At 52.1% G+C, this 223,127-nt stretch overlaps 5 protein-coding genes across 10 annotated transcripts; 3 read left to right on the plus strand and 2 right to left on the minus strand.

Moving 5' to 3' along the window:
• The first annotated feature begins 53,606 nt into the window (after positions 1-53,606).
• Arsi (arylsulfatase family member I) lies at positions 53,607-60,070 on the plus strand. Its single transcript, XM_004854419.3, has 2 exons — positions 53,607-54,476; positions 57,900-60,070. The coding sequence occupies exons 1-2, from the start codon at positions 54,163-54,165 to the stop codon at positions 59,305-59,307; spliced, it is 1,722 nt and encodes a 573-aa protein (XP_004854476.1). The 5' UTR covers positions 53,607-54,162; the 3' UTR covers positions 59,308-60,070.
• A 6,463-nt stretch (positions 60,071-66,533) lies between these two features.
• Camk2a (calcium/calmodulin dependent protein kinase II alpha) lies at positions 66,534-125,798 on the plus strand. 4 transcript variants are annotated; one of them, XM_004854415.4, is made up of 19 exons: positions 66,534-66,778; positions 81,808-81,902; positions 88,460-88,519; positions 92,263-92,317; positions 93,182-93,247; positions 93,356-93,428; positions 96,216-96,318; positions 97,578-97,661; positions 97,790-97,884; positions 98,765-98,887; positions 99,240-99,323; positions 100,606-100,648; positions 103,313-103,353; positions 108,474-108,506; positions 109,440-109,488; positions 115,551-115,626; positions 118,204-118,298; positions 122,250-122,478; positions 122,670-125,798. In XM_004854415.4, the coding sequence occupies exons 1-19, from the start codon at positions 66,717-66,719 to the stop codon at positions 122,671-122,673; spliced, it is 1,470 nt and encodes a 489-aa protein (XP_004854472.1). In that variant the 5' UTR covers positions 66,534-66,716; the 3' UTR covers positions 122,674-125,798. The 4 variants fall into 4 exon arrangements, with proteins under 4 accessions (XP_004854472.1, XP_004854474.1, XP_087036718.1 ...); XM_004854417.4 differs by lacking the exon at positions 108,474-108,506; XM_087180592.1 differs by lacking the exon at positions 122,670-125,798 and having other exon boundaries at positions 122,250-122,482.
• Positions 125,799-132,606: 6,808 nt separating this feature from the next.
• Positions 132,607-152,372, minus strand: Slc6a7 (solute carrier family 6 member 7). Its single transcript, XM_004854414.4, has 14 exons — positions 152,012-152,372; positions 146,884-147,067; positions 144,729-144,860; positions 144,318-144,552; positions 142,629-142,767; positions 141,287-141,421; positions 140,094-140,197; positions 139,869-139,993; positions 139,075-139,187; positions 138,858-138,989; positions 138,309-138,408; positions 138,058-138,158; positions 137,383-137,550; positions 132,607-134,128 (listed from the first exon to the last, which is right to left on the minus strand). The coding sequence occupies exons 1-14, from the start codon at positions 152,042-152,044 to the stop codon at positions 133,919-133,921; spliced, it is 1,911 nt and encodes a 636-aa protein (XP_004854471.1). The 5' UTR covers positions 152,045-152,372; the 3' UTR covers positions 132,607-133,918.
• A 4,899-nt stretch (positions 152,373-157,271) lies between these two features.
• Cdx1 (caudal type homeobox 1) lies at positions 157,272-172,968 on the minus strand. Its single transcript, XM_004854413.3, has 3 exons — positions 172,436-172,968; positions 158,708-158,853; positions 157,272-158,289 (listed from the first exon to the last, which is right to left on the minus strand). The coding sequence occupies exons 1-3, from the start codon at positions 172,875-172,877 to the stop codon at positions 158,071-158,073; spliced, it is 807 nt and encodes a 268-aa protein (XP_004854470.1). The 5' UTR covers positions 172,878-172,968; the 3' UTR covers positions 157,272-158,070.
• A 9,469-nt stretch (positions 172,969-182,437) lies between these two features.
• Positions 182,438-219,365, plus strand: Pdgfrb (platelet derived growth factor receptor beta). 3 transcript variants are annotated; one of them, XM_021266204.2, is made up of 23 exons: positions 182,438-182,894; positions 197,193-197,238; positions 198,173-198,496; positions 199,426-199,599; positions 200,317-200,444; positions 200,544-200,718; positions 201,205-201,397; positions 202,037-202,152; positions 204,184-204,307; positions 204,864-205,075; positions 207,630-207,724; positions 208,623-208,755; positions 209,285-209,389; positions 209,706-209,816; positions 210,838-210,997; positions 211,943-212,103; positions 212,591-212,709; positions 212,908-213,030; positions 213,760-213,871; positions 214,250-214,349; positions 214,925-215,030; positions 215,934-216,166; positions 217,411-219,365. In XM_021266204.2, the coding sequence occupies exons 2-23, from the start codon at positions 197,199-197,201 to the stop codon at positions 217,592-217,594; spliced, it is 3,228 nt and encodes a 1,075-aa protein (XP_021121863.2). In that variant the 5' UTR covers positions 182,438-182,894; positions 197,193-197,198; the 3' UTR covers positions 217,595-219,365. The 3 variants fall into 3 exon arrangements, with proteins under 3 accessions (XP_021121863.2, XP_004854469.3, XP_087036720.1); XM_004854412.4 differs by having other exon boundaries at positions 182,440-182,894; positions 199,333-199,599; XM_087180594.1 differs by lacking the exons at positions 182,438-182,894; positions 197,193-197,238; positions 198,173-198,496 and having other exon boundaries at positions 199,485-199,631; positions 200,315-200,444; positions 217,411-218,491.
• Positions 219,366-223,127: the final 3,762 nt, after the last annotated feature.

A 223,127-nucleotide genomic window follows, 5' to 3' on the forward strand; every position in this document is an offset into this window, starting at 1 on the left:
CTTGTTTTTCAGACAGCTCAGGTTAGACTGGTTTTGGAACTTTTTTTTTTTTTTTGGTACCGGGGTTCAAACTCGGGTCCTTGCAAAACCACTGAGCTAAATCCCCAGCCCAGGACTGGTTTTGTTACAGAAAGATGATGAAACCAATTATCTATCTCTGCCACCTGTACTGTAGTGGGTGTGGCAAGGCTAGCAGTCAGAGCCAGGACTCAGATGTCTCTTGGTAAAGTTTTTCCAGAGCTTACTTTAGGGTCTGGTTGGCTCTTTGTACCTTTCTTTCTTTTTTTTTTTTTGGTACCGGGGATCGAACTTGGGTCCTTGCACTTGCGCACAGGCAGCAAAACCAATGAGCTAAATCCCTGGCCCTCTTTGTACCTTTCCAGAAGATTGAGGACCATTTTCCATGTAGGAATTTTATAGCTTGTCACTATGTCTCTTGAGGAAGGACTAGAATGGTTCCTCAGAAACTGGGAATAAGGCTAGGGCCTTGAGGGGGTGTAGGGATGCCCCTCTTGCCTCCCTATCAGCCTCTTGATTTCCCTAGGTAAGTTCAAACGTGTCTCTTTGGTGCCCTTTACAGTGCATGACTGTGACCATCTTAGGAAAATAGACTGCCTCTAAAAGTTGTAGTATTTCCTGCATATATGTATATGTATATATATATATATATATATATATATATATATATATTTAACTTTTTGCCTTTTTCTAATATCAATGCCTGAGTAAGAGCTATTAGTTCTGCCTTTTGAGCAGAGTTTCCTGGGGGAAGAGATTTAGCTTCAGTGACCTGTTATGAACTGACAACTGCATAACCTGCCTTCCAATATCCTTATTGGACAAAGCTACTTCCATCAATGAACCACACCTCCTCAGAGTCTTGGAGGGGCAGGCAGGTCACTGATGTCCTGCCTGCTTGCAGAGGTCTGGGAGATCACTTATTCACGATAGTGGCTAACTTCTGGGCCTGTAGGCATCAACGAGGCAGGATTAAGAGTAGTGCAAGTTTATATAATAACCTCAGGGTTGTCTAAGAGCATGGCCTGATAGCTTGGTAAGCTGTTCCTCTGTTAGCCACAAGTAACCTTTTTTCTCCAGAATAGCTCTGACCTCAAGGGGAGTTAGGACTTCAGTCTCTGTACCAAAGTTAACTTTTCAGTTTCTTCTTTTGGTATAGCTGTAGCTGCTACTGATTTCAGGCAAGGTGGCCATCCAGCAGCCACTCCATCTTTTTGAAAAGTATGCCAATGAGTGGGCTTCTTGTCCTAGCCTTTGGGTCAAGATCCTCAAAGCAATTCCTCTTTTTGAGAAAGAAGTATTTTCTTTTTGTTGTTGCTGTTTTGTTTTTTGAGACAAGGTCTTGCTATATAGTTCAGGTTGTCCTTAAACTCACTATGTAGTCCAGGCTGGCCTCAAACTCACTGCAATCCTCAGCCTCCCAAGTGTTGGGATTATAGGCATGAACCACCATGGCTGGCTAAGAAAGGATTTTCTTAAGTCAGGTATTCCCCGTGCTGGAGCTAGAGTAAGGGCATGTTTTGTTTTCCTAAAGGCATTGTCAGTCACTTCTGTCCATCCTGGGGGCACAAGCCCAGGGCCCTTGATAACCTCATATAAAGACTTTGCCATTAGTTCCAAATTAGGTAGCCAGATCCTACAAAAGCCAGAAATTGGCTAGGGTGTTTTTCTTATAACAAATGGCTCAGGTGAATTTGCTCTACCAGGTATTCCATTATACCACGCAGCAGGATCCACCTGTTGGCTAATTTGGTCAGGCAGACCTGGTGTAGTCCCAATGAGTAAAATCTATTTTGGCCTTAGCTGGAATTTGAGAATTCCCCCCAGTATTTCTAGTGAATTTCTTCCCAGCAAGGGAGTAGGACACTGTGGGACAATTAGAAACTCATGGTTAGGGCTGGGGATTTAGCTCAGTGGTTCCACTGCTGGCCTTGCAAGCACAAGGACCCGAGTTCGATCCCCAGTACCAAAAAAAAAAAAAAAGAAAAGAAAAAAAGAAAAGAAACTCATGGTCAAACATCTGACCTTCAAAGTGACACATCAAAGGAGGAGTAAAGAATCTCTGATTAGGGATCCCTTTGACCCCAACTATGGCTATAGACCTAGGGGAGAATTTTCTAGGGAAGGAAATCAAAACAGTATGAGCTGGCCCTGTGTCACTAAGCAGTTGGATTGGTTCACCCATGATGTCCAAGTTTACTCAGGGTTCCTCAGGGGAGATGGTGATGTCCGTGGACAGGGCCATGCAGGTTCCCCTGGGTCTTGTCAGTCAGCAGAGTAGAACATGAAAGTTTTGACTGGCCTAACCCCTCTCTGGGAGTGAGAACAGTCAAACCTCCAATGCCTCAAGTCAGGCACATTACAGCCCCACATGTGGAGCAGGGCCCAGGTGGAGGTGTCATGCAATCTTGTCCTCAGTGACTAGTCCTCTTGCACTTGAAACAGGAACTTTTTCCTTGGTTGTCCTTGGGTTTCACTTTAGATGACCTGGGTGGGTTTCAAGCACTGCCAATTGTGCCAGCTATTATTTTAGCTGTTTTGTTTTGTCTCTCTTCAGGGTCCCAATTGTTGAACACAGAAAAGACAACGTCCAGCAATTGGGCCAAAGGTGTTTGTGGGCCCATCTGAAGTTTTTGTAGCTTACACCAAATATCTAGGGCTGATTGACAGATGAAATTATGTTCCACTAATGCTTCTGTCTCCCTAGAAGATGGATCTGTATTAGTATATTTACAAAAGACTTCCACTAATTGGTTACAGAAGACAGCTAGATTTTCCTTTGTAACCTGTGTGACTCCACTCTACATAATTAGCAGACTTTTTAATGCACCTTTTTAGATGCACCATTGTAATCCACCATAGTAAGAGCACCTAACATGTCAGACATCATTTTTGGTCCATGACTAGTATTATAGTCCCAGTTTGGTTCTGTTGAAGGGAGAGTAGCCACTTCAAGGTGGTTTTCTTCCCTTTTTAAAGCATATTGTTCATCTTCATGGTCCCCAGCCTCTTCTAGGATTCTTTGTCTTTCACTTGGGGTATAGCAAGGACCCAAGATGAATTGAATATCTCATTATGATAAACCAAAAGCAGGGGTTAAAGTCTGAAACCCATCTGCAAACTTAGTAGGGTCCTCTGACAGTTGGCCCACTTGTTCTTTGCACTGCTGGATATCTGCAACTGAGAAAGAGGCCTGATCTATTGACCTGGAGACTATAAGAAGGAGGTGGACGAGACCTTCCAGTATCATCAAACAGATCAGAAAGACCCACATCACCCTGAGAGACAGGTGGAGGTTCTAGGAGAGGGTTATCCTCTTTCTTGGGGCCATTCTAAGTATACCATAGTTCCTGAGCATTCCCTTTGATTAAGAGTCACAAAAGCCTGAACACAAGGCATTTCCTTATGTCTTAAGGAGAAACTCTATAACTGAAGAATAGTCTAATAATTTAAAGTACTGCAGGCTTGGTTAGCTCAGTTGGTTAGAGTTTGGCGCTAATAATTTAAAGTACCATCTCATACCTGCCTCTCCCCATTTCCCAGTTCATACTGAACCCAAACCATATTGCAATAGTAGATAAGCTGTTCCTGTTTTAAACAGTCAGAATCAAACTTTTCCCATTCATCAAAGTTATGGTCTAGTGGTGAAGTAGGACAAATCTGTATGGTGTGGCCCATAAAGTTTCCCATTTTCTTGTCTTGAAGTCTAAAGAGAGGGAGACAACTAGGTCTTGGCTCCTTAAGATGGTGTCCCATGCAGAAGTAGGAGAACCAATTTGAGCCCACAAAGCATCCTTTGTGAGACTCTAACACCGACTAGACATCTCTGTCTAAACCTTACAGTGATATTGGCATCATTCATAGAAGCACAGAAGAGAGCCCCACTGAGGGCTTTTTTTGGTCTCTATATTGGGGCCCATTAACTCCCCAGGGAGGAGGGGGTTTAGCCCCCTGCTGGCCTTACCTAGTCCTTTGACTCCCATGAGATAAGGGCAGAACTCCCCTCCAGTAAAGTTCCCTTAGCCACCTAGTTGAGCCACTCAATGGTTCTTTACTTAAGCAGAGTGGAGCCATATGGGAAAAATATCTCTTGCATTTACTCCGCTAGTAAAAAGACTTTGGTACTTTGTTTAAGGTGCTAAGAACAGGGATGGCTCTGCTTTTGTATACACACAGTCACTTTAGTTAAGTTCTAAACACTGTTCATTTGTTCTGTTAAGGCCATCAGGCATATGTTTTTAAATTACCTGCATTTAAACAAGGAAGGGATGTAGCCAGGAATTGATAGCTCCAGGTGGGCTCTTGGACCCAGGGGCAGCTGGGTTACTAGAGCTGGACTGGCTGTTGCTGGTCGAAGGCTGCCCACTGCACAGGATGTGCGGCTAGGCTGGACATAAAGGCACACCTGTGGGGGACTTCAGTTTGTTAGTCTTTTCCTCAGGCCTCTGAGGCTATGGCTCTGCATCAGCGACGGCAACTGTGCTCCCAGTCCGGCTGCTCTGTGTGCCCAATTCCCTGGGAATAGGCTACTGGGCCAAGGTGACAGGGAGGACACTGAGGAGGCTTTGCACAGGTGTAAGTCTGAACCATTAGATGGTTGCACTGCTTGCCAGGAACAGGCCTTCTTGACCCATGACCCTTGCTCCTCCTGTTGCTGCCACAGCAGAAAAGCTGCGGGATTTTTTAAAAGTAGATGAAATTTTCTCTTCTGTGCAAGAAGACACTGTGCTAGTTAAAATAATTTAAAAAAAGAAGAGGTTCTTCTCTCTTGTTCTCCAAAAGCCCACATGTTCTCTAAAATCAGAAGTTAAGTTTATATCTGCAAGGGGAAGTTTCATTAGGCCAGTTGGTTAAAAAAAAAGAAAAAGGGAAAAATATGGTGGGGGTTGATGCAAGATGGCATCTAGCCACGCAATAAGTCAAGATGGCAGCCGGCCACATGACAAGGTAACATGACTCTCTGGACCAAAACAAACTGAGAAAAAAAAGCCACTTACAAATTGGGGTAAATGGAGACCAGGCTGATTTCCAAAGAGGGAAAATATACGAGAAACAAATGCATAGACAACAAGGTATCCCAAGCTCTAGGTTGCATACAGAGCACCACAAGCTCTCTAGCTACTTAACTCACATCTTCGGAATGCGGCAAGTGAGAAAAAAGGAAAGGGGAGGCAAACTTAGATCTATTGTGGCTGGAACCGCCCCCCCCCCAGGCCATATACTCCCTTCTCCATTTCCCCAAGTGGGACTTGGAAGCCTTCCTGGTGCCACGAGAAAAAGCCTCACAGATTCCCAGCCTAGGGAAGAGAAAGAGGGAAAGAAGAAGAAGAAAAAGCCTTCGTGACATTTTAGAGAGCATCAAAAAGTGTGCCCAGTGTGGGGCCTTACTTAGTCTCCTGGTACCCGAGCCTCCTGGCTGGCCAAGCCAAATAAATGTTACTGGGTTTGGGGGTGCTGCCATCTTGGTTTCCAGGTTCTTTCCATCTTGAACAAAGAATTGAGTGAAACAAGCAAAAACTGTGACAGAGTTTACTTGAAAACTTTAAAGTGAAGGGTAAAGGAGAAACTAGCTCTGTAGAGCTTGGGCCGAGCAAAGGAGAGAAAAATTATTAACCAAGATAAAAGTACACTAAGGCTGGGGATTTAGCTCAGTGGTGCCGCCACCTGCCTCGAAAGCGCAAGGTCCTGAGTTCGATCCCCTGTACCAAAAAAAACCTATACACCTCAGGGAACATAGGGCAGGCTACCTTGTGAGGAAAGCCATGGCAGCATGCTTTCAGTGGTGTCCCATCTGTTTATTTCTTCCACACTTTGTGGGAATCTGTGAGAACTCATACATGGAGCCTTGGGAATTATTTGGTGCACATGGAATCTGGTCACTCTTACTCCCCCAACCAGTTTTGCCATGCCCTGCCTTCCTGCCTCAGAAGGGTGTGGCAGAGCAAAGCTGCTTAGTTCACGGAGGGTGGGAAGCAGAGCAGGGGAACAGTGACAGAGGGGAAGGGGCGAAGGACCAGATATAGACTCCAAAGTCGCACCTTCATGACCCATCCCGACACACTGAGAAGTGTGCGTTATTAATCCCCTGGATGGCTCTCAAGCCAGTCAAGTTGACAATCCAGATTAACTATCACACGGGGGTAAGTGCAGGAAGGAGAAAGATAGCATCTTCTCATGGAATAGTGTAGGGTTTGAAAGCTACTCTGGGGGCACATGCCTTGTTCAAATTCCGGCATTGTCTCTTTTAAAAAATTAATTAACTAATTAATTTTGAGACAGGGTCTTGTTATGCAGTTCAGGTTGGCCTTGGAATCACTGTGTAGCCTGGGCTGGCCTCAAACTCACTATGATCCCCCTGCTTCAGCCTCCGGAGTGCTGGGATTACAGACATGTGCTACCACACCTTTGTTTTTGTTTTTGTTTTTGGTGCCGGGGATCAAACTCGGGATCTTGTGCTTTTGAGGCAGGCGGTGGAACCACTGGGCTAAATCCCTGGTCCTACCACACCTTTTTAAAAATTAAAAATAAAAGGTGATGTTGAGGATCAAACCCACGGTCTAAAGGATGGTAGGCAAAGGCTTTACCGCTGAGCTTGAACTCCAGCCTATGCCTGTTACTAAGTGACCTTGGCCAAATCACAGAACTTTGTGCTTCAGTTTCTTTGTCTGTAAAATAGAGGTCATTATAATTTTGACCTTCTAGGGTTGTCCTGAGTGCTAAATGAGTTCTAAGCAGAAATGCTTAGAAGAGCTCCCAACAGTAGTGTTCTGTGTGTATGTCTGTTACCTGTTATCATGAAAGTATTTGACAGGAAGGAGGGATCTATCTTTTCTTAGGCCATGGGGAAGGATTACCTGAAGAAGTGATGCTGATAAGGAATCCTGAATTACCCGAGGCAGAGATGAATCCTGGGCAGAGGGAGAAACCTGTGCAAAAGAACTGAGGCAGAAGGTACTGGTCCAAAAAGAGAAAAGGAAAGGCCTCCATACAAGGGACCAAAGAGAAAGCAGAGGTTTAGGGAGTGAGAGTGCAGAACACAGATTCCGTATTAAGGAGCAGCCACATCAGGGGCCTTTTTCTTCAGCCTGAGAGTGGTTGGAAGCTGAGGGGCCTGAGTGGCCAGAGGAGAGTGTAGTGGAGGAGAATGAGGAGGTGTAGGAAGAGCATCTAGGGTTAGGAGTGCAGGAGCATTCCAGGAGAGGACCGGGGGCGTGGTGCTGGCTGCAGTGGATAGGAGAAGTGGAGTCAGTAAGGAGGTGAAATTGCTGTGGAGATGCGCCAGAGCGGGAGGTAAGGGAGAGGCAGGTCAGGATGGGTCTGGGAGCTCTGGGCTGACAGGCAGGCAGAACCTTTCTCTGAGGTGGGAAAGCTGGAAGAGGGCTGTGTGGGAGTGTAGGGGAAGGGGAGGTGAGTGGAGTGAGTTCTAATTAATTAAGTAATTAATTAATTATTCTTCCAGTACCGCGGATCCACCTCAGGACCTTTCATCTCCGGTCCTGAGTTCTATTTTAGATGGCCCAAGCCTGAAATGCCTGTGGACACTGAATGCAGCCACTGAGTCCTTGGACACCTGGTTTGGACACAACATGGAGATCTGGGCTGGAGATGAAGATGGGAAGTCGGCGATGTATCTGTGAAGCTGTGTATAAAGATGAGCTTGGCTGGGGAGACGAGCAGAGAAGGGGACCAGGATGGAGCTGGGAGGCACACCCCCAGATTAGGGCAAGCCGGGGCTGGGGATTCAACTCAGTGGTGCCGTTGCCTGCCTCACAAGCGCAAGGTCCTGAGTTTGATCCCCGGTACTGAAAAAAAGACAAGCCTGTGAGGCTGAGGAGGAGCAGCAGGAAGTTCAGAGCAAAGCTGGTAGGGTGGGACTGTGGGAAGAAGCCATGGGAGGAGTTTCAGAAGGATAGGAGAGTCAGTGGTTCTGGTACTCTGAGCGGCCATGGGGTGGGAGGATGGTACTATGGGCTTTGGTTTAAGTGCTGGCATGGGGGTTGTTGGGGTCCTTCTGAGGTGCTGCTTTGGTGGAGTGATGGAGAGGGTCAGATGGCAGTATTCTGATGAGTGCTGGGGGATGAGAGAGGCTGGTTTTTTTGAATTTTGAGTGAAGGGGGAGAGAGATGATTGACAGGGCAATGTGTGTGTTGGGGGGGATTAAGGTGGAAGAGACCTAAGGTCACTTAAAAACGGACGGCAGAGAGATGAATCTAGGGTGTAGGAAAACAGAGGAGATAATCAGTGAGTGATGTTTGTGAGCATGTGCGAGGGGCCGGGATCAGGCATGTGGGTGGAGGGGTTGGTCTTGGAGAGGAGGAGGGATGATTTCTCTAAAAACCAAAAGCAGGAACAAAGAAAGAATGGGTGCAGATGTCGATGTAGGTTTGTAGTGGGATGTTAAGGGAGATTTCATCTCGAGCTTCTATTTTTTCTGCCAAGTGGGAGGCAAGGTCTGCTGAGAGCGAGGAAGAGGTGGTGAGCTGGAAGGAAGGAGAAGAATGATCATTCAGAGTCAAGAAGCAACTTGCTCACAAAATCCACAATTGCCTGATAGTCTTGACAACCCAGTGGGGTTTGGCGGTCGTTAATGTACGTGTGTCCCGTTCTGCCTTGCAGAGTGATGTCTGCCATCAAGGCTCACCTACCAGGTTGAGGCAGGGGAAATACTTAGGGGATTTATCCAGGTCTAAGGCTCTGCCTAAAGATTTGGCAAAAGATGCCCAATCTCTGGGCCCTGCGATCTAGGCTGGGTATGGTGGGCGGGACGGAAGTAAAGATAGCGATCCTGCTTGCAGGGAGATAGTGGAAGCCACCTGAGGCTGGGATCAGAGAGGTGAGCAGCTCGGAGTGGTGCTTATGTGGCTAGGTGGGCAAAGAGCTTACAAACCATTGCAAGATCCGAGATTGTTTTCACTACTCCTCCCCTCCAAGAAACAATTTTTGCCTCTTCAGGGAATTCAAACTCCTGGGCAGCAGATTCCTGGCAGTCCAGTTGGCTGAAACATCTGCAGCGCCTCGCACAGTGCCTGCACACAGTAGGCTCTTGATCACTAGGGCAAATGTATGGCTATGGACTCTCCTGAAAAGAGGGCAGGGCAGAGGTACCAGGGCTAGAGGCAGGGGTGTGGAAGATTTCTAGGAGGCAGCAGAGGAGGAACTGGTGTGCATCCTTGGCTGAGCTTGGAAGAAATGGAGAACTGGTATTAAAGTAAAATACAAAAACAAACCCAAGCCCGGATGGTCTAATACCTTCTCTCTGGCAACAGGTTGTTTGTTTTTGTTTTGTTCCTAATAAAATTCATTGCCGGCACTTATGCTTTGTCCTCGGCTCCTGGGAGGCTGCCTCTTCTGTGGACAATTTCTTTATTTCCTTGATTTTCAAAATCATACCCTTCACTGAACTGCCTCAGGGCCCAAGCACAAAATTAAAACATTAAACTGATAAAATATAACATGGCAACAATTAATGGAGCGGCAAACAAAGCAGTACAGTACAAAGCATGAGCCTCGGAGCATTTCTCTACCAGTTAGGAAAAGATGCTTCTGTTGGTGGTAGAAGCCATAAGCTTTCAGACCACTCAACTGCAGTGGCTTTCTGGGCAAGCAGTGTGTCTTAGTCACCTCAGATTCCCAGGTAGGGCACTGTAAGGCACTCAGAAGATGGAAGAAAGCGCAGCAGGTGGGGCACTATACCCTTTTCCTCCCGGCAGAGATGGGAGGTAGCTTGATACAGAGGAGAGGCTACTGGGCTGGGAGTCAGCAGCCTGCCTTTCTGGCCTGACTCTGCTCTGTGACCTTAGGCCAATCCCTCACCTTCTCTGGACCTCAGCATTATCTTCTGTTAAATGAAAATGGTGGAGAAAGCTCTTCTAGCATTGGATTCTCAAGGGAGGGGGCCATCTGGGAAGGCTGCCTGTGTCCCCAGGACTCAGAGATGGCCCTCCTCATCCACTACAACAGGTCTTTCCTGCCCCAAGTCACTTTGGCCAGTAGATTTCCCACAATTTCCTTCCCTCTCATGGGATGATAATTTCTCTATTTCTTTTTTCTTCACTCTCACAGGCGTTTTTAAAGGCTTACAAGTTGTTACTGACATAACAAGTTAAACAATTCAAAGATATATCAAGACAGAGTTAATCATCTTTCCCTCCCTCTTATCCATTCCCAGCCGGCTTCCCTGCACTCCAGCCCCTCTTCTCCCCAGCCAGTCTTGGGGGCCTGATGCTAGATCCGCACCCACCCTCTCTCTGCTCACACAAACACAGACATGCTCACACAGTTTGAGTCTTCCCTTGCCCTTCTTTCATTTCTCTTTCTTTTCTACAAAAGGGGCAACTCTGCAACCCTCTTTTTCATTTAATAACAGCATATCGCAGACATTTCTCCAGACATTTGGGTCTGCCACACCCTTTTTGACTAACAGCTTGTAGGGTGCATGCAAAGCCCAGAGCTGGGCCTAGAGGCTTGCAAGCAGTATCCAGTTTAAACCTGTAACACCCCAGGAAGCATGGGATCTTGGTACTGGCCTCATTGGTAGACGATGAAGCTGAGGTCTGAGTTGTACACTAGTGTATGGCAGGATTTGGACAGGTTCCAGCTGCCCGGGCATCTGAACTAGCCCCCGAGCTGGACCACAGACAGAGCAGAGACAGCAGCAGACAGTTTTTTGGCTAATACAGCAGAAAACACTCCAGCAAATACATCCATACAGACTGGAGCTTTAGTACCTGTAGGATGGAATTAAAGTGGGCCAGAGGGCATGCGTACATTTTATTTTAATAGGTAAAGCCAGATTAACTGCCAAAAGTGTTGAAGCAATTCACAACCTCAACAGCATAATTTCTTATTTTTGTGGCTTTCTTTCTGTGGGTCCGTGGAGAGCATCTAGCCCAGTGCTCTCCTCTCCCTGTTAAGGAAATGGGCCAGTGACAGGAAGCGACAGGGCAAGATCTCCAGTGAGTCAGAGGCAGAGCTGGAGCCTTCTCCCTTCTTGCTTGGGCTATTGCCTCATCCTCTTCACTTCAGGCTGCTCTGTCTCCTCACCCTCCTCCCTCTTGTCCACGCAATGCACTATTTGACATCACATCGCTTCCCTGCTTATCAGCCCTGCCCCCAGCGACTGGCCACAGGCTCAAGTCCCAGCTCTGCCTCCCTCACAATCCTGCATGTGGACTAAATGAGGGGAGCTCTGACACTGAGCTATAGCCTCAGGCCTTTTCATTTTTTTTTTTAAATTTTGAGACAGAGCCTGTAAGTTGTCCAGGATGGCTTTGAACTTGCAATCCTCCTGTATCAGCCTCCCAAGCAGCTGGGAATACAGGCGTGCGCCACTATGCCTGGCTTCAAGTCACAGCTTCTTAAGAGGCATTTGGAGCCCATTTCAGTCTGTTCCCTGGCACATCTTTCATCCAAACCAGCAACCAAATCTTGAGAACACATCGTCCTTGGAACATCTCACACCATTTGAACAGAATTGCTTTTTTCCTCTTCGAAGTTTGACTGTTCCCTACTTCTCCTTCAAAGTCAAGTGCAAATGCCACCTCTTTCAAGGTGTCTTCCTTGACTGCTCAGGCTTCCCACCTCAGGCAGAGGCATCTCTGCTCTGCAACAAGGAAGGTCCCCTCTTCTGAGCGTTCCTTGCAGGACAAGTATCGCAGCAGGACCAGCCAGGAGGGGGCAGTGCAGAACCAAAGGAAGGTCTCTGAAAGGTCAAGGTAACAAGCGTGTCTGGGTTCCTGCCCAGTGTAGATGCCTGCAGAAATACCAGGTCCAGCCTCTGGCAAGCTCCGCCCTCCCTGGGCCTCAGTTTGCATCTCCATGGAAGATGGGGCTGGGCTAGTTCGGTGCTTCTGAAAGCATATGATGTGCAAAGTGGCTCTGAGAGATAGACATTTTAAAATGGAAATCATTATGTATTTATTTTAATGTGTATTAGACAAAAAATAACCAGCACATCAAACCTGTTATTTCTTAGATATTATGCTTAGGATGGGGCTAAATAGGTATTCAAATAAAAAAACAGTGAGTCAATGTAAAAGAAAGTACCAATTAAATAATAGTACAGGTGGTATGCCGGCTCTGAATGGCTGCAGTGGGGAAAACATTGGTCTGCCTTTAATGTGCAGAGTGCTGGGATCTGCAAGGATGTCTGCCCCTGGTAGGATGGGTGTAGGGGGAAGGAGCTGCTGCAGGAGCTGGGACGCTGGCCTTGGGGTGGAAGGGCAAGAATTCAGCAGATGGCCGTCTTCACCCCAGACCCTCCTCCACCTGTGGTAAGGGGTACAAGTGCGGGCTCCCCTCCCTGCCTTCTTCTCAGCTTCCCTGCAGTTACTAGGGAGTAGGAGGCTGAGAGGGCTGCATTCTGGAAGCTCATCTGCTCCCTCATTCTCACCCAGCACCCCGCTTGGCATCAACTATTCAGGGTGATGATTAACAAGGATGCAGAAAGGCACTGGGGGTGGGGAGAAAAAATAGGTACACAGAGTTTCCCTGCATTCATGAATGTCCAACCCGGAATGACCGGCTAATGCTTCCCATGTTTGGCTGTGCTTTGGAATCACCTGCTTATTCAATGGAAATACAGTTCCAAGACTATGCTATAGGCAGTTCTGGCCTTAGGGCCCCTGCATCTGTATTTTTAGAAACTCTCCACTCCATTCTGATCCTTCTAGGTCTAGAACCGCTATGTTAGATAGCATACTTCCCTCAGTGTAGCTATGGATGCTCAGAGAGATTGTGTCACTTATTCAAAGTCACTGAGCAAGTCAACAGCAGTTATCCTGACTCGCAGCTCAGTTCTTCGCATGGAGTGTCCCATGCTGAGCCTGGTTCTTGATTAGCAAAGAGAGCCCCACTGACAAATGGGGTGGGCTTTCTGCAAGCTTCCTTTGCCTCTGGGCTTGTCAAGGACTTTCTCTGGAAGAGAACATGCTGTATGAGCTACCATCTGCTGAGGAGGCCAGAAGGGGTGGGAGGGATAGTGGTAGAAAGGGGAATGCCGGCGGAAGGGGTGCCAGGAGAGTGGCCTCCTCTCCACAGTGTGCCAGCCTGCTGAGGGCAGGTGCGATCTGGATGTGTGCCCCAAGTAGTTGGGTTTTCACGTGGGATCCTCAAGGAACAGTTAAGGCCAATGACTGGGAGGCAAATTCTGGATGAGACTTTCCCTCAGTGATCAGTCACCTGGCAGAAAACTGACCTTAGGGCAACTGTCCAGCTCCCTGTTTTTTAAAATGATATTTGACATATAAACAACAAATCTAGGGACAAATATAGGCAGATCTCATGTTTCCATGATCTAATCATGAAATAAGATGTCACAGATAAATAGGAGCTTCTTCGCTCATTCCCTTCTTCTTGCCTAGAGGGGTCACTGTCCACTCCTTGAGGTTGGCATGGGTCATTCCTGCACATGCTTTTATATTTATAATACTAGTGTGTACACTTATAAAACATAGAGTATTGCTTTGTAGATTTTTCAACTTCTTGTAATCGTTGTAATACTGTACGTAGCCTCCTGCATCCTGCTTGTTTTCATCCAACATTGTGTTTGCAATTTACCTGTGTTGATGTACAAAGGTCCAGAACACACATTTCCCCTATCCAATCTATTTCTGTTTCATTGTGCCACAATTTATTAATTCCTTTCTCCTGTAGATGGGCATTGCAGTGATCTCCAGTTTTCCACACTAATTGAGAAGGGGACCAAGAGATGAAAGGGAGGGGAAGGCAGGAGGAATTAAAAAGAATTGAGATGGGCTGGGGATATAGCTCAGTGGTGCTGCTGTCTGCCTAAGTGCAAGGTCCTGAGTTCCATCCCTGGTACCAAAAAAAGAAAAGAAAAAAAGAATTGAGATGTGTTATGTATGTGTACCAACTCCCCACAGTGAATGCAATCATTATATACTGGAAACATCATTAATAAAAATCAAAAGAATAAAACCCACACCTCCATGACCATCTTTGTACCTATGTCTCATGTGTCTGGGGAGGAGTTGCTGGGGGGATGAAGATCTTGGGGCTCATCTGCCACTGCCCAGCTGTGTCTAAGGGGGTGAGAGTCTGCTTGTGATCATCAGACCTCAGAATGTTTGCCACCCTGATGGGGCTGAACATCGCTTATTTTGGATCTATGATTTTACTGATTGTTTGGAGTTCCTATCCTGGAAGTTGCCTTTTGTGTTCCCTGCTGAGAATCTTATGAGATTGTCTGTGTCTTTCTTACTGATGTCAAAGAGCTCAAATCCTGTGGTGTGTTGCTGACATCTCTTGCCAGCCTCTGACTTATCTTTTCTCTTTCAGTCTTTTGCTGCACAATCATCCATATCTTCTGCTGTGGCTTGGGGCTCTGCAGTCCTCAGCCAGCTGATGGTTTTGAAGCATGGCACCTTCCTCAGCATGGGTGAGCGTTCCCGTGCTGAGTTCACTTGGGATGTAATTCAGGGTGAGTAATTTACAGGTGAATTAGGTGAACTTGAGGTAAGTTGTCTACCTTTGAGTTTCAGCTTCTTTACTGGTAAAGTAGGGATAAGAAGAATCTTAGCTTTCAGTGTTGCTAAAAGGCTAGAAGGAGGTGTGATAGGAAGCACTGAAGTCCACAAGCCAAGAGGGTGATGTTACAAAAAGTCACTGGAGAAGCTACTACCTGAGAGCTACCCAGTGTGACCTCTTGATCTTACCTGGACTTGAGGGGTCAATGTGGTGCCTCCTGAGCCCGTGCTCTATGGAGGGGCACCAGTGACCTCTCAGGAAAGCCAGAGGAGGAAGGAGGGTGTGCCCACAACCTCAAGACAACCACAGCAGCTCCAAGGTGCCAGGTCACCCATGGAGGCAGGCTTGGGAGAACATCTGGTGGCTCCAAGGGAAATATTTGTCAGGGGAAAAAAAAGGACACACATATCCAGTCACTTTCACTCATTTGTGACCACATGCCAGCCTACACAAACAGGTCTCCTGAGGTCATGGCAAGGAGATACCTCTGTCACCTTCCTGTAGTTCATCCTGGGCACAGCAGACACTATTTAGGGGCAGGAACAAGCTATGGGGAATGTGTCAGGGAGGGTAGATAAAGGCCTCAGGGGTCATCAGCATCTTGGACAAGGCCACATGGCCCATGGTTGGTAGGGACAAAAGATGTGTCCTTCACCCCATTTACTGACCCTAAATCCCCCTATCACCTCCATTTCTGAGGGGTCAGCCATCTTAAGTGGTGCGAGCATTGCTTGGCAGTGAAGAATGCTGTTTAAAACAAAAACTTATTTCTGAAGTAGGTGCATAATACAAAAATGTAAAGGTATAATATATATATATATATATATATATATTAAATTGGTAGCATGTTATACATACTATTATAAACCTTGCTTGTTTTTCCCACCTCATTTCTTTCCCCCAAATTTAGGACTTGGAATATAACAGGCAGGAGTGAATGTTTGAAGGATAGATGGATGAGCGGATGGAGTGGTGGACAGATGCACGATGCCACTCAGGTTTAGGCTTTTGTACTTGGTATCCCGAGACTCACTGGTGACCTTAGGAGGTTCCTTCTTCTCCACATGTTGCTGCAGGTGGGTGAATTCAGGCCTTTTTGACCCTGGCACAGAGCCATCATGGGGGAAATAAGTGAAGCAGGCAGCTGAAAAGCTTAATTGTCATTTCCACCAGCAGATGGTTACCAGGGAAACTCGAAGACTGTTAGAATGGGGAGGGGTTTTCAGGCAATGTGGAGCAGCAAGATAGAATCTCAGATTGGGCAGGTGGATGTTCCTGCAAGTTCCCTATCACTTCAGTGATAATCCCAGACAATTAAGAATTATATTTATGGATCATTCTGATGTCAGCCTTATAATGTTGCATGGCCACACAATGTCAATGCTGTGGTGTTTGCATTTATGATTACATTGGCATTGGGATCATCAGTGACTTTGCAGCACCCTGAGTGAACTGAGATTTTGCTGTTGAACAAACTGAGGTTTTATTTTTCTGATGTATAAAAATATAAAAATTGTACTTTGTCCATATTAATGGGGTACTATGTTATGTTAAGCAGTTCCTTAAACTTGGGTCTGTAGATCTTTAAGATCCTTGGACATATTCTAAGGGTCACAGAAAGTTTTCCTAAGACACCTGTCCATTACTCCAGTATGAGTAAGAGGGCCTGGCAAGGACAAGAGGGCCCCAGGTGAGGACAGAAAGCTTGATTCTGCTCCATCTCTGCCTCTTATTCCTTGGGTCATCTGGACTCTTCTGTCTCATCTGCTTTAATTTCCCCATCAAATTAGAGGGGTATCTCAACTCTTTTGTTTTATAAAAGTGGGAAGGAGCTGTGAAGAGGTGAAAGGACTTTCCCCCTGTCACTCCGTCACTGGCTGAGCTGGGCTGGGAGCTTGGGCTTCTGGCCCTCTACTGTCCCTGGAAACATAGGGCACCAGCAGTAATGGTTGGAGTCTAATTCTGGAAAGTGTAATAATAACACTTCAGGTGTGGCCTGTCACTACTTGGGCAAACACACTATCTTTATTTTTATTTGTTAAAGAAATTAAATTAGGGAAACCAAACAAATAAATGAGCACATTGATTTTCCCACAGCTATACCTCTCTTCCCGGAGCAAAAACAAATTCTTTCTCTGGAGAAAGGTCAAACAAAAGGCACGTAGTGACAAAATGCCCAGGTCCTTCAGTGCCAGACACCTGAACTTGCCATTCTGCTGGACTGAAAGGCCACTTCACTTCGGCACCCGAGGGAACTTGGTTTCGGGGTTGCGGCAGGCCATCGGCTCCAGCAAGTAGGGGCTGTGTCTGATCACTGCTGTTTCTGCCAAGTTCTGCTCTGTGCTGTGCATATACCTGTACAAATTGACATTTAAATAGCAGAGGAATGAATGGAGTCATGTTCTTTGTGTTGAAAGATTTGGAGAGGTCTCAGCGAAAATGCAAAGAAGGTTTAAGTTGGGAGGTCAGGGAACAAGGGAACTTGAGCTGCAGGGGCCTTCTGGTTTGGACTTCAGGAATGATGGGGACAAACAGGCCCGGGAGCTCAGTCCAGAGGTGATTTGTCGCATCAGTCTCTGTTTACTGAGTGCCTTCCCTGTGTCAGGCTCTGTGCTTCACACTCTAAGTCCCAGTCCGAGACAGTGTGCCCACCATGGTCAAGAAAAGTTTGGGCTTTGCAATCTCACAGTCATGAGCTCAAGCCCCAACTCTACAATGTATGACCTTGGGCATATCATTTCATTTCTGTTTCAGTATTAGGCCCACTTATTTACCAATTTCCCTCTTGGTTCTGGGGACAGTCACCAAAATAGAAACAACCTGCTGTTGTGGAAGTCACATTCTAGTGGCAGGAGATGACAGTAGGAAATGATAAGTAAACCCTAAGCTGCTAATGAGAAAAATAAACCCAAAAAGAGGGAGGCTGGGAGTGAGTGGAGGACGTAGGCAGCTTTAAACAGGGCGGGCAGGGAAGCCATAGGGAGGTTTTTTTGGTGTTTTGAGACAGGGTCTCACTATGTAGTGCAGACTGGCCTCGAACCTGCAGTGATCCTAGTGCCTCAGCCTCCTAAGTGCTGGAATGACAGGTGTGCACCACCATGGCTGGCTTTGTTTCAGTTTCTTTACCTACAAAAAGCAATAAAGACTAGTAAATATCACTTTAGCTGGTAAAGAAGGTACAACCCTAGGTTCATAGCGCTGGGTAAAGAAAGAGCACTTAGAACCTCTTATCCGGTGTAATGATTTGCCTGGGCCTAGAAGATGGGCCCATCTCTTCTATTGCCACGAATCTGGAAGGGCTTCTTTGAGCTGAGAGAGAAAGCAGCTCAGATGGGCATCTCCTGTGCAGGAACATCAGGTTATTTATAGTTGTTTGGCTATTGTGGTTGTTGTTTCTACTAAGAACATTGATAATATGAATAATGTATCTTTCTCTTGGTGCATGTGAGTTCAAGTTCCTCCAGGGTGGGTAAAAATAAACAATCAAAAAGGTAAGGGTACCTGGCAATCACCTGAAGGCTGTGGAGAGAAAGCCTGGTCCTGGAGTATTCTGTGAAGCTGGTGATAACCTTTTAGTTGCCAGATTGTGGGGAGTTTGGGACGGTGCCCAAGGGAGAGAGTGGGGAAATTGAAAATTGGAGTAACATGGTAAAGGAGAAGGAGAGTGGCAGGGAGACATGGAGTAGTAGTTCTTCTGCCTCTGGCACGGGTATATTCAAAATTCTAATCACCAGTGTGCTTAAAATGGTAAGCACTGGTATGTACATGCCTGAGCGTACATATAACCTAGGAGTGGAGTTGCTAGGATATTGGGAAAGTGAACAATTGACTTTACAAGATAATACTGAATTGCTTTTTAGATAATTTATTCCCATTGACATTCCCTCCAGCAGTGTGATCCAGACCCTTGCCAATACTTGGTATCATCAGGTTCTTTAATTTTTTCGAGTTTAGTGGGGGTAAAATATCTTCTGATGATTTTAATCTTCATTTTCCTGAATCCTAATGAGGTTGAACATCTTTTTATATATTTAAGGGCCTAGAACTATTTGCTTAAAAGATCTAGGCCCTGTATACATTAAATATGTGCATTTTTTTGTGTATCAGTTATGCCTCAATAAAACTGTTAAACACACACACACACACACACACACACACACACACACACAGCAAAGTGCTATCATTTTGTCCCTAATACAATGGCTGACATTTAGTAAGTTCTCAACAATATTGAATTAAACATGGAAAAAAGAAAAGGTCTGGGTTCCTCACACTGCAGAGAACATTCTATCACATGGGTTGGAAAGCAGCCAGGTCGAGTGGCAAGAGTCTGGATCTCACATGGCCATGCCCTTACTCTCTGACCTTAGGCAAGGCAGTTACTTTTTCTGAGCCTCAGTTTACCACTGGGGAGCCAAGGGGGGGAAAGCCTTAATCTACTCACAGGGAGAGTATCTAAGGGATCAAGTGAGATCATGTAAATCAAGTGCTTAGGGGACTGAAGAGTTTTTAGCCAGGCAAGGATTAGTATACCCTCTTTAAAGACAATTTGAAATAGCTTTGGAGCCCTGGGAAGTAGGAACAGCTGGCAGATGGGCCTCCCGGAAGCAGACAGGATCAGCTCCCGGGCTGGAATGAACCTTCTGCTGCTAGGCACCTCTCCTCCTTTGTCAGGCAAAGCATACCAAATCCCATTTATTCCTGGCATAAGCAGGCCTTTGGCCACCACCCTGAGTGCCACTGGGAGCCAAAAGGCATACCCAGGCTGCTCTAAGGCAAAGATGGTGGCTACCTTGGTGCTGGATCTGCCCTGGGAAGCCTCCATTGCAGGCTGCTGGACCAGCAGGCAGCACTGGGCTTGGCTGCCCAGGCAAAGATGCAAGGATGCTACTAATCCACAGTGCCTAACACCTGGGTCCTCACTCTTTCCTCCATTCCTTCTGACTCCGCCCTGTGCACCTTTTCAGCGGGCAGAGGGCTGGACTACAGGCATTTCTCAAAGCATGTGCTGTGAGACACCACTGTGGATGGGGAGAAGGTTCTGTGGTCAGATGGAAACACTGAGTTAAACTATTTGTGCAGCTAACATTTGTCAAGTGTGTCAGGCTCTGGTCTAGGTATTTTACAAGCATTACCCTGACAGACTTCTCGCAACAATCTTGTGAAACAGGTACTGACTGGCTCCATTTTACAGGTGAGGAAATTAAGGCTTTGCAAAGTTGTCTTCCCCAGGGTCCTCAGTTAGTTGGTGTCAGTGCCATGATTCAAAGCCAGGTAGCCTGTTTGTAGAGGAAATGAACAGGCACTGGTGATCATCAGATTGTGAGGGCTGTGGTGGCAGGGGATGAGGAAAGGGAACCCTTTATACTTGCCTTTTAAAAAGTATACTAGAGCTTGAACCTGGAGAGTGCTGAGCTGTATCCCTGGGCCTTTTTATTTTCTTATTTTGAGGTAGGGGTTTGCTAAGTTGCCCAGGCTGGCCGTGAACTTATGATCCTCCTACCTCAGCCTCTTGAGTAGCTGAGATTACACGTGTGAGGCACCATGCTTGCTTATCCTTGTTTTTCACTCAGCTCAGTGTCAAACTGTGTTCTGGTGAGGAGGATTAGAATGAGGGCCAAGTTCCTGTCCCTCCTTCTGAGAAAGAACTTCAGAGGCAGGAGGTAAGTGGAGGCACAGTGAGGTGTGTTTGAGGAGACGAGGCTTCCTATAGTGGACCCTTTCAAGCCAAGAGCTAGAGAGCCACTGGGCTATGTGAAGAGCTGGGGACAGGGAGCACAGGCAGAGGAAATAGCATGTGCAAAGGCCGCAGCTGATAGAGAGCACGCAAAGCACTTCCTCGGTTGAGGGAGGGGGTGGGACATGGGAATGAGGCCGGATGTCACCAGGACAGTCACCCAAGCCTTGACTTTGAGGCTTCGGTCGGGGAATGGGGTGGGAGGTGGGACAAGGGAGGGATGAGAATGTCAAGAAAGTATCGGGGACAGTGGGGTTATTGGCTGAAATTGGATACATGGAAGGAAGAGAGCGAGGGGCTGAACAGCTAGTGATAATGAGGTTGTTTTGCATTTCCTTGAATTTGAGGGGGTCACTGCTAAGGCTGCTCGCAGTGCTGACCTTCTCAACTTCCCTGGAAGGAAGGAACATCTTGCTACAGCCCCTCCACCCCCAAATATTCTGGGCAGGAAGGAGCGGGATCTGTTTTGTCAGCGCAGCTTGCAATAAAGAGCTTCATTCAGGGAACCAAACAGCTGCTTGACTATTAATAGGCAGGGGCCTCAGCCGCAGCCTGCTGGGAGGGCCTCGACATGCAGTTCTGCAAAGGTGAAATGCTTCCTTCTGCCTGTCTGAGTTTTACAGCCTGTGGAGGGACATTAGGCCAGTTGCTTATTCTCAGAAGGTCAGTCACCTGAAGTGTTTACTGGGGCAGCTTGGAAGGTGTTTGGTCTGACCCTGCTGGGGAGGCCAACTCCTGCTTCAAGCTGGACACAGCCGGAGGGTGAAGGATACCAGAGGATCCAGAGCTGGCCAGAGAAGTAGGCATCCGTGGTGGATGTGGAGGTGTTTCACTGGGCTTTCATGGGTGCTGTATGGAAAGATCAGGCACCACCCTTAAGGGGGATCAGAATTAGGTGGCTGGAAGAGCATGGGTGTCTGTCTAGAAACAGGAGCATGGATGAGAGAACCTACCGTAGGAATAGAGCATGCAGGTTGAGCCTGGGGTCAGGGAGAGTCATGGGCATCACTGGTTATGATCCAGGCCATGGCTGAGGGGAGCCTGGGAGTCTAGACTGAGAGGGTGAGGCCTAGGGAAGGCCACAATCTCTTGCTGCTGTCACCCTGATGCATGACCTCACTGTGGCCAGCCAGATAACCCGTCTGAAGGAGCCTGTGGAGAGGGAATCTGGGAGCAAGCTAGTGGAAACCCAACTGTCGCCCTGGCCTGTACCAGCGCCAAATCCTGCTGTGCTGGAGGCCCTGTGGCTCTTGCCCGAGTGGGCGCAGGGCTCACAGGCTGGTGTTGTTTCCCACCCTCTCAGGTGGCAGCTTCAGATGGTGGCCACTTCAAAGAGGCCTCATTTAAAACGGGACCTCGCCTCAAGTTTCCTAAGGGCCCTGTCCAGGCTAATGAGATCATTAAGAGGTTCTTTGTTAGATGAGTTTAAATAGAGTTTGCCTGTAAGGCCTCGGGCTGAGCCCTGTGCCTGGGCTCAGTGTTTTTAGTGTATGTGTGCATGTAGCTGTGTATGTACACAACAGCGTGGTGGAGAGGACAGGCTCTGGCTCAGATGGTTGGGGGTCCTGGCCCTAGCACTTTCTGGGAGCATGACCTCAGGCCCATTACCTAATCATTCCTCTGTGCCTCAGTTTCCTCATCTGTAAAAGCAGGCTACTAGCTGCATTGCTGAATTGTATTGTAGAATCCTTCCAATGAGTCTCCACTGACCTAAAAAAGTGGTCCAAGTTCATTAGAACTTAGACTCTGTGGCCCGCTCTTGAGTTCCCATCACTCTCATTTCTCATACTTGTCTCTTTGAGCTCAGGATCAGCCCTCTTGATTCAGCTTCTCACATGCTGTTGATCCATCTTGGAGTTCTCTTTCTGTCATCTCTCCTGGCCTCACCTTTTGTGTCCATTAGGTCCCAACCCAAGTGCCCCTTCCTGGGGAGCCCTTGTTGATGCATCATGCCAGTTTAGGTCTGTTGCTCATGATGGTGCCCACTGCATATAATGTAATGCTCGGCCAACTTACTGGCTTTCTATGCTTGTTTGTAAACACATAAGGGTAGGGACTGTGCCCCACTCCTCACCGTAACCCTAGTCCCTGGGAATGGTTTCTTAGTAAGTTTCCATGGTGACTTCCAGGTCATTCTCAGGTTGACGCTGTCTCTGGATCTCCTTCTGTGAGCTGCTCCTTGAAGCTGCTCTTTGCTGCTTCTCACCTTCATACTGGCCTTGACTCAGAAGCACTGTCACCAAGCCTCTACCAGAAACAGGGCAGAGGGAGGCCCAGACCCAGGCATCTGAGCCAAGTCTACCTGGAGCATGTTCTCACTCCCTCATCCGCACCATGAGCTCCAACTTCTTGATGCTAAGCCTGTCCCAGCTTGGCTGGCTTTGGTTGAGAATCAGATACACATTTGTGGAGCTTTCCAAGTCTATGAGTCTTTCCCCAATTCCCAGATGTGGAATGTCTGCCGGATGCCCAGACAGATGGATTCCTTTGGCCTTGGTGGGCAGTGAGGTGGGGAGACTTAGGAGTGCTCTATAGCTCTATATGAAAAGTCTCCAGCTGTCTGGTCAGCAAGGGTTGGACCACAGCATTTTTCAAGTAGCATTGGTCAAGAAGGGGAAGGATGGGAAACAGAACAAGAAAGGTATAGTTGGGGGCAAGGCAATTGAGACCACGGTGACAGCTCTCAGAGGGAGAAGAAACCCATGGTTCAGGATCATGCAATTCTGTACCAAACCTGTGCTAGTATAGAGAGCTTAGGGGGCCACTTGGGCTAAATATGCATCTCCCCAGTAAATGGGTATCTCCTTGCAGGGAGTAACTATGTGTTCTCATGTCTGTATCCCTGTGTGGATATATGTATCTCATATAGATTTGCAGAACAAATCCCAAATCCTTTTAGCAGTCATCACTGAACGGAAGGGTCTGTCCCCTGGGCACTTGAAGTCGATGATACTATACTACTACTAATAAAAATAGATATCATTTGTTGAGCTCTTAGCAAGTACCAGGCACTGTGCTAAATGCTTTACATCCATCACCTCAAAGACTGTCAGATCCACGAGAGCAGGAACCCGGTCTGTTTTGTCTCACTGTTGCATCCTCAGGGATTAACAGAAGCCTGACACATAGTAGATGGCTAATACATATTTATTGCATAAACAAATAATCCTGCCTATTATCCCTATTTTATAGACAAGGAGCTGAGTGTCAAAAGGCTAAGTAACTGCCAGAGGGATGAGAAGCCAAGATTTAAAACTCAGGGTTGACTCCAGATTCCTGGGCTTAGCTGTGCTGTGCTGTCATTGCCATTATCTCAGACCTTGCTGTCAAAGTGTGGCCTGTGAACCAGCGTCATTGACATCTCCTGGGGGTTGTTGGACGTGCAGAAACTCAGCAGAACCCAGATCTATTGTATTAGAATCCACATGGTAACAAGATGCCCGGATGACTCAGCTGTCCATTAGAATGTGAGAAGCACTGACTCCCCAGCCACTCCACCTCCACAGTCACTCAGGTGGTCTATGTCCTTGGCTGCCAAGCAGCCTCAATCAAACTGCACTTGCCCATGGGGTCCTTTGTCCTTTTCCGTGAGACTGCTGAGTATAATTGCAGTGCTGGCAGCTATGGCCACGACCTTTAAAATTATTACCACTTAAGGATCAAAAGCATATTTTCACCTTTAAATCATGCATGTCTCTCTGGTTTGAACCACCCCCAGGAACATGTATGTGAGAATAGAGCCAGGGTTTTCTAGCTGGTAGTGGTCTTGTCTCTGGATAGGACCATCTCACATGGGATCTCATCCCCTTGGGGACCCTTCTTGATTCTTGGCTCTTCTACATCTAATTATGGAGGCTGTAGATTCTCAGTCCTGGTCTCTGTTTATTATGAACAGATGATTTAATCCAATAATTATACTCATAAAGAATTCCCCAATGATTCAAGAGGCTCTGCTTGCTTGTGTTTGGAAGCTTATGGGTTTGATCTTTCAAAACAGCGTGAAGAATTGCTTGTGTAGCAGAAGGAACAGGAAACATGGCTCATGGTTTACTTTACCCAAGCCTTCCCCTGCTCTCTTCTCTCTCCATTCAAGGCCCTCAGGTCCTTAGGCCATTGGCCCATTGTGTCATTGTGGCTGTTGCGTCTGTAGCCTCTCCTAATAATGCATGTGCTTCTGTTCAGGGATTTGAGTAAAGGATTTGCTGCAGATCTGCAGTCCTTAATCTCAACCACCCAGAGATTGTGTGTAAAATTTGGTACATTTGGTCTGGGGGAGGGTCAGTAATTTTCTTATTCTCAGGGGGGCCTATGATCCCCTAAATATCCCTGGTTTCTCCTGCCTCTGAACTGTCAGGATCCACATCTGTTTCGTTGTATTTGTTGTATTCATCTGTTTCTTTGTATTGTTGGGCCATGACTTCTGTGCTGCACTGTGAGTTCTGTGCAAGTGAGGGCAAATGCCAATACCATTCGCAGTGTGAGATTCTTTTCAAAGTGCATTAGCTGCCTCCCTCCGACCCACACGCAAGACCTTGTGATTTTGTCTGTTATATGCAGATAATGCTTGATGGACGGGCTATTTCCCAGATCTCTTAAAATTGCTATGGTCTCCCTGCTACAGATTCCTAGATATTATGATTATAGATAGTAAGAAAGGAAATATCCTTAGATATTATCAAGTCCAACACCCCATTTTACAGATGAGGACACTAAGGCCTGGAAAAAAAAATCTCTTGCTCAGGGACACACAAAGAGCTCTTGTCAGAATTAGGGCCAGAAGCAAAGTGTTCCAACTCCCCAGATTTCATGCCTGTCCCCCACAGCCTTCTCAGGAGCCCCAGATATACAGACATTCTAAGAAGTGTTTGTAAGCTCAGTGAATGGGCAGGTCAGAGAGCTGGCAAGCACAGACTGCTGTAGACTTCTTGCTGTTTTCTTTAGTTAGCTAAAGTAAGTTAGTAGAGTCTCATGCTCCCCCCCTCAATCTCTAGACCAGGTTGATATTGAAATTTGAGTCTGAAAAGACAGAGAAGGGTTTCTCTTCTTGGAATTTAAGATTAAGGAGCATTAGCTTGAATACATTTGACTCCAGCTTCAGTTTTCTAGTAATAATACTTTTTATCATTTAAACTTAAACGCATTCACTTGTTAATTTATTAAGTAACTTTAGCACTGTGCTGGCTGAGGAGTGAGGGTCAATAGATACAGTTGTGGCGCCTGTCTTCTGGTTCCTTACTGTCTATGAGATGAAGGCTGTGCATTACCTTCGCTGGCCATGGAGCTGGCTGATGGTCTCTATTCTCCTAATTACAAATCTGGGGTCATCACTGAACCTAGGAAGTCTAAGCTGCTAGGACCACTTCCTTCTCCTGGTAGGCACAATTGCAGCTGCCATTCCTAATGCTAGGACTGGAAGTGATTTAGAGGTCATGCTCTTCAATCCCTTTATTCTTAAGGGGAAACCGAGGCCCAGAGCAGCCAAGGAGCTGACCAAAAGAAATCAGAGAATAAGGGTCCAGCCAGGACCATCACCTGGGTCTCAGAGCTTGGTCCTGAGAGTTGGATCAGATAAAGTAGAGAGGAGGGCATTGTGTGTAGGGGCTGCGAGAGCAAGAGGGAAGGTGGAAAGGTACACAGAGTGATGGGAGCAGGGAGCTAGGCAGCCCTGGGGGGTCATAAATCACACTGGAGTCAAAGAAGGATGCCTTGGGTATGAGGCCAAGGTCACTATCATGGGCTCCAGAAACTGAGCCCGGGCCCAGGCCTGATGCTGCCCTCAGGGACTGGGGGCCTGGCAGAAAGGAAACAGAAATTTTGTTGTTGAATGTATGGAGGACTTCTGTGTATCAAACATTGGTGTCTATTGCCCCTGACAATAATAATAATAATAATAATAATAAATATTATTATTATTATTGTTTAACAACAATAGCAGCAGCCATTTATCTGAGTTCAAACATGTGGTGAAGATAGAGTTGTGAACCATCAAGAAGTGGACACAATTGCTCCTCACAGCGACAGCCACAGCCAGTGTGTGCATCCTGAGTACAGTGATGAAACCATTGCAGAGAGCGACTTGCTCAAGGCCGGCAGTGGTGGGATTAGAACTTCTGTCCTGATACAATCCTGGCTTGGCAGCCAGCCCCAAAAAGGGAGGGCACAGCCTCGAACCTCCATATAGCTTCTTTCCACAGCACCCCACCCTTCCTGGCTCTAGGGACAAGCACCCCCAGGCCTGTGCCTGTTCTCTCATCCTCACAGGCAGACCCAGCACTGCAGGCCCCATGGTCACTCTCCCTGTGCTAACAAGTGCACTTCTGCCTGGCTGAGGCCTGCTGGCAGCTCCTGGGCCACTGATGTCTCCACCCGTCTCCAAGCTGTCGGCCTTGAAGGCTTCTGGTCTCTTCCTCTAATCCAGAGGGATATGAGCAGAGGGAAGCCTTGGGCCAAAATCCAAGGGACTGGTTTCAGTATATGTGCTGCCGAAGTGAGCACTCCAAGGGACGGGTTTTGCAGTAATGTGAAGCTCTGCCAAGCTCAGAAGTGGAGAAAACGATTTCCCTGAACAACGCATGTGTGGCCTGGGAGGCCAGAGTTCAGGTTCCTTCACTCAAACAGCAGAGAGGCATTTTACTCAGTGAGGGGACCAGTGACCTTCAGGCACAGCACTGAACAATAGAATCACTTAATGGGAAAGATGAAAAGTTCAGTTATATTTTCAGCCCTCATACTGTTTCAATTTGATGCTAACATCACCTTAATACATCTCTAAACCTTGCTAATGTATATGTACACACACATGCACATATATACACACTACAGAAAAATTTTTAAAGAGCAAGCCTTGGGCTTGGAGCCTTTGGCAAGCAACAGTATCTAGTTAGAATTTAATAGCATTGTTTTTATTGTATTTATTTTTACTTTTAGCTCCTATTTATGGCAGGTGAGACTGGTTTTCCATTTGCAATAATGATATAAAGTTTCCATTTTAAAGATACTTATTTAAATTAAAAAGAGTCTATTTAAAGAAAAACCCTAAACGAATAATAATACAGGTGGTATACAGACATAGCCTATATGGTAAAGGTGGTGCGGGAACAAATGAAATTTGGGAAACACTGATATATACAATCCTGGAACAAAACAGTCATATATCCTGAGTCAAGGCCATTGAATTTTAGAAGCCCAGAATTCTAGAACTCCAGGACATAGAATCTTAGCACCATAAAGCCTAAAACATATAATATATGACATTCTACAAAATGTAGTCTCTCACAAAATATTAGCATGTGGGAGAGGAAATCTTGAAGCCATCTGTCAGTTCAATCTCTTATTTTGATGTGGGAAAACAGGACAGAATGAAATAACACACGTGAAAGAGCCTTATAAAACATAACGTGTTCTTCCAACATGAGGGATATTTCTAAGGAGTCTCCAAAGTCAGAGGACTTAGAATGAGACTTGGGACTGAAATCAGCCTTCTTGGCTCTTGTCCCCACGTCTATGACTTCCTTGGGCCCACTTGGCTATGACAGAGCTCTTGAGGTTCCTAGGGCCCAGGCCCAGGCTCTGTGGGAGCCAGGGCAAATCTGTGAAGGGTTGGCCTACTGGGCCCTCTCCAGAGATGGGAGCAGAAGGCAGAGATGGGAGGGAAGGCAATGGTCACAGGTCCTGGGACAGCGAATGTGCAAAGCCATGTGGAGCAGACTGGGCACATTTCATATTCTCCGTTCACTGAGCTTTGAATTCCCTCTTGCAAAGCCAGTGTGTTGCCAGATGGCCTCCAAGGGAAATCTGTTCTTTGGTTTGAACTCAGCTTCTCTCTGAGACCTCAGATTTTTCTTCTTTCTGTCCAGAAGCCAGGCACCCAAGTGATTCTTTTTCAGTTTCCTAGGGCTGAACGCTGATTCCTGGGGTCTGAAAGAGAGTAGGGCTCCAGGCCATATGAGTTCTGGAGAGTCTCAATGGGGACCAGGATATAAGGCAAGACAAGGTCTTGCAAGCTATTGATCTGATGAAGAGAAAAGAAACCCAACAACAGTTTCTGCAAGCGTGAACTTCATTTTTCCATGTATTTGGAAAGTATGGGCTCTCTTTGGCCTGGGGGAACTGCCCGGAAAATTGGGGCTCTAGGGTGTGGTGCCAGGCTTGGACCTTTGGTGAGGTCAGACATGCCTTTCTGACTTGCTGCTTTTGGGTACCCAGCTTTTAAAATTGCCCACCTAGCCACAGGCACAGAATGTGGCTACAATGTTGGGAAAGAGAGGCCTCTGTTGAGGGCAGGGTGGGTCAACAGTTCCTCCAACCCTACAGCCAATGGGCCCTTTCTCCTGACCACCAGACCTCCACTTCAGTCCAAGAGGCCCAGAAGGCCCAAGGCCCTCAAGTTGCCCTCTTTTCATGGACAGCATCCATCTGCCAGGCCCAAATTTTCACACTCACTTCTGAAGTGTGTCTTCCCTCCCTCTCCCCCAGGAGCTGTTTCATGTGGCTCGTGGGAAGGGAAACACCATGGGCAGCTGGTTCTCTGTAGGTGCATGGCTGGGCTACAGCAGGCCCCTCTTTCTGAGGTTACCTGGCCACAGCCCCCCAGTTCCAGAGGCCCTTGATATGAGTGATGTGGATTCCTGCTCGAGTTCCAGGTGGCCCTGCAATGGGCCCCAGACATGGCTGACCCTTCCCTGCCCACCCTCTCCCAGACAGGCACCGGGGGAGGAGGAAAGAAAGGACCACTTCTCCACTGTCGGCCCCCAAAGCAGCTTAGCCATTCTCTCCACATTAATCATTGGAAAAGACAGCATGCCTCAGCTGGGAGGGAGAAAGCACCCTTTTCATCTGTCTGCCTGTGTGGATCCTAACACAGAAGTCAGCCCCACTAAGATCTGTTTTTGACAGCTGTCCCACAATCTCGGACGATTCGCCCTCTTCCACCTATGCCCCAAAGGGTAGCAGGACGACGTCACTGTCTCTTCTCTGAGAACATGGTTGATAGCTTGTCTTGTTGCCTGTGCCCCTCAGAACTCTGCTCCCAGCTCCTTGGCATCCATCCACAGGCTCCCCACCCACCTCCCTGGCCTTACCCTGGGCTAGGACTGTTAAGTATTTCTTCATTAAAGCCCTGGCTTCTTGCATAGGCCTGCAAGCCAACACCAATAGTTGCAACCGCCTCGGAATGTTTGGACAGATTTCTGCAGTTAGAAGTTTATGAAGTTGAAAGATTTTATGGCTGGGGGACTATGCTGGCATTAAGGGAGCCCATTTCTCCAGGGACTGAATCTGCTGTCTTAAGATCCTAGTGGCAGGAAGAGGGAGAGGGCCAGAAGAAAGACAAAAAGGCTGACCAATGAGCAGGGGTAATAGAGCCCTGATCGACAAGGTGTCTACTGAGTTAGGGACGGAAGTGTAGGAGGGAGCGCCAAGGGACACCCTTGGCCCCAAATGAGGGAATCTGAACTCCACAGTGAGCTCCTTTTACAGTCAAAGGAACAGCCATTTGATCTTCATTGTTTTCTGTTATCAAAGCTGACAACCTCAGAGAAGGATGAAGGATTCTGGGGTGGGCTTCACAGGGACAGAGCCTCCAACTGGATAGAGCGTTGAGTCTGTGCATTCTTAGGCAGAGGATCCCTAAAATGCATTACATTTTAAAAGGTATCTGCCACCAGCACCACTAAATTATACTTAGGTGCTGTTTATATTGCTAGGCGAATCAAGGGCTATCACTCATGCATCCACCATTCATCATATGTTTGTTGACCAAGCATTGGAGAGTGGTGGAGAGCAGACAGGAGCTCCCTGTGACATGGTAGGGTTGGAAAGGGAGAAGTTCACATGGACAGTAAATGTGCAAATGAGTAGAAAGGAAGTGTTTGGTTGACAGGTGTGCTGTGGAGATGCTGACGTGGGCCACAGGTAGATCCTGGGTGGGTGAGGGAGTCTCTCTGACAGTGACATTCAGGTAGGCTCCAAATTCAAGGAAGCAGCCAGTTAAAGACCTGAGGAAGAGATTTCCAAGCAGAGGGAACAGCCAATGCAGAGGCTCTGAGTGGGAATGAGCTGGGAGTTGGTCAGGGAGGCCAGGGTGGCAGATAGGGTCCAGGCAAGAGGCAGGGAAGGGCGCAGCGGAGGGTAGCAGGGAGGATTATGTAGTTCATGGGAAAGAGGTGGGGGTGTATTTTGTGGGCAGCTGGAAGTCACAGACACTTTGGAACAGGATTCAGAGGTCCTGAGAGGGGCAAGATAGGCTCCCCGGAGAATCTCTGACTTAGAATGCCTCTTCCCACTATACCATGCTGCCTTCTCACAGCCATCTGGCTTTTCGGCTCTTTGTGGAAAAGGAGGAAATGCAAAAAGGGATCTTGTGGGTGGAGTGACCTCCTAGAGCACTGATGGCAAACCTTTTAGAGCTATCAGTGATATAAACAGCCTGCTGCAGCATGCGCTCTGCAGGTTCACCACCACTGTCCTAGACTATTGCAGCAGTGGAGCTGTAGACCACACTGTTTGGAAGGATCTACTTTAACATCAGGTCCAGAGAGGAAAAGCAGCTTGCCCAAAGCCATATCGCATATTCACAGCGGAGCAAGGGCCAGACCCAGTGCTCCTGGATTATTATCTTTCTGCTGGTGCATGTGCTCTGGTTGATCACAATGCTCTAATCCTAGCAATTCTCTGTAGGACAGAGCCAGGCTGAGGGCACCATGGTGGGGCAGGCAGGGGTCCATTATTGGTAGGAATGACAGGCAAGGAGGAGCCAAGTGGCCCTGGCAGGGAAGCCAGGAGAGCGGCCAGGAAAGCACATAATTCTTCTGCATCCCACAGGTAAAACTACTAACACAACAAACACCCACTTCTTTTCTATTTTAAATCAATCCATATTTGTATTAAAAACTTATTGTTAAACAGAGAAGTAGAAAAAATTCAACTATGGTCTCACCTCCCCCAAACCTAGCCACTGATAACAATTCAATACATTGAATACGACACCAGACGGAATGGTATGTTGTACATTTTACCAGACAGATGCTTCCAGGTCTTGTTTTCTCTGTTCAGTGTTATCCTAGTGTCTAGAGGAAAACAGTGACATATAAAGGAAAGAGCTGGACTTTGAGATTCAGCATCGGGGTTGTTGTCATGAGCATGTGACCCGAGCAGTTGTGCAGGACCTCATGCTTAGGAAGGTCCCTTAGTTGGATTAAAATTCTTAACAATTTTTGAACAAGGCACACATTGCAGTGGGCCTGCACATTAGGTAGCTGGTCTTGAGGGTGAGGACCCCAGCTCCGCCTGGCCCACCATGTGACTTTAGCACTGCTGTGCCCCAGTGTCCGTGGGTGTCAGGTGGGATAACTGGAGCATGTTCCTTGCAGAGTCACCAGGTGATGCGGATGAGATGGGCTTCTTGGGGAGCAGCAGTCCTCTTGGGATGCTGCTGCTGCTTCTGCAGCTTCCACACCTCCCTCCCTCCCTCTACCCGGGCTCTCCCTCACTCTGGGTAAGAAGGTCCCTGGCCCTCCTGGCCAAAGAAGTGCCCTGCTCCCAGAGCTTTCTGGATCTGCTCTGGCACTACCCTTTGCTGAGCTCTCTACTCTTTGGTGAGTCTCATGAGGCCCTGATTCTACTTTGGCTTGTGATAACGTGGGGCCATCTCTTTCCCCCTCCTTGGTGGTTTCAGAGTGAGGTTTCACAGACTGGACATATCTCAAAGCATTTAGCAAGTGAACAGGGAGACTGGGATAGGATTGCCAATTATTTTCAAAAAAGCTGTTGTTAGCCAGACATGGTGCCACATGCCTGTAATCCCAGCCACTCAGGAGGCTGAGGCAGGAATATCACTTGAGTTCATAAGTTTGAGACCAGTCACAGAAAGAGAGAAAGAAAGACAGAAAGCTATCATTTAATATAATGATAATTTCTTTAAAGAAAGGATGTTTTGATGATAACAACAACAACAACAACAACAAAAAGCCAGGAGGGACAACTCAGAAGTGAAAGACAATCCCCAAAATGGAGAGTGGCACTTTAAGAAATCTACGTGGTTTTTCGTCTCTTTCTGAAGGTCTTGGGCCAGCCCTTGGGGCTGCTTCCTTAAACTGCTGAAGGAGACCCCATCTCTGGGCTCCGTAAATCAGTGGGTTTGTTCAGCAACAGTTGTGATTTTCAAGGGGTTATTATTATTATTTTTTTCATCTTGAAAGAGCAGCAGGGTTCATGGGTTCCAAAAACTGTTATTAATCCTTAAAAAACTTCCATGTCCCAACCAACATGTGGGTATGCTTTTGAATGTTTGTAGTGCCTCCCTTTCCCTCTCAGCTTTCAAGAAGTGAGGACATCAAAGGCCATTTCCCTGCTGAAATAAACACTGGGGCTGGATGGAGGGAGGGGAGAGAGGCATGGGCTTGAGGAGTGGAAAAGAAAATCACATTTTTCCTCTAAAAGGGATCCAGACCAGTCACTGTATAAATGGCTTCTAGTTTAGAGGACAAACATTCAGGAGGCTGAGGACAGGGCTGGGTGTGTATGCGGGAGGTGGCGACCAGTCCCTGTGCCCTGTGTGTTCCAAGGGAGGCTTTATGTACAGGGGCCATGTTAGTGATATAGAAATGCATTGCCAGGCTTCCAATCTGGACCTCAGAGCCTGCTGGGTCCAACTATAGCCTCCTCACTTAGCAGTGCTGTGGCTGGAACTCTTCCATGCCTTATTCTTCTGCTCTGTAAAGTGGAGATAATAGTTTTTTGTGAGGTCTAAGCCAGTTACTGCAAGTGTAATTGCCTACAACTCTGCCTGGCATGCACATAGGCACACCCTAACTAGAGGTCAGCTATTATAACCATCGGTATCTAGAGCACAGAATCTCTATTGAGTTCCCTTCTCCAGAGCTTGCCTGAGCCTGAAAAGTTCTACAGTTCCAAGACCCCATTTTCAGAGATAGCTCGGTCCCTAGAAAAGAAGCAGGCCCTTTGCCCCTTCTTGGCTCTGGGCTCTGAAGCCTGCTCCTCAGGAAAGAAGGCTGGGAGCCCTGCTCAGCCGCTTACTGAGGTGAGGGCCACAGGCCTCCATCTGCAAATAGGAAGGGACAAGGTGTGGAAGGAGAGAGAGTGGACAGAGTAGAGGGAGGTGTCTAGAGGTGAGGCTACAGTCTAGAGGCTGGAGCCGAGCAGAGAGGAGGGAGAAAAGCCCTGGCTTAGTTGCAGGTGGTCTGGGGCAACTAGCAAGAAAAGGTGCTCCTGGAAACAGGTAGAAGAGGCCCAGGCCAGGAGGGCTGAGCCCTGCTCCTGGACTGCCGTGGTCCTCATGTCCTAAACAGCCATTCAGGGCTTGTGTTACTTCCTCTGAGCTCCCTGCCCCTGGTCGTCCTCTGCCTCCTGCTCACCTTGGACCCTGTTCTCTCCCTCACTCACTAACTGCAGTGCTGGTTTATTATGTGGGCTCCATGTTAACTTCTGTCTTCCTCAGAAGATGTAAGATCCAAGAGAAGACATGGGGCATCAAGATTACTCCTGCATCCCCTGGGCTCAGCACTGTGGCTAGGCAGAGCTGGCTGTAATAAATATTGGTTGGACCAATTGGTGTGTCATGTGTACGATTTCTCTGTGTGGATGATGCTTGCCTTCCCACAAAATTAGTATTGATGAGTATTTATTCAAGATTGCCACGTACCAGCATGTGCTAGATTAACTGCACTGTCTCAAACTTTAATCTTTGCAATGACCACATGGGTGGCAACCACTCTCCCCGCTTTACAGAGAAGGGAACAAACTTAGGGAGCCAAATGATCCAAATGAGGAAGGCCAAGAGAAGGGGTGAGTTCACAGAGAACCCTGGGAAGGGGGCTGAGAAGGCTAAGGTGTAAATAGTGCAGCAGTGTAGATGAACTACTCTTGCAGTAATTGCCAAGCTCATGCCAGAGATAGGAGGGGGCAGCAGGGGACTAAGGAAAGGTCTTCTCATCTGTGCACTGGCTGGCTGGCTGCAAAGCCCCTTCACATTCCTTACTGTATTTGGGCCTTGCAGGAATCTAATTGTTAAAGGGTGGGTGCCTTTTCCTCATCTCACCAGGAAGAATGAGGTCCAGAAAGAGGGAAGTATCCCAGGTTCCTCTGGGAGCTGAAGGCAGATCCAGGGACCTGGTTTTCAGGCTACAGCTCCTCATGTGCCTTCTTGCTCCTGTTTCCTGTGGCCTCTACAAGGGAAACCAGAGACCAGGCGTCCATGTTTTCTGACTCCCTGTGCTATGGTTTAAACTGGGTCTCCCAAAAGTCCTAACTCTAGTGGTCCTTGGGAATGTGAGATTATTTGGAAATAGAGCCTTGTAGATATAATGAAAACTAAGATAAGGAAGTACTGGTTTGACCAGGGTGGAGGCAGGGGATGCTAATCCAGTGTGACTAGTGTCCTTACAAGAAGAGAGGAGTCACACACAGAGGGCACTAATATGCCTGGTATCAAAGTGACCCTCCAGGAGTAAGAGAGAGGGCCCTAGGCTTTTAGTAAACTGGATTCATAAGAAGCTCCCTCTTCCCAGCCAGGGCAAAGTTGAGACTTAGAGCTTGCTCATCCTGGCACAAACCTCACTGGTGCTCAAGGCACCCTCCCTACCTTGGCCTGAGTCAGTTCAAATCAAACACTGTCCTTTAGCCCCACTGTGTGCAAAGCCATGTGCTAGCAGTGTGGAAGGAGGCAGGAGATCCAGATGGTGAAGACACACCTCTGCTCAAGAAGCTGACAACCTATGGAGTGTGGCAGCACCATGAAACTTGGCCAGAGTGTGGGTAGAGTGCATTTGTGCTTGGAGGACTGTGAAAGGCTTCGTGGAGACGATGACATGTGCATAGGCTCCCCAAAAGGTCCAAGAAATAATGCTGATAGTTTAATCCTTAAAAATATCTCACTATGTGCTTTCCACAAAGTGGCACAGTGAATCCTCACCTCACAGCCCCATGAGCAGTAGAGTCATATGGACTGCTTCTGTTTTAAGAGGAAACTGAGGCCCAGAGAGGTTAAGGACCAGCCCCACAGCACAGAGCTGGAAACTAGCCATGCACAGCTGCACATACTGACACACACCAGTCTCTGCACTGTGACTGGTTGGGATGCAGACGGAGGTATGTATCATTCCTGGCAGAGATGAATGCAAGGCACCGAGACAGGAGAGTCAAAGGCATTTGGCAGAAATGGGCAGTTTTCCAAGGTGGTGAGCTTGGGGAAGGAGGCAATGGTGAAGGTCAGGGCATTCTTCTACATAGAACATGAAGGTTTTGCTTCCACCTTTGGTTGCCCAGTGTCTTGCACAGCACAGTAATTAAGACGATGGGCTGTGGAAGGGGGCTGCGTCTTCAGTATGATTTTGGATGGGGTGCTGTATTCATCACAATAGCTTTCGTTGTGCGTTGTGCTGCGGTAAATAAACGACCTGAAAGTCTTCACGGCTTCTAACACTCCAGCTTATTTCTTGCTGGAGTTACATAATCATCATGGCTCAGCTGGGGGCTCTCTCTCCTCTGCGCTTTCCCCACTGTGGGACTCAGGCTCCAGAAAAGGGAGTGCTGGACCGCCTCACACCAGAAATGAACATGTTCTAGCCCAGCAGTAATGTGCAATTCAGGAAGAGCTGAGCTGGTCACGTGGCCCCACCCAATCACAAAGGAAGCAGGAGGTGGCGATCTTCCATGAGCCAGGGAGGCAGAAAGCCAGAAATGTTTGCTGAGCAGCAATAATGATGATTGCAAATCTAAGCTGCATTAAATAAGAGTGAAGCGCAGAGTGAAACACTGATTTCCTTTTCAGCCTCATCTTAGCTTTCAGATTGTTTCGAGGAGAGAGCCTCCATTAAGTCTTGGCCTGTCAGTGACACCTTTCCACACCTGCTCAACTTAGGCTCAGATCTTTGCACAGCAGCAGTAGCTAGCTAGAAGTTACTAACATTATTTAATTTTCATTGCTTTTATTTTCACCTTTGTCTGTTATGAATTTTTTGATAATACAATGAAAAGTTTCCTTTGAGAAAAAGAATTTAATACAAGTAAATAAAACACAAAGAAAAACCGAGTGAGCTTTAGAGTCAGGCCTGGGTTCAAATCCTGATTCCTCTATGTAGTAGTTACCTACCCTTGAACATTTAAGCAAAACTCTTTTTTTAAAATTAATTTTATTGGTACACTTTAGGTATACAATATAATCACATTCATTAGTGGAAATTTGCACCTTTACATAATCTCTCATGGTTCTTATTTTTCCCCCTTCCCCTGCCTTCCCTTCCACCCCTCCATCCCGCCTTATCTACAAAGACTTTGTTTCCATTTTTTTCCTCATATTAATTCCACTCCCTTCTTTCTTTTCCCCTGCCCCTACCCCTTCCCCTTTGCACCTTTTCTTCCTATTTCACATTCTCTATTATGCCTTTTAGTCCTTATTTACACTTTCAGTTTCACAAACTAGAGAAACTATTTGGTATTTACACATGTGTGTCCTGTAAGCAAAACTCTTGAAGCCTCGATTTTCCCATCTGTAAAATGGCAATAACACTAGTAATCACACCACAGGGTGATCATGAAATAATGGTCAAGTTCCCACTATACTCCCTGCCTGACCCATAGTAAGTCCTCAGTGGCAGTAGTTATTAGTGTCTAGCTTGGTGGCCCCTGCTCCTTCCTGGCCTCAGTTTCCCTAGCTGGGGAGTGGGTTCAGGGAATGATCTACGGCAGGCTGTTGTCTTTGCTTAGGACAGTTGTGGTAGATGCAGGTGCTGGAACTTCATAGGCAGAGAGAGGACCCCAGTGAGCCCGGGCGGTCCCCACCTCCCCTGCCCTGCCCCTCTCTGCAGGTGTTGTGCTGGACCTATGGCTGACAGCTGTGTTTTCTTTGCGCAGCAAAAGACTTAATCATAAACAGCAGAAATCCAGTGACCCCCAGTCCCCAGAAAGCCTCACCCCAGGGGCTTGGGCGAGAAAAGGCTCCTTGTGTCTGGCGTAAGGGTGGGCTCTGCATTCCTCTGATCCAGCCACTCACTCAGACAGATTTGCTCCTGGAATGCAGCTGAAGCCCACTCTCCCTGCCAGAAATCATGCCACACAGGGCCAGGGTAGCTTTGCTGTGGTCTCCTCACTCGCTGCAAGGGCCTTGCTGGTGCTGGAAGGCTAAGGGTCACAGCAGCCTAGACAGGACATGGAATGCCCCTTGGGAAAATAGTCAAGCTCTTCCCAGCTTTGTTATGATTCTGGCATTTAGGGGTTTTGTTCTGGAACCCCAGCCTACAGAGGCAAGGACTTGGGATGAAGTTAACATGTAACAGCCCGGAAGGGCTGCGGCTCCCTGCCTCATCCCCCATACATTCCTGCACACCGCAGCCCCACCTACCTTCTGGATGTGCCTTCTGTGCCAAGCTTCCTGCAGGCACGGGCACCTGCTTTGCTCTTGGCCTTGCCCTTGCCCTGCTACAAATGCGCTCGCCTCTTTACAAGGTGGCCTTCTGCTCTGGCCCCACCCTCACATCTCTGCATAGCCAGCACCTCATGGGAGAGGCCGCTCTCTGCTGCTCCATCAACAAGAGCCTCCCCAAATACTCACACTCTGATATTCTTGCTTTTTATCGTCTTGTCTACTTATTGCCTTATATTCCCCACTGCAATATAACTTTTTTTTTTGTACCGGGGATCGAACTCATGACCTTGCACTTGCAAGGTGGGTGTGGAGCCCCTAAACTAAATCCTCAGCCCTGTAATATAAGTGCTGTGATGGCAGAGACCATGCCTGTCGCAACCTGTGTTTTTTCTGCTCAGCAAAGATCTTTACCAAGAACATCGGCAATCTTGTGACCCTCCTTGCCCTGCAGACGGCCCTGTTCTGATATGTGTCCTTCTCCACAGGCACTTAATAAATACTTGTTAAAAGAATAAGTGCGTGAATAAATAGAAGGAGGATTGTAGAAGAGCCCCTGGATAGTATTTCCTTTATCTCAACAGCAACCAATCTGATGAGCTTTCTTAGTGCCTTACTTGTGCCAAGAGCATTATATGTTCTCATTTAGGACTGCAAAGCCCGGGAGGGTGGGCACTGGTTTCCCCAATTTCAGATCCCCAGGGAAGATAAGCACTTGCCAGAGTCACACTATGAGTCCAGGAGAGGATGAGCCAGCCCCAACTTCCAGGTTGGTCTGCGCTTTGGACTCCCAGCCCTAACATCCACCAGTGTGGTACAACTTGTCCAAAGAGGAGAGGTAGGGTGGTTGAGAGACTTCTCACTGCCTTCCACCATGTTCACACAGCCCAGACAGTTGCTAGTACCTGCTGCTTTCTGCCTTCTGCTCCTTCTCAGAGAGCACTTGAGGTCAGCATCCCGCTTCTGGGCAGCAGACATAGCTTGGGTCTCTGAGTCATCCAAATCCCTATGGCCCCACAGGTTAGCTCCCAGGCTGCCAGGCCATGACCCAAGGCTACTCATCCGGTTGGCACTTGCATCTTGCCCAGTTGGGGGATGTGTCAGGCTCACCAAGATACACAGGAAGGGCCGGAGGCTGAGCTGTAGTGCTCTCAGCCTTCAAGAATGCTGCTGACTCACTGCAGCAGGCCCATAGTGACTCAGGGACTACGCAGGCACATCCCTCAGGAGGGAGGAGAGAGTCTCGTAGTGGAATCCTGGCCTGGTCCTAGCTCACGGCTTGCGTATGGGGAGGGATCTGTCCATACCAGCGATTGCTATTATCTAGCTCCAAGACCTTCTCCTCTAGGGGCTTCGGTTTCCCTGTCTGTGCATGGAGCAGATGCAGAGGGTGATCCATTGATGCTGTCATCCATGATTAAGATAATGAAAGTGGGTGAGAACCAGGTCTTCAATGCTGGTGTGAAGAATTGGGACTGGATTTTGTGGAGGCCAAAGTTGAGGGCTAGGAGTTGTGAGTCCTGGGCTCCAGTCCCACTCTTGAGATCAACATACTGTGTGACCTTTGTAACATTACCTTGTCTTTTGGAGCCCCCATTCCTGCAGCTACCAAAGGCCAGCTTCCTATGGGCAGAATGCCCTGTCATTGACTGGACTTTTGCCACATTCAGCCCTCTGCTGAGACTGTCCTGGCCACCCCACCATGTCTGTCTTTTGGTTCTGCAAGGGCCTGTGCAATGCTACTCCGACTCTTCAGAATTAACTTCTCACAGATACTAAAATGATGCATGAATCTACATTTGATGACATAAAAAAGTCTGAAATATATTGTGAAAAAACAGGAGACAGAATAAAATGCATAAAATATGTTTCTATCCATATATATATATATGTCTATAAGTAGAAGTACATGGGAAAAAAGCCTACTAGGATATATATATGTTAATTATAATATCTGAGTCATGAAAATTATGTTGATCTTTATTTTTTGTTAATATTTTTGAGGTTTTCTAAATTGCACACAACAAGCATGTTGCTTTTCTAAACAGAAAGACAATTGTACTTCTTCCTGATCAAAATCTTCACTTCTAGATGAAGGCCTGAGTGTCGGTTCTGGTTGGGCTTTGTGAGTCTGTAAGTTCCTTCTTGTCACCTATGACATAAAAGAGTTGTACACTGCAATCTCTAGTCCCCTCTGATAGAACTTTGATGGAAGTTCTATGTGTTTGCTACCCAGTCTGTTCCTACCAGCTCTTGAAAGGTGACTAGTGCTATTTAAGGATTGAATCTCATTAGATCTAAGTAGCCACACATCACTAGTCCCCACCATATTGATGGAGTAGTTCTAAATTTTCTCCACATCCTGTTATTTGCCTAGGTCACATTTTGTTTATTAAAATTTCATTTTTCCAGAAGTACCCTGACTCCCACCTTTCAGGAGTGTGATTCCTCCTAACTGCACCCACATAACTCCAATGAGGGCAGCCATTTTTTTCTGTATGTTCCTCCCCTATCTTTGGTTGATTGGCTAGGGTGGATATCTGACCCAAACTTGGCCAATCAGAGATCCTCTCTGGGAATTTTAAATTTTATTGTGATGAAAATCACATAACCAAAAATCAATCATTGTAAGCCACCAGCTCAGTGGCATTTAGTACATTCGTAATGTTGCACAACCATCACGTCTCTGCAGTTCCAAAAACTTTTCATCTTTTGCGGAGGGAAGTTTCTCTATTCCCTCTTCCACTAGCCCTTGACAGTCACTAGTTCATATTCTATCTCTATGGATTTGCCTATTATAGATATTTCACATAATATATGGACTTTTGTATTTGGCTTCTTTCACTTAATGTGATGTTTTTGACATTTGTGTTATAGCATATATCAGGACTTCATTTCTTTTTATGGTTTTTTGTTTTTTTTTTTTTGGTACCGGGGATCGAACTTGAGTCCTTGCGCTTGAGAGGCAGGCCAGGCGGCAGAGCCACTGAGCTAAATCCCCCACCCTTCATTTCTTTTTATGGCTGATTAATATTCCATTCTGTGTACTTACTAAATTTGTTTAACTATTTATTAAATTAGGATTGTTTCCACTTTTTGGCTGTAAATAGTGCTGTTGTGAATATTCATGAACATGTATCTGTTTGAGTTCCTGTTTTTAATTCTTTTGGGTATTTACCTAAGAGTGGAATTGCTAGGGGCTGGGGATGTAGCTCAGAGGTGCAGTGCCTGCCTGGCAAACACAAGGTCCTGAGTTTAATCCCTGCTATGGGGTAGGGAGGAAAGAATGAGTTGAGAAGGGTTTAGGGCCGGGAATTTAGCTCAACAGCACAGTGCCTGCCTGGCAAGCCCAAGGTCCTGAGTTCTATCCCTGGTACAAAAAAAACCAAAGTGGAATTGATGGGTCCTCTATGGTAACTCTATTGTAACTCTTTTGTAACATGGTAACTCTGTGTTGGGCTTTGTGAGGAACCACCAAACTGTTACACAAGTCAGTGTCTCCCTTGTTGCCTAAGCTGGCCAGTTGGGTTTCTATCTCCCCAAGAGTATTGATGGACATCCTTTTAGTGCTACCCTTTTAATGCATAACCTTGATACTCAGGTTATTTTGAGGCTGTTCTAGGCAAAACTTCACAATGGTAGCCACTGAATCTGAGCCTGGATCCTACAGCTGAATCATATTTAGTTTCTTCTGCTGTTTTCTAGGTCATGGGCCAAGAGTCCAGACAGAAACCTAAGACAAACTTGACCCCTTTATCTGATGGAGAGAAGGCCAGGGAGGCTGGGGTACAGGTAGGTGGGAGGTAAGTTGTAGGAGGAGAGAAGGGCTGGGGTTCCCCTGAGGACATGGTGTACAAGGAAAACAGAAGGGAGGCTGGAGGCCAGGTCAGGGGAGAGGGAGAAAAAGGTGGAAAGAAAAACCCAACCTAATCACCAATGTTTAGATGGCCTTTGACAGGGTAGTTGAGACAGCCTGTTGACGGCCAAACATGAAGGCAGCATTATTTTAGGTTCTAAGTGGAAACAACTCCAGTCTCATTTTCTGGATGAAGGAAAGGAATGGAAAGTGATGGAGAAAGGCAGTTTTGGAGAGAGAAGCCAGCCCACTCTGACTCCTTCATTCTCTAGAGTCTCACATCTTAGATCAGTGACCATGGGAGCAGAGTGCCACCAGCTGTTTTTCTGAAAGGATCTGGGGAGCACAGGGACACCATGATGAGTGCCAGAACATGGATCACGAAGTCCTAGCTGTAGGTGATGGGAGGAAAACCCATATGTCTGCATGGTAAGGACAGTCACAAGAGCATCATAGGGATACTCTTGACAGCAAAATGATTTAGAAATCATCTTCTATACAGAGAATGGAAAGATAGTTCTCCTTTCCCTCTTGCATCATTAGTTGATTTTTTTTTTTTTTTTAGTTGTGGACAGCTGGAATGCAAAAAACACAAGGATTTCACACATAGGGTTTTCACTCTTTGTACTACTGTTGGGGGTTCATGACCTACAATGTAGGACTTCTGATAAATTCTTTTTTTGTTAAAGGAAATGTTTATTTTTATTTATTTATTTTTTGGTACCAGGAATCAAACTCTGGACCTTGCACTTGTGAGGCAGGCAGTGGAAATACTGGGCTAAAACCCTGACCTTATCTTTTTTTTTTTTTTTTTTTTTGGTGCCAGGGATAGAACTCAGGACCTTGTGCTTGCAAGGCAGCTGCCAGAACCACTGAGCTAAATCCCTGGCCCTGACTTCTGATAAATTCTATTTCACATGTATACTAGTCTGCTATGGCTTCCATAACAAGGTACCTCCACCTGGGTAGCTTGCGTAACAGAAATGTATGGTCTCACTGCTCCGGTGGCCAGAAGTCTGTGACCAAGGTGCTGGTTCCTTCTGAGTGCTGTGTGGGAATCTGATCCTGCCTTCTGCCTTCTGGTAATTTGCAGGTGATCTTTGGCATTTCTTGGCTTACAGAATCATCATCCCAACCTCTGCTTTCTTTTTACCTGGTGTCCTCCTTGTTTATGTCTGTCTCTGTGTCCGAATTTTCATTTTTATTTATTTATTTATTTATTTATTTATTTATTTATTTATTTTTTGGTACTGGGGATCGAACTAGGGTCCATATGCTTGCATGGCAGGTGGTGAAACCACTGAGCCAAATCCCTGGCCCAAATTTTCATTTTTAATAAGGACAACAGTCACATTAGATCAAGGACCCACTGTAAAGATCCCATTTTAACCTGATTACCTCTGTACAGACCCCATTTCCAAAAAAGGTCACATTCTTAATACTTGGAGTTTTTTAGGAAGACACAATTCAATCCATAACAACAAGACACCCATCAAAAGGAGAAAAATTATGACACATTTATAATTGTATGCACTATATTATAGGGAATATTCTTGACAGGAAATAATTTCCATTTTGCCTAAACATCTCTGAGCTCCACGCCCTCTGTTTCCAATTTTACAGTCCTGATAATTGGAAGAATTTTCCACAGCCCAGCTTCTGGCTCCCTAAATTTTCACTTCTCTTCAACACACGTGCTTGTACTGCCAGGGCACACTAGAAGACTCACTCACACCACTATCCAACCTTGGAGCCTGTAACATTGTGTCATTATGCCAGGTGAGTCAGCCCTGATCCCAGTGGCATCAGGAGAGTCCTGAAAGACATTTCGATACAAGACAAATGAGCTGGGCCGGGATTTAACTCAGTGGTCCTGCTGTCTGCCTTACAAGCAAAAGGACCTGAGTTTGATCCCCGGTACCAAAACAAACAAACAAACAAAAAACCCCACAAGACAAATCAGCCAACATAAGTATACATGGAACCTAGAGTTCCATCATGTTCAAACTAAATGTATCCCCATTCAACTTTCTCTGAGCCAGCCCCCTTCCCGATACCATAGCTTTTCTAAAGCCTCCAGACATGAGGAAAAATGACAGAGAGAACGTCAAGAGTGAAAAGAGTCATGCATCACAATTTACTTCAGTTAAACTGACTTGGACAAATTTTGTAGAAGCATGTGACCATGTGAACTTGTTAGGGCCTCTCTCGGGTATCAGAGACTGGCCCATGCCAGGGAGGGGTCTGGAAACTTGTGCTGTGTGAAGTTCATGGTGAACTTGCCTCAGGGTGGGTGCCTCTCTCCATCTTAAAAATCCCTGCTAGGATGGGGATGTAGCTCAGTGGCACTACACCTGCCTCGGAAGTGCAAGGTCCTGAGTTCGATCCCCGGTACCAAAACAAAAACAAAAATACAACCCCCCCCCAAATCCTTACCAACGTTCATGTGAGAGAAATTAACCATCTACCATGCATCAGCCCCTGTGCTAGGGACTGATGAGGCAGAACTAAGCAAAGAAAAATCCAATTTTTAGATACCTCAGCCTTCACAAAGGGCTTGGTCTGGGAGACTGGGTTCCCCCAGGGATGGGTCAATGGATGAAGGGGGAAAACTATCCTTAGATAAGGCTAGAAAATGGGGCCATTCCCTCTGATAAATATATTGACTGTTCCTATAAGAAGAATCTTCCTCCCAGGACAGCCTTGATGCTGGAGCACTTTAGCAATCAGAGTGCCAGACCAAAGGAAGAGTCCATCCATTAAGCCAGGACCATGGGTGTTGACACCCTTAAATCAGACCAGAGCCATGCTGCTCCCAGGACATTCTCCCCTGCTTGGAGTCTTGGCTCTGGGAGACTAGAGCCTCAGCCTCTAGGTAAACACTGTCTTGGCCCAGCAACTTCTTGCTGAGCAGAAACTCACTAATCCCAAATCAGTCCATCTGACCAATGACTGATCCATCTCAGCTACCCAGCTGCCCATCTCAGCTTCTGCCCACCATTTATCAGGATGAGCACTCTTACTCATTTGAAAGACTCATATATCAAGGTGTTCTTCTCTCTAAGCCTCAGTGTTTTCAATAAGTCAGGGAGGTGACAATGGACTGTCTGTTCCAAGAGGACTAAGTGGTCTGAGTTGTCCACCCCTATATGCTCAGCCCAGTGAGTGGAAGGTATGCAGCTATTGCTCAATAAGAGCCTGTGGAGAAAACGAGAGGAGCAAAGAGATCCTTGACTTCTGTGTGGAGGAGACAATATATTTGCAGTAGTTGGTACTTGCTCAGTTGCAAGTGACAGACACCAACACGAATTGGCATGAGAAAGAAGGAATGTGTTAGTTCACATAACCAAAGCCCAGGGGTAGCTCCAGCTGCAGGTCTGACTGGAAGATTCCTAAGCTGAAATGCAATCGTTCAGACTCTGTCTCCACCTCTGCACTTGGTTTTCCTCGATCTCGGAGTTAGCCCCAGGCTGGTCCAGGCTTCTTTCTAGTCTTCTTGCTCCAAGTTCAGCAGAAGAGAGACAATCTTGTTCTCAAAAGTTCAGACAAAAACCTCAGAAATGAGTTTCAATGGGCAGACTTTGGTCACTTGCCCATTCCTGAACTAGTCACTGTGTCTAGGGACAGTTGATTCTCTGATGGCCCATGCCTGCTTCTGGAATTGACCCGTAAGTGGAGAGGGAAGTCATTTTTCAAGGAAAATCTGGGTTCTGTCACCAGGGAAGAGGAAATGCTTGCAAAGAGAACCACAAGTACCCAGCAGAGCATTTAACCAAAGACTGAACATTTGGGTAAATCTTCTATACTCTGAGGCTCAGCCTCTTCACCTGCTGTTGATGACAGTGAGGGTACCAACAAAATCCCTGCCCTTCTTTCCACCCTAGAGCTTTTGTGAGGTCCTAATGAGACCATGAGTTAGGGTAATAGCTAACATTTATAGCGGCATCACTAGGCATCTGGCCCTGTGCAAAGTAAACCCTTTATACATTTATTTCAATCTTTACAACTGCCCTTCTTGCTGATGAGAAGCAGTTGAGAGAGGTTACAAGGCTCCAACACTGTCACACAGCCAGGAAGGGTGGAGCTGGGGTTTAAAGCAGTGCCCTCAAGCATGCAGCTATGTATAAACTGTAAATAATTTTACAAGTGTAAGGGATTATTAGTAACGGTCTGTACAGTTAATAATAGTAATTTTTTAAAACCCTGAAAGGGAAATTCAAATAAATTCAAATAAATGTTTGTTTAGCACCTACTATGGGCCGATCACTCACCAGGGGCTTAGAAGGAGACACATAAATAACTGTGAAACAGGCACCTTGTGATGTAACAGAACCATAAACCTGCCCCTGGGGAGTGTGAAGAGCAAGAGGAGGGAGGGGAGGCAGGAGAGCCTGGAAGGCTCTCTTGGAAAAGGTGGGATTTGAGCTGAGCTTTAAAGATGAAAGAACTTTAACAAAGAGGGGAAGAGAAAATCAACTTGTGAGTAACCCAAAGGATCCAGCGACTCAGAGCAGAGTTCTTGGATAAGGGTTAAGAACTTCTATGCAAAATAACTTTCACACCAGCAGAAGCTTCAAAAGTGATTGACTAAGTAGAGCACAGGGGTTGCCATGGGAACAGAGGCAACCTTCCTCCCCGTCATTAGTGAGCATCCCTGGCTTCGCGCTGTCTAGCCAGGGCCAGGAGACAGCGGGGGTGGGGTTAGACTGTCCCTTAGAAGAAAAGCCCAGCAAGATTGCTGCCCTGGGAAACTGATTCTTGTTTCACAGGGAGACAGAGCTGACAGGTGACACCTGGGTTTGAGAAAATAGGCAGCTGGAGGGAAGCCTCTGCCTTGATAGGCTTCAAGACATCCTCAAGCTACTGGAGCAGGCAGAGGGACCTCAGGGAGGGAATGGGAAAGGCAGGGAACAGGCTGAAGAGTGACTTCTGAGATGGATCGGTATCTAATGACTCGGTATCTAAGGTGAGGAGAAGTGTTGAGGTGGCTCCACCAGATATTGGTGCTGGGAGGGGAGTCCCCAGGGTGTGTATCCCTGTTGTTCCCAGCTTCACTCAGACCTCCCCAGGGTCTCTGCGGGCTGCCTAGCCATTCCAGTGCACAGAGGGTATTGGCATCTAACCACTTATGTGCAAGGGGAAAACTGTAAGTAAAGACCCCGGTGACAGGCTGGGCAACAAGAGGGCACACAGTGTGATCTTTAATGTAGCGAGCATTAAGTTTAAGTGTCAAATCCTGGCTTTAACACTTTCTAGCTGTGTGACCTTGGACAAATTACCTACCCTTTCTATGTTTCTGGGTTTCTTCATTTGTCTTAGTTACTTAATGGTGAGACACAATACCTGACACCCAAAGTTAAAGGAGAGGAAAAGTTTATTTAGCTCACAGTTTTGTAGAGGTTTCAGTTCATAGTTGGCTGGTTCCAAGGTAGGGTGGCACATGGCAGAGAGGCATTGAAGAAGAGAAATAGTTCATGGTGGGCAGAAAGCAGCAAAGCAGTAAAATAGTGAAGAAGCAAAGCAGCGACAACAGCAGTTCTCCTTTTGTCCTTTATCTTCTATCCTGGCTACCTGCCCTATGGTGGGTAGCATTCACACCTAGGCTGGGGCACCTTTAGTCCTAGTTTCACACCCTGAATCAATTCTAGCATCACATCCTTAATCCCAGCATCACATACTATAGATCCAGCCACACTACAACCTCATGAGGCTTTCGGGAAACATCTAGATACAAGCCATAACACCATCTGTGAGATGCAGATGATGATAATTTTATCCACCTCACAGGACTACATTAGAATTAAGTGAGGTAATTGATGTAAAGAATTGTGTATGGTACCTGGTGCATAGTAGATGTTCAATAAATACGAACTATTATATTGCTTACAAGTGTCAATTTGGAATCAATTCAGGGTCCCCACCCCCACTGTCATCCCCAGGCAGGGTATCTTTGTTTGTGCTAAAAGCCAGCCTTTCCAGGTATAGTAGATGATCACAATGGAGACAGTAATTGCAGTGCTGGGGCTTATTTGTCTTTGAGTACCTGGAGACCCTTATCATAAAGGAGGAAGACAAAGTTCTGTCGCTGAATGCCAGACTAAAGTGCTTGAGCTTCTCACTACAGGCAGCTAATAGCCATTGCAAATTTTGCAGAAGAATAACTTGATCAGGGCAATGCAGATTTTTGTCCTGAGGCTATGCACTTGTAGGTACAGATTCTAAGTATACTGACAATAGAATCTAAGTATAGGAAGAACAACAACAGCTATTATTTTGAGAGTTTATTACACACAAGGCACTGTGCTAAGAGCTTCACATGTCTGTTGTAATCCTTGTAACAACCTTATGAGATGGATACTATTATTCCCATTTTTAAATAAGAAATTTGAGGCACAGAGAAGTTAACTCAGAGAGCTAAGCTACACAGGAGCAAATGGCAGAGTTAGGCTAGAACACAGGCAGTTTGGTACCAAGGAATCTCATATTTAGCTAGGATATTCTTCTTTTCTTCTCTGAACCTGCAGAGGCTCTTAGGATGTGGCCTGAGTGGGGGCTGCCTACCATCTTCACTTTTGGGACCCCATTATTTGTTTCAGAACCTCCTCTACCATTTCTCTGGACTTCACCTCTTTCTTTGAACATGCTTGCTCATTCATGTGGTGTGTGTGTAACAGGAAAACTTCAGCTGACCAGTGAGGACAGAAGCCTCCAAACATCAAAGTGGGCAGAGCCCCGGATGGATGGGCTGGAGGCAGGCCTGAGTCCTGTTAGGCTACTGGCAGAGGCCGTGGTGGGAACTTCTGAGAACATGGAGAACAAGTCCTTTCACACGGCCTCCCTTTGAGCTGGCCTCAGGTGGGGCTGGGGTCGGGTGGTGGAGGGTGGAGAGTGTGCACAGAGGTGAGGCCGCAGTTGAGCTAGGCAAACATATCAGCCTGCGGCTCTGAGCACAGAGTGCCCATTGTGCAGCTAGAGCTCTGCTTTCAATAATCCACTTGGAAGAATGTTGCATTGAGCGCCAGAGAAAGGAGCCATTGAGATGCCCACGGCTGGGCCCCATGAAGGGTTAAAGGCAAGGAGGCTCTAGGTGCCCAGCTTCTTGTCACTGCTGGCTCCGATGGCTTGTATGGAGGATCCTGACCACTAAGGGGCACTCGATGAGACCACCCAGAGGCTGGAAGCGAGGGTCAGAGCAGATACGTGTCTTCTCCCAAAATGCTAAGAGGCTGCCCCAGCATCATGGAGGTAAACAGTTTCCTCCACGAACCACTTTGCCCAAGTAACAGGCAGCAAACACTGGGCCTTGAGATGCCCCCTCAGCCTGCCTATTGGGGAGCGACTCATCTAGCCAGCCTGTTTCTCTTGGACTTCCAGCCAGGGTCCTGCCACCCACTCTCCGTAACATAGCTAGCATGGCTTTCTTAAACACTCCTGACCTTTCTGTTAATCATTAGTTAATTATGATTAATGAGGCACTATTAGAGAGCATGGAAGTTACAGTGAGAACTAGGAACCACTAAATGAGGTGACCAAGGGGCCCTGTGGACTTCGAGAGGAGCTGCTCATTAGGGGGACTGTCAAGAGAGTGTCATGGGTGGATGATGCACCTCACACTCAGGGCCACATGTGATTCTGCTGCAAAGGTGTGTAAGGCTTGAGATATGGGTGGTGGATTCAGGCAGAAGGGACAACATGGCCTGTCCCTGGAGCAAGCACACTCTTGCTGTCTTGTAGAGAAAGACCACGAGAGTCACCAGAATGACCATCACTGTGCAGCTCCTTTGTCCCCACAGAACCCACTGAGGACCTTCCTGCCTTACTGAGACCATGTCTAAGGAGGATATTACATGGCTGAAGTGGAACTCACTTTGCATATTGATCATTTTGGATGGAAACCTTAAAAAATAGACAATGATTTTCCTGGGTTTCTTAAAAAGAGGATCCTAGGGCTGGGGATTTAGCTCAGTTGTTCTGCCATCTGCCCTGCAAGTGCAAGGACCTGAGTTCAATCCCTGGTACAGGAAAAAAAAAAAAAAGAGGATCCTAAATGGGATTTAAACTCGGGGGGAGAGAACAATCCATCATTCTCTTCTCTTCGTGGATGTGGTGTATATAGCTGATGCCCTTGGGTCTATTCTGGTGGACATAGATCTGTGCTACTGCCCCAAATGGCCCCAAACTCCCAGGCTTTTGGAATTCATCAATCTGATTTCATGTTTATTATTTTATTTCTCTCCAATGTTTTGCTGTGAAGCTATGACTATAAAATAAACAATTGGTTCAAGCTACCTTCTTATACATTCCTTCTGAGCTGCTTCTAATATTCTTGTATGAAGAATTAAATGATTAGATTGTGAGAATTGTGTATGAAGTAAGAATCAGGAGGCTCAGAGTAAGGAAGGCCTGGGGAGCTCTCCTCTGAGGGAAGGAATTGAGCTCTGGGATACAGTATTTCTGACTATTCAAAGGCTTTCTGTGTTTTCTTGTCTTCTTTATTGGTTCAGCCTACACAAATTGACCTCTAGTGAAAGGATGATAATGTGTATAATCTGTGTGTCTTAGTTACTGTCTCTTCACTGAGATACAATACTGGACACCCACAACTCTAAGGAGGAAAGATTTATTTTGGCTCATGGTTTATAGAGGTTTCAGTACATAGTCGGCTGGCTCTAAGGCAGGGCAGGATGGCAGAGGAGAAGCAGCTTATTGCATGGTGACAAGCAGAGAGGGAGAGGGAGAGAGAGAGAGAGAGAGAGAGAGAGAGAGAGAGAGAGATATCAAGGGAGGAGGGAGATATACTTTTCCAGACCACGATGCAGTGATCCATCTCCTCCGATGAGGCTGCACCTCCCAATATCACATTTAGTTATAAACTCACCAGTGGACACCCCCATGATCTAATAACCTCCTCCAAACTCCACCTAGGAGCACACGAGGCTTTGGGAAGGGACCTCTATGTATAAACCATAACACTGTGCACAAGGTCTTTGCCAAGGGCAATAGGTTAGAAGAAAATAATATTTATACAAAGATAATTTTAATTCAAAGGTTACCAAACATATATACACATTTATTCACTCATGCATGCACGTATACACACAGCAACAAAAGACAAGGCCACAAAACAGACTTATACAATATTTCACTTTTTAATTTCTGCATTCTAAAAAGCTATCTGAGGACAAACAGAATGAACTTTCAAAGTTCCTCAGTTTTGCTCCCTGTTTTAGTTCAGAAATCTCTTTTATTGCTACCTAGACAAATAGGCCCTTTATTGCCTCCTTGCTTAGATCTCGATATAGGGAACTCATTGCCTTTTGAAGTCTGATCTCATCAATGAAAGTGAAATCTCTGACAGTTAGGAAGTAACAAAACTACACCCCTGCCACATCTGATCTGCATTTCGTGGGCAGATGTTAGGTTTCTTGTAGTGTTTTAATGTGGATGTCTTTTGGGGTTTATGGGATAAAGCACATCTATGTGAATGGAGCAGACCTTTTCTTGTATGGGTGGGTTTTTCTGATGCCAACCACCTTGGAAGCAGCTGGGGCTGCTATGGAAAATGAAAATGCTAGATTAGCCTGTGGGGTAGGGAATGTCTGCTTCTCTGAGTCTTCCTTCTCGAGCCTGACTTGAGACATCTCGGAGTCTTGAGAGTCTAGCTGGGTGGAGGTAGGGCTAATGGACATTGTCCTAGAAGGCGGGTAAGCACCCTGGAGAGAACACAGAGGGAAGATAAGTAGCCAATCTTGAAAGCGGTGTGACCTGGATTCCCATCACACTTCATGTTTATTTCCATCTTGTCATCCCCAAGCCTTTGGAAATGTCTGGTTTAAATGTTCCAGGCTGGCCCAGCTGTGTAATGGCATTTAAGCAAAAGCTGAGGTCCTGTGTTTATGTCCCCAAAGCAATAGAGGGGGAATGGTGCTCTCTGAGGCCACTGTGGGTTTTGGTGATTATCAAGAGCCTCTAAGAGAAATGTGAATGCTGGGGAACAAGAGTTGGCCTGAGGCCTACCCACTCCTTTCCACATGGTGATTCACCCATTACTGCCATCCTTTTGTTAAGCAAGCTGCCAGAGTTCCTATAAAAGTAATCCTTTAAATTGGCCTGAAATCTGTCTCCTAGTGACTTTCACCCACAGGACTTAGTCCTTCCTCTCAAAAGCATGGAGAAGAATCAGAACTGCTTATATTGACTGAGTGCTTACCCTGTGTTGGGCATTTTACTGACTACTGAAGTATATCTCATTTGTATTATCCCATTTTACAAAGAAATTGACAAGGTCAGATTCCAAATAAGTGGCAAGATTTGAACTCAAGCAGTCTAATGTCAGAGCCTACAGTCTTGGATTCTGAAATACTGCCTGTCTTGTATCAAGGGCCCTACAGAGACTTGTAATCTTGTCCTCCTAGACCCTTTTCAGACTAGGCTGAAAACCCACCCTAACCACCTTGCCATTTCTCTTTGTGCATGGAGCAAGGAGAAGGCAGCCTTGACTAGTTCCTCTGACCAACGTCTGGTACAATGTAAAGAATGCAAAGCCCAGGTTTGCCTGACCTTTGGTGACTTGTCCCACTTTGACACCCAGGACAGCCTGGGCTGAAGCCTCTGGAAGCCCCATTTTAGCAACCTTCCCCTCAGGAGGCTGTGCTTTTCCTGTCTGCCCTCAACATTTCTTCTGCCAGAACAACAGGCTCAGTTTTCTCTTCTGATAAATCTGGTCACCTAAATATGGGGCTTTGAGCAAACAGGAGTGGCTGGCCCCACGAAGCCCTCATTTCGAAATGCAGATTCTCAACGGGCTGCTATTCTGGGGGTCTGGTTTCTTTCTCCATACATAGTGGTTTTCAGTAAAAGGGAAGCGATCTTGGCAGGGGAAAGACATGAGGAGGGAAGACGCACTGGGGCCACCTTTGTTTCCCCAGGTTCCTGAGATACTAGTTCTTCTAAGCAGCTCTGAGAAAAGGTCTTTGGTCATATAATTCTGTGTAATTTAGCTTTATCCACCTGCTCCTGGAGAGCAGCAGTGAGCATCTTAAATATGTGAAGTCCTTGGAGTAAAGTTAAGCCTAGCTCATTTCTTTTAGTCTAGTTTTCCCACTTGAAAATGCAGCCTATTAAAAATTTGGAAGACAGTGATGCAGAACTGAGGTTATAAACGGTCCCATAGCTTAATATATTCTTTTGACAGATTTGATTTGGCCTATACAAAGCTTAAATTTTACTTTAAAACAAACAATTGAAATATTCTCCTATTAATCTGGACTCGGTGTTCTTCGTGACAAATCAGAAGATCTGAGACACTGGTCCATATTCTTGAATGACATTGGGCAGCAGGAAACAAGGCTTCAGTCTTTAACTGGCTGTACCCCTTGCTCCCCCGTGGCAGCACTGACCCAGCCTAACTCACTTGGACACTTGCCTGAGTCCCTCAGCTTGTCTGCTCAGTGTGGATGTATCTGTCCTCCGTGGGAGTTGGCCTGGGTGACCCTGGAAACCCAGTAATGCATTCTGTCCTGCAGCAGAGGCTGACTTGAGTGCGGGACCCAGGGGGTGGGTATAAGATGTATTCAGCACCCTGCCCTCTGGCTCCTGGGGCTAGCACTCTAAGATTCTAGCTAGGAACTACAGTGTGAGGAAGGGAAGGGTTTGAGGAGAGGGAAGCTGGCAGGGACCGAACTTGCCAAAGGACCAGGTCATGGAAGGAAACTGCTACTCAAGCAGTCACTGTGAATACCAGCGAAGAAGCCACGAAACAAAGCCAGCCCAGGTGCATCTTCTCACCTGGTGCCTTTCCCCTGCCAAGAGCGTTTCCCTTTTACTGCTCTGTGATCTAGACGCTTTCCCATCGGTTTCAGGGCCTCAGTTTCTCCATCTGTAGAATGACCCGATTGGATTAGAAAGTGATGCGCGCCCCTTCCAGGGCTGACACTCTCGACGATCCAGGAATGTCTAACTGGGCCATTCCGGAGCTGTGCCACCAAGTTCCAAGCAGCCCCCCTCCCTTCTTTCCCAATCCCGGGAAGGGGCGGGCTCCTGAGCCGGCAAGCAGGTCTGGGCTCCCCGCCCGGGGGAGGAGTCGTCTCTCGCGTCCCGCCCCTCCACCTGGGTCTCGGCTGGGCAGATGTTACAACTTTTTCGCATTCTCTCCAGCGGTGTCCCCCCAGGCCCGCCCAGCCCTCCCAGCCAGTGTATCTCTCCCTTTCCCCCCCGGGGTCCTGCCCACCTCGGCAGCTCGACGGTTCGAGGACTCGGGCGGGGCCAGAGGCCAGCCCCGGGCTGAGGGTCGGGGTGGGGGGAGGAGAAAGGGAAAGCAGAGGCGAGAGAAATTAGGAGGCGGGAGAAATCCGGGGCAAAAAGGAAGAAGAGAGGCAGAGGATGGTGGAGAGCACTTTTTGGAGGCCGCCACGCTGCGTCTCAGGCTGGCCCGGCTGAGCTGGGGGAGAGGGAGCGAGGGGAGCGCAGGGCGGGCGCTGGGGCCGCAGGGGGAAGTTCGGCGCGGGCCTGACCTTCCAGGGCGCCCTGCTGCGGCCGCTGCCTGCCCAGGACCGGACACCGGGCGGCCCCCGGGGCACTGGGCGCTCCCGCAGCATCCGGGCCGGCGGGCGGGCCGTGCGCCCTGGGCGCACGAGGCGACGAGGCCCAGGGAGCCCCGTGCGCCTGGACGCGCGGGCCGGCTCAGCTATGCACGCCCTCACGGGCTTCTCTCTGGTCAGCCTGCTCAGCTTCGGCTACCTGTCCTGGGACTGGGCCAAGCCAAGCCTCGTGGCTGACGGGCCCCGGGAGGACGGCGAGGAACAGCCCTCGGCCGCTCCGCCCCAGCCTCCCCACATCATCTTCATCCTCACCGACGACCAGGGCTACCACGACGTGGGCTACCATGGCTCAGATATCGAGACCCCTACGCTGGACCGGCTGGCAGCAGAGGGCGTCAAGTTGGAGAACTACTATATCCAGCCCATCTGCACGCCTTCTCGGAGCCAGCTCCTCACTGGCAGGTAGGTGCGACCGGACCCTTCTGGCTGGGTCCCCAAAACACCAGTCAGATTCTCCCATCAGAACAACCCCAGACTGGGACCAGGGAATCCTGTTTTATGGGCTTCTTTTCCTTCCATCTAGCTGAGGAATCGTTGGAAGTCCTTTGCCTTCTTTGGGTACCAGCTTCCCTACCACCCCGAATGGGTTTGATTATCTGAAGATCTCCCTGGCGTTCTAGGACATGCACCTTCCACACGATGCAGAGCTGTCTGGTCATCCTGTTGTTAGGGAAGCCTGGCAGCCTGTGACATTTATTCTGAATGCTGCTTCTATTGACAGACCCTGAGCCTCCATACTTTTTTATACCTCAGTTTTCTTGTCTAGAAATGGGGCAAAGAACAGATGAAAGGGAGTAGTGAGTGCGGAATAAAAGATACACACAGAATGCCACGATGGCCTGGTTACTCCACTCTTCAAATCTCTGTTTTTTCATCTGCAAAATACTCCCCAGTTGGTGGGGAGCCCCCCCCCCCCCGCCACCCCCACTGCTTTCTCTGTAAGGAGACATCCCCGGAGCGGGCAGCAGGATTACAGGGTTCAAAGAGCAGGGAAACAGGAGGTGGGAGTGTGGAAGGCAAACTCTGGCCACTTAGGAGAAAATCCTTTGGCAGGGCTGAAGCTAATTCTCCTTGAAAGGGAGCCAAGTCTTGCTTTCTCCCGCATTCTACCCCAAGCTGTAGTCTCCCATCTCCTGGCTGGGAAAAACTGAGGCATGACGCCAGGGAGGGCTCAATCTGGTGCCTGGGCCAAACTTCCGGGTCTTGTGAGAGAGGGGGCTGCTCAGCAGGGGCCCTGGAGCTGAGAATCCCGTGTCTGTGCCCTTTCTTCCTTTGATCCAGTACTTCGGGTTTAGGTCCAGGGACAGAGAAGGGAGGACAGGAGAAGGAGGAACTGGGTGTATATCTTTTACAGGCTGGGGTGTGGTCGTGGTGGTGAAGACCAGACCTCGACTGATTTCCTGAAGAGGGAGAAGGAATCTGCATCCCACAGTTTTGCAGACAGGGGGCTTCTGGTTTAAGCAGTGGAATGAGCTGCCAACAGGGCAGCCCTCCAGGCTCCTGATCCATGAAGTTAGCTGAGCCTGGCAGGAGGCGTCTGCCCTCCGCCCTCTGCAGCTGGCTGCCTCTGCCCAATGCTCACGCTGGGTGCTTGGTGCTTGTTCACATTTGTAAATGCATCCAGTCCTGTTTGGTGGAGCCACAGAGGGCCGCGGTTTCTCATATTACTTACATGCAATAGGCTTTGGTGACTCTGGCCAGCCCACCCACATTACAAGCCAGTGTTCCGAGGCACCACAGCTTTATGAAGAGCAGCGCAGCAGAGAATCAGGAACCTAGGGCCCTAGGGTGTGAGTCCATTCATTTCATCAGCTTGACCGAGGCCTGGAGGGGCTGTTTCATCAAAGATTTTGAGCATGAATTGGGTACCCAGGGGGTGAGAGCTCAGTGCCACTGCTTGCCAGGTTTCTGATCTTGGGCCAGTTGCTGTACTTTTGGGAGCCCCCGTTTCATCATCTGTAGAATGGGAGTAATGATAGTCTCCTCTATAGATTTGAAAAATGAGGATTACATGAGATAATGTATGTGTATGCAACATCATGTTAAAAACAGTGGTAGTAGCTAATTATAGCTAACACTAATAACAGCTTCGAAATAAGAAAATCAAAACAGAAACTCCCCCTCACCTACCAAAGTGTCAAGAACTCAGGTCTGGGCTAACTTGGATGCCTGGGAGTGAGAAAAGGGTGTGGGATTCTAACATACTTGTGAAGTTCCAGGCTTGTTTACTCTAGGACTTGTAAGACACCATAAGCAAAGCGGGGGTGTGGTGGTGCAGGCCTATGATCCCAACATTCAGGAGGCTGAGGCAGGAGGATTGCAGTGAGTTCAAGGCCAGCTTGGACTATATAGTGAGACTGTCTTAACAATAAAAAAAGACTCCATAAAGCAGATCACGTGTTGGTTTTGACCACAGAAGGAGAAAGATAGGGGGTATGAATGAATAAATAAGGAATTCAGGATTCTGCTAACCATTTCCTTCTTCCTCAGAGCCTTAGCCTTTGTGAGTGACCCGGATCAAGGGGCCACATGAGCTTAGAACCAGGCACATGGGAGCTGGTCTCCTAAAATTGTGAACTAGATGGGTCTTAGAGATTTCCCACTCAAGCTAGTCTCCTCGTACCCTTGAGCAAGCTGAAGACCCCATGAGGGAAGGGAGGTGACAGCCTAGTTTGCTGAAAAAAAGTTCTTCTGTGAACTCTGCTTGGATTTATGTTGAATCTTGGCTTTGCCCTTGAGCACTGAGTGACCTTGGGCAAGGCCCTCCCTTTCCTCTGATCTTAGTGTCTTTTAAAGAGTAGGCGAATAAGCTAGGAGAGCAGTTGGATCCTTCTGGCTCTAAAAGCCTCTGTCATTCATTCATTCATTCATTCATTCCATAAATAACTGAGGGTGCTTCAGAAAACTGAGGGTGGGCCGGGGATTTAGCTCAGCGACACTGTGCCTGCCTTGAAAGTGCAAGGTCCTGAGTTCGATCCCTGGTACCAAAACAAAACAAAACTGAGGGTGCTAGAAATACAAAGTTGAGTAAAGGACAGTTTCATTGCATATCATTGGGCCCAAGAGCATGGACAACTGAGTATGATCCCATGGTCAAGTAGGACAATGAGTGAGTGTACTGAATGCTGGGGAACATAGAAGCAGAAGTGACTCAATCTTTGGGAGAGCTGTGAGAGACATTGTAGTTCAGATAACATTTGAGCTGGGCTTTCAATGGTGAGTAGGAGTCTGCCTGGGAGAGCAGGACTTGGCTGTAGACTTCATGGCAAGTTAATGTCTTAGAGAGCTCAGGGGCTCTCAAGTTTGGAGCCAGGCTACCTGGGATACAAATGCCATTCCAACTACTCACTATGTGAATCACCAGTCAAGCAATTTAATTTGCTGAGCCTTAGTTTCCTTATTTGGGAAATGGGAATAATTGCATGTATCTCCTAATTTGTGGTGAGGATTTAGTAAGATAATTCAAAGAGCTTAGCATGATGTCAAGCAAGCAGGGAGTGCTTGGTGTCAGTTATTATTTCTGTCATTATTAATCTAGGTTCAACTCTTAATTCCCCAACTTCCTAGCTGGGCAATTGGCTTAACCATTCTGAGCTTCAGAATCATCTGTATATTGACAGTAATACCTCCTTCAGTTGATTTTGAGGACTCAATGAGACAATGCATTTGAGGTACTTAGCCCCTTAGGTAATACCTGGTTGTTGTTGTTGTTGCTTTTTTTGCTGGTAGTGCTGGGACCAGAGCTTACCTTGGGATGGTGTTGGGTTGGGTGCTAGGACCAGTGGTGTAGCTCACCTGTGCCTTCTTCCCCCCACCCCCAACCAGGTACCAGATCCATACAGGGCTCCAGCACTCCATCATCCGCCCTCGGCAGCCCAACTGCCTGCCCCTGGACCAGGTGACCCTGCCCCAGAAGCTGCAGGAGGCAGGTTACTCCACCCACATGTTGGGCAAATGGCACCTGGGCTTTTACAGGAAGGAGTGCCTGCCTACCCGCCGGGGCTTTGACACCTTCCTGGGCTCCCTTACAGGCAATGTGGACTACTACACCTATGACAACTGTGATGGCCCAGGAGTGTGTGGGTTCGACCTGCATGAGGGTGAGAGTGTGGCCTGGGGGCTCAGTGGCCAGTATTCCACCATGCTCTATGCCCAGCGTGCCAGCCACATCCTGGCCAGCCACAGCCCCCAGCGGCCCCTCTTCCTCTATGTGGCCTTCCAGGCTGTACATACACCCCTGCAGTCCCCTCGAGAGTATCTGTACCGCTACCGCACCATGAGCAACGTGTCCCGGAGGAAGTATGCAGCCATGGTGACCTGCATGGATGAGGCTGTGCGAAATATCACCTGGGCCCTCAAGCGCTATGGTTTCTATAACAACAGCATCATCATCTTTTCCAGTGACAATGGCGGCCAGACTTTTTCGGGAGGTAGCAACTGGCCTCTCCGAGGACGCAAAGGCACTTATTGGGAGGGGGGTGTTCGGGGCCTGGGCTTCATCCACAGCCCTTTGCTCAAGCGAAAGCGACGGACCAGCCATGCACTGGTACATATCACTGACTGGTACCCAACCCTGGTGGGCCTGGCACGTGGCACGGTGTCAGCAGCTGATGGGCTGGATGGCTATGATGTGTGGCCGGCCATCAGTGAAGGCCGGGCCTCGCCTCGCACGGAGATCCTGCACAACATTGACCCACTCTACAACCATGCTCGGCATGGCTCCCTGGAGGGTGGCTTTGGCATCTGGAATACTGCAATACAGGCTGCCATCCGTGTGGGTGAGTGGAAGCTGCTGACTGGAGACCCTGGCTATGGTGACTGGATTCCACCGCAGACCCTGGCTGCCTTCCCTGGCAGCTGGTGGAACCTGGAGCGGATGGCCAGTGCCCGCCAGGCTGTGTGGCTCTTCAACATCAGTGCTGATCCTTATGAGCGGGAGGACCTGGCTGGCCAGCGACCTGACGTGGTCCGAGCCCTGCTGGCCCGCCTGGCCGACTATAACCGTACTGCCATCCCTGTGCGCTACCCAGCCGAGAATCCTCGGGCTCATCCCGACTTTAATGGAGGGGCTTGGGGGCCCTGGGCTAGTGATGAGGAAGACGAGGAAGATGATGATGAGGAAAGCAGAGCTCGAAGCTTCTCCCGGGGTCACCACAAGAAAAAGTGCAAGATTTGCAAGCTCCGATCTTTTTTCCGTAAACTCAACACCAGGCTGATGTCCCACAGGATCTGATGGGTGGGGTGGCAGGATCTTGGCCCCCTAGATATATTTCTCCACTGCAGCCTGGCCCTGCTCCTTCTCAGGTAGAAGCCGAGGTCGAGTCTCCATCTGCAGGGAAATGGAGGAGGTAGAGCCCGTCAGTGGGACAGGGTGGGAACCTTGCTGGGAGCTGGGAGTAAACCAGACTGGGATGCCTGGGTTCTAGTCCTGCCTCTTCACTGACTTGTGCTGTGACCTCAGGTAACCCATATGAACTTCCAGCCTCAGTTTCCTCGTCTGTAAAACAAGCTCTAATGACTTCATGACGGCGGGGTGCACTGGGTCCCTGGGGTCATGGTGGAGCCCTGGCCAGCCTCGGGGCCTCTCAGCTTGCACGAGGCCTTTCCAGTCATCCTGGTCTCTATTGCTGCTTGGATGAGGGGTCACCTGGAGGCAGCTTCCCGCTGGACATTAGCTGGAGCATGGTGAGCTCCAGGTTGGGCAGCCTTCACATGGCGTAGGCCAGTCCTGGCCAGATGCACCAGGAAAGTTCTTTCTGTCCCCAGCACCCAGACACATTTGCTGGGCGCTCAGCTGTTGCAGTATCAAGGGCAGTAGAAACAGAGCCCCAGTGAAAAGAGCCCCTGAACTAATCATCTCCTTTGACCTTAGACACAGTTCTTGCTCTCTGGGTCTCACTTTCCTGACTCTGCCTACCTCACAGGGCTGCAGAAGACTGGTCAACCTAGCAGTTGTGAAGGAGTCTGTGAACTTGATTAAATGCCCTTACACAGAGGCAAGTGGTGCAGTGCTGTCTGTGAACACATCTGTGTGTGTGTATGTTTGTGTGTGTGTGTGCCTGTGTGCATCCTGGGAGTGGGTGTGAACTCTTGGACAGCTAAGAGGATGGGAGAACAGGTAGGCAGCCTGGCCAGAAGACAGAGGTGTGAGAGTCCTGCCACAAATACATTGTGTGACCGACCTCCAGCAAACCCTTGAACTTCTCTGGGCCTCCGTGTCCCCTTCCAGACAGTAGCTGATCTAAGGGTCCTTTCCACTCGGCCATTCTGGGTATCTCCGGGTATGCACATGTGGGGGTGCACAGCCTAAGTGGTGGGGAGGATGGGCATGGGGGTTGCAAAGCCTGCTTGCTGAATAGCGTCTCCATCCGCACATTGCGTTCTTCATATCTCCCTTCAGGTTCCAGTCGGCGCAGTGTGTGTAGGCGAAAGCCCTGCTGTGAATTTTGAAAATAGTTATTTTTGTCACTGGCAAAGGAGGCCTGTTAGGACTCGTCAGCTTGTGGATGAGCGGGATGGGTGGGGTGGGGTGGGTGCAGTGCTGGGGGGGCTTGAGTTGGTTAGAGCTGTGTCCCAACTGCAGTGACAGTCCAAGAGTGAGACTGTGGCCTGGGGCTGCAGGGCAGAAGTGGCCATCATGTCCTAGGAATTTCCTCCTGGCCCTGTTCTCTTTGCTGCCTGTCACTTCTCCACTAGACCTTTACCCTGCTTCCATGATAGTGATGTCCAGCTGGTGGGGCAGTGGCCAGGACTGCAGATGCTTTTTTTTTTTGGTACCAGTGGGTCGAACTCAGGACCTTGTGCTTGCAAGGCAGGAGCTGTGCCACTGAGCTAAATCCCCGGCCCTGCAGAGGCTTTGGATATCAGTGACTGCAGTATTTTTGCCTGCTTAGGAAGAGGCTCTGAAGAATCTCCCATTAGGGTGGATTCTTGGGCCAGGTGTACACCAGGGGATGGGCTGTCCAGGTCTGCCCACTACTCAGGATGCTCCAGCTGTGCTGAATGCTTCTCCAGCTGTGTGTGCTGGGCCTTCCCAAATGCATGGATCCAAGGTCTCCCCATGCGCCAGGCTTGCACCAGTTTATATGAGTACCTGCTGAGCTGGCCATGCCCAAGGTGGTCCAACCTCTATCCCTAGTCCCACTTCCATTTCTGAAGCCCTGCCAGCCCCTGGGCACCAAGGCCCAGTCCCTGCAGCCAACCTGGCCTCAGAGCCTAGAGACCAGCTGAGGACAGGGTCTAGTGCCTACCCCTGATGCCTCTGGAGAGGGAGGCGTGGCCCAGGTCTCTGTCCAGTTTCAAACCCTGTCCAGAGCTCACCTAATTCAGAGTTCTGCTCAACCCAGAAACCAACCCCACACAAGCTGCTGCCTGCAGCCTGGTCAAGGGAGAGATGGTAGGTGGTCTGGGCCTTAGTTTGGTGGAGGGTCATTCTCTGGGAGGCTCCACCTGCTGCATCTTCTGCTATGTTCTGCAAATCATCGTGCCTACTCCTGGCCCATCCTGCCTCCTATATCCTCCAGAGCTCTACTTTAGCCAATGCACTTGGGCCTGCACTTTGTGCTACCCCCCTCATGGGCACTGCTGGGCAGGTTCTCATACCACCCAAGCCTCTGTGTGGTGGGAGGAGAGTTCGGAGGAGGGCAACCAGAGGAGCCCAGGCTCCTTGAGTCATAGATCTAGGGAACTGGGGCCCAACGAGGCCTGCTGAGGTCCTGTCTCTCCCTTGGCTGGACTGGATGGCAGCAGATCTGTTAACAGCAGATTGGAGCCAGCTGGCAGCCTATCCAAGCTGGGCCTTCACTATGGTGCCCTATCCTGATGACCAATCCCTCACAAGCCAGGTGAGAGCCCACACCTACCTGGCCCTTAGAAACATTTCTTCTTTTTGCCAGGTGCCTGCTGGCTACCTGGGGACATAGGTGAGTACCACTGACCATGCCAGGAAGAGAGAGGGCAGTGCAGGGTAAGGGATGGGGCATTGTTCTGGGAGCCAGGAATTCTGGATTGTTATCCTGACTGCCCCTGTTGCAGCTTGGGGTTCAGCCCCCCCATTTGTAAGAAGCATGTACCCTCTCAAGGATCTTCCAGCCCCAGTGGAGATTTAATAACCCAGATCAGGGGCACTGAAGTCTTGCAGACCTGGATTTGAGCCTCAGTAGCATGGCCTTGGGTGGATAGGTAGTTTCACATCTCTGTAAAATCGGTGTGATTGTACTGATCTGACTGGAGTTTGTGGAACAGTATACATAGTGCAATGTGTAGAGTGCCCAGCACAAGGCCTGGTCTGAGATGGGTGTAACTACTTTTCATGTCCTTGGAGTCATTGAATGAATATCTTGTCTCCATCCTTCTCAGAGGAAGTGGAGGCCCCTGGGGGAAAAGCCTGCAGCCAGCTCTCCCAGGCTTAGAACTCAGGTCCTTCCTGGAAGTTGTGCTGTGCAGCCTTTGGCTCAACAGCCACTGTCCTGTCCTGTGGCTTGCTGCTTCATTTTCCTCTGCAAGGAAGGTCCTTATGTGGGACATCTCTGGGGACAGTGCTGCTTGCTCCGTAACCCCTGACTTCCCTTCCTGCTGTGCTCAGGCCTGCCATCATTGGCTGCAGTGAATTAACCCAATCACCTTCCACCCAGACCCTCAGCAAGATCATCTCTCTTCTGGCCCACTTTCCACTGGTTCTGCCCCTGTGCTTGCTGCCCTTAGTGGGACAGGCCCCATGGGGACCCTAATGACTGCGTGTTTTCCCTGGTTCCTCCTTAGGCCCTGCAGGACCTTGCAACACACAGGCAATGCGTTTGATCACATGGAGGGCTGTAGAAGGTGGGTTTGAGTTGGCTGTTACAGTGTCCCCTGGGGCTTCAATCCCCACCTGGGAACTCAGCCCTGGTCTCCTTCTGTCCCCCCTCATTGACACAGGGCACTGCCTGTGCTCATATGCCCATCCCTACTGTGGCATGCTAAGGCCATGCCCAGCAACCTGCAGGGTTTCCGGCTCTGGCCACCAGCCCATGGCGCGCAGGCCTGCTCCTGTTGTACCACACACATGTTGCAGATAGGGCCACACGTGCTGGCTCTTGTGCCTGCCATGGCCCCGGGGAGCAGGGAGTCTGTTAGGAACAGTCCCCCTGATGCAATCATCGCTCATTCTCTCTGCCACACAGACGCCACCTGGCTCCTGGCTGCCCCCCACACCCCGGCCCAGCTGCCAGCCTCTTGGGCACAGGGAGGCAGTGAATTAGCAGTTGTGCCTCCTCTGCAGAGTGGCAGTTGCACTACTCAGTATGGGGTGCCCATGAGAAGCAGTACCCACGTGCCTAAGCTAGCGCTAGGAGGTTCCATGGGGTGTGCACACAGGGGTGTGTACGAGAGACTTGCCAAAGAGGCCTTGTTCTCCCCCTTCCTCTTCCTCTCTCCTTGTTGTTCAGTTGCCTGCACCATCAGTTGGATCCTGCAGCCTGGGACCTGCTTGTCCCGCAGGACTACACACTTGGGAGAGAAGTGACAGAGGCCAGGAGACAGAGAAAGCGAGACAGAAGCAAGAAGTGAGAGGGACCAGGAAGGATAGAATGAGAAGGAAAGATGCAAGTGAGAGGAGGAAGACAGAACAGGAAAGAGGAAAAGAAGAAAGGAGTGTTGAAAGGAAAGATGGCAGCAGGAAAAGCGTGGATACAGGGTGCCAGGAGAGGACTGCAGGCACGCAGGCCACCCCGTGGTCCCTGTCAGGCCACCTATGCTACTTCCTTCCTGCACACTGTCCTCGCAGGCACCATGGATGCTCTCAGTGACCTGAGCCTGGGATCTCCTCCATGTGCCCCCCTCACTTCTGAACCTGTTCTGTTTCCTCAGAGGGAGAGGTAGGAAAGAATTGTCAGGCCAGCACCAGGCCAAGCAGGACTATCACCTCCTTTGTTCAGAATGGTAGATTTCCATTAATACAGCCTCCCAGAACATTTGTTGTTTTGTTTTTACTACTTTTTGAAGCAGAGTTATGACTAAGCTGGCATTCGATGACCGGAGGTTCTAATGACCTTTTCTAGCCCCAGCCAATTCCATAGGAATTGATGCACAGAAGGCTTGGGCAAGGTGATGTCCAAATCACGAGCTAAACTCTAGAGGGGGCTCAGAGATCGATACTCTGATGTGCTTGTATGTACTTTTGTGGCTCAGGTGAGGGGGAAGGACTTTGGAGTCCCTCAGGAATGATAATCCCCATGTCTTAATGACACACGTTCTGTGTCAGACATTGTGTTCATCCCACTTGACAGCTCTGGAGGTAGGGGATAGTATTACCCAATTTTGCACATGAAGAAACTGAGGCACAGAGAAGCTAGGATACTCATCCCAAATCACACAGCCTGTAAGTCACACAGGAACTCTCTCCCCTGCCTCTCCTCTCCCCTGGCCAAGTGGCCTAGGTGGCCTCAGTGCTTTAAGTGTGGAACCAGCCCTCATGGGGCAGGCTAGAGGGTCTGGGGCAGGAGGGCAGCAGTGCAGTTCTTCTCTCACCTCCCTGCAGGTGCCTGTGGCTTGGCCGCAGTGTTCTGTGCCCTGCCCGCTGCCCACCAGCTGTGCGGCCCCCGAGCGCAGCCTTCTCCTCTCTGCCTTTGAATTGCAACGTTGGCGGCAGAAGCAAGAAACATATTGTGTGCAGAAACAAAACGGAGCGGTTTTTCCTTTTTCTGAAGGTGGTAATGGTGCAATTAGTGGCTAAGCCATTATCCCTTCCCCCTTGCTCCCCTCTGCCTCCCTCCTTCCCTCCTGGGAAAAGTGGCTGAATTAGAGAGCTTGCCCCTCCTCCCCAACCCTGACTCCCAGCAAGATGGGCAGAACGGAGCGTACCCTGACGTCTCTTGGCCCCCTGGACTTGGGGTGTGAGTTGGGCTTGTTTGGGATGAAAAATACCAAAAGGCAGCAGTGAATCCAGCAGACGAGGTAACTAGTAGGTTATTTGGAGACTGAGAAGGAAGGGCTGAGCTAGAAATCCAGAACATTTGGATTCCTGGATTCTCTTATCCGCCTCCTGCTTATGGGGGGAGGGTGCTGGCTCAAGGCCTCAGCTCTTTGAGCTGTGAAATGAGCTAAGGCACCCTTTTTTTCTGAGTGGAAGGTTTAGCTGTACAGAACCTGAGGTTCCAAGTCCAAGCTAGAGGGATGGGAGTGGGCTGGGTCCCATTTTAAACCTTCCTTTTCCTCTTCTAGAAACTGAAAGACTTCATGTTTGTATACTTCCCAAGGGCCTTTACAGCTATTAGGCTGCTCAGTCTTCAGCCTTCCTCTGCAGAGACAGCTTTATTTTTTTACTTTGTAGAAAAGAACTTGGAGGCTCAGAGAGGGTCAGTGACTTTCCCAGGGTCATAGAGCTAATAATACCAGAGCTGGAACTTGGACTTCGATCTTTAAACTCCAGTTTCTTTCCTTCTCAAGCCCCTCATCTCGAGTGAATTTTGGGGCTATAGGTGTAGTTGATGGCCTGAAGAATTGAAGTTTTAGGGAAGATGTCCACAGAAATTGGGGATGGAGGTTTCAGGGCAGGGCAGGTCCATAGCCATGGGCCTAGCCCCAGCTAAGTCACTGCAACTGCCTCTTGCCTGTTTTGCCTTGACTGGAAGCACAAGCAGAAACTGGGCCATGAGCCCCAGGAGACCAGATCGCCACGGTCCCTCTGGGGCACAGAGTGAAGGGGAGCTTGTAGAAGAGGCCTCAGAAGGGACCCATCCATCACTGCTGTGAGAGGTAGGGATGAGCCTGCAGCCAGAGCTGTTCCCTCCAGAATCCTGGGGTCTCCTCTGCACTTCTTCCCCAGGCTAGAATGCCAGTGTGTAATGGACACAGTGGCAGGACAGCAGAGAGAGCAACAGCAAAATAAGGAGAGTGACAGAGAGAAAACAAGACAAGCAGAATTACAGAGGGGAGCAGAGATAGTTACAGAGACTACAGGGATCCACAGAGAGAGAGATATCCCAATGCATGAGCCATCCTTTCCCTGTAAACCCTAGAACCCAGCTGTTGCCAGGGCAACGGGGCAATACCTGTCTCTCCAGAGGAGATGAAGTTGCCAGGGTAACTATATCCTGTCCTTCCTGCGGACCATCCTGGAATGTGGCACCCACTGGATGTTACCATGGCAACTGCCTCTTTGCCCCACTTAATCCCATCCCATCTGCTAAAGGGCCCCCCAGTTGGGGGGGGGAGGTGGGAAGAGAGAAGATCACTTGTGGACTGAGTTTGTTCTTGTCCCCCTTCTCCACCCTGCCTCAGTCCCTCACTCTGGGGGTGTTGAGTCCACCTGCACCCCAGCCCACGCAGGTCTGCAGTGTTGTGTGCGGTAGGGCCAGGGCATTCGTCCGGGAGCAGGTTTCGCAGTGGAACGCAGGCAGGTGTTGGGGAGGCAGTTACCGGGGCAACGGGAACAGGGCGTTTCGGAGGTGGTTGCCATGGGGACCTGGATGCTGACGAAGGCTCGCGAGGCTGTGAGCAGCCACAGTGCCCCGCTCAGAAGCCCCAGGCTCGTCAGTCAAGCCAGTTCTCTGTTTGCAGTCGTCAGCACGGGCAGGCGAGTGGCTCCTACTTCTAGGAGCAGAGCAGCTTCGCCCCAGTCCTGGTCCCCCAACCCCAAGCCTCGCCTGCCTGCCCAGTGCCAGCATGGCCACCATCACCTGCACTCGATTCACAGAAGAGTACCAGCTCTTCGAGGAACTGGGAAAGTGAGTTGCACTGAGGGAATCCTAGAGGGCGCAGGGGTCAGGCTCTTGGGTGGGCGGGGGGCGGGGGATGTGCCTGCCTCTCTGGGGCTCTCCTGTGCACCCAGAGGAAGGCAAGCTGCACAGTCTGAGGGTGTTGGATGTGTACAACGTGCCCAGGCATGTTTGTGGGTGCAGATGTGTGTGTGTAAGGTTGATGGGACAGCAGTGTGTGCCTGGGGCATACACATGCACAGGAGCACACATGACCTGAGCACAACAGATTCTTAGAAACCCCGTGTTAAAGAATTTTCCCACCCAGCTGGGTCCAAGCTGGAATCTCGCTCTAGTTTCACTTAGCTAGCTCCGGTGACAGAGTTCTCCACCTCCCAGGTAACCTTCCTGACTTCAGATGCCTGCAGCCACTGTGCAGAGTGGCCCACTTCTTCCTGTAAGCACATCCCTTTTCCACCTGCTCCTTCCCAGGTCCGCTCAGGAGCAAGGGCACTGGCACAGGAGGGGTTAATGTGTGAGTAACTACTGTGGGGTGGAGGGGAGGGGCGATCAGCAAGCTGGGGGACACCACTGCTGCAGGGCCTGGAAGGATGAAGGGTGCAGAAGCTGTGGTCCTTTGACAAAGTTGCCCAGCCCCAGAGCTCTTTTTGCCCCTCTGATGACTGATGGGAGAAGGGTGGAAGAGTGAGGAGCTAAGGGAGCCCCTTCAGCTGCAGAGCATCAGAGAAGGTTCCTGGATGCCCCTGGCCAGGCTTCTGAGGGATTCCAGGCTGGATCAAGGGTTGAGATGGAGTTTGGAGGTGGAGTGTGCCCCATGGGCACAAGGGTGGCAGTGCCCTGGTTGGCTCCTGATGTAGCAGTAGGAGCTCTGGAAAGAGAGCCCTTTAGACAAGTGTGTGAGGTTTGGGTGTGTGTGCAGCAGTGTGCATTTTGAGGAGGGAGTTAGTGTTGGTTGTTGTTAAGGACTTTTTTTTTTTGGTACCGGAGATCGAACTCGGGTCCTTGCGCTTACGAGGCAAGTGGCAGAACCACTGAGCTAAATCCCTGGCCCTGTTAAGGACTTTTGAGGGAATTGATTGTGTTGCATAAGGACTGACTCCAGGGATTGCTTGTGTGCATGTACTCGTTTGTGAACACCAGGAAGAAGTGCTTGTGTATAAAGCCTGAAAGTGTAAATGCAAGGGGGTGCAGAGGTGCCAGTGTACAAGAAGTGCTGTTGGCTAGGTTGCAAGGGAGTGGTGTGGATATGCATCACTGTGTGCACACACATATGACAGGTCAAAGCCGTGTGCAAATCAGTAGCAAAAGTGTGTGGGCCCTGGGATGTGTAAGGATCCATGATGAGATATGGATGCAGTGGTGTTCTTATGGAGTCCAGCCGTGCTCATCCATGTGAGGACTGGCGGCATGTACTCAGGAAGGTGTGTGTGTGTGTGTGTGTGTGTGTGTGTGTGTGGCCTGGGCTCATGGGCTCATGTGGGTATGTGGGTGTTGTAGGCATGTCTGAGCTCATGCTGGTGTCTACATATGTGTGGGAAGTGGGCTTATGGCTGTGTATAAACAGTTGCCTGCACACACACACTCACACTTGGAGACCCAGCCTGCCCTGACACATACAGACACACACCAGCTCCCTGTGCAGACATAAGCACTTGTGCTGATGTTTGCCCCCCACCCCAGGTCTACAGACTTCCTGGCTCTCTGAGTGTCTTTGTGCTGGAGTGGGGACAGGAACCCAATGTTTGGGTTGTTCTGGAGAACTAGGCTGCCCCCTAAACTCTAGCTGGGCCCTCTCTCCAGCTGGTTTCCAGTGTCTACCCAGAGCCCAAGAGCTCTGATTAGCTAGGAGCTGCCTTTCAGGGAGCAACCCAGGCTGGGCTGTGGCAGGGCTGCATCACAGAGTACAGTGAGATGGAGTTGGGATGGGATTCAAGTGCTCAAAGTGAGAATAAAAGTGCTGTTTTGCCCTGAGAGAAGATGGAGCATCACCAAGACTCGGTTTTGTCGGGGTGACTTGGCCAAGAGATGCTTTGTGAGCCTTCTGAACCCCTCTGCCTGCTTGGGCTCTCAGAGAGCCCAGGCCAGGGCAAGGATTCCAGGGGAGAGGGAACCCTGGCGTGGCTGTGATAGAAAACTGAGGGTGGCAGGCATGGCCAGGCCTTGCCTGATCAATTTGAGACCTCTTCCTTCCAGAACCATCAGTGCTCTTAACCTTTTTTAGGTCACATAATCCTCCAGGACTCTGCTGAAAGTTGAAATTGACATTTCCCAGAAAAATGCACCATCCTACAAAATGCTATGTGCAATGTCAGGAGCTTGCAGGACCTCAGGCAGCCTGGGCCTGGGCCTGTTGGGAAGATGCTTGTGCAGGAGAGAAAGGGCTGAAGTGGCTAGGCTGCATGGCTGAGGTCTGTTTTATAAAGGTTAGGGGATATCACAGAGGAAGCTGGCGATGCCACTGTGCACACTGGTGTCTGCCGGAGCATCCAGTGGAGCTGGGGGAGGGGGAGGGGCTGCGGTACCGCACCCTTAACTCCATGGCATTGGGCAGTCTGTGATGCTCTTCTCCTACCTGCGGTCTGGAGATAAACAAGGGCTGTGAGGATTAAATGAGATAGTGTTTGTGGAGATACAGCCTCCAGCCTGGTACGCCATGGGCCTCTGCGAGGGCACCGAAGCTGGGGTAATAGCTGCTGTTCTCAAGGGCTGGGCAGGACTGAGGCAGGGGGTTGGGCTGTCTGTCAAGATGTTTACCTTTTGTCTGGAGTTGTCCAGTGAGGATGGTGAGGGGGCTGATCAAGGCCCCCCAGGGCTGGCAGAGAGGCCCTGCTCCTTTCTATAGGGGGAAGCAATGAGAATGTCTTCGGGGCCCACTTATCAATTGATGACCCCTGCCCTTCTCTGCTGGGGCACTGCAGTTGGCACCCAGAACCTGAGCCCCTTCTAGAGCCCACTCTAGATAACCAACAAGGCACCTGGCAGAGGAAGCTAGGCTGGCTCTAAAATGGGACACTGGGGCCTTTGGGCCTCTTAGCAGGATCCTGTCCTGCCCAGTGGGGGAGGAGCTCAAATGCCTCTCCTGAGCTTCCTGGTGCCCTGCCCGGTGAGGCCTGGCTTGTCACTTCAAGGAGCTCAGAGAGCTGGCCATGGGTGTTCGAGCTGCCCATGCCACCTGGGCCCTCAGTAGGGGTTTCTGGAGCTTCCAGATGCCACCAGACTGAAGCCCCCACTGAAACAAATGAGTCCAGAAGAGCTGAGAGCTTGTCGGCAGTTCCACTAAAGGGCTAGACAGGAGTGTCTTTTAGAGCCAGGATGAGCTCCCTCCCTCCCTCCCTCCCTCCTTGACCCCATCCTTCCCCCACCCTGGCATGAGACCCATGAGCACAGAAGCTAGCTTAGGGGCAGCTGCAGCACCAGCTCCAGGGGGCAGGCCAGAGCTCCCGAATGCTTAGGCTTCTCCAGAGTCCAGAACCTCTGAAAAGGCCAGAGATGCTACAGTGCGGGGGGGTGGGGGGGTGGAGGTGCAATGAAAGCACTAGAGGGCCCAGGGAAAGGCCAAGTGGGGGAAGTGGGGGAGGAGGAGGTCTTTGAGGTTCCCAGGCTTGGGTCCCACCTCCGAGGTAGAGGTTAGAGAGGCAGAGAATTGCCCTGCAGCCTGGGTGATCACTGGGCTGCACAAGAAGAGCCTCTGAAAGAGATTTCACTGGAGAAAGGAAGAAGGAGGGAGAGTGCTCAACCCACTCTTTTCTCTCCAGAAACCTGAATCTGAAATTGATTCAGGTGGCACCAGGGGTGGGGTGGGGGTGGGTGGCCAGCGAGTCTGACAGAGGGAGGAGAGGGCTGGGTCCCAGCTGAGCCCCCTCAGATCTCATAGCGTTGCGCCATGCAGCAAGCCAGGCTGGGCTGCTCAGCAGGTGGCAAGGTGGCCCAGAGGTGGCTCTGCATGCTGGGGGCCAGGGTTATCTCTTGGACCAAAAATCTCTTACTTATAGAAGATGCTTGGCCATGCCACCCTTCCCTGGAAGAGCTGTCAGGAGATTGGGCAGTGTCATGGTGGAGGGAGACAACACCAAGGCATCAGCCCCACCCAGAGCTGTGTGGCAGGCCTTTATTCTCTCCATCCATAGCACTCTGGGCAGATACTTCCCTAGCCATTAGCTCAGCTCAGAGGGAGGCTGAGTTGCCTCCCTCCTCTGTCTCACAGATGAACATACTGGAGCTGGAGAGGTGGAGGTGTGGCTCAAAGGCAGGCGTCTAGGTCTCTGGTGCCCAGGGAGTAGTGGGAAGGTTTCTGAAGGGGCCCTCTGGGTGCCACATCTGGAGAACTTCCCCCTTCTTGCTCTTGAGCTGTCACTTTCTCATCATGATTCTGCCTTGTGTTTACTGGGCCACCCTGGATGAATCACCTGTCTATTGGATGCCTCAACTTTACCATCTGTAAAACAAAGATCCTGTCTCTGGAGGTGCCCCATTAGGGGTTCTGGCCTCTGCAGCCTCTCTCTGTGGAAGGCTCCATGAGAAATCTGACTCCCAGACCTTCAGAATTGGGAGGACCGTCGAGATGTCTGTTCACAGAGGAAACTAGGCTGGCTCTAAAATGGGACACCGGGTGGCAAGATCAGGGCTAGGAGGCAATACTATGCAGGGACCAGAGTGCAAAGGATGGGAAATTGGGAAGCAAAGGGTGGGGGTGCCGGGACAGGAGAGAGGACAGCCTTTCCTCGCTCTCCCTCTGAGCCGTCAGAGCGGCAGGCACATGTTCTGGTGCATGCCGCAGCCCTCCGCCCCCACACAGCCACCCCCACGCAGGCTGAGACACACTGACACTCTGCTGCCTCCTCCCTCCGCCTGCCTCCCTCCACAAGTGCACGGTGACACTACTGTCAGCAGCCCTGTGGTGTGGGGCCTCGGGCCTCTGTGTTGGGTGAGGGCAACCTCTCGGGATGTAGTGCCTGCGTACGGTGCTGACACATACAGCCATGCACCCTCTTGCAAGCTCATGGGAGCCACACACCAGACCTCTCAACAGAGCACAGAACGCAAGTCCACTCCGTGTGCAAGGACAGCAAGATGATGCTGGCTGGGCTTCTGGGCTCTCTGTCTTTCTCTTTCAATCTCAGTCCCTCCACCTGTTTCTCTCTATCTGGTTTCTCTAACTCTGTCTCTCTTCCCCTCTTTTTGGACAGGGCCCTCTGTCTCAGCACACCCTGTCCTGTGTACACGTGGCCTGTGGCCTGTCCTCCTCTGAGCTTCTCCCTACACTATAGGAAGATATCCTCCACCAGTGCGACCACCTGCCAAGACCCAGCCTGCTTTCTAGGTCCCCATGGGCACAACTGTCTGCCATGGCATTGGTGGGGCTAGAAGCCCAGTGGGACTTTGTGCTGGAGAAGGTTGGAGGCCTTCAGTATTGGGCTTATGTAAAAGAAGAGACATATCCATCACCCATATAGACCTTCCACAAGTAATTCCTGGGCTAAGCTCCACATGTAGCACATGTAAAACTTATGTCGGCTCTGCCCTCATGTGGCTCATGGTCTGGTACAAAGCCAATATTAATTAAATCACTTCAGAAACTATTATTTAATTGCAACTGGATAAGAGGTATGAACACAAACGTGGAACTGTGAATTGCAGAAAGACTTTAGGTAGTTGGAGTGAGGGAGATATCAAGGAGGGCTCCCCCGAGGAGGTGACACTGGAGATCTGAAGGCTGAATAGGAGTTAGCCAGAGGGAAGAGGGTAGAAGAGTGTCCCTGAGCATGGAAAGCAGCAGGCAAAGGCCCTGAGGCATGAATTTCAGTGGAACACAACATCCCCAGGGGGATCTGGGGTCTCACTTTTCTCCAGCCTGCACAGTCTTCCCCCCAACTTCCAGGTACTAATTAGGTCCTAGAAGGAATATTAAAAGCCTGTCTAGAAGAGGGGGCCAAGCAGGATGGTGAAGATGTGGAAGCCACATCAAGTGAGAGCACCCTGAGGGACAGGATGGGGACTTCAGCAGGGAGAAGAGTCCCTCTGGGGGCAATGTCCTCATCCTCTTGGGCTGTAGGGCTGGCCTAGGTCTGAGACACCTGAGGCAGAGCAGCCAAATCCACAAGGTGAGGGAAGCCTATTTCGTCTCTGCACCATGAAAAACTTTCAGATGGTCAGACTTGCTCTTCTGTCCCACAGATGGCTGCAGCTCAATCCTCAGGTACCAGAGAGGCAAATTCACAGTCCCCAGCCTCCCTCTACCAACATCCCTGTCCTCACCTGTGAGGTGCTTGATGCAAAATGAAAAGGGACAGGTACAGGCCAGGGTCTCCTCAGTTCCATTCAGGGGCCCTGTTCGGGCAGCGCTCTGCTGTTTCATGGAGGAGACACTAAGGCCCAGGGAGGGCAGGGCCTGCCCTTGGCCATACAAGCCAGTGACGTAATTGGGCCTCAGTCGAGTTGCTTTCCAGTGGTGGGCTTTTCCACCTTGAGCCTCTCTCTGACACTGAGACCTCTGAAAGCCCAGGGGTTATTGTAGTGGACAGAGCAGGCTGGGAAGAAGGGACCCTCAGCATGTCCCCTGCTTTGCTGTGCTCTGGTCCTGCCTCTTAGGTACTGGGAATAGTTTTCTATTTTTCCTTTTTATTACCCACTCAAGAAAACCCATGCACAGCCCAAACAAGGAATATGTTGGAACTTCTGTTGGTTCAATGTTCCCTGCAGAAAACAGAATCTTCTGGTTCCAGGGCCTTCTGTGTCCCCCACGAGACTTCTGCTGGGTTGGCGTCGGGGTGGGGGGGTACAGGACAGCTTGTTCCTGCAGCATCTTCTGGAGTCTGGGGGTGGGTGGTGTAGCTGCAGTGGGCAGGCGCTGTGTTGCTACCAGGTCCCAGGATTTTCTGTGTGACTCTGGCAGAGTTCTGCTCACAGAGCTGTTGTGATGAGCCAGGGAGAGGGTAGGAAAACAGAGTAGAGGGCAGAGTGGGCCAGGCAGCCATCAGAGGCTGGGAAGATGTTTTCACCACTGGGGATCCACATAGCTGTATGTGGATTTTTTCTTTTTAATTAGGAAAAGATACTACTGCTTAAAAAAGAAAGAGCAATAGAACTGAAGAGAGGGCTTGAGTGTTACTTATCAATAGCTAATTTTACAGATGGGTAAGCTGAGGCTCCTGAAGAGAAAAGATTTGCTTAAGGGACACAATGCTGGGTGTTGAGGAAACACCCAGTGTGGGATTTCTCTCTTGTTTCTGAAAAAGCTCCAGCTTTTTAACTGTTTTGGGAATTAGGAGCCCTCACTGGTTCCCGTGTAAAATGCTCATGGTCACTCTCCCCACAACGTGCACGCTCACCCCAACACACAGAGTGCTGTGAATTTTCCCCAGGTCCCCTTTCTCAAAGCCCAGCTCTGGTCCCAGAGGACAGGGTATTAGAAAAGCAAAGTCTCTGAGTCAGGAGTTCTGGGTCGATGCTGGCCTCAGTTTCTTCATCTATAGATGGGGTGGGGGTGGACTTCCATGGTGCAACATCGCTGGGTATACCTGTTTCTAATGCAGCCACCTGCGGCCCACACTCTAGCCCAACCAGTGACACTGCTCTGGTGGCGAAACCTGGCTCTCTCCCCTCCCCAAGATGTTCTGTGCTGGGCTCCACGCTCTGGGTGATCAGATCAGCTGGCCTGGGTTATGAGTCACTTGCCACCAAGAGGTTCAGGAGCTGAGCTTCTCCAGGTAGTAAGTCTGTCTACATTGGACCAGGAACCTTCTGAGGTCACTGCAGCCATTCTCAGAGAGGTGGAGTGCTCGAGTGTTGTGCCTGAGTGGGGAAGTCCGGCCAACAGACTGGGGATGCCTGCCTTGTAGCATCCAGGCAAGAGAATGAGTAACTCCAAAAGAGGACTAGAATTCTGAAGATAGGAAGGGTTATGGATTTAGATTTCAACCTTCAGTGAAGGTGAGTGACTTTAACCATTTGTGTAGTCACAGACTCCTTTGTGAAGTTGGTGAATACACATCCTTCGCCCAGAACAATGCACAGATACAGAATCATTTTAATAAAATTTTAAGTGGGTTCATGAAGGCCTAGAGCTTCCTCAGAGATCCTAGCTAAGGGGATGGAGGTGAAAGTGGCAAGAGGTCTGGTGGAGAGAGAACAGGGCGCAGCAAGGTAGGAGGGCACAGTGGGGCAGTGAAGGCACTGTCAGCGAGAGGGGAGATGCCAGTGAGAGTGCAGGGATCCACACAAAGCAAGGATGGGCTGAATGTGCCCTGGTGTGGAGCAGCAAGGCATTAGGGCCAAGGGCAGCTGCAGGGGTAGTCAGGTGGGGAGGTATTGGGTGGGTGAGCCTGGCATGAGCATTTCTTCCATGGAGTCCTGGGGGTGGCAGCCAGATTGTGGTGGGTTCGTGGCACGTGGGAGGTGGGAAGGAGTGGCGGATGTGGGGCATTTGTTTTGGAAGTTTGGCAGCAAAGAGAAAAGGAAGAAGGAAGAAGCCCAGTCTGCTGGGTCTAGAGAAATGTTCTTGGTTTTATTTTTTGTGGGCATGTGGGGTGGGGCTTTTGAGGAAGTAGCCAATGAAAGGACCACCTGAAGACTCTGAGGAGACTGGAGAATCAGACCCAAAGGGATCCAGAGTGCAGGCCGAGTTGTGAGTGCGCTGTCTCCCGGAAGCCCCTGTGGATAGCATGTTTCTGTCTGCAGAGACCCATGGGGCCCTCCTCCACTCTGAGTGACTCCTGGTGAAGGAGGAGAAATTTCCCTTAGAGGGACTTGGTAGTGTCCTGCCTTGGGTTGCAGGACCACTCACAGATGGTCCCAGGAGGAAGTAGGACTGGGGCTCCTGATCCCCCTCTTTCACCTGAGGGGGATCTGAGACGTGGTAGGATAAGCAAGCTGGTAGACAAGCTGGGTGAGGACTCAGTTTTTCTGATTCCCCATCTAGTGCCTTTGGTGCTGCGCCTGGCTGCCTTGTTAACATTTCAGCATGCTGTGGGCCAGAGAAGGTGATGGGTCTCTAGTGGCTGGCAGCCAGCTACGCCCAGGACACTGTGCCTGCCAGGCAGCCAGAAAGCAATTTCCCAGTGTGAATGTTGCTCTTCACAGCCCATTAGCATGTTCCTACATTCTCAGCCAGTGGCCCATCAGGCTCTGCCCTGCACTGTCTGCAGAAAGCTGGGTGGGGTCGCCCTGCCTACTCCTGCTCAATCTGCACACACCAAGGGCCAGGCTGCTCAGCCCTAGGGAGCAGCCTTCCCCTCCTCACTGAGGCCCCCATAGATCTCCCTGGCTCATTTTTTCCTTGAGATTGGCAAACAAAGTCCATTTTGTTTCTGAAGATGCTAACTGTTCTTGTCCTCTATGTGTAATGGTGTCTATACCAGGCTTTGTTTCTTGGCCATTTACTATACTCCAGGGACTACACTAAACTCACTGCTGACTTTATTATTGCATTGAATCACTGAAGCAGCTGCACAGGGTGGGTACTCTCATTGTCCACATCTGATAAGCCAGCAAACAGGCAGTCCGAGATGAAATAACTTGCTGGTAAGTGCTAAAGCAGGATTTGAAATCCAGTTGGGCTAGACCAGCCCTCACTTAGACTATCACTTAGATTGCCACTTATGGCTGCTTAGGAAAATCAAATTAAAATTCCATTCTGCACCCTTACTGGCCACACATCAAGTGCACTGTAGCCTTATTAGCTAGTGGCTGCCAGGCTGGACAACACAGGATAATTCCATCGTGGAAAGCTCTATCACATAGTGTTGGACTACAGCATTGAAGCCGGAAAGACCTTTCTACACTTGAACCTCACCCTCACCCTACCTCCTATGTTGCTGATGAAGAAACTGATGCTCACATGTGGAGCCAGCCCTGCTGGAGGCCTCCCACACAGCTGAGACCTGAGATCCAGTCCCTCCAGTCTGTCTCTCACATACCTGCATTCTGTGGTCCTCTCACTCACATGGATACACACCTCACATCCCAGGTGACGTGAGCAGGCATTGTCACACACTCAGGGCCTAAGCCCAGCTGTTGAGAATCACCCGTAGCCAGGCAGAGACACACCCCCTGCCCTTTGCCCTTGTGCTCAGGGACACCCCCTTGCCTCCAGACCCCAGGAACGCTTTCAAGGGCACTCCCAGCACCCCTCAGAGGGTGCTCATCTCATACCTCACCTGTTCTTGGGGCCACCCCGGCCTCCTTGCCTTCTCCCCTCACTGTGCTGTTCCCCAGCTCTTGCCCGCCCACCCACCTGCTGGCCACCTGCTCGGCTCAGGCCAGGCCAGAGTGGGGCAGCTCTTCCGCTTGCCGAGGCTGCTGGCTGCAGCCACTAGCACACATAGGACGAGAATACAGAAGCATGCTTTTTTGAAACAAAGGATGGAAAGAGAAGAGGGGAGGGCTGCAGACTTGCTGCCTGTGTTCTGATTTTTGTTCCATGACTCTTCTCTGCCCTTACCTCCCTAGTCCCTGCAGCAGGCAGAGAGCCTCTCTGGAGGCCTGAGGCTGCATGAACAGAAAGAGGGGTGCCCTGGCCCAGCCCCTTCCTCACCTCCTAACCCTGCCCTGTTCTGTACTCTGTGTCCAGGGTCTTGAGCTGAGTGTTCTTTCCTTGTCTCCTAATAAACCCAGGAGGTGGAGGTGGTGCTGTTGTTGCCCTTTTATGGGAGGAAACAGGGAGGCAAAGTGCCAAGTTTAGCTTTATGCAGTCATTTTAGGGCAAGCTAGGATGGGACCATAGATCTTTGTGACCACAGGACGCTGACTATTGATGACTACACACTCCAGGCTTCAGTGGAGTCAGGAGAAAAAGTGTGACTGGCATGAATCCTCCTCCCAGGCTCACTGGGAATATTCCTGTTTGCTTGAGGCCTCAGTTTCTCTGTGAAATAGGAGCTCAGCATTCAGTGTTCACAAGATTGCTGAGTAAGCAGCTCCAGAAGAAGCCCTGGAGGGGCGGAAAAAGCTCTGAAGTGGCTTTGGGAAGTGCCTCCCTCTGAGCACCCGAGGAGCATGGGGTATGACTGCCCCAGCACGAAATGCTCATGCCTAAACTTAAGCACAAAAGATGTACTTCCGTGCAGCCAACCTGCCCGTGGCCTAGGCCCTTGGTTAGGGACCTCTGATGTGCGCTAAAGCTTATGAGGAGCAATAGAACAAGTGCGGCTTCTCTTATTTTGGAGGCAGCGCATCTTGGCCCCAGCTCCTTGGGACAAAGCCCAGGTCTGTAGGGCATGCCAGGCTTCAGTACAGAGCCCAAGTGGTGGCTTCCACCAGTGCCAGTCCCAGGGGAGGAGAGATATGTAGCAGGACTTTCCCAGAAGGCTGACAGGGCCGGGCTGAGCTGGCTGGGAATCACCTGGAGAAGGAATTAAATAGAAAACATAGATTTCCGGGGTCCACACCTAGGGGTTTTGATTAGTAGGTCTGGGTGGGGCCCTGGAATCCGTATTTTAAAAGTATCCCCCAGGTAATTCTATAGCAGCCAGTTTGATGACCACTGATCTAAAGTCTTTACCTAGAATAGTCTTGTTTTTCTTTTTCTTTTTGGTGCTGGGGATCGAACTTGGGTCCTTGCGCTTGCGCAGCAGGCAGCGAAACCACTGAGCTAAATCCCCGGCCCCTAGTCTTGTTTTTCTAATGGAGAAATTATACTCATTCTTCCCTCCATCCCTCCATCTACCTAACACATATTAACTGAACTCCAGCTCTAGAACAACCATGGGCTCATGCTGGTGAGTGAAATAAGGCCCACCCCTGCCCTCAGCAGCTCGAAGCCTCCTCCTCTCCTACCCTCTTCTCTGTGAAGTTCTCAGAACCCTTCTAGATGTGGTCAATTAAATGTTTTCTCTCCCAGGGCTGTGGAGAACCATGGCCTCTAGCTGGGTGGGGCCCATTCCCCTGCCTGTGCAAAATGGGCACCTTTTTGAGACTAGATGTGCCCTACCACCCTGTCCCTGATACCCCTGACTAAAAATCCATTTCCCTGTCTTATTTTAGTTCCTCTCTCTGTTGCTTAAATACACCTCCTGCAAGTAACACCATAGAGGCCCTATTGGTACCAGACACTGAGTCCCTGGTACTGGAGGCGTAGAGAAGAAAGTAAAAATCCTGGCCCTCAGAAACTCCCCAGCAGGGAGAGAGAAACAGGATGTTGATGAGCAGCTACCATCCTGGGCCTGATAGAGATTGTGATATTTGGTCTTGTGCCTGGTTCTTGACATAGAGCTCTTAAAACCCTTCTAATTTCCTAAGTGGTTAGGGTTGCTGGGAGCATCTTTTGTTCCAATATTTGGTTATTGCCTTCAGTTCCTGATACAGAGCTCCTAATTCCCTTGGAGTTTCCTAGGTGATAATGTATCTTGTTCTAATGAGGAGACAGATGGTGGGCTCTTAGATGGGGCGTGGTCACCAAAAAGACCAAGCCATGGTTAGAAGCTTCAAGCGTTCAGCCCCACACCCCATTCGCAGGGAGATAGGAGGGCTGGGAATTGAGTTCATAGTGACCGTTCCTATGTGATGAAATCTCCACAAGGATCTCAAAAGTATGGCATCTGGAGGACTGGGTTGGTGAGCACATTCATTCATGTGGCGAGAGGGTGGCCCATCCCAGCTCCAGAGGGACAAAGGCTCCTGTTCTCAGGACACTTCCAGGCCTTGACCTAGGCACTTCTCCATCTGGCTGTTCATCTAAATCCTTAATCATATCTTTTATCATATAATAAACTAGCAAATATAAGTAGATGTTTTCTTGAGTTCTGTGAGCTATCGTGGAAAATTCTTGAACTGGAGGAGGGAACTCTCAATTGCTAGCCATGTTGGACAGAAATGTGGATAACTTGGGGACCCTCTACTTAGAGTTGATGTCTGAAGTAAGGAGAGAGTTTTTTGGGATGGAGCCTTTAACCTGTGGGTCTGCACTCAGAATAGGTGGTATTGTAACTGAGTAGTTGGATAAAAAACTGATATCCAGAGTAGAATTGATTGGTATGAAAGAAACTCCCCAGAATTAGTGGCCAGATGCATTATGAGTTGATTAAAGGAAAATGAGTTCTTCCAATACAGAGGTCTCTGGGAACAGAGAGAAGGTGCCACGTTGTAGGGGCAGCATGTCAGGAGGTGACTGGAGTCTCGTTGCTTTCCTCCTGGTGGTGAGCAGGTAGAGATGCACACCCCAGGGAGGACCCGTTGCTGTGGGAGGTCCTGCCTCAATTTGTGCATGAATTTTGGCCTCCAGTTTTCCTATGGGGTCATATTTCACAGTCTCTAGCCCTCATCCCATGACTTTCTTCCCCATACTTTTGTACAGATTCCCAGCTGCTCACTTCCTGCCACCTGGATGTGGAGTCAGTGATAGCATGCCCCAGGGTGTATGTAGAACAGGCACCTGTGCCAGCCTGCAGCTTCCTTGGTACCTGGTAGCAACCTGTCTGAGTCAGAGCTCAGAGGCTGTGTTGTGGTATGGCCATGTCAGGAACCTGGGAAGGGCTTGGCACACAGGAAGTGAGTTTGAGCCTCATTGGTGTTGAAGTCAAGAACCCAGGAGCACAAATCTCTGAGTCCTGGATGCAGTTGCACCTGTAACTTGCTGTGTGACCTTGAACTATCTATGCTGAGCTACAGTGTAGAGTCTCGATCCCACTGCAGACATAAGCAATCAGAACTGCACTTCAGCAAGAAGTCCAGATGATACCCATGAACATTACTATTTGGGAAGCCTGCCCAAGAGCCTTTCTTCTTGGTGTAAGCACTACTGGTTGGGGCAGTAATGTTGATGACCATGATGTCAGCTCTCTTAGGAGCCTCCTCTGTCATACAAGGAGTTGGACGAGACAGCCTTTGTGGAAAGGAGTCAAAATGACAACTCAACTCCAGATAGATTCTGCTGGCTTTGTTTGGCTTCATGCTCAAAATCTTTTGGAATAATGCATCAGTATTAAAAATTGGGAAATTTCTCATCAATATTTAGACTTCTAGTTTTTCTTGAAAAATTGAATGAGGTGGGAATGAGCCCCATTCCAACTGACAACAATGTTTCCCCCACTAAACTCTGAAGCTCGCAGACTCCCCCCAAGTTCTTCGGTCACTAATACTTTGAGGATAAGAGTCCCAGGAGGCTCTTAAAACATCTGAAAAGATGCTCAGCCTCTTAATATTACAACTAAAAACTAAATCTATACCAAGTAGTCATTTTCTACCTCTCCAGCTAGCAAATATAAAAGTTTGATAATGCACAGTGTCAACAAGGGCAGAGTAAACCAGTCCTTTCTCACACTGGTGGGAAAGTAAGATGGCACAGCTGCTAAGATGAACAATCTCATTTTCCATCAAAATAGCCAAATACCACCTACTCCTTGACCAAAAACACCCAGTGCTAGGAATTTATCCCATAGATATGTGCACTCCTGTGAGGTGTAATTCCAGCACACACATACAAGTTTAGTCATTGGAGCACTGTTTGTAATAGCTATAGATTGGAAGTAACCCAATTGCCCTTCAATAGAGGACTGGCTAGGTAAAGCGTGGGCCAGCCATACAGTTGCATATTATGTAATGAAGTGCTTTATGTTATGATATGACAAAGGACTTCTGAAATATATTATGAACTGAAAAAAGAAGGTAGAGAACAGCATGCCAAGTCCAGTGCCATTTGCTGGGGGGTGGGGAGGGAGAGGAGAGAGTACAGTATCTGGGCAGAGATACAAGGACCGGACAGCGGTGGCCTTCTCTGGGGAGGGGACCTAATAGGCCAGGGTACAGGGGTGGGAGCTACACCTAGAGTCTGTGGTTTTAACATTATGGCGCTCCAATGCTTTACAATTTAGTAAGCCTAACTTTTGATGAGTCAGAAGTTCATCTTGCCTGAGGCCAAGCTTCTAGGTCTGTCTCTGAGTCTCTCCACCCGCACTGTCCTGGGTTGGCCACAACAGCCCCTGTGAGCCTGGGCAGCTCCAAAGGAGGGTTCCCACCTTAGCCTGGCACACCTGCATAAACTCTGGCATCTCCAAGGATGCAGCCCTGGGGTCTCCCTTATTTCATCACTTTCTCTGTCCTCCCAGGGGAGCCTTCTCGGTCGTGCGCAGGTGTGTGAAGGTGCTGGCTGGCCAGGAGTATGCTGCCAAGATCATCAACACCAAGAAGCTCTCCGCCAGAGGTAGGTGCCTGGCCCAGGTTTGCCCACAGCCAGGTGCTCCTTCCCTTCTTCCCTCCTGCCTCTGGGCTTAGAACCAGAACCTGAGTCGGCACCCCTGGGTGACTGATGGTGGGTTAGTGGCTCTTCTTCCTGAGGGTGTCATGGGAAGAGACCTCCCTCTTCCCCTCAGGGAATCTGGGTTGGAGGCCACAGCCTCACAAAGACTGACCAAACTCTGCCTCCCACTGTGTGGAGCCAAGGCGCCAGATAGGACTTCTTTTCCCCGCCCTTCTGCCATGCCCCTTCATGTCTCAGCTGCAGGCTGCACTTTCCATGCCCTGAGTGAATGTCTAAACTGGCTTCTCTCATGCCTGGCCCTCGCTCAGCCTTAAGGTTTCAGCTCGGTTTCTCTGACCCCCTGGTCTGAGGAGGTCTTCTATCTTCTCTGTTTCCTTCCTGGCTTTCCTTTGCCCTTGCCTTATATGATTTGCTGCTTGGCTCCTTGTTTAACATCTGTGTCCCTTCTTGACTAAGGTCCAAGCAAGAGGGCAGGTTCCATCTGTTACTCTGTCCTCAGCGTGTGGGACAGAACCCTTATCAGGTGCTCAGAGAGTGTCCTGTGAACTCCTGGTGTACTCCTCTTCGACGACAGCAGACCAGTCTCCAGTGCCTAAACAGGTGGTCTGGGCGTGACCTGGGTTTTGGAAATGATACCCAGAGAATTCTAACTTACAGAGATGTTTGGAGACCTTACACGGTGGTCCTAGGACATTATGAGTGGTTCTGGACCCACAGTGTCAGGGTCTCTGGGAGAATGTTAGAAATGCAAAGGATGGGGGCCCTCCCCAGACCGAAAAAATCAAGTCTGCATTCTATCAAGATGCCCATGTGAATCAAATGGGCATTAAAGTTCAGGAAGGCTCCCTGCAGGACTCCTTGCCACTAGTGTGTGCAGGGCACTAACGGTGCTGAGCACAGCAGCGTGTTGGAGAGAATTATCTTCAAAGATGCCATTGAGACAGTGTATCCACTGCCTTTCGGCAGTGAGGTGAGGGACAGTTCTGCTGGGTGAAGTGGGAGACATCGTATGTGGGGCAGACATGGTGTCCAGATGTTGGACAGCTGTGGGCCCAGCAGGTGTGGGGGTTCAGGGGATCTTGCATGCAGTGGTACAGGACCTGCCCGCTGTTCCCCATAGGCCACTCAGCAAGTCCTGTGTTGGACTGTGCGCTGCTGCCTTTCATCTCTCAGGGGGCTCAGTGTGGCCGGGAGCACAGCATTTCCTCCTGGTGTCTTACAGGGAGAAGAGGCTCTGCATGGAAGAGGCCAGGGTGAGGGCCTCTGAAAGCTCAGGGCCCTCACATGGCACATCCATTGTGAAAAGGCCAGACCTGTGGAAGGTCCAGAGCCACAGCCAGCGACATGAGCCATGCTGGGGAGGGAGAGCACTGCCTTGTGTCCACAGGGTGGGATTGGCCCTGTCACTGCTATGTGATTAGTGGCAATCTGGTGCCATTCTGTGCTTCAGGTCTCTAGTGATCATAGGGGATGTCCCAGTCCATAAGATACAGCAGGACCAGAGTCATGACTTGGTGGTAAGTTGAGGGTACCCAAGAGGAAGGTGAGGAATAGAGGTCTCCCTGGATGTGCAGGATCTTGGACCAGTTCACCACAGTCTCAGGGGCACATCTACAAACACATGCACACACATTCACACACATGTGCATGCACACACACACACACACGCACAACTGGGCAGCAGACAGGTGCATAGCAGAGTGGAAAGGCCATTGCTTCTGTTCAGGAAGGGAACTAAGCATTCCCGGGACCTTGTGGTTCTCTGGGAGGAAGGCGCCCAGGCCTAGTGAGTGTGTGGGGTGGGGGTGGGTAGGCTATCAGGGAACATTCCCGAAGAAGTCTGCCAACTGCTAGCTGCACTTTTCCCCAGCAGGCGAGGAAGAGCAGAGCTTCTTTTAGCAGGTTTCTTTGTTTGCCACTCATGGAGCCTCCAGGGGGGCTTAATGCAGACGATTTGGCAACACACTCTAAAATTCTCCTGCTGGCACTCTTGGGTGACTTCCAGCAGCTCCCAGCAGGGGCTGTGCTCACCCAGGTTGTCTGTCCACCCCTCCCAGGGAGCGGTGGCTTGCCTGTTCCCACCCATCCTGGAGCTCTTTTAGAAAGTGGTTCCCAAACCCAGGAGATACTTGTATGTGCATTTTAAAATTAGTTTTTAATGGGCCGGGGATTTAGCTCAGTGGTTCTGCCGCCTGCCCTGCAACTGCAAAGGCCTGAGTTTGATCCCCGGTACCAAAAGAAAAAAAAAATTTTTTTTAATTAATTTTTAAAAAATACCCATCTTTCAAAGAAACCATCAAAAAATGGAATGAAAAGTAAAAATTTTGCTTGCCTCAATCTCTGCCAAATCCTCACAGGGGCCTTTATAAAAATGCAGCTGCCTGTGGGCCAGGGATTTAGCTCAGTGGTTCCACTGCCTGCCTTGCAAGCACAAGGACCTGAGTTCAATCCCTGGTACCAAAAAAAAAAAAAAAAATGCAGCTGCCTGTGTCACACACCTGAGGGCTGGATTGCATCTGTGAGGCTCATGCTCCTGTGCTGTCATGATCCCATTGTGTAGACATCTAGCTTGGGTTCAGGGCTGTTCCCTGCCAGGCCTCCATCCATGCCACAGCCCTCTCCTCTCTGAGGCCCACATAGTCCGTATGGCTGGGGCACTGGGCACAGGAGGTGATTGGTGTAGCCACAGGTGACTGAATTGCCTGGGGACTGTGACCTCCTCAGGCTCTCAGCTTCACCCAAATGCAGAGGGACCCCTTCCTAGGCACCGTGGCTGCCAGTCTCGGGGCACTGGGTGGGAAGCATGGCAGGGGTTCATCCAAGCTGCACCTGAGCCCCGTCCAGGTCCCTGCCAGGGAGGCCTCTGCCTATCCTCCTCCACACCCTTGCCTGGCATCATGGTCCTCAGGATTCTTTCTCCAACCTCCCATGATCAGGAGCCTTTTTGATCCTGTGGATGAAGGGAACATTTCCTGTTCCCTCCCCTGGTTCCTGGGCCTCTTGCCAGGAACCTGTGCCTGCTGCCCGCTGGAGCCCATCCCCTCTGGAGGCAGAGTCTGCCAGTCTTCGATTGTACTGCCTCCCAGACCCGGTCTGCGCTGCCCTGCTGAGACCTCAGCCCCCAGTGCCCAAACAGCTAACCTCAACACCCTGCGGGTGACCTGACCACAAGGAGGGTAAAAGCTCCCAAGACATCATCAGGGGCATTGGAGACAACACTCCCAGGTACCAAGCAGGAAGCTGGAGATGTGAGCTTCCCCGAGGCCACTCTCCATCCTGGGACTTACTGAACTGGATGGGCTGAGTCATCAATTAATGAATTATCAGAATGGGAGGCATAGGGTGCAGTCATTGTAGACATGGTTTGAAATCATGCACTGCCTTTTGCTTGTGTTGGAGCTTTAGACAAGATGCTTAGTGGCTCTGTGCTAGGTCCTAGGAACATGACAGTGACCCACAGACAAGGTCTTGTTCTCAACGTGCCTATTTTCTAGGAAATGAGACCACAAAGAGCATTAGACACATAAATAAGCTGGGTAATTTCAAGTAGTGGTGAGTATTGTAAAGAAAATAAAATAAGGTAATAGAGAAGCGATGGGGCAGGAGAGACTCTTGGAAAAACAGCCAGGGAAGCTGTCGGACAGGAGACATTGCGGTGAGACCTGCCTGATGAGGAGTTAGCAGCCAGGAGAAGATTCAGGGGCAGAGCATCTGGGCACAGGGCACAGTATATGCAAAGGCCCTGAGGAGGGAAGAGTGTGATATCCCTAAGGCCAGAAAGGAGGCTGCAGTCACTGGAGCTTCATGGGTGAGATGAGGGAGGATGCAGCAAGGTCTTGGGGTTGAGATTGGATTTATAGTAAGTACATCAGAAAGCTGTTGGAGAGTTCAATGCCAGGGAGTAACAACATCTAATTTATGTTGTAGAAAGAGCTCCTTGACCGTCAAAGACCATTGGCTGAGGTGGGGAGTGGGGGGAGATTTTGGGAATGGAGGGGTTCATAGTTCAGAGTTTGACTTTGATAAAGGGACTACCCTTTTATCCTTGACCTCAGTTTCCCTATCTACATTAAACAGCAAGATCTCTAGGTCAGTATGGTCCCTATATGTCTTGACATTCTCTGTACATTAGAAAATGAAAACATTGTAACAGGATTATAAAAGTATCATATAATATATATGTTTACATTCAACAAATAAATGCTTTTAAGAACAAAGAGTTACAATGCAGGGCAATTGTACTCTGCACAAGATGATTATAGGACTTGTATTTCCTAGCATTTCTGCCAGAGAGGTCTGGTCACCAGACACCAGTTTAAAGTTGTGTGACCAACATTATTTTCTTTTGGTTCCCTTAGTGGAACTTTGCTCCTAAGTAACCTGATATGGAGAAAACATCAAAATTCCAGACTCAAAGCCCCACCTTCTGAATGTGAATCTTGGGCTCAAGGCCCCTGTCCCCTCTGATGGCCCTGGCCTTGACCTGGCTGGTTTCAGGGCACAGGACCCCCAGGCACCTCTAGGTGAGGATCCCCTGCCCTGGGGGATATGGATGGGGTCTTGGAGGGAGGGAGCCTGGAGGAGACCCCTCCTTGGCCCCTTCTTCTTCCCTGCCTGCAGCTGGCCTATCACTGGGGAGCTGAGTCTGTGGAAACAGAACTGGGTTTAATTGCTTTGCTTATGGCACAGCCACATTTTAGCATTGATCCTGGCTTCTGCTACCCAAAGAGGACAACCAGTGATTGTTCTAGTGGAAGGGGCAGGGGAAAGGGGAGCTGAGTACTCAGGGACAAGGGCTGGAACTTTCTCCATCCTTATCACCTCCTGGCTGTCTGCAGTCATCCAGTGACCAAAATTCTAGTTCTGGCTTGGCTTCTGAGTGTCTGTGTGAGTTCTTATCTGTGGGCCCCGGTCTCCCAGCAGGGAGATGAGGCGGGTGGATGTGGTTACCAGTCTGGGCATGGGGAACAGATAGCACAAGGCTAAGCCAGGCTCTGAAATCTGACTGCTGGGAGAAAGCATGGCTCTAGGCTCGGGTAGCTGTGACTTGGGCCGGGTGCCTGCCTCTCTGCACCTGTCAGATCTCTCCCGAAAGCTGTGGTGAGGACTGGAAGGCCTCCAAAGCACTCTGCACAATTCGTGACACACAGTAAATACAGGCCAGGCATCCCTAATCTGAAATCCAAAATGCTCCCAAACCCCTAACTTCGTGAGTGCTGAAGAAAACTGTGAATGCATAAAACTATTAAAAATATTGGATAAAATTACCTTTAGGCTATGAGTATAAATTGTACATGAAACATAAGTGAGTTTTGTGGTTAAACTTGAATCACATCACTAAGATATTTCATTATATATGTGCAAATATTCCAGACTCTGAAAAAAATCTGAAACACATTTCTGGTCCCAAGCATTTCAGATAAAGGATATTCAAAGGATGCTGTTTTCTACATTTGCTAGTAGTTTCTCTTTAACTATTTTGTTTTTAAAATTAATGCATTAGCTATGGAACTGTGAGAAAAGCACCACAAAGGGAGTTGGGAAATGCAGTTTCAATTCCAAGTCTGCCACCACGGAGGCCTTGGGGTGCTCAATCTGTAAAATGGGGACAGCAGGGCTCACAGCCCAGAGGTGTGGGGGGGCACTGAGGGAGCTGTGGGTCTGACTGTTCCCAGCAGCCCGAGAGCCAGAAACCACAGGACAGATCCTGAGTGAGGCCACTCTCCAGGGTGGCGGGGAGACCCAAGGGTCTTGTGTGAGGTCCTGGAAGGCAGATGGGATTGTGCTAGGGCACCCCTTAGTCTTCTCAAGGGCATTCTACCCTGCAGGCGCACTAGGGGTGGTCGCTGGTCCCAAAGTTCTCTGAAAGGGAAGTAGCACAGCTGTTCTGGAGGGGACAGCCACTCCCTTGGGAAGTCCACTCATTCAATCATCTGTTCTTTCATTCGGGTGTTTCTTGAGTACCTACTGTCTGCCAGGCAGTCGGGGAGGTGCCAGAAGTGCCACAGGGACCTTGCCCTTCAGGGTGTGGACGCCCATGAGCCAGAGGACCCCAAGAGCACACAGGAGCCCCACCAGCCATGGAGGGGTGGGAATGAATGACAGCTGGTGAGTGACAGCTGGGAGGTTGTGCTATGCTCCACACTGAGACTGAGGGGCCAAGTGTGCGTGTAGAGCAGTGAAACTCATGGCTGGAGTGTAGGCCTGGAGGAGGCACAGCAGGGGCCAGACTGGAGTGTCCCAGCTGGAGCCTTATCACATGAGAAGGAGCCTGGAGAAATGCCTTGTCTGAAAGCCCTGGAAACTGAGGTGGAGGGAGGGGGAGGAACTCACTTGAGCCTTAGCAGCCTGGGCCTCCCTGCTTCCAAGCATCCTACCGCCTTCCCGGAGCCCAGAGGCCCTGGCCTTCAGCCTCCCTGGGAGGTAGAGACTGTGAGAAGGTCCAGGGGAGGCTGCTGGTGGCTCCTCCCTTGAGACTTCCCCGAGTGTTTGTGTTTCAGACCATCAGAAGCTGGAGCGTGAGGCCCGCATCTGCCGCCTGCTGAAGCACCCCAACATTGGTGAGGCCTGGGGATGCAGAGGGTGTGTCAGGGTGCTCTGTGGGTCCTGGTGCTGGTTGGGGTTGGGGGGAGCAGCTTCTCTCTTCTCTGGGGTGGGAGGCAGTAGAGAGGGGAAAGGAGTGTCTCCAGTGGGTTCCATATTCCTCAGAGACCAGCCTGTTTCAGGGGAAGGTGAATAAAGGGCCCCTCTTCCCATCCCACACTGCCAGCAACCTCCTTCAGAAAAGCTGTTTTAGGAGAACTCCTGGATCTCAGAGAGAGAGACAAAAATAGGCCAGGAGGGAAAGCTTGGCCTTGACCTGCATGGCCCACTCCAGACCTACTCCACGTTGAGCCAGCCAGGATCAAGGCGCAACTCAGGTTTAGGCCTACTGCAGCCTGCATGGGGTGGGGGGTGGGGTGGGGTGGGGGCTCAGGAAACGCCTTTCACTGCCGGACCCTCCCCCAGCTCCTGAGCAACTGGGGTGCCAGTGGGGGTTCTGAGTCATGAGGGGAAGAGTAGGACCTTGGGCAGGAGCACTCCCTTCTCTGAGCTGCTTTCCCCCATCTTTACTTGGAGAGGGCTGTCTGTACAACTGGGTATTTTGTAGAAAGGCAGCTTCTGATTCCAATGGTCTGGGATGGAGCCTGAGGTTGCGCAGTTGTCACGGATTCTGACTTGTAGAGCACGGTCTCGGTGCTCTGTAAGCATGGCCCCAACTCTGGCAGTTGCCCCGCCTTCTCCCAGGGAGAGGAGGATCTCCATGCCCAGGGCCCCAAGGGTTAACTCCTGCAGGAAGAAGCGGCTCCTTCTGCTATTTATACCCAGAAAGCTCCTGCCTTCCCTGCTCTGCAGCAGCCTGAGGAGCAGAAGTGAGGAGAGGAGGGCCAGTCAGGGCAGAGAGGAGGCAGCCAGCCGCTGGCTGCAGGAGGAGCTGACTGGACCCTGCCTGTCGGGCTGTCTTCCCTCCCGACCAGCAGGGCTTCCCCACCTACCTGTGTGAGGGAGGGGCTAGGGTGATCTCTGGCTGTAAACCTCCTGGTTCTTAGAAATGCTATCAGCTTGGGAGGAAGGAGGCGGGGCCTGCGTGCGTGCGTGCGTGCGTGCGTGTGTGTGTGTGCGTGTGTGTGCGTGTGTGTACGCATGCGCGTGTGTTACTGCACAATCACAGCTGTCTCAGCTCAATGCTGGTTCTCTTTGTGCCTCCCTCCCCCTCCCATTCTCAGCTGTAATGGGAACAGTAAGTTATGGGCTCTGGGGCTGACAGAATACAGCTCGAATCTTGGGTTTGTTCCTTTACTGCTGTGTGACCCTGGACACACTGCTTAACCTCTCCGAAGCTCAGTTTTATCTGGAGAATGGAAATTATATCTGCCTCACAGGAGGTGATGATTAAGTAGAGCACCGCACAAGGACAGGTGTCAGGCCAGTGCTTTTACTGTCACTAAGCTGTCCCTTCCCCCATTCTGCATTTTCCCTTGGACCCTGTAAGATCATCCCTACCCTGAGCCATCAAGATCATAGGTGGAGACCAAGGCAACTTGTCGCCTAAGAGAATGCTCAGACACACTGGGTCTCAACCTTGGCTCCAGTCTTCAGGAGGTTTTGAGCATGGGCAGACCAGGAGCCTCTCTGAACCTCAGTATTCTCCTCCATGACATGGGGATAATAAACATGGTACCCACCGTGTCTGAAGCTCCATCTTGAGATGATTCTGACTGCAGCGTGGCTTCTCAGAGCTTCTGACACTCAGGGCAGGGAAATTAAGACCACCTCCAGCCGAAGTGGACAGGAAGGGTCTGCCCAGCCCCCCCGCCCAGTCCACATGGCAAAAGATGGGGAGGAAAACAGTTTTTTGACAACTCTACTTGACACAATAACAATGCAAGCTTATTGTGGACAGACTTCTTGAAGGGTCTCCTATAAACTCCCCGTGGAGAGCTAACCTCTGATGATGCTTGTTTCCGTGTGATCTGCAGGCCTTGGGCCTTCTTGGATACACCTGTGCGCTTAGCTCAGCTCAGATTCCTTAGAAGTAGAGCCCAAGACAGGCGTTGGAGGGCTGTGAGCAGCAGCTGCCCTGGAGACAGGGGAGGGACGCACCAGCCTACCAAAGGGGACCTTGGCAGGGCTCTGATGTAGGATTGCTGGGCCCTGTAAACCAAAAGTACAGTTTTACAAGCATCCATGTTTAAGAAGTTAAGCCTGCATTTATTTGAAAGGCACTAAAAATTAAAATAGATTGGGCCGGGGATTTAGCTCAGTGGTTTCGCCACCTGCTGCACAAGCGCAAGGGCCCGAGTTTGATCCCTGGTACCAAAAAAAAAAAAAAATTAAAATAGATTAACAGAGAGAGGAATGGGTAGAAATGTAGTAAGGCAATGATAGAACACTAGTGATAGAGTCTGAGTAGCAGTGTATGGGTGTTCTTTATAGGTTTATAAAAAATGTGTTGATAAATAAAGTAGGATTATACTAAATGTACTCTTCAGGTTTTCTTAAGCATCTTTCAGTTATTATTTACCAGCATGTATCACCATTTAAGAATATCTTAAAGTTTTAAGTTTAATCTGTGCCTGTCATCTCTGTCCCTGAAGGCACCTACTTGAGGTATTTGACACCTGCCTCTCAGCCCACTCTGCACATTTTATTTGTAAATATGAGAGCCATAAACAATTTGGGGCACTTGACACTGAATCAGGTATATAGGGACAAGGCAAAAGTTCAGTGGTGCTAAGGGTTAACAGGGAAAAAATGAGTCTTGTCCACACCCTTGCTCCGCAACTCCCCTCCCCAGAGGGACCCCAATGCCCACTTCTCCGTATTCTTCCAGAGAGACTTGTGCCATTTCCAAGCTTAAATGCATCCTTTTTAAAAAAGAACTACACATACTGTTTTGCACTTTGCTTTTTCACCAAATAACATAATTTAGAGATGATTCCGTACCAGTGGATCCATAACTGCCGCATTATTTTAACAGCTGTGTAATTTTCCATTGTGCGGCTGGATCATAGCTCTCTGGGCCAGCCCCCCCTGCTGTGGACATTTTTATGTTGTGGCGCAGGGAAGGATGTGAGCCAGTCCTGTGATGACTTGCCCTTGGCTGACAAGGTGAGGGCCCCCAGAGTCAGAATCAGGCCTCAGGCACTTCCTCCCAAAAGCTCAAAGGTAATTTTGGGAGCTCTGGATTCCTGGGAGCTTGGCCCCTGTTGTTGGTAAATGAGGTGTGAAGAGATGATGGCTTTTTAGCAGCCAGAGCTCGGAGATTGCTGCCACTCCTGCCTGCAGCCTCCAGGGTTCTATTAGCTCCTCAGGCCTGGAGGCAGAACAGGACTATTGGCACTGAGTAAGCACTGACTGTATGCCAAGGCTGCAAGTCCAACAGTGTCATTCTCATGGTCCAGACAAGGAAAGAGAGGCTCAGAAAGGTTTAGTAACCTGCCTGAGGTCACACAGCCAGTCTGCTGCAGAGGCTGGAGCTCTTTGTCTGACTAGGCTCTTTGTCTGGACAGCAATGAAACTGTGGGTTGCAGAGAAGGGACCAAACTTTGACCAAACAGGAATCTGTAGTCCTTATGCACAGACCTCTTTCAGTAATGCCTGGGGACTGTGAGCGCTTGTACCTGAGTTTGTCAAAGCACCTGGTGCCAAGTGTGTGCTCTGTGACTGAGAAATTGGGATGCTGACTATGGAGGAGTCAGAGGGATGGTCGGGGTGGGGAGCGGGGTGTCCAGGTATAACCAGCTTCCCGGCCCTCCCACAGTCCGGCTCCACGACAGCATCTCAGAGGAGGGACATCATTACCTGATCTTTGACCTGTGAGTCCTTCCCCATCCTGGGATGGGCCAAGGGTGTGGGGGGGTCTGGGCATGTTGATCTCACTGGGGGTCCCAAATGCCTCCAGGCTGGCCTGAACTCCCTGGTCTGGTCCAGAGTTCCCCAACATGCAACACGTGACATGCGACATGCGCAGGCCTGCCACCCAAGCCGAGCAAGCTGCTTTTCCTGCTAAAACACCACCCGCTTTTAACTGCCCTCATAGGTTTGCTTCTCCACTGTTTGTGGCCAGTGGTGCTGATTCGTCACTCATACAGGGAGACAAAGTTTTCTTTTGGAACCTGTTTAATTTGTTTGCAGTAATGAAATGATGATGGAACAACAAACCCAGGTGGTTCCTGGGCAGATAGCGGGAAACTGGCGACACTGATGACACTGGGATGTTGAAAATGAGAAGCATGCATATCGGGGACAGCAGTGTATAAAAATCCTCTTCACCTTCCACTTGATTTTCCTGTGAACCCAAAGCTACTCTTAAAAAAAGAAAGAAAAAGTCCATAAAACAAACAAGTGAACAAAAGCAAAAAAACCAAACCAAGCAAAACCAAACAGCTGTTGGGCTCCCAGGACTGGGTTCAGTGTTGTAATCTGAGCATTCCCCACACCAGGAAGAGCCCAGCTGGAGAGAACGGCAGGGATGGAAGGGAGGGGGGGCATTAGTGAGGGAAGGGTGTGTGGGAAGAGGGGTAGGGGTGGCAGTGAGGACACCCCAGGGGCCCTGGCTGTCTCCTTTTGGGACTGAGATTCTGAGTTCCTGGGCCCAGACCTTGGCTTTCTGGAGACTCCTGCAAACAGGTTGGCACCTGATGCCTCTGCAGGAAGTGACTCAGTACCTGTTTCCCCAGAGTCACTGGTGGGGAGCTGTTTGAAGACATCGTGGCTCGGGAGTATTACAGTGAGGCAGATGCCAGGTGAGTGCCAGGTGTGGCTGGCAGTGGCACTTGGGGCAGGGCCCACCTTACCCTCTGTGGGCTTCCTGGGAAGGCCTGCCCTCAGCTATGACCTGTCTCTCTCCCCAGTCACTGCATCCAGCAGATCCTGGAGGCTGTGCTGCACTGCCACCAGATGGGGGTGGTGCACCGGGACCTGAAGGTGAGCAATCCTTGCGCAGCCCCCAGGACCTGCCACCTGGAGCCCCTGCCCTCTGCACTTCCTGCCTCCCACGGAGCTGGGTGGCACCGGAATCCCTTTAATTTTCCGAGTTAGGTGGGTGGGAATATTTTCCCCCACTGTCAGGTGAGGAAACTGAGCTCAGGAAGGCAGAGTGGGTCCCAGATCTCCCAACTCCCGGCCCCAGTAGCTTTGTACTGGGGCCAGGCACAGTGCAGGCTGTCACCATGAGGTGGGGAAGGAGGCTGCATCCCAGCCTGGGCAACATGCCTTCCAGCTACTTGGCCTTGACTGTCTTGACCTCCCTGGGCCTCAGCTTCCTTACAGCAGTGGTTGTCATAGCAACCTCAGCTCCTGGCGCGGCTGTCAGAAGAGCGAGCACAGTGCCTGGGACACCAACATGCTGTTCCTCTTGTCCCGGGTCTCTGGCAGGCAGCAGGAAAGAAACCAGGACTTGGGGCCCTCCGAGTCCTCCCTCTTGCCCCCTGAAGAGGGACATGGACAGGACCAAGCCATCCAGGGCTGGCCGAGACCCAGTGGCCTTGCCTATCAGCAGACTGCATGGAGCTTCTGTGCCCAGCCTCATGGCAGCAGTGGCTGATAGCTCAGGTCATCCTCATTTTGGAGAATAAGAAATGAAGAACCAAGGACTTTGCCCAAGGACAAGCATTTTCATGTGCCACAGCGAGGATGAGGGAGCCCTGGCCTTCTAGCCCCAGATCCTGTGACCTTGGAGTGTGACGCCAACAAACCACTTAATCCAGCTTCTGCCCCTGCCCCGGTCCTATTTAGGGTGATGCTGCTTTCGGGCCTTGGGTGACAATGCGCTCACTCTCTGTGGGCTTGCCCCTGAACCCCCAGGGAATGCTCCTTTGCCCTTTGCTGTGGTGAGAGATTTTCCTTGAACCACATTTGGAACCACACTGAGATCAAGCTTCCAGCTCAGACAGGCTTGAGAGGGACTTGGGCAGCTCTGGAGGAGGCCCCACATCTTCTGCGGCTCTGGTCCCTGCTCCCACTGAGGATGCCAGCTGAGGGCTTCCTCACCCTGGCCACTCTCTCAGTGCAGGCTCCAGGAGGCCCAGGGCCCTCTTCGGGGCACAGTGACCTGAACTGAGTCCTGCTCACCTCTGGAGGTCCCTGCTTCTCCTCTTACCTATGGCCCAGGTCTAGACCCATGGGCAGGTGTGGATGGGAAGAGGGTCTCTGGCCAGACTGCAGGACAGCTCTTCCCCTGGGCCCATTCCCATTATAGCTCCAGCCCCTGCACAGGAGCAGCCCAAATTTAGGCCATTCTGGATACTCTAATTAGTGGCACCTTCATCAAATCAGGGCAGGGCAGCCACGGAGACCCAGGAGATGCTTGGTTCACAGTCCCTAGAGGACAAAGGAGGTGCTAACGAGCCAGGCAGAGAGATCTATATTTGTTTGGGTCCAGGCTAGCTTTGGACTGTGAGAGGTCAGAGGGGGGTTCCTGGAAGCCCCCTGGAAAGGTCAGAAAAAGAGTGGAAACCTACTGTCTCCAGAGACGTGAGCCCAAGCAGCCAACACGAGGGATGTTCACTGAGCACTTCCTGTCACAACTGCACATGCTTTGTGAGGATTGTCTCAGTTAATCCAGACACCACCCTGAGAGCTGGGCAGTGTCCTGCTTTCTCTGAGGAAACTGAAGCTCAGAGAAATGAAGTAACCTAGCCAAGTTCCACAGCACAGAGGTGTCAGCACTGGCATTATCTAAGTGTGGAGGCGGCACTCACTCCCCCTTTGCTCTGAGTCCTGAGGTGGAGGGGGACCAGCAGAAAGGGGAGAAATTCCAGGGGCTTGAGCTGGGGGAAGGTGGCAGCCATGGTACCCAAGAGGCCAGGTGAGGGCTTTCCCCCGGTCAGCTGTGGTCTCATGGAGAAACCCCACTATCTTTCATCCAAAAGTGCCTTTAAAAGGAGTCAGTTTCTCCTTTGATTCTGACACCACCACTTAGAGCTGTGCGATGTTGGTCAAATCACTCGACCTTTCTGAGTTTCAGTTTCCTCGTCTCTATGCGTAGGACAAATACGTAGGTGATAACGATAGATGGATGACATCTGAGATCTCCTTCTTTAGATGGAATAGTCATGAGGGGTCTCTTTGAAGGGGGGACAAGGTGTAAGAGCTGGATAAAGAGAAGCTTGAGGGAGGGTGGGGATTTAGCTCAGTGGTTCTGGCGCCTGCCTCACAAGCGCAAGCTCCCAAGTTCGATCCCCGGTACCAAAAAAGAAAAAAACCCCACAAAAAAACCCACAAGAGAAGCTTGGGGGGAGAAAAAAAATCAAGACCTGGAGGTGGCGACATGCAGGACTGTTTCAGGGGGTGTAAGAAGCCCGCTGTGAAAAATGGGAAAAACACTACCTATGTTGTGGGCTCACTGAGGTGGTAGATGAGAGGGTGCATGGCTGGTGTACAATAGGAGCCCCATAAATGCTGCTGCTGCTTCCTCATTGCCTAATGGCTGAACCACCCCCAGCCCTGTCCCCAGTTTTCCCTCAGCCTCAGCTCCAAGCCTTGGGGTGGCTGATGGAGGAAAGGTCTGTATGACGCAGAAGACGGAGGTCTCACCAAAAGATCCCTTTCTGGGGACTGAACTCAGGGTCCTATGGTGGGGTTGGAGGTGGGGCAGGGTCCTGGGTGTCGATCTGCTCCTGCTGTAAGCTCAGGCCTGCAGGAGAAGTCCTCACACTATTGACTGTCTCTTGCCTTCTCCTCCCCTCCCTCCTTCTCCCTGGTCCTGGGAAGCCGGAGAATCTGTTGCTGGCCTCCAAGCTCAAGGGTGCAGCTGTGAAACTGGCCGACTTTGGCCTGGCCATAGAGGTGGAGGGGGAGCAGCAGGCGTGGTTTGGTGAGTGGGACAGGGCATGGTGGGGTGGCCGGGGTGGTCGGCCTTTGTGATGACACTTGGGCCTCGAAGGGGCCTCCGCCCAAGTGGGGGGACCGGAGACAGTTGCTGGCTACAGAGGCTCAGCCTGCGGGCCTTGGGGCCCTGTCCATCCTGTCTCCCCCAGGACCAGGTGCAGGGACAGGGTCTTCACCGAGCCAGAAGTGTGGCTTCTTCATGTGAACACTCACTGATGGAAGGGCTTCCTTGGGAAGCCCTAGGCCTGGATGCTGGAGATCAGCATCCGGATTTTACAGATGAGGAAACAGGTTGGGAAACTTGGAAAAGGTTAAGGGAACTTAGAAGGGTGAAGCCAGGATTTGTGTTCAGATGATCCAGCAGGCTTTGAGATTTTGGTAAGATTGGGTACATTTCAGCTATCTGGGGGTACTTTTCAGGGGGCAATCTGGATCGTGGTTAAAAACCAGAGCTCTATGTTCAAATCCTGACCTCGGTATTTATGTGGTGTGTGACTTCAGGTGAATTATTTCATTTTTTGGTTTCCTTTTCTCTAAGATGAGGATAATAATAGCTTGTTCCTCCAGGGTTATTTGAGGATTAACGAAGACCAGGCACAGAAAGTGTGCAGCCCAAAGCCCAGCACACAGACTCAGTAACTGGCGACTGTTTCTATGGTTTCTTGTTAAAATGTTTTGGGGCTCCTTTACTTCATTTGATCCTCTCAACAACACTGGGAGATATTTAAAATAGGAATCCCTAATCCTCTGATAGATCTGGAAACTGAGGCCTAGAAGGTAAAGAAGCCACCCAAGGGACTGAGGGGCAAAGGCAGAGTTAGGAAGAGGCCCCGACTGTGGTGACAGCTCCTACAAGGCAGTGGGGTGTGGGAGTGGGTAAGGGCTCAGCTCTCAACTCGGGGCTGACATGGCAAGTGCATTTTGTCTTGAAGTTGCCACCAGTTGGTTCATGGCGGCTGCTGGGCGGGTTGTTTTGGAAAGTCCAGGATCCTGAGTCAGGACCCAGTGGGAAGGAGCTCCAGGACTGCTTCCTGCTGTCTGCAGTAGGCTCTGGAGTGGTGGCGAGTGCGCTGTGTGCTGCCTGCCTTGCTCTGGAGGCTTTGCCGGCTTCCCAAGCTCAGGGAGGCAGGGCTGTCTCCTTCAGCCCCAGGGCAACCTCCTCCCCTCTCCCGCAGGGCCTTGCTCCAGGTTACTCACGTGCCACCTCTGTGTGTGTGTCTGCCTGTCTGTGTGTCTGGGGAGCAGGGTTCGCAGGGACGCCTGGATACCTCTCCCCAGAAGTGCTGCGGAAGGACCCGTATGGGAAGCCTGTGGACCTGTGGGCCTGTGGTGAGTCCATCCAAGGGCCCGTTTGTGTCCCAGGGTGCTGGTGACTCTGGGAGCGCTCGATGCTTTCCATTGCCCCCCTTCACCTATCTCCCCATGGGGGCTGAAGTTTCTCCTGGTCCTCTCCCCAGGGGTCATCCTGTACATCCTGTTGGTGGGGTACCCCCCATTCTGGGATGAGGACCAGCACCGTCTGTACCAGCAGATCAAAGCTGGCGCCTATGATGTGAGTGTCGCTCCTCCTTCTAGCCACCCTGTTTGGTCACCCTCTGATCCCCTTCTAGTATCTGAGGACACGTCCCTCTTGCTTTCCCAGCTTGCTTAGGTTCCTCTGTCACTCACTTCTGGGTTAGGGGTCCAATCCCCCCTGAAGACTGACCAGGTGGTGATCTCAAGGTACCCAATGATTAGGGGCTCTAATTGATGGGATTTATTCCAGGGGCTGCAGAGGGCAAAAGCAATGCTAAAGCAGGGTGCAGGGGATGAGGGAGGCCCCAACCATGTTTTCTTTCCTATGTATCAACAATAGCAGTATCTGACTCTCACACTCTTCTTAATATTTTACATATTTTATTACATTTAATCTCTCATGGATCTGTGACAGACACAGGTATTATCCCCACTTTACAGACCAGGAAGCTGAGGCATATAGAGGCTAAGCAACTGTCAAGATCACACATCCAGGAAACGATAGAGCTGGGATTTGAACCCACACAATCTGGCTCATGCATCTAACTACCAAGCCACACTGCTTTCTGTGAGGCTGGGATCCATGCAGCTGTGTGCCATGGGTTTTATGTGATATTTAAACCTTGCAACATCCCATGCGTTACCCAGGTCCCCCAGCCTGGGAGGCAGAGGCAGGATGTGAACCCAGGCCTGTAGTCTGGACTATGACCACTGTCTCCTTTCCCTCTGGCCATTCTGAGCAGTTAGGAGGCCCACCCTGACCCTCCCCTGTTCCAGAGGAGCCCCACTCCTGGTGGTAGATGCCCCAGTGGATAGGTGTTAGAACCCCTGCCTGCTCCCCTGCCAGTCAGGGGCTGGGGGATCGCAGGGGTGGCCTGGGGCAGTCTGGGCAAACCTGGCCCCTCTGCCCCTTCCAGTTCCCATCACCGGAATGGGACACTGTCACTCCGGAAGCCAAGGATCTGATCAATAAGATGCTGACCATTAACCCATCCAAACGTATCACAGCTGCGGAGGCCCTCAAGCACCCCTGGATCTCGGTGAGCCTTCCTCAGTGGGTTCTGCCAAGAACCTGCAAGGTCCTGCCCTGCCCCTGGCCTCTCAGCTCCAGGATGAGGTTGATAGGGCTTAATCCAAGGAACTCTAACCCTGCTGTGACACTTGTGGGTAATAGAGAAATAAGGGATGTTCTGGGTTGGCATCATGCCCAGGGATGTCACTGGCACTGACAGGTGCCAGGATCCTAAGCATCCCACATCACCCCCTAGAACAAAGAAGTGTGTTCCCCATGCTGCCAGCACATCGCTGCGAAGACGTCCTGCTGAGGGGCCCTTGGTAGGCCTGTCCTCCAGCCTGCCCTCCCCTGACAGGCCTCTCTCCCCCTCTCCCCAGCACCGCTCCACTGTGGCCTCCTGCATGCACAGACAGGAGACCGTGGACTGCCTGAAGAAGTTCAATGCCAGGAGGAAACTGAAGGTAACAGGTCCCCACCCTCCACCCCACAGGACAGGGAAGTGGCCCGGCCTGGGTCTCTCAGAGACTGTGAGGCTTGCTCACTAGTTACTTCCTTCACTGTTTTGACAAGCATCTGTTGAACACCAACTGCATGTTAGACAGCAGGTTGGGCTTTGGGGAATGAGCCTCGATCAGACCCTGTCCTCACCCTGACCAAGCCTCTGGTGGTACGCAGTTGTAAGTGCTGCACCGGAGTGGGAGGAGGACCAAGCTGGGCAGTGGCATTTCCAGGTCTGGAAGGGCCCAAGAAGGATCCCAGGAGGCTTCCTCGGGCCAGTGGTGCTTAGGTGGAGACCCTGCCCAATGCAGAGCCGGAAAGGGAAGGTGCTCCAGGCAGAGCGAGCAGCTTGAGCGGACTGCTGTAGGTGTGGGCACAACCCCTTGGGGGACTGCAAGTGGCTCTAATTGGCTGGGGAGAGCCCTGGAGGCAAAGCCTGACTGGGCAGGAGCCTGTGATAAGGAAGAAGGGCTGAGTCACTCCGAGAGAGGTTGTGGCTCCCAGGAAGCCCCTGTGCCCAGTTGGACCCTGAGCTGCACCTGCAGGACTAGGACAGCTCCAGAGAGGAGAGAGGATCTGTAAACTGGAGGACAGCGAGGGGCAGGCATGGAGCTCCAGCTCCATGGGAACCTACTCACCCACTGCTACGAGGCCTGGAATGAGGGTCTGTGGGGGTAATGCTGGCACGAGGCCAGGAGAACCGAATCCCAACCCAACCCGCAGTGGGAGCTGTCACAGAGGGAGTCTCAGAACATGAGAGTCAGGGACTCTTAATGTTAGAGACCATCAGATTCGGAGAATGTCTGAGTTAGGTTGGAATGAGACAGCAGCAGCCAGGAGGGTTTCTCCACACTGAGAACCCTAAGGGCCAGGGAGAGATGAATTAGTCCTGGAGCAAAGTGCTGCCAGCCCAGCAGAGGGACACAAGGTCTGCCGGCCTTGCCTAGGAGGGCACTTCCCTGGCCTTTAGGAGCCTCTGTGGCAGCTTCCTTCAGGCCCGTTAGCTTTGGCCAGGCCTCGGGACCTATTAATATCTGCTCCTGGGATGGCCCTGTCCCATGAACCGTGCCAGCCAGGGAAGGAGATGGACTCTGGGCTGCAAGGAGGGGTGGGGGCCAAATGGAGTGGCAGGCAGAGGCTTTGCCTTCATCTATGAAGGGAGCACTGCTTGCCCTTTCCTACGCCCCTCTGTTTCTCCTCTCCTCCCCCCCTCACTCCACCCCCGGCCCCTCTTGTCTGTTGCAGGGAGCCATCCTCACCACCATGCTGGCCACCAGAAACTTCTCCGGTAGGTGGTGGGGACTGAGTCCCCAGTACACCCTGCATCCGTCTGTTGGGAACATTGTCCTGCTGGATAGCCGGGTCCCTGAATGGGGGCTGCAGAGGACTCCGTGACCATGGCTTAGCTCATCTGCCACAAACCTGTACCCAAAAAGGCAAGGCAAGAAAGGGAGAGAGGTCAGAGGTCAGTAAGCCAAAACCCAGTTAGAGGCTTAGCCTGGCTCTCCTGCCTCCCAGGAGCACTGGGGTTCTCAGGCTGGGCCAGCCAGAGAAGTCTGGAATTTTAGGGAGGAACAGAGCCAGGTCCAGTGCAGAGAAGGACTGTATTGCCCCCATTGTTGGAGTCCTGTGCTGAGCAGACTCCATGCTTCTGCCCAGGTGGCCTTTATGACAGGAAGTGGGGGCTGCTGCCATTGTTCTTTTCTGGATGAGGAAACAATCTCAGGGAGGTGAGCTCTGGCGCCCCAGGTCACAGGGTTAGGAAGAGGCAGAGCCTAATTTCAGTACAGGTCTGAGCAACCCAAGTGTCCTTAACTAAGCTGGGTCACCAGGGAGACCAGGGCGGGAGCCTCTCTGCCCTTAGCCAACGCCAGGCTGAGTAAGGCAGGCAGTGCCTGACTATCTGGCCATGTGGCCCCAAAGAAAGAAGGAGAAGAGATTATTGTTAAGGCTTAGCAAGTGACTCCTCTTGGCACATGGGCCAGTGCCTGGCCAGTGCCTCCCGAGGCCTGTCTCTGGGGAGCCCGAGGGGCTGACAGGGCAGCAGGGCAGACATAGATGGCAGATATGGCAAAGCTCACCTGAGGGGCCCTCAGATGAGGCCTGGGGCCAGAGGTCAGTCTGAGCAGGGTACAGGCTGGCTTCCCCGAGAGGGCCCACCTGCTCCTGACACCAGCTGGGAAGAGTGAGGCCCAGAGGTGGGAACAGTCAGAACTTCAGAGGCAGGCTTTCCCCCCACAGTGAGCTGCCTTCCTACCCTCTCTCCAGGCAGTGATCTTGAAGTTCTTTAAACTGAAAGATGAGCTAGCCAGGCAGTCAGAGTCTTTTTTTAACAGCTGAAGCATCCTGGAAAACTCTAGCCCCCGGGGGCCCATGGGTTCGATCTCGTCTCTGGATGTACTTTATGGAGTCAAGAGTGTCTTAAAAATTTGGGGGGGGTAGGTGTTGCTACCCCTTAAACTAATCAGAAGATTTCATAGAAAACTCAGATTGAAAATCTGGAAAGTCTGTGACCTCGCTGGCCTTAAAGCCCGCCAATAATGCTGCACTCTGTGGGGCTGGAGGGACAAGCACCCCTCCCCTGCTGTTCATCCCTGGGCCAACCCACAGCCCCCCAGGTGGACAGACAGCCGTTCATCTCAGGCTCAGGACCCAGAGGTGCTCCTCCCTTGGTTTGCAAGTGGACTTTGGATGAAAGCTTCGAGGGACCTTAGGTGGCAATGTGGGGGGGCCTGGGAGGGGGCCATCCAGGAGCCCCATCCCTCCGTGCTCCTGGGGCATCTGTGTCCTGTCCCTCTTCTCCATCCTGCTCACCCCCTAAAGGCTGCCTCAGGACTGACCATGGCTGCTGCTTTGTGCTGAGCACTGCAGAGATCCCTGTGCTGTTTAAGGCATTTGCTTAAGGTCTGAAGGAGCCGGATGCCAGGCTGGGCCAGGCTGGGCCAGGCTGGGCATTCCTGCCATTTCCTGGCTGATGCTCACTCCACGAGCTCCAGCCAGGAAATGAGGAGGGAGGGAAAACAACAGAGGGGCAGGCCTTCCTGCTGCTCTGCTCTTGCCTGCTACTGGGGACATAGCTGGCCTGGCCTGGGGTTCCACAGCCTGAGTCCAGGGAGGCCTACGCTGTTTGAGGAGAAAGGCAGAGCATGGGTGCTCTGGCAAGGGTGGGCCCCGGTGGGGGGCATCTGCTTCTTGTCACCAGCAAAACGCTGCCTGCAGCTGTCCAGAGTGAGTAGGCAGGGCTGACACATGACCTCTGAAGCAGCATGGGGCTAAAATTAGAGAGCCTGGGTGGAGGATGGGGGGTGGTGGTGGGGGACATCCAGCCCCAGGCCAGGCAGCCAGGTCTCTGGGTTGGCCACCATCAGCACAGTGGTGACCAGGATCCAGAGGGAATCCCCAGGCGGAAACAGCAACCCCACTCTTCTGGGACATGCTGGAGACCTTCCTCAACCCATGAAGCCAGAGGGTTACTTGAGATTGCTGAAAATTGGGACTTAGGCTCACCCAGTGAGCCACTGGCAGTCCCTGGGCCACTGAAGAAGAAGGAAGAGACAGACGAACAGAAGGAAGAGACAGACGAAGAGGAGGAAGCGGAGGAGTGGGAGGAGGAGGAGGAGGAGGAGGAGGAGGAGGAGGAGGAGGAGGAGGAGGAGGAGGAGGAGGAGGAGGAGGAGGAGGAGGAGGAGGAGGAGGAGGAAGAAGAAGAAGAAGAAGAAGAAGAAGAAGAAGAAGAAGAAGAAGAAGAAGAAGAAGAAGAAGAAGAAGAAGAAGAAGAAGAAGAAGACGACGAAGAGGAGGAAGTCTCTCCTGGATTGCTGAGCCGGCTCTGTTCCCACACCATCCACCCTCTGGCTGTTCTCTGGCTGCCCGTGGATGCTGCTCTTCCTCACCCTGTGGGCCCTGGTGCCCTGCCTGGTGTTGCTAACCCTCTACTTTCTCTCCTCCACAGGAGGGAAGAGTGGAGGGAACAAGAAGAATGATGGCGTGAAGGTAAGATGCCCGGGAGCCTGGCAGGGCCTGTCTCCAGCAGCGTTGGGACTGGCTTGCAGGACTAGGTGAGGCCAGGGCCTTGCTGCTGGTGTTCTGGACAGACATGGGTCATATCTATGGCCAGGCCATCCCCAGACCTACAGACCTGGACTTCTGTGCCTGCCCTCTCTGCATGCTTGGTGGGGGTAGATGGCCTGGGCTTGGCGTAAGCACAGGGAACAAGACAGCTAGAGATTTCTGGGGATCTCCAGGGCTGGAGAACTGGTAAGCAAAAGGGTGCAAGGAGGGACAGAAGTGGTCCTAAGGGATGGGTGACCTCCTCCTGCCCGAGTGTGGGTGGGCTGGAATAGGCCCCTGACCTGCTGGACACACCAGTCCAACCAAAAGAACCAATGGTGGATGGACAGCCATCCTTTTAGGCTTTGGGATCCAGAGGTCTCTTTCCCCACCAAAGCCCACTGGTTCCGTGCCAAGAACCACCCTCTACCCCACTCCCGGGCCTGTGCCCTGACCCCACCCTTGATGCCCGAGTACTTCCCTCCACATCCTGCCGGCTCCTCCTTTGCATCTCTTCTCTTTCCTCCCTCTGCTCTCTGGGATCTGGTCCTCTGCTCTCTGCGGCTCCCTTCTCCTCTGCCCCCCAATCACCTTGTGGGTTCTTCTTTCCTGAGCTTCTCTCTCACTCTGGGCTTAGTGTCCCGCCTGGCCAGGGCCCCAGGGCTGGGCAGGCTGAGGACATCAGAAGGCATGAGCTGCTGCTATATGAACATGACCACCTAGAGGTGTGCTGGTGACCTCATGACTTTGTTTATAGTGGCATTTATAGTCTTGGGCCACTGGCTTTGGCTTGTCAGAGGTTGCACGGGAAGAGACCTGGGCTGGACACCTCTGCCCTTAACCTTCTCCTTCTTGAGTTTCCCTTGGGTATGTTGGGTGAGGTGTAAATTTGGTGATCATTTCCAATATTTCTGCTTTAAAAATGGAGAAACAAACAAAAGGCAACAAAAACCCTCTTCAATTCTCCCTTCTCTTGGATACTTAAAGGATATAGTCCAGGGCTGCAGAACGGTGTTTCAGTCAATATGTACAGTGATGGTTGCAGAAGTTCTAATGGAGCCAAAATATTCCTAATGCCTACTATTTTTGTAGCACCTTTTCTGTTTAGATACACAAACACTTAGTGCTGTGCTATAGTTGCCTGCAGTGCCCAATTCAGTACCATGCTGCACAGAGCAATAGGCTTTGCCATGCAGCCCAGATGTGCTGTGGGCTGCACCTACTTAAGGCTTTGTGTGAGCACACGCTATGATGATAGCACCATGACAAAATCGTGTAAAGATGTGCTTCTCAAAATGTGTCTGTCACTGAGTGACAGGACTCCACATCGTTATTTGTTAATCTACCAACATCAGTGGTTTTCAAACTGAACTCTATGGAGCCCAAGGGCTCTGGAGAGGCCCTTCTGGCTGCAGATGGGCTGGAATAGGGTGAGAAAGGGCCTGCTTTGCAAAGTTCTAGGTTTCTCACACCTTCTTCAACCAGAACAGCTCCATGTTACAGCCATTTTGGTAGTTAAGAGAACCAGCGGCTAGACTTGGCTGGTTGTTTAGACTCCCTGAGCCTGTGTTTCCTCTTTTATGCAGTGAGATTAGAAGGGTGTCCTCCTCCTAGGGCTATTCGTGTGGATTAGCTGGGATAATGTACACTGGGAGGTGAGCATGGGGCTGGTGTGTGATTCTCCCTCATGAGACAAGCGCCAGGATAATCTGCTCTGTTTTATATGTTAGACTTTCAGGTCTTGAACACAGTTTGCTTGGGAAAATATTTGGAAACCATGGACCAAAAGCAACCTTGTCTGTAAAGTTAATAGGCATCTATTATGGATTCTGGCCCTAGGTTTTCAATTGCCTGATCTTTGGGGTGCCCCTGAGCTGACCATCCTCCCAGTTGAAAGATTACAAGAAGGATTTGCGGTGTAGGGGCTGTCGTCTCTGGGGATGTGCAGACACTGAGCTGAGGGTGCTGGGCCCCAGGGAAAGTGGTCTTCCTGGCTCCAGTGTGGGGTATGTGGGGCAAAGGCCACAAATGCTGCTGGGCTATGGTCCAGGTCAGTGGAAGAAGAGGGGCTGCCCGAGGCTGCCGGCTCCCAGGTGGGGCATGGCAAGGCCTGGTGAAGGCCCCAGTGGGCATGGGGTCAGGGAGCTCCCTGGGGGTGGGGCTGGGATGAAGCTCTAAGCCTAGCACCTCTTGGGCAAGGCCAGGATGCAGAGGCTAGCAGAGGGCAAGGACATCTCAGGGCACAGGGGTGGGTATCTGCTGTCACTGCAGAGTTTTCCAGTGGCCACAGCTGAACAGTGTCCCTGCTTCCTGCTGCACAGGACAGAGCCCAACTACTTCTCAGAGTGGCCTGGGTGTGGATGAAAAAAACTGAAGACCATCCATGGCCTGGCTGTCTCTTTGTAGCTCAGCCTCCTTCTCTCACTTGGCAGCTGGAAGGTGAGAGTAACTCAGGAGGCCTGCCCAGGATTTGGGAAGCCCGGTCTGCCATGTGTCGTTCCCTGAAGGATCAAAGAAGGGAGCAGGGGTAGGGGAGAGGTTCAGTCATGTTTTCCTCAAGTCAAGAAGCATGTGTTTGGCTGGGCGTGATGGCACATGCTTGTAGTCCCAGAACTTGGGCATGTGAAGCAGGAGGATTGCTACAAGATTGAGGCCAGCCTGGGCTGCATAGTGAGTTCAAGGCCAGTCTGAACTACATAGGGAGATCATGTCTCAAAAAAGGCGTAGATTTTAGGCCTCACCATTCATTCCCTCCCTTTGTGGATGCGGGTCCTGGGTTCTGTCATCTGTACGAGGGATATGTAGCAGTTGTTGGTGAGAGCTGGTAAGCAAGTCACACCAGAGGGATCTGGTGGAGCCAGCATAGCAGACACAAATTGAGCTCCAAAGGGAGGAAATCCATGCTCCTCCTGCTGTTTGGCCCTTTGAGACAAACCGTCGTTCCAGCTGGGGCTTGACAGAAGAACTGGTTGGCTCTGACAATGGAGGACAGGCTGAATGGCTGGTGTTGCAGAGATGACACGTGTCTGTACTTTATGGGCCTTGCAGGGCTTTTCGAGGCTAATGTTGACCACACTCAATTTCCACCACCCTCGCTAACCTTAGAACCTCGCTTCTACTCGTGATTCTGAGAGCAGGGACTCTACTCTTGGTGAAAGCCCCTTTGTCAATCCAACTTGAAAATGCTGGTCAATGTGGGATGACTAATGTCACCCTCCTTTGTGGTTCAGGGAAACCGAGGCCTTCTATTTCCAAGCAATGCTACCCCTGGGCCTTGGCTTCTGTGAGGAGATGCCCACTGCCCTCACCCCTTACTCCACTCACTGCCCCTGTTGGTGTCCCATCCGTGCCGTTGTGACCTCTCTCCCCATGTCCCATCCTGTCACTGTGTGTCCAGATCTGATGAAGTCTCTGCTCTGTGTTCCCTCCTCGTGTCCTGCCTGGAACCTCTTGGCCCTGAGTGGCTCCTTGGGATTCTGCTGACAGCTGAGCCATGAAGGCCTGTTCCCTTTCCCCACACACTGTACCTGGCCTGGCTCCAGCCAGGGAGGGAGGCCAGCAGGAGAGGAGGGGAGAAGGAAGGTGAGGAGAGGAGAGGAGAGGAGAGGAGAGGGGCTCTTGCAGTTTGCTGGCTGTGAAGTCACTCTGGCCAGCCCAGCTGGAAAGCTGCTGAGCATCCATGCTCCTGGAGCACATGAGCATGGAAATGCCCAGGGAGCCACCCCTGCCACATCTGTGGAGGCCCTGCCTTGAGGGCGCAGGGTTAGGTCCTGCCACACAGAGGATCATGGAATTAGAAAGCACAGAATTAAACCTGAGACCCTCATGGAACATCCAGTGATGCCCATGGCACAGGCCTACCCTAGAGGCATCTCAAACAGCCTCTCCTTCACCACCTGGCCTCTCAGAAGAAAGGCATCATCACGGATAGGATGAGCCTTTGAAGGAGGTCAGGCTGGGTCCACAGCAGAATAAAGGACCCTGCACTGAGGGCCTATACCCAGCCTCAGCTCTGCCAGGGGATTTCTGAGTGGTCAGGGCAGGCCACTGCCCTTTGGGCTGCCAGTCTTCACCTGAATGTGAGTCTTTAAGACTCCAGGCTCTTCGAGTGAGTGAAGGAGAAGGTGATCTGCATTTGTATCCACCTCCTGGCTCCACAGCCAATACTGGAGATGCTACAAATCCCCCAAATGCTGGACTCTGCCAGCTGGCAGAGCCATGAGACTCAGGCTCTAGACTCAGCTTCACTTTCAGCTGCACCTCAGTGTCTCTAACAGGATAAAGGAGCTGAATGAGAGAGTTGCTGGGAAGTTGTGAGTGCAAGCAGCATCTCCAGGACTCCATGCCTGGCCCTTATGTCTCCAGTATTACCTTGGGATATTGTCAAAAATGGAGTTAACCAGATCCCACCTAGACTTTGTTATCAAACTCCTTGGAAGGGACCCAGTTTTGAGCATTTTTGACAAGTTTCCTGAGTTTGGGGATATAGTTCAGTGTTAGAGTGTTTGCCTACCACATGTGAGGCCCTGGGTTCAATCCCCAACCCTGCAAGATAATAAAAACCAAACGAATAAATAGCTTCTCAAGTGACAAGAACACTCACCTGGGAGTGCGCCTTTTAGCAGAGATGCTTGGGGAGCTTAAGGGATGCATTTGGCCTCATCTTTGGGCCTGAGCACCCTTTCGTTCTTCAAGAGCATTGGATTCTGGAGGCCTTAGGCAACTGGCATCCAAGAGCCAAGAGGACTGATGTCCCTCACCAGAATGAGGAGCAGTGAGCAGCCCTGGTCCAAGGGAGGGTTGGCCTTGAGCTTGGCCATTAGATCATTAGACCTTGGCAACTGAGCACAAGGACCCAGCGCTTCAGGCTGAGAGGCTTGGCCCTATCAGGCCAGCTGTGGCTGGTGGCCCTGACTTCTTGTTCTGAGGCTAGGCCAGCAAAGGACCACAGAGGATGACCCTGAGGCCCATCCTCCTTCCAAACCTGCCCTGTCGTTTCTCTGCTCCCTGCCGTTTTCACGCTGTGTCTTTTCCTGTCCCATCTCTTCTCCTTGTTTTTCCAGAAAAGAAAGTCCAGTTCCAGCGTTCAGTTAATGGTGAGTGTCTGCCGTCTCCTGCACGCCGGTAAATGCTGGGCCTCGGCCCCTTGCTCCCTTGCTCCTGCCTGCCTCCTGCAGGCTGCACTGGAACCCAGGGCGGGGAGAGGGTACTCAGGGCATGCGTGGTACGTGTGCCTCGTGTGACAACATGTGTGTGTTGTGTGTGTGTGTTGTGTGTGTGTGTTGTTTGCGTGTTTCTGTTGACACCTCCCTCCACGGCCCAGACCAGCAGGCCGACAGCAGACCTGAGCACTCCTGGGGTACGAAGGTGGATTTGAACCCAATCCCATGTCCACCCTTGGCTTCTTGCTTCACCCACCCCTCCGCTCTAGAACTCATCTCAGGGCTTGGTTTGTACAAGTTGCAGCCAGAGTGGGGCTTGGTTTAGCTAAGGCCACAGCTGCCAAGAGGCCACTGTGAGCTTGTGCAGGCCACGCAGGCAGAGGCGCCACTGGCCCTGCCTCTGTCAAGGGGCACCACAAGAGGCATGGTGGCCCATGTCCCTCTTCTTCTGGTTCCATGACTGTCTCATTAAGTTGTATGGTTTTTCTCCCCTCTGAAAAGCCCACCCTCTCTCACACTGGGTGTCCCTCTCTCTGTCTTCCTCTCCTGCCAGTGTGTGTATTCCTTTCCCATTCTGTGGCTGCCATAGTGTCTCTCTGCTCCTCCATATCCCCTCTTTGCCCCCTTGAGCAGAAAGGATTCAGGATCTTCCTCTCAGCTCTTCCAGAAAGGCCAGGGATCTCCTTATAGCCCCCCGCCCCATAGGTCCCCTCCTCCTTGGGCTGGAAGGTCTGCAGGATCAGGAAGTATCTGGATGGCAGAGCCATGAGGCGCACAGAAGTCAGCCACAGCACCAGGCAGCCGGGCAGCCACGCTCCATCCTGCGCACCAGGCAGGCCTCACGGCCATCCTTCTTCTCTTTTGCAGGAATCTTCAGAGAGCACCAACACCACCATCGAGGATGAAGACACCAAAGGTAGGGAAGGGCCTTGCCTTTGGCGTCTGGGCTCCAGACTTGCTGGTGCCTGCTGGCAGACCCTGCACAGTGGCTGGAAGGGCCTCGTGCCAGCCAGCTTCCCGCTAGTGGGCAGAGCCTTGCTTGGCTCCTACCAGGCAGGGTACACTGCCATGTGTGGCACCAGGCTACAGGGGGTACACAGATGGGTTTTTCTCATTTAGGGTTATAGATTTACTTTAATGTGTTCTAGAGAAAAATTTTAACATACTGCACAGTGGTGGTATAAATTTTCACTTTGGAAAAAAGGGTTTTGGAATTTCTTTTTTAAAGTGAGTTGGTTTTTAAAACATGAAATGATAGTAATAAAGGAAAGGAGAGCAAAAATGCAGAAAGTCCAGTTGGTGGCCCAACTGCCCAACACCAACCAGAAAAATGTAGGGGTGGACATAGCTAGTGCCTAACCGGCCTTAAAAGCTGCAAGAGGAGTGAGGAGCAAAGGTTCTGTGATGGGGCTGTGAGAGAGGAAACAGAGTAGCATTCACAGCTTCGATCTATGAATACTCGCTAAGACCTACACTTGTTCTTGGTACTTTGTCCGGACCTATGTACCAGGGCTTCATGGCAGCCCCACAAGGTGGACGGTGTGACACAGAAGCAGGCCAGAGGACTTGGAGAAAGTTGCTCACAAGGGTGGGGTTGGGAGCTGAGCCCAGGCAGTCTGGCTCCAGAGTCTGGCTGGCCACCACCACGCTGGGGGCCTTCATGGAGAGGGAGCTTAGAGGAAGGGAGAGAGTGCTCATTTCTATGCACTTGGAGACACCAGGTCCATGGTGCATTCAGCAGTGTCCCCCTGCTCCTCTGTGCCTGGACACCCAATCCTCCTTGTTTGCCAGGACAGGAAGGCTGGGTGGCTCAGGGATTAGCACACTTGTGCCTGTGTCAGAGACATCTGGGGGATCCTTGGAGTGTAGAAAAAGGTCATCCACCTAGAGGGAACACAGCTGTACCAATGGAGACATTTTTCAGAGGTTTAGTTATTTTGCCCTGAAAAGAATTCAGTGATTCAAACATTATTGTGATTCCGGCTGTTGGGCAGTTTTACACACCGCTCACCATGATTGCCTCCTGAGCCCACCAGAGCCTGGGGTACGGGCCTTCCTGTGTGTACCTTTCCAAGCATTCCCAGCACCACTGCCTGGCACCAGGGACAACCTTTAAAACATGCAGCAGAATCTCCTGTCAGGGTCAAGTCAGCACTATGAGTTGCACAAGTCTGATCTTCCAATCCTATTCCCAGCCCTGCTTCTGTGGATTCCAATTCCAAAGGCCTGTGGTGGGCCAAGACATGGCTCTTCTATGACATTCCCCATATTTGAGGTGCCCTGCCCCAGTGGTAAGAGACAGGCTCTGAGAGTCTGAGGCAACTGGATGTGGTCTCATAATCTTGGCCTCAGAGCAGACAGAAACCATCACGGTGACCTGGTTTTGTACTCCTCCACTGGAGTCCATTTGCTGGGTGAGCTTGGGCAACTTACTCAACCTCTCTGAGGCTCATTTTCCATAAGAGTAAAGAGGTGATGATGAGAGTACCAACCTTGGAGATTACTGTACAGATGAATTGAGAGACTGCATGTAAAGTACATGCACAGTGTTTAGCCATGGTAATTGTTTAAAAATGCCTTAATTTCTTTCTTTTTTTTCCAAACTGGAGTTCATAATTGAAATGTCAGAAAGCCACACAACATATTCTTGGAACATCCATTTTACTGAAAGATTATTTAAGACAAATATTTACATGTTAAACAGACAGAGTGCCATTCGGAATGGAATGTACAATGTGTGTGCACTATTCATGTGGAGCAAGAGCCATCAAAGACATTTTCCACCTGGGTCACGGCTTCAGGCTACATCCTTGAGGCCCAGTGTCTGCTGTCATCATCTTTTAGGCAGACCAGGATGGGACAATTTATCTTGAATTTTTGTTCACTCTGCCCCTCTTACAGAGGAGACTCTGAGGCTCAGAGAGGAAGGAGGGCATGTACAGAACTAGGACCTGTTTGCTGCCTCAGTGTGCCCACATGATAAAAAGCCCCAGAGGCCATGTCTACCGGAAGAGACCTCCCTCAGCCAGGAGCCTCTCCTGGTGGTGTGGGGGGAGAGAAGAGCCCTTATTCCCCTAGTCTCCCCAGGCCTGCAAAAGTTCCTGAGGATGGAGAACCACCTTCTGGGGTTGACTTGTTAAGCTTTCTTCCTAAGTGACAGTGGCAGCTGGTGGGGTGGACTCTGACCTAACTTAAAGTTAATTAGATATGTCATCCTTCAGGGAACAAATTCCCCCCGAGGAAATGAAAGGACATGAATATTTCAGAGCCTAGGCTTCTTGCTCTGTGAGCCACGCAGACTTCCTCCCCATTTCCCTGTCTTCTCCGGAACAGCTCTGTGAAAAATTAATTTTCTCTAACCGGAACAGCTGCCTCGGAATCTGGGCAGAGACGTTCTGGGAAGTTTCGGGAATATTGGTCCCATTGTGTTGGTCTTGGTGTGCTGTGAGACCACCTTAAGAGAGTGCCCGAACCTCTCTGGGGCCTAGGTGTTCCCTCTGGAGGGAAGCACACCTGCAGGGAAGCACACCTGCTTTGGGGTGAGCTCCCAGCAGAGGAGAAATGCCAAAGCTACTGCTGGCTGAATGCCTGGACAGCAACCAGGGGTGCTGAAGGTGTGGGAATGGCCCAGAACCAGAGTGAACCTCAGGGGTAAGAAGCACCAGGTGCCCAAGTCTTCTGCCCCACAGAACAAAGCTAGGGGGATTCCTGCCTTCTAGTTTTCAACTGTGACAGATTTGGCGTCCTGAGTGTCTGGAGGCCTGGCCAAGTCTGGCACTGGCTCATGCTGCATTCATGGAAGTATAGTGTCCGGAATTAGAGAGGGGGTAGAGTGCTGCTCCACACCTGGTATTCTGCATTGTCCAGGCCACACCCGAGACACACTTCACACTCGGAGATGTGTCCAGATACCTGGAAGAGTGGGTGACCAGCTGGAGGCAGACTCGGAAACCACAGCCTGGAGGCCCCAGGCCCTAAACTCTTGGGGGTGAGGCATAGAGACTGGGAAGTAGATGGAAGGAAGTAGGAAGGAAGGAAGGAAGTAGGAAGGTTGCTTTAGGGTCCCAGAAGACAGGAAGACCAGTACCATAACTAGGGGCTTTGTGGAACACAGATTTCAACTTGAAGGAAGGAGCTACACATGGTGAGTGCAGTGTACCATGCAGTGGGCTGCCTGGCAGGCTGCAAACCCGAGGCTCCAATGCAGACTGAGCCCCATATGTCAGGCTGCTGGGAAGCAGCCCTGCCCTGGCTAGACTCAGGCTGTGCTTGGGATGAGCTTCCAATGCTGAGATTTCCAGATGGGAAAAATGGCAGCTCTCTTTTATGGTGCACCAGAACTGCACTGAATGCTTGCCCTGAGGCCTTACCATTTACATGAATGAGTTGACATTAGGGACTGGGAACAGCAGCTGGCTCTCAGTGGGGACTGTATGTGTTAGCTATTTCTACCAAAATAGTCTCACCTCACTTGATCCTCAGAACCACCCAATGAGGTGGGTACTATTAGTATCTCCATAATATGGGGAATCGAGGCTCAGGGTAGTCCATTGGCCAAGGGGATGCAGCAGTGACAGAGCCAGAAGCCAGAATCCAAACCGTAGGAGTCTGGCTCCAGAATCCAAGCCCTCAGCCACTCTGTTGGACTCCCTGCAATGGTAGTAAGAAGCCACCCATGGGAAACAGGTATGACAAGCTGGAAGGTTCTCAAAGTCCATACAGAGAAGGTCAGGGTGGTGGCACAGGTCCCAAACCCAGTCAGGAGCACATGTGTTTGCTTGGGGTTGTTGCCTCTGATTCCATGTGGGAGTGACTAGCCTAGTAGCTCCTAGCAGGGCCAGTCTTTCCCATCCTCAGCCTCTAGCGAAGGAGAGTGGAGCTGACAGGAGGACAGGCTCAGGAGGGCCTAGGGCCAACTCACATAACTTGGGCAAATCCAGGGGTAGGGCAAAGATGGCAGCCCCACTCTGCTTCAGTTCCATCTGCCCACTCTTTCTTCTACTCCGTGTCTATGTATTGAGTGCTGCCTCTGCCCCTGCCAGGCAGGGTCCCAGAGAGCAGGGACAACTCCCAGAGTGATGTGGTGATGCTCTGAGTCTAAGAGGGACTTATTCCCAGCCTCGGTGATTCTAACTGGATCCAAGAGAGAAGGAATCAGCTGTTCACTGGTGACTGGAATGAAAGGATAGATGCCCTGTCTACCCGAAGAGCACCAGCTGGGCCTCAAGTGCCTGGGTGTGGGAAGTGGAGTGGGCTTTGGAGCTGCAGACTCTGCTTGAGGTAGCAGTTCTGTCACAGCCTGTCATTTAGCCTCTCACCTTCCACTTGCTCATGATGTGGGAGCGAAGCTGTAACACGAGAACTTGAGTTTAAGCACACAGCACAGGACTGGGGACTCACTCACCTTTCAGTCAGCATTGGAGGCCTGAGAGAGCCAGGTCTGTTCCAGACTCTGGGGCAGCCATGGTCTGGCCTCCATGAGTGCACATTGAGTAGAGGACCAGACATGCATACGGGCCGAGCAACTGCATGGTATCAGCATTACAACAGTAAGTGGGTTGGGCCACCTGAGTCCTGCGGAAAAGGCTCTGAGCCAGTCTGCCCCTGCAGGGTTCCACGTCCCTCACTGGGCCTCAGTTTCCTAAGCAGTTTGGCAAGGAGGTTGAATCCCTGGTTTCCAAAGGTTCTTCCAGCCTGGATGTTCTGTGACTCTTCATCCCCCGGATCTGATGTGAGCTCCTGGGTGTGCTGTGGGAAGCTGGTGAGGAGGGGGCAGATGAGGCCTTCAGTCAGGCTAGGTCTCCCTCCCCAGTTGGAAAGTTCTGAGGCCCAGCCTGAGGTCGAAATCCTGCAGTCTCAGCTTCTGGAGTCAGAGGCTGAGCCTGTGCCTGGGGGAGGAGGGCATGTCCTGAGGACTGAGAGAGCTTCTCTGGGAGCCAGGACACACGGTGTCCAACCCCTCCATCACTGAGGCTCAGTCACCTCCTGTGTGACCTGGGGCCATGCTGGGCTTGCCTATTTGTGAGGAGCAGGTGAGGCCGCCCCTGGGTTGGGGTTGCAGGAAATGATCAGTGCATACAATGGACACCTACTATGTGCCAGGCTTTGGGACAAGTGCTTCGTGTTTATCACTTCATTCCACACTCCAGGACACCATCATCCCATCTGACAGACCAGCAGTCTTGTGGCCATGGCCGCACAGCTTAGAAGGACCTGGGCTGAAATTTCAACAACCATCCACCTGGGTTCTGTCACATGTTTGGCTCTGGATGAATGACAGGAGGTAACACCCCCATTCTACAGATGGGGAACCCAAAGCTCAGAACCTCACATGTCTCATGAGAAAATGGATGCCTAATTCTCTCCAGAGAAGACCAGCTGCTTGGTGTTTCAGTAGCAGACAGGGAAGAGCAACTGGGATTCATTGGTCCTAGAAAGTTCTAGACAGCTCAGTGCCTGAATCCTATAAGCACCCAAATTGAGCAGAAAGCTCACCCAGACACGAGAGGTGAGTAAGCTCCAAGACTTTCCTTAGGGGCCTCAGGTTTGGCCACAGGGGGGCCCTGGTTCATGCTGTTAGTGATGCTGCTGCAGGTGACACTGTTCGGATTCACATGGCAATGCTAGGAGGAAGGGACACATATTTTAGGTTCAAGACCAGGGTTCAAACCTGGCCTAGAGTCAGGATGTCCACTATGCTTTTTGGAGGTGAAGACTACCAGCTGAAATGTGCCTCTACCCTTCTTGCTTAAGGGACTGTCATCCCCTTTCACCCTTCTGAGCCTCAGTTTCTTCTTCTGTGAAATGGGGATTATGGGACTTCTCTCCCAGGGGAAATATAAGGATAAATGAGATAATCTACACAAGGCCTCAGGTCCCAGCACAGGGTTTGCCTGGCACATAAGGACTCAGGAAACAGGTTGGTGCTTTGTTACTATCATCATTATTATTATCTCTGTGTCCCCTCCTGCCTTACAGTGCGGAAACAGGAAATTATAAAAGTGACAGAGCAGCTGATTGAAGCCATAAGCAATGGAGATTTTGAGTCCTACACGTGAGTCAGCTGGGCTCATCCTGCATGTCCTGCCTGGATCTCAGTTCAGGGGTGTCGAGGGCTGACTTTGGGGGTCCCTCTTGCTCCTCACTGACCCTGTCCTCTCACTCTGCATGTGCTATGAATGAGACTGAGCTTCTGTTTTGGCTGTGCTCAGACTTGATGCTTCCAGGGAGCTTTCTGCTCACAACACTGCTGTGCACTCAGTTCTCCCCTGCGGCTCCGAGTCCTTACACGTCATTCCCAAAAGAAACTCCAACAAAGCCCGTCTGCTCCTCAAGGAAAGCGGGGTCTCTATCCTTGTGTCAGAAGGAGGGCAGGGAGGCAGGCCCCTTCTCAGTCCCCCGAATGGGCCTGATCTTTGCACTGCACCTTCTCGGACCTTGGACCACAGCTGGGCAGGAGTGGGCAAAGACCAAGAAGGTGCCACCTTCAGCGACCAGGGGTGGGCGTACATACCTCGAAGCAGAACCATTATTCATCTTATTCTGAGAGAATAAGGCAGGAACACACAAATGTCGTAAAATACAACAGGTAGTCCAAGACTTCCCATACACACCTGCCCACCTTTAGAGGGGCAGCTGTGTGCACAGGCTGGGCTGGAGCGCCCCCTGGTGGCCCCTCCTGCTTTCCTGCTCTAGCTCAGAAGCAGGCCCTGGGCTGGCCCCAGAGAGAGCCAACATTCTGGGCTTAGGCCTTAGCGTTTTGGCCAGTGCTGACACGGTCTGTGCCTGGTGACCCCCACATAAACCTTTTGGTGGACAAAGGCTTACAAGCAAGGTAGGTGACCCGTGGCCATTGGGTTAAGGTAACCTGGCTGGGGTTTGCTCCTTGGGCAGCTTTATACAGGCTTCCTCTGTGCCCAGAAGCTGCAGTGTCCTTCTCAAAGGTATGGCAGGCCGGGCACATTCTCACCATGGGAGGGTTTCAGCAGCAGTGTGTGGCAAAGCTTCTAGGAGGGTACCAGTTCTCTCTGGAGACCAAGGCACTTGGAAGGTGCACGTGTGGAACTGAGGAGGCATGCGCTAAACACGTGTGTGCATGAACTTGTACATGTGTGAACATTGGTGACTGTATGCACAAGGAATGTGCACAGGTGTGTGTGTGTGCGCTCAGCACAGAAGCAGGCTGTCACATTAGTCTCACAGCCGGCCCTAGAAAGTGTGAGTTGGGTTGTACCATGCCAGTGGCTCTGGAAAGGCATGGCCAGGAAGTAAGGGAAAGTGGGGTGGCTCCTGTGGACCCTAAGACCCTCAGTGCCACTCCTGGGGTCCTGAGGCCCTCTCCATCTCTGAGATGTCAGCTTTTTTGGCATCTGCACCTTGCTTTAGGTTCTGACCCTTGTCATGATCTTTGGGGCCTGTGGTACTCTTGAGTCTGCCTTCTGTATCCCTAAATAAGCCCCTCATCTTACTGAGCCTCAGTTTCCATATGTGCACAATGCATCAGAGTAGTGTCTCTGAGTTGTCCAGACTAGGAGACAGGACACCCAAACACTTCCTCAAGCAGGGCTTCTCCTATGGGGGTGCTCAGTCTCCCACATGCGTGGCACTTAGCGCTCATCCTGAGACAGTTCTAGAGCTAGAAGGGTCCTGAGCACCCCGGCTGGTCTAAGAACAGACCACCCCCCATCCCCTGGCTTACTCCATCTGCAGAATCTGAGACCCTAAGTGAAGAAATGAGCTGTGTAGGGTCACTCGAGATGGGTTTGTCTAGCTCAGACAGTGCTGAGCCTGCCACATTCTTCTGGCTTCTCCAGTTCCTCCCTGGCCTGGGAGTTTCACCTGCCCAGGGTATGTCCTGTGCTGGTTTCATTGCTATTGTCATGGTGGCTAATACTGTGCTACCAGAGGTCCTATAAATCTGAGGATGGGGAGATGATTTACTTCCTTTGCTTGCATGGCTGTCAGGGCCTCCAGAAGGCTGAGACCTGGCAGGGAGAAACCTACTGAAAACACCCAGGCTCCTGTGCTGGGGGCCTCCTTGGCCAAGCCTGGTGCTCCTTCCCCTCCCAGGTAGCCCCTCCTCTAATGCCAATTTCCTTATCTTACTGAAGAGGAAACTGAGGCTTACAGTTAGGGCTGCTGCCAAGCAGAGGTTCAAATTAGTAAAACAAACCCCTTCCATCTACACATCTGGCTTGGGTGAGCAGAGGTCACTTTTACGGGAAGGAACAGCACCTTCCTCCCATCCCAGGAAGACAAATTAGGAAAAGTCCTTGAATCCACTGCCCAGAGCCAGGAAGGAAGGTGGCAAGCAGAAAGCAGGCTGAGTTTCATCTTGCTGCACCTTCTTTAGATGCCCATTTATGGTGTTCTTGCTTCAAGATGTTAAGCCACTTGCTTGGGGTGTCATAACCAGCAAGTGGCAACCTGGACCTAGGCTTCCTGGATCTGGATGGCACCAGCCAGTGATACCCCCCACCCCTCAACTTGAAAGTTTGTGGGCCCCGTCCACCCCACCTGCCTTCTTGACACTGTGAGGTGGGAGCAACCATTCCCACTTCATGGGCTCGCCCTCCAAGGGCACAGTGAGAAGCTGCCCCAGCCCCCTCTCCTCTGGCTTCCTTCCCCCTAGGAAGATGTGCGACCCTGGGATGACAGCCTTCGAACCCGAGGCCCTGGGGAACCTGGTCGAGGGCTTGGACTTCCATCGATTCTATTTTGAAAACCGTGAGCAATTCCTTCTTCCTGGGGTGCCTGTTGTTTGCTCTGGTCTCCATGTCCTGCCCAATGGCACAGCAGGGTGACGGGCAGGGCCTGGGGCAGCTCTGGAGCCAGGGAAAAGGAAGATCCTGTGTGCACAAGGGTTGGTACCCTCTTGGTTCTTTTTCCCGACCCTGGCCCATCAATGGCCAGCTGTCCCTCCTGTGACTGAGGGGTGCCCCAGAGACCAGGGGTACATGGGACCCTGGGGGACACCCCCACTTTGTGGAAAAAGGAGCCTTCCTGCTGGCTCATACCGCAAGTGGTTTGGGTGCCTGGGCCACCCGCACTGGCCAGCAGCTCACAAGATGGCTTCTGGGTTGTGATGCATGTGACCCCCTGTGGGTAGGAGGTTGGGGAGGGGAGGACAGTGAGCTCACACTGCTGTGCCCCCCTGCTTGTCTAGGTCTCTGTCCTGCGTGTCTGTCCTTCCTGGGCCTCTCCTTTGCAGGAGTAGCTGAGGCTAGGCCTGACTAGGGCGCTTTCTACCTGTGTCTGTGTCTCACCTAGGCCAGGGGTCAGGCAGGGACCAAGCAAAGGGCACACAGGTCAGAATCATGCGGTTCAGGACTGGAGGAAGGGCCTGAGAGGCGGTATGTCTGGGTTCTCCCAAAGTGAAGGGCACCTGCCACTGGGTGGGGCTACACAAAGTGATTTCAGATTTTACAGACACCATTTATAATCCTAGTTTGCATGGTGAGAAAGCTGTCCGATTTTAATTCTCTTTCAATACTCTGGCTTTACCAAAGGGAAAGGCTCAGTCGGGCGCTAGCCTATCTTCAACACTTCTCTCTGATAGTTCCTAATTTCCCTCTTTATCAAAGAGCAAGCAGAGCTGGGTGTGGTGGCACACATGCCTGTAATCCCAGCATTCTGCAAGGCAGAGCCAGGAGGAGCACATGCTCAGCCCAGCCTGGCATTTTAGTGATTTAAGGAGACCCTGCCTAAGACAAAACAAAACGAGCTGGGGAAAAAGGCCCTGGGTTCAATCCCCAGTACCATAAAATAAATACTAAATAAATAAAAAGAACAAGCATGGCCCAAGATGCCTTGCAGGCAAGAGCATGGGGCAAAGATTATGTAACTTCATTGTGTTTTCACTGGACTTATTAAAATTTCATTCTGGATACTGATTGTCTGTTAACGGTTATGCTATAAAGTCTTTTAAAATAAACATGTAATTTAAAATATTTTCATGAAATAAGCACAGGTGGCACTCATATATGGTGATTGAATAATCTCTGTCATTCAGAAGGTGAAACTGAGGCCCAGAGAGGGGAAGTGACTTGTCCAAAGGGATCCCTGAAGCCAGCGGCAGAACCTGGCCCTGGATCACTCCCGTGCCGTCGCCTTTTCGGGGCTGCCTGCTCCATCCACACACTAGCAGCCTGAGCTGACACCTCTCCCCTGGCCTGCACCCTCCGGCTGAATTTTTAGAAAATACACAGGCAGCCCCCCCTCCGAGAAAAACTGAAAAAGGACGCTCCAATTCTTTTTTGAATGAATCTAACTCTGGTTCTCCAAGGCTAGCAATGGAGATTAAGCTCTCACACAAAGAGCGGCAGCTGGACCCCAGGGGTCCCTGTCACCCCGGAGCTCCCCATGGATCACTGCCGCTGCCATTATACCTCTGTCCTCTGGGGGCGCTGGTTCCCCGAGTAAACTCTCCAGGCCCCACAAAGGAAAGTTGAGACCAAGCCAAGGCTCAACTCTCCCGGCACAGGGATGACCAAAGGGACCCACACAGAGAGGAGCCAGTGCTGCAGCCCCTGGCCTGCCTCATGCAGTGGGCCTCATTTTAGGCCCGGTCGCTGGACTCTAGGCATCTAGCCTGGTCTCTGGTCACCTCCATGGCAGAACCCACAGAAGCCAGACCTAGAGTCCCTGGGTGCCCACCTTCTGGCTGAGTCCCACCCTGCAGCCCCTAGCTGTTCCTGTGCAGGACCTGTTCCTGTCCCCACCCTGTTCAGCAGGTTGTATCCTCAAAGCTTCTAATCTGGTCAAGAGACATCACATTAGCAGTGACGCCCCTGGGGACCTCAACCCTTACCAAAAAAACCGGCAAAGCCCATCTCCCAGCAATGCTAAGCTGTTTGTCCCTTCTGGAATTGTTTTAGATTTTCCTAAGCCAGCTCCTTTGGGAGCCTGACTTCTTTTAGTTTCGACTGCGTTTCTTTCAGGAGGTGGCCCAGCCTGGAGACTCTGGCTCTCAGTATCCATAAATGTTAAATGAATGCATTGAAACAGATGGCCTTGTGGTCCTCCAGCCCTGTATGCTATCAGGGAAGTTTACAGAGGCCTCCTTGCATTTTGTGGGAGTGCCACTTGGTGAGCTTTGACCTCTGAGGTTCCTCCTTAGCCTATGACACTAAAGCTTACATTCTGTATGTTGAAGAGTTCAGAATTCCAAGTCTATTGTTCTGTATGTCTAAGAATCATGATTTTGATAGTTATTTAAAGATTAGATAGAGTATGACAAGAATATTAGGGAATGGATGCTACTGGATTTTTTTTGCAGCCCAGAAAACAAAACAAAAGACCCTTTATATTTTTCAGGAAATAAATAACTCACAAATTTGGCTAGACATCAGAGTCAGAGGGTGGGGTCAGAGACGAGACATTTACATTGCATTTTCTTGAACTAGGAATGTATATTTTAAATCAGCTGCCCACTAGTTAAGACTCACATTTAGGTCACTCTATGGGAAGGCACAGGATTTCTCTTAAGGGATGATCACAAGTTTGAGGCCAGCCTGGGCAACTTAGCAAGACTGTGTATCAAAATTAAAAAAAAAAAAAAATGCTTGGGCCGGGGATTTAGCTCAGTGATTCCACCTCCTGCCTCGCAAGTGCAAGGTCCCAAGTTCGATCCCTGGTACAAAAAAAAAAATTCTTAAAATGGGCTGGGGGTATAGCTTAACGATAGAGCATTTGCCTAGCATCTCCAAGGCCCTGGGTTCAATCCCCAGTACTGCAAAAATGTGCTATCCAACCTACCCTTGGGTCATTGTCTTTGTGTGGTTTCGTATTTTATCTTAATGAAAAAAAAGTGAGTTTCTCCAGCCAGTACAATAATAATGGTGGTGGTTCTTCTTTCCTGCAGCAGGAGTGGGTTTCAGTACTTTTATTGGTCCTGATCTAAGAACTATCATTTTCTCCTAACTCTGGGAAGCTCCATGACTCCACTCCATGACTAACAATGTAATCTTAAAAATTTCAATGTTCTAAGATTCTAAAGTTCTAATATTCCCCAAGTTTCCGTGACTATACATATTGGAGTTGGCAGGTAGGGGGTGCACGGGCCATGTCTGGATTGCAGATATTTCAGGTGGCCTGCAAGTCTGAATTCTAATTTAAAATAAGTTTTCATACAGAAATCCAGATTTCTAAATTCTGTTGAGAAACCAGGGGTGGCCACTTATTCAAGATGGTAACTGTAGGGGAGTCCTTAGATAGGGGACTCCCTTTAGAGAGGACAAGATTTCCTGTCACCACAGCCTGCCTGACCCGGGGAGAGAGGCTCAGCAGTCATTCAGCATTTTATCCCAAGCTCAGCTCCCCAGTTCATGTGCTGCCTGGCCCCTGTGGGGATTTGGGTCTGAGAGAGATCAAGCCTTTCTGGTTCTGTGATCATCTTGGCCCCATCTTCTGTGTCCAGGAGACTGATTCTAACCCCTGCCATGTCTGGAGAGTTCAGCATGTCTGGAACCCACTGTCTCTAATCTGGGGTGCGATGGATGTTTTACCCAGAAGTTCTGCTTTGACTCCCAGGTGGCCAGCCCTGCCCCAGAGATTCCCTTCTTTGAATGAGGCAGACAGAGGGGGTCCTCTGAGAGAGAGGGCTGCTGGGCATTAAGAGCAAAGGCAGGGAGGCAGAGCCCCAGTTGCATCTCCTCTGCCCCTCCCATCCCACTCCAGTATGGTCCCGGAACAGCAAGCCCGTGCACACCACCATCCTGAACCCCCACATCCACCTGATGGGCGACGAGTCGGCTTGCATTGCCTACATCCGCATCACGCAGTACCTGGACGCCGGCGGCATCCCCCGCACTGCTCAGTCAGAGGAGACCCGAGTCTGGCACCGCCGGGACGGCAAATGGCAGATCGTCCACTTTCACAGATCCGGTGCCCCCTCCGTCCTGCCCCAGTAAGAATCCTTTCTTCCGGCCCCTCTGGGGTGATCTGAAGGAACAGGAGGTGTGAGCCTGGAGGCTCATCTGCCAAGCTGGCCGCTGCCTTCTGGAGCAGGCAGGCTGCAGGGGGCCCGGTGGGGATCCCATCACGGAGGGCAGTGGGTAGGCCTCCCTCAGAGCACCCCCCGTGTCCACTGTCTTACAGTTGAAGGACCAGGCCGGGGTCGCTGCGCTGCTGTGTCGCAGGGACCCACTCTTTGTCCGTGGAATGTGCTGCTGGCTCTCCCACTGGATTGTGCTGGAATTCTCCCCACCACATCACCCCAACACTGCCACTGTCACCTCTGCATCTGCATCAAGGAAACCTGCCTGTTCACAAAAGCCATCATGACTTCACAGCAAACAGCCCTCACCCCACCACCTCTCACGTGCTCTCTCCCTGCCAGGGTGGGACCTCTCAGGCTTGGGTGCCCAGGGTGCTGGCCCCAGGGGCCTCCAACCTCCACCCAGCTGTCATGGGCCTGGTCTGGCCTTGGCATAAGGCTAGACTGCCCCAGCTGTGGGTTCGCCAGGGGTAGGAAAAGGAGCGGTGCATAGCACAGATGGCCCTCCCTCTCCTGGATCTCACCTTTTTGGGGTCCCTGGGAAAGGGCAGATGAATCCCCCAAAACTCCCCTAAGCTAACCTCCCTGTGGGAGAGGATGAGAGAGGAGCGGATGCCAGGAGCCTCTTGCCTCGAACTGCTGCCCTGATTCTCCCCACTCCTGTGCTGGCCTTGTGGTGGTCTGGTGACCCTCCCTGCACACTGCCCGATGCCCACTGCAGTGTGAGGAGCTCAATGCCCTCAGCTGTCCCCACTTCGGCCCTCAATGTTGACCCACTCACCCACCTTTCCATGTGTCATCCCTGGGGAGTTCCAGCCTCATCCAGTCTGAGAAGGAATCTGATTGTGTTTCAGGGGTGAAAGAAAGCAATGTTTAGGTATCTCTTCTACTTGGACTGCATGCCTTTTTATAGCCAAACTTCTGTGTATTTCGTAAATGGATTCATGTTAATGGATATTTATGTAATTACTAGACCTCTCAAATTATTGCGAGGAGGGTTGGGTTGGGAAGAGGGGTCAGAAGAGGGATGAGGGGTAGTTTTTACTCTGTTCTACCCTTTTTTTTGTCATTTCTGAGGTGGACCTTGTCACATCAGTGGTTAACTGGGGCCCCAGGAAGCATGGCCTCTCTGCCGTTTTAGTCACCAGGTGAGCTGATGCAGGGCACCCTTCTAGGAGTAAGGAAGTATCAGGTGGTGGTGTGACTTAGAAGTGGCAAGGCAGGCGAGGGAGGGAGGTGGCAGGATGGAGATGTCTGGGCTTGGCTTTGCTTCTCTCTCCAACTGGGGTCCTACTACTGCACTTCCCAGGATTTCCTTCCACGATGTCTGTGCCCCCCTCAGTGCCCCCCACCCACCTCCAGGGTGGCCCATGAGCATGTGTCTCCATCGCCTCTCTCCCCCTTGGCATCTGATGGCCACAGCAAGCACAGGGAGTTCCTCCTCTTCACACCGCACCCTGAGCCTCAGGTTCGCAGCCTCCCTCTATCCCTCTCTTGTCCTTTGCCCCTGGGTTGGCCCTGATGTGGAATGCCTTGGCCCATCCGCAAGGATCTCCTGTCTGCACTGTTTTCTTTGCATGACTTTATATGCAGTAAGTATGTTGAAAAACAAGAAAAGAAGAAAAACATTCAACAAATCAATCTACATGCTTTGGACAAAAAATTAGTAATAATAGAGGTTATATTCTCAGTGTCCGACTTGGAATTATGTCGCTGCCTCTCTGTGCTTTTGGCCTCTGTGTGGCCGTGTTTTGCCAGCATGAAATACTGTCCCCTCTGGAGGATTTTAGGGGAGGAAGAGCCACATCCCCAGGGCTTTGGAGGAAGCTGTGGTTCCCCTGACCTTCCTGGGTATTGTTGGAGCAGAACTGGTAGGAATGTTTAATCCAGAACTTTCTGAGTTTCCCCCCATCATGAGCTGTTCCTTGGGCTCTTTTCTAAAGTCCTGCTGCCTAGGGACAGGTGAGACCGGCCAGGCTGCAGGCCCAGGAAAGAGGCTGCCCAGGCCTCGGGTTTCTAAGCTGGCCCATCACTGGCCTCTGTCCTCAGCAGAGACCCTGCTTCCCAGGCCCGAGGGTGGGTTCTTGGCCTAACCCCGGCCCAGAGGGCTCCTCAGTGAGGCCCAGTGATCCCATTGTCCCAGCAGAAAGCCACCTGTCTCTCTACGACCTGCCAGTTCCCCATGGCCATCCCCAGCCAAAGGTGAGGGTATGACCTTCACCAGGGGATGCTATAATTCCCCAGCAAGGTCTGGTCCCTTCTTCAGCCTCAGTTTCCTCATCAGTTAAGTGTGGGTTAAGTGTTCCTACCTAGGCTGATGGAGGGTCAAATGGGTGGTGACACGAAGCCCAGTACACCTGGGAGAATTTGCAGGGTTTGCTGTTGGCTGGCCGCCAGCTTGCTTCTAGGCCTGGCCAGTCACCACCCTTGCCCTGCCAGCCCCTCCTTCCCCTCTCTGGTGCCTGTCCGCCGCTCATCAGCGTGGACTGCAGGGGAAAGAGAAGTGGTCGTAGGGTTTATAGGCTTCAGTTCCCAGCTCTGACTAGACTTGCTGAGTGACCCTGGGTGAGTCCTTTCCCCTCTCTGGACCTTGGTTTCTTCATCAGAGGAAACTGAGCTGAAGGACCCCAGCGTCCCTTCACCGGCTGACGCAACTCTTGCCCACTGTGTGCCTCTCCTCGTGCTAGAGAATTGAAGGCAGGTCCCTACCCCAGGCTAAGGTGGCACCCACTGCAAAGGCCACTCCTGTGGGTAGGCAGCCACCTGGTGTAGACCCCAGGGCACCATGGTGACTTTCAGGCAACAGGCAGGGGAGACTGGCAGAAAAAGCTGCCCAGAGCCCACTCACCAGACAAGCTCTGTGCTCCTTGAAAACACCCTTTAGATGCAAAAAATCCAGACCCAAGACAGAACCCAGGCTCCAGCATGCCACTCCATTTACAGGAAAGTGCTCTATTAGTTTGCACCACCACAGGGAATCCTGACAGGACCTCCCATCTCCCTTCAAAGGGAGACCCTTTGGGGCATGTGTTTGCCAGACTCTCCATGCTGGTTTCTTTGTTATTATTTTTTGGGGGGTTTGTTTCAGTTCTTTCTTTTTTTAAAAAAAAAAATGTGGCTGTGAACTTGAATGACCACTGCTCAAAATTTCTGCGATTGGGGGTGGGAGGGAAGGAGGGGTGTCTGTTTTATTCTTGGTGTTTTCAGTGCAATAAATAGCTACAAACTTCTGTGCACTTTCCGTCTCTCTGTCTTCCTCAAGCACAGCACACTAGGAGGTGTTCACTTCCTTTTCTAGATCTCCCCTGTTGCAAAATGAAAGTCCTGGTCTCCATTCTGATTGGATGCACTTAGGTCACTTGCTCAGGGCTGAGCCAGTCGCTGTGGAATTAGGCCATAACCATATGCCCCATTCTTAGAGCCAGGGATGGAGTCAGCTTTTTCTCAGGCACTTTAACAAGGGCAAGTGTGTGGATATGGTCTGCCACCAAAAGCCAAGAGTTAAAGTCTCCCTCAGGGGCTTCCAGGAAAGGCTGTGTCCTCTGAGCCTCAGTTTCCCTTGTATGAAGAGGAGGTTGTGGTAGAAGAAGTCCTATCGTTCTTCTCCTAAGGCCCAAACTCACAGACAAGCCCCAGCCCTCAGAGCACCCAGGGAGGTTTGGAGAATGGGGTAAGGGAAGGACAGTTCTCCATACCCACAAATACATTGTGAGCCAAGGGCCCAGGCAGCGCCTTGAGACTGGAGAGCTGGATGGCTGCGGGAGGCCCTATGGGCTAAGGAAGGGCTGGGGTCTCTGATCCAGGGTGGGGATGCAGAGGCCTTGGCTCTCTTTGGCCCACAAGAGTTGCCAAACACCCATCTGCTGATGTATGATTTCTAGGGCTAAGAGCAGGACTGTCCCAGCCAGATTGGATGTTTATCGCCTTAACCCACCTGACCCCAGGCCTGGGTCCCACAGGACCAAGGTGCTGTGCCCTCAGGAGGCCACAGTTCCCTCCAGGCCGTGCTCTGGGTGTCCAGAGCTCCAGAGCCTTTGCACCAGCTGCTTTACTAGTTTATCCTTGCTGCTGGTGTAGGGGAGGGTGCTTCTTGCACACAGGTGAGGACTTTCACAGTAAGAGCACAGGCCAAGGCTGAGAAGAACAAGTGGGAGCTGGAGACTTCTCTTTTCACCTTGCCCAGGTGCCCACAAAACCTGCATGGGGAACTGACTCCTAACTCTTCCCTTGCAAGCTGGGTTTTTCCACCTCGGCAATGCTGAAGGGTTTAAGGGCGTGGGCTGCCATTATAGGAAGTTGTCAGCAGGTGGCAGCACAGGGGTAGCTTACAGGCGGTCCTTGGCGTCTGCATCTACCAAGCTCTGGAGGGCCCGGTTGACCTGAAGAAATAAGTATCCTTTAACTCTCAGGAAGTAGCAACTCCACTTAAAACATTGTCATTTTCTGCCGCATGATGCTCTATAGTTCACAGCATGCTCTGGTCCTAATTAAAACAGCCTATTTTGAAGATGAAGACAGACTCAGAAGCAAAGAGGCTTCTTCAAAGACCCTGAGCCAGGACACACTCAGCCTCCTAATTTGGAAGTGCAGGGCTCTTGTTCCCTCCAGGGACCTCCCTAACTCTGGACTGTGTTTTTCTGCCTCTGGATGCCGGGAAATCTTGACTGGTGTTCTGAGAAACTCCCCTTCCTGTCATCCTCTGTTAGGCAGCAGGCCCTGCTCATCTCACAGGGAGTCACCCGGCATAGTTTGTTGCTGGGGAAAAGGTGGAGTGGACACAAGCAGTGTGAGCATCTCACCTACCTCTATAGAACAATGGCTAACGCTGGGTGCTGCCAAGGGTCAGGTGCCTCTTATATTTGATCCTCAGACCATCCCTCTACAGTGGGCACTGCCATTCTCTCCACTCCATGGACAAAGGGCTGTGCTGTCAAGGGCTGAGGGCAGCTGCTGAGCAGGCCCAGGGTTTGAGGCAAGGAGGTGAGAGTTAGAGAGTGAGCCACAGCAAGCACCTGCTTCCTGGGTCTGCTGGACCCTGGCTGGAATCTGAGGAAGGCTCGGTGGTGAGCAAGACCTGTCTCTCACCTCCCAGGAATCCCTGACGCTGTCTTAGCCAGAGAATGAAAATTCAGGGCAGGCGGGCCTGGAGCTGGAGCTGGCCGTGCAAGGTATGGGGACCCTAGGGGTAGGAGGAAAAGGGGACTGGCAGCCGGGGCAGGCGGAAAAGGGATAAGAGGAAAAGGGGCAGGTGGCTGGGGACCTAGGGGCAGCTTTGTGGAGCTGCTCAATGAGACGAGGGGGGGGGGGATTGAAGAGAGAGCAAAGGCTGATGGCCCAGGGCACTGGGTGGGTGGGGTGTAGAACAGGCTTCAGAGGACGCTGTGGGACCAGCAGTGTTGAGGACTGAGGGTACCCTGAGTCCGCCGTGGTGTGGTTATGCCTTCCAGGACACGGTTGGGCCCCAGCAAGGTGGAGAAGGCCTGCTCAGACCCGGGCTGCAGTTGGCCTTTCAGGAAGCATCCTCCAGCAGGTGCTGGGAGTGTTTGCACAGGGCAAGGTGGAGCGGGTCCGGTCCATGGGAATGGCCCCTCTTCTCCTCCTTCCTCCTGGGCCCAGCCCCACCCTCCCTTTTCCACCAGGCCTGCCAAGTTTTCAAAAGCCACTTCCCTGAGGGTGGCCTGGCCTTGCCATCCCTTGCCAGGCCCAGGTGGATGAAGCTAGAGGTGGATCATCACTTTCCCCCAAAGAAAGAGGGATGTTTATCACCAGGCTCTCCCAGAGTGACCTTGGGTGAGTCACATCCCCTCTCTGGGTCTCAGTTTCCTCATTGTAACAATGACAATGAGCCTGTAGTCTTCAGCTTTGGGAACAGGACGGGCTGCTATATATTCAGCCAGGGAATTGCTGAAAATAAAGATCATCAGGCCTTGTCCTCAGAGAACAGGCTCCACTAGGCCAAGCAGGGGTCTGGGCAGCTCTAGTTTTTGTGACCATCAGGCTAGGGAAGCCTGGATTTAGCTGTCTCCAGTTCCCACAGACACACCGGGAGCCCAAAGATGCAGCTCTTTCAGGAAGCCCCACCCCAGGATTCCCACTTCCTCATCCTCCTCCTGACTCAGCTAGATCAATATTGACCTTCGGCCTCTCCCCTGCCTCTCACTCCTGGCACCCCAAGCCCTGAAGCTCTGTAAGACCCCTGGCCAGCAGAGTCAAGGTCGAAGCGGGGCCCAGGCCAGGGCCACATTCTTGCCTTGCCCACTCATACCTCACCTCCCCCATTTCTACTGGTTTGGCAGCGGGAATCCTGGCTCACTGGAAAAGCCGGCTATGCCCATTCTGCAGGGGGCATGAACTTCCTTCCAACCAGGTGGAGCCAACCCCAAATCCAACTCCGAGGAAGGGCACTGCTTCCTTCCTGGGAACCACAGCATGGTCCCTAGGGATGGCTTGAAGGGCAGGGGTTGGGTTCTGCCCCACCCTCCTCTCACCCCTGAGGCGCTTTGGTGGAGCCCACGGTTCCTGTTCACCCCTCCATTTTATGGTTGGGGACACTGAGGCCCAGCCTGCAAAGGGGTGTCAGCACAGGGCTGGCAGCCTCCTCCTGGCCATGCCTGGCTCTAGGCTGGCTCCTTTTTCTTGCATTGATTGGAGGTGGGAGCTAAGCCTATTTTCCCCTGGACAAGGGCCAGCTGGACTAGACCCATTCTACTTAGAGGGCTTCCACATGCTGTTTTGCATTATGCACTTCGATCGTTTCTTTAACATAAATGTTGAGCATCTAATACTATCTCATTTAATCCCCTGCAAGAAGAAATCTGTTCTTCCCATTTTACATCTAAGGATGCCGGGTTTAGAGAGGTGAAGCAGCTGATGCAGCTGGGTCGTAGAGCTGGGCTTTGACTTTGATCAGCCTGCGGATGTCCTTTTCCAGACAATTCTCTAGGGATTGCAGCTCACAGATGCTGTGGACATTAGTAGGAAAAGACTTTTTTCCCCCAAACAGAAAGCCTTCCTGGACAGGGGTGCCAAGAAGTGGCCCTGTTGGCCAGAGTAGGCAGGCTAATGCTCTGTGCTGGTGGAGAGGGCCAGGGCGGCGGGAAGTCAGGCGGAGATGAAGCAAAGGGCCTGCTGGCCAAGGATTTGTGGGCAGGCAGGCGGCCCTGAATGCCCTTCCAGACTAGGACCAGTGTCAGTGAGGCCTCAGGCCCCAGGGGGAGTGGCCTGGAGCGAATGGAGCAAAACTTTCCATGAGCCACCAGCAAAAAATGAGTGTGGAGGACAGCGGCCACCGCAGCCCTGAGGCTGTGCAACCAAGGTCACGTGGGCCTCAGAGTCCTGATGCTGTGACTCTTAACTCCTTGCTGGTTATCCTGAGAGCCAGCAGAGAACAGGGCTCACTCTGACTCTCCATCTGCAAAGCAGTGGGCTGGAAGGAAGTCCAGTCTTGGTCCTGGAGGAGTTGGTGGCGGGGGAGAGACCACAGATATAAATGGCTTCTTTCAGCTAATCGATGTGCATCATGTGCCACCAAGCTCCAGGCCCCACAGCTTAACCCAGACCTACAAGAAGCTACTGCAGGGAGTTGTCATTGCCCACATTTTACAAACTGAGCTTGAAGAGGTACAGTGACTTCCCCACAATCACCCAGCTTAGGAGGGGCAGAGCTGGGAAGGGCGGGTTGGGGGTATACGGGGTCTACACGAGGCCTGGCTGCTGCCCCAAAGTGCTCTGGGGCCCAAGGAGTGTGATTAAGAGTCTGAACCACACAGAAGCAGGGTGCATTTTCTCAGAAGGATGTGTGTGCCCTGGGCAGGGCTGGGATGTCAAGACTAGCCAGGCACAGGGCTGAGTCAGACCCAGGAAAGATTCTGGGAATCCACATCGGGCTGGAACTTCAGAAGGCTTGTGGAGGATGGTGTACTAAGGTGGACTTAAAGGCTGGCTATAGGGTCCCAGTGAGTGATGGGAAGAGGTGGGATCAGGGTGAGAGGCACTGCCCAAGTGAAGGGTGGGAGGTGGGACCCCTGGGCCTGCTCAGGCAGTGTGGAAATGAACTTGGCTGGAGTGGGTGAGGGGACCCAGGATGTGGCCTACAAGCACCACACACAAGGTAACCAGTGACCTGGGTGTCTGTTGACCCTTGCTTGACCTTGGGAAGAGGCTGCCCCTGGTGTTTGGGGGAGGATCCCCTCCCCACTCCTCCTCCTCACTCCACGTTTGCTCTCAGAGATCATAAGCTGGAAGCTGTGGCAGATGGCCCAGTGCCGCATCTCAGCATCTCAGCATCTCAAAACACCCAAGGGAACACTCTCTCTGACAAGTCCTCCACAGGGATGCAGGGCCCAGGCCACCCACCCCCACTGTGGCCCCCCAGGACTCCCCAGCAGCCTCCCATGTTCGGGGGCCCATGAGCACAGAGATCAGCTGAGACAGTAGCAGAGCCTAGCCGAGGCGGTGAGGCCGGGGCCTGTGCTCCAGCACGCTGCCCCCTCACATCTCGGGCAGGTGGGAACCCTCTGGGCTGCTCCCCAAGTCCACACAGAGGACAGGAGACCCACCCTGTTTTACATCTTTTGAAGCAGTTGCCAAAATTTCAAACTGGGAAATTTCTCACAACAATCCAGACTTCCAGCTACTCCTAAAAAGACAGGAGATCTGGCAACCAAGGCCCAGGCTTCCCTCTCAGGATAGGCAAGCTTTCTTCTCTGGTCCACACAGCTCTCCCTCCAGTGTCTTCAACACCCACCAAGCTGACTCCAGTTATTCTCCTGCTTAACCGACAGCTTTGCTCACTCAGGCCACCTGTGGGGATGTTCTAGGATGGATCCCAGGCTGGGGCCCAGTGGGGACAGGGCCGAGTTGCCTGCTGTGCTGTCATGGACCCTCCAGCCAGCTCCCTGGTAGTCAGGCCTGGCTGGGGTCTGTTGTGAGTCAGGGAGACCTGGAATCGTTATAGGGTCGGGGAAGGGGTGGGAGATGGCACGGGTGGCAGAGGGAGGAGAAGGGTGGTGAGGCAGGTGGGGCTGCCTGAGAGCAACGGAAATGGAAATGGAAAAACAGGACAGACTGAGGACAGGGCCAGGGAGGGCAGTGCAAGAATCACAGCTCAGGGGCTGGCCAGGTGAAGACGGGAAGGGGAGGTGGGAGGAATGGAGGCCAGGCCAGGACAAGGCAGGTGGGATGGAGGCATGGAGTGGTGGGGCCCATAGCCTGGACCCCTCCCACCTCACACTTGGAATCTAGGGAGAAGACAGCACAGGTTCTAGGACCCACTATTCCAACTCCCAGTACCTGGCTGCATCGAGGTCAGGCTGAGAAATGCCCACAAGACCACGGCTTCTGGCAGGAAGAAAAGCCAGGTGCCAAGGACCCCCTGCCAGGTCCGCTAGCAAGGCCAAGCTGCTCCTGGGTGTGCGAAGAAGCATCCTGACTTGTGAAGACCATTCCTGGATCCTCTGCAAATTAGTAAATTCATCCTTTTTCCCACTGGGAGTCCCAGCAGGGGTGGGAGGGGCCCGGCCCTTTGTTGGGGGAAATGTATTAATACTCAAACATTCAGCCCTTCCTTTGCATTGCAATCAAAGCCTTGCAAACACCTGGGCCTAGCATTTGACAGCCCTGGGGCTCTTTCATAGGGCCAGGCCCTGCCAGGAGGGAAACCCTGGCCCCTCCCAAGCCCGATCTTCCAGCTCCAGCCCTCACCTGCCAGAAAGGCTGAGAGGCAGTTGAAGAGGGAGAAAAAAAGGGAGAGAATGCTGGCCAGCCCAGACCTGCCGCCCTGCAGGTGGCTTCCCCCGAGGTGGACTTCAGTTTGTCTGCAAGTGTAGTAGGGGGACTAAGTGGTCTCTGAGGGGCCAGAATTCATCCCCCACCCTCAGCCCCCCACCATGGCCCTAGAGAAGGGCAGGCAGATGTCAGGACCCGGGAGGGCCAGGAAAGGTGATGGCTGAGCTTCAGTCTCCTCATCTGTCCAGTAGGAGTGGAAAGACCATGTTGCCCAGCACATTCTCTCGGCGGTCAGTAGACAGGGCAAGGAGGATGACTGCAGCTTGTGTTTATTAACAATCAACCAACGGAACACAGATGGGCTGGGGAGATGCCAGGAGACGGGGCACAGGGGCCGCCACAGCTGCACAAAGGTGCCCTGCCCCACTGGAGAGCACCGTGCACAAGAAACGGCTCGGGCTCGAACCCACCCTCCCAGGTGAGAACCCAAGGTACTCAGGGCCACCCCCTGCTCTCATCTCTGCCCTCATGCTGGGCCCTGCTCTCTGAGTCTCACAGCTTCTCTTGTCACCCACAGCCAAGGCCAATGTCCCAGCAGCACCTGGAGCTGGGGGAGACAGTGAGGGCCTCTGAGGTAAGGGGAGGAGAGAAAGCAGCCCTGGGTCCTGACCACAGCCTCTCGTCCCCCTGCACAGCTCGTGGCTCTCAGGCCTCCCTGGCATACCAGGGCACAGGGGCTGGGGGAGGGTATGGCTCTTCTTCAAAGGCCTGGACCCTTCTGTCTTTCCCTGTCCCCACCCTAGTCCCCAGCTCAGGTCCCGAGCCTGTCTCCACAGGCCTCCCCGGGTCTACCCTCTCCCCCAGTGCACCCTACAGAGACCCAAAATGCTATTAGGTACCATGCAATTCCCTCCCACCCACCGTCCCTCGCTCCCTGCCCTGCTAGTCTTCACCGGGACCAGAATGCTCTTGAAGCCTGGCACCATCATCACCAACCACACAGGGTCTCTACATAGGCAGGCTGGCCTCACCCAAGCCCCATGGGGAAGCTCTGGCCAAGGTGCCCCCCTTTCTTTCTCTTGAAAATTTCCCTTCTTCCAGGGTCCTCAGCTCCCACTTTTGGGAAGCCTGGCCTGCACCTGGGGACCCACAGGGATCTTTCTTCTCACTTCATTTACTGAACCCTCACCATCCAGGGCCTTGGGAGCTTTGAGAGCCTCTTGATGCCCTGAAGTTCAGGCTGTGTGGGAGAGGACACTGAGCAGAGTAGGGTCTGGGCCCTGAGCAGAGGTGACAATGTGGGGAACAGATGCTGACTGGTCCAGAGGCCCGGGGCCAAGCCCTCTCTGCCATGTGACCTTGGGCCAGTCCCTCCCTCGCTGGCCTTAATATGCCCTCTGCAGAGCAAGGCTGTCCTGTGTGTGTGTGTGTGTGTGTGTGTGTGTGTTGTGTAGGGGCCAGGCAGAGGCTTCAGGACAGGCACAGATCACAAGGTGGAATTTGTGCTAGGGGGCCAGCATCACCAAAGCAACCTCTCCCAGCCTCTCAGAATCCCAGCTGTGCAGCTGCACCTGGCAGGGCTGGGGCCCCAGCTAGAGGGCCTGCTGTCCACCCGCCTCTGGCCTCACATCATGGACTCCTCTTCCTCTGCCATCTCGCGGTCCACCTCGATGGCCGTGTTCTCAAAGCTGGTGATGCCCCCGTACTTGCGCATGTGCACCATCAGTGGCTTCGGCGATTGGGTCCCGGCTAGTGTGGCCACGTACAGGCCTGTCCGGTTCTCCTCCAGCGACGGGCCCCAGTCCATGGCTGGCCGGCTGGCCTGCTGGAGCCTCTGTGGCAGGGCAATGACAGTGGTGAAATAGTCAGCAGTGGCTGAGTGCAGCCTGTGGCCAGACACGGAGCCAAGACCTGACCGTGTCACCTGGCTGAGTCCTTGCAACAATCCCAGGGCAGTGCGTGTGTGTGTGTGTGTGTGTGTGTAGGGGTACTTCCCCACTTACAAGCTGGGTGGCCTTTGGGTATGGTCTGTAACCTGGGTGTTGTGAGTCTTCACAGGGCCACCATAGAGGCACTGAGATGATGCCCTGGGCGGGGTGCCAGGAGCAGGGCAGGGCCTGGTAAATGGTACCACTGTGAGTAGGAGGCAGGGCCCTCCTCTGAGCATCTGCAGGTGGAGCCAAGAGCCCACTCTGGGTCGTCCCTTCCCCCAATTGCTGAGTACAGAGGTGGCGGGGGATTTTTAGGAAGGAGCCAAGAGCACTAAGGCAGAACTGTGGCTGGCTTTCCTGGGCCCTTCCGGCCCTGACTCTGACCTTTCCCTCTTGAGCCCCGGTTTCCATGGAAGGAGTGAGCTGACTACATTGATGACTCAGCCTGGACATTCTAGGGTTCCTTCTTCTTCTGACCTCCGTCCCAAGGCCCTCTGCCTGTCCTGCCAGGGAAAATTGCCCCACACTCTTGGAGATGGAGGCACCTAACAGTAAGAGAACCCACTGGGCCCAAGTTCTGGGGACATCATGTGTGGAATGCTGCTGGCCTCGGGCCTAGCACACCTGGTGCTCACAGCTCATGGGAATGCTCATGTATCCAGAGAATGTAAACCCACTACTCAGAAGCCTGCCAATGGCTCCTCTTCTCTCCGCATGAGACCAAAGGATTCACCATGGCCTCCCATGTCCTGCCCTTTCCACCTCATGACCTCAGCACCTGCTCCTCTCCTGCAGAGATACCGTTTTCTTAGCTGCTTTCGAATCTGCCAGCCCAGCTTGCCTCAGGGCCTTTGTACCTATTGCCTATCTTCCCAGAACACTTTCCCCTGATCCATATGGATCACTGTGCCTATTTTGCCAGCTCTTTCTGACAGTCCTGGACAAAAGGCCATCCATCCTCCATCAATTTTTATTCCTTCTGTTTGCATTTTTGTGTTTTTTTTTAAAGTGTAGCACTTATCGTCTTTATGCACTAGCTTGTTTCTTGTCTCCCACATTAAAATACAAGTTCCCCAAGAGCAAGGGTTTAGATGTGCTCCCAGCTGAACCAGGTCCCCAGGCCCAGGTTTCTCAGACTTTTGTTCTGGAAAATTTCCTGTTGCGGGGCTGCCCTATGCGTGGAAGTTCATCTGCAATCCTGGCCTCTGTCTGCCAGATAATAATAGCACTGCCCTGTCCCCCTACCCTCTCTGTGATAACCAACAGTGTCTCCAGACATTGCCAAATGCAGAATCACCTGTGTAGGAACCCTGGTCAGGACTGAGCACCTGCTGTGATCAGCTCTGTGCTGTGTTATTTACTAGAAGAGATCCTCACAGTATCCCCATGAGAGGGTTGTTATCACTTTCACCCTCCACCCCATAGATTTGTCTAAGAACTAAATCTCAGACTGGTTAGTTAAGATAGCCAAAGTTGGGGCCGGGGATTTAGCTCAGGTTCTGGCGCCTGCCTCTCAAACACAAGGTCCCAAGTTCGATCCCCGATACCAAAAAAAAAAAAAAAAAAAAAGATAGCCAAAGTCATACAAGGAGGAAGTGGTGGTCTTGGGCTTTAAACCCAGGCAGTCTGACTCCAAGCTGAACTTTTAAAATATTTTTCATTTCTATCCCCACAATGCAAAAGCTCCTTTCCTGCTCACAACAGTCCTATAAGTAGGACTGTCCTCATTTTAAAGATGGAGAAAACAAAATTCAGAGTGGTGCAGGGACCTGCTCAGGGTCATTCACACCGCTGGTAAATGGCAGAACCAGGGCTCTGACTCTAATGAGTCAGTGCCAGACACCCTGGCTTCTGGAGGTGGCAGTCCTGAGCCAGTGACGTTTCTGCACAGCTCACTGCCCTGTACCCCTTCACCCACTGCAGGCTGTGAGCAGCTCCCTCAGGGGCTGCTGGGAACACAGAGTTTCTACTAGCTGGTCATTAAGGTGGAAAGACCATCAACTTCTGGAACCCAAGACTCCTGTGCAGTTCCCCTCTCTGCCCCATTTGTTGACTCCCTAAAGCAGGCTGATGCTCCTTTAGGAGCATGGGGAGACTCTTGGGGTTCAGAGAAGGGAAGGGTTTGCTGAAAGTCACACAGCAGTTGGAGGTAGAGCAGTGGCTGGACTCAGGGCTGTCTCTGTGGTCTGGGGAGTAGTCACCATGCACTTCTGCTGCTGAACATGACGGGGCATGAGCCTCTGTCCAGTTGGAGACTCATAGGTGATGGGAGGGCTGTAGGGGAGGTACAGCCATAGGGCTAGGATGGGGCAGAGGTGAGCTGATAAGCAGGCAGGCGTGGGAAGGCATGGGAAGGGCAGGAGGGCTGCCACCACTGTCAATTCCAAGCTACTGACAGTTTAACCACTGGCTCACAGCACTCCTGAATATGCAACAAGCAGCTCTCAAGAGCCAGGATTGGCTGGCTCCAGCACCCTCGGACAGGTTGTGTGCTGGGTGGGTCCCCAGGCTCCCTCTGGGGCCCATCAGGCTCACTCAAGCTCCACTCACAATGACAGCCTCTGGCCACCAGAGGACTCCACACCCGCAACAGCAGAAGTGAAAGGCTCAGTGTACAGAGTGCCCTGGGGCACAGAAAGGGGCAAGATCTTGCTGTGGGCACACATCACATGCCAGGGCCCACAAAAGGTTCCTAGTCCCCTTTTCGGACTTCTCTGAGGCCAATAGCTTGTACTCTGCTTTCTGGGTTTCTCCACAAAGCGCTGGCCTGGGGGAAGGCATGCGCCATCATCCTGTCCCAGGCCTGCTAAGGGACACAGCAGGGCTCCTGGACACAGGAAGAGGGGCCCTGTCCACGTCTTTGACTGAGTTCCAGCAGGAAGCTCTGGGATGGTCACCTGAGTCCTGTCTTGATCCCGCCCCAGTCCATGTCATCAGTGGGACCTTAGGCCAGTCCCTGTCACCGTGGACTTGTCTACCTCCCACCCAACCCGATGTGCTGAGAGGTGCCAAAGGCAGGACCCCAGGCCTCTGAATCTGCCTCCCACAAGCAGGTCTCTTTGGGCTAAAGATGCCCACAGCACCCTGGGTAAGGTGTGGGGGCCCAGGGCAAGGCCAGAGCCTGGAAGGCAAAGATGGACTGGGAAGGCAGACTCACCTCCCAGAGTGAGCCCTCTTCTCGCAGCACAGCCACCAGCATGCCAGCAGGGATCATGAGGCAGGACAGCAGGCCCATTAGGATGCCTAGCAGCTCCGCCCAGGCAGGGAAGCGGTAGCTGCCATACTCCGAGGGCTGGTACTTGACGATGCTATACACCAGCAAGGCCTGCAGGGTGGGGACTTCAATATCAGTGGGCTCTAGGGCTTGGGATAGCCCAGGTCTGAGTTATCTTCCCAAGACCTGAGATAGCCCAGCCCAGAGCCACCCAGTGTCCTAAGTGGTACCAGAACCTGAGACAGTACATCCCTGGAGGGCCTGCAGGGCCTGAGGTACTGCAGCTTCAAGCTGACTCTGTAGAAAGGCTATGACCGCTCAGCTCTGAAGCACTCTCTCTTAGGATGGCCTGTCCCCGAGCTGTCCCAGCTCAAGACCAAGAAAGTCCAGTGTTGAGGCCCTGAGGCCTGGGAAAACCCCACTCTCTCGCCAAGCAGAGGCAGGGCTGGCCGAGCACAGCTACAAAAGCTCGCGGCATTGGGAGGGGAGAGGGGTGTGGGCTAGGACCCTCACATCCACCCATAGCCCGGATAGAGGCTCTGCTCTGTGCCATGGTGGCCCTGCCAGACTGAACACAGAGGGGACTGAGCCAGCAAACTTCCCTCCCACCCAGGTTACCAGGAGTGTGGCTGGGGACAGGAACAGCCAGCAAGCCCTGAAGTAGAGGCCCGGCTTGAAGCCCAGCATCATGTGGATGTCTCGGCAGAACCTCTGGATGCCTGTGTAGGGAGGGAGGAGGAATGGCCTCACTGCAGGCTCGCAGACGCCCCTCTCCCACTGCCTCCACCCACCAGGCAAAGGGGACCCCAGGTAGACCCCATTCTCCCACATCAGGGAGCCTCAGCTCCAACCCTCAGGGCCCTTCTCACCATACACCCGGGTGACTGCGAGGCACGTGGTGATCACTACCACCATTAGCCCGAAGCTGGCGCTGTAGTCATCCAGAAGGACCAGCCAGTACATGCCCCCCTGAAACGCAAGTCACAGCTCTGGCTCCCCCACCCTAGCTCCACCCTTTGCCACTGCCCCCTTTTCCTAGTAGGGAGTGAGCAGGAAGTAGCTGGGCTGCCAGAAGAGCAAGATGATGACATGACACTAGCCACCTGCCCACCAGTGCACCTGCCTCACCTCCTTGAATCTCCCAGCAGCCCCGGCACCAGAACCTCCGTTTACCAATGAGGAGAAGAGGCTAAGGGAAATAAGGTCACTTGTCTGAGGTCACTCAGCAAGTACAAGAGCGAGGTTTGAACCCACATCTCCAGACTAAGACTCCAGAGCCAGGTTCAGCCAAGGCCACTTTGCCTCCCTTGGGAGACAGGGCCTAGGAAGGGACAGGTTCTTCAAAGTGAGGAAGACAGGTGTCTCAGTGACCGCTTGGCCAGGCCTCTGCTGTGCCCATCTGGCAGAGGGCCACTCACGTCAGTGGTGAGGATCAGCCCCATCAGGTACATGGACACGCAGATGAGGCCCGAGAACACCACCTTCTTGGGCCGCAGGTAGTACGGGAACTCGTCTGTCACCGCTGTCACAATGGTCTCCAGAAAGGCAAACTGGACGGCAGAAGACAGGAGGTGGGGTCAGAGTTCTGCCCCCATGACAGGCACCACAAGGTCCCGCTCCATAGGCAGGGCTCACCTGGCTGTCCAAGCCGAGCGTCAGAAGCATGAAGAAGAAGAGGAAGGACCAGAAGGGTGACAGAGGCAGCATGGTCATGGCCTGTGGGTAGACTACAAAGGCCAGGCCAGGGCCTGGGCCAAGGGCACAGGGGTCAGCAGCCTGGGGCGTGCAGCGACCCCACATACACACTTAGTACCCTTACACCTATGCAGGCACACTCAGAGACATGCACCAAAGTACACTTCTAACACTGTCTCAACCTCGAGGACACAGGCCAGCCAGGTGCTCAATAAATATGAGGTGATAGAATAAATGACTTAGTAATGAGTCCATGAATAAACACAAGATCCAAATATAAAACCTCATTAGAGCACACAAGTATACACAATCATCTGTACAAAGATTGCCACTAATACATATACTTATTGTCATCCATTGGCACAAATCACACTGATTCACAAGATCATTCTCACCCTTGATTCTGTGTCACTTGCACACAGACAGCTCAGCACAGGATATGACTCATTTGGACAACAAGGCACAACAGATAAGACAACCTTCACAGAAACTCACCTCCAGACACAAAACCAATATATACAGAACTCCTTTGCACATCTGTCCCTTTACACACAGACACCCAGGAACCAACCACAGAATGTTCATGTGCATGCACAGGCATGTGCAAACTCTTGCAACACACACACACACACACACACACACGCATGCATGCACACACACCATACCCCTTTTCAATCTCCCTGGTCTGCACACATGCGACACACCCTTATACCAGATCCTGACAGCCTGCCCACCTGCTTTGGCTACTTGGTCCACAGGCACGCCCAGCTCCTGAGACATGTAGCCCAGCACGGAGAAGATGGCAAAGCCAGCCAGGATGCTGGTGATGGCATTGCCCAGAGTGACGATGAAGGTGTCTCTGCCAGGAGAAGTCCAGGCACAGGCTGGGGTGAGATGGCTATACCCTCAACCCACAAGGCCCTCCCTGGCCAGCCACTCTCCTTGCTTTAGGCACTGACCTATAGATGTTCTGGTGAAATGTGTTGTAGGAGGCAAAGGTGAGAAGACCCCCGAAGCCCACACCCAGGGAGTAGAAGATCTGAAGAGCAGCTTCGATCCATACCTGTGCCAGGGGAGGAGGGAAATGGAGGGCAGAGAGAAGGGGCTGGCACACAGTGGGATGCAGAGGCCAAGCAGGAGAAGCAAGGAGGCAGGGCTAGGCTGGGATGCATAGTCTAGACACACCGTGGGGAAAGCCAGGCTCATAAGCTCAGCTCTAGTGCTTACACTGCAGGATGTGGACAAGCCCCTCTCCTCCTTGGCCTCAGCTTCCTACCCAGTCTAGCAGGTGATCTCTAGGCTTGGTCCAGTCCATAAGTAAGTAGTGCCTAATGTAAAGTTTCCTGCAGATTTGTTTGCTAGTGAGCTTGTGCAACCCTTTCTTTTTTTCCTGCCTAGAGTTAGATCTGGACAGGGATCCCAGCTTCACTGCCTTGTAGCTGACATCACCGCTCTGGACTGCAGGTCCCTTGCTGGTAATGAGGGGACAGGAAGAGTTCCTATCTCATAAAGTGGGGGCAGTAGGAATTAAATCACTTTTACTTAGTGCAGTGCTAGAGCAGGCTCAGGCGCAGCTATGGGTCAACAAATAGTAAATGTGCTGGGTGTGGTGGTGCATGCCTGTAATCTCAGCATTTGGGTGGCAGAGGCAGGAGAATCGCAGTGAGTTCGAGGCTAGCCTGGGCTACATAGTGAGTTCAGGGCCAGCCTGAACTATAAAGTGAGACCCTGTCTCAAAAGAACAAAACAAAACAAAATAAATAAATAAATAAATAAATAAATAGTAAATGTTAGCTGTCAGTACCATATTGTCATCATTGGTATTAATGCCTCCCTGGGGTTTGGAGTCCAATAGATCCGGACTGGAATCCCAACTCTGCTACTCCCTGGTCGTGTGCCTTAAGTTTATCATTAATTCTTATGAACTAAAGTTTTTCCAACTGTAAAATGGGGACAGTGGTGTCTATTCCATAGTATTTTTAAGAACAATAAATGAAAAACACACATGCGAAGGGCTAGGTGCACAGCCTGCTGTTGGGGTTGTCCAAGGGGATGATGCCCAACCCATCCCCTCCTTTCCCCACCGGGTCCTCTTTCGGCAACTCAGCTCTGGTCTGGCCCTTCTCTCTGTCCCGAAGCCTGAGGACCTCACCTTGGAAGACAACAGGTGGTGGAACTGGGGTGTAAGGTAGAACTGGATGCCCTTCCAGGCCCCAGGGAGTGTCACTCCGCGGACCAGCAGCATGAGCAGGATGAGGTAGGGGAATGTGGCCGTGAAATACACCACCTGCGAGAAGTAGGGAGCCAGAGGCAGAGGACCTTCCTTCTGCACCTCTCCTCTTCCCGACATCCTCATCTTAGAAAGTTGTCTCCCTTGGGTGGCCTGAGCCAGGAACAGGCCATCATCCGTGTTGCATGTCCTTCCCTCCCTCCTGCCTCCACCTGGCCGACCCATCAACCCAGTGCTCTCACCCACTTGCCAAGGCCACCCCAACTCCATCTTCCAGGCAGGCCACCATCGTTGGGGTAAGAGTCCTCCTGGGCTGGTGATGCAGCTCAGAGGTAGAGCACATGCTCAGCACACAAAAAGCCCCAGGTGCAGTCCTCAGCACCATACTTTTTTTTAAATAAAAAAGTAGTCAACTCCTCTCTGCTCACACCCTGACCCTGCATGCTCACTCTGCCTGGTCACCAAACATGCAATATTCCCAAGCGTCCCTCTGCTCTCCCTCTGCCTCTGCTAAATCCCCATGCACTTCTTCAGTCAACATCCTGGGTGCCTCAGCTGTGACCATGACTGCCCCTCCTCTCTTCCTAAAAGCTTTCTACCCTGTCTGTTTCAGGCTTCTTATAAGAACCCTGTTCCTCATGGGTAGCACTTCTCAGCACTTAGCCGAGGGACAAGTTCTAATTTATAATAACTGAGTGAACCATTCAAGTTTCCAAATTTGTCTGTAACCACTTTACTGTCTTTCCTGCACCTTCATTGCCCACAGTGGACATCAGTGGTGTTGTCTTTCCAGCATCTAGTCTGCCTTCTTCAGATACAGCACCCAATCTTTCCCTGGAAGGGGCAGCCTCCACATCCAGCCCAGCCCAGCAGTGTCCTCCACCCTCCTGGCCACAGAGATTCGTGCAGAAGTGGGTGCACTACTCTGCTTACCCAGTGAGACTGAGTTCTGCGACTGCACACACAGAAGTGAGAAACCTTCACCAATCAGGTAACGTCTAAGTCTAGAGCTGCCGGGGCGGCCTTCTGAAGCAGGAAGCCAACTTGAATAACCTATGGCTGCTGCCAGTGGAGAGTTCCGGTCCAGGGATCCCAACCCACTGTCCCCACCACCTCCTTCTCTTTCTTTGGCAGTGTACCCCCCCCCAGTGCCCTATTCTTCCCTCTTCTGGGTGAAATCTGAGCATCTTTCAGCCCCAGGTCTTGTCTACCTCCTCCAGGAAGCCCTCCCCAGCCTCTCCAGCCTTGGGGCCTCCAGGTTCACCTTGCCCGAGGACTTGACCCCCTTGAGGATACAGAGGAACACGATGACCCAGGCCAGCAGCAGACAGAGGCAGAGGTTCCAGCGGATTTCCCCAGGGCTGCCAATGCCCTGGCTGCCTTGAGTGTGGAGGACATAGCGGCTGTGAGAGACAAAGGTCCTGTGGTCAGCATTCATGCTCTGCAGGCATGGAGTATGGCTATGTCCAGCAGCGAGGCCCTACGGCTCTTCTCCACGTGACAGCTTCCCTGTCCCTCTTCATCCTTCTCTTACCAGCTGTGCTCCCAGGACACTCAACTGATTCACACCTTGGCTCCCTACCTCTTCTGCCTCCACTACCTGAGGGGAGGCAGCAGCAGGACACTGGAGGAGGACAGGGATGAGGGTCTGGGCTCAGGTGTATACACACAGGTGCACTCCTCCCAGCCTGGGAGTCTGGCTGGGGATGTCCCCCTGAGCTCAGCTCCAGGTGGGCAGACCCTCTTCTGAGGTCCAGTCTCCTGGGGCCTCTCTTGCCTCTGCAGCTCAGGGCTGGTAACAGCACTCCCTATTGCTAGTCCCCAGTGCCAGACCTTTCCTTGTGGCTCTCCTGACCTCCAGAAAGCCCCTTCACCCCACTTCCTTCAGTTAGACCCTGTTGACAGCGTCCCTGCCTCCTGCCTGCATCCCAACTGATGCAGTGGCCATGGCATTGCCATGGAGACCCCTGGCAGCTGTCAGTGACCATGTCAGGTTTTGGCCTTGAGATGCAGACCCAGGCCCATCCTGTCCCTCAGTCAGACCTACTCTTTAGCAGGCACAGACACTGTGGGTGGCCCTGAAAGGAACAGATGAATGAACTATGTGGTCCATGCAGTTCCAGACCTGGGGCTTCTCTGAGGAAATTCCTAAGAGCAGCTTTTTTGGGGGGAAAGGGTGAGGGATTTAGACTGTTCTCTGGCCACACAATGGTCCTCATACAGGGATCAGGCTTCTCTAGAATGTCCCAGCACAGAACAGGAGCCAGGGGTCCTACACGGCCATACTGCCTCTACTATTAATGGCTGAGCAAGCCTTGGGTCTGGTTTTCCCAGCTGTGGAATGGGGCACTGGGACAGGCCAGTGAGCAGTGATACCCTCCCCACAGCTACCATGCCTGGCACTGTGGTAACAGTTTTACTTGAATTCCTTTATTTAAGTCTCACAACAATGATACTCCATTAGTCTCATTTCTCCTACTATATTAATCTGAGATGGTCCTTACTATGTATGGCCCTGTCCCTATGCTGCATATTTACTTTTGATAGGTTCTCATAAATATTTATTAAAAGAATGAATAAGCAAATGACAGGGTGGATAACATCCCATGAAGTAGGCACTATCATCATCCCTACTGTTACAGAGGAGGAAACTGAAACCCCACAATGCTACTGCCACTGTTATCATCATCTCACGTTATGGTTATCAGCTAGCATTTACAGATGGCTTACTACCCTCAGACTGGGCTGTGTGATTTTCTATGCATTCTTTCCTTTACTCTTTACAACCACCTTCTGAAATAGCTACTACTATTGTCCACATTCTAAAGAGAAAGCAACAGAACCTAAATAAATTGTCACGGAGCTGATCCAGTGAGGAGTCACCTAACGCTACCCCACACACTGCTTTGGAGGCACACCCTCTCGCCCAGCCTCAGTGGCGCAGGCACCTGACCTCCAGTACTCCTCGCTGGGGCTCACGGTGCTGGAGAGGTTGAGGGGCAGTGCGCCATTGCTGTCCTTGGTGCCTCTGTGCTCGAGGCAGCGCTCCGTGTTCCACCAGTTGCCACAGTGCTCCCAGGGCAGGGTGCTGGTGAGGGAGGCGAAGAGGTAGAAGAGGACATAGGCGATGATCATGTTGTAGTAGATGGCCACCAGGCCTACGATGAGCAGCATGGCTGCGCCGGCACCTATGGTGGGGAGAGGCTCTGCTGGGCGGCTGCCAAGCCCTCTGTGGCGCAGCTGAGCAGCCTCTGGAAGCCATCACACCTGGCTTCACTTCCCACTCTGCCTGGAGTTGCCAGGGGATGGGGACCACCCCGCCTCCCTCAGACCTGGCCCAGCCCAGGGACCACTGAGGTCTCACCTTTGAAGAGGGGGCTGATTTTCCAGACAGCCAGGGGTCCCAGGCTGGAGAACTGGCCCAAGGAGAGCTCAAGGAAGAAGAGGGGGATGCCGCAGATGGCCAGCATGAGGAAGTAGGGCACGAGGAAGGCGCCTGCGAGGGACAAGGCAGGCTGGGAGGGGCTCAGAGGGTCAGCTCCCTCAGAGCCCGGCTCCACCCCAGATGTTGCTGGGACCATGAACCTGTGGGGCTCTCTTCTCTTTTTCACTAGGCCACTGAGGGCCAAGGAGGCCAGCAGGGATTTAGTCACCTCTGTAGCCCCATTCCCAGAACAGGGCTGGCCCAGAGCATGCACTGGAAAACTGTCTGCTGAGTGAGTGAGTGAATAAAGGAAGGAATGAATGAACAACCCAATGAGGGAATTCCTTATTAAAGCAAGAGCAAACTGCTCAGGACAGGAGTTGATGTCTTTCAGATCCTGGCTCCAATCTGGTCTCCTCTCTTGGCCATGCTGCCTCAGATACTCAAGGCTGCCACCTGTAGTTTCCTGGGCCCAACATCCCTTCCCCCTTTCTTCTATATTGGCTGGTACCCGCCTCCTTCAGAGAGCCATCCACCACCATACGGGCCTGAAAGGGCTGCAGTCACACCGGCCACCTCCTACCCTCCCTTTGGCCCCTCTGTGGGTGCATATCCCAAGCCAGGCCATTCAGAAACCTTCCTGCAATTCTGTACAGACTCATTCAGATGGAAAGCTCTGCTAAACTTACTGAGGACCTGCACCATTCCAGAGGTGTCTGTGGTCACCTCTCCTGCCCCCAACTGCAGGGAGGAACAGAACCTGTCTCAGGAAATAACGAGGTCAGCAGACAAAGCAGAGCAGGGAAGCAGTGAGAGGGGGAGTAGCAAGACCACTTCGGACATCATGCATCCTTGGAATCTCGATGACTGGCTCCAGTCCCACATTCCTGGTCATATGAATGCATCTTTGCTTTGTTTCATCTGCTTTATTTTAATTTCTCTCTCCTTACACACTCCTTTAACAAGTCTGGTGGAGACAGCTGGAGATGGAGTCCTGGCAAGAGCACCTTGGGTCTGGAGAAGACTGTCCTAGTTGGATATTTTTGTGATCTCACACAAGCTGGGCAAGAACTCTCCCACTGAGCTACCTTCTCAGCCCTTTACTTTTTTTTTTTTTTCCTGGCACCAGGGATTGAACTCAGGACCTAGCACTTGCCAGGCAGGCGAGTGCCACTGAGTTACATCCCATTTACTGCCCATTTACTTTTGTTTTAACACAGGGTATCACTAACTTGCCCAGGCTGGCCTCAAACTTGCAATCCTCCTGCCTCAGGCTCTTTAGTAGTTGGGATTACAGGAATCTGCCATGGTGCCTGATTCTGGGTGGGAATGTTGGGACCATGGCGGGATGGGGGGGGTGGGGGGGGGTGTATGTGACCTTGCCCAAGCAGCTGGGCCACTATAAGTCCCTCCTGCCTCATCATTTCCATGGTGCTCACCCAGGAGGGTTGTTGGGGTTAAAGGAAATGGGCACCAAGCCCAGGGCCTGGCAGGTAGTGAGTGCACAACTTTAGCTAGTGGTGATGAAATTCAGAAGAGTAATGTGACAGAGAAGCAGGGACAAAAGGGAATTTTTTCTTTGTAAGATAGAAGAAATTTTGTGTTTGCACAAAGAAGAAACCAGGAGAGGAGGAAATATTGAAGATTAAAGAGAGGAAATGACTGGGCTGGGGATTTAGCTCAGTGGTTCCGCTGCCTGCCTTGCAAGTGCAAGGACCCAAGTTCGATCCCCAGTATGGGGGGAGGGGAAGAGAGAGAGGAAATGACTGATGGAGCCAGGCTCTAGAGGAGGGGGAGGCAGTGGAGAGAATATTAAAAGCACACCGATTCCCGATAGACAGCTAAAACCCCTTATCACAAAGCATGGGGCCCAGGGAGTGTGGGCCCCAGAGAGAAAAGCATGTCAGTATCCATCCTGGGGAAGAGAAGGAAGGAGGAGGGACCTGACTAACAAAAAGGAGCAAAGCAGAGTAAACTCCCTTCTATCAGCCCAAGGTCACATAGGAGACAGTGGCTGAGGTGGCAGAAAAGCTCAATCACCCCAGAGCTTTGGCTCATCACCCCAGACACCCTTCCACGGGATTCAGGCCAGTACCTCCTCCATTGGTGTAGGCTCGATAGGGGAAACGCCAGACGTTCCCCAGGCCCACACAGTAGCCAATGCAGGACAGCAGGAAGTCCAGCTTGCCGGTCCAGTTGCCCCGGTCTGCAGCAAAGTCCATGTCCAGGTCCACATCTCCCTGGTCACTGGGGGTCATCAGTAGGTCTGGGGTGACGGGCTGTCAGGAAGAGAGACCAAAGTGAGGAGGAAGAAAGGTGAGGTCAGACTGGAACTGTGACCTCGCCAAGGCAAGAATGCAGAACTGGCCAGAGCTGAATGGAAAGACATTCTCTTGGTTTGGATAATCAAGCACTGTCATCTGGCTTCATATGGTCATGTGTGGGAGATCCTTAGGCATGAGCAGGTAGCTCAGGCACTGAGAAAGCTACCTGATCTCAGAGTGGCTAGCAGAGGCCAGACCAAGGGATGGTCAGCACAGACTTTCCTGATACTAACGGCCATGTCTTCACCCACCATGCAGGATGAGTTTCATTTCCATTCTGATTTTAAGAAAGAAACAGAGATAGTGTGAAGCATGGCCAAAGGGCATATGGCCAGAGGGGAGGGTGTTTAGGAAAAGCAGTTGCAAGGGGATGAGGGAAGAAGCCAGGAACCCTTAGCATAGGAAGTGAACAATTTGGTAGAACATGGGCTCCCTGAGGGAGGAATTAGAATTATGCTCTGGGGCTTAAGGAACCTACTGAAGACTGTGGATTTTGGCTCATAAACATGCACAAGCTCTTAAGCCCCAATCTGTGTCAGAAAGTTAGAATTTGCTGTTATGGTTCCTGTCTAAATGTTCCCCCAAAGGCTCATGTGATCATAGGGCTTTTTCAGAGGTGGCTGAATCTAGAGTGTTTGATGCTGGGATTAAGGGTGGGTGATTACCAAATTAGTCCACTGATTGGTTTGGTACCGCTTTAATCCCCATAGCCTGGATAAGATAAAAGGGAAGGAAAGACTGTTAAAATCCCTTGTTGCTTTTGCTATGGTTTGGGCTCCATGAACTCTTTCTCCTCCCTTCTACCACTTGCCACTCTGCCTTGGAGCCAGCTGATTATAGACTGAAACCTCTACAAACTGTGAGCTAAATAAACCCTTTCCCTTTAACTTTTGGTGTTGGATATTTTGTCTCAGCAATGAAAGAAAAATAACTAAGACACTTGCTGTCACTGGCAGAGATAAGTACAGAGGAGAACGGAGGCCAGCAGTCCCTAACATATCCTTCCATGTTTCAAAGTGGGCAGAGAGGTCCATTGGGCATTCCTTCTTCTGGCTGGGGTTGGGAGAAGGAGGCCCTACTCTAACCACTTGGGATCCTGGCCCAGAAAATACAAGGTGGCCTGATCACAATTGCCTAGGGCTAGTGCCTGGAAGGAATCCGGAAGGAACCAGGATGACTGTCTGAAATTCAGAGCATCTCCCAGCAAAAGTGACCTGGGAAGCCAACATCTTGGCTGTTTGTTCTGGAATTCACACCCTAAGGCAGAGAAAAATGGAAATACAAAGAAAGCTGATTAGTAAATAACTATTCAGGGTCTTCAGAGAAGAGAAAGGACCCCCCACTTCCTGTTGAGAAATGATTATAGGAAACCTGTGACAGCAGTAGAATGGAACGGGGGCCAGGAGGCTACAATTCTAGCACAAGGTCTATGCTAATGCATGGCATGACTTTATAAGTCTTCGTATCCTCAGTTTCCCTATCTGGAAAAAAGGAGACTGGGTGGATCAGCATTTCTTGAGATATATCATGTGTTCATAGGTATTACATGGAATAAAGAGGTTCTTTAGTCAAAGATGTTTGAGAAAAGCTGTGTTAACACAAAATAAAATGTTTCCTCACTACAGGACTTGTGAAATCCTTTGATGCATCAATACTCATGACTCCAAATAGAGACTAGAGTGCAGGATTCCCAAATCTACCTAAGAAGAGGATCTCAGGGGCCGGGGATTTAGCTCAGTGGTTTCATGGCCTGCTGTGCAGGCGCAAGACCTGAGTTCGATACCCGGTATCAAAAAAAAAAAAAAAAAAAAAAGAGGATCTCAAGGAGTCAGCATGCTGGGCTGTACTGTACTTGGGAAGATGAAGGTCTTGGCACTCTCAGTGAGCCTTCTAGCTCTGATGGTCCACGAGGCAAGTTCAGCACCACCTTTGCTGGGGACAGTTTCAATGTCTGAGGGTCAGATCAGAGCCTCACCTGGGAACTCAGTCCTACCTACTGGCAAATGACTTTCTTCCCATAACACTGTTCAAATAAGTCAGGTAGTGATAGAAGAGGTTTTAGTGGTTATTGGCTATATAAGCACTGCTGGGATCAAAATGGTTAAGGGAGGACTAGGGTGTAGCTCAGTTATGAATGCCTGCCTAGCATGTGCAAAGCTATGGGTTCCATACCCAGTACTGAGGAGAAAAAATGACAGCAGGGTAGGGCTAATATGAGTGTCACAGGACTGGAAGTGTCTGGCTTCGGAGACTGGGTGAACCACGGCTCAGATGACAGCATTGAGATAACAGCGTGGGTTGGTTTTCACTGATAGTGGGGACCACCGTGGTGATCTTGCCTGGGGCTGGGCAACGGAGACAAGAAAAGCTTGTTAAGATTATGATGGATGGGAGGGGTAGAGGGGTTGAAGGGAGGGCAGGGGAATGGGGAAAAAATAAGAACCAAGATGGATTATGTAAAGGTACAGATTTCCAATGATGAATGTCATTATATTGTATACCTTAAATGTACCAATAAAAATAATTTTAAAAAAAGATTATGATGGATGATGGTAACAATGACAGAGAACGAAAATACTGCTGTTAAAGTCACTAGACTCCAAGGGTTGAAACACATAAGTGCTGCCCAGACAGCAATGCTTTTGGATTTGCTGAGGAGAGGGTGGCAGCCACTCCCAGGTTTACCTGAACCCCCCACCCCTTCCCTTAAGGATGCCTCTACCACTGAGTGAACACCTGTCTTCTGGCACTTCTCCTCCCAGGTGAGCTCCAGGAAGGATGCAGCAGCAGCCAGTTGACACTGGCCCTTGGCATTGGGTAGTAAGGCATGCCTGTCACCTGGGACTATCCTGCCCTATTCAGGCCATCTGGCAGGAGGTCCTGGTAATGAGGCTCCTCTGATCTCTCCAGAGAAGCTGCCCTTTCCACGCTCACAGAGCGGTCCTGGCTCTGTTTCCATGGTGACAAGAGTTCTAAGAGCAGGATGTTGCCAGCTCCTCCTCCTCCTTCCCCAATCAGAGGGAAGCTTGCTCCTGTTCCAGGGCTAGGGATGGGGTCCTCCAAAACTGAGCCAATCAAGAGCCCACCTGGAGCCCCTAATACCACCATGGGGTGAATCCCAGGAGGTTGGCACAGCAAGGATGGGATTGGTCAGGAGACAGAAGACAGCAACCAAGAAAACAAGCCAGGCTTGGAAGCTACACAGCCACTTCAAGCTTCCACCTGGGTGGAAACTCTGGCCCCTGAGCACCCCATTCCCCACTCTGGGAGCATGTACCCAAGTTTGCAAGACCTGCACCCTCTCTTTTTAGGAATCAGCACATGCAGGTCCCCAGCCTGGGGTCTACAGCGTCAGGACTGCCCCAGCCTTGCTCTCAGTATCTTCTTCAGGAAAGAGAGAGACAATAGAATCTGCGTTCCATCTTCATTATTGTGTAGATGAGGAAACCGAGTTTCAGGGAGTGGAGGGGATGAGCCCAAGGTCAACTAATAAGTTGAGGGCAGAGTAAAACTAGGACTGAGATCCTTGACTCCCAGTCTGGTGCTTATCTCTGACCATGCTGCCTCCTTGCTGATCCTTGGCATTTTCTCCCTCCCTGCCCCCTTCTCTTCCAGACCAAAGAGGAAGTCCCCTCCCTCCTGCCCACCCCGCACTGCCCTGTCAGTTCTAGGCTGCTCATCCCAACTTCAGGTAAGCAGTGAGTCTCCTTCCTCTGTGCCTCAGTTGCTCTGTTGATGAAATGGGGATGATGAGAATCAGTCTACAGAATTCTTGGAGGACTGGATGAAATAAGACTGCCTAAGCTCCCAGCTACTCACAACATTGTGGCCATTTGTGTAATTTGCAGCCCTACGGGAAAGATGGGCAGGGGTTTTTGTGAAGTGGGGAGAGCAGAGAGGAGAATGAAGAGTAGAAAAATAGGAACAGGACCAAGAGGACCCAAGAGACCCACAAACGGCCCCACAAAGTCGAGTCAGTCAATAGAAGAGACCCACTTCCCGCAGTGATGCCATGCCTGGCTGTCCCAGCACAGAGAGCTTGAATGAGTGCCTGCTTGTGTGTGGGATTGATGACAGCAGCCCACGTGCCCCTACCGGGTCACAGCTTCCAGCACTCCATTCACCCAGTGAGCGTGTCCCAAACGGGTTGGTCAGAGAATGAGAAGTGGCAGCTGCAGAAACAGTATAGGGGGTTCTGACTCCTTGGCTAGGGCTGGGACTATCAAGTCAAAAGCCAGGAAACTTACCCCAGTGCTCCCCCTACCCACCCATAAGGTCTGGGGTCACTGCTCTCATCCCAGCCCCAGCTCCCCCCCACCCCTCGCTTGAGTCTCCCTGCTCCCCCCACTCTGCCTGCCTTTGCTTCCCTTCATCCTTGCAGAGAAAGGGACTTCCTGGGGTCTCAGCAGGGATGGCAGAGCTGCCAGAGAAGGGGAGGAAGCAGGTGATGGGCTTGCAGGGCCAGAGTGGGCAGAAACAAAGCTGGTCTTTGGAAGCTGGCAAAGGCTGCTTTGGGACAGAGTGGCCAGAGGGGCGCTAGGACGATAACCCACCCTGAAATTAGTCCAGCCCAAGGCTGGCCCTCAGCTTCTAACACCCCTCAGTCCTTAATCAGACCCTGGGGAGCAAGGAGGAACCGGGAAAGGTGAGTGTCTGGCTCCAGCCACCCCTACGTGGAGCCTCCTAGGGCTGCAGACACCTGTTCGCTCAGGGCCAGGCCCGGTGACCCCAGCCCCCAGCCCCCACAGCCTAACCCCGAGAGGGTGCGGGGAGACCATGACCCCGCCCCTCCCCTAATCCAGCTCTGCCGGCCTCCAGGGCCTGGGCGACCGGGCGCCCTGCGCCACCTCCTCCCGGGCCCCTCCCACTCTCCTTCAGGTACGCCTGGTCGTGCACTACCTTGCGGAGGTGAGCTCCTTGGAGCTTCTTCATCTCGAGGGCTGGTGCCGGCACTGACGGCTGGGCTTCTCCGCAGCGCAGGTTGGGAGCTCGGTGGCGAGGGACCGTGCGACCGCCCGCCCGCCCGCCTGCCGCTGAGCCCTGGCCCCGGCTCCCGCACACCGGCTGGGGCTGCGGGCGCAGGCGCTGCCGTCTGGCGGCTGCGGGTGTGGGGCGCGGGCCGGGGACTGAGAACGCCCTGCCTCTCGCTGCTGGGCGCCAGAGGATGGGGAGACACCCAGACAGACGGCTGATGGACCAACGGCGCCTGGGGGATGCGCGCCCCCGCACGCAGAGCTCAGGATTGGAGGGGCCCGAGTGGGAAAGGGGACTCCCGACAGAAACTCTCGGCCTCAGCTAGCGTCTCCTGCGTGACCTTGGGCAGGTGACCTGACCTCTCTGGTCTCGTCCTTAGCAGGGCTAGGAAGGAGGCAGGCCGCCGGTACCAACACTGACAGACTGTTTTTGGGCTCCGGCATCCAATTGCGTCTTGTGACTTCTTTGCCTTGTGACCTTACTTAGGTTCGCTGTGAGGCCACTTCTTCATCTGGAAAATGGGGGTAAGAATCCTTTATGAGGTATGAAGAATTCAGGGAGATGGACCATAGAAAATAGCTAGCATGGGGCCTGGCATACAATAGGTCCTCAGTTAACATTTATTGACCTACTGTGGGCTGCCCACGATACCACTGATAATAAGTTATTCATCCAATTGTCTAGCCTGTGTTAACTGAGCACCTGAAATGTGCCAGGTTCTGTGTGAGGTTAGCATTCCCATTTTATAGATGAAGAAACTGAAGCACAGAGAGGTAGCTCAACTTATTCAAGGTCACAGAGCTAGCACATGATACCAGGGATAGAAGCATGCTTCAGGGACCTTCCAAGCTAATAGTAGTCCTCAACACTCCTTGGGATGAAAATGCCATGGGGAGTTTTGGACAAGGGGAAGGGACAAGCAAGTGCCATTGAGTTCTTATGATGGTCTGTGGCTTAGATTGTAAGCACCAGGTTCTATCCATGGGCAGTGTGACCTCAGGAAAGTCATGATTTTGCATCTGTGAAATGGGCCACCAGCCAGTCTGTTCATGGCTGACCTCTCACTGTTCTGATGATCCAGCCAGCCTGTGGCTGGAACAGGAAATTTTTAGCTCCAGCAATCGTATACATCAGTTTGCTAGGATGATGTGTGCATGCTAGTAGACTGGCATATGCTTTGCTCACTATCACAGTGACACCATTCAGACATTAGTCATATATACTGTTGCCCCAGCGGAGGCCTCTGAGGAGAGGCAAGGCTAAGAGTCTGTGCTCTTACCCCTGGGGCATGAAAAGAGGTGGGCAGGGCTTGGGCCCCAGCGGGGGTCTGGTGAAGAGCTTGACCTGCTGCCCCTCCCTGTAAGCCTGTCCGCGGATGCAGGCCTGGGCTTCCTAGCCCAGGAGGAGGGAGGCTCTTCTACCTGCTGCCTCCTACCCATATGGGGCCTCCGGTGGCCATGAATGTGAAGAAGAGGTGCATTTATTGAGCCCCACTGTGCACTCTAAGATAAAAATTTTAAATCCAATATCCAATTTTTAGCTCTTTCCAACAGCCTGAGAAGACAGATTTATGCCTGAGGAAACTGTCTCAGGAGAGTGAAGTCATGTGTCAAGCCACACAGAGCAATGAAACTCTGGGTCTTGAAGATAAAGCTAGACAGGCCACAGCTGTGCCTGGGAATGGGCAGCATGGGATGCCCCTCCTCAGGGCTGCCTACCCTCTCACAGGAGAGGCCAAAGCCTCACTGAAGCAGCTCCTCCCTCTTGTTGGCACTGGGGTTCCATCTCACCCCTGAAGGTCCTGATGACCTCGGCACGGGAGGGTGAAGCCTGGCCTCTTTCTGCCCATTTCCTGGCTGCTCCTGGGGGAGGAGAGGGAATGGGGCTATGATGTCAGCTTTCCCTGAGCAAATGCTTCCTGGGGTCACCGCTGAGTTTTGGTGATAGTCACCGGGTTGCGATGTGCAGATGGTCTAGGTTCACACATTTCAGATGGGGAAACTGAAACCCAGAGAGGGAAGGACTTGTACACCTCCTCAGTGACAAAGAGGCAGGGTCACACAGAGCCTAGGAGTGTGACTCCACCCCAGCTCTGCCCCCAGACTACACTGCTCTGCTGCCCTCTTCCCAACACTGAGCCTTAGCTTAGAAAATAAAATAATAAAATGAAATAAAGCCCAAGATTTTCTAGGTGTTTCCCACATCAATCATCCAGACATTGAGCCCCAATTTTTTGATCATTCAAGTGGCCATGAGTTTTGCAACCAAACACATTTGACTACCACTGCCACTGCCATTCAGTCTCCTCTCTCTCCCTCCCACTCGTGCTCTCTCTCTCTCTTCCTTTCTCTCAGTATTTCTCCTGATCTCATGTCAAACTAGAAGTGAAATGGAGCTGTGTGCTGATTTAAGGAAAGCGTTAGATGAAAATGTACTTCCTTTTATTACATAGGGAGGTATTTTTAAAATGCATATAAATAAACATTTTTAATTTGCCTAAACATTCAGATTTTATCACTGTGAAGCATGTGTTGTGCTACACTGGGGAGTGGTGACTGAAGAATGAGGTTGCAGACTGCTTCCCATCTGGTGTGGTGGAGAATGCAGTTCCGGACCAGCCCCACTGGGCCAGCATTGCCCCCCAGAGCTGCCCTGGGCCAGCCCTGCCAGGCTCCCCTGTCCTGCATCTCAGCCACCCAGAGGCAGCTGGTTTCCTCAGAAGTCCATAGTCTTCCTGTCCCCTCTTGGCGTCATAGCTCATAGCATGTGCATGCGCTTGTGCGTGCGCACACACACACGTACACACACACCTTCCACGCTGCTGCTGGAGACCTCTTCTCCCAGAACACTCCACTCTCAACCCTGAATCCCTCCCCAGAGTTGAGCAGTGGCCTGTTCTGAGCAGCTTACATCAATCTCTTGTCACTCAGTGATGACTCTAGCTCCTCCAAAGGACAAAGGTTCTCAATGTAGCACTAAGGGGTCTATATGGGTCCCCAAAGTTGTATAAAAAACCTAGTGCTGATATGCATGATTCTGATTTGCTAGAGGCCATGACCAGGCTGTGGGCCACAGAGGGCCAGGTCAGGCAGATTCAGCACCAGCAGGGCCTGCTTCCGGCAGAGGGGAGCCTAAAATGACTGTGTGCAAAGCAGCACCAGCTATTCCTTACAGGAGAGCTGGGATTTTCCTTATTTCTGGGTGGCTACAGGATCTGATGAGACCTGAGGACATCTCTTTCCCAAGCCCTTACAATAGCCAACTTCGTTAGGTGACAAGAAACAAACGGTACCAGGCAGCCCATGGCGCTACTTGGAAGTTTCCTTGTTTCCTTTTTCATGGAGCTCAAACACCAACTGACAAGTGCCCACCAGCTCAGCCATGGGCCCATCCAAGCTCCTGATGTCCCATGTGGGCAACTGCTACAGCTCACACAGGCTGCAAGTCTTGGCTACTGGCTTCCTGCTAGGCAGCAGTATTCCCGAGGCCAGGGACAGGCTTGTCCCACTGATCTTCACAGCCACCATCTGTCCTGAGCACTGGGGGTAGGGTGGTAAGAACATCAATCAGACCCACCAGCATCTCACATTGGGATGCAGCAGGTGGCTAAAACAGGAGCACTTACCTCTGAGCTTGGCCCTGTACCACACCCAATCCTAAGATCAGTTATTTTATTTCCACTTGACAAAGGGGGAGGCTGGGGCTCAGAGAAGGTAAGAAACTTGGCCTGAAGTCTCCCAACTTGGAAGCGGCCACACTGGAGCCGAGGCCACCACCCTGATGTTCCATTTAAGTCACAGAGAAGGTGTGGCCCTGCAGCCCTAAGGTGTTCGGAGCTCAGTAGGATACAGATGGGCCTGGAGGGGGCTCCTGGGCAGGGAGAATGGCTGGACAGGGAGCACTGAATTAAAGAAAACTCAAGTGGCTCCTTCAAAGTAGGGCTTGTCAGAGCCTCTGATTGCTACTGAGCCACTGGCACTTTCCCAGGGAGTGAAATCTGCAGGATTTCTCAGACTTACTTTGCCAGAGATGTTTCTTCTTGGAAGACAAGCTCTCCACTTTTACAAAGGGGGAAATGGAAGCCCTGAGAGGGGCAACAGTTACCCCAGGGTCACACAACAAATCTTTTTTTTTTTTTTTTTTGGTACCTGAGATCGAACTCGGGACCTTGCACTTTTGAGGCAGGCACCGGAACCACTGAGCTAAATCCCCAGCCCAGCAAATCTTTATAAAGGGTAGAAGACGGCTGCTTTCCTTCCTACCAGCCCTTTTCTCTCTGCTCTTGGAACCCTGGTCCTTTCCTCTGGTACCACCTGGCTCCCATACCCTACATGTCTCTGGTTCCTGGTGAGGCCAGGGGCCCCCAGGCCACTGGGAGGAGAGAGGAGCCTGCTGGTCTATGAGAGCTGCGCCAGGACTACGTCCACTTTGTGCATTTTTATCATGGGCCCCAGGAGCAAAGGGCGACAGCAGACAGGCTGAGCACACTTTTTACGGCTGGGCCTCCTCCCAGAACAGTAAACAGAGGGACAGGCAGCTGGCACTGGAGCCCTCTGGGGAGAAAAAGCCCCAGGTAGCAGATTCCTATCCACTCTGGAAGGGAGGTAAGAACAGTGGCTTCTCCTGGGTGCGAGAAAAGATCATACCCCAAGTTCACATTGCTCATATTCCTTTCTACCGTTCTTTCTTTCTTGGCTTGATCAGCACCTACTGGTCCTTGAGGTCTCAGATCAGACACCACCTCCTCCAGAAGGCTTTCTGAGCCTTATAGGATAAGCTAGGTGCCTCCTCTGTGCTCACTGGATTCTCTGGTTCCCATGGTGTCCAGAGTACAGCTCTGATTGGCCCCTAGCCTTGTATATTAGTACCATCTGTGCACATGACAGTCTTCACTGACTGGAAACTTCCAAGCAGCAAGGCCTGTGTGCTTCACACGTGGGGTGCCCAATGAATATCATCATTTGAAGGAAAAACCTGTGCTGAAAGAATCTGAAAATTTCAATAGGCTGATGAACTGTCTGATGATTCTGCTTACAAATGGACTCAGGTTTTTATATAGCCTCATAGACTTACTCTAATAATGTCTTGTTTTGATCTTTTAAATGTATTTTAAAGGTGACCTTGTTGTAGGCCTGCAAAACAGGAAGGGAATACATAATTGTTAGGGAAGGGAGAGGATGGTGTACACTTCTTAAACATTTTTCTTTAATGCTATGTATAATGATTTTTATACATCTTTAAAAAGAGGAAAAAATTTATTCTTGAAGCTGCATCCACGAGAGTCACCGTCTGTAATAAACACCTGTCCAGCTGTGAGCGCTGCTTGGCGCAGAGACAGTCTCTGGGGCTCCCTGGGGCCTAGGCCCTGATGACAGCCTGATGATGGGTGGTGAGACCCACAGGGTGCACTCTGCCCTTTTCCTGGTCACCCACCCCCTCATTGAAGGCCTCCCTGCCAGCGCCAGCCAGTGGACAGGGCTCTGCCAGTCAGAGAACACTCATCAGAGCCTCACCTCAGACCCAGGCCGGGGAAGGGCAGGTGAAGGTGGGGGTGCAGGAAGAGGCAGGGGGGAGTGGTCACAGCCTGCAAGCATCCCATCTTCTCTGGGCAGTACCCCCTCTCTCCAGGGTCTAGCTGCTCCCTACAGCAGCCTCCCACCTCACCCACTGAACCTATGGAGCCTGGCCCCCTGTCCTGGCCCTCCACTCAGCCTTCTGAAGCTTGAGATTTCCCCAGAGGTTGAGAGTGCCCACCTAGGCTCCCTTATCCTCCTGGGGCCCAGAACATAGGCTCCTGAAGAGGTCCTTAGCCAATAGGCTCTCCACACAGACGAGCCAGGGGATGCAGGGAGTGCGTGGGTGACTTGTCCATGGTGACAGAGGCAGGGCTGGGGCTAAGACCAGGCCTTATGTCATGAACCCCATCAGAGCTCTGTCCCCACCACCTGACTCCCCAGGTCCTACAGCCACAGGACTGGGAAGGACTAGGGCAGAAACTCCTCCTTGACAGGCATTGGGGAGGAAGCACCCAGGAGGCCAGTGTTGCTGGGGCCCAGGCCCCCCAGGGGTGGCCCCACTGAGGTGGGGGTGCCTTCCAGGGTGTCCAGGGCCTGTGGTAGCTGTGGGGGTGGCAGCGGCTGCTGTTGCTTCTTCTTGTTCACTTTGCGCTCCTTCGCTCGACGGTTTTGGAACCAGATCTTTACCTGCGAGGTCACCAAGCAGAGATGTGGAGGGGTGTGACAGAGCCGGGGGAGGGGGACCTCTGCTCATCTTTCTCCAGGTGGCATTGGCAGCTACCCAGACCTCATGGCCCTTGAACACATCTTCCCCCTCTAGAACCTGCTCCCCCACCCTAGCTCCCTTCTAGTAACCCTCCCTTTTCCTCCTCGCCTCTGTGCCCCTCCCTCCTCTGGGTCTAAGCAGCACTGACCATAGCCTGCTGTATCCTATGGCTAGTGGGATGCAGGAATGTTAGAGTTCACTGAGGGGGCTGGCAGCAGCTCAGTGTCTGCTGTGCTATGGCCTCTCTGTTCTCCCTCTACTGAGGTCTGTAATCTGCTTGGCAGCCTGGAAGCCAGGCTCCCAGCTCTGCTTCCAGGGCTGAGGTGGAGGCCCACACACCTGTCGTTCAGTAAGCCCCAGGTTGGCAGCCAGCTCTGATTTCCTCCGGATGGTGATGTACCGGCTATAATGGAACTCCTTCTCCAGCTCCAGGCGCTGGTGGTCTGTGTAGACCACACGGTACTTGTCCTTGGTTCGAGTCTTACCTGAGAAGCAGAGGGGCCAGGAGGGAAGGTGAAGTGGGGGGGCAGTGTCCACAAAATGGCCAGGAGAGGTCCCTGAGAGGATGCTGCTGAAGGACCTGGCCTTGACCCAGTTCTCTGACCCTGAGCCCTCCTCTGATGGCCAGCTGCACCAGCTTGAAACCAGCAGCTGCCAGCTGGGGCTACACAGCACACTCCCAGGGAGCTGGTGAAGAACAGCTTGGGGATACCCTGACAGTTTGATCAGATGTTTGAGGTGGAATATGCATAATTTAATAAAGCCCCCAGGTGGTTCTGATCCAGAGGTCCTCAAACCAGGAGTTTCAACTCCAGAGAGATGAGGGGAGCAACTGACAGGCAGGGGCAGTTGGAGACTAAGGGAGTTCAGTGGTGCAGAAGAGCAGGGAAGGTCATCAGTGCTGGAGGAGAAATGGAAATATCCAAGAATCGTCCTGTGTAGGAGGATCCTGGTCCCTCCTGAGCCACCCAGGTCAACCCGGGAAGGAGTGGGGCTGCTTGAGATGCCCCAGCCCCGGCCCGAACCTCGAGCTGGGGATGTACTAGGGGTTGGGGGTGGCCTGCTGAGTGCTCCACACTCTGTGTCCAGTGTGGGCAGTGACTTGGGCCACAGCCCTAGACTCACTGAGCTTCTGCTGTAAGCCACACTCTGGAGCAGGCAGTGAGCTCAACTTCTGCAAGTATGGGAAATATTTCATATGTTAAGGGATAAGTATTTCAGAAGACAAGAAAGTATTTCAGAGAGGGAGAACTGGGAATTTCCAAAATTCCCAGGGTTGTAGTTTTAAGTAGAGTAGCGCTAACTGGATGTAGCTGTAGTTCAGCTACATTAGGAGCTGAGATAGGAGGGTCGCTTGAGCACAGGAGTTCAAGACCAGCCTGAGCAACATAGCAAAACACTGTTTCAAAATGAAACGAAGCAACAACAACAAAAACCTCCCCCACATGATAAACTTTATTAAATAGAGTGGCCCATGAAGGATTTACTGAGAAGGGGAATCTGAGCAAAGATCTAAGAGAGGAAAGAGGAACTGGGTTCCAGTCCAGGGGACACCAAGGCCCAAGGCCCTGTGCTGGGGGCCTATCTGCCATAGGACAGTGAGGGAGTTGGTGGGGCTGAGGCGCAGTAATCAAAGGGTGAGCAGGAGACACTCAGAGGGTATCTCACTGTTGAGGATGGAAGCTCCTGCAGGGCGTGAGCAGAGGTGACATGAGGTCCTATGTGGGTTTTCACCGTCATCTGGTTGTAGTACGGAGAGGAAGAGACAGAGCGGGGAGCCCTACACCAACCTAGCAGACAAGGTGGTGGCTTGGCTTCTTGATGGGGCTCAGCCTGGGGCCAGGAGTTGGACTTGAGGACCGTCTGGGGTTAGCATCAGGCTTTTGGGGCCGGAGGTCTGTCTGGGGAAAACATTAGGAGTCATGCTAGGCCTGGGCTGGTTGGGGCTGAGGGGCTGGCTGAGTACCAGTTTCCTTTACAAGAAGCTGAACACGTGGCTATAAATAGGAGGCACATGCCAGCACACGCGTCCACCAGGACATGGTCGATCTTAGAACAGCCACAGGTCCCTCCTCGCCTAACCGAGTGACCCCACAATGCCAGCCTTTACCTCCCCGAATTGCACACAGGCATGGCCCAGCCTGGCCCTCAGCACCCCTCACTCACTACCCCCACCCTGTTCTGTCCCCTCCACCAAGCCCACACAGCTTGGCAGGACAGCCACCAGGCTCCTTGTAGCCAAACGGCTCTGTGGAGAACAGGCAACAGCAGATGTTCCTGGGCTGCTTTTCCCTGGGTTTTCTGCTGAGCAGCAGAACCACACCAGATGCTTCCATAGCCACTGACCTCAGTCCCCTGGCTGACAGCACGGGACAGCTTCGGCCCTTGGCCAGGCCTGGCCTCAGGAAAGGGCCAAGGGAGTGGCTGCTGAGGCCTTGGCTCCAGATCAGCCCCCTCCTTGGCCTAGAAATTTCAACGTTGGCTCAAAACCAGTTCGGCCTAATGCCTCCACCACCAGAGTCTAGCAGGGCTCTTAGTCCACAGATTGTTGGGCTCACTGGGCTAGAGCCAGGACGGGTTCTGGGAGTAGACTGTGGTTCAGGATGGTCACGCAGCAGTGGCCTGTTAAGTTCCTCTAGTTCAGCGTGTGGAGTCAGAGTCCCTGGAGGCCCAGGTGAGCAGACTTGCCCAAGGTCGTAGCTCAGGGTATAGAGTGCTCAGAACCCTCCAGTGTATCTAGGGACCACTGAGCCCGCCACTGGCCCCCCTAGCACTGGCAATACTCCCTAGGAGGGGTCAGAGCATGGCAGGGGGCTGTAAAACAGGACTGCCACAGCCACCCCAGAGGAGTGCGGACCCAGGAAGGGGTGAGGGTCCCTGCCCATGGGGCCTTGGTCTGAGTGGTTACAGCCATGGTCACTAAGGCAGTCTTTCCCAGCTCGCCCCCTTGCTCTTTCTGACAGGCAGCTGGGATGCGTTACGCCATGTCACAGGTCAGGAGTCAAGGCCTGTAAAGGGCACTTGCTGAAGGTTGCCCCACCTGGTGCTGGGTATGACCCAAGACTCAGACACCAAATCTTCCCCAAATGGAGGAGCAGCATGGGAAGAGATGGTGACAGAGCACTGGCTAGCAAGGCTGCCAACGGAGACGGCCCATAGGCCTTGGTATCCCTCTTTGGCTCTGAAGAGGGGATAGGGGCTCAGCAACCCACTTGGCCTCCTTCTATCCGATTGAGCTGCTCAAAGCACACAATTTCATTGCTAAGAAAACAGTTCTGTCAAAGAACGAAATGTTTGATTCCTAGACACCAGGCAATCCCACATGTCCAGGGAGTGAACGGTAACGGGAGCATCCTCCTTGGAGCCAAACGTGGTGGGACATAGCCTCACTTAACAGGTACATAGCCATGGACCACGAATCCCACTTCCAGGAATGGATCCCACAGTGAATGGCCAACAGCTGATGCCACTTCTAATCACACAAGACAAAAAATTGTATGTGTACAAGCAGGAAACCTGTTGACAAGATGTGGAACTTGCATGTGGAGAAGCATTATGCCGTCACTAAAAGGAAATTACACAACTTTGAATATACATTATGGAGCAATTTCTAAGATATGTGAAAAAGCAAGACATAGGATGGTGTGAAATGTGTCATTACAGGTTTTGTATAAAGATGGGGGAGATACACACACGCACACACACTTGTACATCTTTGTGCACTTGTCTACTTCTTTCTGAAAGGATATACAGGAAGCCAGCAACAGGGGCTACCTTCTTTGGGGAAAGGAACTGGAGGAGGAGGGTCACAGGTAGGCGGGAGACTTGGACAGTTTAAATTTTTACTGAGTGCAGATGTGACTTGTATTTTTAATGATATTCAAGAGCCCAGGGCTCCAGTCCCAGCCCTGCCAGAACTCATGACTGTCTATCCTAACCTATCGTATCCTCTGACTCCCTCCCCTGGGCACCTGTGCCACCTCTAGAGCCTGGGAGTAGGAGCAGGGCAGGGCGTGAGAGTGGCAGGGTGGGGAGAGGGTCCAGGATGAATGATTTACAGTCCCCTGGCTGTGGAAGCTAAGGGGAAGTCAGGCTTCTGGAACCTGTATCGATGAGGGGCTGGCCAAGCCCAGCCTCCAAACCAGCAACCCCTTTGGGGCCAGATGCCAGGTGTGAGTGGGTAGAGGGGAAGATGGGGAGCCCTGGGCCCTTTGGGGCTAAGAATATGGGGAAAGGATGCCAGCTCACTCACCCAGTGAGATGCTCCCTCTCTGCTCTGGCTTTGAGACAAACAGAATGTCCTGTCCCTGTGACCCGGCTGTCATGGGAGGCAGTACACTAAAATATGTGCAGTAGAGGCCTAGGAAGTCACAGGCCAATAGCTTCAAGTGCTTGACCAGCAGCCTCAGAGCTCCTGGGGAGCATTCTTGAAGCACACATTCGGGCCCAAAGTTTTGGAGCCAGTGGGGGCAGAAATGGGCTTCCAGAGGAGCCATGTGACTAGCTCTCGAGGTTGGCCTGGCATGTGGGTATCTGGGCAAGCACATCTCTGGGGTTGTGGCCTAGGACCATCTCCTCCTTCTCTGAGCCTCATTTTCTGTATCTGTAAAATGGGATAATAATTATTATTCTAATAAGAGCCAACACATCAGCCAACACATCAGATATTTATCTCTCAACAGCCCATAGGGTTGTGCAACTGATATCCCTACCTTACAGAGGAGAAAACTGAGGCTCAGAGAGGTCCACACATCAAGGAGGTGGGATTCAAAGCTGGGTCTGTCCAGCCCCAGAAATAGCACTGGAACCTATCACAAGGTAGAAGGTCTTCCCTAATTACCTCCAACCCTCGGGTGACCAGGGGATGGCTTGAGATGAGAGGACAGTGCCTAGCATGGCACCTGGCATGTAGCAGATGCACAGGGAGGGGTGGATCCTACTCATGTCTACCAGTGACGGCATGGCCACCTGGCAGCATTGCTAGGAAATGGATCTGTGCAATGGCTGGTGTGTTGGATGAGACCATTTATTTATAAGGTCCCTTCCAACTTGGAAACATGAAGCTCCCAATGTTTGTTGATTCTCTGATTGTGTTTGTTATTATTGATGAAAGAATTCTAAGACTGATTTCCCAGTCTGAGAGTCTAGACACCAGGCCTGCTCAGCTGGAGGACAGTGGGCAGGATCCATGGTGGCCTGCATGGGGCCCCTCATTCTGCCTGGGCCAGACAAGGACAGAGCGTGGCCTCTGCCCCAGGATAGGGTAAGCAGTTCCAAGAAAATCAAATGGCTCTGGGTCACCACTTCCCTTGGCCTCTGGCTGCTGGTCTGTGGCCCTGAGGGATGATGAGCTCTGACCCTGATGATATGGACCACAAATCCAGCCCACAACCCTCTGTGACCCTCCCTGGGTGGTCCAGCCCCATGCGGTTGTACATCAAGATCCCACCCTCATCTTTCAGCACACATGCAAGCACACACATGTGCACACACACACACATACATGCACATGTGAAGTTGTTAGAAACACATGTGGCCAGGCTCCACCACAGGTCTACTGCACGTCCTCTCCCTGCTGTCTTTAACAAGCACTGGCCAGAGTCAATAGATCCTGGTTCAGTCCTGTGCCATCTATGTGGCTGAGAGTAAGTCCTTCTGCCCTGGGCCTGTTTCTCCTGTGGAGCAGAAGAGGGCTGTGTGTCAGCTCTAAGGTCCTCTACACTCTACAGTTCTGCACAGCTCTGAGCCCTTCCTTGAAGACCAGATCCCCTCACTGCTCACCATCCGAAGGCAGGGCACATCTTGCACATCCTGCCTCCAAGAGGAGTAGGAGGCACATCTGTGGTGCCAGCCTGAGATGACAAAGAGAAAGGACCTTTGGTGGGAGGGAGGTACAGAAGGGCAGGGAAGGGCAGACATAGAATCCTACTCCTAAGAGGGCCCCCTTCTCCAGGTGAGGACACAGGACCAGAGGGCAGTAGTGGAGCCCAGTGCACAGAGGGGAGTGGGAAAGACAAGGTCCCTTCTGGGAACCAGCCTGCCCTGCCCTGCCCTAGGAGTCTGAGTCTCTTCTGGTCAGAGCCTTTCTGGTGGAGCCCAAGGGACAGAACCCTGCTGAAATGTTCTGGCTTTGAGTGGAAGCTTTGATTATTTGTTCCAGCCCTCTTCCTAACTCAGGGTGGGACTTTACAAAGCTCCTTCTCCTCTCTGGGCCTTTCATCCCCATCTGGGGAAGGGAGAGATTGGCCCCAGCTATGGCCTGTGGTGAAGAGAGACAAGAAAACCTGGAAATTGCAATGGGGAGGGAAAGGGATGGACTGAACTTAAAATGGTAGTCATTTTTAGTTTTTTTGATGAGGAAAGAAATAAAAATATGTTGAGCATGCAGATGACTTTAATACTGAAGCACAGGACGTGTTGTTTAGATTAGAACAAGTGAGATGGCTACAAAGGTGGCAGGGAACAGGAAGCCTGAGGTGGTGCTGCTCTGCCGGCCTCGGAGAGGTTGGAGAAGGCCAGGTATAGGAGTGAGTTTCCAGACTGTGCCTGGAGGCAGAGAGCTGGTGTGTAACCAGCCTGGCCATCCTTAGCCAAAGGACCACACAGGCATCTTAGATTCTCTGGGCTTTCCTTCCCCTGCCTCCGACACAGAATGGATACGATGGTGTCTGTAAAAGAGCTACAGACACAAGAAGCAGAACTGAGCTATTTGTAGATGTGGATGTTGGAAGGATCCCTTGGGAGAGGGTGGAATGTTGCCTGATGAGGAGCTGCGGGGCAAGAATACACTGGCCTGGGAGTGGGGGATCTGGCTGGGTCAGCGGTTGGTGTGCAGTCTCCAACTTGGGACTATTTCCTGTCTGCACCACCATCCAGTAGGACCTGTGCTTGGCAGCCCTGACCCCACCAGCTCCATGACACATGGATGTGTTTCTGGGGCCATAAGGCTTCCTGCTAGACCCTGAAACTGGGTCCTTGCTCCAGCTGAGTGACAATCCCAGGCTGTTGTATCAGAGTTTCTCAACAAGCCCTGGTAGAGGGATGAGTTATTGAGGGGAGGGGGGCAGGCCAGCCTCATGAGGAGCCTGGCAACCTTGACCAAGCTTGCCCTGCCTTGACCCTTCCTAGTCAGAGTCCTATGTCACCACTGCTCCCCCCTCCAGGGCCACCTCTGCGTCATCCACTGCTCCCTCTTCTTCATCAAGGCCCACAGTCTGACCTGACTTTTGAGTCAGATTGATGTGAAAGTTCTAACCCCGGCTGCCCACAGGCCAACGCTGTCTCCATGCAAGTCAGTGGACTGCTTCGAATACCAGGTTATTTATCTATGAAATGAAGGCACAAGTGCTTCCTTTCTATGATGGTAATGGAGACCAGATGTGATCATCTATTTGGCAAGGCAATTATTAACAGAACTAGCTGTGACAGTGATGAGGATGAAAAAGATGATGATGATTCTATAGAGGAGCCACAAGAGGAGAAAGATTCCTCAACAGGAGACGGAGCTCATGCAGAATGGGTTGGCCTTCTGAGACCTCTTGAGTCATCTTGGGATTTCTCTGAGCTGTCCAATTGGCCAGCACTAGCCACACATGGCTATTCCATCTAAATGTAAAATTCTACTTCTTAGTTGCACTAACTGTATTTCAACAGCCACGTGTACTGCTGGCTGTACTACTGGCCAGCTTAGCTCTAGAGCCAAAAGTCCCGTTGGAGGATACTGCTAGTCCAGCTCTTTCCAAGGACCCCATGCTCCCCTGCAGCTCACACCTCCCAACACTGCATTTGTATCATCTACAGGGAGAGCCTGGACTTGTAGCCACCATCCACTCATGTTCTTTCCAAGGCTTTCCACACCCCTCAGCCCAGCGCAGCCCCTCTGAGATGCACAAAGCACAATCGCATCCCCTCAGGTCATCCCCCAGGCCGCACAGCTGGAGGCCTCCCTGGACTGATCCAGGCCTCCTCTAGTCTAGAAGTGAGGCCCTTGCTAATCCTCTGCAGACTGGGGGTCTGAGATAGAGCCTTTGGGTGGGGTTCCAGGAAGGGCTCAGGATTCCAGTCCTATCCTTCTTCCAGCTGGCCATGTGACCTTGGCAAACATCCTCCTTGAAGGTCTTGGCTCCTGCGTGCTGGGTGCAGGCAGGGACCATGCTATTTGCTCACCTGCACCCATCACATGCCTGGCATGCATGCGTACATGATGAATCCTTGTGGGGTACATAAAACAAACTCCTCTCCCTCATCTCAGTCAGGGGTGCACTATCTTCCAGCCACTTGGGCCAAAGTCCTCAGTGGCACCTCTGAGGCTTATCCCCCTCGCTCTCTGCATCCAATCCATCAGCTGGTTGGCTCGGCCTCAGAAACACTCGACCTGTCCCTCTCCACTGCTCCCCCAACTCAGCCCCGCCATGAGGCCAAGGAGAAGGGTCCTGTCCTGGGGCCAAAAGTGCTGCCTTTGATTAACAGACACCAGCTCGTGTTATTATCACCATGGCAAGTGCTCAGTACTTATTTGCTATTCTTCTTTTCCATGGGGGGCAGATTGAAAACAAACATCCAAATGAAATAATCACCCATTGTGTATGAAGGAAAGTGAGCAAGCAGTTGAGAGTCAGACTAAATAGGCAGTGAGGAGAAAACCTCCTTACCTAGCTTGGGGGAGCTCTTGGGTAGGCATACCACTTAAGCCAAGGCCTGAAGGCCTAGAAGGTGTCAGAATGGGGAAGAATATTCCAGGAATGGGAAACCACATGTGCACAGGCCCCGGGGCAGGGAGAGGCTGAGTGAGGGGCAGCATGCCAGCTCCCTGAGGGTGGATCTAGTCACAGCACCCAGAAGAATATTCCCAGCACCATAATTCCCAGCACCCAGAAGAATATTTAGCACAGAAGAGAAACTTACTGCCTGGCTTCTTGAATGGATGGATTGATGAATGGATGGATGGACGAGAGAGAGGCACAAGATGAGGCTGGAGGGGCCAGCAAAGCCTCCAGCAGAGAGAGCTGGGTTGGATTTCAGGAGCAATGGGGAGGTACTGGAGGACACTGAGTTCAGGACACAGCAGCAACCCCTAGCTGCTCCTTCTCCCTGCTGTGTGGGTGGCGGCTCAGCCTGCTAACACGGTGTCAGCCCTGACTCCAGATGAAAGTTGTTTCCAAATCCCAGGGCTCTCAGACAGAAACCTGAGAAGACAGCCCTGAGAGAGCACGTCCTACTGAGGAGCCAGACCCCGCTACTAATGAAGCTGTTTGGACCTTCACAGTGATTCCTGAAGCTCTGGGCAGCAGTGTCCGCCAGTGAGGAGGGGGAGGGGACATTCAACCCAAAAAAGCCTTCTGCCACCTTCTAACTGGGTCATTCCCCTTCCTAGCTACATGTGAGAGCTGAGGTGTCAAAGGGAGCTTCTGCTTGAGAATCGGCTTCAAGCAGCCTGACCCCTGCCGGGCCCACCCTCCCCAGCCTCTCACAGCTCCTGCCTGGCTGCCTCCCTTCCCCATCTGGCCTGGGATGCAGGGTGGGGAGGGGCCTTGGGCTCTGCTCCCAGGCTGTGGACTCTCCAGGCCTTGTGTTGCCATGGCCTAGCCGTGTGACTCGGGGAGGCCACCTTACCTCTCTGAGCCACATCAGCGTCATCTGTGAAAGGAGTCCAATAATAGAACACTCACACCTTTGAAGGCTGTTATGAGACTTAAATGAGGCCAGCCATGCACAGCTCTTGGCCCAGAGCCTACATGTGGTAAAGCCACAGCCAACATCAGTTATTAGCTTTAACATGAGCTCCTACTATGTACAAGTCAGGGTAGAGCTGGCACTGATAAGGACCTGCCTGGGAAGGAGTAACAGATGGCAGCTGGCAGGGATAAACAAGACAGGGTGACAGGTTGTTAAAACAAGAGGCCAATTCAGCACCTGGAGTGGTGGGAGAATCAAGGAGTGCTTCCTGGAGGAGGTGGCCTTAGAGAAGGAGCAGCATTTGAACTGATGAAGATGTAGGAGAGGGAAGGGAGGGCAGGGAGGACTGAGGGGCCAGACTGGGGAGGCAGGAAGTGTGAGGTGTACTCCTGCGTATGCCTGGTGCACTGAGCACGGGCATGTGCCACGTGCAGGGTTGTCTGTACGGGCACCATGCCTTCAAGGTGCAGTCCTGATGTTGCAATGGAAGAAAACCAGACTCACGGAAATTTGCGTGCCTGAGGCTGTACAGCTTCTAACAGAAATTTAGTCTCAAATCTGGGACACTCCAGCCTTGGCTCTTAACTGTAAGCATCTCTGTTTCTAGGCAAATTAGTGGCAGAGAATCTTGAGGCCAGTTCTCATGAGTGCTCTGAATGCTAGAGAAATGGGGCTGGGTGTTTTCAGCAGGGAAATGGCAGTGGGGAGCCAGACAATGCTCTTGAGCAGGGGAAGTGCCTTGACAAGGTAAGTCTGCCAGTGGTGTAGAAGGCAGCTAGGGCATCACTGAGAGGCTGAAGTTGAGAGCATGGGTCAGTGGCTGTGGCAGTGCACTCAGGGAGAGGGTGTGGAATGTGTGTGCAGGAGTCATCTTCTCCACACATCTCAGTTTCCCCATCTGAAAGCTGAAGAAGTCGGACCAGGCTGTTGCAAGAGTTTCATCATCTAAGCGGGCATCTCTCCAGTCCCGTGACCTCAGCCCTCCCATCGGGCTGCTAACCTGGGATGCACCGCTTAGTCACACGGCACAAGCTGCGCCTGGGGTAGAAGGATGGTGACAGTCCTCTCAAATGAAGCACTGATGCACTGAGGAATGCAAAGAGAGAAGACAGAACAGGGACCCTGCAGTCATCTCTTACCCTGGCTTAGTCAAATGACACTAATCACTCCAACCCAATATTTTCTTTATGGGTTGCAGCCTCTCCCTTGAGGTCCCCGTTTCCAGCACCCCTACTAAGAAAAGGCTCAGCTAACTCAGCTCCCCAGGGCAGTCAGGGGCCACCAAGTGAGGAGAAGGGGCAGCCAGGTTCCCACCGTTGGCCTGGACTGCTGTGGGTCCTACCACCCAGTAGTGACTCCAGAAATCCATGCTGAAGCTGAAATCTCGCCTCTCCCATTCTCCTAGAGATGGCTTCTGTTCCTCACACTTTCCCTGCTCATTTATGCGACAAAAAGTATCAAGCACTTACTAAATGAAGTGGGTGCCGGGTGCCTGGGTGCAACAGTGGTTCAGACAGACATGGCTGTGGTCCTCTTCGGACAGTGAACATACAAATACACAAAGAAGAAGGTGGGTGGACGGCAACTTGAGGTAGTGCTCTGAAGGGAACGCTCCCCAACACCCTCACTGCGTGCGGGGAGTCTGCCTTGGGAAACTTGGAGGAGGTGACCAATGAGTTAAGACCTGAAGAGGGAGAAGAAGCCAGAAGTACAAAGACTCAGAAGGAAGAGCATTCCTGGAAGATAGGACAGCAGGTGCACAAGACCTTGTCGAGGCTGAGGAATCAGAAGCTGGCGTGGCTGGAACATGGTGGCCTAAGGGCATAGCCTGGGGCCAAGTGCTGAAGCTGTACACCTCTGTAGCCCTCGGGCAGCAGTGTGGAGTTCATCCTAAGTATGATAGGAAACCACAGAAAATGTTTACACCTACACCGATGCATCTGACATCTATCCCAGCTCAGGCTCCACTTATATGAACCTGGAACATTCTTCACAGTCTCTAGATGTGTCTTCCCTCTGTATGTCTGCTCTCTAACCATTCAGTGTGGATATTCTAGAATGCTAGATGCTCAGAAGGAGTTAGGGCTGGCAGGTCAAAGACGGTCACAGGCTTAAGACCCGGGGGTCAGTGTCATTGGGGGAAGGAAGAAGTGGGAATTGGAGACGTTCCCTTGGCTGTCCCAGACAATAACATCACACAGGAACTACCTCTGGAAACCTATGCCTTCCTTGGCCAGGAGAAATAGGCCAAAGAGGGAGGGGTGTGGTCTCTTTCTCAGAGATAGTCTGTAACCCCATCCCAGCTCTGCCCCTGCCTCTGGAACACTGGTGAGAGTCACAAGCCCTAAGCAGACCTGGCAGCAGCTCCAGCTCATCCTGTAGAATGGTCTAACTGGCTCCCAGGCAGCCTTTCCTGGAGCTCCAGGACGCCCAGGCCTCCCATCCTCTTCTGAGAGCAGAGGGGGAAATTCTTTTGCTTTTGGGCAGTCACATTCTCCCATCTCCCTCAGACAACAGATTACAAGTGATTTGGGGGGGGCAGCAGTAGAGCTGGGCTCCGCAGCTCCTGTGCCCAGACACTGAGTAGGTGATTTGTCTGGCTTTGGAAGCTCCATGGCTCGAACCAGTCCTCTGATCCCCACAGGCCCACACACAAGTCTCTCCAAGTCTCTGCCCATGGGGAACTTCCCTGTCCATCTCAGGTCACTTTATCATCAGGAAACAGCAAGTGAAAGATAGAAAAGGTGGGCTTCCTTCTCCAGACTTGCCAGTCATAGGCCTGAAGAATGTTGCGGGCAAGGCCCCCAGATGCCTCCCTTCATGTAATCAAATGTGGGGTTCGTATGGACAAGGCTTCCGGGGGATCTCCAGAACCCTTAAAATTGATGCGCAATGATGTAACACTTTTCTCCAGGGAGAAGATTTGTACTTTCCACTCAATTTTCCAAAGGAGTCTTTTCATAACTCAGAGCAGGGCACAAACACTGCACAACCTTCTTCCCCACTCATTTCACAGACAATGAAACTGGGACCCAGAAAAGCTGACTTATTTCAGAAAAGCAATTGTGTAGAGGATTAAAGCACAGGCATGGTGCTCAGTCTGCCTGCGTTCAAATCCCAGCCCCACCAGTTATTGGTTATATGACCTTGGGCAAGTATCTAACCATAGTTTCTTTATCTTCAGAACAGGGGTGATAACAGTACTGAAAGCAATGTTTTAAGAGTTAGATGTTCTGTAATGTTAACTGTCATTACCTAACCAAGGCCACAGAAGTGAGTGGCCGAACCTGGTTGCCAGCATCTGCCTGAAAACAGAGAGAGCTGCTGTCTCCCTGGGACACCCAAGAAGTGAAGCCTGCAGCTCCTGAGCAAGCCCACCCCAGCATCTGCCCAGGGAGGCAGCCAGTGTGTGAGTGAGTGAGTGAGTGTGTGTGTGTATGTGTGTGTGTTGAGGGTGAAAGAGAGGAGGTGTGGGAAGTCCCAGGCTTGCTCCCAGCTGGGGGAAGAGAAGGAGGGGCTGGACATCAAAGAGTGGGCAGGCCAGCTTCCCGCCCCCACAGCCAGGTGGCCTTTGTCAGGACAGGCCAGGACACAATCTGGACAATGGGGTGTCATGTTCACTTTCCGGCCAACAGGAGTCACTACTGAGCCAAGGCACAGCCTGTTACATGACAAAAGGGGGGAGCCATAAAGGTCAGGCCGCCCCTCATTAAAGCAGGGCCTTTGTCCTGTCCCATCCCCTTCCTTTGAAGAGAGTGGATCAGAGAGGCCTGCCTGGGGGCAGGAGGTTCACAGGCTCAGGAGCCAAACAGTAGCCACCTTCCCAACTGCTCCTGCTTCCCCTCCCCCAGGGTCAAGAGTTCAGGGAGGGCCCTAGGAGGCTAGGTAGGGATCCCCCTGCCCAGTGGAGCCAAAGGGGGGGGTCTTTGTCAGCCCAAAGGATTCTAAGGGAACTCTTCACTGTAAGATGGGGCGCTAAGGCCTGGAAAGGAAAGTGACCGGCCCATGTTCAGTCTTGATCACTCCTCCTGGAGGGAGCCTGCCACCCCAGTTGGGCCCGGGATAGAGTGGTAGAAGCCACGAAGACTACCAGGGCCAGGTGCTAAACAGTCCGGGCATAAGCTCTAGGATCTGACTGTCTATATCAGGCCTTGGCGAAATCCCGACACATTTCCTAACTCCACAGGGGTCTCAGTTTCCCTATCTACACCGAAAGAGGGTTAGATGGGCCACTCAAGGCTCCAGCAGGCTGAGATTCAGACAGCGGGAAGAAAACAGCTCTGCTGGGTGAGAGTGGTCAGAGGTCAAACAGGGGACAGCCTGGGCCTTGCCAAGCACCTGCCAGTGCCAGGGAGCCCGTCCGGAGGCGCATGGCTAGGGAAGAGTCCTTACCGCTGCCACCGGCGCCTCCGGCCGCCACGCTGCGCCGCATCCACTCGTAGGGCGTCCGCCTCTGCGCTCCTGGCGAGGACGGTGCGCCTGGGCCCCCGAGGGGCTGTGCCAGGAGGCCGGGGCCCGGCCCTGGGGGCGCGGGCACCGTGCTAAAGTCCGGAGGGGGCCCGAAGGCCAGCGGGGCTGGGCTGGCTGCTGGGGCCGCAGGCCCGGGGCCATAGGCGGCCCAGTCGTCCTTGGGCGCTGGGAAGGGCACTCCCCAGCCCGCAGGGGGCGCGGGGCCCGGCTCCACGTGAGTGTAGCCTGTGAAGTCGGGGTACTGCGGGGGAGCAGGGGCCGGGCCCGGGTGGGGATAGGCTTGTGGGCCCAGGCCGAGACTCCCGGGCCTGGCCGGGCCGGGGTACACGGGGGAGTCCTTGTCCAGCACATAGCCCACGTACATGGTGGCCGCGGGGCCCCCCGCGCATGCTGGGCCCTGGAGCGCCGCGGCCGGCGCCCCGACGACCAAATCCGCTCACCTGGCCTCGCCGCCCGCCGCCGCGCCCGCCCCACCCAGGCCTTTTATAGCTCCGGGCCGCCCGCGGCCCCAGCCGGGGCGGGTTTGCATTTCAAAGCGGGGGGGAAGCCTCCGGCCTGCGAATCAAAGGGGGAAACCCGTCGGGGGCTAAGGGTTCAAAAGGAGACAAATTGCCTCCCCAAGCGGGAGGTGGACTGTCCGGGGCTCCGAGGGGGTTGGGGGCGTGGAGGGCTCGTTCTGCGAGGGGTCAAGGCACCGCCACGCGTGGGAACCGCCTGCTCCTCGGTGGCCCCGGCGGCCCGAGCGCCTCACGCTTCCTGTCGCAGTGGGCACAGCCCCACGACCCCAGCCTACAGGTGGAGAAGCAGGGGAAGCCAGGCCGCACAGCCACACCCAGTTTGGAGCCCACTGGATCGAGGTGAGGGGCAATGCTGACTTCAAACGGGTCGTGTCTGTAAGGTAGGGTACTCTTTCGAGGTGGAGGGAGAAAGGTCACGACCCCTCTAGTCTGCGATGAAAGCGATGGATGTTTCTCCCGGAAAATGCACATATGCACATATATGAGCCTGAATACTATGGGGGCTTCACTTGGTTGGGCTCCAGAGAAATTTCTCAAAGGTGTGGGGCAGAAGGAAGGGGGAAGGTCTTCTGGGAACATCCTGGGAAACTTTCCACAAACTCTTTTGATGATTCTATTCTTTTATTATGATTATTGAGAAGTTTCAAACGTACACAAAAGTAGAATTGCATAATGAACCAATAGGTACCCATCACCTAGCTTCAACAGTTACCAAGATTTTGTCATGCTTATTTTATCTTCCTCCCTCTTTCCTAAAGTATTTTAAAACAAATTCCAGACATGTCATTTTACCCCTACATACTTCAGCATGCATCTCTAAAACACGGACATTTTCTTACATAATATGTCATTGTCACATCTAACAAAATGAACACAAATTCTTGGGTATTATCTAACACACTGTTTTTATTCAAAATCCTCCCTTTGATTCAAAGACATCTTTTCAGTAGTTGGCTTGTGTGATCCAAAAGCCCTGATGCACTTATTGTAGCTAGGGCCTCCTTGTTTTAACTGCCTCCTGTGTGGGATGCCTGGTTTGGTGCTGACCTGCCTGAGCACAGGCCACAAATGAGCACGTGGCTAGCCAGTGAGGTAGCACATGCCTGCAGTCCCAGCTTCTCAGGAGGCTGAGGCAGAAAGATCACAACTTTCAGGACAGCTTGAGCACCTTAGCCAGATCCTGGCTCAAAACGAATAAACAAGTAACAAGGGCTGGGGATGAAACTTAGTGCAGACAACTTGACTAGCATGTGGGAAGTCCTGGGTTCAATCCTCAGCAATGAAAAAAAAAAAAGCTGCTGAGGGGCCCGGGATTTAGCTCAGCGGTGCCGCTGCCTGCCTTGCAAGCGCAAGGTCCCGAGTTTGATCTCCGGTACCAAAAAAAAAAGCTGCTGAAACAGGGCAGGCCCCAGGTCAGGAAGGGAACATATTCTTGAGAAATTGTTCTCAGAAGAGATCTGGAGCTCTCTGGGCTCCACTCAGGAACCAACCTTTCAAGAGAAACTGGCGGTACACAGAGAAGAGAGGAGGCCCCAGAGGACCGAACTCCACCGTCTGAGCTAGTAACTAGGACCCTCAGACTGGAGGACGCGGAGGCTTGGAGTGGGGGCTCTACTGGGGAGGGGGCACTAGACCAGGGAGCCGAGAGGGAGCCGTGGCGCTGGTTCCGGCCTGCCCGTACCTCATCAGGGCTCTCTGAGGGGCCGTCTGTCCATCTTGAAATGGGCTTTCAGGGAGCGAGCTCAGCACTCGCTGACCTGTGAGTCACTGCTCTGGTCCCCAGGTAGGGATGCTGCTCCAGGGAGAGAAGCACTTCAAGAGGATGCTAAATCTGACTGAGAGGGTAGGCCAAGGGGTGGGAATCGGCAGAGCCTGTCATTTGTTTGTGCATTTATCCATTGACACCTCCTCCTGTGCTGGTCCTGTGCTGGGTGCTGAGTGAGGGCCTGCTCCCTGGGGCTGAGGGTGGTGGTGTGGCCGTGTGGAAGGGCAGGGAGGAATGGAGGCATCACAGGAAAGGTACAGGTCCATCTTGGCAGGGCCAGGAGCAGGGAGTCTGGAGAGGAAGAGAAGGCTTGTGGGTCAGAGGCAGGGCAGGAGAGAGAGTAGAGCCCGGGGAGCCCTCTCAGTATTGTGCCTACCCAGATGCACGTCCCTCCCTCTCTGCAGACACATCTTGGGGTGGGGCAGCTGCCACCATTCCTGCAGACCTCCCCACCTCAGACCTTCTGACTGAGCACAGTGCCCTTGCATGGCATCTCTCTCAGGCAGCAGATTGGCCCGACCCTTTATGCAAGTGTAATCACAATGGTGCTGCTGTTCATATATCATGGCTGGTCCCTCTGTGTCTGTTACTTCTGTCCATCCTCAGTACAGCCCAGGGAGATGGGGTTGATAGTTTTCCCTCTTTTGCAGAGGAGGAAGCCAGAGCTCAGAGAAGGTGAAGCCACTTGCCTGAGGCCACAGAGCAACTCAATGGCTCCTACTTGGAAGTTTTTCTCTTGGTTCTGTAGCTGAGCTGGCTGGCATATCAGGACAGTGAGGATAGTGACCCTGCGTATGCCTTCCTACTTCTGCACATGTTAACTGGATTTTGCTTAAACAAATAACTGGTTCCTCTTCCTCCTCTGGGTTCCTCATGCAAAAGAGCCCCTGCTCTCCCCTTGCCTTCGCCCCTGTGGAGACCCCACCATGGGAGACCCTGTAGCCTTAACAGCCCCAGTCTGAAACTGCAAGTCCTTACCAAGCGTGGCCTCTGACTACCGTATGTCTTGGACCCCTGGGCCTCGGTTTCTCCATGTGCCCGCTGGGGACAGTTGCCTCTAATGGTGGTGTGGTCATGGCGCTGTGCTGCATGGAGAAGCCCCTGTCCTCGTCCCTGCCCGCGGCTCTTCCTCCCTGACCGCCCCTTATCTCTGGGCGTGGTTGTTTACTGGGCCCCTCCTTCCTCTGGCTCCAGGGGTGCGGTGGGCGCCTCTCCCCCTGGAAGCCCTCCCTCCCGAGCTGCTCTCACACTCCGGCCAGGGCCTCTTGGGGCGGGGCGCACCTGTGATGGCCTCATAAAGATCGTAGTGATAACGGAGTTTTAAAATTGGGCTTATGGTCCTGGGAGGGAAAAGTTTCTGTGCTTAGCTTCCTACGGGAAAGAGTTTGCTTCATAGAAGTGGCGGGCAGCAGGGCCAGAGCCTCCCGAAGCTCTCTCTAGGCTGTAGTCCTGGGGCTTTGGGGTGCGGGCAGGTCCAGCCACGCCTCGATCTCGCTGTGTGACCTTGGGAAGGTTAACTCCTCTCTCCGGGGGGATGGTGATTCCTCCCCTGCCCTCCTCCATCGGGGAGCTGTGGGCCTCAAAATGGATGCTGGGCTCCTGCCAGGAATTTGTGCTCCAGACCCGCCCTCCTCCCAACACCTTTCCAACACCTTTCCTCTTTTCCTCCGCCCCCTCCAGTGGCTGGGCGCGCCACCTGCTGACACTTCTGGGAACTACAGGAGAACTCTGCCTTTCTTGTCCGGTGGTGTCTCCTGCGGAAGTCAGGATGCTCCTCCTGGGGAATGGAGGTAGTCCCCCAGTAGTCAGACACATAGGGAGCAGAGAGCAGGCTAGAACCTGGACTCAGGAACAGAATGTCCTCATCAGAAGAAGCACCAAGTCTGACCCGTTCTTCAGAGATGCTGAAACCAGGGAAGGAAGCGGGTTCACAGAGTAGTCAGCAGTCAAAGCATGGGCTGGAACCCACTGTACCAACTCCTTGGCCGGATGCACCCCTGCAGCCTCGAGGTGGACAAAAGGTGAGGACAGGGTGCAGTGACTTTTCGTTCACAGTTGTCCACGACCACCTGCACACCACCATCCTGCCCCACACTGCCCCTCAGCCCATTGCCCACAGTGCACTATAGGCCCCTCCCAATCCTGCTGAAAACCTTGCAGTGGCTCTGCTGGCTCTCAGGATAAGAGCAGGACTCTTGGACCCGAAGATTGGATGGCCGGCCCCACCTACCTCTCCAACTTTATATACCTCTCCACCTTAATCTTTTGTTGTTGTTACTGGAGATTAAGCTCAGGGTCTGATGCTGTGAATGCTCTACAACTGAGCTACAACTTCAGCCTTTTAACAATTTTAAAACAGGGTTTCACTGAATTGCCAAGTGGCCCCGGGCTGGCCTTGAACTTGCAATCCTCCTGCTGCAGCGTCCTGAGTAGCTGGAATTATAGATAGGTGTCACTACACAGGCTGCAACCATTCTTTTCTCTATGTTCAAACACACTGAGCTCTTTCCAGCCTCCATGCTTTTGCAGGTTCCTTCTGCCTCAAACACTGTTCTTACTCCTGGTCTGTGTGTGGCCTCTCATCCTTTGGTCTTTTCTGAAGTGCTTCTTCCCTAGAGAAACCTATGCTTCCCTGAGCAAAATTCCTATCTACTCAGCTCATCAGTCTCTATATCTCTTCTTATCATAGTTATCACTCTTTGATATTATTAATTTGTGCTTTCCTTTGTGTTTGTTTGTGACCTGTATAGGGATAGGAGGGTAGGATGCATAGTAGGTGCTCAGTTAACTGCTGTTGCATGGATGAGTAGTGAGAGAAACAGGAAAGTCTGGAAGTTATTGTGAAAGGCCCCATCCTGAGTCCTGCTGTGTGCTCTCAAGCAGGTTCTTTCTCTCTCTGGACTGTAGGCGCCAGTATGTCCAGTGAGGGAAAAATATGTGGCCTCCAAGGGCTCTGCTGTTGTGCTGATCTTTGAGCCATCTATGTGCTCCAGAAGGCACCGTGGGACCAAGATAGAGGTCAGCAGAGGGGTTGGGTGAGGAGTGGGCGAATCCAGAAGCCCAGCAAGGCTCAGTGGCTGCAGCCTGGCCCAGTGAGAGCAATCCCAGGAATCCTGGGGGGAGAATGTGGCCCCAGGCCCCCACTGGCCCCTCTGCCCACTCAGATGGTCACAATGCTGGGCATCCAGGAGGTGGGGGAAATTCCCACTCTGTCCCTCTCTGGTCCCCAGCTGCAGGCACAGGATCTACCTACTCTGCTCAGAGTGGAGAAATGGAAGGACGCTGAGCTAGGGGCCAGGGGATGTGTGCTGCAGGACCTCCTCTGTGAACCTCAGTAGGCTGCCTCCCTTCACTAGGCCTCAGGCTCTGTACTTGTACAATGGACAACCTTTAGGGCCTTTCTGGCTCTAACATCCAATGCGCCAATGCCTGGGACACGTGTGGTGCTCCCCCTGCCACTCCCCCCGCCCAGGGAGCCCAGAGAGGGGTCAGCTTTGAGAGCATGGGAGAGCCAGATGTGTTGACCACTGGCCCTGCCTGGTGAGTGTTGAGCCAGCCTACTGGGAATTCTCCCACTGGGGCTGCCTTTCCGGCCCTGATCCCCACCGCCTGAGAGCCACAGTTTCCGGGGTAGGTAAGCGTGGGTAGGGTCTTAGGAGGGGGTTCACTCAGCCTGGTTCCCTCCTGCAGGAAGAACACAGCTAAGAGCCTAGACAGAAGCTTCGGTTGTAGTCCCCATCTGTGGCTGATGCTGCACACGCACAGTGCTTTGCGCAAGTCACTTCCATCACTGACCGTGGTCACATAGGCTGTAAAGTGAGCGGGCTGGATGCACTTTCCTCCAGCCTGACCTCAGACTTCTGTGACTGCAGCTCCGGGCAACATCTGAGGATCATTGCCTTTCTTGGTCTGCCCTACGGCTTGCACAAAATGCCTGTGTTCATTGTCACTCAGGCCTTTCGGAAACCCTCTGGGGTAGTTGTAGTTGAAAACACAGCTCAGAGAGTTCAGAGCCTGACTGTCCAGGGCCACACAGCTGGGAGGTGCAGAGCTGGGATGGGATAGCCAGCATCAGAGCTCAGGTGCTTAACCCTTGAGGGTGCCACCATGGCGCAGGGAGGGGAGGCTAGGCCCCAAGTCCAGGGCTCCTTGCACACCATTGCATCTGTCACAGGCAGATTCTCACCCTCCATGCTCTGCCCCGACTCAGCCCAGCCCTCCCCAAGATTGGGGTGCCTGTGGCCAGACTCAGCTCCTGAACCTGGGCAGGTAAGAGGATGCTTGTGGCTTATCCTGTCACAGGGGGCCCAGCATGACAGTGCTGTGCCTTCCTTGTGACCTGTCCACTGCTCACCCTTTCAGAGTGCACATGGGAAAACTGAGGTCTGGAGGTCCGCAGTGCTGGAATGCCTAGGTATGAATCTTGGTCTCGTGACTCAGCCATTGAGTCAACTTTTTCCAGAGGAGGAAACAAGCTGGAGCATTTAAGTGACTTGTCCAAGAGCATACAGCTTGAAGCTGGAGAAGCTGGGATCTGACCCTGAGCATTGCCTCTCGCTCTGGAACTTGCTCAAGCACATTTCCCCCTCAGCTGTCCCGGCCTTGGAAAATACCCCTGGCTCTTGGTGTAGTGCCAAATCTCCCACCCACATCTCCTTTGAGAGGAGAAACGGCCCTACTGCCCATCAAGGGTTAATGGTGGTGGGGGCTAAGTGATTCCAGATGGGCCAGCCGGACGGCTGGGCTGGCCGGAAACCAGAAGCCGCCAACCATCCCCGGGGAGCTGCCACCAACCACCCTCTCCCCTCTGTGCAAGCTGCATCTCTGGCCCCCAGCTGTGCCCCTGCCCTAGGACTCGACAATCTCTTCTCCTTAGCCAAAGTCTAGCTGTAAGGGAAATCGCAGTCAGAACATCCCAAGGACCTTCCAACATAGTCAGCCCAGCCTCACAGGGACATATGGGGAAAATGAGGCTGGGGCAGGACAAGGGACTCACCTGAGGCCTCCCAACAAACCCACAGCTAGGTGTCCTCACTCCTAGAAGAGCTACTTTGGGGGTTGAAACTCTGCTTCCCAGAGATGTCCTGGCCACAGCAGTTTGTCCAAGGTGACTGGCTGAGACAAATGTTAGGGAGGGGGAATTTCTTTCTCTCTCTCTCTCTCTCTCTCTCTCTCTCTCTCTCTCTCTGTTTCTCTCCTTCTCTCCCTCCCTTCTTCTCTCCCTCTCTCCTTTTCAGTTTTGGAGCTTGAAACCAGGGAGTTGGAATCTTTTGATTTAGGCTTTGGGCACAAGAAACCTTGGGCAGGCCTGACTCTGTGGTCTGTGGCACCACCCATGTTCCCTTATGGTCCTGCTGCCACCAAGCCCTGGCCCAGGTCCCCTCTCCAGGAAGACTCATTACCCAACCCATGGCTTGGGCCAGCCAGGGAACTCTTCCTCCATGTGGTCCAGCCCCAGACTCTCTGCTAGACAAGTCCTACAAGCAGAAGACCAAAAAAATGACTGAGATAAATTACTGTGGTTGGCATGGAATCTCAATCCCAGCCACTCTCCCGATCCATGGACAGGGGCCCTGGGGACCTGAGGCGGAACAGGGAGACACAAGTGCAGAAGGCAGGGTGAAAGGAGCTAGGCTCTACCTTTATAGGCTGGGACACATTTCTTCCCTCTAGGAACTCAGCTTCCTCATGAGGCTCAGCTCAATTTTCTGTTATAGTCAGATGGGAAAAGGGCATCTCAGGCAAGACTAGGGACCCATCCAAGAGCTTCAAAGGGGAGAACTTTTAAAGGGGCCATTTAAGACAATGCTCCCTGGCTTCTGGGGGCTAGGAGCCTGTGACCAGACATCTCTTGGTCTGAGAAGGTGAGAGTGGAAGAGAAGAGCCCACGGGGGGCCCTGAAAAAGGCATCATAGCCCTGGGGGGCAAAAGTAGGAGAGGACGGAACTGGACCATTACAGATACTTGAAAATATCTTGTTGAATGACTGAATGAAAGAGCCACAAGGTAACCTAGGAAGAAGGCAGGATAGGTAGTTTACACTGGAGCGTAGGTCTTGGGTGGGGATAAAGGTGACCCGAATCCCTTCTATCATGTGACACATGAAATCCGGTTCTGCCCCATTTCTGTTGTTGCTGCATGGGCCTGAGAAGCTCACTGTCCTGCTCTGAGCCTCAGTTTCTTTGCTCTATAACAGCACAAATAGTCTCTTCTTGGTACCCCAAGGACTTTGAGATGCTAAGAGGAGTGGGTCTGGAAATTTGAGGATGTATGCCAGGTGTCCTTAGGCAAGCTGCTTTCCCTCTCTGTGCCAATGTGCCTCTAGACCTTGGTTTCCCCTTCTGAAGAGTGATCATCACAAAGGGTCTTTCCCTTTCTTCCAAGTCACCTCTTCTCAGAGGTGTCACCAGAGTCCTAGGCCGGGGACCTGACCTGGGGGAGTCGAACCAGACCAGGCTTAGCCGCCCATAACCTCAAGAGTCCAGATAGCAACAAGAGTGATGAAGTAAGAAAGGCATTCACTGGACTGGTGGTGTCGCTCAGTGGTAGAGAGCTTGCCTAGCCTGAGAGGGACTGTGGGTTCTATCCCCAGAATCATAAATAAATTGAAAACATTTTATTATTCAGTGTGGTCATACTGGGAAGAAACAGGGGCTCTAGAGTCCCTGGGGTGCTAACGAAAGTTTCAGGATCTTACAGAAGAACTAGGGCAGGATACAAGAGGTAAGCATAGTCAAGGCATCTTGCTCCTACTCAGTCTGGTTGTCTAGATCTGGCTGTCTAGATCTCTGCCTGGACTCTTGAGAACAGCTATTCTTACCTTGGTGGCTTTGGCTTTTAAGGGGGATAAGAGAGGTTAGGTAAATTTAGGCATGACCAATATTTAAATTGCCCTGATGTTTATGTAGAGTTGAGTAGAAATCTGATGCAAAGATTGAGGTAACAAAGAAGACAGCTCCAGGTCCAAGGAGGGCAGCAGAGCTTTCAGTGAAAGCAGCCTCTAACTCAGCCCCTGCTGTAGAGGTGCCCGCTGCCTCCTCAAGCCCCAGGTCGGTATTCCTGAGTCCCTCAGGTCCCTGCCCTCCTGATGGGGCCTGCTTGCCCAGCAGATGCCTCTTCACTGGACAGTGTCCCTCTACTGTGTGCCTGGCACTAGTGCAGTGTCTGCACACAGTAGGTGCTTAACATTCTTGTTTAATGAGTGAATGCTGGCTGAATCAACCACAGATCTGAGGAGAGAGCTTCTTTAAAAATGGAGAAATTGAGGCACAAAGGAAGGACCCTCGTGTGCCCCCCCCGCCCCCGCCCCGCCATGCACCTGGTGCCCTGGCCAGGGGAGATGCACCCAGAAGCAGGCACCAAGCAAGGGAAGCTGGGTCACTCTTCAATAGAAGTGACTCAGTGGCTGGCGTGGGTTGCGGAATTTCTAAACATCTCCTCACATCCTGAGAGAACAGGCAATGGGAGGGAGGGAGCAGAAGGAAAAAGGGAAGAAAAACAAGAAACTTGGGGGAAAAGAAAGAGGGGGGGAAACCCTGAAATTGAAAACAGACGCACACGTCCACCCTCCCTGCCCCACTGCCCCCCTTCTCCCTTCTGGGCCAATCAGAGGCCGCCCTGCAGCCTTTCCCCCAAAGGGAGGGGCAGGGGAGCCCACAGCAGAGAGCTGGGGGCTGCCTGCGCCGGCTCGCAGTCCCTGCACGCCCTATCTGGGACCTGGGATCACTCTGTAAGCAACTTGGAGTCAGACAGGAGGAGATCACCGAGGAGAGACCTGGCCCCTCAGACCCGCACTGTCTGCTGGGCTGGCCAGCACAGAGCCAGGCCCGGGCCAGCCCCTCCTGGCAACTCTGCTCCTCCCAAAGGATGCTTTGGGAGTGAGGCGAGGCTGGCCACTGCTCCCCGTGCAGCAGCCTCTGGTCCTCCTGAGTCTCTGGGAGCCTGGGACAGTCCTGCCTGCCCTTCTGCCCAGCTGTTGCCTGTGCTGGGCCCAGCAGTCTTTCTGATAAGGAGGAAAGGGCAGGAAGGAGGACTTCCTGGAGGGGGTGACAGCCCACAACCTGGGACCGTGTCCACATCAGAATCCATCAGCAACAAGGTAAGTGCAGAGAGAGGGGGATCCCCAGCCCGTGCCCTGTCCTCCTGCCCCAGCCTGTGACTCTTCAGGTAGTTAAAAAAAAAAAAAGGAAAGTATTTTTAACAAAACCAGATGGGAGGTGACTGGTTGGCTTCCAGTGATGTCAGGGCCGGAGGAGCCAGTCTTCTCCCTGGGGTGAATGACTGCTGCACCCTCAACCCTGCTACCCCAAGGTCCCACTACCCCCTACTCTATTCAAACAATGCCTAGAGACTTTGGGGTGTGCATTGGGGCCTGTGGGGGTGGGGAAAGCTGGGAGAGGCCAGAGAGGGAAACTGAGAGATGGCTACAGGGCATATAGAAAAGGACCCATCAGGGGAAGGGGACTTTGTTCCTAACAATCAGTCTGGCTTTAGGCCAGTCAGCTGCCAGGCAACCTTTGGGGATTTAAATGGATTTGCAAATTTTCCAGATTCCTAAGATGTCCTTCCAAAACCCCAGCCGCTGGGAAAGTTTGCATGAAGGGGGCTGCAGCCAGGGCCTAGCAGTCCTGCAGCTGGGGCTGGAGGCCTGGGATCCAGCAGTCCCGGCCTGGGGGCTCCTCTGTGAGGAAAGTTGCAACTGGGCCATTTCCTTCTGTCCCAGGCGACTGCTCAGGCCTCCTTACTCTGTCCCTACTTCTGGGCTCCACTGCTTCTCCACTCCATCCTAAAACGAAAGTCTGATCACAGCATCTCACTGCATGCTGGGTGGCCAAGTATTCAGAGTATCTCCCACAGTGCTCACTGTGCACATGAAAGTGTCTCCTACGATGCTCCCACAGCCACGGGATTGCAGCCCCATAGCTAGTAAGTGGCAAAGCTTGGAGAGGATACAAGCTTCCACTACCCCACTGCTCCAGACCTGGGCTTTTTGTTCCTAAATTTGTCCCAGGATTTTCAGAAGGAATTTGCACCATCCTGCCCGTGGGCATTTGCCCTCCCCATTCTCCCTGCCTGGAATGCGCTTCCTCATCACTTTTCTTTGGGAGGGGGGGCCCTGCTACTCCATCTCTTCCAGGTAGCCTTCCCAGGTTCCTCCCATCTTCCCGGTGATGACCCTGCACCTCGAACTAGCCTTGCTGAGGGCTGGCGACCCTCTCCTGTTCCTGTTCTGTGTGCATGGCAGAGATTTTTTCGGCTCTGAGTTTTGTTGTTTTGTGTTCTGTTCCTAATACCCGGCCTTGGTTCCCCTGGTGGCAGGGAAGAGGGACTCCTGCCTTGCTTCCAGAATATTAGGTAGCATTTTTCTGTGGAAAGCAGGGACAAGGGGTCTCTGTGACCCTCAGAATGCACAGAGGCCTCTAACAAGATGTCCTGACCTTATGCAACCCTTTCCTGTCTCCAGACAGGGAGCCCTGAATCCACAGCATTGGGGGGCACAGTCAGGGTAGTCACCGTCACCGAGCACCAGCTACACACAGGCAGAGTTTGGTATGACACCAGCAAGGCATTGAAATCGGTCTTGTTATTGTCCCGTTTTACAGGTGAAGAGCCCCAGGTATGTAGAGGGTAAGTGAATTTCCAGGTCACACAGTAGAACTAGAGCTGGTATTTAGGTGGAAGTCTGCCTGAATCCAAAGCTGGAATCCTGGATACCCAGAGAGCTGCCCCTGGTTAGCAGCAGGGAGATTCCATCCTCCCCCAGAGCCTGCTTCTGGTTCCAGTACCTTCCCCAGCTCAAAGTGCAGTCCCAAGTCTGACTGCTGTAAGGTCCACCCGGCCTGGCATGGTCCTGAGGGAAGAAAGAGGCCATCTGGTCAGCACCTTCCTTTCAGACAGTAGTTATCAGACAGCCTCCCTCCTCTGGGAAGAAGAGTGAGGGCTTGTAATTGTCCACAGATGTGGGGCAGCCAGTGGAAAGCACTGTGACTTCAGGGTCAGCAGACCCAGTGATTCCCCTGGCTCTATTCAAATCCACTGTGTAGCTAACCTCAGACAGGGGTATTGGTTCTTGGGGCTACTTCTACATCTGGGAGTAGTGGGTACTGTTGGATAAGCACCACCAGGCTTGGGCATCAGATGACTGTGGATTCACCTCTGATTCAGCTTCTGGCTGACCATGTGCCCCTGGGCCAGTGTTTTGCCTCTCTGAGCTTCAGTCTCCTCTGTGAGCAGCAGAGCACCATTTAGTCTCCATTGGGTAACAGCATAGGAAAGGTTCTTAGTACAGTCCCTGCACTTCAGCATTGGACCTGGGGCCACTGGGAAGAGAGGGTGCTGCTCCCTGCCTCTTGCATGTAACCACTTGGCTGCAGCAACCCACAAAGGCCTCTGCAAAGAAGGAATGTGGACACTGTGGACATTCTGAAGTCCCACTTCATCCTCAGGCAGAGTTCACAGTCTGGCCCTGTGACCAGCTGTCTTCAGGCTGCGAGAAGGGACTCTAGGCACTTTGCTCTGGACAGGGTGCAGAGTGTGGTGAGGAGGGGGAAGGAACAAGAGGGTCCCTAGATATCCCTGAAATGCCCACCCCTGTTTTGCAGATGATTCAGAACCCTGTGACAGTGGGTCTTGGGAACAGGGCTTTGTTCACAGACTCTGGAAGTGGGGGTGGCCCCTCCCCAAGGTCAGAGCTGTGGCACCTGAGCCACAGGAGTGTAGGCAGGATAATCTAATGGGAACCAGCCCTTTCTATGTGCATTTTAATTGTGTTTGTCCATTACCTTGTAGTTTACTGATGTAGTCCTCAGCACTTAGAATATACTTGGCATTCAAGAAGTTCTTCATAAATGTTTGCTGGATTAATTTAAACATTGCAACAACCTTGAAGTGTAGGTACAGACTTTACTGATGAAGAAATGCTCACAGACGGAAAGTCAGTTATGTAGAGTCCCACAGCTAGGAAGTGGAGGACCTGGGATTTATCTCTAAGTGTTTCTGACTCCAGAGCCCTGTGATGCAAGGCTGGGTGGGGCCTGGGGACCCAGGTGCACTCTGAGGACTTGCCTCAGCTCTGGGACCCTTTGGCATTCCACATAGGGTGTGGAACCCTAGAAAGCCATGTGGCTGTGGGCAAGCTGGTCCCTCTCTGGGCCTCATCCTCTCATCAATCCGTCAAACAAAGAGGTCAACCCTGATGATTGCACAGGCCCTTCCAGCTCTAAACAGTTCCAGGATTCTAAGCCCCATCAGTCCAGATTGGCAGCCCAGATTGGCAGCCGCACAGGCCTGCTGTGTACTCAGGCAGGGATCATGCATATTTAACTTCACAATGAAAGGAGTTTTTCTTACATTTTCTCTACACATTACAGAAAGAGGTCAGGATCAATGACTGCTAATGGAAAACTTGAACCTGCAATAACAAGGAGGAGCTTTTTAACCATTAGAGGGGCCCTTCCTCAGAGAGCTCTGAGGGCATGTTCCTGCAGGGCTTAGAAAGCCACGTCCCTGGATACTGAGAGGCAGGAGGGCCTATTAGGGTGGGAGACAGTCTTTAGGTCTTTCCAGCACTGAACTTTCAAACCCCCTAGGGTTTGACTTTAAGAGGAAGCAAAGCTTTTGCCCAAATCAGTGAGGGGTCTAGAGGCGAGGAAGAAAAGGACACAGAGACTCACCTCTGGGGTGTGGAAATGGAGTCCACACACTTGAGTCCAGTGTGGAAGCCCACCTCCTGCCCTCCCATGCCTTCAGGAAAAGAGCTACCTGAGTCCCTCAACTCAGGCCCCAGCCCCCCTCTCCCAAAATGCTTTTCAGGGCAGCCCACTTCAGCATACTGCAGGAGGCTGGAAATCAAAGTGTGCTGCTCTAATTGCATTAATACTCTTGCACCTGCTTCACAGAAGGGCTGTTTGATATCTTGAGTACCCGAGCCTTTCATCTGCCAGAGACGCCAGCTTCTCCACCCCATGTTGGAAAGGGCTGTCCCTTGAGAGGACCGGCAGGTCAGGAAGTTTCCCAAATGTCCAAGATGAAAAGGGGTTTTGGGGTCACCTGATTTGACTTCCCTCTTTTATGGGTGGGAGCCTGAGGTCCAGAGTGGGGAGGGAGGCACTGAAGGCTGTGCAGATCGTGGGTGATGGTGTGGAGCCTGGGATCTGAGCTTTCCTCTGATTGCCCTGTAGGCTGCATCTTCACCAGTGCTTAAAGACCTGGAAGGCCCAGCTCCACCTCTGTCACCCCAGGCTCAACCTCAGACTTGCTGGGGTGAAGCTAGGAGCGGATTTGAGCTGGAGAGGAGCAAAGAAAACATTTTTATGAAGGATGGGGACCCACCCCACCCTGGGTAGTTTCCTGCCACTGAATCTTTGGGCATATCACTTCTCCATTCTGGCCATGTTTCCTCTTATGTAAAGAGTAGAGAGGGCAAGGGAGTTTCTCAGAGACCCTCCTTGAGGGCAGCCCCATCTGGGCTCCTTGTGGCTGTTTTACCACATTCTTGCAGCTGCTCTGGATACTTTCATTTCCTGGAAAGTGGAACCCCAAGAGTTGTGACCCCACCAGCTTCTCCACTTCTGAGGCTAGGCCTAAGTGGGAATGGGGCATGGGGGTCAGGGCTCAGCTTTATAAACATGCCGGAGAAGCCTTGGCCCCTCCTAATCCAGGGCACTGGGCTGGAAGGTAAAAGTTCAAGTCTGACCCAGTGGGCTGTGACTACTATCATACCTGTCCTTATCAGCTCCCAGCTGGGGCCTGTCTGTGGGATCTATAGTGAAGCGGTGAATGGGTGAATAAATACACGGCAGATGAACAAATGGACTGGTGGATGGATGGCTGGGTGGACAGATGGTGGTCTCCCTGTCAGTCCGGGGAACAGGGTGACTTCACGTTTAGAAGACCCACACTTGGTTTAATGCTTTTCAGTCACTCTTGAAGTTTTTAATACTTTTTAAGAAGGAGCCCTGCCTTTTCATTTTGCACTTGTCCCACAGATTATGTAGCTGGTCCTTCCAGAGAGTCCAGGCTGGATTAGGGGTGGTTTTATCCTGGAAACTGGCCTCTCTGACTCCATTGGCCCATCCAAATTCATAGCTTCCCACAAGGTGCCAACCTGTTCATGTTACTTTCCTGCTGGAGGGCCCCTGTCTCCGTCATGATTGGCATACAGAATTACTGCTGACCAGCCAGCAGCCAGCCACCCACTAGCACCATCGACAGCCTGAAAAGTTGGCTTTGTAGTGCCTCCAGAGCAAAGCCAAGACCCTCACCCAGCACCCCAAAGTTTACTTCCTTTCCTGCCCCTCACCTACCTCTTTGCTGAAGAACCTCAGTTTCTGGCCTAGCAGATCTCTCCCTGCCCTTTCTCTCAGATACCTTGCCGTCTCCCACTCTCTAGCTTTGCTTGCACAGAGTCCTATGGAGTACTCTACTCTGGCATCATCTTCCAAAGAACCCAACTCAACCTAGCTCAAGGGCTGGAGGCCCAGCTCAATGCCAACTCCCCCAGGAAGCCCTATTCCCCTCCCTACTGTTTACTGAGCATCTATTATGTGTTGAGTGCTCTTTGTCTTCTCTAACCCTTATGGGGAAAAGGGAGTCTCTTAGGCCATTTTCCAGGAAATAGAGACTCAGAGAAGTTAAACTCATAGAGGACACACAGTGATGAGGGAGGGGAGTTGGGACTTGGACCTTGAATTAAGTGGCTTCAAGACAGACCTGCTGTTCCCAGCCTGGCTAGGTTCCCATGCCATTTCCCTCCCCTGAGTGGCATCAGGCATAGCCCACTGGTTCCATATGTCTGCTCTCCCTCTACCAACCTGCCCCATCATCTCCCTGGAGGGAAAGAGTCACCATTACCTACCCTTCCTCATCCCCCAGCCTAGTGAGTCCTATGTTACTAGGAGGCAGCTGAGGCCTCAGGCCAAGGGCCAGAAGAGCTCATGCTACACAGCTCTTTGGTCTCCTGAGCACTGTGGGCATCTATAGAGCAGGGAAGAAGCAGTCAACAGTCAGTGGACTGGGAGGCATTAGATATGTCTTCTGGCCCTCTGCTGGTCACTCGGTCACTCAGTGCAGGAGAACGGGCCACCACTGCCCATACCCATGATAACGGCAGCTCTAGTTTGTCACAAGCATCTCTTCCGAGCAGCCTATTCTGGCAGGGTCTCAGCTGTGCACTCAAGGCCGTGGGAGGGAGGGAGGGACTTATTCTCCTGTCAGTGAATGATTAAGAAGCTGGCCTGTAGCTTTGCAGAAGGCTGTGTGCCAGGCCCTGTCCTAAGCATTTGGCTGTGTTAACTCCATCAGCACCCTCGATGGCTCTGTGACAGACCTCAATTTACATATGAGGAGACCAAGGCACAGAGAGGCTAAGTAACAGTCAGTAGAGAATCAGAGGATGAAGGCTGAAGAAAGAGGTGGAGGAACAGATGCCCAGAAAATGACAGGGTACACGAAACATGGATGTTTCCCTTCCTCCTGCTCCGCTGCCCAGGAGGGCTCTGAGGGGAATGTCAATGCTCCATAACTGGCACCAATTCATGGCGATTGGTGTCGTTAGCCAGCTACCCCTGCCTGATTTGTGGGCTCTGGTCTGGTAGGGGAAGGCTGCATGCTGGTGGGTCAGTATGAACAGGCCCCAAGGCCTGCCTGCCCCCTGCCCACTTGGCTCTGAGAATGCGTTCTCTCTGCGGCCCCCAGCCCGGCCCATGGCTGATCCCAGGCTGGCAGCAGCCCTAGGAACAGAAGGTTTGCTTGTCTGTGCCTGCCGCACCCCCTCCTCAGCCCCAGCCTGGGACCCCTCGCAGGGGCTCCTTTGGCTGCCAGGGCCTGGCGCTCCCTGTTGCTATGGCACTGGCCGGAGACGGGGCTCTGGAGGGTGGGGGGCAGGGAGGGCAGAGAGGGGCAGCAGAAGCCTGGAATTCTGCAGCTGCTGAGGCCTGGTGCCCTGTGCATGGTGCAGAGGGCACTGGGGCCCACAGGGGCAGGCCCGTGGCAGAGCTGACCACACACCTGGCTTGACGCTGGCCACTTCATCTCAGAGGCCTTTGGGACAGGGCCAGATCCAACCTTAGCCTTCCTTTAATCTTAGCAGCTGACCGTCAGGCTCTCCAGTGGAGTTGCAGAAGGGTTCCGAGTTCTAGCCTTCCCTGGGCTTTCAAAGTACAGGGTGGCCTGGGGCAGGACTTCAGGACACACACTGCTCCTCAGTGAGGATAGAGACAGGATCCTGGCCTTCAAGGATCTTCCAGTCCTGAGAGCCCGGATTCTCTGTGGCCTCAGTAGAGTGAGCTCCTCATGGAAGCAGTTCTCAGTGGGCAGAGTTGTTTCCAGGCAGGAGATGGGTAGACTTGCATGGCAGTTAGAAAACAGGTTTTGGACTCAGACCAGCCTGAGTGTGCATCCTAGCTCCTCTGCTTACTGTAGATGTGACCTCGGGCAAGTTTCCAGATCTGTCTGAGACTCAGTTTCCTCTCTGTGAAATGGGAATAGTGAGTGTACACCCTTACAGAGCTGTGAGTAGGAAACCAGATACCCACATCATCTCATTTAGCAGAGTGACTGGCTTTTGTTTGTTTTCAGATTGGGATAGCAGAATGTTAAGTGGGGAGGAAGATGTTCTGGACTTGGGCTGAGGAGGCTGGTGCATAGATGCAGGACCAACAGGTAGAAAATGTGTCTGGACAGATTGTGCTCAGTGTAGTAAAAATGATCTCTATAGTCTGACCTCTGAGGATCTTGAGTTGCCCCAGAATGGAGAGGCCCACAGGTGAGGTTGGAAGTTCCGTGCCATGATTGGTATGCAGTTGCCGGGAAGGTAGGGCAGGTGGGAGTAGGTTATGTGTATGGCCCCTTACAGCCTGAAGACTGGGACTCTGAAAAATAGCGTGGCTCTCTCACTTTCTGTCAGCTTCACTTCCGTAGCTCAGAAGGGTATGAAAGAGGGAAAGCATCAGGAGTGAGGGGGAGAGAACAGGCCCCACTTTGTATGGTGGGGGAGCAGTCCTGCCCTCTCCTCTTTGTGGGGCTCCACATCACTGCCTCCTGCCTGAGGAAGGTGGCTATGGGGGGCTGTTGAGCCCATGTGCTCAGGGGCCCATTTGCCCAGAAGTGAGCACTGCAGCCACTTTTGCCATGCTCTGTGATCTTGGGCAAGTGCTCTGACCTGTCTGTATCTCAGTTTCCTCAACTGTAAGACAGGAAATCAGTATCATGTCACGGGATGGGACTGTACATGTGAACATGGGTCCATGGGAACCGTACGGTGTTCTGGGGGCTTGTGAGGCCACTGCCTAGGCGGTGGGGGGGGGTAGGTAAATCCTAAATCAAGAGTAGCTATTATTTATTCCTGTTATCTTCAAGGCCACCTAAGCCTCTGTTCCTTTTGAAAGGGCTATAAGGGAAGGCCCAAATGGGATCTAGGGGATTGTGAGCCAGGCACCCACCCGCCTGGGCAGAGCCAGCTCAGATGGGCTGGAGTGGGCTCTGAGGCTGAGCTGGGGAGGCCAGTGGGGCACCGTGGGAGGCAGGAAGTGCTTCCTGGGCAGGCGGCCGGCGGCCGGCAGGGATAAGCAGTGGGGCCTCCCTCCCTCTCTGACCTCCTTCCCAGGCCGGTTCCCAGCCTGTGTGGGGACCCAGGCCCCCTCCTTTGGGCTCCCAGAGGCCACAAGGCCCACACTGAGTGCTTTCCCACGCGCCGTTCCAAGTAGCTGGGCGCCCTGTGCGCACTCCAGGCCGAGGGTGTGATGAGGGCTGTGAGCGGAGGGGTCCCAGCAGGGCGGGCAGCCCGCTCTTTATCGGCCTGGCTCTGTTCCAGACAGATGTTTCATTTTATTTTGGGCTCCTGAAAAATAGGTCATTTTCTTCCGTTGTGTCCCTGGGAGGCCGCCTGGGGAGAGGGGTGGAGTGGAGACTGACTGGGCCCTGGGAGCTGGGCGGGCAGCGGTCTCCCTTCAGCCAGCCACGGCTCCTTCAGTCAGTCACAGTGCTGTGGAGGTGGCGTGGAGGGCCACGGAGGGGCTGGAGGAGGACGGGCAGAGGGGTGCTGCAGGAAGTCCCTGCGGCTGGGGCAAGGGGGACAGGCTGGGCGGGCAAGTGCACCAAGGCAGCCGCATCTGGGCTGAAGGAGTCTTCCCCATGGCCGGTGGGACCAGCACTGAGCCCCTCCTCGCGGCCCCCGCTTGCCCAGTTCCTGCTGCTTTGTTCAGAGGGACTCTAGGTACCCGGAGAACGGGAAGAACTCTGGTCTAGAAGCAACGTGGACTGGAGTACAGGCCCGGGTCCCTGCTCCTCCGCTGCATGGCTCGGCTGTCTGTGTGCCCTCTCGGTCACCCTGTCTGCTCCTGAGGGAGACTCACTGTGTAGGGATGCATGCAGAGCCTTCCTCAATAGGCTGAAATGGGGCAGAAGATTGAGGGGGCAGGGAGAATCTCTGCTCCTTCCCAGGTCCTCCCCAGCTGGTAACAGTGTCTCCACTCTGAGGACCCTGCTCTCCTGGCTCCCAGAATGAGACTTCCTGACCTGGGCTGCAGATCACACCCATGTTGTGGCCACACAGGCCAGGCTGCCATGCTGGGCCGTGCTGCAGCCACTATGCTCTCTGGCAGCTGGCGAGAACTCCATCCCCAGCTCCACATGCTGCTTGCCCCCACACACTCCCAGGCCAGGAACTGGCTGCCTCCTTGGAGCTGAGTCATGGCATCCTGCCTGGGGCCCCTCCCCAGCATTCCAGCTCCACACAGCTGCCTTCCAGAGCAGGATCCCCAGAGCCACAACATGCCAGCCTGACAAGTTCTCCCACCCCATGGTACAGATGGGGACCCTGAGGCCCAGAGAGGGGCAGGACTGTAATACAGGTGGTGACAGAGCTCAGACTAGAATCCGGGTCCCTTACTCCCACCCTGAAGTTTGTGAAATGTCCCTGTCATGGAGGAGAAAGGACAAGGCTGAGGGTCAGGAATCGAGTCCGTGTCTACATGCGAGCAACTTAGCAAGTGTCTTCTCTGAGTCTGTCACCGGCCTGTGCCTGACGGTGCAAGGAGTGACCACAGCGTGTTGCGGAGGGGGAGGGCCAGCAGTTGCAGTCTGGGCCCTGGGCCTGGAGCACCTCACAGCTGAGCAGGGGCTGTGGGAGGGGCTGCCTGGTCGGGTGAGCTCGAGCACCCCGCTGTCACCTGAGCCATCCTGCTTAGACCCAAACATGGGTCCTCCTCTTGCTTTCATGGTCTAACTCAGTTTCCACACTTGTGCGGTGGGGCCCAAGGAAGGGGTTGAATCAGAACGATCCCTGAGGGCTGTGGAGCTGTGGCCTTCCCAGACTGACCTGTGACCTCATGACCAGGCCGCCTCCTCCTCCTTCTCCCTCAGGCCTCCTGTTTATTCGAAGCATCCCTGGCCCCAGAGGCCTGCACCAAGCACCTTCCTCCTGATGGCAGGGCTTCTTCCGCCCCATCTCACTGCCATTCCTGCCCAGCCTGTTCTCTGCACTGAAGGCTCCACATTCTAAACCAGCTCAGGAGCAACTCAGTGCTGCTATTTGACCTCCGTATCCTCTCAGAAAATGGCATCGTCCCCCCAGCACATATACATTCCTGTCCCCCACTATTTCAAGCCAGAAACAGATGCAGGCTCATCTATGAACCTTACCTCTTCAGTCCCCCGAGCTTCAATCATCAAGTCCTGTTGATTCTTGCTGAATTAATCTCAAACCTTCTGTGTCTTTCTCTCCCACCCACTGCTCTCTGTCTAGCCCCACCCAGACAGTGGTGACCAGAGAAGTGGTGTGGTGGGGGCACAGAGCACAAAGTCACACTGGCCCATTTCATCTCTACCCTTATCCGGCTTTGCATTCCTAAACAAATTTCTAAGGTGCTCTGTGCCTCAGTCTTCTGCCTATAAAATGGAAATGATTGTTGTATCCAAGTGAGTCACTACATGTCAAGTTCTCAGAACTGTACAGAACATGCAGCTGTCTTGCTTATCTGTGGGTGCATGCAGATATGTTCAGGGGCATTTGGGGTGCCATGTGCACATGTTCTGTGCATGTCATATGTGCTGATCTCTTACACGTGGGTGCTTCTCCAGTGGGCATGTCTGTGTGTGCTGGGCACGGTGGGAGCTGTATATGTGCGGTGCTCAGTGTGGGATGCACACGGGTAGTGCCTGTATGGGGGCTGGGCACACTTGCAGCCAGCTACACATGTACGGGTTAGGCAGGAGCGTGTGAGCAGGCGCGTAGGCAGGCGTCTGCTGTGTCCATGTGCTCACCGTGTGCAGGCCTCTCCCGGGCAGTGATGCAGTCCCCCCTCCCCTGCTGCCTTGTGTCGTGGGAGCCTCGGGACCCCGAGGGAGGGAAGCTGTGCTGGCGGATGTGGCTAAGATAGACTAGATTTATTTAGATTAAGGCGGTGGGAAAGGAGTAGAGAATTGTATGTGCTTATTGGAGGGAAGGCTGGGGCTTTGAGAATGATCCCCTAGACATGTTTGCTCCCCTGGAATTGGGGCCCTCACTCTTCTCCTTGAGGGGTCCCTCTGATTCATTGTGAACTGGGCAATGATCCCATCTTTGGACCTCTGTCTTCCAACTTGGCTTGTATGGGGGGGGGTGGTGTCTCGGAGACTTCCTGGCTCACAGCATGCTCTCCCTGGGCAAAGGGAAGGTGCTTGGGATCCCTTCTCCTGTCTGCTCCTCCCTAGGTGGACGGTGTGGCAAATAGGGGTGCCTGCTTCCTAACTTCCTAATCTTAGGTGGCTCTTCCCCAGAGCACAGCTCCTTCCCTGATGAAGGGATGCTGTCACCAGAAAGCCACCACCCCATGTCAGCTGCCTGGGCCTCCTGGTCAGCTGGAACTATAGCTGCCACCAGGAAGTACAGAGTGGTCTCTAAGGCATCAACTGGGCAGCTGGGGTGCCAGAGTCATCCAGACAGCCCAGGAGGTCACTTCTGAGTGCCCAAAGCCCTACTCTGCTACCTTCCAGCCCTCTAGCTTGCTGTCCTTTCCACTTTTGCCCTATGCCAAATCCTGGGCTTCCACATCTCAAGTTCATTTGTCTGGAAGGTACCTGGAAGGTTGTCGTCTGACTCCTAAGTATATAAAGGGAGAATATAAGGTGCAGGGAGGGAATCATCTTGTTAAAGTCCACACAGCAAGTCAGTGACCAAGTGGTCAGAGTCACTCAGTACAGAAAGGATTCTCTTGTGACTCTGGCCTCAGAAATGTAGTCCCCTCCCTTCTGGTCAGCCTCTACTTTCTTCAGCCACCCTGCTAAGAATAATGATGACTAGAACTTCTCTTTGGCTGTCAAAAAGGCAGAACTTGAGAAGAGGGACAGCTGTTTGAGATGAGCCACCCAAACTTCTCTGTGTATGGATGGGGAAACAGAGTCCCAAAGAAGGTGGGAAACCCATTCTCACAGGGGGTTCCAGGTCCCTGGGAGCTGAAACCCTTAATTCATACAGTCAAGCCGGTCCAAGCCTTGTAGGGCGTCCTTCCCCAAGAATGCTGCTCCCTCTCTGATCTTACTGGTCCCACTGGCTGAATCCACCTTTTTGCTGGGTGAGAAGGTCATGATTCTGTGCCTCTCTGGGCCTCTGCTGGCTATTCTAAAAGGGCTCCTCCTGGCCGAGTCTTGGAGGCTCTAAGCCATCCCCAGGCCTGGCCTGTCAGGAGAGGGCCTGAACTGGAGAGCACAGGGGAGCGCTGCACTGGAAGAGGGTCGGGGGCTGCATGCCATGAGGTCCTAGCCCACTCGGCCAGCCCAGCCTTCAAGAGCCAGGCCAGCCCCCTTGCAGTGACCTCGCATCTCCTGGCCAGCAGGCCAAATTCCTCCTTTAGAATAATAAACAGTGTGGCCAGCCAAGGAGGCTGGAAGGGAGGGGCAGGGAGTCTGTGATGCCCCCTCCCCCAGCCTGGGCTGCTCATGATTTTCTTTGGCTCGGACCTCTGGCAGGAAGGGGAAAGCCAGAGGGGCACCCTCCTAGGGGCAGATGGGCTGTCTGGGCACTGCTCCATCCTGCCCGAGGATGTTGGGAGTCCAGCAAGATGGGTGGCACAGGAGGCTTGGGAGTGGGGATGCTGTGGAGGAGCATCAGGCGGGCTGGGCTTTGACCTTCAGAGCAGTTCAGAGGAGAGAGGAAAACATGAGGGAACCCTCAGGTAGGCCAGTCTGAAGGGAGGGGAGGAGCAGGAGAAGAGCAGATTTGCTCAGATTGCTTCCTGGGGCACTGGGTCTGCACCCCGGTGTGTGAATCCAGCCCTGATGGGTGGCATACGCCACTGTTCCCTTTTGAGAGATGGAGACTCAGCCACAGAGATGGCTGTGGCACAGGACATTGTGTGGTGGCTCAGATCCAGCTCCCCAGTTTAGAACTGAGACCAGAAGGGTGTGATGAAGTGGGGTGAGCTGGACTTGTGCTGCCCTGTCATGTGGGTACTTCCTATGTTTTTTGCTCTGTGACCCTGTCCATCTCATTCCACTCCAGGTTGCAGGCAGCCCCTCGATATCCCTGGCCATTGGTGATGATCTGGGATCCAAGGCATGGCTGCCAAGAGAGGAACGGAGCAAAGACCCATCCAATTCAACCTGTCTTATCTCCCTCTCTCTGTGCCTGGAACACTGCATTTCTGCGCATCTCCCCTCATGCTGTCTCCATCTTTGCCTTTCTCTGCTTCCTCCTTCCAGCTCTTTGTCTCCCTCCCACAGGGCCTGCTTTGGGGCTCTGGGCGAACTTCTTTTCTTCTCAGAACCTTAGTTTCCCCATCTGGGCAGCAGGGGTGGTGGTTGAGGCTTCAGTGGTCCCTAAGAACCTCCAAAGCCTGCCAAGCTCAAAGATGCCTCTCCTAGGCCCAGCCCTGGACCCCTCTCTCCTGGGCCTCTCAGTGCTCATCTGGGCTGGGTGGAGGGGGCCAGGCCCACCCCCCACATTCCACAGCCCTGACTCCCCCGCTTCCCTTACCACAGCCGCCTCCATTTCCTGTTGTGCTTGTGGAGCTGTGGGAGTTCTCTGGGTCCTGGCTTATCCCCTCCTTCTCCTTCAGGCCTTTCATCACACTTTCCTAAATATTTGTCCTGGCAGATAAGAACCTGGTATTGGAACTGTCACCCAGAGGACAGTCTGTCAGAGCTGGTGGCCCCTGGACACTATCCAGCCCAACTTCCCCACCCCTACTATACATGCAGGGAAACTAAGGCCCAGAGAGGCAAAGGACTCAGCCAAGCCCACAAGAGAGTTAGAAACAGGAGCGAGGGCCCGTGGTTACTTGTGTCCTCTTAGCCTGGCAACAGCTGGCATTTGACTTCAGCCCCACCAGCCCCACAGACATGGAGGCTGGTGGTCCAGTCAAAGGCTTACTCTGCAGGGCCAGGTGCTATGATGGGCCCTGACTCCTATTTCACTCCACAGGCCAATATGCAGCTTCCATGTGTGATGCCATCTCCGGGCCTTCAAGGTAGGTAGACTGGGAGCAGGAGCAGGGGTCCAGGGGAGCCACTAAACAGGTCCTGGAGCTGGCAGGGGCAGTGCATGTTAGCACCAGGGTGTGAGTCCAGAAGCATGGGGTTTGTTCTTGAGCCTCAATTTCCTATATTTCAAGAGCATTTCTGTGGAGGCCTCCTTCAGCTGCCCATTTCTCAGCTCAAAAACCATCTGTGACCCCCGCCTAAAGCTCAAATCCTCTGCTTGGCCTTCCTCCCTCACACCTGCTGGGAATCACCCAGCCTGCCATCTCTCCCCAGTCTGACAGATTACACGATTTCAACTCTCTAGGGGCTGGCAGATGCCCAGGCTCTCAATGACTAGCAAGGCCTTCGGACAGACTTCTGTCAGATGGACTATCTGACTGTCGTCCTGCTGCTTGAGGGACGTGGCTTACACACCCTGCCCCAAGGAGGTCATGGGTGAGGGGAGGACAGATCATTTGACACACACGCACCCCTACCTTCCAGCCCCAGGGGCCTCAGTGTCTCTCCTGACCCAGTCTGCCCCCACTCTAAGCTACCTGAGTCCCCACCCAAGCAGGGCCACCTCTGGGCTTCCCCAGAACCTAGGCAGCTGGGGGCAGCTAGAGGGAGGAGGCCCAGAGAGTGACCTGGGAAGTAATGTAGGAACTAGAGGCCTGGGAATTATTTCCCGAGGATTTCCTGACTCCTTCTGCCTACTGCCCAAACATAGCACTGTGGAAGGACTCAGAGAGGGGGACTGAGACAGAGGCCGGAAGGAGTCCCTGGGAGCTACAGTGGGTATGCAGGCCCCAGAGCCATGGGCAGAGGGCTCCTCTCTGTTAGACAGGGATTTGTGTTCTTTGCGGACTTGGTGGCTTCTGGAGTGGCTCTGGGGGATGTCCTGAGGCCTCTGTGCCCTGACAGCCAACACCTCTCCCAAAGGCCAGTTGCTGTTGCTGCCACTGCTGTTGCTGCTGGGACCACAGATCTCCCAAGGCCTGGTCATCACGCCCCCTGGGCCAGAGCTGGTTCTCAATCTCTCTAGCACCTTTGTTCTGACCTGCTCGGGTTCGGCTCCAGTGGTGTGGGAACGAATGTCCCAGGTACCCCCACAGGAAATGGTCGTGACCCAGGATGGCACCTTCACCAGCGTGCTGACACTGACCAATGTCACTGGCGGAGACACAGGAGAATACTTTTGCACCTACAACAGTTCTGTCGAGCTGGAGCCCAGTGAGCAGAAGCGGCTGTACATCTTTGTGCCAGGTAAGGATCTTGGCTTACATACCCACATGCTCCCTCTTCTCCACTGAGGCATCAGGGGAAGCTTGGAGGCTCCTTCAATGACACCGTGAAGTTCAGCCATCTTAGAAATGGAGACAAATTATGGAGGCCATCCCAGCTCAGACCAGGAGTGTGTTTGTCCCCACACATTGGCCTGGATATCTTCCTGCTTCCTGCCAGCCAGCCCGATTCCTGCCACCTAAGAACTCTGTATTCTCAGCTGCTCCATTCTGCTCTGTCTTGGCCCTGTTATCCCAGCTTCCCTGTTCTTCAAGCTCCAGGTACCAGCCACACTTCAACTTGGGGCTTGTTTTCTTCTCTCCCTGGGACTCAATACCACTGTTAGAGATGAAAGGAGCCTCTGAGACCTATCTTAGCCCAGGTTTGCTGCTATAACATACAACCCGAGACTGAGTAATTTATAATGAACAGAACTGTATTGGCTCACAGTTCTGGAGGCTGCAAAGTCCAAGATCAAGGGCCCAGCATCTGGTAAGGGTCTTCTTTTTGCATTATCCCATGGATAAAGGCAGAAGGGGGAGAAAGAGTAAGAGGTGGCTGAACTTGGGCTTTTATTATGGCACCTGTCTACCCTTGGGGTACACATGGCCTAATTACCTCTTAATACTATTAAAAAGATAATTATATGCCAAGGAGCTTTGGAGATGACCAATGTTCAGACCAAAGCAGCATCCTTACTGTGTGCTGGGGAGACTGAGGGCCAGATAGGGGAAGAGTCTTGCTCAGAGTCACATGGAATTCACAGCTGGCCAGAACCCATTTTTCCTGACCCTCATTCTTGGTTCCTCTTCTGGCAGATCCCAGCATGAGCTTCCTCCCGATAGACCCTGAGGATACATTTGTCTTTGTCACGGAGATAACTGACCCCACCATCCCATGCCGAGTTACAGACCCCCAGCTGGTGGTGACACTGCATGAGAAGAAAGAAGACATCCCTCTACCTATTCCCTATGACCACCAGCGAGGTTTCATTGGTACCTTGGAGGACAAGACCTACATCTGCAAAACCACCATTGGGGACAGGGAAGTGGATTCTGATGCCTACTATGTCTACAGCCTCCAGGGTGAGTCCCCTTTCTGGCTCGATGTTTAGCAGAGACAGAGAAAGAACCCTTTACAGTTTACCAAGTGTGTAACTCATTTGTCACTGGGTTCACACAGTAGCCATGGGAGGAAGATAGTTTTTCCTTTATCTTACAAATGAAGAAACTGAGGCTCAGAGAGAGGACAGTGTTTGCCCAGTCATGGAATGCATTAGTGGCAGAGCTGGGCTGCATAATGCGGTGGGAAAAGGCACAGGCTTTCAAACCAGCTTACTTTGAATTGCAGCTCAGCCGCTTCCATCTGAATAATTATGTTCAAAGCATATGATCCCTTTGAGCCTCCTTCTCCCTCTATAAAATGAGGACGATAATAACTGCCTACCTTGTGGGGTTATTGTGAAGATTAAATGAAACAAAAGATGGAAGGGAACCGGCACAGAGAAGCTCTCTAAATTATTCCTGTACTTAGATTCCAAGGATACTTTTACTTCTAGACTGTTAGCCCTTTCTAGAGCATTAACTCCATGGGGACAGAGATTTTGTCCATCCGATTCCCTGCTATGGCCTCAGTGCCAAGAATAGTAGTTGGCACATAGTAGGTACTCAAGAAATACTTGTTGAATGGTTGACTCTTCCACACCAGTCAACTCTTTCCTCTGTAAATCCTTATTCCATCTCTGAGAAGAAGTGCTGGTGCTTGCTGATTTCCCTGGTCTTAAGCCACTCTCTCCCCCACAGTGTCATCCATCAATGTCTCTGTGAATGCAGTACAGACTGTGGTCCGCCAGGGTGAGAACATCACTATCATGTGCATTGTGACGGGGAATGAGGTGGTCAACTTTGAGTGGATGTACCCCCGAAAGGAGGTAACGCCCGGCTGGGGGTGGAGGGGCCCAGGCAGGGATGGATATCTCAGCCTGCAGACCGCTCCTGATTTGGGGAACCTGCTCCACCTGTCCCTGCAGAGTGGACAGCAGGTCGAGTCGGTGACGGACTTCCTCCCCGACATGCCCAACCACATTCGCTCCATCCTGCACATCCAAGACGCCGAGCTGGGCGACTCAGGAACCTACATCTGCAACGTGTCTGAGAGTGTGAATGAGCACCGAGACGAGAAGGCTGTCAACGTCACAGTGGTCGGTGGGTGCCCTGGACACAACTCCCGGCCCAGTCTGAGCCCAGTCAGACCCTCGTACAGCCATGGGGCACAGGCAGCCAATTTCCTGTCCCACCCTACACTCTGTGGCAGCTTCCAGGCTTAACCCAAACCAAAGTGCAGAGCCAGCCTGACCCAACCTTAATCCCAGCCTGGACTTTCTGCCTAGCCTGAACCCTAGACCCAACCCATCCCAGGCTGTTGTGTTCCACAGCTGCAATACCGAACTAGAACAGAGAACTACAGTTCCAACCTCAAAATCAGCCCCACCACCAATATCTGCACCAAACTGGGACCTGCTCCAGATTGGCCCCCATTTTAACCCCATTTCCAGTGCTGCTTGGGCTCCTAAAGCCCAGGCCTTCAGTAGATGCCCCGTCTCCGGAAGCTCCGACCCCTGGAGGCGCTGCCTCATTGGTGGCTGCACTAGCCCTACCCCAGGCCTTGCCCCTGACCGCTTTACCTTGCAGAGAGAGGCTACGTGAGGCTGCTGCAAGGGCTGGGTGCAGTAGAAATTGCTGAGCTGCACCAGAGCCGGACACTGCAAGTGATGATCGAGGCTTACCCTCCGCCCACTGTCCTATGGTTCAAAGACAACCGCACCCTGGGTGACTCCAGTGTCGGCGAGATAGTCCTGTCCACACGCAATGTGTCCGAGACCCGGTAAGCAGCTGCTAGCCCGCTCCATTTTGGAAACTTTGCAGCTCCCTGGTAGCCCACGGCCTTCAGACACCCAACAAGCCTAGATTCACCTTTCCTGAGAGCCTACTACCTGCGAGGCACTGTGCCAAGCTTTAGGGCTGCTTCTGGGACTGGAGTAGACAGTTCCAGCCCTCCTAGTGTTTCTGCTCTAGTTGGAGAAACAGACATTGGTTAGGTGATCACTCAGACACCTAGTTATCTTTGTGATGAGTGAGGTCGGTAGGTGGCAGCCAAAAGAAAAAGGCCAATAACAGGGAGACAGGGTGCTGGGAGGGCCACTCATTGGCACCTATAGGATCCAATGGGGACTGTAACATGTTAGGATAAAGCTCTTCTGAAGGGCCTGAGATGGGAGTGGGGAACAGGGTTTCCTGCTCTGGGGCCCTCCCAAGCTTTGCTCTTGGCTTAGTGCTACTCCCTGTGGGTGGGGACTCAGGAGACAGGCTTTGAGTCCTGATTTCTGCTAACATCTGTGTGACCTTGGCAGGCCCCTTGCCTCCCCGGGCCTTGTTTTTCCTGTCTGCACAAGGAAGACTGGGAGGTCGGTAAGACTCCTTCCAACTCTGACTGATGGATCTCATGGCCTGCCCTGACTCCCAGGTATGTGTCGGAGCTGACGCTGGTTCGGGTGAAGGTGGCAGAGGCCGGCAGTTACACCATGCGGGCCTTCCATGAGGATGATGAGGACCAGCTCTCTTTCAAGCTGCAGGTCAATGGTGAGGATCACCTCCCTGCCCTCTTCCATTCTTGCCCTCCCTGCCCTATTCCTTCTCCTTTCCTACACTGCCCACCCACCCATAGGAGGAGCTGATAAAGAAGGAGGCTGGGTTTTAGGCCGCTGACCTGCTGAGTCTCTTCTCTGCCTCTATTTCTCTAGATGTAAAAAGAGGTCATGAGGCTAGACTGGAATTTCCAAAAGCCTTGGGCATTCACATACTGATGCCATGATTTTTTCTTCTCACATAACACTACTGAGTTGTGATTTTTTAAAAAATACAGCGAGGGCCAGGGATTTAGCTCAGGGGTTCCGCCACCCACCTCGAAAGTGCAAGGTCCTGAGTTCAATCCCCGGTACCAAAAAAAACAAAAACAAAAAACAGTGAATGTCAAACCTTTTCAAATAATTTATTACAGTAAAAGACACATTGCCATTAATCCCCCTCAAAATACTTCCCCTCACTTCAAAGACACTTATCCCATAGTTTTCCCACTTTATGACAAAGTTCTGGAAGTCTTCTTTCATGAGTGTTTTTTTTTTTTTTTTTGTACCAGGGATTGAACTCGGGTCCTTGCGCTGTGCAGCAGGTGGCGAAACTGCTGAGCTAAATCCCTTGCCCCTCATGAGTGTTTTTAACTGTGCTGTCATGGTCGCCTCAGTGTCCTGAATTGATTCAAAATGTTTACCTTTCATGGTCATTTTCACTTTGAGGAAGAGCCAGAAGTTGCACAGTGGCAGGTCCAGTGAATAAAGTAAATGAGGACACGCTGTTTTCACAAGCCTGCCTTTCTGTAGGATGGCAGCAGCATTCCCTTTATTTTTTATCACATACTTTAAAGACACTCATGAAAGAGCAATTCCAGAACTGCTTCAGAAAGAGGCAGGGATGATGGGATAAATGTGTTTGAGCCAGGGGAAAGTATTTTGAGGGAGATTAACAGCAGCATGTCTTTTACTATAACAATTTTTTTTAGTTAAACCCACACCATATTTTTGATCAGCCCTTGTATATTGTACTATTAATTCAATAGATATTTATTGAGCAACCACAATATATCAGTCTGTTCAGAGTTCTTGAGGCTCTGGCTTTGTGCAGCGTGGATCTTAATGGAGGGAGACAAATGTTAAACAGTAGGAGAGGAAACCTCAGTGAGTGATGCAAGGTGTAAGGTAACGATTATTGCCAGGGGCACAGGGTAGGGAGGATGGAGAGCGCTGGGCACAGGGAGTACTGAAGGCCGAACTCTGAAATATGGTAATCAGGGTTGGCCTTAGGGAGGATTTGACATCTGCACGAATGCCTGAAGAAGGTGAGGTCAGGTTGTTGGGTAAGTGGTCATCTGAGGAGAAGGCATTCCCGGCAGTGCAGAGCCCAGAGCAATGGGCAAAGTGCCTGGGTGGCCGAAGCTGGGAGAGTGAGAATGCGGGGGATGAGATCAGAGAAAAGATGGGTGGTGGGGTGGGAGGACAGATGCCTAGGTACTTTCTGACCTGGAACAGCTTTTGTTCTAGTGGGGCCCACTAGGAGCCACCTCTGCTGGGACCTGAGCATAGGAAGGACAACGTAATGGCTTAATGTTTTGTCAATTACCTTTCTAAAAATAAATTTATTTTGAAAGACAGAATTTAACCTCTCAACATAGATGGAAATTCAGCATCACATGTCATAAATATAAAGCAACCACTAAAATAAACTCAGAGAAAACAAAACAATGCTATTAAATTTTAGCCTCATAAGCTTGGCTGCCCAGAGCTCTGAGCTGGAGGCCTGTTCTGTCTTTGTTAAAAGGGAAGATTAGCAAGTCTCAGGTGTTAAAGATGGACTAGCACCCTGCTGAGGCTGTTCCTTTGAAGTACCCTGAAGGGAATCCATCACCTTTCACACTGTGATTCCTGGTATTTACTGTTCACCTGCCTCTGCGGCCCTCTTTATGAGGAGACTCTGGGCCAAGTCCTCCCAGAGGGCCTTTGCCAATGGTGACCACCTATCCCAACCTCTCCACTTCCTGACCTGTGCCTCTCTATTCAGTCCCTGTCCGAGTGCTGGAGCTGAGCGAGAGCCATCCTGCCAGTGGGGAGCAGACAGTCCGCTGTCGTGGGCGAGGCATGCCGCAGCCACATGTCACCTGGTTTACCTGCAGAGACCTCAAAAGGTGAGCAGACCCCGAGCCTTGGTCTCCCAGGGTACCCACTGCTGGCTACAAGGACCCAGTGAAGTTTATCTAGTCCAGCCCCCTCCTCTGAACACATTGCACCAGGATGGAGCCACAGCCTAAAAGACCAGTCCATAGTCGATTGGAGATTCTTGGCCTGACCTAAATTGTCCCTTACCTTGATTCCTGAGCTATCTTCAGCCCAGCACAGTGCAGGGTGGAGAGACCTCATCCACCCAGATGTTCTGTACCCCCGACAATGGCTGTTTGTAGTGTAGTGGATAGAAGCAGAGCTGAGTTCAGAGAGTGTGATTTAGGAGGTCAAATGAGCCAAGTGGATTTTGCAATCCAGGGCTCTCTATTCTGGAATGGGAGCGCCCTCTGCTGGTCAGTTAAAGGCTCACAGGAAGAACACGCCTGGTGGGGGGCGTCCCCGGAACCAGACTTGCTGTACTTCCCTCCACCACCGCTCCGTGGCGCTGCCTGCTTCTGCCCGTAGTTTCCCCATATGCAAAGGGAAGAGACTGCCAGCTGATCCCCCTGACTCTCCTGGCAGGTGTCCTCACGAGCTGCCGCCCACGCCTCTGGGGAACAGTTCGGAAGAGGAGAGCCATTTGGAAACCAACATGACATATTGGGCGGAGGAGCAGGAGTATGAGGTGGTGAGCACGCTGCGCCTGCGCCACGTGGACCAGCAACTGTCGGTGTTCTGCATGGTACACAACCTGCTGGGCCAGGACGTGCAGGAGGTCACCGTGGTGCCGCATTGTGAGTCCCCCGGCCTGGTGGCTCTGATGACCTCTTCTTGCTCTTGCCTTGCCATGCTGGGGACTCAGCCAGGGCACATACAGTGAACCAAGTCACCATGCCCGAGGGCACTCAGGAGCTTTGTGATCCGCCAGAATGTGTTCCTATGAACGTACACAACACAGTGGGCACACACACAAACACTACTGTATGAGTGTGGGCATGAGCAGCACTGTGTACTTGTATGCAGTGCATATAAACAGAATGCATGCTGTATGTTGTAAAACCTGAAAGTCGGCAGGTACAAAGGCTCCGTGTATAGATTTGTAAATGGTGTGCTGGAGAATGCCTAAACCCCAAACACATGAGTAAGGCTAGAATGTATGTCTGTAAGCACTTAAGCAGTCAGTGCCTGGCCATATGTGTAAACCACCAGAATATATTCCCATGAGCATGTTCAATCTCGAAACTTGTGTATCAGTGCACAGAATGTATACTTGCATACGTGCATGTGGAAGTACAGTCCCTATTCATGTGTACAAATGATGCATGTACAATTCTTGTGGATGTGTGTAAATTGGCCTAGTACATGTTTGTAGCCGTGTGACTGCAGCACATCCTCTGGAAAAGTATGCAAGCACAATCCCTGAACACATATGTGTGCAGTACAATGCATGCCTCTTAGTAGGTAGACATACACATGCAATTCTTACACATGTGAACAGTGTCTACCAGTGCCCAGGTGTGTTTGCCTGTCTACTTATCCATACCCCCGTGTGCTTGCATCTGTATGCATGTGCCTTGTTTATTCACCTGTTTCTTGTTTAGTATTTCTTTTTTTTTTTTGGTACCAGGGATGGAACTCGAGTCCTTCTGTTTGCAAGGCAGGTGGTGGAACCACTGAGCGAAATCCCTGGCTCTTGTTTAGTAAATAGTTACAGGGATCCAGCTTCTCATTGGCGTAAAGGCCAATAGTTTCCTTCCGTCTTGCCTGCCCTCCTAGGGCCTATGGTCCAGAAAAAGAGGAACTAGATAATCCTATTCAGGATCATCACTCTGGCGGGGGGGAAGCCCAGAGGGAGGAGGACCCCATGCCCAGCTGTAGGATTGAGGAAAGTGTCCTGGAAAAAGGAACCATTTGGTCAAAACCTGACTGATGACTAAGAGTTAGCCTGGTGAGGAATCATGTTCTAGTCAGAGGGAATGGCCTGGGCAAAAGCCCAGAGGCAAAGTGGGCTCTGAGAAATTCAACCTGGCAGGAGCATTTGTGTGGATTCAGGGCCTTTGGATGGATGACATAAGAGGGAAGGAAGTGGTAAGGAGGGGGGCTACTGAGCTCCACAGGTCATGTGAGGTGTTTTGTACACACGTGAATATGAAGGGATCTATGGGCTCGTTCGTGCCCTCAGCACACACACGTGCCTCCTGTCCTGGCCTTGTGGAAGATGAGCTTTTACAGATGCCTTCATGTCCCCCACCCTCCCACACATGCACACATGGTGGGCATCTGAGTGGACAGTGTGGCTGCCCTGATATGCAGACCAGTTCTGAGCAGAGGCAGAAGCAAAGCTGCCATGTGGCCCCTGAGGAGCTGCCATGCGCCAGTGCTCAGGACACTGTGGGGCTGGGTGAAAGCTCCTCTTCACTCAGAGGACTCCCGAGAGGATGCAAGTTTCCTTCCCAGGACTGGGATGTGTCACTGGTAGGGAGAAAGAACAGGAGTGATGACAATCTGTGACCCTAAGTGGGGGGGGGGGGGTGAGGCTGGACAGGGATCCCTGGGGAGCAGAAAAGGGCAGGGAAGGAACAGAGTGGGTGGAAACAAGTTCCCAGGGGACCATGAGGGTGGCCAGTGGAACAGGGCAGGGAAAATGAGGTTCTGCCAGGGTTTGCTGGGGGTGAGTGTGCAGCTAAGAGGTGGAAGTCTTGGGGCCGAGGAGCCAGAGGGCTTGGGGGTCCAATGAACCTTACATGCTTACCCCAGTGTTGTGGCGGCTACACTTCATAACTACCACCCCTACCCCCACCCCAGCTGTGCCAGGGGTGGAGCCCAAGAGGAACAGGCTCCTTTTTTGAGTCTGGATTCATCAGGCCATGGGAGCTCAGTATATGGCTCCCTCAGAGGTGGCCACTTGGCCAGGTGTGAACCCAGAGCTTTGACCTAGCTGTGACAGCCCTGACATGGCCAGGGTTCAGAGGAGATGTGAGCTCAGCCTGGCCTTCAGGGGCTCATGGTCTCATGGGAGGCCCAGACAGTGGACAGGAACTCAGAGAATGACTCTACTCCCAGCTATGGCAGAAAGGCTGGCCTCACTCTGGCAAGACTTAAGACATGTGGAAGCCTGCAGTGATCTGAGTGGGGGTAGTTACTAAAGGTGCATGAATTTATAGGAGAGGCCAAAGGTGTGGCCCATTGCAAGATGTTGAGGGTCTCACACCAGTTGCTGTTGGAGAGGTGGGGGCTTCTGTGCGGACAGGATGGTTCCAGAGGGATATGCGAAGCCCCTAGTGAAATGTGGGAGAGCAGCTGCCTGAGCCCTGTTTGGTTAAGGCCTGCTTTGGTCTCTGTTTCCAGCCCTGCCCTTCAAGGTGGTGGTGATCTCAGCCATACTGGCCTTGGTGGTTCTCACCATCATCTCCCTCATCATCCTCATCATACTCTGGCAGAAGGTAAGTGCCCCCTGCTCTAGTGGCTGGAGGTTAGTGCCCATTTATTTGGACGGACCCCTCTGGCCTCTGTAGATGCCACATGATCTGGTCACATGAGGGGCCCACCAGGGAGCTGAGATGGAAACTTAGGTAGAGTGACACTGGGTCTCTGAGTTCCCTCCACTCTCAGCAACCTGGGCTGACATGGGCCTGCAGTGTCCTCTGACATCCTAGCCCTACTTGTCCCAGTCACAGGGCATGGCACCTTGGGGATGGACCATGTGGCTTCCAAGGATTCCCAGCTCCTACCATGGAGGCTCCTGAATCTACAGAAATGCATTCTGGGCCTATTCAACTGTAATGTCAGTCTTCTGTTGTGAGATTTTGCCATTCTATGATTCTAACAGTAAAAATTCCTTAAATAGGTTTGCAGTACCCCATGATTCTATTATTTTTAGATTCTAATCCTATGATTTCAACATCCTAAGATTTCAGCATCAAAGGTTATGTCCTTCTGAGAGTCCCATGGTGACTGACCCAGTGTGGGGATCGCCACCTCCTATCCTTTTCCAGGGCTTCCCATTCCTCTGCTTCCACCAGAGGAGCAGCTGAAGCTCTGAGAGAAGCTGGTGTGGAGGTTCCCATGAGCCAGGCCTACAGCCATCAGCTGCTCCTCAGCCCGCCAAGGCTTGACAGCTCCTTTACTCCCCTCTCCTCACACTGGAGCTTCTTGGTGCTTTTCCCTCTGAGCCCGTGAAGGCCTTGGCTCAGTTGGCAACTTGCTATGTGACTTCAGATATGTCCCTGCCCCTCTCTGGGTCTCCAGGTCTACTGGCCCATGTGTCCTATCAGAGACTGGAAGTGGTGGGCTCAAGGCCACAGACCCCTGTGCTGATCTCTTGCTGTCTGGGTCCTGCAGAAACCACGCTATGAAATCCGATGGAAGGTGATCGAGTCTGTGAGTTCCGATGGCCACGAGTACATCTACGTAGACCCGGTGCAGCTGCCCTATGACTCCACGTGGGAGCTGCCTCGGGACCAGCTTGTGCTCGGTCAGTGCTCACGCAGGAATTTGGCAATTACCAGGGGTCTGTGCCAGCTTGGCCATGACTAGCTGTGAGCCCTAAGGCTGGCGTCTTGCCTCCTCTGGCCCTCAGTCTCCCCCTCTGTGCCAGAGGACCAGACGCCCCCCAGGGACTGTCCAACATTGAAGTCTAGTGATCCTGAGACTAAGATGTGATCCCTTTGTGTTGAGGGGAAAATTACCAAGGGGGACTGAGTGCCAGCCCGTGCTTAGTCTGGCTGGGGAGGGTGAGGGGTGCAGAGGAGCTGTGCTTCCCTGGGGAAGGGGAACGGCTTCCAGGGACTCAAAATGGAGACTCAGGCAGGCCTTGGATGAGACCCCAGGAAGGACCTGGAAGCCTTGTGGTTGTAGGAGGCCCTTGTGGGGAGCACCTTAAGTCCAGGGTGGTCTGAGGGGTAGGTAGGTTGACCTAGAGTGGCTGTTCCTCAGCCCTGGGTTGGAAAGGTGGGGTGCAGCTCTTTGGTGGGCCAGGAACTGAGAGATTTTCTCCATCTCAGGACGCACGCTCGGCTCCGGGGCCTTTGGGCAGGTGGTGGAGGCCACAGCTCATGGCCTGGGTCATTCACAGAGCACCATGAAAGTGGCCGTCAAGATGCTGAAATGTGTGTCTCGGGCACCCCCCATGTTTCCTCACACCTAGACCCCGCCTTTCCCCACCCCTCCCTCCCTGCATGAGTGCCCTCTCTGCATCAGCCTGCTCTGGTGCACTGGGCACGAGAAAGGCAGTGGTGTTTGGAGCAGGGCTCTCCGCCTTGGCCTCCTGCCTTCCTCCCAGCCTCTTTCTCTGCCCAGAGGGTGGGTCCTCGCTGCCCTTGGCCTCCTGAGTCTTGCATCAGAGGGGTGGAGAGAGGGGCCAGACAGGCTCAGGTGGGTCCTCTGCCAGGTGACTGCCCTGGCCTGAGCCCCCTTTCCCCTCAGCCACAGCCCGTAGCAGTGAGAAGCAAGCCCTCATGTCGGAGCTGAAGATCATGAGTCACCTTGGGCCCCACCTGAACGTGGTCAACCTGCTGGGGGCCTGCACCAAAGGAGGTACCAACCACACGCAGAGGGCTCTGGGATGGTGCCCGGCTGCCGAGGCCTGGCCTCTCCTGTCCCTTCCTCAGTCCAGGATAGCGGGACACCCCAGCTGGAGGGGTCACACCCCTCCTCCTATCCAGCACCCTCACCTTTCAGTTCCAGATGGGTGTGAGATTTATCAAATCTCAGCCTTGCAACACCTTCTTGGCTGAAGGACTCTTCATGCCACCAGTCCCAGTGGGTTCCAAATCAAAGTGTTTTCAGACATTTCTTTAAATTTCACAGTACACTTTGAAAACCATAATGAGTAACAGTTAATATGACACTGAGATGAGCCATGTACCTCCCTGAGAGACCTCCAGTGTGGTACCTGGGAGCTGCTTTTGTTCTGATCACAGAAGAAAGTTGTTTTCTCCAGCTGTATTTATTTGAAGCTCCGATTGCAAGTTGGGATGAAAAAAATGTAATTGCCATTTGCAGTTGTGAGATTTGGGATTTTCCTCAGCATTGTGCAACCAAATTAAAATACAGAAGTTCACTGCATACATAGACCAATTCACGTCTGCAGTGATCACCCATTTCACAAGTTACGTTTTCATCAGTTTCTTCAAGCTCCCACTAGTTGATTTTAAATAAATGCATTGAATTTGAATATAACCAGTAAATTGAAAGTATATACTTACCTTCACGTGCTTCAGCATAAGCTTTAGTTTGAAAACTCATTCCTAACACCCGACACTGTGTTTGCCACATGCCACACGGAAAAAGGCAGCATCTCATTAGGCCTCCCAACAGTCTGCTGCATGGATGTCACTAGCCAACTTTACAGATGGGGAAAGGAAGGCCCAGGGAGACTAAGCCCTGTGCTCACACTTACAGACACAGGAGAGAACCCAGGTTTGCAGAGTGCCAACTCTCTTAGCTATCATGCCAACCACCTGTCCCACATCTGGCCTATTCAGGGCCCCTAGCCATAGTGGGAAGCCTGTGGCCAAGCCACCCCAGGGACTATCCTGAGCCTGTGCCTCCACAGGACCCATCTACATCATCACCGAGTACTGCCGCTACGGCGACCTGGTGGACTACTTGCACCGCAATAAGCACACCTTCCTGCAGCACCACTTGGACAAGCGACGCCCAGCCAGCATTGAGCTGTACAGCAATGCCTTGCCAGTGGGGTTCTCCTTGCCCAGGTACCCAGAGGCTGGGCAGCACCTGCAGAGCACCTGTGCAGCCCTCCCTTGTCTAATAGAGGAAGTAGGGGATGTCGCGTGTGCAGTCTCTCTGGAGCCGGGGCTGTTTTCCAAGCCGGTCCGCCCTAGACCAGGCAACAGTAGTGAAGGTAGCAGTGGGATCCCAGCGTGCCAGGCCCTGTACTAAGCCCTCTGCAGATGTTGACCCCCTTGAACCTGGACAGCATTCCTGTGTCATGGGTCTTGCTCTCTTGCCCCAGCAACACCATGGGCAGAGGCAGTGGTGAGGAAGATGTGCTGTCCAACTCGCACTGCTGCATGCTCTGCTTCCCACTGCAGCCTCTCCAGCACCTCACAGACAACTCAACTCCTGATTCTATCTTTTCCACAAATTTCTAAGTTCTTTTGCTGATTATAAAAGCAAAAACAAGAATACTTTTGGAAAAGTGCACAAAAGACATTAAAATTCAGCCCCAATCCTTCCCAACATTCTGACCAGCTTCCTACCCATAGAGATACTTGTGTGTAGCCCCACAGCTCCTTGGGGAGCTGAAGCTGTGGGCAGAGGTGTTAAGACCATCCCTGGGTCCACCCTGAGTAGTGGCTGGGCACTTAGGGCATTCTGGGTTTGCTGGAGAGGCCCCAGAAAGATGCCTCTGTACACGCCCATCTTGTGACCCTTTCCCAGGCACAGTAATCGCTTCTGGGTGTGAGCTCTCTGAGGACACTTACTGGTCTCATGTCATCTTGGCTGTCCCAGTGCCTAGTGCAGGACTACACAGTTTAGTTGGAAGGGCTCCATCTGTCATTCAGGTGATGACAGATGAAGGGTGATGAGAGAGTAAGAGAAGAAATCCCTGAATCCCTCAGACTCCTGAGCAAGGGGAAGCAGGGGAAGGGAAGAGAAAGCCATGACCTTCCCTGTTATGTTCCTCTTACCCCCAGCCCCGTGTCCTTGAGTGGGGAGAGTGATGGTGGCTACATGGACATGAGCAAGGATGAGTCAGTGGACTACGTGCCCATGCTGGACATGAAAGGAGACATCAAATACGCAGACATTGAGTCCTCCAACTACATGGCTCCTTATGATAACTACGTCCCCTCTGGTGGGTGGACACAGTTCCCTCACACCTGTGCAGGCTTGCACCTATTCGGATGCATTCTTTCCAAAGCCCTTCCCACACCCTGCCTTGCAGCAGGCCTGCGAGGAAGGTGGCCTTGTGCCTGTGTCCTAGGTGTGGAAATGGAGTAGCTATATGCCCAAAGCATGGTAGAACCTCAGTATGAACCCTTGTTTGAGTAACCAGGAGCAGGATCTGCAGGGATGGGGAGAGCCGGGGTAAGGTGTGGGGAAAACCTGACCTCCTGAGCCTGGAGGAAAAGTGATCAGCTCCAAGCAGGCCCCTGCCTGGTCCAGTGTCCCTGAGAACAAACAGGCAAAGCTAAGCTGCTGGCCTCGGGCTAATGCTGGAGGCTTTGTGGAGGATCAGAAGTCACCTGTTTTGGACATTCAGTCTCCTACAAACCAAAAGACAGGGGTCCTATGGAGCACACAGGTATGCAGGTGACACTTGACCCTTCGCTTTCTCCTAGCCCCTGAGAGGACTTATCGAGCAACTCTGATCAATGAGTCCCCGTTGCTTAGCTACACAGACCTCGTGGGCTTCAGCTACCAGGTGGCAAATGGCATGGAGTTCCTGGCCTCCAAGAATGTACGTGTGGTCACAGTGGGGCAGAGTGGGGCTGTGGGGAGGTATGTCACCCTACCAGCCAGAGGCTGGTACACAGTACACAGTCCCTTCTGGTGGGCAGGGACAGTGACCCTCACACCTGGGCATCCATGCGTTTTCCCCAAAGCCCTCCCCTCACAATTGCCCCTGAGGTCTTAGCTCCCATCTCTCCCAACCCAGTGTGTCCACCGAGACCTGGCAGCCAGGAATGTGCTCATCTGCGAAGGCAAGCTAGTCAAGATCTGTGACTTTGGGCTGGCTCGAGACATCATGCGAGACTCGAACTACATCTCCAAAGGCAGCGTGAGTACCTTCCTTGGCCCCATGGGGTTGTCAGCCTGTGCCTCTGACTCAGAACAGGTTCCTTCCTGATGAGCATGGCTGCAGTTCCTAGGGGACCAGCTCAGGGCCCCTCTTGGCCTGTTCTGCCCAGCAGAGATGGTCACTGCCTGCCCAGCTGTGTGCAGGGATGGGACCTATCTGTGCTGGAGAGGAAACAGGCAGACGCTCAGTTACAGCAGGGCTGAGAGGCCAGTTGCAATGGGCTCGGGGATGGGTGTGAAGGGGCTCAGGACACATCTGTTATCCCAGGGTGGCGGGCGGAGGAAGAAGCCCAGGTGACATGGTAAGACAGATGACCCGGTCACAGGCAGTGGTTGGAATTGGTTTGGTTAAATGTGACCATCTGCCTCCCACTCCTCTCCCCTCTGTCCTTCCAGACAACCCAGAGGTGGAGGACTCCAGACCCCTGGAGATTGAAGGCAGCCAGGAAGAGAGTGGGGGGTGCCTTGCCCCTGGGTCCCCATGTCTCTACTCAGACCTGTGACTTTTCTCAGGGATGGGGCTGTGTGTCTGTTGTAGTGAGAGGAAATGGCATCCTGGTGCTCTGACAGGAATGGTGTGGACCTGGGGCTGTGTGCAGAGACACCGGGAATGGGACTGGGGAGTCAGCTGTGGCGGGAGCTGCTGAGCCTCCTTCTCCCATCCGGGGCAGAGTGGGGCTGGACACTCAGTGCTGTGGTGTCCCTGCAGACCTTCCTGCCTCTGAAGTGGATGGCCCCGGAGAGCATCTTCAACAGCCTCTACACCACCCTGAGTGATGTGTGGTCCTTTGGCATCCTCCTCTGGGAGATCTTCACGCTGGGTTCGTGCTTCTTCCCCAGCCTCAGTCACATGGCATGGCATCTACCTTCCCATGCCTACCCCTTGCCTGACAGGGCTGTGGACATGGGTCAGGGCCTCTGGCGCACGTCCCAGCTCTGCTACTTTCTCCCTGCTGTGACTTGGGCAGGTCCTGGTCCTCTCTGGGTGTCTATGGCTGAGTTGGCTCTGGTGCTGTCTATTTGGGGGAACATTGCTGTCTCTGCCAGTGCCCAGGAAGGATCCCACATTTCCCAGTGCCAGGGCACCACACCCTCACCCATCCCAGGACCTCATGCCTCCCCTGTCCTGTAGAAGAGGGCACCCTGCCTCTTTTCCATGACTCTAAGCCTGTGTATTGCTTGTCTCTGCCCTCCAACAGGTGGCACACCTTACCCAGAGCTGCCCATGAACGAGCAGTTCTACAATGCCATCAAGCGGGGCTACCGCATGGCCCAGCCTGCTCATGCCGCCGATGAGATGTGAGTGGAACCTGTGCATCAGAAGGGCACTGCGGGTGCAGATGGTGGATATGCAGTGCTACTGGCCTAGCCCAGAAAGAGAGCTTGATTTGCTCAGAGATCTGGAGAAGTTCAGCTGGAACTGGCTCTAGGTGTTCAGGAGGTTTCATCAGGATCTCTGGAGCATGCCCTGGGCTCTTGCTTTCCCCCGTTTCAAGCTGGTGCTGCCTACCTGGCTGCCAACAGTGCCTGCTTTACATCTCACTATTGGCACTGTGCTTTCAGCCAATGTCCCAGAGCTGAACTTCAAGGGCTCTGGGAGTCCCAGGCCGTCAGAACCGGCCACTGAGCTGAGGGGGTGAAAACCCCTCTCGACCACACCCAGCTCATTTTCTCATCAAGGTGGTGGGCGCTGGGAGGGCTGCCCAAGGTGGCAGCCAGAGGTGACAATGTGAAAACAGTGCCATCCGCCACTCCTCCCTGACTCCTTCCCCTTGTTCACCTTGTTCTGAGGGCGGTGGCCCCCAGATCCCCCAGCATCCCCAGCACCCTGGCATCCTGAGACAGAGGCCCTGACCCTCTCTGCCCCTCCCCAGCTATGAGATCATGCAGAAGTGCTGGGAAGAGAAGTTTGAGATTCGGCCTCCCTTCTCCCAGCTGGTGCTGCTTCTGGAGAGACTGCTGGGTGAGGGTTACAAAAAGGTATGTCGAGACAGGGTGGGAGCAGAGAGTTCTGGTACAAAAGCCAGGCCCCTAGCACCAGGGTGTGTGTGATATGCTGGTATTGGAAGGAAGTGCTCTGCCCACTCTGGGCTTCAGTTTCGTCATGGTACTGGGAAGAGATGCGCTGGAGCTGTGAGTCTGACTTACTCTAGCAGCACAGAGACCTGGATGCTGATTGAGTTGACGCAGAGCACAGGCGCTGCAGCCCAATCTGTCCCCAGACCTCTGCACCCGTGCTCGGTCCTTAGGGTTCTTTTGGGTGAGTGAACAACCCCAGGCTGCATGAGCTCTGGTGCCTGACACAGACATCTTCACAGCCTTCTGTGGCCAGTGGGGCCCACAGAGCTCTCAACCCCTGTCCTGCGGGTGACAGCAGGCAGGGAGAGGGGATGCCCAGCCCCTTGGGCACAGGCATGGCCTGTGCCTAGCTTCACTTCTCCCCTCTCTTCCCCAGGAGGGTCCTTGGGGAGTGACATGGAGAAGAGTCATCATAGCATCATTTCATAACAAGGGACACTGAGGCCCCAAGGGAGGGGGCTGAGGCAGGAGGAGAGCAGGGAAGGGTCTCTCAACGGTAGAGCACTAACCTAGCATGGGTCCTGGCTCTGATCCTGAGCCCTGCAAAAATAAAGATGAAGTCAGGGAAGAGTTAGGGTCATGATGCTGGTCATGAACTGCCCCTCTCTTGGCGATCCTGAGCTCACCTGGTCTGTGAGGTACCAGGTGGGCAGGCAGCTCAGCTGTGTGGCTTTGGGTAAAACTTCTCCCCCTCTGAGCACCAGCTGCCTCTTTGCCCAGCATGGGAAGGGCTGGGTTGGTGATCCCTAAGCCATTGCCCATCTGACCATCATGTTTCTCCGGTGCTCCCTGCCCCTCGAGCAGAAGTACCAGCAGGTTGACGAGGAGTTTCTGAGGAGCGACCACCCAGCCATCCTTCGGTCCCAAGCTCGCTTGCCTGGGTTCCATGGCCTCCGGTCTCCCCTGGACACCAGCTCTGTCCTCTACACTGCTGTACAGCCCAACGAGGGTGACAATGACTACATCATCCCCCTGCCTGACCCCAAACCCGAGGTTGCTGAGGAGGGCCCGCTGGAGGGATCCCCCAGCATTGCCAGGTAACCACGCTGGCCCAGGGCGTGTGTGTGTGTGTGTGTGTGTGTGAGAGAGAGAGAGAGAGAGAGCGTGTACATCTGTGTGCGTGTGTCAGGCTTGCCTCTGAAGTAAGTGACCTCCGGGGACCGCTTGTTCTTGCCAGTGAGCAGAAGGGACCCCACTCTACCTTTGGTGCCCTGTAGTTGGAAGGGCAGGCTGGGAAGAGGGATAGTCTGGGACCTATTTGCAAGGTGCTCTTGCTTTCCAGGGAGTTTGCCCAGGCGGTTTTTCCTGTCCCTCTCCAGGCTCTGTCCTAACCCCAAGGAGAAGGACGAGACCTACTTAGCTCCCAGCACTCAGTGGTCAGTGTGGGGTCACGGCCAGCTTTAGGCCTGTGCTGTGTTCTGAGCACCATGCCTGGATGGCCCTGGGAGCCTGACTGTAGGAGGCAGAGGTGCCTAGGAGTTCAGGCCAGGATCGGAACTAGGAAGGAGGATCATGGCTTCTGCATGCCTTGGGGTGTGCTAGAGTCATGCTGTGCAGAGCTTTGGAGGAGACACAGCCAGTGCCAGACTCAGTATTCAGATGGACCTCCCTCGGCTGGAGAAAGTGGCTTCCTCTGAGGCCACAGCCACCCCCAAACAAGATCCAGCCCAAGGTGAAGGGGCAGGAGCCCCAGGCTGGATTCTAGCTCCAGCTCTGCCTCTGAGACCTGGGCAGAGTCCTCCTCTGTGGGCCTCAGTTTCCCCATAGGTACTAGTGGTGTATGTAGGTCTTAGTGTGGCCCTGAAGGCTCTCTGCTCTGATGTGGATGAGGTGAACGTCACAAGGCCATAGGTACAGAGGGTTCAGCTCAGAGTTCCAGAAGCTCGGCCCTGTTTTGGGTCCTCAGGTGAGCTGCTTTATCTCTCTGAACCTTGGTTCCCTTTTCTGTAAAGTGTAAGCAGTAAATGCACTTTTATTAGGGACGTATAGTGAGGATTAAGTAAGATAATATCTTTAAAATGCAGAGGATAGAGACATTGGGGTTGAGAAATGAACTATGGAGGCCTCAGGACCTGCTCCGAAGTCCCAGCTCCTGCACCCCCTGCTGAGGGATGTGGCAGTGGCACAGTCTCTTTGAGCTGCACTTTCTCATTGTGCAGGCCTTGCACAGTCTTTACAAGGATTGAATGAGTGGATGTGTGTAGACATAGAAAGCTCTTACTTAATGGTGATTTCATTGTACTGTGGATCCCCCAACCTCTCACTTACCTCTTTCCTCTAGCTCCACCCTGCATGAAGCCAACACTTCCTCTACCATCTCCTGTGATAGCCCCCTGGACCCGCAAGAGGAACCAGAGCCAGAGCCAGAGCCCGAGCCCCAGGTGGAGCCAGAGCCGGAGCTGGAGCAGCCTCAAAATTCAGGCTGCCCCGGGCCCCAGGTCGAAGTGGAGGACAGCTTCCTGTAGGGGCTGGCCCCGCCTTGACTGCCTGAAGCTGCCCCCGCCCCAGCATCTTGCCCCTCCTGGCTCAGCCTGGGCTCCTGTCACTATGCTGCAGCTGCCAGCTGTGCCCCTGTGGAAGGCTTCTGTCCCGACATGCTGTGCTCCAAACCCCGGGGCCGGCTTATGGGGCAAGAAAACTGTGTGGACCATGTCCAGGCTCTGTTTCTGGGGAGGTCATGTGACTCTGAGCCAGGGTTCCCCTGAGGACTCAGTTTCCCCAAATGTAAATGAGGTGTCAGACTTGGTAATCTGCAGTCTGTGTGGGATGCTCCCTCAGTGACAGTGAGGGTGTTGGAATCCCTGGGGAGGTTCTTGGGTGAATGGGTGGCACATTCCTATCTTTCTGATCAGCTAGCTCTGATCTACCTAAGAACTGGGGAAGGAACCCTGGCATCCTGGCTTCTGGCTGAGCTGGGCCTACCTTGGACAGTGCTGCATCACCCAGAAGCTACTTCTCTCGATGCTACTCTGCTTTCCCAGGCCCAAGGTGGTTTGGGGCCAATGTGCTTAATTAGTGCTCTTATTGAGTGCTGAGGGCTGAGCCAAATAGGGGCACCCTGGCCTGGAGCCCCTGCCCAGAACATGTGGGGCAAACCTGGCTACAGGAGTTCCCATGTCTTCCAGGCCCCATTGGTCCTGTGGCTTTCCTCATCACCTTCAGTCTTAATCCATCCACCAGTCTGCATCGGTGACGACTGTGTTGGCAGGCCAGCGTGGAGTGTCCACATGCGTGCCTGTGTGCACCAATAGGTGGCCCTAACTCTGCACTGGACCTTCTATGATACCTTGGAGGAATCCCTTGCCCTCTCTGGGCCCTGGTTTCCCCCTTGTATAATGAGTTGGACTCATTAACTCTGAGTGCTGTGTCAACACTAATGTTCTAGAATATTCCAGGGGGTTACACTTGTCCAGATGAAGCAAGGCCAAGTACCCCACAGCCAGCTGGGCTCTGAGGAGATTCCAGACCACATGTCATGCTTCAGCAATTCAGGAATGGCACCCCTTCCTCAGCCCGCTAGTGCAGCAGCCCAGACCTTGACTTGGCTTGGGAGCCAGTGTCCTGGAAAGCCCCCAGCAGCTGTCCCAGGAACAAGGGCACCATGAGACCCCTTTCAGCACCCACAGTGAACTCTGAAGCTATCCTGGGCAAGGTGGGACAGAGAGGGGAAATCAGATCACCTTGTGCAGCCCACCACTGCCGTGGAGGTATGTGCCACAGATGTGATGAAGGGTGAGAGCAATTACATCCTGTAAGGCTTAGGATGGGTACCTCAGCACAGGAACATGAGGAGTGGATACTGGGGGGTTCCCTTCTCAACTGCCAGCTGCCCTGCCCTTGAGGCAGTACCTCATGGGAATAGTTTTTCCCAGGTCTAGCAGACACCTTCTTGACCTGAAATGAGTGGACACTGGAGGTGCCGGGCAACTGAGGAATGTGGCCATGATGGGCCAGGAGGAGGAGGGCTGGGGAGGGTGGGAGAAGCTCTGTTTCTGGCACTAGTGCCCCGTGCTGGCTGGCATCTCCCAGCCCCAGAGCCCCACAGCCTGGCTGGAGGAGGGGGAGCAGGTTCTCACTACGGTACCAAAGATAGAATCACCTAGGATTACGAGTATTTTTAGGGCTCACGTTAACTCACATTTATACATCAGAAGTGCTATTTTGTATGCTGTTAAGTTTTCCTATCTGTGTACTTTTTTAAGGGAAAGATTTTAATATTAAACCTGGTGCTTTTCACTCCAGACTCTGTGGTCTTTCCTCGGGTTTGGGTTCCTGTGCCTGGGGGTGGTGGGTGTGGAGTGGACCAGATAGACCTGTGTCCCAGACACAGGTCCTTCAGCACTGAGTCTCATTCACTGTACTGGGCTTGGGTGGGACAGAGTGGGGCTGGCAGGACTGGCCAGAGGCTCTGTGCTGCCTCTGTGCTCCCTCCTGCCACCCGTACCCCACCTGACCATGTGCTTTGGCTTTGGCTGCTAAGCTGGGTCACCCTCCCTACTGGCCCCTCCTCTGCCCACGGGCCAGGCTGAGGCTGGTGTGGCTTGTGAGAGGCGCCTGCCAGAGCCCGGATTCCAAGTCCAGGTGAGTCATGGTCAGGACCCAGGTAGAAACAGGACAGACAGTACCCAAGTGTGCCACAGAATGAGAAGTGAGGAGAAGTAGAGGAGAGCGAAGAGGAAGAGGAACGGAGGAAGGGGAAGGATTTGTGGCTTGGTTGAGGCCAGAGGAGGGATGGGGAGCCAGGCTGTGGTTCTGAGGGCAGAGTCCAGCTAGGCTGGACAGGGTTGCAGATCCAGAAGGCCCCAGACTCCTAGGAGACTGCTGCAACAGCTCAGGGGTGGTGGAGCTGGCATGAGGTGGGCATCCGGTCCCCACTGGCAAGGCTGGTACTGACCATAGACTGCCCTGCTAAACCCAGCCTGTGGGACACTGGACTAGGGACGGTAGAGCTCCTAGGGCGGGGGGCAAAGTGCAGGGGTCCTGGACCCAGGCTGGGGCTTCCCAGCCCTCCCACCAGGGCTCTTTGGGAGAGTCACCAAAGCCTATCACCTACTCAGCATGTATCCCCAGCCATCCCTTGCTGTCTCTGAGCACAGGGAAGGGTTTGGGGAAAGGGGACCTCCTTCTGGAGCTGCAGGTCTCCCCCCACAGTCTCCAGGAGTCTGGGGCAGAGGGTGCAAGTGCAGAGAGGAACAGAGCTGTGGGCCAGCTCTGACTCAGGCCCAGCCACCAACTGAGGGGCAGCTGAGCCATGCCAGGGAAAACCCCACCATCTGTAGGACCTGGCTACCCAAAGCCCACCTTTCTGGGGGTCCTGGCTTTAGAGGACACCCAGAGCCTGTGACTCCCTTCTCTCCTGGCTGCAGCAGGAGTTGGATAAGGTGATACCAGATTTGCTCTGGAAGGAGAATAAGCAAGCCCCATTCCAGACAGGATTATTTTTGCTCCTGGGGAAGCCTGTGTCTGGAGGTCAGAGATTCCACTCCCCACCTCAGGCCACTCCCCAGGGAACCTTGGGCAGGTCACACCACATCAGTCTCCCTGGCAGTGAGTGGAAATATCAAGGCCACAGAGATAAAGTATGATAAACTCTGGCTGCAACTGAGGCAACAGTTACCATGTGCAGGGCATTCTGGTTTCCTCGCAGTTTCCCATTTTCCCTCACACGGGTCCTGTGAACCTAGCGAATGTTACAGAAGAGAGAGCAGATTGGGAAGTGACTTGCTCAGGGTCATCTGGCCAGTGTGAGAGAGTGGGATAGGAGCTGGGCCTGGCCGACTCCCAAATCAGCACTCAGGGAGATGAAGGATACAGAACCAGGGGTCTGGAAAGCCTGGGATCCAATCCTGTCTTCAGATGCAGACCTTTCTGGTGCCGTTTGTCCACGAGAGAAAGAACAGAAAAGTCCTGGGCGACAGAGGAGAGCTAAGTGAATCGGAGGACTAGGTAAAAATATTAAAATAGGGTTAGAGGGAGGGCTTGGGGCTCTCATGCTGCCATGCAGAGTTGGTACAAGGGTTTGGGGCGACCTAAGTCACACAGGCAGAGCCAGGGAAAATGGTGAGCTGGACTTTTCCATCCAGACAGATGAGCCACTTCAGCTACGCAGTTCTTCCACCACTTTACTCTCAGCCAGGGGTCCTTGTTCCCGGAAAAAGAAGGGAAGACTAAAAGGGGGTCTTCCTGCTGAATCTCTGACCTGCAGCAGAGGAGGGGCCCCCCCAGCCCCCATCAATGTCCCTGCCCTGAGTCAGGGCCCTGTCTCTATAGGCCTCTTTTATTTGAGTTTATCATCCAGTTTTTATAACAATTAATTAATTTTATGAAGGTTTATGCTTGTATTTTACAAAATCATTACCAGACTCTGTATTCTAGACTCTAGTAACATAGCTACTCTGTGTTTAAGAATCTATTTTATGGAAATTCTGCTTCTCACTTCGAATAATTCTGTTTTATTTTTCTAGGATCCTTGCCTTATTATATCCATACTAATATCTGTATTTTGTATCTAATTAAATTATAGTTATTTTTAAAACTACCACTTCCATTTTGCAACTCTTTGTCTTTCACCTAGCAGTACCTTATAGATATCCTCACAGGACAGGGGGACATAAAGATATTAACTCATCCACTGTGGGAGCTTCACATAATTTAAAACCATGTCTGTACCATCAATGATGTAACCTGTCCCTTATTGATGGACATTTTATGTTGTTTCTAATCTTTTAGAGTTATAAATTACGCTGAAACTATATTTATACTTTCACACTTATGTGCTTGTTTCCATGGAATAGACTTCTAGATGCAGAGTTGCTGAATAAGAGAATAAACATTTAAAATGCTACTGGAGTCTAAAAGTTCCCCTTAAAATACACAAAATCATAGTGCTTCTGGGAAGCTAAGAAAATCAAACACAAACATGATGAGAGCAACATGATTTAATTCTAGTGAAATGCTCCAACCTTCTGGAGGAGCCTGAAACCTCTCATGTTTGTTGAAAAAGCCAATAAAAATGGGAGCGAAGAGAAGTGAAGACAGAAGCACAGCAGGCAAAGTCTTTCTCCTTGGCATAATTGAAGCCTAGAACACTTGGCCATGCAGAACTTTCCCATCATGCCCCTTGACACTCTGCAGGCTGGGTCCTGCCTGCTAAGCCATCCAAGAGGCTCAGGGGGCAGCCACCCCTATAGTACAGAGAGTGTTGCTATTGTGGTCTCATCCCATTCTCGTAGTAAACCTAGACAGGATCTGGGGTAGATTAGCCCAGCTGAGGACACTGAGGAGGCTCAGAGCCAGAGGTTGGCTTGCCCATGGGTCACCACAGTCTGATACCTTCCTCAGGGAGTGTCTGTGTCTGGGGCCTGGCCTTGGAGGAGGCAGTAGGCTGAGCCTGAGTTCAGGGTGTAGCTCCCTGGGTGGGCTTCTCTTTGAGGGTGGAGTTCTGGGGCTGGTCAGGGCCATGAGAGGTCCCTACAGCTTAGAATAAAATCTGCCATGGTTGCCTCAGGGTCTGTTGAGGGCATCCCACTCTGGGGCAGAGACTAGGGCACCTCACAGAAGCCAGACTGTGTTCCTGTGACTTGTCTTTCACACCCCTCTGTGTGCATGCCAGTCTGTACTCTACACCCAACCTTGCGGCTGCTTCTCCTTTTGAGCTTGGAGCCAGCTGCCCCTGGCCAGCTGGACCCCAACCCCAGGCTGGCTTTGTAGTTCCAACATCTCTTTCTGGTTTAAGGTTTTGTGGGTAATCACTGCCAGGAACTATAAAAATCACAAGTATGAGGAAGTATCAGAGCTTCTGGAAAATCACAGAATCCTCAGTCCGGGAATTTCTCCCTCTGAAGGAACAAGATGGAAGTTTCCACATCTGAAAGTTTCTCTTCTACCTGAAGTGTGGTGATGTTCCTAGCTGGCCCTCTCTTCCTTGAACACCTTCAGTGGCCTCCCCATGGCCAACAAAGGCTTCATGTGGTCTTTCAGGTCTCCTTGACCTGCTTC

The sequence above is a fragment of the Heterocephalus glaber genome, unplaced genomic scaffold (genome assembly GCF_053883595.1).
Source record: "Heterocephalus glaber isolate CG9 unplaced genomic scaffold, H.glaber_assembly_v1.0 deba00001463, whole genome shotgun sequence".
NCBI classification, from domain to species: Eukaryota; Metazoa; Chordata; class Mammalia; order Rodentia; family Bathyergidae; genus Heterocephalus; species Heterocephalus glaber.

Excerpts from the sequence above, each read along its gene's own strand:
- Arsi (XM_004854419.3), top strand. The coding sequence starts at position 54,163 with ATGCACGCCCTCACGGGCTTCTCTCTGGTCAGCCTGCTCAGCTTCGGC. Across the intron at positions 54,477-57,899 it reads AGCCAGCTCCTCACTGGCAG|GTACCAGATCCATACAGGGC; the intron begins GTAGGTGCGACC and ends ACCCCCAACCAG.
- Camk2a (XM_004854415.4), top strand. The coding sequence starts at position 66,717 with ATGGCCACCATCACCTGCACTCGATTCACAGAAGAGTACCAGCTCTTC. Across the intron at positions 93,248-93,355 it reads TACAGTGAGGCAGATGCCAG|TCACTGCATCCAGCAGATCC; the intron begins GTGAGTGCCAGG and ends CTCTCTCCCCAG. Across the intron at positions 97,885-98,764 it reads TCAAAGCTGGCGCCTATGAT|TTCCCATCACCGGAATGGGA; the intron begins GTGAGTGTCGCT and ends TGCCCCTTCCAG.
- Slc6a7 (XM_004854414.4), bottom strand. The coding sequence starts at position 152,044 with ATGAAGAAGCTCCAAGGAGCTCACCTCCGCAAG. Across the intron at positions 144,861-146,883 it reads AGCCTACACCAATGGAGGAG|GCGCCTTCCTCGTGCCCTAC; the intron begins GTACTGGCCTGA and ends TGTCCCTCGCAG. Across the intron at positions 134,129-137,382 it reads AAGAGGGCTCACTCTGGGAG|AGGCTCCAGCAGGCCAGCCG; the intron begins GTGAGTCTGCCT and ends GCCCTGCCACAG.
- Cdx1 (XM_004854413.3), bottom strand. The coding sequence starts at position 172,877 with ATGTACGTGGGCTATGTGCTGGACAAGGACTCCCCCGTGTACCCCGGC. Across the intron at positions 158,854-172,435 it reads CGGAGGCGCCGGTGGCAGCG|GTAAGACTCGAACCAAGGAC; the intron begins GTAAGGACTCTT and ends TCTGCTTCTCAG. Across the intron at positions 158,290-158,707 it reads TGGGGCTTACTGAACGACAG|GTAAAGATCTGGTTCCAAAA; the intron begins GTGTGTGGGCCT and ends GTGACCTCGCAG.
- Pdgfrb (XM_004854412.4), top strand. The coding sequence starts at position 197,199 with ATGCAGCTTCCATGTGTGATGCCATCTCCGGGCCTTCAAG. Across the intron at positions 200,719-201,204 it reads TGTCAACGTCACAGTGGTCG|AGAGAGGCTACGTGAGGCTG; the intron begins GTGGGTGCCCTG and ends TTTACCTTGCAG. Across the intron at positions 209,390-209,705 it reads GGCCGTCAAGATGCTGAAAT|CCACAGCCCGTAGCAGTGAG; the intron begins GTGTGTCTCGGG and ends CTTTCCCCTCAG.